This window comes from Bombyx mori, chromosome 6 (genome assembly GCF_030269925.1).
Source record: "Bombyx mori chromosome 6, ASM3026992v2".
NCBI lineage: Eukaryota > Metazoa > Arthropoda > Insecta > Lepidoptera > Bombycidae > Bombyx > Bombyx mori.
Genome location: NC_085112.1, coordinates 9,197,023 through 9,485,380, shown reverse-complemented (window position 1 = coordinate 9,485,380; position 288,358 = coordinate 9,197,023). Strand labels below are relative to the sequence as shown.

The 288,358-nt window shown below is 35.7% G+C and overlaps 3 protein-coding genes, 5 long non-coding RNA genes and 2 other non-coding genes across 37 annotated transcripts; 2 read left to right on the top strand and 8 right to left on the bottom strand.

Moving 5' to 3' along the window:
• Positions 1 to 31,885: 31,885 nt before the first annotated feature.
• On the bottom strand, positions 31,886 to 69,199 carry LOC134199083 (uncharacterized). The gene is made up of 2 exons (XR_009973442.1): positions 69,142 to 69,199; positions 31,886 to 33,279 (listed from the first exon to the last, which is right to left on the bottom strand). It is a non-coding gene; the product is annotated as an uncharacterized LOC134199083 (long non-coding RNA).
• Positions 69,200 to 89,077: 19,878 nt separating this feature from the next.
• LOC101737078 (immunoglobulin superfamily DCC subclass member 3) lies at positions 89,078 to 96,419 on the bottom strand. 2 transcript variants are annotated; one of them, XM_012694244.4, is made up of 17 exons: positions 96,146 to 96,419; positions 95,708 to 95,900; positions 95,180 to 95,283; positions 94,062 to 94,215; positions 93,784 to 93,988; positions 93,505 to 93,691; positions 93,289 to 93,413; positions 93,072 to 93,206; positions 92,798 to 92,995; positions 92,057 to 92,357; positions 91,874 to 91,989; positions 91,595 to 91,806; positions 91,353 to 91,513; positions 90,850 to 90,981; positions 90,626 to 90,762; positions 90,070 to 90,548; positions 89,078 to 89,802 (listed from the first exon to the last, which is right to left on the bottom strand). In XM_012694244.4, the coding sequence occupies exons 1-17, from the start codon at positions 96,240 to 96,242 to the stop codon at positions 89,721 to 89,723; spliced, it is 3,018 nt and encodes a 1,005-aa protein (XP_012549698.1). In that variant the 5' UTR covers positions 96,243 to 96,419; the 3' UTR covers positions 89,078 to 89,720. The 2 variants fall into 2 exon arrangements, with proteins under 2 accessions (XP_012549698.1, XP_012549697.1); XM_012694243.4 differs by having other exon boundaries at positions 90,626 to 90,777; positions 96,146 to 96,418.
• Positions 96,420 to 109,299: 12,880 nt separating this feature from the next.
• LOC119628675 (5S ribosomal RNA) lies at positions 109,300 to 109,418 on the bottom strand. Its single transcript, XR_005244832.1, has one exon. It is a non-coding gene; the product is annotated as a 5S ribosomal RNA (ribosomal RNA).
• A 15,786-nt stretch (positions 109,419 to 125,204) lies between these two features.
• On the top strand, positions 125,205 to 126,250 carry LOC134199007 (uncharacterized). The gene is made up of 2 exons (XR_009973323.1): positions 125,205 to 125,646; positions 125,976 to 126,250. It is a non-coding gene; the product is annotated as an uncharacterized LOC134199007 (long non-coding RNA).
• Positions 126,248 to 127,638, bottom strand: LOC134199006 (uncharacterized). 2 transcript variants are annotated; one of them, XR_009973321.1, is made up of 2 exons: positions 126,759 to 127,638; positions 126,248 to 126,658 (listed from the first exon to the last, which is right to left on the bottom strand). It is a non-coding gene; the product is annotated as an uncharacterized LOC134199006 (long non-coding RNA). The 2 variants fall into 2 exon arrangements; XR_009973322.1 differs by having other exon boundaries at positions 126,248 to 126,569.
• Positions 127,639 to 163,576: 35,938 nt separating this feature from the next.
• Positions 163,577 to 240,590, bottom strand: LOC101736543 (protein held out wings). Of its 15 annotated transcripts, none has more exons than XR_005244788.2 (8): positions 239,826 to 240,590; positions 196,764 to 196,897; positions 177,566 to 177,682; positions 176,677 to 176,817; positions 175,478 to 175,598; positions 172,938 to 173,258; positions 169,531 to 171,470; positions 163,577 to 166,475 (listed from the first exon to the last, which is right to left on the bottom strand). XR_005244788.2 is itself a non-coding variant. In XM_004930567.5 (8 exons), exons 1-7 carry the CDS (start codon positions 239,950 to 239,952, stop codon positions 169,573 to 169,575), a joined length of 1,035 nt encoding a protein of 344 aa, XP_004930624.1. In that variant the 5' UTR covers positions 239,953 to 240,590; the 3' UTR covers positions 163,577 to 166,475; positions 169,531 to 169,572. The 15 variants fall into 15 exon arrangements, 14 of the variants coding, with proteins under 14 accessions (XP_004930624.1, XP_012549648.1, XP_012549650.1 ...); XM_004930567.5 differs by having other exon boundaries at positions 169,531 to 169,646; XM_012694194.4 differs by having other exon boundaries at positions 169,531 to 169,646; positions 172,938 to 173,231.
• LOC134199082 (uncharacterized) lies at positions 192,884 to 193,647 on the bottom strand. Its single transcript, XR_009973441.1, has 2 exons — positions 193,162 to 193,647; positions 192,884 to 193,082 (listed from the first exon to the last, which is right to left on the bottom strand). It is a non-coding gene; the product is annotated as an uncharacterized LOC134199082 (long non-coding RNA).
• Positions 206,049 to 206,991, bottom strand: LOC134199055 (uncharacterized). Its single transcript, XR_009973395.1, has 2 exons — positions 206,528 to 206,991; positions 206,049 to 206,231 (listed from the first exon to the last, which is right to left on the bottom strand). It is a non-coding gene; the product is annotated as an uncharacterized LOC134199055 (long non-coding RNA).
• Positions 209,890 to 270,130, bottom strand: LOC101736332 (non-structural maintenance of chromosomes element 1 homolog). Of its 12 annotated transcripts, none has more exons than XR_002431199.3 (9): positions 269,907 to 270,127; positions 268,503 to 268,798; positions 268,016 to 268,174; positions 267,096 to 267,232; positions 265,421 to 265,590; positions 245,787 to 245,935; positions 244,728 to 244,794; positions 229,422 to 229,479; positions 209,890 to 210,043 (listed from the first exon to the last, which is right to left on the bottom strand). XR_002431199.3 is itself a non-coding variant. In XM_062669098.1 (6 exons), the coding sequence occupies exons 1-5, from the start codon at positions 270,004 to 270,006 to the stop codon at positions 265,428 to 265,430; spliced, it is 855 nt and encodes a 284-aa protein (XP_062525082.1). In that variant the 5' UTR covers positions 270,007 to 270,127; the 3' UTR covers positions 229,370 to 229,479; positions 265,421 to 265,427. The 12 variants fall into 12 exon arrangements, 5 of the variants coding, with proteins under 5 accessions (XP_062525082.1, XP_004930623.2, XP_012549652.2 ...); XR_009973390.1 differs by lacking the exon at positions 209,890 to 210,043 and adding an exon at positions 226,226 to 227,617; XR_009973393.1 differs by lacking the exon at positions 244,728 to 244,794.
• On the top strand, positions 244,422 to 265,132 carry LOC101747086 (uncharacterized). Its single transcript, XR_009973394.1, has 27 exons — positions 244,422 to 245,659; positions 245,743 to 245,983; positions 246,067 to 246,184; positions 246,278 to 246,536; positions 250,093 to 250,274; positions 251,130 to 251,353; positions 252,633 to 252,843; positions 253,932 to 254,092; positions 255,005 to 255,169; positions 255,239 to 255,445; positions 255,526 to 255,730; positions 256,164 to 256,350; positions 256,426 to 256,603; positions 257,014 to 257,235; positions 257,311 to 257,478; positions 257,925 to 258,023; positions 258,090 to 258,164; positions 258,245 to 258,345; positions 258,413 to 258,462; positions 258,546 to 258,744; positions 259,604 to 259,816; positions 259,954 to 260,095; positions 261,013 to 261,157; positions 261,880 to 262,058; positions 262,622 to 262,843; positions 263,611 to 263,694; positions 264,868 to 265,132. It is a non-coding gene; the product is annotated as an uncharacterized LOC101747086 (transcript).
• Positions 270,131 to 288,358: the final 18,228 nt, after the last annotated feature.

Sequence of the window (288,358 nt, the reverse complement as noted above, 5' to 3'; positions counted from 1 at the left end):
TGTAATAAACGTGATCATACCTCGAGGATGAGGCTCTTACCGAGTATTTCGACAAAGCCTCCTCTGCGATATTGCACCTGTGATACGGCGTATAAGGTAAATTGGAACGTTTAATTTTCGGCTTTCAGGTAATCGACATAAGCTTTTATATCGGCATAATCGGCATAAGCATTTATCTGATCACTTCGATTTTAATACGCTTTTATTAGCTTCATACGTATGTTAGTGTGTAACGGAATCTATGAAACGCGACTCACTGAGAAGATCCGGCGAGAAACTCAGTGGGCTAAAATGAAACCAGTAAATCGTTGCTTTCAATTTTTTACACGAATTTTATTTCTTATCTATGGATTTTATTCGACAAAAGACTCTTACAAGAACTCTGTGATAAAGAACCACAAAGGCGATACTCTCGTTTGGACAGGTGATGTAGACAATGCACCGAAACGATGTAAAGAGGACTTCATTTTGTTATCTAATTACTGAGCAGTCTCGCTTGCGTCAAAGCGTTCGCTCCAATATTTAAAGTTAAAATAACTAGACGCTTATCGGCGTTCGTTGGAGGAAATTGACGTCGCTCGCCAAAGCCTTGTCAATATGGATGATAAAATTTGATAGGCCCCCACTTTGCCAACCCTGTGTTCACTAAGAGAGTGTCAAGCACGTTATTGTCATGACTTTCGACTCTCAAGAATATTTTTAAGATAATAATTTTTATGCCATATATGTACACACATAGCATTAAAATATTATTCATATTAGCTTCATCAAAATGTTATAATAGAATTTTCTTATATAAATTTACCGTATTCAATTTTATATTAAAAAACTAAACCAACGAAAGAAAGGTGGCTTCTTAATTTTGGTGTTCATGTTACTATAGTACAAAGTACAATCGCTAATTTAAATTAATAATGAGAGCGTAGTACAGTGCACTCCTAATGCTACAGTAATTATGTCTAGGTATCAAAAGAGTCCTTAGTGTATATCTATTATGTCTAGGTATCAAAAGAGTCCTTAGTGTATATCTAAATGTTTAGATGTGTGTATGTTTTTATAGTGTGTGTTTGTGTGTGTAGGTTTAAATTTTAAAATTTAAGTATGTCTTTTTCATTTGACCCACTCTCAGGTCCCACCCTTTATAATAAAGTTAATTAACATCTTAATATATATATCCTAAGCAGCAAGAAATGCAGAACTTCTATATTTAATTGGTTGCTTAATTTTAACTATAAGGACACTGAAATTTTATTAAATAACATTATATGTTTTTGATTACACCCACACACATAATACACTCATTTCAATAATTTTGTTAATTTTAATATTTTAAGCTCACATATTGTGACTTTTCTATTTTTGTGTATCTGAAGTAAAGCTGTTGTATTCTTTGTACGAGGGGCACTGCTGCTTGAGATATAAGTTTTATCACCTAGTTCAAGCACATATGCAAATTATAATTGTGTTTCTACTTCTATGTTAACAATAAATAAATAAAAATAAATTTGAGTATCATGCTTTCGTGCTACCATTGAATTTCTACGATACATAAATGTTGGATTGAAACCTAAGCCATTAACGGGAATATCTCGAAAGTCATCATATTGACTAGAGGGTCGCGACTTGTTTGTTTAGTTAACTAAATTCTGGCCCTCGGGTCCTGGTTCATTGACCAAGTATTTAACTTTGGGCCGCTGCAGAGGCATACATTTCAAATGAAGCAAGTTTGGTGACACCGTCTAGTAATTAAGTCGGGGTAATTAAAATCTGTTTGCATTGGCGCTCACGCAGGGTGGCTGGGAATTGATAAATTGACGCAGAAGTGTCTATTCTACATACAACAAGTTCCAAAAAATGAGTCTCAAAAAATAGTATTTACTATAAATTAAATACAATATAATAGCATTATACTCAATATTAACTATGTAAAAAATTTATTAAGTCTATGTCGACAAGTTATCTGAATTTACTGTTCGTCTTAGTAAAATGTGATCAGTTAAAATGGACTGAGTCGGTGATATAAATAAAAAATTCTTTGACTTAGCGGTCAGTTAAAAAGGATTGTGTTGCTTATATAAATAAAAATATTTTTTTTTCTTTTTTAACAATCAAGCCACGTTAACAGGTCCCGTGCTAAGTTCGTAAAGAACTTGTGTCACAAGTACCAGATAACGGAAATAAATATAATATTTTTATTATACACATACATATATTTAATATATACCCATAACCCTGGAAAGACATTTATATTTATCATACAAATATCTTCCCTTGGCGGGATTCGAACCCGCGACCCCCTTGTGTAGTGACCATGTCACTTACCACTACACCAGACGGCCGTTTGACATCTTTGACTCTACAATATTGTGTAAAAACGAAAAGTATGAAATAATTGTACTCTTATTTTGAAAGTGAATATAAATGCAAGACAATACCTTAAAGATGTTTAATTCTACTTTGATGCGTAACATCGTTCATTTATGTCTGGAACTAACTTTGAAGTCATTTGTCTTATTTGCATAACACCATTAAAGCATTTCGCAAGTCGTCCACAGAATCCTGTACGGTTAGACGGGAATCGAACCCACGCATCTGATTTGCAACGCTACATCGGTAGGTGGGATATCTCGTTTTCGAACAACATCGAAGATTATTCTGTAACTGTATTTTTATTTATACCGAAAAAGAAGTCGTCGTGGCCCAAAGGATAAGACGTCCGGTGCATTCGTGTTGAAGCGATGCACCGGTGTTCGAATCCCGCAGGCGGGTATAAATTTTATTAATGAAATACGTACTTAAGAAATCTTCACGATTGACTTTTACGGTGAAGGAATAACATCGTGTAATAAACCGTGTAACCCGCAAAATTATAATTTGCGTGATTACTGGTGGTAGGACCTGCTGTGAGTCCGCGCGGGTAGGTACCACCACCCTGCCTATTTCTGCCGTGAAGCAGTAATGCGTTTCGGTTTGAAGGGTGGGGCAGCCGTTGTAACTACATATACTGAGACCTTAGAACTTATACCTCAAGGTGGGTGGCGCATTTATGTTGCAGATGTCTATGGACTCCAGTAACCACTTAACACCAGGTGGGCTGTGAGCTCGCCAAAAAAAAACATCTGTAACACGAAGATACGTTAAAAATTAATATTTGAATACATTTTAATAAGAGGGAAAAGATAAAACTTCATTTCAGTGTCATATTTTAATGAAAGTCAATATCTTAAATTCAATCGTTCAAATCGTTATCAATGTTTTTTTAAATGACTCAATACGCTTTATTTTACATTACGAATTATAAAGTGTTTCACATACATCTCTCAACTATTCAATTTTCGAAAACTATTCACACAATTATCTTTTTATTTCTCCTACCTATGCTGATAGCCTTGAGAGGTTATTTCAACGTCACCCTAACATGTAGGTGAGCTCACGGGGCTCAAACCGGAAGTGTTGCTAACACTAGCCCTAGCAAGAGCAGTGCTTCGCAGAATCTACCACCGGATCGGAAACGCGGCCCACTGAGAAGATCCGGCGAGAAACTCAGTGGGCCACAATTGTTATGGTATATTTAACTGTTAAATTTTTTATCTCTATTATTTTATACACATCTAACAGCATCTTACTACATGTATTCAAGAATTAGGTTAAAATACTATTTAAAAATACGCACAGTTTAACAGACATTTTATTTATTTATTTTTTACTTTCTATAATTGACAGGATAAGGGCGGACTTAATGCCATAAGCATTCTCTGACATGCTACCTTAGGGGAGTGCAGAGATGAACCTTGGTAGGTGTAGTGCGATAGTGATATTACTTAAGTACATGTATATATATTACATAAACTGTATATATAAAAGTACTCGTACTTAAATAAATGCATATACATAAATATATACATTTTTTTATCAATAACTATCAATTATTAGATGTCTCTGCCAACTAACTCTCTGAGAAATAGTTCAACATTTTTAAACCTGTACTAAAATTTATTTTGCTAAAGTAACAGAATACTCCCTTGTTTGTTACGTTAGGCAAATCTAGCCAATGGTAACATAATTTTACATTTCTACCTGTCTATGCTTTAATAGATATGAATTCATCAAGATATAAACAAGACGTTTCGTTCTAAATTATTCTGTTTTAAATTGGTTGACAACAAACAGAGTAGTATTATTTGCTTTGGTTTTTATTAATAATAATAATAATAATGGAGAGAGAGAGAGAGAGAAAGAGAGAGATGGAGAGAATGTACTTTATTGTACACCAACAACAAAAAAAAACAATGGGAAACATTAAATACAAAAAAAGTACAATTGGCGAGCTTATCGCTAAGAGCGATCTCTTCCGGACAACCATCAGGTGAAAAAGAATCAGTTGGAAACGAATTTCACGCGGTGTACCAATCAATTGAAATGTATATATAATGAACCATATGATTTTTTAATGATATCGACGGGCGAAGGCTAAATACGCGACATTTATCTTTGTAATTTAAGGTGTGTTTTATTTGATACTAGCGACCCGCCCTCGCTTCGCTTCGGAAACTGTAATTTATTTTTGATTTTTCCACTATTTAATGGATGTTATTATACATATAAACATTTCTCTTCAATCGCTCTATCTATTAAAAAAAACCGCATCAAAATCCGTTGCGTAGTTTTAAAGATTTAAGCATACATAGGGACAGACAGATATAGGGCCAGAGAAAGCGACTTTGTTTTATACTATGTAGTGATTAGCATCGACAATTCGATTTTTTAATCGATCTTCAATTATATTTACACTATTCAAATAGCTAAGGTTTTCTTCGTGATATTTTATTAAAATTTTAAGCTTTAAATGGCTCTCCAGTTAAGTTGCAAAAATGTCGCTTAAACCAAATGGCGTTTCACCCCTCTATATTACAATTGTATGTAATAAAAATACATGTTATGTCACTATTGACTATATTGAAATGCAGAATTTAAACATTTGCAACTTAAAAGCATAAAACTGTAGTATCCCTAAATAGGTTAAATTATATACTATGTACGTAATTGTGTTGAAGCTATCTACAATATTGGTACATAAAACACGAAAGCTAGCAAAACCGCCCAACACAACGGTGTAATTTCCTAACCGGGCTTGTAATTAAAACTAAGCGGATATACACCTCTCAACTCGTACTAAAGGAGAAAAAAGGACGGATGTACCCATACAAAGACGAGTTACATTAACGAGGACCAAATTATATTTACTTCGTGTACGGAATTCGTATAACAATGGATGCAACTTTGAACATATAAGTTTAGTGGAACGCTTCTACGCAATGAGTTTAAGCAGTTTTGAACTTTCATTCGCATTCATTTCTCTGTCCTTTGATGTTATATACCTATACCTAAAAACCTATAGTTATTTATCAGAAATAAAATTTACTAGTGTGAGTGATAAACCAATTAAAAAAAAAGGTAAGTTCTGATCTGATGTCATAATGATAAACACGATCATTCAGAATAAGGCTTAACATTTTTTTTCCTCCTGTAACTATTAAAAACGTGAAATCAGATTCAATACGATGATCACGCTTCAGAACTCATATTACTTAACTCTAGATATAATATCACTCCAAAAAGATTACTTTTTGGAGTAATATTACTTCAAAAAGTAATCTTTTCGGAGTGATATTATAATAATAATATAGACATTCACGTTTTATTCGTACTAGAATAAAAAAATGTATAGTTTTTATATGTGACATTACTAGTCACAATGTTCCGCAAGATTGCTTGCATTATCACAGTTTCATTAAAAACTTGTCATAGATAAAACAGTGCCTCAGATATTTTAGCATTGTTTTTTGATGAAGTCATTATTAAGATAATAAAAATAGTGTGCTATCGCTGAAAGGTTCGCAAAGCTAAGTTCATAAAATTTAAAGCTTGGTTAAGTAAACCGAAGTTCTGAAGTGAGTGCTTCACACAACCTACAGTTTCTCATAACTACGACATAAATTTTTTACTCCGTTTTAAAAATGATGAGGTGGTTCTAAGTTTGAATTGAATGTTTTTTTTTTTAAATAAAGAGCGTAAAAGATTATTTTTGAAGTCGGTGCGGTCGGTCGGTGGACTAAAATTTGTCTATCAATAAGCAATTGATATAATAATAAGAGTAACCTTACTGATTTTGGAACGAAGTTTCTTATGGGACGATGCGGAGGGGTACGCTAATCGAGAAAAAACGTCAGTAACGTAAGATTTTTATTAGTAATCCACACAGTGTACGACTTAGCTTTGTAATAACGTACAAACTAGTAATGCACACAGTGTACGACATAATTTTGTAATAACATACAAAAAATAACATATATATATATTTTTTTTATCAGTAAAGAAATCATAATAAAAAATGTATACCCGAATAATTATTTTCTTTATACCTCGAATAGAACTTAAAATTAATATTTTTATAATAAGGAACTTCGTTCCTATCCGGTGTCCCACGACACCACTGACCACACATCTTTTTTTCCCTCACCTATTCCCTGGTAGCCTAAGAGGCTATTCCAGCTACGCCCGGACGGTTAGGTGAGCTCACGGGCTCAACCTGAGAGAATTTACTAACACTAGCCGTAGCAAGAGCAGTTACTTCGCAGAATCCACCAGATCGGAATCGCGACCCACTGAGAAGATCCGGCGAGAAACTCAGTGGGCTGTGTCTATAGGTTAACCATACTGACTGGTTGCTAAGTTTGACATGACGACTTTGTCACCGCATATTCTTCATACAAAGTTCAATAGTGTTAATATCAACGTTTTAGAGTTTAATTGATATGCAGATAAAGCACTTGAATTGTCGTATTTCAATTGTTTTTTCTTGTCAAATAATTCCGTGTTTGTGGTATTCTTGTATCTTTTTCAATTTGACTTATTTATAATATTACATACACATGACACAAACGATTTTATGATCGTATAAAAGCATTTATAGATATCGACAATATGTTTGAAGTATCTCAACATAGGTCAAAGAATTATGAGCTATCGTTCAATACGGACGTAGAACATAAAAATGTTACTTCAACTTAAAATAGTTTTCCAACTTTATGCATATTAAAATTTAAGCATCCATATTTGAAGTCAGCTGCACCCGTCACCATATTTGTTATGCAATGAAACTAGTAAATTTGAGAATTTATGTGTTCATTTAGAATGTATTCATTTACTGGTATTACCTCTTGTGAGTCCGCACGGGTAGGTACCACCACCCTGCCTATTTCTGCCGTGAAGCAGTAATGCGTTTCGGTAGAACTTATATCTCAAGGTGGGTGGCGCATTTACGTTGTGGATGTCTATGGGCTCCAGTAACCACTTAACACCAGGTGGGCTGTGAGCTCGTCCACCCATCAAAGCAATAAAAAAAAAACCTTTAATAATTTTGGTTTGACTAGAATTTGCGTTATTTCTATTTTAATATTTTTATAGTCTACAATCGTGTTCTATTCATGTATTCTAGTTATGATAGCGATGTTCATTAATTCAAAGTATATTTTAGAGCAAAGATATGATATTATCTGTAGATTTATATCCTTCACAGCTAATACCCCACCAAACTATCACTGAAGTCGGATAGTGCCCACGTTGCACTCTGTCGACTAATTGGGAAGCTTCCTTAAAGCTTTGAGCATAAATACGGTCATTTTGTTTATTAAAATGTTGCTCAATTGCAAAAAAATTCTCATCCGTAAACAAAATTTTTACGTACCGCTTCAGTAGTTGTTTCGATTTTACCACCCTATTCTCTTTTAAATTATCAGTTAAGAAATGACCAGTACGTCTCTTATAGGCTGCAAGTCCTAAGTCATCTTTTAAAATACGCGACACGGTTCTAGGTGCTATCTTCATCTCCCGAGATAAAATCTTTTGCTTTCTATCATTATCTTCACAAGACCTTAATGTTGGCAACTGTAACTCTATTTGTATATGTCTTCAAATAAAGAAGTCAAATGTGTGAACTAGTAAATAGTTAATAGCAACTGTACGGTAATACGTATAAAGCTCAAGTTTCTTTTAAACTAATTCGAACGACCTACTTTATGGCTCTGAATATTTATTTTTGAAGAAAGCATAGGTACATTCTTTAAATATTTTATGGATCTGTGTACTTTAGATTCACTACAGTTAGTTATAAATGACGTGTATAATGTATGAAATACACATAATTAGCGAAACTCCATATTATAGAAAAAAGTCACCGGGCACTATTTTTTTAGAGTTTCTGTTTTCACGTGAGTAAGGTTTAATTGTTTTATTACAAGTTTTATTTAATATCGATTTAAATATTACGAGTCGCATGCAATCTCTAAAGGCGAAAATCGAATGTGAATTTTAAAAGATACTACTAATATTGGTTCGTTAGGATCCTTAAAATACTAATAACATTAAAGTTTAAATAAGAAAAATAATCTTGAATGTAACTAATCAGAAACAATCACGTAATAACTAGGGGAGAAAGCGTTAATGAAGACATCCGCATTTTAAGTAGTTTTTAATATTTTCGGGATAGGTTCAGACAGAAATAGATCGAATTATACAAGGGTGATGTTTTATGAATGAACCCTCTTGTTTTTTGGTGAATTTCTATTTTCATGTTTAATGAAGTTGAAGCTCACATAAGCTTTTTTTTTAAATATTTTTTTGCTTGCGTTTTAATAACCATATTCTATTTTGTGAGATACATAAATAAACTTTAGTATGTCAGGAAGGTTAAGTGAGATTATTTTTTATCAATGACTGACAGTTTGAAGACAAGTCAAGTTTATCATCCGTTCCAAATATCTATTCCCGGTTTCATTTATTTTGATTCTCTGTTATTCCTATTTATTATTTAATTATTTCATATGGCGTTCAAAAAAGCAGTTTATGCGTATATAAGTGCATTTAATTATTGTATTTTCTTTAACTATTGCCACAATTTCTTTTATATTTCGAAAAAGTTACTATTAAAAACATCGAATAATATTGAATGCGTATTTATAATATTCCTATGAACTATTTAATAAAAATTTTTATTTAATATCATTCGAAATGCCTGGACTTTATTTTATAAGGATCATAAAAGGTCAGTTGCACATATTCTGCAAATGATATAACTGACTGAGGTGTTTTCAAGTTACTTTCACAAAAGAAAATTATCGTGTTTTTTTACTGAATATACAATTAGCGATTATAGGCTAACGTAACGTTTCTGAAGTTTTGTCTATTTTTGAAGAAAAGCAGCAAAGCAGTGTAGGCAGCGGCTTGGCTCTGCTCCGGGCATTGCTGAAGTCTATGGGCGACGGTAACCACTTACCATCAGGTGGGCCGTACGCTCGTCTGCCTACAAAGGCAATAAAAAAAAAAAAGTTGCATTTCGGTTTGAAGGGAAATTTGTTATTTAAATAAAACGTTATTTCGTGTCTTTTATTTTTTATTGCTTAGGGCTCACAGCCCACCTGATGTTAACAGTATGTCCATAGACATCTACAACGTAAACGCCGCCACCCACCTTGAGATATGAGTTCTAAGGTTTCACTATAGTTACAACGGCTGTCCCACCCTTTACACCGAAACGCGTTACTGCTTTCCGGCAGAAATAGGCGGGGTGGTGGTACCTACCCATGCGGACTAACAAGTGGTCCTACCATCAGTAACTACGCAAATTATAATTTTGCGGGTTTTCATTTTTTATTAGACGATGCTATTCCTTCACCGTGGAAGTCAATCGTGAATATTTGTTTGGTTAAGTACGTATTTCATTAGAAAAATCGGTACCCGCCTGCGGGATTCGAACACCGGTGCATCGCTAGATACGAATGCACCGGACGTCTTATCTTTAGGCCACGACGACTTCTTTTTCGGTATATATAAAAATACAGTTACAGAATAATCCTCGATGTTGTTTGAGAACAAGATATCCCACTTACCGATGTAGCGTTGCAAATCAGATGCGCGGGTTCGATTCCCGTCGTCGACTTCAATGTCTCAAAATTAAGTATCAGGAATGCCGCTCTGACTGACAATCTTCTATTATAATTTAAATTTATCACACTTGAAATTCGACAGTTCCTATATCACACTCTGTCCCTGGGAGCTTAATGAATAAATTATTATAATAAATGCTGCAAGCATGCAAGCTCGAATGAAAATTTAATGAATGTTATTTAAGATTTTCTCTCCACACCATTATTCACATTGAATTCTTAACGGTCCGCGAGCTTCAGTGTTACGACGCAAGCCTAAACGCAGACAATGCGCCGTCGGCGGCTAACTTGAGCTGTAAATTTCAATAGCGTGCAAAAGCCACAAATTTACCGGTAACCAGCTTTAACTGGTCGAAGTTAAGGCGAGTTGCCCCTTGTCTTGTACACTTGCACCGCAAGCAATATTCAGACGATCTATTAATTTTCTTGGTAAATTCGGAAATGAATATCTAATACATATTATTATGTATCGGTCCTTGGACCTCATGTTTCATGAGGCAGTGCCGTTTGTGATATCAACGGGCTCTGTAACCACTTAAAGCCTTGTCTTGATATTTACCCAAATACAATGATAAAATATAATATCAATAATTCTTGTGAAGAAATGCAAATGATGTAATAGATGCTGTTATGAGCGTCATTGCAAATAGAGTCAATGAGAAATAATTTTAGAAACTAAGCCATTAACTTTTTCAAATTCGTATCATACGCAGAAACACATTTTTTTTTAAATCGATACTGTCACATAAAATCAGCGGTACCTTTTCTGAAACATTAAATTTCCACATCTTTCGACCTATCAATTTATACATAAACGTGAATTAATAAAAATGCAAATTGACATTTTCTAAACAAAAAACATTTCGAAACCACGCAAGAACTTAAAAACAGTTCAGACACAATTCAGTTTTATTATAGGCATATAGTAACGTCGCGGCACGTTGAATGCATTAACTGTGAGGTCACGATAACACAATTATGTTTTAATTTATATACGCCGTGGCTTATCACGCGACCGGCGGTTCGGCGTCGCACTAACACGCACACTTATCAAATGAACCGAAACTTACGGGTTTAACTAATTATTAAGATAAATACCGTTTTAATGCGCCTTGTTTTGTAAATGTCGTTAACGTGCTTGTGAAATATAATTTGTTGGGCCGCCGAGATTGGTGCGTTCACAGGCGAGAATGATGCGAGTTGATTTTTGAATAGTTATAATGAACTAGCTGACCCGGCAGACTTCGTAGTGCCTCAATCGATAATTAAAAGACCTAAACTTTTGTATAAAATAAACTTGAAACAAACAAAAGGAATCCGTCCGACGGGGGACACATCAAACGAAAAACAAAATTGTTATTTTTCTTTCATTCCGAGCATTTTAATATTTATCTACCTTTTAAACCTTCTCTGGACTTCGAACAACAAATAATTCAAGAACAAAATTAGCCAAATCGGTCCAGCCGTTCTCGAGTTTTAGCGAGACTAACGAACAGCAATTCATTTTTATATATATAGACTAGCTGACCCGGCAAACTTCGTAGTGCCTCAATCGATAAATAAAAGACACACCAAGGGGACACATCAAAGGAAAAACAAAATTGTTTGTTTTTATATAATTCCGAGCTTTTTTATATTTATCTTCCTTTTAAACCTTCTCTGGACTTCCACAAATAATTCAAGACCAAAATTAGCCAAATCGGTCCAGCTGTTCTCGAGTTTTAGCGAGACTAACGAACAGCAATTCATTTTTATATATATAGATAGATTACGGTTGGGTGATACCTATAGGCTTTTTATTACGTTAGAAAGCAGAATGGTATACGGTACGGGAATACGAATAGTCGCTTGTCCCCAATTTCTTTCGGTCGTTTATGATAATCTTGGTTCTCGAAGATATAATGGTAAATTGTGGAAATAATATAGGGAGATCGTAGTAGCTTACTGGTGGTAAGACGTCTTGTGAGTCCACACAGGTAGGTATCATCACCGTACCTATTTTTGTCGTGGAGTACTAATGGGTTTCAGATGCTCTCGGAGCGCCATTTTCTGGGTCAGAAGGAAATCGTTGGACTACGCTTGGGGGCGATAGGCGAGGAATATCGGAATTGAAACGAGCAAAATCCCTATATCTCAACAACCCGTGTTCGATGAGGGAGAACTCACCGACATTAGGTTGCGTGTGCTTACCGTACCCATTCGACTGTAATCTAAAAATGCTTTGTGTTACAAATATGCAGGAAAGCGATAGGTACCCACTCGCGCGGGCCTCAGTACTCTAACATCACTTTTCAGGGTAATCAAAAAACAAAAAGAATTTAAGGACAGTAAGGTAATTGGTGAAGGTGTAATCAAGGAGCCATAACAAGACCAGGATATCCTATCAACTTTATAGATATAGACCAGGTGAATCATTAAAGGCCTTAAGCTTGCTTAAATTTATTACATATTAAATTGTTGAGGGCAGTGATAGTTTACGCAACTAAATGTACACTAAATATCACTGCGACCCTACGACCTTCCTAATGCCCTACGAGGGGAATAAAATTATCTTTGCGCTGTAAAACGGTCTGGCCTGTATGCAAGCCTGCGATCTATGGCTTAAGTCAAAAACGCCAATACCTTAATAAATTTTTACAAAAGTATTTTCATTAAGAACATTGATCGTGTTCGCTACAGCTAATGAAAATTATATCTAAATCAGAGAAACCTTAAGATTAAACATTATACCTATATTTTTCGTAATAACGTTTAAGATTCCAGCGAATCTTAAATAAAATATAGTAAGTAGCTTTTGTGCAAGATTTGTTATTTTTTGTGATTGTAACCATTCACCTTTAGCCGTGTGCTTGTCTGCGTTCATAGATAATGAAAAACAGAAGACTGTTCTATTGACTCCACTCAGTGAAATTATATTAAAAAAAGACGTATGGTGTCATGGGACACTATTCTATTCGAGGTATAAAGAAAATAAAACTGGGGGTTTCGCAACAACCCATAGTATTTTTTTTCCCACCTATGCTGATAGGCTTGAGAGGCTATTTCAGCTTCACCCTAACGTTTATAGGTGAGCTCACGGGGCTCAACCGGAGAGTTGCTAACACTGACCCTAGCAAGAGCAGTGCTTCGCAGAATCTACCACCGGATCGGAAACGCGACCCACTGAGAAGATCCGGCGAGAAACTCAGTGGGCTGTGTCTATGGGTTAAATCGCTCGTCGAGCCCTTCGTCGCAAGCGACGGGTTCGACGAGGACGGTGACCGGTGCTTGTGGTGCCTAACAGCACCGTTAATGGATCAGGAGGATCTGTAATGACGCGCTTTGGGCGACGTCGACGGTTTACCATTCGGTGACCCATATAGTCATTCGGTAACGTGCAAATTTATTGTGATACACTTCATTCACGGTTGTTTACATAAGAGTTAGTGTATTGCGTAAATGAACGCTTTGAGATCGTGGTCAATGAATAATAAAAAAATATGTTATTTTTTGTACGTTATTACAAAGTTAAGTCGTACACCGTGTGCATTACTAATAAAAATCTTACGTTACGGACGTTTTTTCCCGGTCAGGATAGCCCCCGCATCGTCCCATAAGGAACTTCGTTCCAAAATGTGCTTAAAGAAGCAGCTTCAGACACGCGAAAGCGCGAAACATCTATAACAATTATATGTATAAGAGATTAAACAGAAAGAGAATTCAGAAGGTACTTTCCTTATCTAATGTGTATTTCCATTTTGTCGCTCTGTTCTCTTCACTTAGACTTTCGTTTCGCAACTCTGTTAATGTTTTCTAAGCAATTAGAGCCCCATCCCTGATTTAAGGTTATAGCCTCGGGCACGCTTGTCCCGGTCACGTGGCATCTATCTCTTTATTTACTCCGACGTGCTATTAAAATATGTGCGAAATCAACATCTTTCTCCACACGTAACAAGTTTTCTTAATTGGCTCAGTGTGCGAATAGTTTTTATTGGAATGAAAATATGTGGGAATTAGTGAAGATAGTGAATTAGTTTGTTGAGCTAAAAGGTGGCAACGAAGGCGGTATCATGTAGGTGGTATAACGAATTCTAGCAAACGTCGAATATTGTTTATTCCAATCAAAATAACGGGTTAGTTAAAATAAAACAACTCTAGATTTTTTTTCGATAATTTCATGGCCTTATTAATGATTATGGTATTTCCTAGGAATACTAAAGATCCATTGTACCTTTAGCATTGGAATTTGGCTTCAAAGAGACGACGCATATCGTAATTGTTTTTAAACTGTCCCACTTAGACTATTGTTAGACCCTTCTAGTTCTAATTCTGCAAACAAACATCACCTAGGTCACTGTATTGGTCAAAGAGTTCGACGTGAAGCCTTGCCTATAGCATTGGCCTGCTTAATTTCTGACCGGATCTTGTCAGCGGGCTGGGATTTCGATCTGATAGTAGATGCAATCGCTAAGCATGTTCCCTTGATCAGACATATCTTCTTCGAAGGCGATCAGACAGCTCTCAGCAAGCCCCCCTTCTGGCTCAGCCCTTGAACTCGCCGATGTGATAATCATAATTATCCATACAACCATGTTCAATGAATCGAATAAATTTATAGTTTCACTCCAATTATCACCGGCTATTTCTTCATTTGACAAATTTAGTTTTAAATTCAAACATTGAATATAAAGTAAGTGTTAACCCTAAAATGCAACTCAGATTCATAACACTGCGTAACTAACGCAGCGTGCACACGTGGCAGTTTATCGCACGGGTCGATTAGACTCAGTACACCCTCGCTGTCATACACCCCAACCGCTTCACTGTTATTATTGTTAAAACCACGAACGTGGCCGTAGTTGGAACAATGTTTGGGGGGTTGAGATTCGTCCAATATTTGACAAATATTTAGGTCCAAGCTCGAAATCGTTGAGAGCGCTTCGACAGAACATTGTACAATACAATAATTAGTGATTAAGGTGTATTTTAAATAAGATTAATTTGTTTCTTTTTTTGTGCAAAAGGGTTCTCTTACTCCGTTTTGTGGTTAGGGATTTTACGTGTCTATAGACATAAAACCCGAAAATTTCCAACCGTCTTGAAATACAATCTTCAACTGTTATTCTAATTATGACAATATCTTGGTTTTAGTTTGTACTTCCGTTCTACCTAAAATTAAGTATTAAAAAAATATTTGCCATTTAATTGTAAAGAAATTAATCTTTATAATTATTTCACTTCTACTTTCCACTCGTAAAAAATGACCTCTCTGAAAATACAAAGCGACTACAAAAAAAACGGCTCGTTTAGCATCCAGGATTCTCTAGGAAAAATCATCCAATTAATTCATTGTTCTAAAAACTGTCACTTTAATGCCCTAAAATCAAACACAGCCCTGATTTAGAAAGAGACAAACACTAATGGTGTCCCTGTCAAAGCTCGTCTTGCTGTCTCTCAAAGCTTGGAAACGAAACTTGTAGCGGATACAAGTCGCGTGTGTTTGTGTTGTATCACTTGACGGTACATTTAAGTGCTGTTGCAAAAATAAAAGCCATTCTTGTATCTTGCCACGCCATTTAAGGGCGCTCGAAAAGGAAGAAAATAAATTAGTTTATCCTTGTTTGTTACACTAAAGGCAATGACAATTACACATGTAGCCTTCCTGTTCAAAGGAACAAATGTGAATGCAGTGATTGAGCATTGATTTGGATGCCTACTTTAGTGAAATGTGTTTATTTTATTTAATGATTTGGCATACACAAAAATTAATAAATACAAAAACATATTTATCCCTTAAATGGACGATTTTTGTTTCACGTTTTAAAAAAATATATTTGTGTAATAGATATACATGTATTACTGTCTAGGAAAAATGAGTAAAAAAATCTAGACATGAATTTACTATACTTTTTTTCAAAATTCGTTCAGAAATAAGAACTATTTGTCAAAATTAACAAAAAATTAAAAGAAGGTCAATTTTATCTGTGATGTTTAGTATGTTGTTTAAAAACAACATTGTCCATTTCAGGGTTAAGTTACAAAAGATAGCATTAGAGCAGCTAGAACTTATCCTGCCTTAGGCAAATTAAAAAGTTGTTTAAAACAATTTCTCTTATACTCGATTTGTTCTTAATATGTTTTTTTTTTGTTATTATAATAAATAAACTTTTAACAGCCTTCTGAAAACTGATTGATAAAGCAGTGATAACGCATTAAGAATAACTCCTGGCTGAGCATTTGCTCGCCCACCTATCCTTGTGAAACTGGAAAGGCCTCCGAGCCACCAGTAATCCTTCAATCATAATAAAACCATAAGTATAGTTTGTACTATAAAATAGAACACAAATGTACCTACCCACTGAATTATATCCTCGAAATTGTTGTCAAATATTTTATAGTTAATTTAAATTATTCGTTACATTTTGAATAAATTGATTCATATACAATGACATTCCTAAATTGTACACATTTTGTACTACAACAAAGGATTTTAGAGAAAATTAATGAAAACAAAACAAATAGATGATTTCCATATTTCACCGGGACATTTCGGATAGGTACTCGGTACACAATATTAATCATTCAAATCCAACAATTGAGGATTATAATTTTGCGAAGGGCGAGCCCTTAACAAAGCCAGAGATTTAATGTATCAATTATGGTATTATGGGAATCATAGAGGGTGATCATAATAATCGACGATTACGTAATAACTTTTCGAAAAGGTTTTTTTTTGTCTTAATAATATAATAATATTATATAATATAAGCTACGATGAGCAATATGGTTTAATCGACTTTTAAAAAAAGGAGAAGATTATCACGTTAACTGGTTTTTTGTTTGTTATTTCAAAACTTTTTCCAAGTGAACCGATTTTGATGATTATTTTTTATTTATTTAAAAGCTGTTGCGTTCTAACGTGGTTTCGTTTAAGTTTTATCAATATTTGGCGAGTAGTTTCTGAGTTGTCCTTAATAATGCAAATTTAATTGATTTCTTTTTTTGCCTACCTACCTATAGCTAGTAACTTCGAAGGGTTATCCCAACTTCGCCAAACGTGTAAGCGAAACTCACGAGACTAAGCCTTAGAGACTTTGCTATCATCTACCCTTGCAAGAGCAGTGCTTCGCTGAATCTACCGCCGGATCGGAATCGCGAACAACTGAGAAAATCCAGCGAGAAACTCAGTGGGCTTTGACCTCGACCATAATAATATAGTTACATTGATAAAATACTAATTTTATTTTTTGAAGTCGGTTTTCTATTATTCTGTTATGATTACGACGTGTTTTGTTAGCTTACGTGCAATGAAAAACACAAAACATAATCCGATAGTAATTTTTTTTGGTACTGGGTATTTCGGTGAAGTACCTAATAGCGTTTATTTAAAGAGAAAGAAGTCGAATTATTGTTAACTCTATGGTTTTATTAATAGAGCATATGAGATCCTCTAACGATTCCTTCATATTCCATATTCTTCAATATTCTGGTTACGTTTAAAAATTACACAATACTTCCCGTTCTCGGTTTCATCGAAGCGGCTTTTAAAAGTCACGGGGACATTTTGAGCAGCGGAGGCGGTGGTCTATGTTTCTCACAGACGCTGACGTCGATAATTCAAACTGATTTATGTTATTGCATCTTCTTACGAAATTCATATTAATTAAAACTAATTAGACGCATAGGCGAACAGAAAAGGCATTAAAATAACTATAAACTTTGTACAGAATTGCACCGTGTCGAGTTACAGACTGTATTTTTTTTGTTTTGAAGTATTTAATTATTTTTAAGTATTGAAGCTTTAGATATTTTTCGTAAGTCTATGATGATTTTATTTATAACTTATAATTTATATAATGTATATGTTTATGTTATTTATTTCTGTAACTGTGTATGTATATAGCCTTATATATTATGTATTACTGTTGTTTTTATTTATTATTATTATTGTTATTGTGTATTGTATCAATAAGTAAATTGATTAGATTGTACTTTTCTACCCACTTACGTAAAGCTCTCCCTCGTTAAGAATTTTTGAATTAAGCTCGCCATTTTATAACTTTATAAAAAATATTTTTCTAAGCTTTCTTTGGACAAAATTAAATAAAATTGATATCGATTGAGTTTATTTATTTAAAAAACGATTTAAAAAAAAACGCATTTCCTGTATACAAATCTGTTAAACGTAGGTACTTCAATGAAAGTCATTGAAGTAGAGGAAAATCGGGTAAATATTTAACATCAACAACATACATTACATTTGAAAACTACTTTTTAGTCTCGTTAAAATAATACCTAGTACATCTATAGAATTAATTCAGCGAGAGAGTGAGATAGATTTCTCAAAGTTTCACCTATGTGTGTGTGACCGTATACACCTTTTTTTTAAATCATACTTACTCTCCACATTCGGCGGCCTAAGGAATTTTTCTTACTGACTCCTAGTCGGAGTAAATTAATTAGTAAGTAATTAATTAGTAAGTATTTTTACTGGTGGTAGGACCACTTGTGAGTCCGCGCGGATAGGTACCACCGCCCTGCCTATTTCTGCCGTGAATCAGTAATGCGTTTCGGTTTGAAGGGTGGGGCAGCCGTTGTAACTATACTGAGACTTTAGAACTTGTATCTCAAGCCTCTCAAGGTGGGTGGCCCGTCTACGTTGTAGGTGTCTATGGGCTCCAGTGACCACTTAACACCAGGTGGACTGTGAGCTCTTCCACCCGTCTAAGCAATAAAAAAAAACAAATAAGTCGTAGAACACAATCATTGTTTTAAAATCGTGTATGAAATAAGAAAATTATATTCTATTCTTTCAGTCCCACAGACGTCCACTGCTGCATATAGGCCGCAAATTACCAGCAAATATTTAATGAAAAATAATAAATAACAAAAGGAAAATTTAAAAATTTCCTCAACCATAATTGGCTTCTATTCTTTCCTTACATGAAAATTTAATTTCGCCGGTTAAGGAAAAATTGCTGAGTTTAAAGGAATTTTATGAAAGTTAAACGAGCCGTGAACTCATTGCATTAAGTCGAGAGGGCCTCGCCAACACTTAATTAAGAATTCACCCCCTTCAACCCCTCCCCTACTAGTCAAAACAAAAGATTCTACGCGATCTACCTATCTTCATTAACATTGATCCGTTTTTTATTCGACTAGATAGGAGGAGCTAATGTTTTGTGTACCTAAAACCAGAAATTTTAATGAAATATAAACGAAATCATAAAACAATTATTGCGTCGAAAACAAATTTTAATTCGTATCAAATTATAGTCAATTTACGCCTTAATCTTTATAGCCATACGGTAATCACAATTCACAAACCTTCAACTTTTAATCATTGCCATGAGAACCATAAATTCAAATATTTTTACTGTTGCACTTATATAGTTATGAGGTCAAGTCTCAATACCAAACTGCCATCCGATTCTTCAAATCAAAACACGTAATTGCTATTCGGATATAGGCTTCGTGGTTATTAGAAGCTAGTGACTTATAATTGTAAATAGACATGCTTTAACAAAAACCGAATTCAAATAGAAAACAAAAAAGATATTCCAAAACAAATTAATATACACTAAAAACAATAATCATCGAAATCGGTTGGCGTGATATTGAATTATTCATCTATTTGTCGTGCACGTACCTACTTAATGCAAATTTAAGACTTATATGGTTTTCTCATGGATACCATTATTAGAACTGGACTAAATTGAAATGGAACCACACGGGAAGCGTCAGCTGTCTAATAGAAAAAGAATCATCAAAATCGATTCACCCAGTCAAAAGTTATGAGGTAACAAACATAAAAAAAACATACAGTCGAATTGAGAACCTCCTCATTTTTTGAAGTCGGTTAAAAAACATGTTTACCGCGTATTAAATTGATCTTAAATTCGCACATACCCATTATAACAAGAAGTACATGTAAGTGTTATTATTATAACTTGATTATATACGATTCATTTTGATCTTTATTTAAGTACAAGAGGTCAGTGAATCAAAAGCTTAACCTCTTTATTTGTGAGTACATTTTGGGAAGAAACGAACCTATTAATATTTCTTATTTCAGAAGAAAGTCGTATGTATTCAAACCGCGTTCGTCTCGTGTGTTGTGGGCGAATATTTATCGACTCGCGTTGATCTTATGCACCGAAAGATGTTTTTGTATTCGTATGTATTTTTTATCGTATTCATTACTATTAACGGTATTTTTCCGTACGAATCATGATGATAACGTAACAATAACGCATGCTCATCTTAAACTAAGTGAGTTTGTGTTAATAAGAATACTGGAAATTGTATTTCTTTGTCCAGTAATCCCGTTAATATTTCGCGAGCACAATATTAACTGTATCATAGTACAATCCTTCACATGCAGACAAATAGGAGATATATTTAGCCAGTCCATTGTTCCCGTAGACATCAAAAATTTAAAGTAGTCACTCACATTGAAATATGGGATTAAAAGTAATAGTAGCCTGTTTTACTCTTCAAAACCGAACGCACGACGCTATGCGACAGCAATAAGTAAAACAGTGATAAATCTTTTTTTACCCTTCATAATTGTTGGTAATCTAAGGCTCTATACCAATTACGCGCGGAAGGATAAGTGAGCTCACGGGCTCAACCTGAGAGAATTTGCCAACACTAGCCCTAGCAAGAACAGTGCAGAATCTACCACCGGATCGGAATCGTGTCCCACTGAGAAGATGCAGCGAGAAACCCACTGTTGTGTGTATAGGCTAGTTCTTTTTTTTATTGCTTAGATGGGTGGACAAGCTCACAGCCCACCTGGTGTTACGTGGCTACTGGAGCCCATAGACATCTACAACGTAAATGCGCCACCCACCTTGAGATATAAGTTCTAAGGTTACAACGGCTGCAACACCCTTCAAACCAAAACGCATTACTGCTTCACGGCAGAAATAGGCGGGGCGGTGGTACCTACCCGTGCGGACTCACAAGAGGTCCTACCAGTAACTAAGTAGTTAGCTCGTTAGTTAGCTAGTTCTCTCGTCGAACTCTTCCAGTTTGAAAATACGAGTTCTTAATTAAGTAGCAAGCAAGCCGACGGTAGCAAAACAGCATAAAAATCGTGCAAAGTGTGCCCTAATGTAATGTACATTGAAAAAATATTTCTGAAATTTAATTTCATTCAACTCGGTACTTGTCTTTCCATCTCATTGTGTTCATTCATTTAATCGAGCAAGAACAGTTCGATGTTTTAACTGACATGATAACAATAGCGGATGAGACTGTAACAATTCTATCAGAAAAACCCATTTGGATAACCATTTATATCCATTTGGGTTCAGTCATTCGCGAAAAGTATGACGTAAAGCCAAATTATTACGGAGGGTCCGTGATTGTTAGTAGTTCCGTCTTTGTATTAAACAAAATGTAGGTATCTATTACTATATTATATTATTCAGTTAATAGATTTTTTAAGTTTCTATTTCAAAATACGCAAAAAATGCGTAATTACTAGTGGTTGGACGAATTTTTGGATCACGTCAAAAGGGATTCTCTCGCTTCCTCCCGCCGCGAAATATTCATGTTTTTCGGTTTGATGAATGGTAAAGCCGTTGTACTGACTAGACTGACATTCGAACTCATGTCTCAAGATAGATGGCAGAATTTGCGTTCTGAAGTTTATGATCTCCGTAAACTAGGAACCATTAAAGCCAGGTGAGCTGCAAGCTCATTAGCCCGTATATACAGTTAAAAAAGAAAGAAGTTTTTTTATTGAAATTAAATGTATGTACCTCAGGGTCCGGACTAGGCTCTCCACCATTTGCTTGCGAAGGATTCTTGAATACTTTGGCCACATTGCAAGGAAAGACAGTGACAACTTGGAGAAATTGATGGTCACTGGAATGGTCGAGGGCAAGCGACTAAGAGGCAGGAGCTCGACCCATTGGACGGACCAGATTCGTGCTACCCTTGATACCACAGTGCACGATGCTCTGCACTCAGCTGCAGATAGGAACAGATGGCGGTGCATTATAAAAAACAAACTGTTTCAAGACCATGACCACGACCTTCAGTAATGAGGAAACCGACGCAAGGAAGAGGAGACCTTGAAACACTGAAATTTAATTCTGATCAAAATGAATTGTGCAGTGAAGCTTAATGTCCCATGCTTTAAAAATAACTTTTTAATGGTTTTCTATCAATCACACTAAATGTTAATATTCTGTATATCCTATCTCAAATTTATCTTATCCTATATCCAATTTGTACAGAACCTTTACAGTTCTTTTATAAAATATGAACATTTTACGAGCTAAAAATGTATTAAAGTTCTTCTCAATATCAAAACTTCAATTTGCATGTTAATCGTTCAGTTAATACTACATTTAACCTTTACGCAAAGTATTCTGTTAATTAAAAGTGGTTTTAAATAACTTGATTAACATGATGAGCGTAAATTTAAAATTAGCATTTTTAATAATGTACCGACACAATCTTAATGATGCTCGTAATAATATTCTGTACCTATAACGAATGATCAGCTTAAAACACTTTTTTTTTAAATAGCTCACACAGTTAAATAAATCATACTGGAATTATTATGGCTATAAATTGCAATGTGTGGATGAAATCTAATCCTAAGTTTTCCGGTATCAAACACAAAACAATATAATAAGATATAGTAACACCCATACAGACAGAGCCCATTAAGTTTTTCGCCTGATCTTCTCAGTGGGTCGCGTTTCCGATCCGGTGGTAGATTCTGCGAAGCACTGCTCTTGCTACGGCCAGTGTTAGCATCACTCCTAGTTTGAGCCCCGTGAGATCACCTACACTTTAAGGAGAAGCTGAAATAGCCTCTCAAGGTTATCAGCATAGGTAGGAACATAAAAGGATAATTAGATGGTACATAGTAGGTACATGGTAGGCAGCGGCTTGGCTCTGCTCCTGATACTGCTAACATCTATGAGGATGGTAAATACTTACCATCAGGTGAGCCGTACGCTCGTCTGCCTACAAAGGCAATAAAAAGAAACACTAACGAAGTTTATTGAATTTTATTCCTAGAAACCATATGTTTGAAAAACATTCGAAGCTATTTTTGTTCTATAAATAGGCAAACAAACTGACGGTACACCAAGTGTTGTATGGTTACTGGAGTGCCATCTTCTGTAAGAGACGAAATCCAAGTCTCAATTGGTATACACGCTAGTCTAATTACAATAATCATAATTATAATACAAAGAGGAACCTATAAGTGTATCGCAGTGATGGACAGATCACCAGAATGGCGTAACCTACCTACCGATGTGGACTTTACAATAACCCTGCTACCGCAATGGCGTAATTTTTATATATTTTTTTTATTGATTATATGGGTGGACGAGTTCACAGCCCGCCTGGTGTTAAGTGGTTACTGGAGCCCATAGACATCTACAACGTAGACGCGCCACCCACCTTGAGATACAAGTTCTAAAGTCTCAGTATAGTTACAACGGTTGCCCCACCCTTCAAACCGAAACGCATTACTGCTTCACGGCAGAAATAGGCGGGGCGGTGGTACCTATACGCGCGGACTCACAAGAGGTCCTACCACCATTTTGATTGCACGATATTAATCCTATATTGTTGAAGTTATTCGTGATCACGTTTGAAATGCGTATTCAAATAAAACTAGTTTTTCTTACGTCCCTATTTACTACAAGTACATACAATGTTTTTTTAAGTTCAAAAATGATTCGTAAAGAAAGTACCAGGGGGCGCGATCACTGACTGCGGCTTCACCCACTAAAACAGTCAATCGCAAAGTCAGCGCTATTAATGACTAACTTTTAATCCACTTTCAAGTGATTTTTGTAACTAGGGTTGGGGCTCGGCGGTCATTAATCAGTATTTGTGTAACGTTTTTATGAATTTTATTACTGATTGTTCACCAGTTTTCGGAATTAATAATTTGTAAGACAAAATAAAATAAAAAAAAGTTATACATGGAAGAAACAAATTATACCAACGCGCTGGAAAAAGGATATAATTACGAATACAAAAATTTAAGCATTTTTAAATTTATGCCGATTTTTTAACAATATAGTGATACTACTGTAGTTTTGTGTTTTTTTTTTTTCCTACCTAAGCTGATAGCCTGAGAAGCTATTTCAGCGTAACCGTGGCTAGTAGGTGAGCTCACGGGGCTCAAACCTGATGACGTTGCTAACACGAACCCTAGCAAGGGCCGTGCTTCGCAGAATCTACCACCGGATCGGAAACGCGACCCACTGAGAAGATCCGGCGAGAAACTCAGTGGGCTATGTCTGAGAGTTAATTTACTCGTCGAGCCCTTCGTCGCAAGCGACGGGTTCAACGAGAACGGTGACTGGTGCTTGAAGTACCTAGAAGCACCGTTAGTGAATCGGGAGGATCCGAGATGACGTGTTTTGGGCGACGTCGACTGCTTTCCATTCTGTCCGCAGGATCGGGAATGCAGTTACCGGCGGCCACGATGAGAGGGTTCTCGTGTCGTGCCGCTTTATCGAAGTGGCCACTGTAGTAATTTTATTGCTTACATTCGTAGACGACCTCACGGCCCATCTGTGGCTACCGCAGCCCATAGACATCAACAACGTAAACGCCGCCAACCACCTTGAGACATGAATTCTAAGTCTCAGTTTTGACAGAACAACGACTGCCCCGCCCTTTAAACTGAAACGCATTACTGTTTGACAGCAGAAATAGGCAAGGTGATGGTACATACCAGTGCTGAACCACAAGACGTTCTACGACCAGTATAAAATACCGGTGTATCATGAAGGTGGTTCAATAATAATAATAATAATATATGTTTGTCGGCTTTATGTAGCGATCAGGAAGGTGGTCTTCTTCGGAGAGCATATTATGTGGGCTCAGCATAGGATTCGAGCAACAAACATTGTTTTCTAATAACAATAATTTATTAAAAAATTAAAGTACTTTGGATATTAAGATCATTCGGGTCATATCAGGTCATTGAGAAGTCCGTTCAGTCGGTCGAATGACCAATGTCAATACTCAAGCAAAATCGAAACCATGACGTCACTTCGCTTACGCCTCATTGACAATCGGCTTCTATACTAAAGACCTTCTCCGACATTTAACTTGTATTTTGAGGGGGAAAAATGAATTCTCAACAAACAGTTTTTATTTATTACAAGCAACTAAGATGCTGAAGATATTCTCTACTGGCCAATCTGAATCTGAACAATAATTACAATGAAAGTATAAGAATTCTAAAAACAATTAAATATCCATTCTAGGCCTTGTATAAAAATTACTCCATAACATAACATACTGTAAAACAAAGCAAGACAAACAAACAACGAAACCAGCATGACATGAAGACAGATAAGAGAGTCGAATTCCGTCCGTTAAGAATATTGCACAACAGCTTCGCAAGGTGTATCTTATGGGGGTGCATCGTAAATCAGTATAACGATCCTTGCTTCCGCGAGCCCCTCATAACATTAAGCTGCTGGTAATATTTCCTCACTTACAACGGAATTCTCCTTCATAATGTTCAACTGAAGTTCGTAGGAGCTGTCGTCTCAACCTGTACCGTAAGTAATATGCAGAGCCGGGGGAAACGGCTGCGGAAAGTCCCGGATACCTGCCAACTCGGGTGCTGCATCAGAATTAATGATGTACTTAAACAAATTTTAGGTATAGTCTCCTTATTATTTTGTGGTAGAGCGCATTGTAAGGCCACACGGATAGATACCACAAACTTGTATGTTTCTGCAGTTAGGTAGTCATTTTTTCCGTTTTTAGGGTAGGGATATTCGTTACATAATATTGTTACTCAGACTTCAGATGGGTGGCGGCATTTACTTTCTAATACCAATGGGTTCCGGTAACCGGTTTTTCATTTTACGGTCCATGAGCCATTTCACAGTCATCTAAGCAACAAAAAACGAAATACCAAACAATTCATTAATCTAAACGACAAATGAAAAAGGCATGATGAAATTCAGTATGAAAAAAGATGCAGTAAAATTTAATGCCTCTTGTAGATTCGCATCATGAGCCAATCGTAGATGATTATTGAACAGAGTACAAACATCTTAATGTATAAAATAAATGTACACGATTTTAACGACGCAAATAAAACCGACAAGTGATGGCGCGGTGTTACCTTTCTCTACGTAATCTTTGACCTAAGGTAACGAGAGATGCGTTTGCTATCATCGGCAACATCTTTAAAATAAGACCTATGCTATGTTAATTATTTGAGATCCTTCTCGTTAAATAATTATTCAGAGACCTAAGATTCCTGATAATTTTGATACCAAGCTTATCTGATTCTGTTCTTAAAGGCAAAATCTCTGGATAGGTTAGTTGCGATTAGAAATTTAATTAGTCAACAATTAGCTGGCCATTTATTTCATTGATCGGACGATTAAGCAGCAGTGGTTTTGTGATAGTAAATCGATAGCAACTACCTTTATAAATTTGTTATTTGTTGTATATGATGTTTAGTTTGTTCATGCGGTAAGGTTTATGCAAAGACTTACATTTACCAAACCTTCTCTAATATAAAAAAAAAAAAAATATGAAAATTCAAATTCAAACGATTGCATTTATACATTGCCATAAGGCGTTTGTTAGTATTCAACGGTATCGTGGGGTAGTTCAATGTTTCCATGTTTCTATTTTTCTTTATCCTTGCATATTGAAGTATTGGCAGACTTTTGTTGAATATGCACTTGTGAGGACAGATGCTTAAGATTAGCAGCTAAGGAAGTCGCTTCCTTTTCTCCCTGCTTTCTTAGCCCCTTTTTTGCTATAAGCCACTTTATTACGGTCGTTCGACTATCTTATATTATTTTGCGATAGGCAGCGGCTTGGCTCTGCCCCTGGCATTGCTGAAGTCCATGGGCGACGGTAACCACTCACCATCAGGTGGGCCGTATGCTCCATTGCCAACAAAGGGCAATAAAAAAATATTCACCTATGATGGTATTGTATTGCGGTCATTCGCCTATCTTAGTTGTTTTAGTAATCTTAAACAATAATGACTTTTAATATAATTAAGAAGGCAGTAAGTACAATCTAGCTCTGGTATTTCTAGATTCTCATCTATAGTTAATTCCGCTAGTTTAATTAAATAAAGGCTCATCTTACTTCTGATTAAAATACCATTTCAGTTTGTTTGTTTGTTCGCGTACTCCGGATGTTTTGTTGTACTTTTTTCCACCACAAAGTTTTTTATAGGCAAGTTCAAAGTAGCACTCTGGCCAGTCTTTGTGAGGGCCTCATTTAAAATCAATCGCTGCCATTTCGTCCGAGGGTGGCATGAAGTCGGGATTTCGGAGGGAATTCTTAATTAAGTCGGACGAAGATCCTCTTTGCTTAATGGAAGCCCGGGGTTCTTAAGAGTGAAGTAAATGAGAAGCGGCATTGTGTACCAAAGTCAAAAAGAGCCAGATAAGATAATCAGTATTAGATTGAATTTAATTTGCGTCTTTATTACGTTTGGTCAGTGAACTTCAAAGTTTTCAGCTGCGTGTGATATTTTATTTATATCTTACATCAGTTGAGCGTTTCAGCTTAGAAATTTGATTGTTGGATAGTTTTCATTCAACTAGAGGTCCCGCAGTAGTCGAAATTCGACTATAATTAATTGGAATTGTAAGTTTGCACACTATTATGATTGTATTTTCAACGCCAAGACTACACTATAGAAAAATATTACTAAAGACAAACAATATTAAAATTTAATCTATTCCCAATTTATAATATAAATATATAATATAATATATAAAATAAATAAATAGTATGCATGCGTTTGTGTGTCAAATACATGGTAGTGTGTGTAATGTTTTCTTTATTGATTTAATGTATCTTTTATGCATTATTTAAAAAGGATATTAGCATTGTGCACTTCTTCTCTATATTCTCTATAGGCGTTGAAAATTTCATACTCCTTCGTCCGCGCAAATTTCGTAAAAAGGGATACAAAGTTTTTGCTTCACGTATTAATATATAGATAAACTTGAAACGCCATAAGTGACACGATTACCATCAATATGTATTTTGTTTTTATTTACAGTTATATAAATGGGTATGAGAAACAAAAGATTTGGCCGCCTCATTGTTGGTTGATTGGTAGCCACTACCCTCTTGAAGGATAGAGCTCTATTTCGCGGGGTCTACGTTTGATTCCCGGTTGGAGTCAGTGTATTTACGAAAGGTATTTAGTGTTCGACATCTTGTTTGCGTTTCAAATATCAATTGTAAAGGTTGTAGATTCGGTCATTGAAAAAAATGTATTGAGTTTAATGGAAATGTGCACGGGTACCATCCTGCCGCCTTAGTAGTGAAGTGAAGCTTTTAGTTGTGTTTTAGTTGTTTCCTGTTTGAAATGTAAACCAGCCTTTGACCAAAGCCATTTTAATTGTCCTAATTTCCGCAGAGTTTGATTTATCTATTTAACCTCATAAACCAAAGTTCAGTGGTGGACTTAATACCTAAGGCATTCTGTACCAGTCCACCAAGGGTGGTGTTGAGAGTCCTATGGTATGTGCATTCCTTGTTGAGAAAAAGAGAATAATAAGAATAAAATATCATATACACACACAGTATACATACATACACATAACATGCAGTGACGTACATATTATAATAATATCATATCGACGTTTACAATAACTGCTTTGTACATAAATGATAGGCAATAACCATATTCGATGCGCAAAAAATATATATATTTTAGTACTATTAAAATCATTTCAATCCTACAGTTAGATTCGTTCAAATAGAAACTTTTTCAGGTATTTCAACTTTAAACTAGTCTACTGTAAAGTTCACGCATTGTCGCTTAGTCACTTTTGCCTTTCAAGCGTTGATATACATATTTATACATAGCATTTATAAGACAGAAAAAGAAAGAAAAAATACTAAAAATAAAATATATTGCAAAAAAATAGCACTAGATTTCAAGTCTAATTATTAGATTTTACTGCCAATTCGTGCAAAAGTTTTCACAGCGAAGTGAACAAAGTAAATAGTAATTTAAAATTTTTTGCTTCATACATTTTATTAAGTCCTATAAACTTTAGACTGTATATTAGGCCAATTGTACACGAAATGCTACAATTAACTAGTAATCGAGTACTTAAGTTGAACTCGAGTAAAAATTATAGCTACTGTTTTTAGCAAGGCAAGGTCTTTAATATCGTTCAAAATTACTAAAATTGTGAAGATATTGCGTTAAAACAGTGATTATTCATCATATATGAGTCTGGTTCACCCTCTAAGGGGTTCATTAAAGGGGAATGGATGTCTGTAATTACACTTTGTTCGTGTAGCAACGGGCTTTTATGTTTTCTCAAATAATATCCACTTTGAAACTAATTATTATTCCAAACAGCATTTTGGATAAATCATTTAATGTATTATTGAAGAGATCGAGGTACCATTGGAGTAAACATAATTATTACTTTAATGTGAACATTTTTGTTAATTTCCACTGCGACAGCCATGATGACGAGGCCATCACGTGGCCTGCTTTATCAATAATTAAATAATAAAAAATTTAACAACAGTTAGAAAACATTTTGTTGCACTTACTGAGACCGATCAATTTGAATACATAATATGTAAACAATCTGATATTGGTGTAGCAGACGAATTAACGGTATGCTAAGAGGCTACCCATTTAATTTCAGGAGACGGATCTCAAAGAGTTGGGCCAATCAATTATCTGAACATCATCATCATCATCATTTCAGCCTATCGCCGTCCACTGCTGAACATAGGCCTCTCCAATAGATTTCCAGTGCGACCGGTCCATTGCCACCTGCATCCAACGAGACCCAGCGCTTTTTACTAGGTCGTCAGTCCATCTAGTAGGTGGCCGTCCCACACTGCGCTTGCCAGTACGTGGTCGCCACTCCAGGATCTTTCTGCCCCATCGACCGTCCTCTCTTCGTGCTATGTGGCCGGCCCATTGCCACTTCAGTTCACTAATTTTACGGGCTATGTCAGCAACCTTCGTTCTTCTACGGATCTCCTCATTTCGGATTCGATCACGTAGAGAACAACTAGGTGTAAAATATACTGATATTCTTTACTGTGCCGCTGAAAAAGGCCACAAATCATCGAAAAAGGCATAATCGGTTTCGTCACGATCAGTAATAAGCGAGCCCTATGAAGCTTAAAGTTGAACTTAATTGCATTGGAATAATGGTTATCCTACTTTTCAAGCTTATTACACTAATAAGTTACAACTAATTAAAATTGCGCTAAGTCGTCGTGGCCTAAAAGATAAGACGTCCGGTGCATTCGTATCTAGCGATGCATCGGTGTTCGAATCCCGCCGGCGGGTATCAATTTATTTAATGAAATATGTACTTAGCAAATGTTCACGATTTACTTCCACGGTGAAGGAATAACATCGTGTAGTAAAAATCAAACCCGCAAAATTATTATTTGCGTAATTGCTGGTGATAGGACCTCTTGTGAGTCCGCGTGGGTAGGTACCACCACTCTTGCTATTTCTGCCGTGAAGCAGTAATGCTTTTCGGTCTGAAGGGCGGGGCAGCCGTTATACAGTAAAAGCTGAGGCTTAGAACTCATGTCTCAAGGCGGGTGGCAGTATTTACGTTGTAGATATCTATGAGCTCCGGTAACCACTTAACAACAAGTGGGCTGTGAGCTGGTCCACCCATGGAAGCAAGAACAAAAAAAAACGCTAATTATACTAATAAAGTAATTATACTAAGTAGAAATAATTTTAATGGTAGCGTCCATCAGTCCATCAGTTATCCTATGAGAAAAAGAAAACTTCCGTTTTGTTGGGGCGAATTAGTTATTACATATATAGTTGTGCAATTGAAAATTTTTAATTCTTAATTTATACTATAACAACTAACATCAACCTTTGGCTCTTATCCGATCGAACGATCACAGGAAACAATATCATGTCGTAATTTTAATATAGATTTCTATTTTGAAAGTAAATAAGATATAATATTACCAATCATTAACGGTACTACGTATTTCTTCGGCTTACTTGAAAATGACGAAGCCTTTCTAATAAAATAATGTTAATTAATATATTATTATAATACTTTATATCCTCTATCCATTACGTCGAACTAAAACTAATTAAGACCGTCTCGTTATTTTAATTGTTTATGATTCTTTCAATCGTATACTTAAACCGTTTACAAAATCATTATTTCAATCGTTTATTTATGAATTTAATTTGATATATCATTTATGCTGTGTTCGCGTGCTCGTGTTTTTCGATAATAGAGAAATAAAAAAAAACATTAAATTAACTTGATAAAGTACCGGCTGCATCAAAACGTATCTATGTATTTTTTTTTTTTTTTTTTTTATTGCTTAGATGAGTGGACGAGCTCACAGCCCACCTGATGTTAAGTGGTTACTGGAGCCCATAGACATCTACAACGTAAATGCGCCACCCACCTTGAGATATAAGTTCTAAGGTCTCAATTATAGTTACAACGGCTGCCCCACCCTTCAAACCGAAACGCATTACTGCTTCACGGCAGAAATAGGCAGGGTGGTGGTACCTACCCGTGCGGACTCACAAGAGGTCCTACCACCAGTAATTACGCAAATTATAATTTTGCGGGTTTCATTTTTATTACACGATGTTATTCCTTCACCGTGGAAATCAATCGTGAACATTTGTTGAGTACGTATTTCATTAGAAAAATTGGTACCCGCCTGCGGGATTCGAACACCGGTGCATCGCTCAACACGAATGCACCGGACGTCTTATCCGTTAGGCCACGACGACTTCAAACGACTTTAACAATACTGTACTCTAAATGGCGGTCAACAAATTGTCTGTGTGCATACGTAAGTACGTAATACATCCGAAGGACTTGCCTTAGCTATACAAATAAAACTAAATTCGAAAAACTTATTAATTTACTATTAGTATTGAAAGCAAGCAAAGAAAGGATTCAATTTTTTTTAATAATTTTTTTTCTACACATGTTGATAGCCTTGAGAGGCTATATCCGCGTTACCCTACCGTGTAGTTAACTCTCGAGGCTCAAACTGGAGGTGCAGCTAACACTAGCCCTAGCAAGAGCGGTGCTTTGCAGAATCTACCACCGGATCGGAAACGCGACCCATTAAGAAGATCCGGCGAGAAACTCAGTAGACTGACTTCCATGCGGTCTTTATCTACCGTTTAACAATTCTTTGGATTTCACACAATTGCACAGCGACTATTACAAAACGATTGAGATATTAAATTTTCTCATGCGATTCGACCAGCGTTAAACACGATTTAAACTTATACATCGATGTGCAGATTAATAACACAAAATAACAACAACAACCAAAATATAATCACTCTTATGATAATTAATTATGTGATTTAAATTCGCGTTAATCACATTGAGTACAATTTTCGATATTCAATTCGTTGTCAGTGATTATTAATTACTGCAACATTACGTCAAAGGGAATTAATTAATTATTTTGATAATATATTTTTCAGTAACAATAAATTTATGATGAGATTTAAAAAAAAAACAATTGAAAAATTCCAATCGATTGTTTTGGTCATCATCGAAATTTTAATCTGTAATGGTCCAAAATGAAGAGAGGGAAAAGGTGCAACAAGCAAAATGGAACAGTAAAGTGACAGAACCAACAAGTTTCATGCACAATCTTGATCTCGGACCATCTCTCTAACTCGATAAAGGTAAACGTCCCTATAAGTGGATTCATTTATCACAATCGCTTCCCAAGCAGGTGTGCCGGATGGCTAGCACGTGTTGTCTTTGTAACGGACAAACAGTAAGACGCCTTCTAAGTTTACTTTTCAAATGTACTACTTTTAGAGATTGATAAAAATTAATCAATTAAATCTTTTTTTTATGGATAAGAATACGGTTCACTTGATGGAGGAGTTATCGTTACTCATGTTGTTGTTGTCCTAGGGTACCCTATGTCCTAGGGTACATAGGGCCCTCACAAATTGTCTCCACTTGACCCTGTCTTGCGCTTGCTCCTTGGCATCACTCCAGGTCATATCAGCAGTCCTCATCTCGCTCTCCACGGTGCGTCGCCAAGTATGTACAGAGCTCATGGCTGCGTTTAATCCCACCATTTAGCTGTATACCCAACAGCTAAGCCTCTGTTTAGTGCTCATGTGTGCTAGCATAATTATGTCACAGCAATTTAATTTAAGAGACTCTTACTATCACCGATCATGGTCCTTGTTCAAAATTCTCCGTTTATAGTTCAGCCCACAGACACCGTAGCGAGAATACCGCCGCACTCTCTAAAAAATCACCTGAAAAATACACAAAAATCTCTGAAAAACATAATATTATATACTTACAAAAGAAAAAAAATGTAATCACAAATAGGGCTTATTGTGCGTCAAACCACTTACTTGCTTATTTTGACGCGAAATGCCTTTATACAATTAAGGGTAAGTAAGTTTTTACCTTAGTTTAATAGTAAGTGAGTGGTATAGACTTGTGTGCCTCTCTATAACGAAAATAGATGTAGATATTGAACCTGTTTTCCCGAGAAAGAAGGCACAATAAAACAATAATGAAAGAAATAGTAAGTCGGTTGCTGTGTAAAAATATAATCGTAGAAAAAACAAACCGCAAAAAGCATGCAACCTACTTACTGTACATTTTGTATATGACGATTTACCTCAACAATGCATACATACGGTTCCTTCCGCAGCCCATACCCGAAAAGCCTCTATTTAAACGACTGCCCGACCACCTCCCCAGTTCCATACAAACGTTGATTGATCGACGTATTTTTGAATTACAACCAATATAAAAGATCAAATGCAGAGGCCATTAATCTTTACTAAACAGTATACAATTTATCTCAAATGTTGCGTAGAGTTTCAAAAGCCACTTCTTTGTACATTTATTTCGTCGTACAATAGATTGAAGTACGTTTTTCTTCAATTGCGTAACATATTGTATAAAGACGCGTAATTAACTGAATTAAATTCGTTTACATTTGGTTACATTTTTGCTTTGTCTTTGCTTAATTATTAAATGTATGGATTAATATTATTGTTGCGAACATTAATCATGGGCACATTTATATCTAATCTATATTGCTCAATTAACGAGTAATAATAGCAAAATATTAAAGCCTGAATAGCCAAGTGGGAATAGAATGAACAATGAACATTAATTATATTATTAAGCCGATTGAATACGTAATAAGCTATGCTAAAATTTCCAGTCTTTTGAAACGATAAGAATGCCTCCATTAGTAATTACTCTTGCAAGTATAAACAAAACCAATCTTCCCTTTTTTTTGTACTTAAATCTGAAAATATACTGAATAATAGATTTCGTGATCTCCAAAATTCATAATCCAACTTCAATTCTGGTTTCCAGTAACTTAATCTCTTTTTTTCCCTCAAGGTTGAATAAGCGAAAGTTATGTAGTTTTGCAATGGCTTCAAAATCTAAGACTTATAAACTCATCTAACATTTCAACATTTGAAGTTGCAATAATTCACCTTATAATAAATTTACGGCATTTTACTCTCATGTAAATCTTTACAAGTAAATCAATTGTAAATGTTCATTGTATAATAGAATAACAACTAGTTATCTAAATACCGAACGGGCATTTGAATTTGCTATCCCAGAGGTCTTTGTTACGCTTCAATCTTATCTGCATACTAATGGGCAATGCCGGTCAAAGGCGATAGATACAAATGTTGCGGAGGACGCTGCTAAATGGGACTGGTGCGTTTGAATAATGCCGAAGCGTCCGAAACTATGGGAAACAAAATGTCGGGAGTACCGCAGATTTGTCAGCGGTTAGAGTTGAGATAGTTAAAGACTAACGAGGGCTTAAAACTGTTTTCAAACGAGTTTGGAAAGTCTCGCAATCTATAGGAACCTTAAGACGAAGTTATTTATCATAATATATTATGTGATATTTTTATATAATCGATTAGGTGCTTGCTACAACCGATATATTTGTTATATTAGCCATGAGCAGTAGCCAAGAATGCAATAGTGTAGACTCAAAGATCATACCGTTTTACCATCTTCAAAATTTGGGTAGAAATTGAACAGTAAAATATGGTACATCAATGCTATTTGAGCTTAATAATGAACAACATTATTCAGGACTATTTTAATACAAAACTGTGATTTAATTTAAAAAAATATCACCTCGAAATCGAAAATAATACTTGTGTAGCCAGTTTATAACCATTATCAAATAGAGTTATCTATAAGTGGCCGTGTACCGAAATATTAGTTGAGCGACGCATATATTTTCATTTACTACATTCACATATAAATTGACTGATAAATATTGTTCTGGTATTGCACACGCAGAGATTCAATGAAGCGTAAATATCAATTAGTCGGTTTATATCGGGTATTTCGAAAACCAGCTAGTAATTGGTCGAACTGCCCGGTCCAGTCCACCCCTATGGGTGACATTTTGGCGAATATTGCTAATTTACTTTTATTATGGAAATATATAGAGGGGAATGTCTCCCAAATGGTTATTTTGAGTGCGCGGCAGTAAAATTTTGCCAGTTAATTAGATCCATTATGTTTTAAGTGGCTATTCACGGAGACTGTTGTCAAAAATATGTCTTAGCCGTTCAGTTTTAATGAGGATAATGCTCATAATTATTCGTCTTCGAAATTGGCTGAATTTAATTTTAATCTGCAATATCATTTGTAACGGCAAGAGCATTATATCCACAGTGATTACTTTCCTTATTGTTTAAAAGAAAAGGTTTAAAAGATTATCACACTTGCAAAAATAGTGTCCGACTTTCAGCCAAGGTTGCAATTATTAACAGGTAGATTTGAAGAACAGATTTTACTAAATAAGACATGTTAGTTTTTAATTCACGAATCATTCTTAGTGTCCAAATATTAATATCATAAATAACTACGTTAAAACTCTGGTACATTTTTTTATCAAGAACATATTTTATTCTCTCAAATTTCTAATAAGTCAATGTATAAAAGCGTTCAAAGGAAATGCGGTTTTCATTCGTTTCCCCATTTAAGGATATTCGGTCCCCTTTTAAGCATGCGTAGACCGTCTGACATGCATTGTACACGTGATTAATGGTTAAAGAAAGCATTTTTTTTAACAAAAAAATTCTTCGATGTTTTACTGCAGTCGTATGTTTAAAATGAAAGCTTTCCTTTCGTAATACGGAATTTTTATTATGAAGAGATCAAGGGGCTTGAATTTTATAAGACTCGAATTCAAGCATCCTCGTGCCTCGTGCGTGTCAATACCAAAACTATTTTCATCAGCACCAACATCAACGTAACTACGACTTTGAAGTAGGTAACGGAAAATGTTATTTACCTTAAGTCAATTTAAAACAAAGCCGTACACTAAGTCCTATCGTATTTTCTAGATGGACGGTTTTTAAATATTGCTAAGTAAGCGAAGTTTAAGCTTTACGCTAAAGCTAAGATCTAATTAGTTTCCCAGTTGATTTTTCACTGTTGATTTTAATTAATTTATTTATAATTAAAACTAAATTTACAATTTAATATTTGGTTTTTCATTGTCGTTTTATTCTTTCAGGCGTTTCAAATACATTACAGATCATTAATAACAAATATTGCAAATACCACGCGGATTCTTGACTGTGAGTGAAGCTATTCTAAACATGGTTATGTGAAATTATCGAGTTCAAAATTTTAAAAGCTATAATAATAACTTATCATTTACTGCTCTAGATTTGAATAAACCATTTAAACATAGAGCTTTTAATTAGACCTGTTACAGCGTAAGTCGCCATAAGTGGAGTCATATTACGTCAAAAAAGGCAAGTATTATGAGTATTAACATGATTATTTAAAAAAAAAGCAACTAGGTACTATAAGTTTCAGTAACTTTTCGCAATTATTGTATTGTATTAATTGTGTGTACAATAAAGAATCCAGAATAAGTAACACATAAAAAGATCTTCTGCTGCTACGTCATTTTGCTCTTCACATAAATATTTTCTAAGCTTATTACATCAAACGAGTACCTCATTCAATGCTTCACACGCATAACAAGACACTACTAATCATTAAAATAGAACATTACTCAGTACAGTGATCCGTTGAACACAAAAACAATGTCCCATTACATATGTCGAAACACATGTGTGTAGTGGCATCAAAGCAAGATAATGGAGGCAAAACAATCTAATGCGCCATATTCGGTTCCACTACAAACACAAGGGACGATAGTGTGCCCTAGTGTCGCGTTACAAACACACATGGAGGCAAAAGGTCGTCAATATATATTTTTGTTTTCTACAGTATCTTTTTATATCGTCACAAGGACTGTTTGTTAGGTCAAAACGTGCATTAAGTACCATGGTAATTCAAAAAATTTCATTACAGATTTTAATAGTTCGATAATACAAAATGAAATGACATTATTTCTTTCGTTGATCCTATGGTACCAAATAGCTGGAGATATTCGGAGTTCTTGAATAAATTGTAACCTAATCGTTTTTTTTCTTCTTGTTTTTGAGTATATTCTTCAAATATCTAACTACTTGGTGGGGACTAATTTACTTAAATGGGCTGATAATTTCGTTATATTGCAGAGTAATCGTGTGATGCATATTAGTTAAAGGATGGACGTCTCTTAATTATACTTAAAACTTTCAGTTGACGTCCAAAAATAAACAACACCTTTAATGTTGTGTTATTAAAATAGTAGGCTTATTGGGCGTTGCCTATTGTTAACTATAGGTAAGCAATAACAAAACAATTTCTATTTAATTGAATATTTTTGAGATCACGACGACGAATGATGTCAATAATGCCAATTGTGGATAATAATTTTTAATGTGTGATTGATGGTTATCAAATCGTAATTTTTGATCTACAAAGACGTCACACGTTGGGACGTTACGTTTAGCGCCGTTTTCTAAACTATACGGGCTTTGAAAATTAAGAGAAATAATTTCCTAGTTATCTGTGTGTACTGTTGCTTTTTAGATCACTGTTTTTGAAGTCAGAAAAGTAAAGTAAATGTAGTAATGCCTTACTCATAAACTCTATTACTTAAAAAGCGTCAGAACAAACATTTATTGTACAAACCCAATCCACGAAAAGTCAATTCCGTCACTATTTTTGCAAAACGGTGCAAGTATTCACAGTAAACGAAAATTCTTTTGCAAATATCCTGACAAATCGTTTCTGAACGGCGAACTGAAGGCAATGATAACTCTGCAGTTCTGCACAAAGGCTTGCATCTACATAATCGATGGCTTATTGGCATTCCCCTTTTACTTCTAAATTGCAAATTTTCCGCACGATTTCGCTTCACCGTATAAATTTTCGCGCCGCGAAACGAACGAAACTATTTTCTGTATTTCTTATTCATACGTCTATAAATTTCAGGGATTTATACATTTTTGCACGGAGCGCTCTACAGTATTTTCGTTTGGTTCGAGTCGAAAATTGAATGTTAACTATATGGTGCCGCCAGTGAAGTTGTGAATTCTTGAAAGGTTGAAAGCATTTCGTTTTTATGTATATCCCGTATTGATTCACTCAGAATATGTTCGTGATTAAACTTGTCTTAAGATTGAATATATTTAACATATTTATCATATTATTACACTCAAAATATGAGCATTTTATGAAATTAAAATTTCATTCAATAAAATGAACTTTTAAATGTAATAATAACTGTCTTATTTAATAATATTAAAAGAAATAGGATATTTTCAGTTCCACTCAGATATTGAATTGGTCTGGAATCTGGTGGATACTTTATTTGACTCACCGAATCTAATTAGTCGTAAAAAAGGAATTATTATCAAAAGAGAATTAAGTAAATTCGTGTTTCACGACCATTTATGCGCGATTACGTTTTTGTACAATAAACAAAAGTAATTGCCTAATTATTTAAGGCCGGGACTGAGTCTCGTTAATAAAAGGTGGCTTTGCAAAGCCCCGTGAAAATTTATTGTTCCCTTGTCCAACGACATAAAATACTGAGGCTCTATTTAACTAATATGTTCTATTAAATTATGTTCTCCTATTGTTCAGTCTTCGTGTGGATTTTTCACGAATACATTAAAAAGTAGCATTCGTCTTTTCTGCAGCTCTTTCTGTTTTAAATACCCTGCATAAGACAAGTAGCTGTGGCAGCATTATAATCTTTTGTCTCGCATGACAAGTATTAATATTTCGGTTTTGCATTTTAACAACTTTTTATTTCAAAGCATAGTCAATTTGCTCAACTGTAACTTTTTTTTGCAGTCCGACAGCCCAATAGGAATTTAGAACCGAGGTCGATACGCCTTTTGGGTTGAAGTAACGATTTCTCTACCCTTCAACCCAGAAAATGTTCCGGGCAGAGGTTGGCAGTATGGATATTTTATTGGACATATTATGAGACCTTTTCCTTTAGATCATGAGGAGAACCAAAGACCGGGCGCAGTAGTCTGTGGAGTGTATAAAGACCTATGCCTAGCAGTGGATAGATATGGGCAGATGATGATACCCATAGGTATCGTGCATATTTCTGATTACATTTCTTTACATATTTCTGATTACATTTCCATTTGAAGTACCGGTATTTACATTCTTATATTAAACTGCGGTAACCACTCAACACTAGATGTTTTGTATTAAAAGACGGACAAGTTTAATACGAAAAAAAAAACGAAAGTTATTATTGCTCTTAGTTGGTCGGCTTGCGATTGCTTGCAATTTGTAGTTAAGGCTAGATTTTTATTGACTTAGATTCGATACACAACAATACCACAATCAATTAACCAAAACACATTCCGATATTCCCGTTTATTGGTCCAAATAAAAATATACGACCCCATCACATAAGAAATAAAATATTGAAAAGTAAATCATAAACTCGAATTTATCGTAGCAACTAAAAATGGTAGTAAAATGCAGCTGTAAATATTTACATATACCGATTTCTCGGTGAAGTGACTCGGTTCTGTTCGTGTTTTATTGGATAGGATTTATGATTCGTCTGTTAAAGTAGAAGATAATTTCACGTAGCTAATCTAGATGAAAGTGTTGATGTAAAATTAGCCAGAAAAAAATCGGTTGTCTGTAAAGTCGGCTTACTGACGATAGTTGAACGTGACAACGTCATAAGAAAATACTGATGGAATGGTTTCATTTTTCAATTATCGCAATTATCGTCGCTATAAGCATTTGACACCACATTGACTTTTCACTGAACTTCATACTTGACGAAAACATGTAAATGTATTATTAGCATTGTATAGCAGCTGTCCACGCGGATGCATCGCTAACTCAAGTAGGAGAGAGACAGATGTCGAACGCTGCCGAACGCGAAGACCGATTGTGCCTCTTTATCGCTCGTTGCCCGCTCTCGCTTGCACTGCAAGCCTTAAATGGAACGCTTCAGAGCGAGGTAACGCCGCATGAGTCATGTTTTTTTCGTGCGTGCAGCAGGCTCCATCGAATTATAAGACGTTGTCACGTCAAAAAAGATTTTAACTTAAACTTAAAAGAACTTCGTTCAAATTATAGAAAGTTATGTGATTTAGAAAGGTCTGACCGATAACAACGATACCTTAAGCTTCGTAAGCAAGCTTCGCCAGCAGTTTGCACATCTAGTTCCATTTTTGTTGGTGGTTTTATCACAATCATAATATACAGTTTACAAAGTGTTAAATAAAATTTTACAGAAGTCCTCAAGAAAACATTGTAGAAATATCTGAAAATAGAACCTATTTTGGAACTTCTGGGTCTGCGGCGGGACTTTGGTTCCCTCTGTATTTTGTACCGTATGTTCCATGGAGTGTGCTCTGAGGAATTGTTCGAGATGATGCCGGCATCTCGTTTTTACCATCGCACCGCCCGCCACAGGAGTAGAGTTCATCCACACTACCTGGAGCCACTGCGGTCATGCATTGTGCGTTTCCAGAGGTATTTGTTGCTATGTACCATCCGGCTATGGAATGAGCTCCCCTCCACGGTGTTTCCCGAGCGCTATGACATGTCCTTCTTCAAACGAGGCTTGTGGAGAGTATTAAGCGGTAGGTAGCGGCTTGGCTCTGCCCCTGGCATTGCTAAAGTCCATGGGGGACGGTAACCACTCACCATCATGTGGGCCGTGCGCTCGTCTGCCTACAAGGGCAATAAAAAAAAATACCTTAAGCCATAAACACACAAATGCCATAAAATCGATTCTAAATAGTTAAGTGATAACAATTGTAATTTAGACCTCAATTTCGATTCGGGCAATAGGCTCTCCAGGGCCGAATCGAAGCAAATATCGGAACGTTTAACCGCTCTTATTTCTCTCAACGCCGGCATGAGTTTGGTATGCAAATTGGATGACCCCCGATTTCCCCCTTGTGGAATGACATCTTCACAGCGATATAATGCTGTATGTAATTGAGGCCTTTTTGTCCAATAATGACGTATTTTATGTATTGTTTATCGTTTTATTTCGTAGGATAATCGTAGTGTGCACAGAACGGGAATATGTATCTGTTCGAAGGTGACAGTTCTAGACTCCTTATCTATACTCTATAGGTACTAATCTATACTATAATAATATTATAAAGAGGAAAGATTTGTTTGTTTGTTTGTTTCGAATAGGCTCCGAAACTACTGGACCGATTTGAAAAATTCTTTTTCCATTAGAAGCCGACATTGTCGCTACTACACACCCACCCACATATTTCTGACTATTATACATAGTTATGCCACAATAAGTGTTATTTTATTTGAAAAAAAAATAAAACAACGTCAAATATCGTTGAAATTTTTATTAAAGACCCGAGCGGAGCCGGAGCGTACCGCTAGCTCATATAAATAAGTGTGTAGGTTAATATAGTATTATTAAGTATAGTAGATATTAAGCGGTAGGCAGCGGCTTGGCTCTGCACCTGGCATTGCTGAAGTCCATGGGCGACGGTAACCACTCACCATCAGGTGGGCCGTATGCTCGTCTGCCTACAAGGGCAATAAAAAAACATATCCAGAAACACAGACATAGATTAAATTTCTGCCAAAGAAAAAAAAAAACTCAAAACTTCAAAGAAACATGCAACTGCAATACAAAAGCCACTGCATTGAAAAACGAATGGTAAATATGAAAAACAAATAAGAGCATGACGAACAATTTTCAGTCGCCGGCTTATTTCCTGAAAATAATGGAGCTACGTTCGAAGCCAACGCGATAAGGCGGCTTGTAGTAAATTAAAAGTTAATTGAACAAGAAAAGCCTTTGTTTACGCGAACCGTTCTGATAAAGTGGCGTTTAAGCAATGCTTCCTTAGAAAAATATGATTTGGATATTCTTTGTTCACGTTAACCTATTATTACTTTAAAAACACGCGAATAGTGGAATTACTTAATTGGCTTATAAATTTTCTAAATTGATTCAGTGGCTGATTCTGGGTCCAGTGAGATATCCCGAAACACCAGCGGTATCGTCTTGGCGGCGAATTTACAGTTGAATGCAATCGAGTTACTGAAACTGCATACTTTTCCTATTTTAATTTCAATCTTCAAATATTTAAAACTATTTTTACAGTTTAATCTCGGGTCTGATATTTTCACTGTTATTATTTCCAACTGGTTTACAGTTTGGTGGACAACTATGGTACTCGTCGACGTTTGAATTTTGTGCGAACTACCGTCAGTTTTGTCAATATTAAAATATATTAACTTTTACATTTCCTTACGTTTATGCACGTTTTAGTACTTTTACATCGAAACTTATAAAACTAAAATAGAAAGCGTGGGAATAAACTGTAAAAGTAGATTTATGCCTGTGACTCGCGAAAAACAATTGGTCTAATCATTAGATTTAATTTTAAATTTATCTTAAATTAGTGTTATTTTTGCCCCTGTAGGCAGACAAGCATAAACCCACCTGAGTGGTTACCGTCGCCCATGGACTTCAGCAATGCCAAGGGCAGAGCCAAGACGCTGCCTACCAAGTCTAATAGGTTTGATTAATTGCGTGTTGAGTACGTTCGTGTATCGTCACCCATTTGAAGTCTTTCATTTTTATTTATTATTGCTCCAGCCCATCTGGTGCTAAGTGGTTGCTGGAGCCCATAAACATCTACAACGTAAATGCCACCACCCACCTTGAGATATGAGTTCTAAGGTCTCAAAGTTTCAATATAATTACAACGGCTGTCCCACCTTTCAAACCGAAACGCATTACTGCTTCACGGCAGAAATAGGCGGCGTGGTAGTACCTACCCGTGCGGATTCACAAGAGGTTCTACCTCCAGTAACTACGCAAATTATAATTTTGCGGGTTTGGTTTCAGTTAGCGTTACTTGAGACATTTATTTCTGGCTCTATAGAAATAATTTCCGACGAAATTGGCATACCTTGATATGCCAAACAGATATCTTACAATTTTTTTATGAGATATCATTTTGAAATTTAATCCAAGGGTCGTTTGATTTCGGTTTATATTTTACAAGCGAATGCGATAACTCGAAAGGCTATAAACATTTTTCAGTAAGCGTACGTGACGTGTCTGTTTGAAGCATTCTTAATGTTGCTTCGAGCTACACACACACATGTCGCAATGTTCTTTAGATAAAATATCCTAATGTTAAATTGTTCCAAGTTGATTTAGTAACGCGGACACATGAGAAAAATAGTAGATATACATATTTTACTTTCAAATTTAATTTATCACATCATTACCGTTTCGTAAATTGCATATTATATAATATATAATAATTGGATGCGATATAAATAAACTTTAGGAACTTGAAGAACTTATGAAATTTAAATATTTACGATTTCAATTGTATTCACTAATTCAATGTATTTTTACATTAAATTTGATGACTATAGATGATAGAGATAGATGTGATAACTATAGATACCGGTAACCACTTAACACTAGGGGACCTTGAACTCTTCTACCAATTCAATGCCATAAAAAAATCATCGCCTTCCAATAAAATTGTATTTTAAGGTTCTCATCCAGTTAAGAAAGTTTGATAGAAATATTTGATTGATAGAAACAGGGCCCCGAAACTGAACGATACTTTAAGACAAATATTTTTTTGTATGGAAACTAGCGACATCTTGTAGCGAATGCCCCTAAACTTATATGTTGTTAAAGTTAAGGCATTTAAAATTATTCTATAAGTAAACACAGAATAAAAAAATAAAAACATACAAATCTTTATTTGTTACTAGCTGACCCGGCAGACTTCGTAGTGCCTCAATCGATAAATAAAAGACACATCAAGGGGACACATCAAAGGAAAAACAAAATTGTTTGTTTTTATATAATTCCGAGCTTTTTTATATTTTTTCGTTCTCGAGTTTTAGCGAGACTAACGAACAGCAATTCATTTTTATATATAGAGATAGGCAAATTGATTAAATTTTATCAATTTGTGGTTTCTGAAAATTTAAAAAATCCTTCATTAAAAATAAAATATAGGATATTAGTATAGATATATATTAGTATAGATATAGATAGGATAGATAGTTAATATGTTACTGTCATCTACAAGAGTAATGAGAAACTAATCGAAGTGAAGCCATCTAGTGGCCGACGCCCGTAAACATTTTTGTTGAGTGCTTGAGTTGCTTATCTATAACTAGTTTATATGCATTATCTATGGATAGAAAAATCAAACAAATCAATTTAAGTACCTTAATTATCGTGAAGCAATTCTTATGCAAGATATTACGTGAACCTAATGTCAATGTCATTTGTGAGAACATTTAGCCTATCAGTTGTCAATCTTTTAAAACCTCAATGTTGATGCAGACTACATACTTGTCTAAATAAAAAATAAAAAATGTGTGGTGTCGTGGGACACCGGATAGAAACGAAGTTCCTTATTATAAAAATATTAATTTTAAGTTCTATTCGAGGTATAAAAGAAAATAAAACTGGAGGTTTCGCAACAACCCACAGTCATTTGGTAACGTGCAATCTTATTGTGGTACACTTCATTCACAGTTGTTTGCATAATGAGTTAGTGTATTGCGCAAACGAACGCTCTCAGATCGTGGTCAATGAATGATAAAAAATATGTTATTTTTTGTACGTTATTACAAAGTTAAGTCGTACACTGTGTGCATTACTAATTTGTACATTATTACAAAGTTTAGTCGTACACTGTGTGCATTACTAATGAGAATCTTACGTTACGGAAACTTTTTCCTGGTTAAGGTATCCCTCCGCATCGTCGTCGCATAAGGAACTTCGTTCCAAAAATAAATAAATGTTTTACCAATCCATTAACTAAGAAATTTAAAATGCGAATGTCCGTTCAAACTGCCCTTCGACGGAAAGAGGCGTATATTTTAAACATTTTAAATATGAAAAACCCCTTGGAAGCGTACAGGCGTGGATGCAGTAAAACTAACACCGCACCAGACAATTTGAGGCGAAACTTCAAACGTAGCGGGCATACTTAAATATGAGCAACTTTACGATCTACAGTTTTGCTTGAGCGCGACCGTGTTATGTGGTCGGATTGTGGTGGTATTTTTTAATATTACCACATATTCGAATAAAATTTAAAAAAAAATGAGCTGGATATATTGCACACAGACATATATTTATCGTTGTCTTATAGTGGTTTACTTAACACCGGGCTGACCATCGTAGAAAAGGAGATCGCCAGATGCGGTCTTAACTTCTGTGTACTCAGTGAGACTCACTGGAAGGGTAACGGATACTTCTCTGAATCCCATAGAAGGCATCTGGCATAGGGCACTTCTATCGAAGTTACCATCTTACGGAATCCCCGAGGGTCTCTGCAAGTGGATCGCTAGCTTTTTGGATGGGCGGAGCATCACGGTCGTTGTAGACGGTGACTGTTCTGATACCATGACCATTAACGCTGGCGTTCCACAAGGTTCGGTGCTCTCCCCCACGCTTTTCATCCTGTATATCAATGACATGCTGTCTATTGATGGCATGCATTGCTATGCAGATGACAGCACGGGGGATGCGCGATATATCGGCCATCAGAGTCTCTCTCGGAGCGTGGTGCAAGAGAGACGATCAAAACTTGTATCTGAAGTGGAGAACTCTCTGGGGCGAGTCTCCGAATGGGGTGAATTGAACTTGGTTCAATTCAACCCGATAAAGACACAAGTTTGCGCGTTCACTGCGAAGAAGGACCCCTTTGTCATGGCGCCGCAATTCCAAGGAGTATCCCTGCAACCTTCCGAGAGTATCGGGATACTTGGGGTCGACATTTCGAGCGATGTCCAGTTTCGGAGTCATTTGGAAGGCAAAGCCAAGTTGGCGTCCAAATTGCTGGGAGTCCTCAACAGAGCGAAGCGGTACTTCACGCCTGGACAAAGACTTCTGCTTTATAAAGCACAAGTCCGGCCTCGCATGGAGTACTGCTCCCATCTCTGGGCTGGGGCTCCCAAATACCAGCTTCTTCCATTTGACTCCATACAGAGGAGGGCCGTTCGGATTGTCGATAATCCCATTCTCTCGGATCGTTTGGAGCCTCTGGGTCTGCGGAGGGACTTCGGTTCCCTCTGTATTTTGTACCGTATGTTCCATGGGGAGTGCTCTGAGGAATTGTTCGAGATGATACCAGCATCTCGTTTTTACCATCGCACCGCCCGCCACCGGAGTAGAGTTCATCCATACTACCTGGAGCCACTGCGATCATCCACAGTGCGTTTCCAGAGATCTTTTTTGCCACGTACCATCCGGCTATGGAATGAGCTCCCCTCCACGGTGTTTCCCGAGCGCTATGACATGTCCTTCTTCAAACGAGGCTTGTGGAGAGTATTAAGCGGTAGGCAGCGGCCTGGCTCTGCCCCTGGCATTGCTGAAGTCCATGGGCGACGGTAACCACTCACCATCAGGTGGGCCGTATGCCCGTCTGCCTACAAAGGCAATAAAAAAAAAAAAAAAAACCATGCCATATACTTTTCTGGAGGTGACACTGGCAGTCGCAATGGAGTAGCTCTAATGGTCACCAGATCACGTGGAAGTCTGCCCATGCGATGGACCGACCAAGTCAAGTGGGCAGTTGGCGGTTGTTTGCATGAGTGTACCAGGCTCACCACAGACCGGGAGAAGTGGCGATTGCTCGTGAGGAGCACAGCATCTGCCCTACAGCAATGATACAGAATGACGATCGCGACCGCTCAGACAAGAGTGATACAACAAAGAAAAATACCTAGAAATAAAAGAGTATTAAGCAAATATTTGACTTATTATACTGGTGATAGGACCTCTTGTGAGTCCGCGCGGGTAGGTACCACCGCCCTGCCTATTTCTGCCGTGAAGCAGTAATGCGTTTCGGTTTGAAGGGTGGGGCAGCCGTTGTAACTATACTGAGATCTTAGAACTTGTATCTCAAGGTGGGTGGCGCATTTACGTTGTAGATGTCCATGGGCTCCAGTAACCACTTAACACCAGGTGGGCTGTGAGCTCGTCCACCCATCTAAGCAATAAAAAAAAATAAAAAAAAATTTGAAGGCATTGTGACTTCTTTACAAATTTTATTATACTCGAGACCTTACGAAAGACGGAAATTATATAAGTAGGTAAATATGAAATAAAAAAATTAAATAAGAAAAATAAATAAATCTATACTAATATATAAATCTGCAGTGGTTTTTACGAATGTTCCGTTATAACTATTGAATGGATAGGCTAATATTTATATGAGTGTTGGACTCCCTAATGATAATGACAATAAATAATAATGTTAATTTTAAATGCCCAGCAAAGCGGGCGAGTACGGCTAGTATACATATAAAATTAAGACATCAAATTTGTTTCAGTACCCCACATTGGTAAGTACGCCCAAAAATGGTAATAAAACGACGTACGATAGGGGAATAAACGAGACTATGACATATTCACCTTCAAACGAGGCTTGATAAGAATCAATAATTGTAGACAGTGGCCCGGGTGTGCCCCTTTCATTGCTGGTGTCGCCGAGGGACCATAACACACCATCGAATAGGCCATGCGTTCGAACAGCAAGAAAAACAAAAAAAGCTATGAGATCTTTAGGTATCTTTACTAATATACCTATATAAATCTACAGAATTTTTTACGGATGTTCCGTTATAACTAGTGAACCATGCATTCGATTGGCTTGAAACTTGGTATCCATGTAGAAAATACATGTACTTAATGGATAGGCTAATATTTATCTGAGTGTTGAACTCCCTAATGATAAATAATAATGTTAATTTTAAATGCTCAGCGAAGCAGGTGAGTACGGCTAGTAAGCTTATAATCATTAAAAATTAACATAGCCTTCCGATTCAGCCTCTTCGATTCAGGTAAAGTTGCTAAAATGAGTAAGCGACCAAGAAATCTGATTTCTTATCCCAGACGCTTATTTCCTACATGCGTTTCAAACATCAAGTAGTCTTTAAACACAATGCTACAATAAAACACAATAATAATTCATCATCAGCCTGTATCTCTCCACTGCTGGATGTAGGCCTCTCCCATAGTCCGCCACACTGAACGATCCTCCGCCTTCCGCATCCAATCTCTCCCAGCATATCGCCGCTAGTCATCGGTCCAACGGGCAGGGGGACGCCCAATAATAACTAATAGTATTGAACAAGTAAAATAAATTGAACGATACTTATTGAATAAAATTAATATCAAAGGGCATCGTTCATGAGAAAATACCAAAAACAACAAATGTTATTCATAAATGACTTAACATTTTCGTGTTGTCTTCAAGTTCGTTGTAAGCCATGATAGATGAAGAGCATTAAGAAAACAAGTACATGTTTCAATCGGCCCTTATATTCGTTTGCCGCTGGATACAAATAACACACGTCTTTTGAGCTATTTCTCACGCAGTGATCATTTTATTTGTGGCTTGAGAAAGTTTTAGGAATTCGTTTCATTAAGAATAAATTTTAAGTAATCGATTTTTCGTCTATATTACCAATTTTGTTGTTGTTCGAAGTTAATGTGTTTTAAAATTAAGATACGTTTTTGAATATCAGAAGAAATATACAGTCACAAGTTGTAAAGCGAAAGAATGAAAACCGTGGAATGGCTTAAATCTGTACCAAAGGAAAAATGCTTTCGAGAATTTCTGCGAGTTACGGTAACCATTTATCTAAAAGGACTGGATATTTTAAACTTATATAATACTAGCTGGTCCGGCAAACGTTGTTATGCCATATAAATTATTTCTAGGAAAGATAAATAACTTAAATACGACTGCAGCGCCATCTGCCGGGCTGATTTGTAAATCTAAACCATTCTCGAATCCTCCTGAAGGTACACAGAAAATTTCATTAAAATCGGTCCAGCCGTTTAGGAGGAGTTCAGTGACAAACACACGCACAGAAGAAATATATACATAATATAAAGATTTAAAGATATATAGAGATTTCATGGTTCGTTTCTAGTTTATTTGATAGTCAACTAAAAAGCGTTAGACAAGCTTCCCCTGAGCAAAATAAGACTAATGGCTTATCTTATAAGGTTATTAAACTACAATTACTGTTCAGTGTAGGCAGCCGCTTGGCTCTGCCCCTGACATTGCTAAAGTCCATGGGTGATGGTAACCACTTACCATCGAGAGGGCTGTATGCTCGTCTGCTTACAAGCGCAATTAAAAAAAATAAAAATAAAATATATTCCCTGACTACATGTTTAAGTTCTACTTAATTCCTTAAACGGCGTCTTATTTGATGTCGATCTACATTCACACATCTATACATATAAAAATGAATTGCTGTTCGTTAGTCTCGCTAACACTCGAGAACGGCTGGACCGATTTGGCTAATTTTGGTCTTAAATTATTTATGGAAGTGCAGAAAAGGTTTAAAATGTAAATAAATATGAAAATGCTCGGAATGAAACAATAATAACAATTTTGTTTTTCCTTTGATGTGTCCCCCGTCGGACGGATTCCTTTTGTTTGTTTTAAGATTATTTTATACAAAAGTTTAGGTCTTTTATTTATCGATTGAGGCACTACGAAGTCTGCCGGGTCAGCTAGTCTATAATATAATATGTTTAAACCCATTATAATTGTTATGCAATGTTTAATTTTCCTTGTCTTTACAAAACGCTAAAACAAAAACAAAAATTTAATCGGCAAAATCGCTTAAGGTACATACACCATAAATACAGCGAAACCATAAAACAAGTACAAATTAATTGAAGTTCGCTGCAAAATTTATTCCGCAACCAAATAATCTTGAAACAGACCAGTCAACTCGGCAACTAACAAGTAAAACACACACCTCAACGAATCGAGTTAGCATTAAGGCAAGTCGATGACAACCATAAAATTTACTTCCATAACCTAACTTATTCCTAGCTTATTCAGTACAATTTCCTATGCAAATTTAATTGTGCCCCTAGTCCACGTAAATCTGACTCTCGGGCTGCAAAGTTAATTACGGAAAGACGAGTCTGTACGATTAACGAGCTCGCTTCGTGTCTGTACTGACAAAGGGTATACAGAAGCTGACCAAGATTTAATATAATTTGTATATCTATACTAATATATTATATTATACTAATATATAAATCTACAGTGGTTTTTACGGATGTTCCGTTATAACTACTGAACCATGCATCCGATTGACTTGAAACTTGGTATCCATGTAGAAAATACATGTACTAGGATAGGCTAATATTTGTATGAGTGTTGGACTCCCTAATAATAATGACAATAAATAATAATGTTAATTTTAAATGCCCAACGAAGCGGGTGAGTACGCCTAGTGTATAATAAAGTTGTATTGGAGTATAGAATTTTTTGGTTGAAGAGATTGAAGGTGGCACGAACGCCTTCTCCACTTCAAGTGACTGTGGAAATTTAGAACTGCACGGGTACCTCAAAAGAAGGTTTAATTGGAAAATTATTTTCTATTTTACCATTAACAGTGATATACCTCTAAATGTGGTTTTGATCTACACAAGGCCCACAGACGCGGATATCGACGCCCACTATTAAGACATATCAAAGTCAGAATTGCTTTAGAGTTACAGCTATCCTGTCTTTCTCTTCGTCTGGTTTTTCAAACCGGATCGCACATTTTATTTCGATCAAGAATTAGAAAGGATATTGGAATCAGAATTAGGAAGATAGTATTGTGAAAGTCATACAAACAATGATGAATCGTTGCAATATAAGTAAATTATTTGTTCCTAATTCTTATATTTTTGTAGGTTATAGATGTATGTAAGTATTAATAAACACAAGAGTTCGACGTGTAACCTAGCCCATTGTATCAGCATGCTGAGTTTTTTGTCGGATTTTAGCGGATCGACATTCTTATTCGGTAGTATATGCTATTAAAACTCTTGAGCTGTTACTTCTATTTCAAAGGCACTCGGGAAGTTGTTAACAAATCCCATCCATTATGTGTGAGCATACACGCTCACCCTTTATGGGGTTTCTCGAAATGGCCTTCGAGCTAACAGCTATTCTTTCGTCCCGAAAAACGAGATCATTTTCACCACGTGATCCAGAATCGATAGGAGCTTTATCTGAAAGATACGGGTTTTCAGCTATGTTGTCAGGATGTAGGAGAAAATCCTACCTCAGGCTCGTTATATGCAAAACTTTAATTATTATATTATTATTAATCCAGACCTGAAAGCCGTACACAGCTTATAAAAAAACAGTCTTAAGAAAACAACTCTTTAACATGATTATGCAAGCAGGTCATACGTCGCCGCGATCAGTCCTAAATCAAAGAGGAAACAGTAAAAAAAAATCCCGCATTGCGTCATTATGTATTTGGCGTAAATCCAAACTGAATTGTGACAGCATCAAGCTTTCCGAACTTTGCTCGTAACGGAAGCTCAATGAGATGTAGTACAACGATAATACCATCGTGTAGAAATTTCTTATGGTTTTATGGGTACATTAGACAAGACTTTCCGCCCTTTGCCTACTTAGAAATTTCGAATTTTTCGGTCACGTTGCGAGGAAGGATGGTGAAAATCTCTAAAAACTGCTTTTTACCGGCAAAGTGGAAGGAAAGAGGCCAAGTGCGGCGTAGTTCCATACGCTGGTTGGACCAAATTAAGACGCATTGGACTCCACCGTCAATGTCGATATCCACTCGGTAGAGGACAGGAAAGAAAGGAGAAACATAGTCCAAGCAAATGTGTTCCGTAAAGGTTACGACCCTAAGCGCTGAGTAACACGGTACAAGGTCCTCCTTGGTCCAGGAGGACTTGGTTGAGGAAGAACACAAAATTTATTTAACAGTGAAAGTATGATGTGGTTTTATGAGTCCGTAGCTGTAGGTCACCATCTAGCCAATGCAAATGAATTGAAATTTCGACTTCATATCTAAAGTAAGTCAACGCCATGTAGGCTCCGGTAACAGCTACATACCAAGTGTGCAATTAGCTTGTTTTGTTAGGTTGCCATATTAGCAATAAAACTTTTTTTTTTCTTAAATTTTTTTTATTGCTTAGATGGGTGGACGAGCTCACAGCCCACCTGGTGTTAAGTGGTTACTGTAGCCCATAGACATCTACAACGTAAATGCGCCACCCACCTTGAGACATAAGTTCTAAGGTGTCAAAGTAGTTACAACAGCTGCCCCGCCCCACCCTTCAAACCGCATTACTGCTTCACGGCATAAATAGGCAGGGCGGTGGTACCTACTCGTGCGGACTCTCAAGAGGTCCTACCACCAGTAAAATGAAAATTTTAGTCCTACCTTTTAAACAGAAACGAATGATCGATGCAGTAAAAAATAAATACGTACGCTTTTTACGTACCTACTAAGTTAATTACCAAGTTGACAATCAATTTAACTAACAAGACGACTATATCAATTATTTAAATCTATTTTTGAGAGCAACGCTCGCATTTTAAACTAAAAGGACTAGCCTCAAATCAAAATCAAACAAAAAAAAATCCCATTACACTTTTATCGTGCACAGTACCTACCTACTCGTATACAAATAAGTGATATTTATGGTATTGGTTTACGTTGAAGTGCTTTTACAACGATGTCAACTACAAAACCACGGTTATGTAGTGGTCACTTACCCTTATTGATGAGTCGCAGTTTTGGTTACAAAACGGATTAAGTTTGTTTTTCATCAACCAATGCTGCTTGGATTGCTTAGTGCATACGTTTTTGTGTATTTTGTTTTTTTTTTTCTTCTTTCTTTTTTTTCCTTCCCTAAGCTGGTAGCTTAGGGGTAATGCCAGCGTAACTGGGCGAGTAGGTAAGCTAACGGGGGTTCGAACCTGAGGACGTTGCTAACACTAGCCCTAGCAAGAGCAGTGCTTCGCAGAATCTACTCACCGCATTGAAGCGCAACCCACTGAATGTATTGAGTGTATTATATTAGTTTAAATGGATAAAGAAAGGACGCATGACAAGACAAGTTCGAGCATAGATTCAACAGAGTCTAATCGAAATATTACCGATAATCAGTATAAGTTCCATCATGTAACCGAGAGATGGAACGTAAAGTCCGCATGAATTAGTAACAGAAATTTTCATTTTTACCGTTCAGCAGTCATACTTTCTGGCTTTATAAACACTTAAACACAAATATTCTTCCTATATAAAACACTTTCATATTTTTAAAGATATAAAATAAACCGCTTGTGTCACCAATGCATGAGGTCGATACCGTGAATCGTGTTAGCATTTAGTGCGAGATTAATGTATGCGTGCTACTTGTAATTAATGATAAATCGATTAATGATAATTATCATACACTAGCAAGACCACGACCAAGTCGAAGTCCTTCGAAGTTTTTTATTTTATTTTTATTGTTTAGATGCTTGGACGAGCTGAGAGCCCACCTGGTCTTAAGTAGTTACTGGAGCCCATAGACATCTACAACGTAAATGCCCCACCCACCTTGAACTATAAGTTCTAAGGTCTCAGTATAGTTACAACGGCTGCCCCACCCATAAACCGAAACGCATTACTGCTTCACGGCAGAAATAGGCGGGGCGGTGGTACCTACCCGTGCGGACTCACAAGAGGTCCTACCACCAGTAAATAGTAAAGAAGTCTGGGTCTTGCTTGGCCCTACTTTACTCATCACTACTTGTAATAGTTCATGCCTATATAATATTATATTAACAAAAATTTCAACGATATATGACGTTGTTTTATTTTTTTTAATAAAAGAGCACTTATTGCGGCATAACTATAATAGTGAGATATATGCTGTCGCGACACTTTTTGTAAATAATAATGTGTTCTACAAAGTCGTAGTACATTATTTTATTCTATCATCAATAGTTTTCGCACAGCACGCGATGTAAATAATATTTAAGGTAATTTTTTACACCTTGGGTTACATTATTGGAGTTTTAGTAGGGATCCCTAATTGTTTTCAAAAAGATTATAGCCTATGTCACTCGGGAATAGTGTAGTTTCCAAACAGTGAAATAATTTTTCAAATCGGTTCAGTAGTTTCGGAGCCTATTCAATTCAAACAAACAAATCTTTCCTCTTTATAATATTAGTATAGATAACATGTCGGTACCCGATTAAAAAAAACTGGCAGAATTATTTTACGTTACAATTGAGAATTTCGACATAATAATATGCGATTGTATGATGTCTGCAAGCTGTCATTTAACACCAATGAGGTTTTGAACTCGGTTATTTTATCGATTACATTATCGATTTAACAAAACCAAGCGCAGCTCGATTAAAAATATATTGTTGACAAACTCTTTAAGACTCACGAACCATGCTTAGCGAATTCTAATCAAGCAGTCTGATCAAAGCAAGAATCTGTTTGTTTCAAAATCGTTTTCTTTCATTTTTCGTCAACTTCGAGCCGAGAACGGGCTGTGAATAACGAGATTTATCTTCCGGAATGGTAATAAAATTACTGTGAGCGGTTACTCAAAGTGTCTGCCGCCGTTTCGACGCGACTGGAGATCGCAGCAAAGAAACATGTTTATTCTATTACCAAGATTGTTCTCGCCTCGGATGCCAAAATTATGTAGTTAAGATGTTAACAGAAGTCACGTTCGTTGTAAGTACACTTATCTTGCGTGAACATAGCAGTACTGGTTTTTTTTTATCTAAATTAAATTAACTCATCTCTCGCAGTGCTTCTTAGTAGACGAGAATAAGAAAGTTATTTCGACACGTTATTATAATTTATTTGTGAAAAAAAAATAGCTCAACAACACGAGGTGAAATTAAATACAATTTTTTTTGTTTAGTATAATAGTTTTGAACCGTACAACTAGCCTTCACAATTATAATACATTTTATTAAAATTGGTTTGTTTGTGTTGTACATAATATTATAATTGTATGGAACACATATGGAAATGAAATTCTTATAAAGCTCAAAAAATTCTTGCTTTTTTTTTAGCCCTATTAACACATCCTATTTATACACGTCCAAGGAATACTGTATCATTAAATCAATAATAGATTAAAATCCACTGATATAATTCGAACTATTTTTTTAAATCATATTTGTATATTTGTCATCACAGAACGTTGGAAAGATCTCTTATATTTGAAAATCAGACAGAACTCGCTGCTTACATTTCAACTAGAATCGTACACATTGTAGATGCCAAGATGTTTGCCAGCCAACTAACTTCACGAGATATGTGTCCGCCGCCGACAATGCTTTTATGCAACCGCGATCTCTCTCGCCGAGTGCAAGTAATCGTTCGTTTTACTACGTTATTTATTATTCCGGTGTATTGTACTGAAGGGATTGAAATAAACAATACTTTTATTTTATTTGGAATATTTTTAGTATGAGTTACAAAGAGAGATAAATTGCAAGACGTTTCTTGAGTATTGTTACGCGCTGGAGTTCGGGATAAATAAAACTACCACCGAAGTACAAATTAAAACTCTATTTAACTTAAAACACTTAAGGAACACTTCACAAATCACAATTCACTTCTCCCGCTTCGCTTCAGGTGATCCAGTCGCTGTTTCGCTTCGAGTAGAACCGATTACCAACTGCTTTCGTATCATCTCTGCAACGCTTTTATAGTCGATACGACTTCTCTACAATTATCGAGAACATTCCCGGAAAGACCAGTCGTTTTGATATGTGTTTCCGCTATTTGATAATAGATGGCGTTACACTTCTCTAGCGTTCTCGATATTACTAGTTCTTTTGATATTCGTTTCTGCTATTCGACGACAGATGGCGTTACTCTTACGAGCCTAACAGTATTACTTATTATCTTCAAAAGTGAACTTAAATGTTCCTAACACGATGCATCTGTATATAGGTAGTCTACACTTACTAGTTTTATAACTGCGAAAGTAAGATGACGCGAGCAAAGCTGCTTGTAGTGGTTACATTTAAATAATTGTTTCTTGTCGAACATTTTATTGGCAATTAAACTTTTTAAAGTCAAATAGTAACCAAATCTAAATACAGAATTGTAGCAAAGAATTAAATAACGGAGCCAACAAGAGATAAGCTCACATTTTTTTATTGCTCTTGTTATGCAGAAGGTCTTCTGGAATTGCGCAAATCTATAAATTTTGCGTAATTACATTAAACATTTTCGATTAAAACATACAAAAACATACTTATTAAATCGTAGTTTGTGTATACCACGATTGAGACATTAATGACCACGTTATAGAACAACAAAATAGTTCTCATTATTTTATTGCTCTAGCTAGGCAGTAAATCTTCTGGAATTGCGCAAATCTATAAATTTTGGGTAATTACATTAAACATTTTCGATCAAAACATACTCATTATTAAATCGTAGTTTGTATATACCACGATTGAGACCTTAATGAACGCGTTATATAACAACAAAATAGTTCTCATTATTTTATTGCTCTAGCTAGATAGAAGTTCTTCTGGAATTGCGCAAATCTATAAATTTTGCGTAATTACATTAAACATTTTCGATTAAAACATACAAAAACATACTTATTAAATCGTAGTTTGTATATACCACGATTGAGACCTTAATGAATGCGTTATATAACAAGAAAATTGTTCTCATTATTTTATTGCTAGGCAGAAGGTCTTCTGAAATTGCGCAAATCTATAAATTTTGCGTAATTACATTAAACATCTTCGATTAAAACATACAAAAACATACGCATTATTAAATCGTAGTTTGTATATACCACGATTGAGACCTTAATGAACGCTTTATATAACAACAAAATAGTTTTATCGTCACCGTTATTGCATCGTTATTATATTATGTGGATACAAACGTTATTAACTAGGATAGCAGTTATAGCTGCTTAATACTACTGCCATAACATTACATTGACCCGAAGTTACTAGCTATAAAGCTAATTTAACGCTCTAATAAAATTTATTTAGATAATTAACCGGACTGTTAGCCCTTCCTAGTGCAAAGTTCCGATGGCTAATGAATTTCAGAAACTTTCGAGACATGTTCAGTGCATTAAGAAATCAAGCTTGATTTGTGTGAAAGTGAAGTTTCCAGTTTAACTTTAAAATGGATGACAAGTTTTTTTATTTATTTTAAATAATATTATAGACCACAATTTTGAGCGCAGCTTCTAAAAACTTCGTTACTAAGTCCAAGTCTCTTTATTGTGAAACCATTGTCCTACCCTTCAAATCAGAACGAATAACTATTTCGCGGCAGATCTAATTCTTGGATTTCGGATGAGCAAACAATGGTCTGAGTCTTCAACTCTTGAGATTTTGTGCGTTATATATTAATACAGTATATAATATATTTTAAGAGTAATTACTCTATAGCCTACAAGCACGTGACCATATAATTAAATTTGAACACAAAATTAACATGTTTGAATATTATTATAATTTTACGATCATTCGTTTCGACCGCTGAACTCTTCCAAATGCTTTGTCTGAAAAGGGTTACAATAATTTTACACTTTAAAAATATGAGACAAAAAGATTAAAAGGCTAAGATTAACACGAAAAGTAGTCCGCGAATACAAAAAGTGTAAAGCAGTAAAAAACGTGAAATTCAAAAGTAAAAGTGTTTTTAATAACGTCTACCACTCGCAAAAATATTAAATTTAGACTAAGACAATTTTAAATCGAAAATTATTTTGTTGCTACCAATACCTTAAGAAAGCTGTTGTGCATTTAAAGTAGAGTGTATAATTGCTTGCATGAAATTATGCGGGCTGATAACATCGAAATATTCCCATTCAGTACATTCTTCAACCGGTAAAGTATAATTTGACACTGATCTATACTGATCTATACTTCTATACTTATACTTATAATACTATAAAGGGGAAAGATTTGTTTGTTTGTTTGTATTGAATAGGCTCCGAAAATACTGAACCGATTTGAAAAATTCTTTTATTGTTTGGAAGCTACACTATTCCCGAGTGACATAGGCTATAATTTTTTTGAACAAAATTAGGGGTCTTTACTAAAACTCCAATAATGTAATCCAAGATGTAAAAAAAAATACCTAAAATCCGTACACGGCGTGAATAACTTGACAAGTCGACTAATATCAAATTTTAAATTATAGCAAAATGGTCCTCCAGATTACTTGCTTTATATGGGGAATAAATGAGTAACTCGATTCTCTCACGTATTTTTGGAATATCGCACTTGTGAATTATTAAACAACTCTGTTTCCAATGAGAGCATTATGACATTTAGATATATGTAAATATATTAATGTTATTTATTTAAATAACTCAACACGTTAAATTATTTACGCCACATAATTAAATGAACTAACAGAATACCTTTAGATGATCAATTATTCGCATTACCCATAATTGTGTTCGCGACTATATATATCCAGTTGTCAAGTTATTACCGGCATGAAGGTGCAGTGTAATATTCTGACAAGCAAATGTATCAATAAGTCGTGGTGTCTGTGTCTCTGAAATTGTACACCCAATGTTTTCATGATTTAAACTTGTCTTTCAAAATACTCGCTAAAGATACGTGTCACACGTGTTCCCTTGTAAACATGAAGATCTCGGTAACTGAGGGAGAGGAAAACTTTAATCTGAAAGTCAAGCTTGCCGAACATCAATCATTAGGTGAAAAAGCATATTCAGAAAAAAGAAGGGATAAACATGAAGCAAAGTGCAACTGATCCATTCGAGCATATACAGCAGCAGATCTTCAGCAGTGCTTACCCATCCACCCCCTACCTTAATACTTCTGTTTCTCTTTATAAAAGACAGCTATGGTCCTACAATCTCACAATTCATGATTTAGCAACTGATAGGGCTACATGTTACACGTGGGACGAAACCATCGGTGATCGTCAAATCGCGTCGTGTTTATGGCGTTTTCTTAAGCATTTGCTTTCAAAAGTTAAACAGGTCACATTTTATTCAGATAGGTACATGTAGAGGCCAAAACAAAAATAATACGGTCGCAATGATGTCCGTGTACTTACTTCATGTCCACAAAACTAGAAACTATTAATCACAAGTTTCTTATCAGCGGACATAGCCACATAGAGTGTGATTCGGATCATGCCTTGATTGAGAGAACCAAAAACGCGAAGAAAACGCGACTTAAAATTAACTATCATAATGACTGGGTTCAACTCACAAGATTTTGCAAGATTAATAACGCATATGCCGTTGTACCAATTAAGCGCGAAAATTTCCTAAATTTTACACAATTAAGTTCGAAATAAGGACCATTCACGATTTTTAAAAAAGACAGTTCCAACAAGTAGAGAAAAGAGAAGGGATTTGGTGGAATTATTACCTTTAACAGACACAGCATTTTACGATTTTTATAAAAACATAAAGACTGACAATGACCCACCAAAAAATGACCCCGACTTAGATACTGAAGACCCTGATTAAGAGGGAAATGGAGAAGTACAGTAAAAAAAAAGAATAATTCAGATTAATCTCAGACGCAAAATAATTTCAGTCTATTTTAATTAATAAAAAATATAATTAAGTACAAGATTTGGGTTTTAGTTTGAGATTGATCAATTCAAATGGCTATTACATCATCATTCTCCTGCCCTTCTCTCAGTCACCTGGGGTCGGCGCAACATGCCTTCTCCTTCCGTACTCCACTATCACATACCATTTCTTCGCTCACTCCCCTCTTGCACATATCGTCTTTCACGCAATCCATTTCTTCATAGGTCTACCTCTTCCTATGGAGAAAGGAGGAGAGGAAGGATATAGGTAGATCCTTCCACATTCATAATTAACAATCACTCTCTTACCAACCTCATTTTCATTTCGTGTCATCCATCACATGTCCATACCATCCCATCCCATGACACCATCCAACCACCATTAAATGGCTGTTACATATTTATGTAATATTTTTATATCTCTTATGTTAACAATCTTATTTATTAGGTACTTTTCTCGGATTTTAATAAATTGCTTAGGTGAATAAATTGACAAGTCGTCGGTGAACAACTTGATATGTCATTTTTTTCTTGATTAAAACGTTAATTTATTATTATACTTACATTATGTGAAAATTCCGATGAAATTACATAAATACGTATAAAAATGATATAAAAGGATAAAAAAATAGATTTACCAATAATATGTAAACTTAAAAATGGCTGCCCTGAAAAGTATGCATTTTCAACTTGTCAATGTATTCACGCCGTGTACGGAAATATTCTTTACATCGCGTGCCCTGCGTAAACTATTGATGATAGAATAAAATAATTTACTACGACTTTGTGGAACACATTATTATTTACAAAAAGTGTCGCGACTGCATACGTCTAACTATTATAGCTATGCCGCAATAAGTGTACATTTATTTAAAAAAATAAAACAACGTCAAATATCGTTGAAATTTTTATTAAAGACCCGAGCGAAGCCGGAGCGTGCCGCTTGTACAAAATATAGTTGTCTAGAAGAAATCGCTGTTAGAAAAAAAAAGTCAATTTATGTTCGAAGTATAGTTGATAACTTTTGTAACATCGTTTTTCTAATAATAATAATAATTCAGTTGAAATAAATAATACTTAATTGATGGTAAAATATCGTTTATTTGACATAAATAAATAATGACATAATAATAATAAACTCTGCTGATTTCGTATTGCTGATGCAAGGCAAACGAGCTCGTAAGCATCTGGTACAAGATCGTTTTATCGAAAACGGCTTTCCTTTCAAACGGACTAAAACTACTCAATTATCTATATTAATATTATAAAGAGGAAAGATTTGTTTGTTTGTTTGTATTGAATAGGCTTCGAAACTACTGAACCGATTTGGAAAATTCTTTCACTGTTTGGAAGCTCTCTGAGTGACATAGGCTCTATTTTTTCAAACAAAAGCTAGTTAAATCCTTACTAAAACTTTTGATAAAGACCCGAGCGAAGACAGAGCGGGCCGCTATCTTTAAAAAAAAAAACTTGTTAAACAGATAATTCACAGCTAAAACCGGTGCTTTTAAAATCAAGAACTTTTGCTCAAAGACTGTTTGCGAAGATTATTAAAATTCGTCCTCATAAGTACCGTACGTAATAAAAAGGAAATCACATATCATTAAATCATGTAGAGAATGAAAAGAACGAAAGGATTAAGCATGAAAGTAGAAGTCTTTTTTAGGCTAAAGCCTCGATAAGAATTTAGCAGTGTTATTTAGTATTGTGTACAAAAACCAGTTTTTTTTTTTTTTTATAGGACTAAGAATGGTGAATACGGACGCGATAGTTTAGATTTAGGGTTGATTTCAAAGTGATTATATTCAGTTCTGTTAAATAAAAACTAAAAAATAAATAAAAAGTTACGATTAACTTTTTGTTCGGTTGTGTATACCTATACCCATACCTATCGTGTGTTCAAAACAAAACTTATCAAACCCAAACTCAAACTAGCTTAAAATGAATATTAATTGGTGAGTTTTACGAAACAAATGAACCTCCCACTCTTCAATACGCTTTCTAACGATACAGTTTGTAACTATCCACTTCGCATTATAAATTTTAATTATAGAACTCTTAATAAGGGAAGCTACACACGGTACAGTTTCATTAGTTGCGATGATGGCGAGTCTAATTGGCGTTGTAAATTTAAATAACATTGACACTTTACTGTCCGTGCCCGGCCTAATTGAGACAGGGAATCGTAAAAATAATTTTACTCGCCTCATTTGTACCGAGTTCGGTTTTAATTTTATTTCTTTTCTGCTCGTAAGCCGATTGGTCGGCCCACGATTGTAGCTGTGGATGTGGGTTTTTAATTTACGCACGGAACTAATTTTGATTATATTTTCAAAAATAAAAACCATTAATGGATCTATATGGGGGCTTTATGGCGTAATACATTGAGATTAAATTAGTGTAGGTTTTGTACTAATTCGTCATATTATGTCTTTTGATAACGGAATATGTTGCATTTGTTGTAATCTTTAAATTATTGAAATGAATCTCTGAAATCTTTAAATAATAATGAAAAAATTGCCATCGGAGCGCCCTGGTATGCGAGGACCTAATGACCTAAATTTAGTACTGAGACGTAACTAACTTAAGAAAGAGTCAGAACGTTACTTCGACAAAGCGGCGCGACACGAAAACCCTCTTATAATGGTGGCTATCGTATCGATTCCAATCCGGTGCTAGATTCTGCAAAGCAGGGCCTAGCAAGATGCTAGGGCTAGTATTTTAACAAATTCTCTCAGGTTGAGCCCGTGAGCTCACCTACTCGTCTGGGCGTAGCTGGAATAGCCTCTTAGGTTACCATCAAATTGGTGGTAAAAAAACTATGAAAAAAATTAATAAAATATAACGTTTGTAGTTTTTAATGTAAGTGGAATTATTTGAAAATACCTTTTTTCCTACCTTGGCTAGTGAGATGGTGGTTCGTTCTGCCTAGTTCTGCCACGAACTATTTGTGCGTTCCTGGTATCAGGATACAATAAACCTTAGTATAGTTATGTCTTAGATTAACGACAGCATTTTCGTTAATGTCTTACTACTAGTATGGGGACCAATAAGCATCACGTGAATTACGAGGTAGCTTGGACTTCTAAACTTTAAAGAGATCAAGTATAACATATTAAGTTGAGAATTTTGGAGTCACGAAGCTGACTTAGGACTCTCAAAGACAAAACCATCAATCAATAAGAGGCGAGAGAATGACCAAGACAATAAAAGAATATGAGTAGGTAATAAATTTCTGTCGAAAGTATGGTCTTTAAGCTTCGTATAGAATCGCCATAAAATTGTAAAATTTGCGAATTGAATCAAATATAAGTATTTTAAAGAGCCCAACCATTTCGTTCTTTATAATTTCTTAATGAAATCCATCAGTCAAAGTCATCGCCATCACAAGAATTGGTCTTCATTAAACCTGATGAATATTATTGTCTCCGTTCTCAATTAAAAAAGATGCTACGTTCATTATTCGAATTATAAGAACACTCTGAAATCATTCTTGAAGATTAAGATAATTTATTTTTAAGTTCAGAATTTGTCTTTCTTTGTGGCACTTTCTTAAATTTTTAATTATCCTCCACTTTTTATTAATGTTTAAATTGGTTTTTAATAATTCCATAAATTAATATAAGTCAATGTAATTATTTACGAGAAGCAGACGCTGGCTTGGATGTGCCCATAGCATTGCAGATGCCCATTAGCGACGACCGCTTACCATCAGGTATTCTCTATACGTCTCATTCTTTTGGTTTACAACACAAGGTACAAGTACCTAGTACTAGGAAAAAAAGTTTGAGAAAAAAGAGAGCACAGTTGCTAAAAAACCTGCGCCAATTGTTTTGTCAAAAAAACACATTATTCGCTAAGAGCACACATCATTCGACAAGAGCTACCTAATATTCTTAACGCTTTATTAACCACTGATCTTGCATAGAGGACGGGGAAAAATGAGAGAACTAATAAAAATAGGAAATTAATAATTGTATTAAATTGTATTAATTAATTGTATTAATAAATAAATTGTAGTAAACAGAAAGAAGAACGTTCTAGAAGAAACTTCTTCGCAAAATTCTTCACGTCAATACAAAAATGTTCGTTAAAAACTTCAAAAGAAGAATTCTTGTTTCAAAAAGTTATCGAAAAACTGAAAACGTCTGTAAAAAAATACAATTCATCGTCGCCATCTCATTCTCTTCCTGCAATTCTTTGTAAATAACGAATAAAGGAGAATTTAATGTGGCCACTAATGGTTAATTTCCCCCGAGCGCTTCATTCTCCGTATTATTGGAGCTTGAAGCTGTCGGTCCAGAAACTTTGTTATACTTCCAACAGCACTGTGATTAGCTTGAAATTAAATTATGTCTATAACTAACTTTTTTTATTGTTATTCCGAGTTTATGGTTTAGTCTATATCTATACATATAAATAAAATTGGAGTGTTTGTTTGTAATATTGAAATAACCGCTTTTTACTACATGCATATGAATATATATATATATATATATATATATATATATATATATATATATATATATATATACGGTCGAGGAAGATTGCCAACCAGGTGGACGGACATTATCAAGGAGGCCACAAACACCAGCGTCCCGGGCGCCATTAAGCAGGCCGAATGCAGGCAGCATTGGAGGAAGCTGGTGCAAAAACTGGACCAAGGTGGTCACGACCCTTAGCAATGAGGAAACGACAGAGAAGAAGAAGAAGACATACACCAAAATAACATTTTTTACAATTTTTGTCTGTCTGTCTGTCTGTTTGTTCCGGCTAATCTCTGGAACGGCTGGACCGATTTCGACGAGACTTTCAATGATAGGTAGCTGATGATATAAGGAGTAACTTAGGCTACTTTTTTAGACTAGCTTCGCCCGTGGCGTCACCCGCGGTACGATAATAGCCGCGGGTAACATCGCGGGACTCAGCTATCAATAACAAAATTTAATGTTTTCGAAGCGAAGCGAGGGCGGGTCGCTAGTCTAAAATAAGAAGAATCGAAACGTTCTCAGCACAATAACTACACGAAAATACACACATTCATAAATTTAAGCATCTGTATGGAGGATTGCGTTGTTGCTTCTCGATATAAAGAAACATCGAGGTGTTTTTTTTACAAAAACAACTGATCTGATACCTTAATCCCTTCTAATAATATATCGATACTAGGTCCTTTTTTTTCAAGTTACAAATAAACGTGAAGCAGTTTGGAAGCCGTTTCTACTAAATTTATAACCGGTTTAACCACGAAACAAAACAGAAGAAAACAATAATGTGTTGTTTTGAAATACGAGCGGCGGGGAAATACTCTCCCTCCTCACATAATGGCTCGATTTTTCACTGCCCAGAAAGCCGATGAAACGGTAAAGCTTTTATTATAAATTGAAGCCGAAATTAGAATGTTTTCTTACTTCGGATACTTTATAGGCGTTTGAGTGGAATAAGAAAAATATAGCTTACTTATCTGGCTCGAAACAACAATTGTTTCAAATAAAAAACTCACTGGATCCACAGATTGCTGGTTTTTTTTTTGTTTTGTTTGAGAATTTATGTTTCATAGATTTTTATGGTCAATAGATAGGCAAGTAAATCCTTTTAAAAAAAATTATGCAAATTAGTTGGGATAGTTATTTATCCTGACTCATAAAAGGTAAATTCAAATTCAATTCAAATTCAAATTAATTATTAATTAATAAGGTAATTTTATTTGCTTACAGAAGTACTGCCACATTACGAAACATTGTTGGCTTAAAGGTTAATTAGATACACATAATAAAAAAGGAACGAATATCGTGAAAGGAGGATTGCATATTCCTATTAAAAACAATGCAAACATGTAAGTATCTACATATATTGTAATTTGATTTGAGAGATTATAATTGAGAATCTGCTTGTTATCAATCCTGCTTGGGAACTTAAGTCCTGGGATCGACACATTAGGATAGAAGCAAGCCGAAGGGTTAAGATTAAGTTAAATAAGGTTGGAGTTAGTTGAGAATTAGGAGAAGTATTTGCATACTTTCAACAGATATTCCATAATCCATGATAACATTAACAAGCCACTGTAATTTATTATTATAAATTATAATTGGTTATTGATCCTTCTTAAACTCGCACTTAAACAGTACAGTAAGCTTTTATTTCTCATAAATTTTATCACTTCATATGTACATATTATTACGAAATCATTTAAAAAATTGCTTGTATATAACATTTCATTGTGTGTGTGTGTTTTATTTATAATAATTGATTAAGCATCCCGATTGCTTATATGTAGAAATTTGTCACAATTAGAACTCTGATAAATTTAATTCATATTCACATATAACATGATTCACACGACGAATGTATTTGTGGAGACTTTCTTAGTGATAGTAACTATGTTTATGAGCCTCAAGATATTCATAATTGCATATTATTCATTTAATGTCATATTTATTTATAAGTGGACGGACTACATATTTATCTATACTGCAATTCTTAGGTTTTTTTTATTCAAGAAACGTAGTGTGTTTGTGCTGTCTTGCAGTATTAATGCACCGGTCACCGTCCTCGTCGAACCCGTCGCTTGCGACGAAGGGCTCGACGAGCGAATTAACCCATAGACACAGCCCATTCAGTTTTTCGCCAGATCTTCTCAGTGGGTCGCGTTTCCGATCCGGTGGTAGATTCTGCGAAGCATTGCTCTTGCTAGGGTCAGTGTTAGCAACTCTCCAGTTTGAGCCCCGTGAGCTCACCTACAAACGTTAGGGCGAAGCTGAAATAGCCTCTCAAGGCCATCAGCATAGGTAGGAAGAAAAAAAGCAGTATTAAATTCTAACAGTCCTGGTCGATGTATGTTTCATTAAGCTTACAATTTTTTATTGGGAAGGTGAACGCACTCACCGTCCCCCTTGACACATGAGGTTAAAATCTCAGTAGTATTACAGTACGGCTCTCCTTAAAATCGGAACGTATGATTGCTCCGCGGAAGAAATGATTACGCATACTTTAAAAAATTTGCTGATTAGATTTGTATTACACGATTTGATTCCTCCATTCCGAAAGTCAGTCGTGAACATGTGTTATACACGAATTTGTCTGATTGATTGATCTTTTATATCCTGGACTGTAGTCAAAGGTGTCACAAACAAAATAATTGAGAGAGTTTTAAAAAGGGAAAAATCGTAATGCATAAAGTTACAATACAATAATTCTAGAATTTCAATTGTATTTCTCAAACGTTATCGCGATTGTCGTTTAAAGGCGAACCCAGTATCAGAATTAACAAGCCAAGTTTGGAACATTAATGCAAAATAACGAGCGGATCGACCCAAGGGATTCGGGATACGACCCGGATACGTCCTTGATGTAATGGAACTTGTAGCTAGTTTAGTTCTATCAAACGAGGAGCAATACAGAAGGTTTGGATGTAGATATTCCCAAAAATTAAAAGCAATTTTATCTGAAACCCGCGTCTCCTTTTTGAAGGAAATATTCAGGATATGACAAACCAATTACATACTAAGATTTTGTCTCGAATATATCTTTAATCGCTGTACAAGATCTGATTTTCTTTCCGTTTCAGTGATTGTTTTCATACTATCCAAGACGTATAGTTGATTGAGTATACAAAACAGGAAATGCCGAATAGAATATTGCTTAGAGAACCTTCTTTATAAGTTGATTTTGTGGTAAAGGACTTCAGATTAGCATCACTAGCGTCGTTACAGCAGCATTACTTACAGTTTCAAACTGATGCTGATATTGGAATTAGGACTTTTGGGACGGCCAGATGGGCGTATGGTTTCGCTACGATCGCAATTTATTCCATGAAGTTTATACATTTCCGATAATTGAGTTGTATATTTTCATACTCAACCAGGGCAACAAGACCCATGCAGTACAATGAAAACGAGTACAGTACCCAACGATAAATATTGGACATCGGCCATTAGGAACGGACATTCGGCTAATTTGGGCATCGTAAAACACTATCTCCGTTTCATGAAACACTAACATAAATATGTATTAGTACCATACACCACCGCATTTGAACAGCAACTGATTAATATTACATAGATAGTGTGCGACAGAGCAAACGCTATACGAAGCCGAAATTAGCCGATTATCTCTTTCCAAAAGCCGATCTGCAATATTCATCGCCGAGTACTGTACTTTATTTCTATTGGATTATATTATTACCAGTTAATCCCGGTAACGTCTCATTATGGTTATCATACACTTAACCTACATTTATGATACTATGCTCTAAGCCTTCCTTGAAATGCCAATGATAATCGTCCCATATAGGTATTTTTCAATGAATCAATCATTAAGCAAGTAATAGTCAAATAAGGAAACAGTAGGAAAAAATCCACATTAAATCAGACTGTGACTAAATTACTTTAAAATGCAACAAAGAGAAACCGCCTGATAAAGCAAACCTATAAAATACTTTGAAACGAACAATGAAAGCAAACCTTTCAAAAGTCTATAAGCTACTGACGAAGCTCTCATTCAGTGAAATGGACTCGAGACCTCGTCGATGCCTTTAAAAGTCGACTCTTGGGGGAAATCGCTTTTTCATCCCCGGTAATGACCATCCATTCCCGTACGTTTTAATTAACTCGGATCATAGCTTTTTGGCTTTTTTTCTTAGTTTGAATTATTTAGTTGAGAATTATTACTCTAAATTTTTTTTACCTATAATAATAAGATATTGAAACCATTTTTCTTGTCATTTTGCTTTGTATTATTTGCTTTGATGTAAGCAAGGTATTTTTTATTGTCACTTTATATAGTTCTATTGTTCTTATCGATTTCCTTAGTGCAAAAAATTTATATATCGTTTGGCGACTGCGGGTTAAAGCTATATAATAATATAAAGGTTTCCGGAAAAGGTTGTCTGGCACAAACTTTAAACTCTTTCGAGAATTAATTTGAACTGGATTCTTTGAAATTCAAGCATCAGATAAATTTGAAAAATCGGAATTTAATATACCTACAGATACCAGTAGATATTTACCTACAGATAGATAGATATTTCCCTACATATTTTATACAAAAAAATTACCTCGGCCCTTTGTAGCTTTTTGTTCATTCGAATGCCTTATATTTTTTCACACAATCCTCCTTATCGGCACTAGCTGTTGCCTAACTTGTTTTTCCTAATTAGTCCCTACCAACCATTTCAATATTTGAAGCTGGGTTTGCACTCTTACCTTTGGTCGAGATAAAAACTCTGCGTTGCGTTTTTAATATTAAATGTTAACACTATCGAAGCAAAAGGCAGAAGTTAATAAGTAATAAGCTAAGCTGTTTAAAATGACTAGTTAATAGGCCCTTCTGAACGTACCTTATTTCTTTTATGTCTTATGCAAACATGTGTAGTATCTTTTGAGACAACACGAACTATTTTTATGAGGACATAAAGGAGGCATCGTGTTACTTATCGCAAAAATCAGCGTCAGAAAACGTGACACAAACAAGACAGTTAACGCCTCTAGTGCTCTATTTGCAATAGTACTTCTGATTCATTTATTTGTTTTTTTTTCACATGACTAGTCTCGTGTTTGAGGGAAACAAAATATTACGCCGAGTTTTTGCGGAGAAGGAAGCTAAATATTGTGGAAATGAGGCTACTTTGTAAATTGTACAATGTTTTAGCTACATCACTGCTACCCTGTCTTCTGACTTATTAGTTTAATGGATATGTTTGTACCGATAGAGATAATAGAAATATTGTGTTCGAAATCAACGCATTATTTTGTAAACTTTCCTATTTTTTGTTTAAATTCAATTAACTGCGTTGTGGGAACTTCAGGCTATCTGTCTCATACGCCTTTTCTAACAATTCACTCTTAAGAACAATTATTATGTTGTCCTTTTCGGTAACCGGTTCAAAAATATTTCTGCCATTTTCGACTAAATCATATTTTTAAAGCTTCACAGACCAGGAGCTACTCAAAAACTCAAAAATCACGAGAAGATTTAAAATATCCTGTTACAATGTAGAAAAACTATTTTTTATGAGCGCCATATAAATATGTCATACATATAAATATGTCATAATCTGAGTTAAAATTCTTTATTAGTCATCGCAACTCAAAAACAGCGCTTAAACATTTCACAGTAGAATCACAGCGGCCCCGACGCGATGAAAGAGCAATTGACATTTTGTAATTGAAATATGATAATTTAAGAATATTAACCAGAAGACATTTCAACACGTTTGTAGAGCAGAATGTTCACGGTTCATTTAAATTCTCCGACTCAGCAGGGAACAAAGGTAAGTGCATTTTTTATGAAGACTTTAACCTTTAAACTGGTTTGAATTTTAATGAGTCAATACATCAATAGCGTGTAATAGCGATGGGTAAGAGTTATCGGCTGGCGAGTTTTCGCTTCTCTGTCACAGCGGGACGCTCTTTATAAAGCTCCGACAGAGTTTTATTCGAACATATTATCTGTATCGTGTTAAACTCGTGACTTTGCCTGCCATGAATTGTCATCAATAGTATAATGAATAGGCGGATAGTTATTTAATTAAATTCTAGGCATATTTGACGTCAATATAGATTAAAATTATAACAATATTAAAATGCAACTTTGTGGTTGTTCGTTTGACTATTTTCTCACGAAGCAAAGAAATCCTGTTTTTTTTATAATTTTTTTTTTTTTTTTTTTTATTGCCCTTGTAGGCAGACGAGCATACGGCCCACCTGATGGTGAGTGGTTACCGTCGCCCATGGACTTCAGCAATGCCAGGGGCAGAGCCAAGCCGCTGCCTACCGTTTAATACTCTCCACAAGCCTCGTTTGAAGAAGGACATGTCATAGCGCTCGGGAAACACCGTGGAGGGGAGCTCATTCCATAGCCGGATGGTACGTGGCAAAAAAGACCTCTGGAAACGCACTGTGGATGACCGCAGTGGCTCCAGGTAGTATGGATGAACTCTACTCCGGTGGCGGGCGGTGCGATGGTAAAAACGAGATGCCGGTATCATCTCGAACAATTCCTCAGAGCACTCCCCATGGAACATACGGTACAAAATGCAGAGGGAACCGAAGTCCCTCCGTAAATAATACTCGTATACTTTATGACAATTGTAGAGTTTATTAAGCAATCACCGCAAATATCCCGTGTGTGTTGGAACCACCTGGCCTCAGCAGGTCGGATGGTAAGAGGCCGGATGGTTTGACTCTGATTCCTTGGGAAAAGAGACGCTGTTTGTTATGGGACGCAACCTGTAGCTGTACGTACGCGGCGTGTCATTTATCTGGGACCCGACAATGTGCGGGCTTTGCTGCTGAGGCATCGGCTAAAACGAAGCATGCCAAGTACGATGCTCTGAAATCTGCATACCTGTTTGTTCCAGTGGCAGTGGAAACGACGGGTGTGTGGAGTTCGGAGGCCAAAAAGTTTATTGCCGCAATTGTCCACCGCCTCAGAGGGCAAGGCCACGATCCCCAGTCTGGGTCGTACCTGGTTCAGAGATTATCCATTGCCATACAGCGTGGCAATGCTGCTAGCGTAATGGGTACTTTCGGGCCGGGTGCGATCCAGAGTGGCTTATTTGACTAGCTGATGCCTACGCGCGCATTGCTGTTAGCGTGGACATAGTATGTTACTTATGACGACGCTTGCAGCTGAAAGTAAGTATTGTACTTTTTGACGAAGCATGTTGCTGATAACTCTATTTCTGTAATCTGACGAAGCATGTTGCGTATAATAACATGTACTTTTAGGCTAGGAATATTGTGTTCTTTTTTTATAATAAACAAACAATTTATTAAGCAATCACAGATTATTTAACATCGACAGATTACTCCTGTACTTCCATCGAATAATAGTTTAATTTACGAACAAATTAAATAAACAGATGCATAATATTTGTAAAATTACATATGCGGATCAAAAGTGCCTCTGTGAAATTATGAGCTGGTAATTCTTCGTTGTTTATTTGTAAAGCCGTGTCCGATTCCTTTTGCGTGTCATCATATAATACAATTATGAATTAAAGGACGCTTTTGTTGTTCATACACTGTGGAGTTAATGTTAATTTAATTTTTTATTACGAGGATTACATTCGGGTTAATGTTAACACTCACGTTTTTCATGCTGACATTTGGTATTGGTAAGTTTATTATAAGCTTAATATATTTGAATTGTTTAATGAATTGGTATAATACCTATTCTAATCAAGTGGGTAATACCGTACTCGTAACAAGTGATATGCTGAATAGAATTAAGTTCAAATTGAAAGTACTGGAAAACTACAAAAAATAGTCTTAAATAAAAAAACTTATAACTACATAGTTTCATCCTTTTCATTGTCATATTGATACTGGTGAGGATATTAGAGTGGAGCTATAAAATTATTGTAATGTTACCGTTCCTTAATAATGCGTGTGCGATTTTTTATATCAATCAGACGTCTCGTTGACTATGAAAATGACGTTCTAAGATTACGTTACATACAAACCAACAAACAAATATAACAAGTAAATAAAAGCAAATTAATAAAAATCTCTCATATATGGAGTATTTTCTTCAATATATATTTATTGACAAAGCTAACTAAATGTCACAACTAACTATGTGCTGACATTTAACGAAAAAGAAGATTGGTTTGTAGCCCACTCAGTTTCTCGTCGGATCTTCTCAGTGGGTCGCGGATTCGATGCGGTGATAGATTCTGCGAAGCACTGCTCTTGCTAGGGCTAGTCTTAACAAATTCTCTTTAGTTGAACCCATGAGCTCACCTACCCGTCTGGGTGTAGCTGGAATTATCCCTAGGCCACCCGCGAATAAGTAGGAAAAAACGGATAGATTACTAATTATTCTGAGCCGAAAACCTAATCTAAATTTATTAGATAATATTTTCCAAATTCTAAAAGTTACAATTGTTTTTTCTCGTATTTTTACAAAGATGAGCAATTACGTTTCAAAATTGCACAATATTATAAAATATTATATTTTAAAATATTTACTTCATTGCCAAGTATTGCTCTAATCATAATATATAAATCTGAGCATTTTTTAATAAATTATTGCAAGTTTCCCTACCTAAAATGTCATTTAATACCACATCGAAGATTTAACAAAAAATACAACCAATTTCATATTTGTCGACGCCAGTACCGCTAAACTAATATTATAGTTGCACAACACACGTTCTTATACATTTTGACGTACCGTAAAAATACCAAACAAACTTGCCACGGACCATTACATTTTGAGTATTTGTAAAATAATCAAACGTTCCACCCACGTTTGTTAACTGGAAACTCGTTGTTTGTGATTTATTTCGTTTGATGGCAATTCAATTGACAGAATACCACTTCGGATCTACGACGTGGGATGAAGTGACTTATTTCCCAAGTATTAGGACATTCGATGTCCTATGTTAATGTAGGTACTTTTTATTGTTATAAATTATTTGTCATATGACGACAAAATTCGGATGTACATATAATATAATGCTGTTGAAGATAAGAGTGGGATTACACGGCTGCCCTACCCTTCAAACCGAAAGGCATACTGCTTCACGGCAGAAATAGGCAGGGTGGTGGTATCTACCCGCGCGGACTCACAAGGGGTCCTACCACCAGTAAGCCACCACCTGCCTTGTAGGCAGAAGAGCATATGGCCCACCTGATGGTGACTGGTTCCAAGCCAGCCGGAGCCAAGCCGCTGCCTACCATTAGTACCGATATCCACGTAGTATTTATTTTATTTTATTTGGAGGAAAAATAGTGAACTTAAACTTTTTATTTATTGTTTATATGGGTGGACGAACTCACAGCCCACCTGGTGTTAAGTGGTTACTGGAGCCCATAGACATCTACAACGTAAATGCGCCACTCACCTTGAGATATAAGTTCTAAGGTCTCAAGTATAGTTACAACGGCTGCCCCACCCTTCAAGGCGAAACGCATTACTGCGTCACGGCAGAAATAGGCAGGGCGGTGGTACCTACCCGCGCGGACTCACAAGAGGTCCTACCACCAGTAATTACGCAAATTATAATTTTTTTAAACGATATAAATCTAACCTTACAACGAAACACCATTTAAATGTAACTCCGCATTTTAATACCTAAATGATTGTGGCATCGCATCGCCTAGAATTTTTATTTATTGTTTTTTTTATTGCTTAGATGGGGGATATCATTTAGGTCCTCAGTTAGTGTTTCTGTTTATAAATCATAAGTATTTTAGGCACGTTGACTGCCGCGTTTTTCGGAATAATTGGTCCTATTTACATGAATCATAAAGTTCTTAAGCAATCCTTATGGCGATAATGTAACTCGTCATTACCCGACTCTTTAGTTAACCTACTTAAACCGAAAAGCGAATGTTATTTTATTGATACGGACCTCGTCATCTAAGAAAAATATTATTCCGCGCATGTAAGTGTTTACTTACATGTTTTCTGACTAAAAATCGCGGTAAATGTGAACAAAAATCAACAACTTTCGCTTCACCACAGTCCACAGATTCGAAGTGAAATCAAACATGCATATAACTAAAATTCTTAGTCCAACAAGTCATAAAACCAACAGCGTACGCATTATGCACGTACAAAACAAAAATACCGGCGTATATCACAAGATTATCACTCACATTTAAGTCCAAACAGAACTCCCATATGTTCATTCACAAATACCATCCATTAACAACAATCAAACAATTAACTGTGCGGCGAAAAGCAAATTTCCCTAATAAATGCAAGGAGCCGACGTTTGTTTTAAAATTTAGGATTATTATATAGTGTTTGTACGTTATGTTTGTCTTCGAAATGATAAAGACCACCCGGTGCCATAAGAGCATACAGACGAGATCCGTTTTACACCAGTTGGTCCGGCTCAGCACACAGCCAAAGGCAAACAAACGTTCGATAGTGGAAAGCGGTCGCTTTTGTGTTTTTTTTTTTTGTTGTTGTCTCTGCTTCGTTTTTTAATTTAAGAACAGAAGCTAATGACGTAAAATGAAAAAAAATAGGTGGATTTGTTTTTGCCTATTTCTGCCGTGAAGCAGTAATGCGTTTCGGTTTGAAGGGCGGGGCAGCCGTTGTAACTATACTGAGACCCTTAGAACTTATATCTCAAGGTGGGTGGCGCATTTACGTTGTGGATGTCTATGGGCTCCAGTAACCACTTAACACCAGGTGGGCTGTGAGCTCGTCCAACCATCTAAGCGATAAAAAAAAAAAAAACTCAAAATCATCGAGTTATATTATAAATATTAATCAAAAAACACAAAACAGTAACAGGTACGTACGGGTTTTACGAAGACGCGTAAAGAAATGATTTATTCAGCGGCTACCACAGCCCATAGACATCATACTGTGCATGCGGCTACCAACCTTGAGACATGAGGTCTGAGTCTCAATTACATCCCGCTCATAAGCCGAAACTTCTGAGTGCTTTACAGCATAAATGAAATAGTCAGGGTGTTTATACCATAGTGCATACCTGTGCAAACCTTAGTGTGTAATCAGTACGCTTGACCACCAGGTAAGATATGAAGATAAAACGATATTATGACTATCAAGACTATTATAATATTTCGCTCATCTCAGAAATGAGATGATTTTCCGCAAAATAAATCTATACTTCTATACTATAATATTATAAAGAGGAAAGATTTGTTTGTTTGTATTGAATAGGCTCCGAAACTACTAAACCGATTTGAAAAATTCTTTCACTATTTGGAAGCTACACTATTCTCCAATGACAAAGGCTATAATCTTTTTTGAAAAAAATTAGGAATCCTTACTAAAACTCCAATAATGTAACCCAAGGTGTAAAAAAATTACCTAAAATATTCTTTACATCGCGTGCCCTGCATTAGCTATTGATGATAGTATAAAATAATGTTCTACGACTTTGTAGAACACATTACCATGTAAAAAAAGTGTCGCGACAGCATATGTCTAACTATTATAGTTATGCCGCAATAAGTGTTATTTTATTTAAAAAAATAAAACAACGTCTTTGAAATTTTTGTTAAAGACCCGAGTGGAGCCGGAGCGGGCCGCTAGTAAGATAATAAAATAAGAAGTACGGTGCATTCGCTTGGAGCGATACGACTGTGCCGGTCTAAGAAAAATGAAACTCACAAAAATTATAATTCTTGTATTTACTGAGAGCCCACACGGGTAGGTGCCACCACCCTGCCTATATCTGCCGTGAAGCAGTAATGCATTTCGGTTTGAAAGGTGAGACAGCCGTACTGTTAAAACGGAGACTCAGAAGTCATATCTTTAGGTGGGTGGAGGCATCAACGGCTAATATAAAATTTCAGTACCTACTAATAAATAAAACATAAATTGCTTTAAAAACCATTTGTTGCAGACCAAGCTTCATAAAATCAATCCCAGAGGGAATACTATTAATATAAAAGGGCATAATATATTCAAATGTGGATATGTACTTCTGACGAAGCGATACCATATCTGTTTTGCAGAAATGAAAATTTTGTTCTTACCGTATCTAAATGTTTCGGCGTCGATGCAGTCCCGCATTCCGGCTATAGCATAGGTTCTCAAAGTGGTTTGTACCACCCCCTACTTCCAGTGGATGTTGAAGCTATCTAAGTGGGCGATTGAGGCTTTAAGTAACATTGGGGGGCCCTAAATAAAAATCAGTGAACGATGGAAAGTATAATATATATAAATTTTTCGTTACACTTTTTTCACTTTTTTGGTGGATTGAGGTCTCAGTGCCATAAAGAACTTTCGTAACAAAACAATGGTAGCGATTGCAGAATTGGCATGTTTTAAAAATTTACTTAACAAAAATGGAATGGAACTTTGATAAATTGGCACAAGCACATTAGACTCATCCTTCTGATCGAGTCTATTGTCAAAAGACTAATTTGGAATAAATAAATAATATTATGTTACGTTAAATATTACCGTCTGATTGCTGGTAATTTTGACACAAAGCGGACGGTAAAGCAAAATGTTTGAGAAACACTGGTTTAGAGGAATACGAAAGCCGTTATTGTAATGTAATTGAAGCTTCAAACGAGTGTCACGGGGTGGGTGGCGGCGTTCACGTTGTGATGTCTATGAGCTCTGGTAACCACTTAACACTGAGCAGGCAATTAACTCTCGTCAATCTAGAAGAATAATGTATATCAAGGTTCTTAAAATGAAAAACATTAAGTTCCTGCAGTCTTTTCCGTGTTATAAATGTTTCTTTACAACAAAGGTTTTAATTATTTTTTTTGATTTTACCTTTTGCTAGTGTGAATTTATAACTTAGCTCTCCCGATCCATTAACGGTGCTTTTAGGTACCACAAGCACCGGTCACGATCCTCGTCGAACCCGTCTCGACAAATGAATTAACCTATAGACACAGCCCACAGAGTTTCCCGCCGGATCTTCTCAGTGGGCCGCGTTTCCGATCCGGTGGTAGATTCTGCGAAGCACTGCTCTTGCTAGGGCCGGTGTTAGCAACACTTCCGGTTTGAGCCCCGTGAGCTCACCTAAACGTCAAGGAGAAGCTGAAATAGCCTCTCAAGACTATCAGCATAGATAGGAATAAAAAAAAGCTTAGCTGTTGTAAGTTTATCGGCCCAGCTATGTTATTGATAAACAGTTTCGGAACTAGACATACATTGAGTTTTTGTTTGTAAAAACCTAACCTGTAACGTTAATTCTGCAGATTTTTCAAACTGTGTTTGTATCAATAAAGGTGTAAAAAATAGACAGGCTAATAAATAGGCAGAATCATATCGCTAGTCATCACAAAAGGTTTAATGCAATTCCTCTATAGAGTTTTATAAGAAAATTATCAAAGAAAGTTTGTGTAGTAAATAAACCATATAAACCTATCGATAAACTAACAAATTCCCATTGGAATGACGCATTCGTTCCTTACCATCAAATTATTGCTTATGTAAAATGTAAAAATTGTGAATGAGCCGTTAAAAGCCTTAAAGCAAAAAAAATCAGTAATGAAAATAATCCCGCTACATAATAAAAAAGTTGGAACGAATTACAATTTTCGTGCCAAGACACTCTTTTTTTTAAAAACAATTAACAATAACTGTGTTGTTTTTCTATTTAACTTAGTGATATGACATATCAGTGAGACTATCATAACAATGCCGCCTTAAAGAGGCACTAACGACAATTTTCATTGAAATGAAAAGAAAAACCGTCGGCTTTTAAAGTTGCTGTGAGAAATGGAGACCCAGCGGAATAATACCTTTCCGACTTCTCCGCGTACACAGTATGGTGATTATAACAGAGGCTAAACAAATATTGTCTTCTAACGATAGCATTATGAAAAAAACTGCAAAATAATAACAAGTTCAATTTTGAAATAGAACGGTTGCTTATACATATACTAGTGGCCCGCTCCGGCTCCGCTCGGGTCTTTAACAAAAATTTCAACGATATTTGACGTTGTTTTATTTTTTTAAATAAAAGAACACTTATTGCCGCATAACTATAATAGTTAGATATATGCTGTCGCGGATTTTTTTTTTGATCTTTTAAAGGGGAATAATTCTGTCATACATTATTTTAGCAAACCTAACCGTTTCTTTAGCGCACGCAGCGGAAGCTCTCAAAAGGTAAAAGTAGCCCCGATTTTGAAACATTCTTTATCGGTGCTCCGCTTATATTGGTCTTAGCGTGATGTTATATAGCCAATAGCTTTCCTCGATAAATGGGCTATCTAACACTGAAAGCATTTTTCAAATCGGATGAATAGTTCCTGAGATTAGCGCGTTCAAACATACAAACTCTTCAGCTTTTATTAGTATAGATTATACAATATTAATTGTAAATTTAATACGGGCTGGACCGCGAGCACGCCTATATAGTCAAGTTTAAATTGTACGTAAGATTCTAGATTTAAAGCTCGCGCATATTTCTAGTTTCTTTACTCGTACCGCTAGTGTGTAAAGGCACTGACTACATTCGCGATCCCCAGTCGCGATAGCACGCACGACAACCGATGCGAGTGTACCGGCGCCCTATACCTATTTGTAATTTACTTAAAAATATGGCCCAAGATAACGTTAGGGGCTTTCTGACGGCAAGTACTAAACTTTTGTAACGTGTCTGTTTAAATCGTTGTGAATTTGTTTCGGCGATAGCTTTATATGTACGTTAGATTAGAGAATGTTGTTTGAAGATGTGTTGGTTTTTTTTTTATTTTGAGAAGTAGTAATTACGACATAATAATATTACACACACTAATTTAAAACTTCGGGATTTATGAAGAGACTTTTGTTTAATTAAAACTGTTTTTACGTTTTAATATTGAGTTTATTTCTGTCGTAATATATTATCGAAAGCTGTACAGTATTCGTAACGTCCAAAGCAATATGTATAGTGACAGTAAGGTTAAATCGTAGTAATGTAATTTTAATTATGTCAATGTCAAGGGAAAACCGAAGAAGCGGCTTTTGGTACTCGCTGCCTACTATAGCGTCTGGTTCAAGGTGAGTGCTCTGAGGAAAAGTCTTTGCATCACACCAATGGAGTAGAGCTCATTTCTACCTTCTGGAACCATTGTGGTCATCAACAGTGTGTTATCAGATATAATTTTTGTAACGTAACCCGATAAGTCAATGAGCAACGCTGACTACTAACCAACAGATATATGTCCTACCCTTCTATCATCGAAGGTAATCGTCAGGTATAATCCAAATCACCGGGTCGCTTAGAAAAAAATACGCAATACTTATTCTAAACAAGTTCTAGGTAGAATGTGTATTACTTAAAGCAAAGAGAAAATTTGGAATTTCAGTGTAAAATTGAAAACTGATTAAAATTAGGTATGATTTTGTAACTTTGAAGCTTTAGTGTATAAGTCAAAAGCCAGTCACTATAGCCAATGTAAATCACAATTTTCACATTTCGGGCACTGGGCATTGAGTTAATTCCAAATTAGTTACGTAAAGTTTAATAAATATTAAAGTTTGAACATTTTAGGGTATAATAACATTTGCTTGCGGGTCAAACAAACTTACCGCTTTTAACTGAGCTCCCGTGAATGTTACGTTTTACAATTATGAAAAGGGTTCATAGAAAATAGCTCGATTTTTCTTTTTAGTAATTTATAATACTGCTTTTATTTTGCATAGGGTGATTTAACATAATAAAAAAAAAAAACTTAAAAAAAAGTGTCAGTTCATAAATTGACCAGAAGCACACGACTTGCAATACAAACACCGTCACAGTTTTTGTCTCTAGATCTGTGATGATAGGCGAGCTCGCGAGCTCAACCTGAGAGAATTGCTAACACTAGTCCTAGCAAGAGCTTCGCTGAATCTACTACCGGATCGGAATCGCGTCCAACTGAGAAGATCTGGCGAGAAATTCTATGGGTAGTGTTTGTTGGCTAGTCGGCGCGTCGAACACTTCGTCGTAATTGATGAGTTCGACGAGGACGGTGCCCAGTGATAGAAGAGCATTAAAGCACCGAGAGTGAATCTGGGGGATGCAAGAAGACATGTAAGTAGGTAGTTTTTGGTAGGCAGTGGCTTGGCTCTGCCCCTGGCATTGCTGAATTCCATGGGCGACGGTAACCACTCATCATCAGGTGGGCCGTGTGCTAGTCTGCCTACAAGGGCAATAAAAAAAATTTTTTTTTGGGCGATGGTAGCTTTGCGTTGTATATTTAGGCGGTGTCGACATTCATGAGCTATGGACTTAGCCAATCACCACTAAAAAGGCCGGAATTTAGTTCGACCATTAACAACTAATTTAAAAATTAGACTCGAATATTTTCACAGACAAGATACGACACTGATACCCACCGGTGCGAGCTCGTAATTGTAATCACTGTAAGTAATCATCATAATCAATATATTGGGAATTAAATTATGTCTCACTATCATATATTAGTCATAATCTTTCAGATAATCCCAAAGATTATCGCTTCATCTATAATTTACCTACGCTTAAGAAATGATCTCTTAATTTCCCTTTGGTCCGCAGTTTATGTGGCACGTTTAACATTTTCATTCGTTTAATCCAATGAAAAAATATTATAGCCGAGATTATAGTAAAAATGTCTCATAAATTCGTTTGAACTACTTCAATCATATTTACAGCTTTGTTAATTGTTATACGTGAATTAGTTGAGATTAATTTTACTTTTATGTGTATCCTAAGCCGTTAATACTGACTTTATTGAAATTACAACGCGTTTGTTGCCACCCACCTTGTAGATATATTTTTTTTTATGAAGGAAAGATTACTTGTGGCCAAAAGGCCTTTCCAGTTTCACCAGGACAGATAGACACGAGCAAAGGCTCAGTCAGGAGGACATAATATAACTCTGTAGCGCTGGAAAAAACTGTAAAACTATTTCTTCAAACAACTAGGTAATTTTACTGGCTGTACTAGCTTACGGCCTACCTGAAATAAGTGATTACTGAAGCACGTAAAAATCAACTCGAAACACTGGACGGAGTCTTTATTCTAGAACGACTGTCCATCTTTGGCGGAGATGTTTATTCTGTATTCTACAACGACTGCCCATCTTTTAGTACAGAGCACATGATTACTCCACGGCAGTAATATGCAGAATATATAAAAATACCTTCGAAATATTTCCGTAATCATTAAACAGTAGTTACTCAAATGTAGTATTTTTGCGAGTTTGATTTTGTTTACTGAATTAGCGTTCCGCCCGCAGTTTTGCTTACGTCGACTACACTTTGAATCACGTGACCGGAAACCCTTACTCAGCAGTGGGATGAAAGGTAGCCTATATATTTTCTCCGATTCGAAATTATTTCCAGACCGAATTTGGTCAGAATCGGTTCATTCGTGAAAACGTTACGGATAGATAGAGTTAATGTCGCATTATGAGAGTTGTAACATCAAACAGTATGTTAATACTGATTATTGATAATGATGCTATGATAATGATTTAAAATTATTTTATACTAATGATAGAGTACATGTAAATCTAGTAGTTATACAGGAACAAAAAAATAAATCAATATTTTTATTCTAATACTCTTTTTTTAGTTATCTCTTTTTAAGTTATTATTATTACTGTTATTAAATGCACCGCACACTGGATTCTAATGTTTTATTTTATGTATTCATGATGTTATGTCCTTCATGGTACAAGTAATGAACAGGTGTTGGGTCGTTAGAAAAAAAAAATCTTATCTATTTGAACCACGCCATAATCGCATTGTTCTATACGAGTACATCCGGTAATAGAATAATATCGTTACATGTCATAAAGAGTCACTGTTCAAAAAAAAAACGTTTCTTCAAGGAAATCAGCCTGGTATTAGTCATGATTCGTAGTTGAACATAAATCACCAAAAAAACCTTCACTATTGCGTGACGTCACCCCCAAATACGGATACCACCTGCTGAACAGCCAGTTAATTATGATCCCCTTGTTGAAACACAGCACTTTCTCCGTGGGTCTTTGACAATTGGTCATATGCCATCAACGATATCATAATTCCACGTTGACTTCATTCAGTCGTGACTGACGCTTTAGGGGTCCAACTCAGTTAATACGCACTGTAATTGATATGATAAAGTCAAATGATTAAGTAACCCCTGACCAGTTTTAATTCTAATTGTTTTTTTTAAATATTATTTGTAAAAAAATAACCATAGCTTATAGATTTTTACTGTTATAAGACAATAAAATGTCACTTAGTGCTATAATAGTAATGTGCCAAAATAAATGTTTCTTTGGAGTACATTTAAGTAATACAAAGGTGACTTTAAAGCTTTCAAAATTAATTGAATTCGTTGGTTCTTTTTCTATTCTATTCTATTTATCACGGGGAAGTCCAGGGCTTATTAAAGAACACCTATGGACCGAGATGGAAATCCATAAAAATGAAGCTGATGGAGCGCACAGAATATCCCTGTCCGGCTTTTGCAGGAGCCGTCGAATTCCCAGTACATAGGTGCCCGATGCTCGTCATTAAGGTCCAATGATATGGTGGCACGTTGTGGCTCCGGCGCGCCCCTCCAAATCACAGATATGAGAATGGGAAGATGCTCTTAGTGGTAGATCTCGCCCGATGCACGTTGGGGCGGAAGCCGGCGATAGTGGACCCACGGCGCGCACAAATGCGGTACTGTGGTCCCACTTAGCCGGGGTGGAGGAGCTCGGTGGGGTTTAGTCGGTAGTCACGATTTTCACCGGCTCGTAGGCGTTCCTCAAGGAATAGTCTGGGATGAATTGGAAGGAGAGCAGGAGGACTTCGATCTTCATACTCTTGCGCCTCTTTTTCTTTGGGAGTACCGCAATCCGACAATAGAAACTCTGGGTACTGTTTTCCATAAGAAGTTTTCATCTTTGGTTCTCAAAGCATAGCTTTTGTTTTCTTCATCATCATCATCATCACTATCAGCCCGCAGGCATCCACTGCTGTGTATAGGCCTTTCCTAGAGTTCATGCCCGATCCAGCGTAGTTTGTATCCAGCGTTTCCGGGATCATTAGCAGGTCGTCGGTATTGTGGTTCCAGCGCCAAAAAAAATAGCATCTCCCCATATCCTCCATAGTGAATGACTTTAAAAGTGACTAAGGGATCCTCCAGATAATTTAGTAGCGGCGTCCTCAGAGTATTATAACAGAAAATTACAATCGCCTACGATCTGCAGAAAATTTAAGCTTAGAAGATGAATATTCAAATTGTTTACAAAAGGTAGGGCGTCGTTTGAGCGCTCATTAGCATACACTACCCTGAAAACTTTAGATGCGATGCAGTAATGCGTTTCGGTTTGAAGGGTGGTACAACCGCTATACTGTATAATTGACATCTAGATCTTACGTCTCAAGAGGATGATGGTGTTCAAGTTATAATATTTATTGGCTCCATTGATCACATAGCCCCAGATGGTACATGAGTTTGAACAGTAATAATTTCATAAAAAGCGATACTCACATCTCCACCACATTTAAAGATTACAAATTTGTTTTTTTTGAGTTATTCTTAACTACTGCTAATACTGTAAACACGCCTTAAGTCCGATCATCGTTCTCGTGACGAAGGGCTCGGCGAGTAAATTAACCCACAGACACAGCCCACTGAGTTTCTCGCCGGATCTTCTCAGTGGGTCGCGTTTCCGATCCGCTGGTAGATTCTGCGAAGTACGGCTCTTGCTAGGGTTCGTGTTAGCAAAATCGTCAGGTTTGAGCCCCGCGACGCTGACATGGTCTCTCTAAACCATCAGCTTAGGAAGGAAAAAAAATGCCTTAAAAATATGTCAACGCTAAAAATAGAAAAGCAGCTTTGTTTATTATCTTTAAAAACTAGCAAGTGAAATAACGGTGAAGTTACTATGATTGCGACATACATAAACAGGGCTCATGTCTCACACCGATTTAATATCATACCTTGCAACGGTCGATAACTCGCCGACGACTCTGGCCCCCGTACCTGAAGCACGGGACTGGAAATTGGAATCCGTAACTCAACAAGTAGGTATTAGGGGAAGGAAAACTTCGCGGGCTCGCCATCTGTAGGCCTTATCTATGGCTATAAATATCGTACGGAACCCCGGAACAAGTACGAATTATGGTTCCGAAGGTACCTTTCGTCCTCGCGTTGTAATGGATAATTCATGCACCCTCCGTCATCGCTTGTTTCATAATTTTACGGACGATTTTTTGGAATAATTATAACCGAGTCCGTGACTTTGTTTCACTAAAATAAAGGTACCAGTAACTTATATTATGGGACGTAGCAGTCACCAGAAAATAGCTCTTTTGTATTAATTATAATTTTGTCTCTTTTTTTTATTTTCTTACTTATTCCAGCAACACACTGACTAGTTATTTTGACTGAAACTGAATGGATCTTCAAATGTTAGAAATATTTTCTTTTAAAGCTAAAATATGAAATAAAATTTCAGATAAAACGAAAGATAGTAAGTATATTTCTGATAATTTCTTTATTTGATCACAGAGTACGTGTAACGGTAAAATTATGTTTTCATCAAGCACTTTAGCTTAACCTCCAAGGGATCCGTGCTAAGGAAACTCAAACATTTCACCATAACGAACACAAATTGTTCTGACCCAAATACTTTTGACTATAAATAATAATAAAAACAATTGCTGATCTCATACGGGGATCCTAAATATCATTAGCGTCAGAGCACGTCGGCTTTCATTTGTTTTTGCTGTCACTCCAAAACGACGTTTCTCACATCTCGTTCAATTTTTTTCTGTCATGCTGCCTCTTGACTCGGGGACACGACCGAGGGCTCTTTACTCCGAAATTGTTCCGCAGGGGAGCTGATTAATAAGGAAAATAAAAAATTCGCAAAACGCCACCGCCGCGAGGGAGGTATCATTGAACAGAGTCACGTATTCGTGTGTGTGAATTGCATTGAAATTTTGATTTCTCTCTTCCGTTGTGAGTATGCAAATTGATTGCTTGTTGTGGGGATGTATGTGGATTGTTTTGACAGAGTTTTAGTCTGCCGCTGATGTATTAGAAACGGGAACGATGTGGAGTACGAATGTAAAAGCTTTGATGTAAATCATTTTCGTCGGTGAATGCTAATATTTGCTTTCAATGTTTGTGTTCAATCTGAGTCAAGAATGGTATGTATAAGCTTGGTGTTTGAACAATTTGACAAGAGGAATCAGCCACCTGGCGTGAAATGCAATCAAGCTTAATTATTGCGGGTATTAATAACAAGGGTGCACTCGGGTAGTACGAAACCAGTTGCCATGGCAACGCCCTACGTCGAACGAAGCCTGCGACCAACGCCTACCCGCTCAAATACGTGTTTACTTATTTACGACCTACAGTTATTACTGCTTTGATAGTGACTGCACTTTTGGTTTCATAATACAAGATACAATGCAGAACAAGAATAATATTATAGTTGTAGTAAATTTCGCGAGACCAGTGTGGCGTGTTTAAATTGCATACAATAATAATGTCATTAATATCTACATATTAATACGTGAAGCAAAAAATTTGTATCCCTTTTTACGATAATTGCGCGGACGGAGGAGTATGAAATTTTCCACACTTATAGAGAATATAGAGAAGAAGTGCACAATGTTAATATTTTTTATAATTTTATAATTTTAAATAATGCATAAAAGATACATTAAATCAATAAAGAAAACATTACACACACTATATACCATGTATTTGACGCACACACGCATGCATACTATTTTATTGTCAAACTTTTGTTCTTGACGTCAAATTGAGAATAGATTAAATATTGTTTGTGTTTGTTAATATTTTTTATAGTATAGTCTTGGCGAATTTTGTGATGATAGAAGTATAAAATACAATCATAATAGTGCACAAACTTACAATTCCATTTAATTATAGTCGAATTTCAATTACTGCGGGACCTCTAGTACAAATAAGTACCTGTTATTTATTTCATACTAAAATCTACAGTTCGCTATTTAAATTGTAGCGATTACACAGAGAAAGCAATCTTTAGATTGTATATATTAAATGTTTCTGCTTATAGGTGTATCAGTGATGGTGGTCCAAGCTCGCCACGTGACGAATGACAGGCAGATTAATGTAATTACGTGCATGTCTGACATGAGCCGGTTAACACCAAACTGTCAGTTCGAGAATGCCAATGTAATTCCATGGACGCGTAAAAAGGAGTTCTAGAGTCGTATTAATTGTAATCGTGACTTCTACTATGAAACGTTTTGTGATTTGGTTGTAAGATTGATAATTTTTTTGTTTTTTTTGGAACGAAGTTCCTTATGGGACTATGCGGAGGGGTACCCTAACCGGGAAAAAACGTCCGTAACGTAAGATTTTTATTAGTGATGCACACAGTGTACGACTTAACTTTGTAATAACGTAGAAGTTAGTAATGCACACAGTGTAAAAATGAAATATTTTTTTATCATTCATTGACCACGATCTCAGAGCATTCGTTTGCGCAATACACTAACTTTTATGCAAAAAACCGTGAATGAAGTGTACCACAATAAGTTCGCACGTTACCGAATGACCGAGGGTTGTTGCGAAACCTCCAGTTTTATTTTCTTTATACCACGAATAGAACTTAAAGTTAATATTTTTATAATAAGGAACTTCGTTCCTATCCGGTGTCCCACGACACCACACAACTTTTTTTAAAGTACATCACTGGTTTGTATGCATTTAAAAAAAATGGAAATTTAATAAAAGTAAGAGGGGCCGCCTCAGAACAACTTGGCGTCGCTCGGTGGAGCAGGAGCTAGGTGTCTTGGTAATGACGTGGGAGGAGCTAGAACAGACTGCCCAAGACCGATGTAAATGGAAGGATTTGATTCGAGCCCTACATCCCAGCAAAGGGTAATAGGAAAGAATGATGATGACGATGATAGCAAACCCGAAATATATTGACATTTTTTTAGTGCATGAAACGTCACTGACATGACCACGAAAGTGTTTCGGTTCCACATTGTTATTAAGGCTTGAATTTGACTGGAATATGAAAGGCTATCGAATAAAACTCTCTTTCAATGTACAGAGATGTATAAAAATATCGAAATGTTTCCTAAGCGCTATGACATGTAGTAATTCTTCAAAAAATGTTTTAAATGTTGTGCATTTCTCAGCTGTACTCTTCTTGCCATTATAGAAAACTACGATCATCGATGATTGTTCATTATCCGATGGGCCGCGTACTTGTGTCTAATTTAAATCAATAAAAAGCTAAAAAAAATTGCCTACATTTAAATAAGCATAAAAAAATCTGAACTTAAAAATGTTAAGTTACGAACCATGCTTACAAAAATACAAGTTTATAGGTCCACTTGTAATCAATATTAGCAGGATGGAACTATAAAAAGAAGTTTTAAAAATAAAACAATGTTTTATGGTCATGATTCGATGAACAGTGCTCTAAATAAGTAAACTTTTTTTTTATTTCATTCATGTCAGCTTGAATTTATTTCGAAATAAATACATCTTATGTAAATGGATAACATTTAAAATTAACCTGATGTCAACATTATTGAGGTAATAAGATCTAATTATAATAAAATTTGTAGCTTCTGTGGTTCAGAACTGTGAATTTCAAAAATGTATTATTACAAAGATTAAAATATATTTAAGATGTGAGTCATCGTAACGTCAGTATTGTTTATGAAGTAAAAAGTCAAACGATTAATTAACGCGATTTAAAAGCCATTCAGACATTAATGGCCAGTACAGATTATAATTCTACGGATATAACTTTATGTATCAAACACTTAATCCTTTGCACACCGCTATGTGTAATAAAATATGTCGTTAAGACTCTTGAAATATTTTGAATTGCTTGTCTTCATATTTTATATTAATTTGAAGACGAATGCGGTGTATTTCAATTTTAAAGAAGGTTTTTGTGATAACGTTAATATTAAAAGCTTAAACTGTGATGAATTATCTTTGAAATCAACCTGGAATGTGAAGTGGATAAACTTAAAAATGTTTATTAAGTTGTTTAGTTAAGACTTACACTCAAGTAGATCTTAAGCTCGTCTGCATATTTGCTAAAGTACGTTGATGTGATTTTGTGTAGACTGACACACATGAGCCATGATTCCTTGAAGAATTGCAGTGAAATGAAGTAGTTTGTGGAAGTCGGGTTTTAAATAAATATTATTTTTATATGTCCATCCACCAAAGCAATAAAAAAGCCTTGGTTCGCCGAGTAATAGTATTTATTCAGAGAACAAATTTAGTATTACAGAACTCTTTTTTTATGAATGAGTGATTACTGGTGGCCTAAAGGCTTTGCCAATTTCACCAGGACAGGTAGGCGAGCAAAGGCTCAGCCAAGAGGGGTGGGATTTTCTAACAGCTGCCTGAGCGCCTCCAAAGGAGACCAAAGAACTCAAGAGGTGCTGCTTCGCGAATAAATCTACTAGCGGATCGAAATCGCGACCCGCTGAGAAGGTCCGGTGAGAAACTCAGCGGGCTAATGTTTAGGTTAGGTTGCAAGGCAAGAGTCAAGAATTTTTTACTGGTGGTAGGACCTCTTGTGAGTCCGCGTGGGTGGGTACCACCGCCCTGCCTATTTCTGCCATGAAGCAGTAATGCGTTTCGGTTTAAAGACTGGGGCAGCCGTTGTAACTATACTGAGATCTTAGAAGTTATATCTCAAAGTGGGTGGCGCATTTACGTTGTAGATGTCTATGGGCTCCAGTAACCACTTAACACCAGGTGGGCTGTGAGCTAGTACACCCATCTAAGCAATAAAAAAAATATTGTAATAGTTAGTGGATATGAATATTCATTTTACAGGGGTAAATAAAATTTTACACTTTTGTGTATTAGCAAAATAAAACAATTTTCAAATTTCGTACCGGTTTTGCTATCATTTCAATTCGTTCAATGTTTTTTTTTTTATACAGAAACAAAGTTCAATTGAAACGCGCTTCCGTCTTTTTATTAATATTCTTCAAAACTACACAATATCTTTAGTTACAAATGGCAATTTCTTCGTAAAAGAACTTAACTAGAACTGTGATTGATGATAAAATTGGTTCCTTTTTTTTTTATTAAATTCTACATAATAAATACGCCAGATAATAAAATTGTATAAGGTTATCAAACATTTAAAATATTTACAAAAACATAAATACGATATTACGCTATATCACAGTCTCTAGAGAAAGATGAGAAACCTAAAACTAAGTTTCGATATAATATGTATGCAGTCTATTCGTAACATTTGACTAAAAATCTAATTCAGAATCATCTCATGAGTACCCTTAAGCAAAAATGTATTACAAATTTAAATAATTTCAACTATATCTTTGACAGAAAATTTTAATGTAAAGATATTGTTAAAATGTTATATTTGAGAAATTAGAACACCGTCGATTAACATAGCTTGTGAATAATATACAATATGTACATTATATAAAACATATACTTATAAATAGTATTGCTTATTTTACTTGCTAGTGATAAGGTTTTTATTTAAATAATTAGCTTCGGTACGTATGTCCGGAACAACCCGATGTCCCTGAGTGATTTGTAAATGCATTCATATCTCTATATGGAGACTCCCTGTAACAGTAAACTTCATTAAAGACTATGCGAAAATTTGTTTTATTGAAATCAAATGTTTTATCGAATTTGTTTATTGCTTAGATGGGTGTAAGGTAAGGTAAGGTCTCAGTTTTTACAGTACAACAGCTTCTTCACCCTTCAAACCGAAACGCATTACTGCTTCACGAGAGAAATAGGCAGAGTGATGGTACGTACCAGAGCGGCTCCCAAAATGCTCTAACATCAGTGATTTATCATAATTGAGAATATATTAGATTATCTTACCTTTCATAGGGCGGCGGAGGCAATATATCGCATAAATTCATTCTACAATTTTGTTCACTTCTATCCGCACTATTGTATCTAAGTTCTTGACCTATTTGCCTAAAACAATTTTCTCCATTATACCTAGGCTCTGAGTTTGTATTCCTGAAACTGTTGTCTCGGCCCAACCAATTCCATTGGGGATAATCGTATTCAACATCCGCCGTGGTCCACTCTTTGTTGCCTCCGTGATGACTAGATGATCTCGAGTGATTAGTTTTGCACGAAGGACAGTCTTCTATTGACATATCTTGGTCTTCATTGCATTTTGTCATGTCACTATAATCTTTTGTTAAAGTGGAACTACTACTCCTGCAGCATGTAGAGCACTCTTCATTTGAATATTGATTACTTTCTCCATAAGACCTAATCATACTATTGTCATAGGAACCTGGGCTAATGGCGCACTTCATACAAGAATCTTCCGCGTCTGTGTTATCCTATGGTGAATATGAGACATATTAATGAAAACAGATTAATAGGTGCAAATGATAGGTTCAGATCTTACAAAACTTACTTGATAATTTAGTTCTGTGTAAATGGCACAAGATGCGTATGGCTGTGGTTGGAGTCTTTGTTGTTCTTCTTCGCACTTTGGATTTACTGTGTTCGAATGTTGAGGAAGACTATATTCAGCTTCCGTAGCCATTGTACCTACGGAGTGACCGCCTATGAAAATATTTCAAATCATTAAAATAATGTTTTCGGGTCACCAATTATTTCTATAAATAAAATACGTACTTTTTAAAAGAGTCTGATGACAGTTTAAAATTTCGATTCTCGGTTCCGTTGATCCTTCAAAAACTGATCTTTCTCTTAACCAAACAGCTTCTTTCCTCAGGAGACATTGTTGAGCATTAACTACTGTATTTCCTACCAGAAAAAAAAAAGTTTTATTTTTGCAAGAAACCAAAATCCGAAGATGCAATAATAATATTAATAATTGCATTTATTTACTTGACAATACAAATACAAATAAATTTTCAATAAATATGACATAAAAATTCTAATTCTAAACAATATTACAAGATATTATACTAACACAGTGGAGATAAAAAGGCCGCGACTCAGCTTTGTGAAGCTGAAACTATCGCTGTTATTCTGCCGCTGCCTGTAATCTTAATCTATAAACTTAAACCTAATAATACCTAAATTTAAAATTATGTGGCATAATCTACAGAACCCTTGCCTCCGCACTTTGCTGTTGAGGTATAATAAATAATAAAATATTTATAGTAGCATACCGGTTGAGCTCTGATTTTTTTGTTGTTTAGAATGACGTTTCTTAATGTAAACTATAACACCAACTCCAGCAAATATTAACACTAACAATGTTACACTGAGTGCTAAGAGCCAGGTTTCTTGGAACATCGATATTATTGCTTTGTCTGTGGCTGGTTCCGTTCTAAAACAAAATATTTTGTTCTGAGATGAAATTGTACGTAACTGGGTATAATGTTAAGGAACTATTCAAGTCACAACTTACTGCACGTAATGTCTCTGAGTTTGTGTAGGAACCATGTGAAAATGAGATAGCGGGCTGAAAGGTCCGTGACCTCGCTTGGTAACGGCTGCAGCTCTTGCGCTGTACCGACCTCCAGCACGCAAGGAACTAGCTGCTGCTGCCCTAGTTTTGGGACCTAGCGACATCTGTCCCACTACTCGACCTCCAGTGGATCCACCAACGCGAACTTCGATCTAAAGTAATCACAAATCATTTTAATGCCAAAAAAACAAGGAAACTCGATTATGGAAAAAACTTTACCAGATATCCGGAGATTTCTCCGTTCCACGCGTAAACAGGAGGTGCTTCCCATCTAATCCAAGCTGATGTCGCATTTATCACTCCCGCTGTAACACTTAGCGGAGGCTCCGAAGGAACTGCAAGCGAAACGTGAACATAAAATTTGAATTTAGGTCGCACTGAATTTATTACATTAGCACTCACCATCTTCCTCTGTAAAACCGGTACGCATGTTGGAAGGTTTTCCTAATAATAGTTTGTAGAACGGCATCAAAAACACATCGTATTGAGCGTAAGGTAATAGGCCTGTTAGTACATGACTAGACGAACCACTGTTGTGTACAGTTGTCATAGTAAAGTTTTCATATTTTCTAAAATCTGTCATATAATCAATAGTCGATTCGTTGGAATTATAGTCAAGTTCCAAGGCACTTCTGCTGTTTAATGAAGTCCCGTTGAACCAAATTTTAACACCTTCAAGATATTCGTTGTACTCTGTCATTACCTGAAACATTTTTTTTAAATAAAAATCTAGTTTGAAAATTCCAGATTAAATGATCGTAAATGCAGATTTACTTATGATAGTTGAAATTCACGAAAAAGCTTAGTCGTATACCAAAGGACTCTTTTCGGTGTAATAGCACTACAGTCGTTAGACCCATCTAGTGTTAAACGTTTACCAGGACCATTAAGACATGAGACAACTGCTCTACCTTTCAAGCGAGAAGTACTCTGTGATACCAAAAATAGCCAGGATCGCGGTATTTACTCATGCATGTCATAACCGGCCCTATTTCCACTTTCACAAAGATGCTGACCTCTACCGTTAATCGAATTCAGCTCCTGTATCAGTAGAATAGTATGTAGTAGAATTGTAATAAACTATAAAATTAGTAATAAGGACGGTGAGTATTCTAATTGTTTAAATATACGAAATGCACTTACATCCCATACAATTTTTAAAGTCGTAGCCGAAATACCCTCCACTCGTTTCAAAGATAATACATCCTGTTGTAAGTATCGTCGAGCCTGCACTAATTCATATTGAGTCATTGGTGGATAATTTAAGGGTTTACTCAATTCAGGATAGGGCGAGGATGAGTCTAAATCATCCTTAAAATTATTAGCTTCTCTCCTTAATACCTATTGAAGATAAAACAGAAATTCTGGCATATTACAAGTAAACAAACAAGAATTCCTAGTTATAATGATGACTTACCTGCAAAGTGGCAGTATGCAAAGCGCTCCCAGCAGAATTCACAGCGACGCAAGTAAGTCTTCCTGCATGTCTTATTGTGACTCGATCCAAATATAAATATCCGGAGCTGTGCGTTGATTTCGTAAAAACTAATTCCTATCGAAAATTTATTACTCAAAATTACTTCGATAAATTAAATGAATCGCTGTGTATAAGCGCTTCAAGAAAGCTCACTTACTTGAGACCCTTCCATTGTCCAAAAGACGACTGGTCTCGGGGAACCATCTGCTTCACAAGGGAATGATACCGCTTCTCCCTCCCACGCTGTTGTGTCTGAAGGTACTCGTGTAAAATGCGGTAAAGCTAAAACATTTTAAATATTTAGTCTTGTTTAACATTTAGAATGATTTCATTATAATTTCAAATTGTTTATTCGTGACAGTTGAACACATACAGTTTACAGTTAAAGATGCACTCGCAGAACTAGAGCCTGCTTGGCTTTCGGCTCTGCAAGTGTATGTCCCCGCATCGGTAGCAACAACGCGATCTATTCTTAGCGAACCTCTTCGAATTATCGCGTACGGAGACAACGAACCACTGTCTCGTGCCCAACTTACTGATACATCGGATTCTGGTGATGCCTAAAATAGAAAAATTTATATGGATGGATTGTTTGAATTAATTCTATCTATAATGGAAAGATAATGTAAACAAAAGATATCAAGTGTCTTACTTGACAGTGAAACTCAATGTTCTGGCCTATTAAAGCCGTTATGTTATTCGGTTTCACCAGAAAATGCGGTCTGCGTAAGACGAGAAGCGTAGCAGGATGAGATTGCCTTTCGCCTGCCACATTAGACGCTACACATCTATAAACACCACTGTCCGATGGTATTGTTTCCAGTATTTTTAAATCACCTCCATTCACTACTGATATTCTGTAAAGTACCAAGTTTTTTAGTGTCTGATTTTGCGTGTTAAAATATAATTATTTTTTATTAGTTCAATTACCTTCCATTGATTTCTACGTCTAAACTATGCCCATCTTTATTCCAATGTATAGACGGATCAGGCACCCCTTTCGGTGATGCGCATTGTAAAAGAGCAGGTTCGCCACTAGCTACTTTTACATCGTGAGGTTCGATCTTAAATTCATCGCGGAGTACTGCAAATTGAATACTGAATATTAAAAGTTATTCATCAAAAAATGTTGCACCTGCATTTCAATAAGCCATTATCAATCAGTCAATTCATTTGTATTTAATATAAAAAAAATATTACAATTGTTATCTCATCTTTTTTTCCCTACCTATGCTGATAGCCTTAAGAGGCTATTTCAGTTTCTCCTTGACGTGTAGGTAAGCTCACGGGGCTCAAACCTGGAGTGTTTCTAACACTGGCCCTAGCAAGAGCAGTGCTTCGCAGAATCTACCACCGGATCGGAAACGCGACCCACTGAGAAGATCCGGCGAGAAACTCAGTGGGCTTTATCTCGTCATAACAATGTCAGCGTCGTTGAAGTCGTCGTGGCCTAAAGGATAAGACGTCCCGTGCATTCGTATCGAGCGATGCACCGGTGTTCGAATCCCGCTGGCGGGTACCAATTTTTCTAATGAAATACGTACTCAACAAATGTTCACGATTGACTTCCACGGTGAAGGAATAACATCGTGCAATAAAAATCAAACCTGCAAAATTGTAATTTGCGTAATTACTGGTGGTAGGACCTCTTGTGAGTCCGCACGGGTAGGTACCACCGCCCCGCCTATTTCTGCCGTGAAGCAGTAATGCATTTCGGTTTGAAGGGTGGGGCAGCTGTCGTGACTATACTGAGACCTTAGAACTATATCTCAAGGTGTGTGGCGCATTTACGTTGTAGATGTCTATAGGCTCCAGTAACCACTTAACACCAGGGGGGCTGTGAGCTCGTCCACACATCTAAGCAATAAAAAAATAATAATAAGAGAAACTGAAAACCTAGCTAGATAGAAATACATAACTACTAAAGCTGCAAAGGACTGTGACGAGAATAAGAGAACAATCAACAGGGAGATATAAGCATTTTAAAGTAATAGAAATTTAATCAAGCATAATGGACCTACAATATGTTTGAAATAAAGACAAATTACCGGCAATAGTAAGCGTGGCGTTTTTGCTAACTGCTTCCCCGACGGGGTTGCGTGCGACGCACCAGTAGACGCCCTCGTCGCTTTCCTTCTTGCCTCGCATAACCCTAGCACACGGAAAATAAGTTTAGGCCAAATTTAGAAAATTCGATATTTTTTTAATTAAGTTGTTTTGTAGCCGTTTAAATAAATATAATCATTTAAAATCATATTCCAACAATACAAAAACTTATGGTTTCAATATTTCTAGACATTTCTTTCGAATTCTAATGGGCCATAATGTATTTATTATAGGCCGCCTTTTGCTGGAACAGACTTCTTTCAAGAATTAATCTTAAAACTAGTGTAGAAATCTAAAAAGCAGGAAAATAAAATTACACACGAATTCTTTTAAAGCAAAATGCTACACAAAATCTGATAATAAATCGTTTTAATAAATTCGGCTGCTAGATATTTTGATGAACTACAATATCTTTGTTCAGTCTCAGTTAAAGTTCGTTCTATTACAAAATTTATTCATTTTATTCTTACCTAAGGAAGAGTAATCCGTCTTCAAGCAGCACTCTTTGTGGGTGGTCATTAGAAGTAAGAGGCGTGCCATCTTTATACCACTGTATTGTCGGTTTGGGCTTTCCTTCGGATACACACCGCAGAGTAGCAGGCTCGCTTCTACCGACTATTGTGTCGGCTGGATGTTCTTTTATACGCGGAGCCCGGCTTTGAGCTTTACCAAGGTGTTTATTAACAGAAAAATAAATCAATTAAAAACAATAAATCTGTATTAATTTAGTATATTTTATTGCATTGAAATCGTAATTCAAATGAATAGAACTTTCCTTTTATTTAAACGTATCAAAATTGATTTTTTAAAATTGATAAATGTTACTAAAATGTTTACAAAACTGAATAAGTTCAACAGTGATTAAAAATTCATAATATTTCTAATATAGAATAAAAATTTCTACTCACATCTCGCGGTACAAGGTAAATTCAATAAAAAATACAACAGTACAATAAATTTCACTTGATTGCATATTTGTTTATTCTTATTCGAACCGGCGATCATACTTGACACTGACTCACGGACTCACTACATATTTTCCCTTCACCATAAAAAAAAAAAAAACTGTTTATCTTTATTTCGTTCAATAGTTTATAAGGACATCGCGATGTATTTATAGAACGACGCGACACAACCTCCACCTCCGATATCTTTGGGGTTACTAAACCCCCACTCTTTAATGACATTTCGCGCCGACTCAGTATAACATACGGTTTCGCCAACCCTAATGATAATGATTTTGAACAATAAGATTAAGTTAATGTTTACTTCAAAAAAACTTTATAACGCTATAGGAAATTTGCTATTTGAAATTTTTACTTGCTTAAATTGACTGTTGTGGGCCATGGGATACTAAGAGGTTATGAAAACTCATAATTAGCACAGTATTTATACAGGCGCACGTATTACGCAAAATGTGCAAATTTTTCACATATTACGTCCTCCCCTGGCTGAATCCGTGCTCGCCCATCTATCCTGGTGAAACTGGAAAGGCATCCAGACAAGTAAGTAAGTAAGTGAGTAAGTAAGATTAAAATATTGTGTTTTGCGTGTCGCGGTACTAATTAATTTGAGCAAACCCAAAAGTTTGTTTAAAATCAATCAATTTATAATTTCACTGCCGTTATTGTTTAGTTTAGTGGTTTGACTAGTGCGATGCTGAGAGCCCCATTTTTCTAACAACATCAAAGCCCAGTCGGTGGGCAGCGGCTTGGCTCTGCCCCTGGCATTTCTGAAGTCCATGGGCGACGGTAACCATTCACCATCCGGTGGGCCGTACGCCTGTCTGCCTACTAGGACAATAAAAAAGTCATTTTTCTAAAATCTAAACATATGACCGACAGTTAAGTGTTTTAATTGATGTCACAATAATTTTTATTTCTGCCGCGTATAAAGGTTATACAATACAATGGACTCTTCACTATCGAAGGTGGATAGTGGAGTTCACATTGTGATACCTTTTTTTTTTTTTTTTTAACGCTGGGGAATCCATTTACGGATACCCGGTCGAGGGGGGTAACGAACCGGGTTATGTCGGACTCCGGCGCCTCCTGAGAGGAAGAAGGGGAGAAGAGAAGGGCCGAGGTCCTTCACCTCCCCCAATTTCTCACAGGAGACCTTTATTTATTGTGATACCTAAGGGTTCTGCTAACTTAACGACAGAGGACCACCACCATTTATGGCAACTAATGGCGACCATTATTAACCTGTGTGTCCAATAGAGAAATGAGATTGTGTTAGTTAATTAAAAAAAGATAGAACAGGCTAAAAAAAATTACTTCCCAACCAAACTGCAGACATAAAAGAAATAATACAATTGTTCCATTTAAAAATATATAAATTGCGTTATAATTCTTTCCACCGACCAATAAATAAATATGACTTTTAAATGAATAATGTGCAATTATCTTGAGGCTCATAAACACTGCTACTATCATGAAGAAAGTTTCCACAAATACATTTCGTCGTGTGAAATTTGTATATCTTATATTATATTTATTACATTTATCAGAGTCACTACTAATTACGACAAATTTCTATTTATAATTCAATTTGAGTGCTAAATTATTATAATAAATAGAACAAACACACGGATGTAATTTATTTATAGGATGATCTATTATATTGTGCCGGCGACATCGCATGAAATTGCGAGACCTTTACTAGCTACGAAGGACTGAGTTTCTTCGACGGTGTGTTTTTGGAAATCTTTTCCGCCACTTACCATCTAGAATTGGAATGAATTTACCTCCTCGGTGTTTCCTGCGCGCTGGGACATATCTTTCTTTAGACAAGGTATACGGAGAGTACTCGGTCGTAATCAGCGGCGTGGCTCTGCTCCGGCTCTGTTCTTTACTGATGGTAGGACCGCTTGTGAGTCCGCACGTGTAGGTAGCACCACCCTGCTTATTTCTACCGTGAACCAGTAATGCGTCTCGGTTTGAAGGGTGGGGCAGCCGTTGTAACTATACTTGAGACCTTAGAACTTACATCTCAAGGTGGGTGGCGTATTTACGTTGTAGATGTCTATGGACTCCAGTAACCACTTAACACCAGGTGGGCTCGTCCACCCATCTAAGCAATAAAAAAAAAAGTTGCTGACGTGTATGAGCGACGATAAGCACTCATTATCAATTGAGCTATTTACTCTTCTGTCTACATGGGCAAAAAAGAAAAAAAAAAGAAATCAAATTTTCAATTTGAATTTTAGAACATTCATTCGAACGCATAACTGCGTCGCGGCAGAAACAATCAGGATGGTCGTGCCTTTGATTATATACACGTATATAATCAAAGGGTCGTGCCTATACGGTATTACAAAATACCCTAACTCCAATATTCCACTCTCGCTGTAATTAACAATCCGAGCTACAAAGTAATCAGAGATATATAATTAAATATGAACTGCACATATGTACATCCGTGAACGCATATTGGGTTTATCTCAGCTAGCATTCTGTACACGTATCTCAACGTGTCAATTGTGACGGGGAGAAGTGTCAGTCACGTATTTACTTACCTAACTGTTTTGCAGCAACACCACCGAACTATCCTGATTCGAGGCTAGATAAGTACAATAATAATATACTAGATGATGACTGGTTTTTTTTTGATAACGCCATCTTGTTGTGTTAAAGACGGAAAGCGGTTAGTTGCCCTCAATTAAGAAAAATAATATTATTATTCGCCAATAGATGTCGGGAAGAGTTGATTATTGAAAACACGAATAAAACAAGATTTTCTGAAAATAAATCGTAGCTAGATCGATTTATCGCCTCCGAAATCCCCTATATACTAAATTTTATGAAAATCGTTGGAGCCGTTTCCGAGATTCAGATTATATCAGTATATATTAATATACAAGAATTGCTCGTTTAAAGGTATAAGATAATAAGCTTAATTGAATTTTACCGAATTATTACGATACGAATTTGTAAGACATTGCTTGCGTATATGCAAAACGAACTGTTTAATAAAATATCTGAAGCGATTTGGTATTTCAGTTATTAAATTAATATACCTTTTATCTCTTAACTCGAATAAACGTAACTTAATTGTATTTCGAATTGTAAATATTTTAAGTGTTATTAGAAGATATATTGGCATTTTCAATTATATATATGTCAATTTGTGCAACGAATTTGAAATACTTATGAATTCGGAGTTCCATAATCACTTAACATCATCTAGGTCGTGTACTTTTGCACTCAACACAGCTAGTAAAAATTATTTTAGATAACTACCATCACCTCCAATCAAACTTGTAAAGTAACTCTGTAAAAATTGAGAATATACCTTGGTAATTAGCAGAAACAGTATACAAATAATAAAAACTTAGAATAAGGCATACCAAAACATTATTGAGTGAATCTCTTATTAAAAAAAACTCTTATTAAAGAAAAAGTATTAATCATTACCATGAAAATATATTATAATGATGACGATGGAATTACATTTCTACTATTCGTAAATTGTTTTAGTATTTTAACGTAATTTAAAATATTATATTTTAGGTTTAAATTAACTATCACTAGATGATGATCGAGCATTGCTCGGTTTCTTTTTTGATAACGCCATCTTGTTGTGTCTTTAAAGCGGTTAGTTGCCCTCAATTAAGAAAAATAATATTATTATTCGCCAATAGATGTCGGGAAGAGTTGATTATTGAAAACACGAATAAAACAACATTTTCTGAAAATAAATCGTAGCTAGATCGATTTATCGCCTCCGAAATCCCCTGTATACTAAATTTTATGAAAGTCGTTGGAGCCGTTTCCGAGATTCAGATTATATACATAAATATTAATATACAAGAATTGCTCGTTTAAATGTATAAGATCTTAATATTGAAACGAAAACAATTTGTACTACAACACAGCCATGAAATTCAGATGCTCTTCGTTTCGGCGATATATCTGGGATGATCCTCCGCTAAGACGAGCGCCGTGTAATCTTCGGAACAAAGGAGGCATCCTTAATTAACTCTATAGTACTGATAAAATATTCACTGAACGTATTCAATGCCTACATTAACAAAGCTTAATATCTATTTAAAGTCAAGCATAAAATGAAATTGCGAATAATCTATCTATATAATATATATAAAAATGAATTGCTGCTCGTTAGTCTCGCTAAAACCCGAGAACGGCTGGACCGATTTGGCTAATTTTGGTCTTGAATTATTCGTGGAAGTCCAGAGAAGGTTTAAAAGGTAGATAAATATGAAAATGCTCGAAATTTAATAGAAATAACAATTTTGTTTTTCCTTTGATGTGTCTCCCATCAGACGGATAAAGCTTAGGTCTTTTATTCATCGATCGAGGCACTACGAAGTCTGCCGGGTCAGCTAGTTTCTAAATAAATGCGTTTAGTCTACTAATGATTCGTTGTTCCATAATGGCATTCACGTAAGAGACCTTAAAGTAATATGAAATTTTATACAGTCGAATATAAGTTAAGTAATGATTTGTATCTGTATCTGATTTGCTGTTGTCTCTTACAAACTCTTTTGGGGAAGATTAGAAGGAGGGAGACAGCAATATAACTAGGAAAACTCAGATATTAACCAATAAATGAAACGAAAATAGGAAACGGGATCTTCGTAGGCTATCTCCAGTTGCACCACGTCGGTCGTAAACTAAAGCACTTCCTTGCCTCCCCGTTGCATGAAACGACCAGATCTTGGCATTCGGCTCGCGTAGTTCGGACCGTGAGTCCCGTGTCAGGTGAGGCGGGCAACGATACAGATCATCGGCACGTGCAGCTTGTATCTGATCGAACGAGATAAAAGCGCCGACACTGACATTTAAAATGAGCTTGCGACAAACGTTTACGAAAGCTATAAAAATGAATTCGAATCTGAAGATTTGTTTTTGTTCTGTTTTATAAATAAAATAGAATGACGTATTTAATATGAAAGAGGTATAGAAAATAACGTAAATTTAAAGTTTGCTGATTCTTCATTGCAAAGTCGTCCTCTACTCAACATGTGGCCAGTTGCTGGCAAATAATTAGCACTAATTTCCAATGGGACTTGCGGCAGCGACACCAACACACTGTACTTCGATGAAACGAAGAATACATCTATACTTAATATTATAAAGCTGAAGAGTTTGTTTGTTTGAACGCGCTAATCTCAGGAACTACTGGGCCGATTTGAAAAATTCTTTAGTGTTAGATAGCCCATTTATTGAGGAAGGCTATATAACATCACGCTAAGACGAATACAACCGAAGCACCAATAAAGAATGTTTCAAAATTGGGTTGTTCCCTTTTGAGAGCTTCCGCTGCGTGCACTGAAGAAACGGTTAAAGTTTCGCTAAAATAATGTATGACAGAAATGTTCCCCTTTAAAAGATCTAAAAGTCCGCGACAGCATATGTCTATATGTTAAGGCTCACTGTAACGTTTCTTATGCTAACCAAATCTGTTCTAAAATAAAGCATTATTTGTGTACTATTCCACGCGAAGTCGCGGGCAAAAGCTAGTATAATATAAACTAAAATATGTAGTAATTAAGTCCATATTCTGTACTAATTCTAATTTTCAAATGTGATTTTTACTTTTACTGCCAAACAAGGAAAATACTACTTTCTCTTTTGAGCTCGATATATTATATTCGTGGTTTCCAATGTTAGTTATGTGTACTTGAAACAAACTTTTCAGAATGATCTATCAATCAATTACGTATTGAGTAGGAACGTTGATCTAAATTAAAATATTGGAACCATTTTATTGAACTATATTCATTGAACTCAATATGTCTATTAAAAATTGTATATAGCTGTATTTATCATAACATCTTGCATGCTATTTAAATTCAAAATTATGTTCCATACAGACATATTCTCTAAAGTAAATTTCTCTGTATTCTCTAAGGCCTTTATGGATTTTGTAGTCGTTACGGCCTAAAGAAAAATACGGTCAGCATATAATGTACAAAAAAAAGATGCGTGGTGTCGTGGGACACCGGATAGGAACGAAGTTCCTTATTATAAAAATATTAATTTTAAGTTCTATTCGAGGTATAAAGAAAATAAAACTGGAGGTTTCGCAACAACCCACGGCCATTTGGTAACGTGCGAACTTATTGTGGTACACTTCATTCACGGTTGTTTGCATAAGAGTTAGTGTATTGCGCAAACCACGCAAACGAACGCTCTGAGATCGTGGTCAATGAATGATAAAAAAATATTTAAATTTTTTGTACGCTATTACAAAGTTAAGTCGTACAATGTGTGCATTACTAATAAAAATCTTACGTTACGGACGTTTTTTTCCCGGCTAGGGTACCCCTCAGCATCGTCCCATAAGGAACTTCGTTCCAAAAAGGCCTATGCCGACGCTCAAATCGCAGGTAACATTTTTCTATGCAAATAGGTACTAATACGTATTCAGCAACGACGTAGAAACAAGATCGTGAGCATCTCCAAATATTTATAATATGAAGAAAAATAAAAAAAAAACCACTACATTTTGATGTTTTAATCTTTCATTTGATACTTTTTTACGACTACCGTTACTTCAAATACTTTACAATCACACGGTCACTGACGACTCAGTAACCGATATTAAGCCGTAAATGTATTTTTAATTATGTCAACGTACTCATTTAAAGTCGAAGAAATATATTAGTGGTGCTATTTAAATAAATTCTTGTTCGTATAAAACAAGCCAGTATCGGACAAGCGCCTCAGGGTCCACTAATTCAATCAATTGGCCTACCATAAATAAAACACTGGACAGCCTGCGATACGATACATGGTTTCGCACGTAATTGAGAATCAAGTATTCGGACAGCTTCAAGCTACGAATCAATTAAGGGCAAAGAATGATAATAGAACATATTGAATTAAAAAATAAATTATAGTTTAAAGAAACTAACAAAATACGCTTTTATAGAAAATGCAACTAAGGAATAGAAAATAAATTTAACTAAATTTGAATTAAAAATAGTGTAAGAAAAAATGATTTTATTGTAAAAAAAACGTGGTGTGCATGGTATCAGTAGTTATATATATTTTATGACCATATATGAGTAGAAGGGTTATTTTGATAATACAGGATATTAATACACAACAAAATATTTTTTTCTTACACTATTTCTAATTTAAATTTGTTTTCTATTTTTTAGCGGATTTTCTATAAAAGCGTATTTTGTTAGTTTTTTTTTACTATTATTTATTTTTAATTTTTTAGTTGAAATTCAATTTTTTCAATTTTTTTTTAAATATTGAATTGTCATCGATCCTTAATAAGTATACCAAATTTCGAGTTAATCCGACGTTTTGAAGGGGGTCAAAATCATGTTCAAAGATTCCGTTGCATACTAACATACATACGTCTGAATAAAAGCTTATTAAAAACTAATAAAATGAACAAAATACATATTAAATTATCTAAAAATAAACTTATTAAAACAGTGGTAAAATAAATCTATGTATATCAAAAAAGGCAATCTAAAGGTTTTGTAAAACGTTGCAGTTAGTGAAGTAGATAAACACGAAAATACAGTTCGCCTACGTAGTATAAAAACAAACAGGAAATTAGACACCAACGTCTAGGAGGGCTTAGAGGCTAATCCGTGTTTTTGTAGAGGGTGTCTGCCAACAAATGGAAGTGACAGTACGCTACGAAATTAATCGTGAAAAATCTCTTCAAGCGAGAAGGTTAGGGCCAAAGGATCGGTTGTGTTAAATCGCGCCACGTGCGCTGTCTATCACCGGCTGACACTCTTGGGTCGGGGCCAAACAGAGATTAGTACAGTACGTAGCTAACTGTAGTAACGCTATATTTGCCTTATACCTCCAACTGGGTGGTAAACGTTAAGAGTTTATTCAATTTCCAAGTATTATAAATTCTCCACAGCGTTTCTGACTAATTACTTTCGATTTGTCACTTAATATATCCTGTAGCATAACGATTTTAGAATGGAATAGAAACATTAATTTCAAAGATTAAACTGTCCGTCTTGTTATTTACTTGTGTACATTGTTATCGAATCCTTACATTAGTTATCACTAGACACAATGAGTAACAAATTAGAAGTTCACCGCAGGGAGCTTATCTTGGCTCCGGAGCGACGCTCCTGTTGCCCCTCGCCTTGGGGCTGCCTTATCAATACGTGAGGGAGATCAGGCACATTCCAATATAAAGTAGGCGGGATATAAATTTCATTATTTTTAGACAATTTGTATTTCTTCATTTATAGTCACTTTTGTAACCTTATTACGATTTGCGTGTTTAAATTTGTAAGTAAACCAGTTGTTTTTTTTGGATTAAATTGAAGTTACGAAGGACGCTTGGCCAAAACATTAATGTTAAAAGGTTCTTACCAAAAAAAACGTTTGTTGCAATCATCGTTTATGTCAACACGAATTCTTAAAATGTGGTATAAATATATATACAATACATACGACACAAGCGGTAAATGTTTATGTTTGTCATACCAAATCGTACTAACCTTCTTGGAATGATCTTCCGCCAGGGCCGTACTCTGAGTAATCTTACGAATGTTGTGAAGCTGTGATATTTTGTATCTAATTTAAAAAAAAACGTGTGGCACTCGGGAACTGCCGCGGTAAAGCTGTTGCATAGTATTTTTTATCTACTTATGCAATTATAATTAGACAATGATAATTTAATATTAAAACAATAATAAAACAAGACCACGCTATATTAAACATTAATAAAAGCACCTTACAAACCTTAACTGTCCCCTTCACACTCATAAGCTAGACCGCGCGAGAGAGAGATGGGCAGACTTTTCATGATGCGTATGCAGTGTGACGTAACGCCACGCGCTAATTCACAAACACTACACAAGGGCAACGTGTGAATGTGTTGAACGCGAGCTACATAGTAGGCGTAGTGGGGGTGTCAGGTTATTTTTGTTACGAAATTCGGTGGATTCAGTCGCCGCGCTCAAAGCCCGCAATAAAATCTATGCAATAGCTTAAAAAACACAATACAGTATTTAGCGATTTTTATTTGCGTTTATTTTAATCGAATTGCATTTAAGACGTTACAACTTTACATATTACATGGTACACGGATGACTCTTCATTAAATCGTAACACAATGCTTACATTATATCAAATACGACTCAAAAACTATGTTGACAGCTACAATATAATTTATCCACATATTTTTATATTGAAATAAATTCTACTTAACAAAAAATATTTAAGACATTGCAGGCAATCTAAACACAAGCGTTGGGCTCCCGATGCAAAGACCTTGTTGTTAATTTGATTTTGCCGATGTGCAATCATCTGTAATCCGTGACTAATGCATAAAAATCATGAGCTATGTTTTAAAAACTATGAAAAAATACCTATAACTTTAATAGCTATAGTTTTAAGGTTGACTCGGTGGTACAGTGGTTAGCGGCTTTGACTATTACGCCAAGGGTCGTGGGTTCGATTCCCACATCGGACAAACGTTTGTTTGTTGGTTTCGAAAGTCGGTAGATGGTTCGAAATGGTTTGTTTACTCTTAGTATGTTTATTATCTATATATATTTAAACGTATATAAGTATATACGTCAGTACGAGTCGGTACGAGACCGATAACACAGGGAATCCTAATTTGGGGTCAGATGACTATGCGTGATTTGTTCCCAGTTATTATTATTATTATGATCTATATACGATATTCATAGCCTCATTCAAAAGTTTTCATATCAACAGAAACATTTGCACAAAATCAAAAATGTACTTAAATCAGAGAGGAATACCCCTTAGATTTACAGGGCGATAACAGATACCCCTAAATGCGCACTCCTTCAAACATTTGTCCCTGCCCTTATCTCGCACAAACAGTTCTTTTCAACTACCTCGTGTGCGAAATATTGCCTCGTTATTTTTTGTGACACGGTAAAATCTTGATTCACGCTCAAAATAAAGCAAACAAAATTATAAAAGAAAAATTAACGATACATTATGTGTAGTAATAGTTCATAGTTGATTATCGGTTCCAAGCAACTTTAGGTTAATAAATTATGACGAAAAATACGTAATTATTATTGTTGACTTATTCGAACGATTTATTCGGTCAAAAACAATAATATTAAATCCGAATAGACCAGTACATATTATTAATATATCAATGAATGACAACAAAAAACTACGTCGTAAATAATTTAATGACAATAAAAAATGGGAGTTCAAACTATAAAAAAACTTTTCAATATGTCCACGTCTCGTGAATACCGAAGAGGATAGGTGCTAAGACAAAGCAATTTTTTTATAAGCAACTTCAAATCGATTCACTCATAAATTCACAGATACCGAGTAAAATAACTATACATACAATATACTCTGTACGACTGATAACACTTTATTTTCCTGTAGCAAAAATGGAACTCTTGTGTGAGGTTTCTGTACTTCGACGTATAGATAAAGCAACAGGAAATGAAATGTAGGTTTGTTAACATTATCATCGTAGACTTACAAATTATTAAAACCGATCGTAAATTTTATTGTCGTGTCACCGGACAGTACCGGTTATTAGATACATATCAATGTTGCAGGTTTTAATTTATCTCTGAAGATCGTTCTTATCAGAGAGTGACGGGGCAACGCACAGCTGCCGTCACCCGAAAATTGTCTTGTCGAATCCCCCGGATTCACTCTCAGTGATTTTAGGCCTCTCAAGCACCGGTCACCGTCCTCGTCGATTACGACGAAGAGTTCGACGAGCGAACTAACTCATAGACATAGCCCACTGAGTTTCTCGCCGGATCTTCTAAGTGGGTCGCGATTCCGATCCGGTGGTAGATTCCGCGAAGCACTACTCTTGCTAGGGCTAGTGTTACCAAATTCTCTCAGGCCGAGCCCGTGAGCTCATGTACCCGTCAGGGCGTAGCTAGAATATCCTCTTAGACTACCAGCGAATAAGAAGGGAAAAAAGTTATTCGTTCAACCTGAAAACGTTGTATTGGAGTGTTGTAGGTGAAATAAAAGAGAACTGTTCAAGTCGACAATTCATGTAATACTGTCATAATTTAGTGTGTGCAGTTACAAATATAAGGTTAGGCGAGCTGCACACTACAACGTATAATGTAAGCATGTTACGATATCTAAAAGAAATCTATTGATATTTTATGTACCCTCAACCTGATAGTAAAATGGCAGTCAAGTTTTGAAATGACACGCGTTTTGAAATAAATAAAAGAGATCTTTATTTTTATGTAAGTTTATTAAGATATAGCATCGTCCACTTTGCGTATTCCTCTCCCTGCAAGGTTGCCTGGAAGAGATCGCTTTCAGCGATAAGACCGCCAATTTAAGTCACCTACTATTATTTGTTTTATATGCTCACTCTGTACTTGTGGTGTTAAATAATGAGTTATATTATTATTATTATCATCTTTAATTTATAATGTATAATTTATAATTTTTTATGACATTATGTGACTTGGAATTCTTAACGAAGCAATTTCACTATTTCAATGCAATTTCATTTCTATCTGCTCTAGAATATTCCAATTTTCCATCATTTCAACGAATTTATTTTAATTTCGTCATCCAGAATGCTTCTATAAATCCTATCGTTTTAGATCCACGCCCACTAAACTCAAAGCAGCGAAAGGAAACGTAAAATTAATGAGTTAAGACAGGAAGTGATGCGACGAACCATTAGTCACAATTGCAACTTTACGACAAGGCACAGATTTGTTACAATTGAAAACAGTAATATAATAATCATATCGAGGAGTTACGATAATTTATCAAACAGTTATTGTTGTTCGCGACAGGAGAATGTTATTTGACGTGTTTAATAGGAGACATTTATTGAAATTAGTATGGAATTAAATCGAAGTATCTGTCGTACAAATTTCTCCTATTTTTATTGAAAACTTATACCATCATACTAAAAGTATTTTGTCTTGACAGAAATACACGAAAACCAAATTGTTTTTGTTTATCAATTTACTTTTAGAATTTATACAAAAAAAACAGGTTGAAAGGACTTTCTGTGGACTCGGGAAATAGAATTTAAGAAATACTGTTTTTTGTTTGATCTCCGATTTATTTAAATACATATACACCAGACAATATACAGATACGTTTATAATACGCTTTATTAGCTTCAGACGTATGTATGTTTGTAACGGAATCTTTGAACATGATTTTGACCCCCTTCAAAACGTCGGATTAACTCGAAATTTGGTATGCTTATTAAGGACTGATAACATTTCAATATTTAAAAAAAATTGAAATAATTGAAATTTAACTAAAAAATGAAATATAAATACTAGTTTAAAAAAACTAACAAAATACGCTTTTATAGAAAATCCAACTAAAAAATAGAAAATAAATTTTAATAAATTTTAATTAGAAATAGTGTAAGAAAAAATAATTTTATTGTATAAAATAATAGTTTAAAAAAAATTTTTTTTTTTGAACTTTTATTTATTTTTATAGTTTTTGTCCGAATTTTAATAATAGTCGGAAATCGTTTTTCTGTCAAATGATTTACACTATTTGATCGGTTCATGCTAAAAAAATATAAACGAGTAAAAAAGAGTACCTAACGCTCCCTCGATTTCAGCGGCTAAACAAAACACCATTGTTCTGTTGATATCGGACGATGCTTCTGAAAACGGCTTTCTCGAAATACGGGCTATATTGTTTTCAACATTCTCATGGAGACACGAAATGGTTTCGGACTAATACCCTTGCCGACCCTCGCATAAATAGAAAATACCTTCGAGCCCCCTGTTTCCGACAATCCTATTGTATCGGTAACCCTTCCTTGATATTAAACAGTACAACTTTTATTCCACAATAGAAAGATTTAGTCGGTGTGGCTATTTATTTGATTCAAATTTTCCCTTCAAACATCAAATCATACATGATTGACTTTAATCTATACCTATAGAAAATATTATAAGCAAACAGGATGAATTGAATAATAACTTATTAAAAAGTAATGGGAACAACATGTCACATATACATATATATTAAAAAAAATAAATTGGAATTAACTATTGGTTTTATGCTTGTCGTAATAATGAATTAAAATCATAATTTTCTGAGTGTAATTTTGCACAAAAAGCCAACATCACGCAGTGTTCCCAGGCGGTCACCCATCCAAGTACTGACTGCGCCCGACGTTGCTTGACTTCGGTGATCGGACGAGAACCGGTGTATTCAACGTGGTATGGACGTTGGCAACAATGTAAACTAATTTATGCTATTGCTTCTAATAAAGTCTTCAATTTAATAAATAAAATTGAAATATAAATACTTGTTTATTCCCTCACCTGAAAAGTTCTGAGTCATACATTCTTTATCTGAGCTAGTTTAAACATATTTTGCTTTATGCGTTCGTGTGTACAAATCGACATAAACAATATAGATAGAAAGAAGTAATTCATTTCTCAAAATTTTAAAATAGAAAGCTATTTCTTCCCGCCTCTTTTTTTCCTTCCTATTCTAGTGACCTCGAGGGGTCATACCAGATTCACCAAGCGAGTAGGTGAGCTCACGGGACTAACCTGTGAACGTTGCCAACACTCGGCCTAGCAAGAGTAGTGTTGCACAGAATCTAACACCGGATCGGAAATGCGATCCACTAAGAAGATCCGGCGAGAAACTCAGTGGGCTCAGCCTCAGAGAGCTCTCCACTTCAAGCACAAGTTTTATCGTTTCTCCTGCATCACACCAAGGACCTCTTGTGAGTCCGTGCGGGTAGGTACCACCACCCTGCCTATTTCTGCCGTGAAGCAGTAATGCGTTTCGGTTTGAAGGAAGGGGCAGCCGTTGGAACTATACCAAGTCCTTAGAACTGATATCTAAAGGTGGGTGGCGCATTTACGCACAATATCCACAATATCTAAAACTAGTTAAAATAAACACAACCGAACAACTTTTCGGTTGAAGTTTTGTCATAGCCGATAGCGTGTTGCCAATTGCTTGACTTTCCATACATAATCCAGCAAAGTGCTAGTAAATTATTCCCACCGTCGCCGCCGGTCGATAGCTGCTATGCTATGCAACACATTTCATGACAGGAAGACAACATTAGTTTTGTATACATCAACTAAAATAAATATTTGATGGTGATAACTAAGTCACTAGAACAATCTTGATCTTTTTGCTTTAGATGGGAGGAATGAAAAGGTCTCTGTAGCACAGACATCAAAAAGTTACGTTATCAATCATGATAAAATATGAAGTTTCAATTGTAATGTAATACCATTGAACTGCCTTATAGGCATGATGTTGCTAACCCATGCGACCTCAAAAAACGAATTACCTAATTACCTAAACGTATTAATTTTGCGGGGTTGATTTTGGTTGTAACATTATATTATTCCTTTATTGAGTAGGTTTTTTGCATAAAATATTGACTGAGATTTGACCCCAGTTGTTTCACTCAATACGAAAATACTATTAATCACAAAAGCATATTGTTTACTAATTACTTCCACGGTGAATGGATAATATCGTGTAATAAAAATCAAACCCGCAAAAAATATAATTTTTGTAATTACTGGTGGTAGGTAGGGCTTCTCTTGAGCCTGCACGATTAGGTATCTACCAGTTTGCCTAATTTTTCCCTGAATTAATAATTCGTTTAGATTTTAAAGGTCGAGTACCCCTTGTACTGTAACATTGAGACACATGAACATTGTTGATGTGTATGGGCTCCAAAACACCACGTGGCTTATGTTTCATCCGCCCATCTAAAAGATAAAAATAATGCTTTCATAAATCTCAAATCCACATTATTTATATTAAACCAGTTGGTACTTAAGCTTGGTATATTCCCTCGCCAATGAACTGTTAGCTTAAATTTGATAGAGCTAGCTAATATATACTCTCGACATTTTACATGATCGCATTCCAAGTTTAATATTTCATAGGAAGGTAGACGAGGATATTGTATCAGGGGCCGGTGGGATGGGAACTCAATGGAGGTAAATTCGAAGAGACAACATGCTTTTAGCGTGTCTTGTCTCGACCTCAGTTTGAGAATGGCGGTGGAATGGAATCAGCGATTCGGTTACGGTCTAAGGCATAAGGGATATTTTTATATCCAAATTAGACGTGGTTTGCAATTTCAGTCGGGTAAATAATTCATGAAGAATGAACATTATGCATTTTTTAGATAAAGGGTTACTATAGGTAACCAATCGGATTCGTAAACTCAAACGATTTGTAGATACTTTGGTATGTAAGGTCAGTAATCAGCAAATCACACTATCGTATTTATTAAACCAGATGTACCGGGAATTGCAACGGTCATGTAATTAGCATTGTTCATTCAGATTATAAACTAGCTTAGTAAAACTTTCCATTCAAATTCGTGAAGTCTTTTTTGTGACTTAGTGAAACTTCACTCCAAACAAAAAAACATTCAGATTTAATGTTAGTATCAATATTAAATTTATAATATTTATAATTTTAATATAATTCGAAGTATTACAATAAATATGACTTAACTAGTGCAGAAATAAAATTATTAATAATAGGATCTTCGATAGATATAAAAGAAATTATTAATTTACAGTTGTATAATTGAAGAAATTCATTTGACAATTTAAAAAGTTTTAATATATTGTATTAATGACATCAAAATTTTCAATTATAATTTTATCCAAGTCCTCAGGACGACACAAATATTTATTAAAGTTATTTGATGGGATTGAACCCGCTCAGATCCTTTTCAGAAATTTTGTCTCGCTACTGACTTGATTAATATCTGATACATAGAGTATAATAATATATATTATAAGGTATCTTCTTTTTTCTAGTATCTTGCTGTGTATGGTCGGCATAGCATATCTTCTTCTTTAATTCAATTCTATCTCACGTCATCTTTGCACTCACACCCTTCACATATTCTGTGTTACCGCACCGCAGTCTTTTTATTTATTTAGCGTATTTATATAAAGTATCACATCTCACAAATTGCTCCACAGAGCCATCAGTAACTATTACAAGATCTTGTTTACAAGGAACCACTTCAAACTTAAAGCACCTAACTTAGTTCAGTTGACTTGTACAACGTCATTATTCACATAACGCCCTTTGTTTTAACTCGTTTGAATGCAACACGAATAATTAACAAGTTAATTCAAGTAATTAAGAAATTTCTTATTTAAAGTAAATACGAGAAGTAAAGGTAGGTAATTTATGAAATTAGGACAATCAAAGAATTCGGATGATTGATTACCAAATGTAAGACTCCAAACTTATTACAATAGTATACCCCACGTTTTAAGGTGGGTATTGACATTAATTTTGAAGTGTCTATTGCCTCCGGGCTATGGAGACGGTGAGATTGTTTACTCAACAAATGCAATATGTATTAATCAAAACTTCCCAAATGCATTTTAAAAAAAATCAAATAAAATACTATCAGTATTTCTTGTTTGAGCAGATACAGTTGACAGCACAAAATATGAGCCCACACACTTGTGGTTGTTACTAGCTATAGTCTAAATTTTAAGCAAAAAGATTTCCCAATTTTTATCAAGTATAATCATCAATATATCAAATGTTTAGACTTCAGAGTGGTGGTATCATTCACCTTATATGAGCCATAACCGCCTATTTGTTGGCCTACAACTATCAGCTATTGTTTTTCTAAATTTGAAATCTAATATACAGGGAATTGGGAGCATTTATGTGAAGTCTATGGATTCTGTTAACATTTAATGCCAAGCGGTCCGCAAGATCTTCTCCCTCTGTCCATAGAAATGAAAACAGTGGGGTCACCATGCCTCCTTACACGTTCAACAAAAGAAACTTTGCGAACTTCTCATAATGCTTTCGTTCCAGTTGCCATCGTGAAAGAGCATTCTTGAAATTTCATCTTACAAAAATGTTTCTTGCCTTTCAAATTAAACTTTATGCAAAAGTTCACTTTGTTGAATAAATAATGCACTAGTCTGCGTGCAGCTCTGGCGACATTCCAAGTGTGTTCTTTAGATTGTTTCCGTTCTTTGTGTCCCGAAACAAATGAAACAGATATTCTTATTTACATGTAATAGTTTTTTTTTATCCAAAAGAATACATTCGGATTTTAATAACAAATTTCAGGTGTTTTTTTTTTTTTTTTTTTTTTTTTTTTTTTTTATTGCCCTTGTAGGCAGACGAGCATACGGCCCACCTGATGGTGAGTGGTTACCGTCGCCCATGGACTTCAGCAATGCCAGGGGCAGAGCCAAGCCGCTGCCTACCGCTTAATACTCTCCACAAGCCTCGTTTGAAGAAGGACATGTCATAGCGCTCGGGAAACACCGTGGAGGGGAGCTCATTCCATAGCCGGATGGTACGTGGCAAAAAAGACCTCTGGAAACGCACTGTGGATGACCGCAGTGGCTCCAGGTAGTATGGATGAACTCTACTCCGGTGGCGGGCGGTGCGATGGTAAAAACGAGATGCCGGTATCATCTCGAACAATTCCTCAGAGCACTCCCCATGGAACATACGGTACAAAATACAGAGGGAACCGAAGTCCCTCCGCAGACCCAGAGGTTCCAAACGATCCGTGAGACCGGGATTATCGACAATCCGAACGGCCCTCCTCTGTATGGAGTCAAATGGAAGAAGCTGGTATTTGGGAGCCCCGGCCCAGAGATGGGAGCAGTACTCCACGCGAGGCCGGACTTGTGCTTTATAAAGCAAAAGCCTTTGTCCAGGCGTGAAGTACCGCTTCGCTCTGTTGAGGACTCCCAGCATTTTGGACGCCAACTTGGCTTTGCCTTCCAAATGACTCCGAAACTGGACATCGCTCGAAATGTCGACCCCAAGTATCCCAATACTCTCGGAAGGTTGCAGGGATACTCCTTGGAATTGCGGCGCCATGACAAAGGGGTCCTTCTTCGCAGTGAACGCGCAAACTTGTGTCTTTAACGGGTTGAATTGAACCAAGTTCAATTCACCCCATTTGGAGACTCGCCCCAGAGAGTTCTCCACTTCAGACACAAGCTTTGATCGTCTCTCTTGCACCACGCTCCGAGAGAGACTCTGATGGCCGATATATCGCGCATCCCCCGTGCTGTCATCCGCATAGCAATGCATGCCATCAATAGACAGCATGTCATTGATATACAGGATGAAAAGCGTGGGGGAGAGCACCGAACCTTGTGGAACGCCAGCGTTAATGGTCATGGTATCAGAACAGTCACCGTCTACAACGACCGTGATGCTCCGCCCATCCAAAAAGCTAGCGATCCACTTGCAGAGACCCTCGGGGATTCCGTAAGATGGTAGCTTCGACAGAAGTGCCCTATGCCAGACCCTGTCGAAGGCCTTCGCAATATCAAGGCTCACAGCAAGAGCCTCGCCCTTGCTCTCCAAGGCTTCAGCCCACCTGTGAGTAAGGTATACAAGAAGATCGCCAGCTGAGCGACCGTGACGGAAACCATACTGTCGGTCACTGATCAGCTGGCGATCCTCCAGATACTTCAGGAGTTGTATATTAATTATTCGCTCCATCACCTTGGAAAGCAAGGAAGTTATCGCGATAGGCCTGTAGCTCGATGGGTCCGACCGGTCACCCTTCTTGGGGATAGGGTGGACGTGGGCAGTCTTCCATGAAGACGGAACCCTGTTAGCGCAATAAGAGAGGCGATACAAACGCGTTAGCGCAGGCGTCAGCTCAGGGGCGCACGTTTTCAGAACCACTGCAGGGATGCCGTCTGGCCCGCTCGACTTATGGACGTCCAGGAGTCGGAGTTCCCGCCTGACTGCACACTGTGTAAAGCAGATCTCCGGCAGGGAACTATCACACCGGAGGATGTTCGGTGGTGTGGCACCCCCGTCGTCCACAGTCGAGTTCGAGGCGAAGAGTTTGACCAGAAGGTCAGCCTTCTCTTTCGCACTATGGGCCAGACTGTCATCGGACTTGCGTAGTGGTGGGAGACTAGACCTGCAAAAGTTACCTTCTGCAGCTTTGGCGAGCGACCAAAAAGCACGGCTCCCAGAGGGATAGCTCTTCAGTCGCTCGCCAATTCTAGCAACGTGCTCCGATTTCGCCCTGGCAATAACCTTCTTGTAGGACCTGGAAGCGGCGTTATATTTCCGCCTTTCCTCTGAGATGTTAGGATCCCGACGTCTCCTAGCATCATCCCATGCAACGTATGCGGACCGCTTGAGGTGTGCAGCATCCCTGCTGGCATTGTTATACCAGGGTCTGCTGCGACCCCCAACGGGCACTTCAGAGGAGGGAATAAACAATTCCATCCCCTGGAGCACCACGTCTTTAAGACGGTCCGCACAGACGTCAGGATCAGCAGAGGAAAAGCAGACCCGCCCCCATGGGTAGGATGCGTAAAACTCACGCAATCCATCCCAATCTGCTGACAAATACTGCCAAACTCTTCGATACCTGGTCGTCGTTCGACGACTAGGACGAGAGAGTGGTGTGGCAGCACGGATAAGGCAGTGATCAGACGATCCAAGTGGAGCGTCGACCACCACACTGTATCCGGCTGGATCAGTGGTCAGCAGAAGGTCCAACAGAGAAGGCTCGTGCTCCTCAATATCTGGGACACGGGTGGGCTGTGTCACCAGCTGGGAGAGGCCGTAGGCCAAGGCGAAATCGTAGGCAGTCCGACCCGGGAGGTCAGTGGTTCTGGACCCCAACCACTCTTGGTGATGAGCGTTAAAGTCTCCAAGAACCACCACCTCCGCAGATGGGTACTGCTCAAGCACGCGGTTAGTCCCCTCTTGCACATGCTCTATCAGAGCTGAACCTGCATCACTGCTGTGGGACCTGTACAGGCACGCGTAGACTCGGGTACAGCCCCCGTGATCTACGCGCAGCCACAAGAGGGACAGGTCCCGTTGTTCGAGACTTCGTAGACGGCGACAACAGACATCAGCCCGGACGAATACACACACCCCGGCTTTACGCAGGAAGTTGTGCTCCAATACGTAGCCGGGGTATTCAAGGTACGAAGTATCATCCGGAGCAGATATCTGCGTCTCCGTCAGAAAAAGAAGGGCAGGCTGCGCCGTCTCAAGATGGTGGTGTACGGCGTCGAGGTTGCTATGTAGACCCCTTACATTGCTGAAATCCACATTAAATGTGGAATGGGGAGTCGCCGACAAAACCCTTTTCCTTTTTCGAACTTTCATTTTTTTTTTTTTATTTGGAGAGTGGGATTGGGCGGGGTAGGATGTTCGAGGCGAAATCGTGACAATACCTGAATAAAGCGCGGAGCACAGTACGTGCTCGACCACGGGTTGCGTGAGCGACTGACGCAGGGCATGGAAGGGCCCCCAGTCCACCCTGCGTGCGATCGCCGGGATCCACTCCGGTCTCCGACTCCGGCACGACGACCGCACGACAGGATTTTACACCGGTTGGCGGGACAGCTTCCCGGGGCGGAGTTTAGTAGTGACACCCGGGTTCAGGTCCCCAACTGACCGGCGGGCGGCGGCGAACACCGTTTCACTGGGTCTCCCTATACCCCCGTCAAACAATCACGTCCCGCGAGCTCACACGCACGTCTGCTCCGCATGTTCCAGGTATCGCCAAGATTCACCCCCAACAAGGAAGAGGAAAGGGTAGGAATAACACTGGCTCTCCAACCCACACGCCGGAACACAGCTAGGCTATTTGGCGGCGGACTCTAGTTGGAGGGTGGTCGCCAGCCAGTCGGACAAGTCCTACCACCGATTATGTATTCGGCTCCCGTTTTGCACCACCCAGGGGTTACTTGTAGGGAATCGCGGGTTAAACCTACGGAAGCGGGAAGCAATCAACCCCCAACGGTGTATTTCGTTTCCAAAATGTTAACAGATAAAAAACTAATAAATCTATTCAGTTACTATTTAATATTTTCTAAAGAACTATATCTATCTATATCTATCCAACTATCTTATTAAATAGCAAAAAATAATAGAAAACAAGCTTCAAGAAGGTTGGAAGGAAGGTAAGCACTTGACTACTAACATATTTTTAAGGGATTTTATGACCTGGTAACTGGGACCTTTAAGTTATGTCTTATTTTAATGTATATTCATATTTTTATGAAGAATGATATTATGGAGTGAAATTAAATGAAGATGATTAATTTGAGACATTAATCAACTGGGATGAAATTAAATGAGATGAAATATAATCTCAGTAAAATAGTGGTCATTTACTAAGATTTTTTCAGTGGACTTTTTGGAGGATCCCTAGAAGTTACGTCCAGCGGCTTTGTTTAATTTTCCCACATTTTTGCACTTTCACAGATATTAAACAGTTAATAAACCACCATTATTACACATTTAAACCCGAAGAAACACTAAATAGACAAAATAAAACAAATCACACAACTTCACTTCTCGCGTTCCCGCCAATAAGTCACTACTAACATATAAACTTTCCTACTACAGATAAAAAATACCTCCAATATTTCAATTTTGACAGTAAAGGATATGGTAGAACACTATTATAGTTAGTATTGGCAACACCATCATTCGGTAGAATTTACCTCGGAGAATTCATCTCATGTTTCCAGTTACATGGTGATATTCGTGTTGTGGTCTCGACGACCTCTTTCGTACTAGGTTAGTCAAGAACGCGTCAGACTACCATCAAACAAAAAAAAAAAAAAATTGGTAAAATGAAAATATGACTTCAATGGTCATACTTTAATCTCCTTTTGTATGAACTCACTACTTCAGGACTGGCTTATTTATCAATCATTCATCATTATATCATTTGAAATTGCTCGACTGAGCAATTAATATTCATATACGCATTAGACACTCATTTACAACAACACTATAAAAACACAATTTCTACTATGTAGTATGTAATAATGAAACACATAAATAGGAACTTTATATGAGGATTTTTATGTGGATATCGATCACCTGGTGTTTTTTTATTGAACTATAATATTATATTCTAAACCTACAAATTAAATGCGATCTAAAAATCTTGATGAATTTAAACTCATAAAGTTCTGCTCTTAAATAAACCTTATACCAAAGATAATAGAAGATACATGATGAAACGGGTAGCAGGCATTTTCTTTCACATAAAGTTGTTTATATAAAATATTGATTTTTTTTTTTTTTTTTCGAACCGACTATGACCTCCTGTCGCTCAACAACCAACGTCCAAACCTCACATGAGACAGAACTCATGAAAAGGCAAAGGGGGGAAAGTGAAGTGTTTTGTTAATCGCACCTAAGTGACATTAATCATACCACGTCACTCAATTATCAACTGCATAATCTGAACTAATCCGCACACTCGAATGGTCGACCAATTACTGACTGGCCGCACGGATATCCGTCTATCGATTTCCACGCTGCAATTACCCAGGTTTAACCGGGCGAATACCCGGCTTCGTTCGACACTGCACGGATTACCTACGAATAAATACGTGGGCACAGTTGGGTTCCACTTTTTAATAGTTTTCCCTTCTTTCTTTGTATTGTTCAATGACTTTGTAATTCACTTTTTAGTGAGATTATTTTATATCGAAAGACTTTTGTTGGTCTCGTTAACGATACAATAAAATATTAGTTATTGATATAATATTAGTAAGATTAAAGTAAACAAAGAGCTGAACGTATTTTGGGCTCGGAATTTGAATTGGAAGTATTTTAATTTAATTAATAGATTATGCAATTAGACTACGCATCTCACATTAATGAATTGTAATTTGTATAATCAGAATTTCTCTACTGGTGTAGATAGTGATGTGATATAATGCATAGTGTAATTGAAAATAAATATTTTTTTAAGACACGCACAGCCTACAGCTATGTTCTTTCAAAACAAACGGGGAAATATAATAACGAATGCAAATAACTACACTCGTATTAAATTTAAATGCAATAAAACAACAGCAATGCTTAATAATTACTAGATGACATGTCCTTCTTCAAACGAGGCTTGTGGAGAGTATTAAACGGTAGGCAGCGGCTTGGCTCTGCCCCTGGCATTGCTGAAGTCCATGGGCGACGGTAGCCACTCACCATCAGGTGGACCGTATGCTCGTCTGCCTACAAGGGCAATAAAAATATATAAATGTATATATGACGATAGAGCTTTGCTCGGTTTTATTTTTTTGATAACGCCATCTTGTTGTGTCTTTAAAGCGGTTAGTTGCCCTCAATTAAGAAAAGTAGTATTATTATTCGCCAATAGATGTCGGGAAGAGTTGATTATTGAAAACACGAATAAAATAACATTTTCTGAAAATAAATCGTAGCTAGATCGATTTATCGCCCCCGAAATCCCCTGTATACTAAATTTTATAAAAATCGTTGGAGCCGTTTGCGAGATACAAGAATTGCTCGTTTAAAGGTATAAGATATAACTTTACCTCCCTCGATTCTCGAACGAAGCGCATTAACGCAATCTACGAGCAATACTCCTGATTGTAATGGCCTTGTTTATAAGAATTCAGGCACCATCAAAAAATATCTCTCTCAAGAAAAAACACGCTGAGTTTTCCTCTGTCACGCCCTACATAGGCTGATACGGGATAACAGAGCACCGCGTCTCAAATGATATCGGATTTTCGGCTCCGAACGAGGTTCGGTATAATTCCATTAGGCTGGGATTAAAAAGGGCCTCTCAGAATTGATCGTCGTATCCATTGTAATTTTTGATGAGAGTTTTATTATACGCGTATTATATTCATGAGGATTTGATGTATATATACATTTAAGTATTCAAACATTTCAAATACATAATGTTATATCGTGAACAATGAAAAAGTTTGATTTTTGCTTGTAAAATTTCTAGTCCGTGTTAATATTTTCTAAACTATTTTAATAAAATAAAAAACGCTACCTACGTATATGTATCTTCACTTTAATAATAGTGAAAGAACCCGATATGTGGACTAAGAGAGATACGACTACGTTAAAGCTCGCTGAATTAGCCGTGAACAATTTTAGAAGAAATTTTATCAGTAAAAATGAAGAATTTATTTTACAGTTATATTTATTTAGATTTGAAATCGTACATTATTACCGTTGCAAATGTAATATACTCCATTCAGTTGTATTTTCCAACGAGACGCAGTATTTAAATTTGAATTTCGCCTTTAGTTTTTATAGATTATTATTTTATAGGTAAATTATAATTGGCTACTTAATAACAACTTAGTATAATATCTTTTCTCCATATTATTGTAAACAATTTTCATACTTAAAATGAGTAATAAAAACTTAGCTATCAAATCATGAACCAAAATAAATTAAAATATCGCCATAAAGAACCATAAAATAAGAGTTGCGAATACCTAAATGCATAGTTGCAAATAATAAATGAAATGGATTTTACAGCATCGATTCTTCATCAAATTTTTTGAATTAAATTATGAGAAATCATTGTGCCAAAACTCAATAAAGTGAAAACTGATTTATTATAAGGGTTCAAAGAAATGTACATTGAGCGCACCGGTAATACAATTTAAAGTTTTGGAGCCCACATGAGCCTCCGTCTGGTTGCCATGGTAACGCCCTAAGGGTAGCTCTCTAAATTTCGGAAAACGTACCACGTGTGAGGATAAAGGAAGCGATTTTCCAACGAGATGAATATCATTAGGTGATCTCGTGTGTGTTGCTTTGTGTACGCTTTTCAGATAAGCGCCTATTGCTTATCGTTGTTACTTTAAATTAGGTACTTTAAGGAAAATGAATGCGAAAGGCAGATCCAAAAATAAGATACTGTAATTGTGATCGGGGTGAGAGAAAATTAAATTAAAAATACTGCAGCACTCAAATAATGCAGTGAAACAAGATTTTGTTGCTGGAACGGGCAACATTGTGTCCTGTGAATTGTTTTTTCGCAAAACCAGCTCTCCGTGTATACGTATAAAAATAGATTGAAATAAAATAGCCAGTTTCTTCGGATGCTCCATTAACGTCTTAATGAATTTCCATCATTTTAGCGAAAGAGTTATAAAATATATTTATATCTTTGACTTAAAGGTCGAGTCTTCAAAGGCTGTAAACAAAATTATAAACAGTGAAAAGTGAATGTTTGACATACTGTTCATATTTTGATAATAATACACTTAATATTTAAGATATCGTAATATATTGAGAAAAACTAACACAAATAGTTTAAGAAAAACTTCTTGAAGTAAATTTGTTGGTTTATCGTAGTGGTAACGAGACGTATACATATTATCATCATCATCATCATCATCAGCCTATAGCAGTCCACTGCTGGACATAGGCTAATAATACATATACTGACTGATGTTTGTTCACCCTCTTTATTTTCAAAGCAATTTTTCAATTTTCGTCGATCTTTTTCAAATTATCGCAGGCTGCTGTCTTTTTAAAAGTAACTGATAAAGCTCTTAAAATGGCACATTTTTGCTAATTTCAACGCTGCCTCAGTAGCAATCGAGAGAGATAAGATAGTCTGAAATCGAAGGAGGTATTTATTATTTTAGGGAAAACAGTGACCGTACTAACGGACTTTTTTATTAATCAGGTCAAAGTGTGTGATTACCATCAAATCAGACGTTGTTGTCTGCATTATCGTAATATTTTAAGAAACTTATAAATTTCTTTTAAGAATTGTAATATTACTAAATATATGAAGCAAAGCCACAATAATACGTATTTCTTCCTCGAAAAAATCTTAAAATAAAACAATTGATGCTCTCATAAAGACGATAAAAACGATAGTCCATCGATAGAAGTAATAGTGAGGGCGGGAATCCGTGGTAAATCCCGGCTTACGATATATCCAGGCAACGCCTTCTAGACAAAGCAAAACACTGTTTTGTTCAGAATACATTCACTATCTTTACTAAATAAAGCAGCCATATAAAACGGACGTTACAATTTGCGGAAAAAAGTGGTACTGGTTTTTTCGGCACGATCTAAATAAAGTATGCTCAACGAAATAATTTTGAAGGATCAACAGTTTTTTTTTTATTTCTTTTTATTGCTTATTTGCAAATAATACAATTAAACATACCTCACGGGGAGAGTGTTGCGTTTTTAAGCTTTGCCTAAATAGTAGAAATTTGTCATGCCTTACTTTTGTTATGGCCGTTTTGATTATCATAATAATAATATATTTATTATTTATTTTTTTATTTAGACTTTTACGTTTATACACACTTTATACTTATTTTTTATTCCATTATTATTTATCACTGGTGGTAGGACCTCTTGAGAGTCAGCGCGGGTAGGTACCACCACCCTGCTTATTTCTGCCGGGAAGCAGTAATGCGTTTCGGTTTGAAGGGTGGGGCAGCCGTTGTAACTATACCTGAGACCTTAGAACTTATATCTCAAGGTGGGTGGCGCATTTGCGTTGTAGATGTCTATGGGCTCCAGTAACCACTTAACACCAGGTGGGCTGTGAGCTCGTCCATCCATCACAGCAAAAAAAAAAACTTGGAACAGTATGGCACCCATATAAACTATATATTTCTTATTGTCTTCAGCAGCTAAATCAACTTTTTAAGACTGTTACAAAATTTTCTTCCAACAGCCATTAAAACTGCGCTCACACAGTCATTCATATTTCCAATCTTTGACTACGCTGATGCTAGCTAACTTGATCTAACCCAAGCGCTTGAGAGGCTACATTTTTTTTTGCATAAGATTCCAATTTGGTTTACGGAAATGTGATCATGTATCTGAATTCCCCGCTAAACTGAAATGGTTACCAATTCGCCTTCACCGTAATAGTCATGTCCTTTTTAATACCTACATTGTATAAGTCTTTTACTCCCATTTATCTCAAAATAATGGAAATCTGGCTTGTTTTTTAACATGCACTCCTGGTAGCAGTGAGAAGTGCTCCAACTTTAAACTGCCTTAAAGAATGATTAAGGAACATTACCTATCTGCTTAGTGTTGTTTGTTTAAGCATTATATACCTTTTGCATACTTTTGATTTGTTATGTAAGCATATTGGTATGTAAATCATATAGCTATTTCATGCTATTGTAGATACCATATATTTTTTCTATAATAAATGTATTTTCATTATTAAAGTGTGTAATGGTAAACCATTGGGCCAAAGCCTATGTTCAGAGACTTGAGAGAGATTGTTAATATTAGTAGGTATACAGCAACATACCTGCTGTATCTTTTCCTGAATTTCTGTTGATAAAACGGTAGTCTGGAAGAGATCACTTTGAGTGATAAGACAATTGTACAATTATACCTGGCTGATGACCGTTTCTGAATGTTAATTGGTATTCTATAAAGTATATTTTGTCAATTTTTCTTACTTTTGATATTGTAATGTGCTGGGGTGCGGGACAAATAAAGTTTCACCAAAGTACAACTTAAAACAGTATTCAACACTTAGAACACTTAAACACTCCACAAACACTTTAAAACTCTCAATTGGCTTGTTCCGCTTCGCTTCAGGTGATCCGTTCGCTGTTTCGCTTCGAGTTCGTTCGACTGCGTGCCATCTCTACAACATTTGTATAGCCGATACCTCATCCCTAGAATTATCGAGAATATTCCACACATCTCTAGTAGTAATTTCCGCTATCTGTCAATAGATGACGTTGTACTTCTCGAGCGTTCTAGGCACTACTAGATCCTTCGATATTCGTTCGACGATTCGGCGATAGGTGGCGTTACTTTTACCGGCGTAACAATATTAAATAGTTACTATGATATCTTAAAACAAACGTAGCATTTGTTGTGTACACTGATCGTGTAAATGATGAGTTTTTGTACGTTAAAAACTTATTAAATTTAGGCACATCACTCTTTTTTCGCTATGGGCGATTACTGCCTAATGTTATTCCTTTAGATTAGTTTAGATCATCGCATCAGACAAGGCCACTGAGTGCATTAAACAAAACAAAATCTACTGTTTTCCAAAAGCTTAAATATTTTACGCAAACATTTTAAACGTTAAGCCGTTTCATATATAAAGTTTAATATTTCGCTAATTGAATAAATCGCCTTAACTGCTTAACATCGTCCATTTTGCTCGAATCGTGATTAATAAACCTTAATTCTATATCAGAGAAGGCTTTCACGGTTTAATTTGATTTATGAAACAATGGACGGAGCCGTGTACCCGAAATTACGTGTAAAATTTGATGGAGATAGGCCCGTGAACAATTAATACGTATTAATTACCGACCGTCTTTGTATATAAATCATTGTAGCATTGAAATTGCTTTAAAGGTCCGCAGCTATGGATATCGATTGGCAAGACTCTAGTATACTTGTGTAGTTATGATAGCAATGCCTTGTTTGAATGCTTCAATACAAGTCTGATAAACTTTTTTAACAATAAAATCAAACCAATGATACAGACATTTTTGGCAGGCCACTGTCGGTTCCTATTTAATAGCTTCAAGTAAGACTTTTGCAATGAAAAATCCAGTGTTATGAATTTTATTTTTTGATTTGGAAAATTACAAAACAAATACTACTTACTACCTAACTATGACAAATGAATAATCAAAATGATATAGTAAACAATTTAAGAGGCAACAGTATCTAGGCTATTTCATTATTTAACGGCCGTTTTCAATAACCTATCTATCCCTAGTTTCGGTTACTAAAGATAGACAAATCTATATTTTTGTCCTTACGTTCCAATAACCTATCGACGGGCAGCAGTTCCTATCGGATTTATCTATCCATCGTCGGGAGGACGGATAGCCTGCTAAAGATAGAACGCTCATACAAATCGTGCTTACTTCCGTTTCAATATGAGTTTTAAGTAACTCTCCGGTAGGCGGCGCTATCTCTAGTATGGGCATTCGCTTATCTGTCAAAATCGGCCGGTTACATGTTTATCTTTCGAAAGTAAATCGCTATAATTTAATAATTGTTTCTCTTCATATTGGCATATTGTAGCAGTGATGATAGTGATATGGAATTATTTCAAATGATAATGGATTGTGATGCAGATAGTGATAGTGAGGCCGATATCATATGGTTAGGAAAATAAAGATCGTCTGAATTACATGGCGAAGATCAATAATTACGAATTTGACTATAGATTTCTGAGCAAAGGTGCTGTGAATGAATTGATTAATTTAATGAGACCATATTTGAGTGTAACGTCAAAAAGGTAAGATAAATTTTAACCATAAAAGTACTCGTTATTACAACTTATATTTGTTTATAGCAATAGCAAAATTATACCTAATTTTTGTTGTGTTACAAAATCACACTCAACAGGAATTCTATAATACTGCTGGATTCCCATGGTGCCCTAAATGACATTCATATACTAATACAATAACCTGGTAGGCTATTTACCTTCATTCTTATTACACACTGATACCTCTACATTTTATATTTGTGTTACAGATTCAAATATAGGAGAGGAATTTAGAAATAGAAAAAGAGTATTTTGAATGTGTAATTTGTGTGCAATGCATCATTGATGTTTCAAAAAGTTGTTGCTTGATGGCCTGGGTCTACTCATGATACAACTATAATTAACCATTCCGATTGAAAAGGTATTTCTTATTTATATTACCTTATTTATATTATATATTTAGGTGTTTATATGAATTTAATATGACACTATTATAATAAATTATCTACATATCAAGAGAACATTGATAACAAGGTGGACTTGGAAATTGCTATTTGCTTGCCGATAGAGGCTATCCCCACAACCCTATCTTTTAACGTGATTAATTAACCCACATACTCAATCGGAACGATTTAAAATGAATCACATATTAAAAGTAGAAATACTATAGAGAGGTAATCTTTTTTTTTAGTTAAGAGCTTGTTATACTGTATTGTAAAATAATTTAAGCGAATAATGTATAATTTTCAGATGCATTGGTGTTTGTAAAAGAAGACTCCCTGTATATCATTGAAAAGTAGATTAAAACTAGAAAATATGCAAGCTGTTATTATAGCCATGCTGCATAATATCGTCAGAAGTATGAATTTAGAAGAATTAGAATCAGAAATTTCAGTCGCAGATACATTACAGGAAAATAATATCATTGTTCGTAACAATTTTTCAAAACTTACATCTGAAATACAACTATGTACTTATAAATAATTGCTTCCAAAGATAATTTATAAAATAAACTCCAAAGATAATTTGACTATTTTTTATTTTCCAAAATGATAATTACATGGTAGTTAGTACATGCAAGATATTTAATTTAGAATTTGTACATATACTTAAAAAACTATCTAACATAAAATCATTATTGTCTACTTAATTTATGAAATTTAATATTCCTTTTAAGTAATTTTTAATTTTTTAAATTATCTAAATCTAACTTAACTTTTGCTACAACAATCTCCTTTTCTTTATTTTCCAAGTCAAATCTCTTTTTTGCTATTAGATATTCTGCTAATGCATTGTCCCTATGCTAGCCTTGCATTTCTTTTCTTCCATCTTGTTTCCGCTTGGCTGTAAAAGTGTTAAAAATATTATATGTGACCTACAACAATGTGCATGCTTTATCCAAAATTTCATCTGTAATCCTTACCACCTCCAGCCTGTAACAAAGAGCATAATTATTTCAAATACTACGGCAACCTGAAGAAAAAATCATGTTTATCAATGTGTTATTAGAGACAATCAACTAATTATACTAACCTTACTAAGGTTGTTTCTTATGTTGCCGTAGCGTTCTTTAAGTTTTCCCATTTTAGTCGAAGCTGCGATGGAGTTCGTGGGAAACGACGAATCGACGAATTAAAATCATTTACAAGGGTTTGCCAAGCCTGCTCCTTCAATTTATTGTTTGTGGCATTTGTTGCCTTATTATTGAAATGTTTTTTCGCCGCCACAAGTTCTGCTAGAATCATCGTCTCATCTTTTGTCATGGGTGCTGCCTTTCTTGACTGAAAAAGATATATTTTCTAAACTTGAACTCAAAGTTTTCAAAGTAAAATTATTATTATCAATGTAGTTCATAGATACTTACAGAATTCATTTTATTTCACTGTAGTTCTTTAATTATAAACACACTTAGAATTATAAACGAAAGTTTTAAAGCGTTTTGGAGGTAAGTCATCATCTAATATAGTAGGTAAACAATAGAAAAACAAACAAAAAAAACTGATCACTGCTTATTGGCAAACGGACTGTCAAAACGTTTCGTTTCATAATTTCGACTAGGATAAAAATAGCAATACGTCCAATTTAAAAAAATCTACATGTTTTTATTACTTTTTGTTATAAACAAATGTGTTTATGATAGTCTACAATATGCTGGTTAAATTATAGTTATAATTTAGAATAAAATAAAATAAGTCTTGATCCTGATGTTGTTTCGTATTTGTAGTAGAACGAAACGTATCAAGAGGCTCGGATAAATCGGAGGGAAGAAGCTATCTACTTTTGGTTAAAGAGAGATAGCACTTATCCGTGATTGTGAAACGCAAACTAAGGATAGATACGCTCTTGCTGATATTCGGAGATAGCTATCTATCCGAAAACTCAGATACGTTATTGAAAACGGCCGTAAATCGAATTTAGGTAATTGATACAATCAATGTGATTAATGTTTCTATTGTATTTTTTTAATGTAACATTCTGTCGTCTGTACTTTATACTTCTACACCATGGATTTAATCAGCCTTGTATTCGTTGGCGGTTTTTTTTTTAATTAATATGTTACATTCACAGATTATTTCCACTACAAAAGATTATGTTCAAAAAAAAAAAACATTTGTGATCTTTTTTTTCCTACCTAAGCTGATAAGCTTGAGAGGCTATGTCAGCGTAACCCTAACATGTAGGTGAGCTCTTGGGGGTCAAACCAGCAGGTGTTGTTAACACTGGCCAAAGCAAGAGCAGTGCTTCGCAGAATCTACGACCAGATCGGAAACGTGACCGACTGAGAAGATCCGGCGAGAAACTCAGTGGGCTGTGTCTATGGGTTAATTTACTCGCCGAACCCTTCGTCACAAGTGACGCGTTCGGCAAGAGCCACCTAAAAGCACCGTTAGTGGATCGGAATCGAGAGGATCCGAAATGACGTGTTTAGGGCGACGTCGACTGTTTACCATTCGGTCCGCAGGTACCTATGTAATTTCCGGCGGCCACGACAAGAGGGCTTTCGTGTCGAGCCGCCTTCTCAAAGTGGCGCACTGATGCCGACAGAATATACTTACTGATGGAGTCAAACTCCAGCTCATCATGAAGATCCACAATCCTCATGAACCACGGTGTTTGTGATCAGTGGTTGTGAGACCATATGGGCTGACAATGTCGTCCTTACTATTCTATCACAAAGCAGCTGTGCGTGTCAGGTCGGAGAAAACGATAGTCGATTTTCAAATATAACTAAGCTATCGTTAGAAAATAGTTAAAACCAAGTCAAATTAAAAAAAATCGTAGTCTGCGTCGGAACGCTAATTTGATGTGTCATTGCGACACGGAAACTCTCATCCTGGCCGCAGCAAACTATAGCCTTCCTGCAGCTGATGCAGAAGCCAGTGGCCGTTGACGGTCAAAACATGTCCTTATACAGGGTCTAACCCTGACGCTTAGGCACACAAATGACCATACTCAACGTGACGTGAAATCTAATCATTCATTCCGCTGAATTTCTCGCCGAATCTAACCCCTTTTAGGTGGAGGCTTAGCTTATTTTCTCTCATTTGCAGATTTAATGAAATTACCTTTTAACGAAAGGTTTTTGGCCAAATATCGGAAGATTTCATGTTTTTACGATTTGTTCTTCAGGTATTTACAACAAAAAAATAATTATAAACTAGTCTATCAGCTCATTTGGAGCATCATACATTCTACTTTGGGACACAACCGATGAGGCACGAATTAGTTCGTCCACTAAAATTATACTCATAGCATCGCATACAAAATTCTAAAAACAAGTTAAATTTCTGTGGAAGTAGGAACGTTCTGGCTTGTCCATACGAGATAAAGAGTCTTCAGATTAAGCCGTTGAGTAAACTCGGAAGATAAAATAATAGCATTTCAATGATAATGATTGTAACGAGCATAATGAGTGAAAAATGATATTGTTTCTTTAAACAAGGCTTGCGGAGTATTCAAGGGTAGCAGCTTGGGTACTGGCGATAGTAACCACTCACTGTCAGATAGGGCATTACCTCGGCTTCCTACAAGGGAAATAAAGCTTTTTATTTAATTATCTTTAATGATTAAGAATTGAAAGAAGAGTACTTTTACGCGACCCGTTAATTTCAAATTCTGTTATAAATCATATAAATCTCAATACTTCTCAAACTTCGTAAAAGCAATTTAAAACTTTTAGATTGAGATGATGACTATTCGAAAATGCGACTGTCAAAAGCGCACCTTCCGCAGGGATTTTTGCGAGTTTCAAGTTTTTAAGTGACAGGGTCATTAATCATTCTGTCAGCGAAAAAAGTTCACTGAAGGAATCGAACGAAGAAATGAAAAAAAGAACGCTCAAAAAGTATCTTCTTTCGGTGACAGGAAAATGAATTGTGTAAAAAAAAATTGGCATTCGCAGATGAGATCGCAGCTCACCTGGACTCGAGTGATTAGTATACTTTACCACAGCACCCATTATTATTTTTATCTCTTATTTCTACTGCTGCCTTACGACATAAATAGTAGGAGAAATAATAATCAAAATTCCTATAGTCTTTTTTAAACAAGTTAAATTCACCAAATTAACTACCACAATGCACAAGAGAAAGCGTAACGTATTAACAACAGTACCATTTAAATACCTATCAAATGAATATTACGAATAGAAATGGAGTGTACCAACTTCAGAAGCGCATTCAAAGACACCAAACAAGGAAAACAATTAAACATTCACCATTGTCATATCGAAACGGCTAAGTAAACAATACAGCGTATTATCTAAATACGAACGGACGTATAATTAAATCTATTTATCGTAGCGTTAAATTAATTTGGCAAATCCAAGCCGTTTCGTAGTTGTTGACCAGCGTAGTTATCGAGAGGTTATCAACGGTTTGTTCTTGTTAGTCATCGGTCGTGCGGCGACCCGAGTACACACTGTACTTTGTAATATGAAATCGAAATGCGTTTAGTATTATTGCTCCTATTGTCTGTGTCTGTGGTGTGTTTTTGCGGCGCATACGACATGATCGTTGGAGACACGGTGCACCGGAAGATGGTTTTTCATCAGAGGGTCAAAGATTTCGCGATTCCGTTCAAGAAGAGAATAAAGACATTGAGTTACACCGACCCTGAGAAGCGGATTATTAAGGTCGGTATTTGTTTGGATAATTTTGTTGTGGTTGTGCTTGTAGCTACCCACGTCCGTATAATAAGTATTAGAAAAATTACAAATTTATAGACTTTATTACCATAATGACGTCTTTAAATATTCTGGAAATTCTAAGACTCATATGTTATTTATAAAAAGTTTTGAAAAAAAATATTGACAATGATGACTTGAGGAAAATTTTAAAATGAAATATTTTGTTTACCAGTAATATAAATTATCTTCATTAGTTCTAAAGACATTTAGTTGTAGAAATTTGATAACAAAATGCATAATAAAATAATATTCTGCAATTTAAAAGTACATGTAGATATTATTGCACTTATATTATATATTATATACTACAGAACCATTTACTTCAAAATGAGAAATATGTTCAGTTATTCGTGTTACTATTCTATCATTGCAATTTAAAATGGTGCGAAAATAACTCATATGGAGACCTATTACTCATACATTCTAACATTCTAGAAATATTTCATAACATTATTTAAGTAATCTTATGTAATAAGAAATAATTGGTTGCTCATGCAACCTTACTAAATAAAATATCATAATGGTTTTATTACTTTTTCGTTATTTTTTTGGGATGTAGGGATTACGGTTATCCCGGAAACCTAGCAGCTTAACTAGGATTGGTGGGGGTACCCGGGTACCTACTCGAGGGGTTAGCCAGGGCAGGGCTTGCTAACAACTGCCCCCCAAAGAGACCTAATAGATCAAGATTCACGTAGTTGATGCTCCTACCGCCGCATTGGGATCAGGACCCGGTCAGAAGACCTGACGTGAAATACAGCTAGCTGATGCTATCGGCTGTCATATCGAAATCTTCGACGAGTTCGGTGACGCAGCTTTGGTTGCTGCTAGCGTTAATATCATTTCTCTTAACAACTTAATACCAGGTTAATTAATACCAGTAGCAACGAGAATACATCAGGAGAGAGAGAGAGAGAGAGAGAGAGAGAGAATACACTTTATTGCACACCAAAACACAATTTACATTCAAAAAAAAAACAATCAAAAAACAGATAAATTTGTACAATAGGCGGTCTTATCGCTAAAAGCGATCTCTTCCAGACAACCGTTTAATTTATATAAATTCTGGAAAATATAAAAAAAAAAAAAATATAGCAGGTATGTTGCGGTGTACTATAGATAATACATTATAGAAAATATATACATACAATAAACAAAATATATACCGTTTACATATAATATGAAATATATACTTATTATTATATACCAATATACATACTTACATACAATACATACTAATATACTTACATACACATAATACATCAACAGTATGGAAATAATAAATGATGATGCAGACAAACAGCACTAAGAAGATAAGTAGTGTTCCTTCACCATTCTTTTAAAACAGTTTAAAGTTTGAGCACTTCTCACTGCATCCGGCAGAGCATTCCACAATCGAACCGCCTGGACGGTGAATGAATGATCAAAGAATGATGATGAATGCGCCGGCATTTTCAGTCTCAGGCTATCTGATGATCTCAGGGAAAAATTATGCGTATCACGTAGGAACTCGAAACGTTCTTTGAGATATATGGGGGCATGGGGGTTAAAGAGAGTACAGTATAGTAATGAAAGGACATGAGTATTGCGGCGAAGGCGAATTGGTAACCACTTGAGTTTAGTGCGAAATTCAGATACATGATCATATTTCCGTAAACCAAATATGAATCTTATGCAGAAATTTTGTAGCCGCTCAAGTTTATCAAGTTGTGTTTCAGTTAAATCAGTATAGCTGGCATCGGCGTAGTCAAGAATTGGAAGAAGGAGAGATTGTGCAAGCGCAGTTTTAGTGGCAGTTGGAAGAAAATTTCGTAACCGTCTCAAAGATCCAGCTGTTGCAAACACCTTCCGGCTAACCTCTTTTATCTGAGCGTTCCATGAAAGGTTTTTATCAATTAAGATTCCTAAATTTTTCACAGTATCGCTGATAGGAATTGGTACGCCATCAAATAAAATAGCCGGAAGCTGCGACCATTTCACTTTCGAGCACAATCTTGAACTGCCGACAACAATGACCTGTGTCTTCGACGGGTTCACCCTCAATCCATGTGAATTACTCCAACGGGATAATATTGATAAGTCATTATTCAGCGTCTTCATCGCGTTGGTCAGTTCTGACAAAGAAGTTTGTGTATAGATCTGTAGATCATCTGCATACAGGTGGTAGGAAGAAGTAAGTTGTATAGAAATAGAATTTATAAAAATTGAAAAAAGTAAAGGGGATAAAACGCCACCCTGCGGTACACCTACGTGCGTTTCACACCATGAAGAATAGGCATTCTCACAGTGAATACGCTGTCGGCGACCAGACAGGTAACTTCGAAACCAATCAACCACGGTCGGAGATATGTTAATGGAGCTAAGGATGGCTAGAAGTATGTCGAAATCAACGGTGCCAAATGCATTACTGAAATCCAGCAATGCCAACACCGTCAGTTTCCCACTCTCCATGCCAAGTCTGATGGCATCCGTAATATTCACCAGGGCTGTGACTGTGCTATGACCAGGACGAAAGCCGGATTGGTAAGGGTTTAAAAGCTGATTCCTTGTAAGAAACTCATTGAGCTGGTTGTGAATCAAGCGTTCTAAAACCTTTGAAAGGAACGGTAAAATGGAAATTGGACGGTATTCTGAAAAGGATATAGGATTCGACTTTTTTGGCAGTGGTGTAATTTGTGCTTCTTTCCAAGCCTTTGGAAAGATGCCGCTAGATAATGAGTGATTGAGGATATGACAGATAACGGGAAGGATTTGGTCCAGGATAGGAAGGATCATATTACGGGCGACACAGTCACTTCCAACTGCATTGGAAGTTATAGATAATATGCTCCGCTTAACATCACAAGCCGTTAGGTGATTAAAAACAAATGGAGAGCAATTTGGGACTGGAAGAGATGAAATATGATTTAATGTTTTTGATTTAGTTGTCCCATCAAAATCGGACGACGCACAGAAATGTTGATTTAATAAATCAATACTCGAATGAGATAAATGAGTGTTATGTTGTGATTTTCCAATCCCCAGTGATCTAAGAAATTTCCAGACTTTAGCTGGATCTCCATTTTCGACAGCACTATGGATATGTTGGCGTTGTGCATCCCTACACACCCTGTTGCAGTGATTACGGATGCGGTGATAATTTGTGCCATTTTCGAGGGTAGGTTTTTTCTTATATTTTAATTTAGCAGCCGCCTTCTTGATTAAGATACTTTTAATTTCATTAGTAAGCCACGGCGCTGGCAAATGTTTTATTCTTACTGGTCGACATGGTGCGTGCTTGTCATATAGACCAGTTAATTTTGCATTGAACTGATCAACTTTCTCATTGATTGAGGTAGAACACGTCAAAGCAGTCCAGTCAATGCTGTCTGCATCTTCGCGAAGACTTTCAATATCCATACCGTTAAAACTGCGCAGCAGAAGAATTTTTGACTTAGCCTTAGGAGGTCGTACTTTGTATGAGACGAAAATGAGATCATGATATGAGAAAGCGTCAGCTGAACATTGTCCATGGTCAGCCACGTAATCAAGAGAAGTAACGAAAATAAGATCAAGAAGTGAAGGAGCACAGTTTGGAAAATGATGTGTCGAGTTCAACGGTAGAATAGTTAAATTTACCGATTCGATCATCGAGTGAAATAAAGTACTGCGAGAATTATTTTTAAGGAGGCATGTGTTAAAGTCACCCATGATAATGGTATGAGTATATGAAGGCATTATGTTTTCTAGCAAAGTTTCAAAAGAAGTAAAAAAATCTATACTTGACGAAGGACAATAATAAACACCAAGTAGCATCTTCGTGTGTTGAAGTTCTATTTCAAGAAATAAGTGCTCGCCCGCACATGGCGGTGTAGGCTGTGCCGATACATTAACAACTGTACAATTAAAATATGAACGGATATAAATGGCAACGCCACCACCGCCACCAGTAATACGGTCGTTCCTAAAAAGTTGAAAACCAGGAATGGTATAAGATGTAGACGGAAGACATGGCTTAAGCCAAGATTCTGACACAAGTATAGCATGGATATTCTTAGAATCAAAACTTGCCAGCATGTCAGGGAAATGAGCCGGAATACTCTGGGCATTGATATAAACGACATTAAAATTCCTGGGAACACCAGAGAACCGTGAAGACAATGTTTCTGCTAAAGAAGGCACACTAATATCGCTGTTGTCGCTGTTTGCTGAATAAAAAGTTTCAGATTCACTTGTATCTGTTGAGTTGAGCATATAAGTAGAGAAAATAAGTATATATATATATATATATATATATTATACACAATATCAAAATATCAATACGGTTATGAATATATATACAAATTAACAATACCCACCAACTGGGAAAGTGTCTATGAAAATTAATTTAACTATAATAGAGACAAAACAAGCCAATAGACAAACAAAATAACAAAATAAAAGGAAATCAAAGTAGCAAAATAGAATACCTATATAAAATATACGTAGCAATTAGGTAGTATAATCTTATTAGAAAATGAAAACATTAAATAGTAAATACAAGGCAAAAGAAAAAGAAAAAAAGAAAACAAAATAAATAAATAAAAGAAACTAAAATTAAAGAAATACAAATCAGAAGCATGAGTAGCAGTGAAAAGATTACAGTATACTTAAATTCATCTCGACGTTTTCTTTATTAAGCTTCGCTTTAAACTTAATACGTGTAATTTAGCTGTATAGACGAAGATCCTTTTGCCACTTGAAAGTTGACAGTTAAAAAGTTTTCAATATCATGCACTGTCACTGTCACTCAAATATTTAAATTTAAAATTAAATGTACCTACCATAGACCTATATTACTTTTTTTTTTTTTTTTTTTTTATTGCCCTTGTAGGCAGACGAGCATACGGCCCACCTGATGGTGAGTGGTTACCGTCGCCCATGGACTTCAGCAATGCCAGGGGCAGAGCCAAGCCGCTGCCTACCGCTTAATACTCTCCACAAGCCTCGTTTGAAGAAGGACATGTCATAGCGCTCAGGAAACACCGTGGAGGGGAGCTCATTCCATAGCCGGATGGTACGTGGCAAAAAAGATCTCTGGAAACGCACTGTGGATGACCGCAGTGGCTCCAGGTAGTATGGATGAACTCTACTCCGGTGGCGGGCGGTGCGATGGTAAAAACGAGATGCCGGTATCATCTCGAACAATTCCTCAGAGCACTCCCCATGGAACATACGGTACAAAATACAGAGGGAACCGAAGTCCCTCCGCAGACCCAGAGGCTCCAAACGATCCGTGAGAATGGGATTATCGACAATCCGAACGGCCCGCCTCTGTATGGAGTCAAATGGAAGAAGCTGGTATTTGGGAGCCCCGGCCCAGAGATGGGAGCAGTACTCCACGCGAGGCCGGACTTGTGCTTTATAAAGCAAAAGCCTTTGTCCAGGCGTGAAGTACCGCTTCGCTCTGTTGAGGACTCCCAGCATTTTGGACGCCAACTTGGCTTTGCCTTCCAAATGACTCCGAAACTGGACATCGCTCGAAATGTCGACCCCAAGTATCCCAATACTCTCGGAAGGTTGCAGGGATACTCCTTGGAATTGCGGCGCCATGACAAAGAGGTCCTTCTTCGCAGTGAACGCGCAAACTTGTGTCTTTATCGGGTTGAATTGAACCAAGTTCAATTCACCCCATTCGGAGACTCGCCCCAGAGAGTTCTCCACTTCAGACACAAGTTTTGATCGTCTCTCTTGCACCGCGCTCCGAGAGAGACTCTGATGGCCGATATATCGCGCATCCCCCGTGCTGTCATCCGCATAGCAATGCATGCCATCAATAGACAGCATGTCATTGATATACAGGATGAAAAGCGTGGGGGAGAGCACCGAACCTTGTGGAACGCCAGCGTTAATGGTCATGGTATCAGAGCAGTCACCGTCTACAACGACCGTGATGCTCCGCCCATCCAAAAAGCTAGCGATCCACTTGCAGAGTCCCTCGGGGATTCCGTAAGATGGTAGCTTCGATAGAAGTGCCCTATGCCAGACCCTGTCGAAGGCCTTCGCGATATCAAGGCTCACAGCAAGAGCCTCGCCCTTGCTCTCCAAGGCTTCAGCCCACCTGTGAGTAAGGTATACAAGAAGATCGCCAGCTGAGCGACCGTGACGGAAACCGTACTGTCGGTCACTGATCAGCTGGCGATCCTCAAGATACTTCAGGAGTTGTGTATTTATTATTCGCTCCATCACCTTGGAAAGCAAGGAAGTTATCGCGATAGGCCTATAGCTCGACGGGTCCGACCGGTCACCCTTCTTGGGGATAGGGTGGACGTGGGCGGTCTTCCATGAAGACGGAACCCTGTTAGCGCAATAAGAGAGGCGATACAAACGCGTTAGCGCAGGTGTCAGCTCAGGGGCGCACGTTTTCAGAACCACTGCGGGGATGCCGTCTGGCCCACTCGACTTATGGACGTCCAGGAGTCGAAGCTCCCGCCTAACTGCACACTGTGTGAAGCAGATATCCGGCAGGGAGCTATCACACCGGGGGATGTTCGGTGGTGTGGCACCCCCGTCGTCCACAGTCGAGTTCGAGGCGAAGAGTTTGACCAGAAGGTCAGCCTTCTCTTTCGCGCTGTGGGCCAGAGTGTCATCGGACTTGCGCAGTGGTGGGAGACTAGACCTACAAAAGTTTCCTTCTGCAGCTTTGGCGAGCGACCAAAAAGCACGGCTCCCGGAGGGATAGCTCTTTAATCGCTCGCCAACTCTAGCAACGTGCTCCGCCTTCGCCTTGGCAATTACCTTCTTGTAGGACCTGGAAGCGGCGTTATATTTCCGCCTTTCCCCTGAGATGTTAGGATCCCGACGTCTCCTGGCATTATCCCATGCCACGTATGCGGACCGCTTGAGGTGTGCAGCATCCCTACTGGCATTGTTATACCAGGGTCTGCTGCGACCCCCAACGGGCACTTCAGAGGAGGGAATAAACAATTCCATCCCCCGGAGCACCACGTCTTTAAGACGGTCCGCACAGACGTCAGGATCAGCAGAGGAAAAGCAGAACCGCCCCCATGGGTAGGATGCGTAAAATTCACGCAATCCATCCCAATCTGCTGACATATACCGCCAAACTCTACGATACCCGGTCGTCCTTCGACGACCGGGACGAGAGAGTGGTACGGCAGCACGAATAAGGCAGTGATCAGACGATCCTAGCGGAGCGTCGACCACCACACTGTATCCGGCCGGATCTGTGGTCAGCAGAAGGTCCAACAAAGAAGGCTCGTGCCCCTCGATATCTGGGACACGGGTGGGCTGTGTCACCAGCTGGGAGAAGCCGTAGGCCAAGGCGAAATCGTAGGCAGTCCGACCCGGGAGGTCAGTGGTTCTGGACCCCAACCACTCTTGGTGGTGAGCGTTAAAGTCTCCAAGAACCACCACCTCCGCAGATGGGTACTGCTCAAGCACGCGGTTAGTCCCCTCTTGCACATGCTCAAACAGAGCTGAACCTGCATCACTGCTGTGGGACCTGTACAGGCACGCGTAGATTCGGATACAGCCCCCGTGATCCACGCGCAGCCACAATAGGGACAGGTCCCGTTGTTCGAGGCCCCGAAGACGGCGACAACAGACATCCGCCCGGACGAATACGCACACCCCGGCTTTACGCAGGAAGTTGTGCTCCAATACGTAGCCGGGGTATTCAAGGTATGAGGTATCGTCCGGAGCAGATATCTGCGTCTCCGTTAAAAAAAGTAGGGCAGGCTGCGCCGTCTCAAGGTGGTGGTGTACGGCGTCAAGGTTGCTATGTAGGCCCCTGACATTGCTGAAATCCACATTAAATGTGGAATGGGGAACCGCCTGTAAAACCCTTTTCTTTTTTTTCGTCTTCATAAATTTTATTTCTGGAGAGTAGGATTAGGAGAGGTAGGATGTTGGAGGTGAGATCGAGGCAACACCTGAATGAAGCGCGGAACATAGTACGTGCTCGACCACGGGTTGCGTGAGAGACTGACGCAGGGCATGGAAGGGCCCCCAGTCCACCCTGCGTACGATCGCCGGGATCCACTCCGGTCTCCGACTCCGGCACGACGACCGCACGACAGGATTTTACACCGGTTGGCGGGACAGCTTCCCGGGGCGGAGTTTAGTAGAGACACCCGGGTTCAGGTCCCCTACTGACCGGCGGGCGGCAGCGGATACCGTTTCACTAGGTCTCCCTATACCCCCGTCAAACAATCACGCCCCGCGAACTCGCACGCACGCCTGCTCCGCATGTTCCAGGCGTCACCAAGACTCACCCCCAACAAGGAAGGGGAAAGGGAAGGAATAGAACTGGCTCTCCAACCCACACGCCGGAACACAGCTAGGCTATTTGGCGGCGGACTCTAGTTGGAGGGTGGTCGCCAGCCAGTCGGACAAGTCCTACCACCGATTATGTATTCGGCTCCCGTTTTGCACCACCCAGGGGTCACTTGTAGGGAATCGCGGGTTAAACCTACGGAAGCGGGAAGCACCAACCCCCAAGTACTTCATTAAGTAGGTACTTCATTGGTACCTACCGACAAAAGGCTAGGTACTTATAAGCCAAAAAACAGGTAGCTTGAAATTAATACTACATTATTAATATTATAAATTATAAACAAAATTAACGATAAAATGTAAAAAAAATCATAAAAAATAATAATTAAAATGTTTATAAGGAAAGTTAATTTCACTTTGTCAGCTGTTAATCCTGTTATACACAAGAAAGGAAACAAACAAGAAGCAAGATTATCACTATCACTTTCTAGCAGCAGCGCGCTTTGCCTTTACCACAGCCGGTTTTGTAACAGCACGCTTATGAGCATCAACCTCAGGGACTGCCTCCGATGTGTTCTTTTGAAGATGATTAAGATCTCGATGTGTAACGACGCGATGTTTGATGCCATCCGCTCCCAAAATGTAGACACAGCCATCCTTGGTCCAGACCTTCTTCATGCCGAATCTACTCCGTGCAGCCATGAAAATGTCGTGCCGCGCTTTCGTCAGAAACTCCGAAATAGTAAAGCCGGTACCCTTTAGTTTTGTTTTAGAAAACCAAACTTGACTGCGCATTTCATACGTTTGGAATTTTATCAGTATGGGACGAGAGCCTTCGGACGTTGACAATCTATTCATACGGTGACATCTTCTAATATCAGCTGAGGAGAACTCGGCCAAAGCAAGATGACTGCCTATGAAATTAGACAATACCTGTTCAATTTGCTCACCCTTAGTCTCAGCTACTCCGTGAATGATCAACATTTTTCTACGGCTGCGAGTCTCTGTATTATCCTGCATGCGCGCGAGCATCTCCACCTGCTGTTGCAAGTTATTAAGTGCCTCAGTAATGAATGCCCGAAATGACGAAAATTCCAATGCCAAACTTGATGATGTGGTTGATGGTTCTGGAGACTTGTTGAGCTGGGCTTCGAACTTCGCCATACGTGCATTAAACAGGAGCAACTGTAACGTCCGTAAGAAACAGTAGGGGAGTTTAGTTATGACGTCCTCGGTAAATGGGTTATCGTGTCTCGCCACTGAGGTGAAGTAGTGTTACGACGATGGCTTAAGATATTTACGGATGGTTTCGTGACACAGATCGTTGTGAAGATCCACATTCCTCACTGCCACTAGGGGTGTTGCAGGAGTATGAGAGTTGTACTTTATATAGAGAGAAACACTCTCACATGTCATTATTGACCCTATGGAAGTTTTTTTTAAATGTCACATTATATATTACGAAGGAATTTTTATATTCTTGCCGATGATGGGGTAGTCAGTCTATCGACGATAAGTGTAGTGCGATCGCAGACATACTTAATGTGGGTGGTTATATGTATATTCATATTGTCCAGGATTACTGCCAGATACTGAAAACCGTTGCAAATGTAGAGATATTTAGAATAGAAAATATAAACGACATGAACATTCACTGGAACTCAATTCTTTTCAAAATAAACAAAAATTATGTTGTAAAAATAACGCATTAACAATAATCTATCACTAAAGTGGCCAGCTAATTTTATTGATTTTCACCTAATTATGATATCTTAAAACAAATATAATTATGCAGTTAGCAATAACCTAAAACGTTAAATAAGACATACGGCTAAAATTCGAAACGGTCTGCATTGCACACCTACACGTTTTATTGGCATATCCTGCCAATTTCATCAAATCATGCATTTCGGTTTGAAGAGTGAGCCAGTGGTAATGCCACATAGTTGAGACTACAACCTCAAATATCAAGGTTAGCTGTGATGGGCAGGGGTTCCGCCAATCACTACATACAGTAAAACATAACTATTTATTTATTAATAATTCACCACGAATTTTCTTTCGCTGTGGAACGAATATAAAAGAAATTGATTGTCTCAAGGACGTTGCGACGACATTTAATAACTTTTTACGTTAGCTGGACGTATTTGATTTTATCGCGCCTTAAACCTAGGTCTAGTCTATGTCTAGTGATATTGAGAGCTTATAGGAAAGCTCGGACCCGGGCAAAGTAACCGTTCTTGTTCCGGTCTTCATAATATAGCTAGAGAACTATTTTCTTCTTCGAATTCGATCTGCCCACATCACCTTCAGATGGTTCATAGCCACTACATTGTGAATGCTAATTTGAATAGGCTGTTCTGCCCTTCTAAAAAAATTGGCAAGATGGAACCACTTGCCCATGCAGACTTGCAGTATGCCCGTTTTTTAGGTTGAAACTTCGCACTTCTTGGGACTGTGGTATATTAAGCAAAGTTGCACTGACAAAAGAATCCACTAAATCGTCCAATTTGGAACAATACTTTAAGTTCTACCACGGGACCAGCAAGTTAGTCGTTGTTTATTGTAAAATAAATATGCTTTTTCTTTTTCAGGGTGTCGCAGCTATTGACAATGACTTCTCCCACGCCAGCGCTAACATCACGGAAGGCGGTGTCGGCTACTCCTTTGTCACCGTCAGAATGAAAAGCCAAAGACATCATCCTCTCAACTTCGAGGTTGAAATTTACCTCTAGTCAAAGTTTACAGGAAATGATCTCGACGGTAACAATAAATGTGTAATGATAAAAGAAATTCTTGTAATTAGTTTTGAACCGGCAACAATTTCCGTGTGTGATATTTAACTGTAATCTTATTGCGTAATTGTTTCTTAGTTTTTAGATTGTTTTAAATTTTAAATAAGTTTATTCTGCAAAGAATGTAAAATATTTGCCACTAATACTATGAAGCTGCTAAATTAGTTAACGTCTCTAGTATATTTATAAAAATCTTCCAGAACTATCTTAAAATATTTCAAATATAAAATCTATGTAATTTCGTTTATCTGATAAATGTCTCTCTATTAACTAATGAATCTATGAATATTGTTTACACAATCAGAGCATTGATGGTGTACAAACACAGTCTGTTTAACATCTGTATATAAACAATCCATTGTTATTGGTTGTTTAATACTAATTATTTTCAAATCTTGTGATTTATATTTTCATTTTCTGGTTAAATGCATCGTAAAAGGTTATTTATAATTTCAAATAAAAAATAAGGAGATTTTCAATTCAGATCGAATGCTTAATCGTTCTGGTTTTCTGAATGACAATGATATTGTAATATTAGTGGCAAATTTGTTTTTCCTAAATACGCTATAGTTAAAGTTAAATTGCCAAAATGATATTCATATTATTACGGAAAATGTATTTGTAAGATGTTAGAAAAGTCAGTAAAAAATATTAAGACGTTTGTATCGTAATAAAGAAAGCAAGTCATATTGGTAATTCATTAACCTCCTGAGGTTTTGATTAAAAAAACCTTACCTAAATTTTTAAGTTTAAGTTCTTCAATATGAGACTTATTTAACGCTTTAGACTCGTATGTAATATAATGATAAGTCAAATATTTTCAATAATTACATTTTTCCCAACTGTGTTGTATTTATAATGGCTACATACTCCAAAATCCGTAACTAAATATTTTGAAAAAATATTAAAAATGTTATCCTAGAATTTTGTTAAGCACTGAAAACTTTAGTGATGTAAGTTTAACAATAGGAATCTCGTTTTAGTCGGAAAAAAAATAGAAATAATTAAAATATATCGGAAGAATTTTAGTTAATTTTCTTTAATCATTTGTACGTCAATTGCTGTCATGTTAGTTTTTGATAATTTAATAGTGACTAACTTGAATTTATTACTATCATTGTTATGTATGTTGAGTAAAAAATTTCATATACGCTATGTTGGTTATTTTTATTTTCTGAATTAGAGAACCGTAATATAAAACAATTGTCCTTAAACAAAATATTGAACGACCTCCTGATTTAATTTGTAAAAAAACCATCCAACTTTTGAATATAGTTTTTTGTGTGTCTGGTCATTCTATTCTGAACAATATCGTCGCAAATTAAAAAATAATTGAAATGTTTTCTCACAATGCTAATTTTAACGTATAATGAAGATTAATTACCAAAAAGGTAATAAAGCGGCGTTATTATTAATATTACAGCAATCGGAAGAAAACCTAATTCACTGCATTCAGTAATTTACTATTTTGGGCTGGTTATCGTAACAAAAAACAACACAAGATTATAGACATTTTTTAAACTATATTTTTACAAAAATTACATTCAAAAAGCTTAGTATTTTCATCACGTTATGGATTCCGGTGGCGTGGTGTCGGACATTTTCTTTCATGTTAATTTCACGGCTGTCAATCTTTTAGCCAATGCTCGTATTTCATTTTGGATAAACGGATTACTATGCACGACGTGAAATTCCATTATAGACATACAAGTATAAGACCTTATTTTTCATGTCATACCAACGTTTACTTTATTGTGATTGTATTTAGAAGTTGTAACAATATGCATTTGTATATGAAACATATGATATACTCGTTTTTTTTCCCTACCTATGTTGATAGCCTTGAGAGGCTATTTCAGCTTCTCCTTGACATGTAGGTGAGCTCACGAGGCTCAAACCGGGAGTGTTGCTAACAGTGGCCCTAGCAAGAGCAGTGCTTCGCAAAATCTACCACCGGATCGGAAACGCGACCCACTGAGAAGTTCCGGCGAGAAACTCAATCGGCTGTGTCTATGGGTTCATTCACTCGTTGAGCCCTTCGTCGCAAGCGATGGGTTCGACGTGGACGGTGACCGGTGTTTGTGGTACCTAAAATCATTCGTAATGGATCGGGAGGATCCCTAATGACGTTTTAGGGTGACGTCGACTGTTTACCATTCGATCTACAGGATCAGGTATGTAATTCCCGGCGGCCACTACAAGAGTGCCGCCTTTTCGAAATGGCGCAATGATGCCGACTATAGATACTTACTGACTGAGTCAACCTCCAGGTCATCATAGAATATACTGTACATAATGGTGATGTCTATGTAGATAAAATCAGTAGGTCTAATTTACAGTCGCTTTGACCGAGTTGACTTTTTTCTACTACATATGTATTTATTAAAAGTAGATTTTTAATACCTAATTATAAAATAATAACAAACTCAATTTCGTAGACGTAGGCGTGAAAGATGCGGTAAACCATCTTTCAGTCATCACCAGTACGTTGAAGTTATATTTGAGAGGAAACTTACAGTATTACGTAGACATACATTATTAAACATACAAAAGAATTAACAATATGAAGTCAAACAATGAGTGAAGAAAATACAGAAGATAGTAAGTACGTACGTACCTACTACTAAATATCGTGATTTCTGTTACAATATTTGATTTAACAGAATTATTTCTACAGTAATCGACACATTTATATGTTTTGTGGTTATAGTCAGTATAATAACTGAAGACAAGCAATATCGCATACAGTCAGTAATTGTATTAGTTCTCATATAATAGACAAATAATTTAGCAGTAGATGCAAATCCTGTTTATTTATTTTCAATGTTTATTCGGTTGGTATTTGGACAGACTTTTGAAGTTCAGTCTGTGTTGCAATCTATTCGTGATATTTTGTACGTAATTTGGCATTCTTAAATAATACGAATTTACATTAAAAGTAAATGATAAATACATTGAGATGCCAAATAAAAAATAATGAAATTCTATTTTATAATGGTCGTAAAACACAAACTTCTCTCCTCTCAAAAACACCACGCACGCAAGAAGGTTTAACAGCATGCTTTAATATGTACCTCTTTTAACCCTCGTAATAAGGATCGTAAATCTCAACGACAAAAACACTGCTGAATAAACTTATTGTACGTACGGTGAACACGAAAAGGAAGTTTGTGTCTGTGTGCGCCCAGATAATATATGTAGGTACATAAATTTTCCGAAAAAAGACATATGTCACTTCTTTTTAAAGTCGTTTGAATTAAACATTTATTCTTTACTAGCTGACCCGGCAGACTTTGTCGTGCCTCAATCTATCAATAAAAGACCTAAACTTTTGTATAAAATAAACTTAAAACAAACAAAAGGAATCCGTTCGACGGGGGACACATCAAAGGAAAAACAAAATTGTCATTTTTATTTAATTCCGAGTTCGAGTCCGAATATCATATTTATCTATCTTTTAAACCTTCTCTGGACTTCCGCAAATAATTCAAGACCAAAATTAGCCAAATCGGTCCAGCCGTTCTCGAGTTTTAGCGAGACTAACGAACAGCAATTCATTTTTCTATATATAGATGCTATCAAGTACGAAAATAACTCGCTTCATTGTTAATAATAATTTATAAACATATCATCAATAGTAAGTACCCTTCAGTATTTATAAACCTTACGTTTGAATTTTCTATGTAATACACCTTTGTACCTTCAGAAGAAATTCAAGAATACACAAAGACATAGTCTGTCCGCTTAAGAGCCTTAGAAACATTCAAAATAAATAGATCGTACATTCAAATTGTTCCTAGTAACAAAGCTTTTTAATTTAATCAATTTTTATGAACGTCAGATTTCGATCTAGACTTTATCTTTTTATAAAAAAAAAGTTTAAAACAAAATCGGATCTGGTGCACGATTGTTCATGCTATAGCTTGTATAAGCATGTATATTAATTACGACATGGTTTATGTGGAAAACCTCCACGCTATACATCAAGAGGCGTACATACGAATTAAGTCGTAATGTAGACTTGTGTTTTTGTTTGCAAGTAAAAATAAATCAAAGTATATCTCTGACCCGCCCAAAAAAAGGAAAGAGGAGAACTGAAATGTTTTTTTTTTCAGCGCAGCCTCAATTAATGTGAATGCTTCCAAAATATATATAAGACCCAATGTCTAAGCCTTTATCTATGTGCAATAGCAATGAACGAATTTATTTTTTTTATTAAAAAAAAAATTTGTAATAATATGATTTTTTTTACACGACCTTACTTTTTCACAGTGCATTCGTCATTCGTGTCATTCGTAAACATATATAAAGCATTTATTACACTAAAAAATTCGCAACATATCCAGTAAAACAAAAGTGAGGCGTACATTGGTTTATTTAATCTTCCTCTAAGGGGTTGAAATCCTGCGCGATACTGCAGCTAGATCCAAGATCGAGGCATCGATTTGTGGCGTTGTAGATATATGTTACACATCCCATGGACCACTTGCCGAACAAACTTGTCCATTCTCGAAGAGCTTCACATAACAACTAGACTGTCTACTATCTATTTTCAGCGTATACTAACCTAATTTTGACACACTGCTTGAAATCCCAACAACTTCGAAAAGCCGATGCTTTTAGGTTATGTCGACTGGAAAAGACTACGTAACCGATTATCTACTCGTTGGTCAAAATTTAATAGGATCACTTAGCGACATGCCTATACCAAAGCATTTAGGACTGCCAAAGATAGACACGTGGAGAGGGATTGTGCAATGAGTGATAAGAAAACAATCATCAAACTAGACACGACCTTCAGAAAATGAAGATGTCTACGGAATTTGATCAATGGCTAAGTCGCACAGCTCGATAGCGTCTTATCTAAGAGGGTCGTAGAAAGAATATCACTGTTATTCTACTACAATGGAGTTTTTGATTAAATTAAATAGCTAAGTGTCTATAGATTTGTCAATTAACTTGAGTTGGAGATTATGTGTTATGCGGTCAGCTAGTCCGAGAATCAAAACAGCTAGTATAATCAACAATAATAATGAATGTCAAAATATTTATGTTGCAATAGTTTTTCAAATCGTTGCTCATATGATTACAGTTTTGTCATTACGTTCATAGAAGACTAACGAGTTTTTTTTTTTTTCTAACTATTCCGCCAAAATGTTATGTCTTGGCGCTAACTGAATACCTAAATCTCATCCATACTAGTTCTCGCACGTAATGCCTCTCGTACTTGGCAGCGCAGGTTAGTAGGCAATAGCTTGGTTGTGAAATTGCTGATGTCCAAGGACAACGATAAATACTTAAGATCAATTGGACCGCATAGTCATGAGCATAGAAAAAGCAATAAGAAATATACCTAATGGTAAATAGTTACCAACACCGATGGAGAAATATAACATTAATACAGACTAACAACCAAATCAGATATTTGTAACCAGTAGGTATTTGTTTCATTATTGGATCAAACAGTGGTGATTGTTTTACGGGCATTAACCGGAATACTTTAAGTTTCTCAATGCTTATGAGCACAGTCCACTGATAATATAAAAATAGCGATGTCGTGTTCAAACTAAAAATAGCTATGATAAGAGTCAAGCTGTGACTAACTTTAATATTGCGGTCAAGCAGTGGTTTACTGCCGTAGACGAAATAATATAAATTATGGTGTAACTGAATGTGAATTATGGATTTTAGAATTACAAGCTAAGTCCTCGAATAAAATATCGTGAAATTAATATTGCAATTAAATAGTTAGCGTGATTTAATGTTACGAACGGATACAAAGCGAATTGTAAATAGATTAACCTAGTTTTGTTTTTGCCAAACAAAAATAGAACAAATCACAAAAATATGCTACTTACATTCGACTTTATACAGAAGAGGACATTTTTCGAGGTCTATTAAAATACTTCATGAAGGGCATTGTGGCAATGCCCTTCATGAAGCAAAGCAAAGAATTAACAAGAAAAGAATTAAAAAGCAAAGAATTAACTTCCCCTGAGCGCTACAATATGCTCTTCAAAGGAGGATTGAGGATCCATACCAGTAAACAGCAGCCTGGTTGTGCTCCTGGAATCACTGACAACTACGAGTGCCGTTCACCATCTCATAGGCCCTATGATCGTACGTCTATAAATACAATAAAAAATACATAAACACCATAAACCTAGAAGAGTCATTCTGTGAACTAACAGAGAAAAGCACAAAACTCGAGACCGCGAAACACGTTTTCGAGACAAAGAATAAAACGTAACGGCCAAATATATTTTCATAAGTAGACAAGGCGCGGAAAAAGGCGCCCCATATTCATGCATTTGTAAACAGGCATCATGGCGAGGATCTGAGGAATAAAAAGTGTGGACAACAACGACGTTGGAGGGACATTACACCTGACCGTATGTCTCACGCGACTTGATTTAGCTATGCTATAAAATAAATCTAGCCTCCTTTTTGTCATTATTCAACTAGGTGTCCACGGTGTTTAATTTTCTGATTAAGAACTGAATATATTATAATAGAATATACTATTAATGAAAAATCTTATGGTTCACATATAAAGTAGATAGACTTCGTTAAATTATTATTTAATGTGCACCCAACTCAAAATTAACCATCATTAAATCAATCAAAATAATATTCTAGACTCATAACATCAAGGAAAACAATAGAACTATTCCGGATTTCGGTTCTGTAGAACGATTTACTTTAGAATATAATGTCTTAGGTTTGCATAAGGTGTGTATACATATTACGTACCTCTTGATATTATTAATATTCAATAGTTAATCGCAAGAATGTATGTATAAAAATCAATTCATTAATTATAGTTATATAGGAATATAACTGCAAATGTAAATTATGATTTTATCTTATGCTGTACTGAATTTTTATTATAAACCCAATAATATTGTTCATAATTAATTACTTTTAAAGAATAGCAATATTAAAAGATCGTTATTTCGAACAATGTATTTTCAATTCAGTTTTTGTCCGAAACAAATCAGATTTATATCATAGCAAAGCTTAGCTTAAAGCGACATACCTAAAACCTTTCATCAAAGCGTTGAGCCGGAAGTTACCAAGCCCGGGGGATAAACAAAAAGAGAAGGGTTTTGCAGGCACGTCGTTATTAATGTAATAACTGACATTTTGTTTTATGCGAGTTTCTACTTAGCCTTAGTTTCGGTACGACGCCAAATATGTTTTTTCTTTTTCGTTTTTAGGGAACAGGCAAAAGATTTAAGGTCGATAGACTTTGAAAAAAGTTCGAGGTTCAAACAGGAAAATCAAAAATAAAATCAAATACGTACTATTTTTATCAATGTGATACTAAGAGCGTATAGATAGTAATTACAAAAAAAGAACATCAAAACTTAATCACCATTAAAGATTAAAAGATTCCATCTTGAAAATTTTCAACCAGCAAATTCCGGCATTTTTCACATTTTCCAGGAGATTAAAATTTTTATTACAGTTCGAAGAAATCGTACTGTCACGCAACTGAAACGCTTCCACGTCCGAGGTATTCCCTCCAATCGCAGTCCCACTATCGTGTACGTTCGATATCTTTCGAACGTTTAGGAATTTCCAATAATACTCCGACAAAACCTAAGTCTATATTCGAGAATGCTGATGGAAAGAAAGCAACTTTATGACTTACACACAAGAATCATTATTAAGTTGACAGCAGCAAAGAAATTGTTGTGAAGACTTTCACGATACTGAAGGTATTTCGAAAAGAGTTTTAAAAGCTACAGCTACCAGTATAGGCACTTTGCGACGGTGCAACTCTAACTTGATGGCAGTAAAGGGAAATTGCTCCGGTAATGGAATTATTTTTCCTTGGTGTTCAAGATAAGGCGAAGTGAATTATGTAGGCAGTCATCTTTAAACGGTCTAATAACTTAACTTAATTTAATCATTTTAAAAGTGGCTGAAAATTTTAGCGAATCTTGTTTTTTATTGAAAATGTATTTACTTCTTCCGCAGTTTATTTCATTGGTGACAGTTTACAAATTTGCGGTTACCCTCCTGATTTATTGTATTGAACAATACTGTCACGTAATTAAAATATTGGCTGCGCCAGGACTCGGTACAGTCACATAACACCTTGAAACAAAGTACACTTCCATCACCAAAGGGTGGAGTTTATTCCACAGTAGTTAAGAATAAGAAAGGGTTTTTGAAAATATATTATAAGCAAATGACTAGGTAAACATATAATATCGGATAACGGTAGTAGATTTGCGATCATTACTTAGAGCGGAGTTGCCTGAACTGTTTTCGAGCAGGAGACCGTATTTTTTTATAGATAAACTGATACTTCTGCCAGAGCCGACCAACAAAGCCAAATTATTTAAAAAACCGTATTTCCAGATTTTTCCATATTGATACAAAGCCGTGGCCAAATTTAAAATCTTTGTGGTAGGTTAAGTGAAAGTGGACAGCGACTCTTTTGGGGACCACAAAGTCCATGCATGAGCTCTTTGAAAGAATTTTAATTATTTAGTGTGCTTAACGACAAAACGCTGAACAGTGCGAAAATGTTATAAAGAGCATTTCATAAATATGATTACAACAAATTAAAGAGCGGACGGTTAGCGTGGTATGGATATGTGATGCGTAAAGAGAAGATGCATGTGACTAGGAGATGTACGAAAATGGTAGTGCAAGGAAGAGGTCGACCGAAGAAGACATGGATGGAGTGTGTGAATGACGATATGAGAGAGAGAGAGAGGAGTGAGTGTTGAGATGACGGCTGATAGAAGAGAATGGAAGAGAAAAATTAGCTGTGCCGACCCCATCTAGTGGGATAAGGTGGAGAAAAAGATTTCATAAATATGATTAATTTCCAAGAAAGGTACAAAACTACAGGTTAGGGGAATAATAAATTGGGTTATTTGTAAGATGAGAGAAATAATTTTAATTATAATCTCAATAAACAATTTAATCATACAAGAAAATTACATTCGAAACTCAACAATGTCAGAGTAACTCAAAATGCTCTTAAAAGTTAAATCGTTTTTTTTTTTTTTTAGAACTTCATTTGTTTGTTATGTTCAGAAAGTACAAATGATCGCCTACTATTCAAAAGAGTCAGTGACCCATTTCTGTGAGTGAATAAATTTAGTCCATTCATAACTTGTTATTAAACTACTATCAAAGTGAACTTCCCGTTGTAAAAGGAATCGTTAACTATTCACTTGATAGAATGACGCACCTAAATACACATCTTTACTAAACAAAGGAAGCTATAATATAACGCTGAAGTAATCAAGTTACCCTTTTTAGTTATTTTGTGCGACAAAAACCATATTAATGTAGTATTGATTTTTACGGCCAAATTAAGTAAAATTACACTTTACTTAATTTTTTTTAACAGAAATCTAAATCATTTATAATTATTATTAAATATAATTTATCTAAACATGCTGCACGGTCAATATGAGACTGATCGGTTATCGTTTAAGTAAAAAATCAGTTGGTTATCTGGTGTCCAGAACATCACCTAACCATATTTTCGTGTGGGAGTTGAAAAATTAGACTAAAGGATCCACAGAAGTGTGAGCACCAGCGTTCTGTAAGTACACACCGACATACTGCCGTCACCGATTTTACAGGTATTTATAGACTGGCAATTTCGATTCATTCGATGTTTTAATTTTTTTCTTTTGTTTTGTTATGGAAAGTCTACGGAAAAACTGACTATTGCCATTTTTTGGTGATACTAAAGCTAGTCAATACCTAATAAATACAGAGAAAATAGTATAGAGCTTTTTAATTTTTTTGAAAAAGAATATTTATTGCATATTTTTATGAATTAACATTAAATTTAATAATGCTCATTAATCAGTATATTAACAGAATTTAACATAATAATAATAAGAAACAGAAAATCGGTCGACAAACGAAGAAGAAAATGTTTAATTAGGCGTTTTTTTAACAATCCAATTAAAATAAAATTTATTTCATTATTTTCAGACGTCTGTAACCGCAAAAAGCTAAATGTATTCAAAACGTCAGAAATTATGCAATAGTAATAACAAACGCGAGATTAAGTCGTAAGATTAATTTAAATTAACATATAAACTAGAGAAATCGCCTTTTAAATAATATAATCATGCTATCGTTATCCCATTAAAACCCTTTTTGTAAAGAATCCACATGTATCGTTGATCACCTAATTGCGCAAGAAACACGCCGGCGTGGTCCATCCATCAATCAGGATCAGTCAGGGGACCATTCTAATACTAATTTGCTCGTTTGTTTTGCCCGTAAGCCGCCTCGGGGTTTACTACAGGGATCCACTGATCGATGTTCGATTGCTTTGTACGTTACGTGCCGTGATTGTAATTAGTAGGATATTATAAATGTATTGGTGTTTGATTTTGTCGAAGATTAGGATCGCTTCTATGTTTATTTATATATACTAACTAGCTGACACACTTCGTAGTGCCTCAATCGATAAATAGAAGACCCAAACTTTTGTATAAAGTAAACTTAAAACAAACAAAAGGAATCCGTCCGACGGGGGACACATCAAAGGGAAAACACTATTATTTGTTTTTATTTAATTCCGAGCATTTTCATATTTATCTACCTTTTAAACCTTCTCTGGACTTCCAAAAATAATTCAAGACCAAAATTAGCCAAATCGGTCCAGCCTTTCTCGAGTTTTAGAGAGGCTAACGTTTAAATCAATGGGCTAACGAACAGCAATTCATTTATATATATTATTATATAAGTAGGTATAGAGATATTATAAAGAGGAAAGATTTGTTTGTTTGTTTGTATTGAATAGGCTCCGAAACTACCAAACCGATTTGAAAAATTCTTTCACTGCTTGGAAGCTAAACTATTCCCGAGTGGCATAGGCCATAATCTTTTTTGAAAAAAATTAGGGATCCTTACTTAAATTCCAATATTGTAAACCAAGGTGTAAAAAAATGCCCAAAATATTATTTACCTCGCGTGCCCTGCGAAAACTATTGATGATAGATTGAAATAGTGTACTACGACTTTGTAGAACACATTATTATTTACAAAAAGTTTTGCGACAGCATATTATATTATTATAGTTATGCCGCAGTAAGTGTTATTTTATTTAATAAAATAAAACAACATCAAATATCGTTGAATTTTGTAAAAGACCCGAGCGGAGCCGGAGCGGGCCGCTAGTTTGTAATAAATAAAGAGCTCGTCCCTCACCACAAGTTTGAAGAATATTGGAATTTGAGAGGAAATGAGAGCTGCATTTATCTCAATTTACCTGAGCTTAGTTTTCTTTTCTCCAAGCTATTTCTACTAGATATTTAATGAGTTAAGTTTAAGTATTTTAATCCCATGTGTCATATTATCAACTTGTATAGTTGAAGGTTGAGTTCTGGTTACAGTTGCTTTTTTCTACACATAATCTACGAAGACGGCAACAGAGATTTAAAATATTATTCATAAAATATCGGCAGATACGTTTCCACTTAAGTTTTAATTTCTGTTATTTTAAATCAGAGAAAATATTCGTGTGTAATAAATATAAAAAAGTCTTTAAATCGTGAAAGCATCATAGTCAAGTAATAGAACCAAACTAGACTTTTGAACTAAATAAATTCCCCGCGGCTCCAGACATAGGACCTTTGAATGGAGCTCGTAAAATAGTTACGGCCAGTTCAGATGGGGATGATACGATACTCGAATGTATTTCGAATAGGGAACCTTTTGATGACGTAGTTCACGTTTTGTTATACGATCGATAGCTTCCCATTTTCTTTGCGGCTGTAACAAATTAAATCTATATATATAAAAATGAATTGCTGTTCGTTAATCTCGCTAAAACTCGAGAACGACTGGACCGATTTGAATTGAATTTGAATTTGGTCTTGAATTATTTGTGGAAGTCCAGAGAAGGTTTAAAAGATAGATAAATATGAGAATGCTCGGAATTAAATAAAAATACCAATTTTGTTTTCTTATTGATGTGTCCCCCGTCGGACGGATTCCTTTTGTTTGTTTTAAGTTTATTTTATACAAAAGATTAGGTCTTTATGTTTATTTGATACAAAAGTTTAGGTCTTTTATTTCTCGATTGAGGCACTACGAGGTCTGCCGGGTCAGCTTGTATTTAATAAAAATCGGTCGTAAGAAAACAATATCTTAGTGAGACTAAGAGATTAGTTGTTCGTTTCCCAGGACTCTTTTGAAAAGTTCTTCTCGATAATTTTTCGATTTTCATTGCATAAAGTTGTGTAATTTTTCTAAAATGTTTGCTTTTACAACATTTTGATTTGCTTTCTGACAGTAAAACTTGTAAAATTTTAACAGAATTAAATAGTTACCTTCACGAATAAAGGAACTGTGTACATCTTTAAAAAAAAAACCAAAAGATACATGCAATTTATAAATTTCTTCATGTAGACTATTATTATTAAACACTTGAACGAAGTCACGTTCACTGCCGATATTTGTCCAAAAATATCATCAGCACAATAAAATGGGTTTGAGGTAGCTCATTATCTAGCTTAATACTGACAAAAATATATCAAGAGCATCTTATTGTCGTAAACATTTATTTAGGGAAAACTAACTGATCCGAAGAAAATGAAAGTAAGATAATAAACCAACATCGAGAAAAGTTTGTAACAGTAACTCAGTGGTTTCTCATCAGTAAAACAATCACGAAACACTTTCAGAACTTGACGAAGGCTTTTTGGCAAAGGAAAGTTTCCTAGAACCGAAACGATCTCGTACATACAAATGACTGTAAATAGGGTGGCAAAGTATACGGGAATAACAGCATAGCCGGTGAAACTGAAAAAATCGGCGACGTAAAAGCTATTCGGTCTGTTTGGTTCACGCCATTCTGTCCTATAACATACCTATTTTTCGCCTTCATGCTTACTCGTAGTGTGAATTATTTGGATTTTATTCATTATCATTTCGTATAATCTACTGAAAATAATGTAAGCGCAGAGTTTTGTAGGTTTTCTTCGCGGGTCTTGAAATTAACGAAAATTTTAGTAGGCCAACAAATTTTGTCACATATTAATTTTTGAAAGACAAATCATTGGCATTGTCGTTACTAACTAAAATTTCTAATCAAAACGATCAAGGTTACCCACAACGATCACCCACATTAAAAACATGCGTAGAGTGCATCGAATTTGTCCCATGTCTGTCCGGTTTTACGTCGAATATAACCTTTTATAGTCCGTAAAAATGATGGACTACAATAAATAAGCCGTGCTAAACTTCCAACATATTGAGAAAGTAATAGGGCAGTATTTCTCTGACCACGTAAAGTAGAAGGACCTTACAGTGAAACGCGTTTGCGGTACATCTTTTTTATACGTTGTTCCATAAATCATTGTAACGAGCAGACCTTTTCCTGTAACGTTTTCACACGTTTTCCTTATGTTTGTGATGATACTTGAGTGGATTGTGTATGGCTGTAGTTCGGTTTATGCGCCCTCATTTAAAAGGACGTGTTTTAGTTTTCATATGTGGTTTTGTTTCGCCAGTCCTGTTTTTTTATACCTGAAATTATGTGATTCAAGTAAACAAATCTGTCATGAATTAATATCACGTGAAAATCAAATTCAAATTTTCAGATGACTATGTTAAATTTTAGTAACAGTAGTAGAAGGTCTTCTAACAGGGACTTCAGAACTTGGACAGTTGATAACCGGCCATCTTGTTGAAGCTACATCTGTCAAATTAGTTGTCATTTATTCAGTCTGTTTTGCCAAATCACCTTGGACGGATATATTTAGAAACTTCTCTAGAATTTCCGTAAGGAGATTCTGAAATTGTATAATCTCTAGTAGTAGTGTCTATTCATGACACGTGCACTCCCCCTTACGGTTTTTATCAGTACTAAATCACTTTGTATCTTAACTAAGTACTAAGAGTAAATAAGGCTTGGGGGCTATTTGAAGTATAGGTAATAGGTAACCTAAAGCGCAAGTTGACATAGCCTGTTATCATTAAGGACTTCAAAATAATATTAACTTTTTATAACACAGAACATTTTCAAACTGTAGAAACGATAGCGTAAAATAAAAATGTGATATAGCGGTTCGTTTAACATATCTAAATGTTTCCTTAAGACGAATACAGTCCAAAAACGATAAGAAAATAAAAACGAAATCACCTTAAAATGCTACAAACGTCAGAAATCTTTTAATTTATGTGCACAATTATGTTCAGAATACGGAAATATCACAGATTTTCCTTATGCTATTAATAACGCCCACGGGTTTTCGAAATTTTGTGTCATGATGAGAACAGCGTTGTTTCAAACCATTTTATAAGAGTCGTTGGTTAGTTATTTCTGTTGTACGAGTATACCTACTTTAGGTAAGTAGGAATTTGTTTTTGTCAGAGGCCTGTCATAAATGCTCGCGGTTAGTTCATATAAATGTTAGACAACAAACGAATCCAAAATTCTCCGTGTGCTATGAAATATCTGTATTAGCACCTCCGCAATTTGATAATAAAAACATTGTATAAATTAATTTGCGTTAATATTAAAAAAATAATTTGAAGGATGCCTTTATTAGTTTTAGTTTTTTTTTTTCCACAGGAGAAAATCGCCGGATCCCCACCCGCGCGGCTGGTGGGGTATGTGGGAGTTGAACCTCACTAAAAACTCCTGCCGCTCACAACCGGCGCCCTACCTCGACCGGGCCGGTTCCCTCGTTCAGCGGGCCGAGAGCCCGCCTTGATGGCGCCGCGTTACGCCTTCCCCCAGAGCGGTCGGGGGAACGCGGTCTACCATCACCCGGCTTCCTACTGCGGGTGAGCGTGCAAAGCACGCCACCCCACGTCTGGGTCTCTCCCCGCACAAAACGGGTGGGACCCCTAGCTCTTAGGGGGCCAGGTCACGGATACGACCCCGGTCCCGACCCCCTGCTCGGCGGCGGCGGGTTTCTGCGTAGTGAGGAGAGCTTTGCCTCACTCGCCCCGCCGCCTCCTTCTGCGAGATGGTGCACTCGCAGAAGTCGAGCATAGCCTTCCAGGACTCATCACCGCCAAGCATCGATGCCACGACGCCAGGCAGCGACAAGTCAGGTCCTATCTTTGCGGCCAGGACACGGCGCTGCACCTCCCAAGCGGGGCAGACAGCGAGCGTATGCTCCGCCGTGTCCAGGTCGTGTCCACAATGGTGACACCTCGTCGTCGGCTCAGCCCCTATCCGGCGCAGGTACTTCCCGAAGCATCCGTGCCCGGTCAGCACCTGCACCAGACGAAAGGTGAGACGTCCTTCGCCACGATTCACCCAGTCATCAAAGACTGGGTAAACCGCCTCGACGGTCCGTAGCCCCCACGTGGGGTTGGCCAAGCGCCTCGACCACGACTCGAGCACGGACCGCCGAGAATGGGCCTTCCGCGCCCGCAGCTCACTTTCGGGGAAACGCGCCACGCCCCGAGCACGAAGCTCTCTGCGCCACCGATAGTCGGCAGCGAGCGACTCCGCCTCCAGCTCCCATGGCGGTGTCCCCGCCAACACACACGCCGCCTCGAAGGAGACGGTGCGATATCCGCGGATGACCCTGATGGCAACGGTGCGCTGCGGCCGGCGCAGGAACCGAGCCATAGTGGCCCGGTTGCGCGGCTCAGCCCATACAGGTGCACCGTACAGGGCCATCGATCGCACCACCCCCGCGTAGAGGCGGCGCACAACCTGATCCGGTCCTCCAATATTCGGGAGCACCCGGCTCAAAGAACCGGCCGTCCTCATCAATCGGGGGATTATTAGTTTTAGTTTAGATCATTATTGAAGTAAAATGTTTAATTTTCTTATTAACAAAAAGTATAATAATCTATCGATAGCATCAATTCATTACAACAATGTAGTTAAGAAAATAAAAATAAAGACAATTATCAAGCTTCAACTACATCGAACATACCTACAAAAGCAACTATTATAATTTGCATGTAATTCTCGAGGGAAATTATTTCAATTATTCGAAAACAAAACAGAGAAAGCCTCGAAAAAAATATATATTATAATAAAAGAAAGAGAGATGGAATATTTATTTTCTTTTTAGCCAATTTTAATAAACGAAGTAGTTTGTTAACTCAGCTGTATTTTTATGTGTGGTAATACTTCAGAATTTTTTTCTAGGTCAACTGATTTTTTATTTTATTTTATTTGAAAGCCGGGTCTTCTCTTGTAATCCCATTAAAGTTTTATCGGGATCTGACCTGTAGTTTTTGAGTTATCCTTAATAATGCATATTGGGCATGACCTACCCGCGTCGGGTCACCAGTAACATTATATACTTCGACATTAATCATTCTGTTACAAAAAGAGGTGGAATCCGAACTGTGGAAGTTGTTACTAAAGAAAATTGTCTTTTGATAAAAGAGGCTTTAAAAATCATCTTTAAGTTTTAAATGTAGCTTCAGTGGGCACAATCGATCCAAGCTATTTAAAATCAGTAATCAAGCGGTCTAGGGCGTGTACGAGTTGTGATTGATTTATTTCATAACAGAGATCCGAAATAATCCTTTACTATACATGATTTGTATTCTATATTTCCTGTTGCTGGACTGACTTTAGTTTTGGTTAACGAGTCTATAACATATACCATACGTATACTGTATAAAAGAATGAACTACACCAATGACATTTACAAGAGAAGCTTGTATAATAGGCGAGTTTCAAACAAAATTCGACTACCACTATGTCGATCTGCCAACTAATGTCTCCCGCTCTATAGAAGTATCACGTATCGTTTCTCAAAGCCTAGCCTGTTCGGGGAAATAAATTTGAAAGAAACACATTTTCCTCGATTTCCACTAACAAAGTTCCGTTCTAGGTCCTATTAACATTTCCAAATTTCTGATTGCTACTTCTCTAATACTTTCTTTCTATAAGGAATGTCGGAAGGAAAAGTGAATAATATCGCACCGTGTAACCTCCTGATGTTAGGGGAAGTAGTTTTACGGCCCTAGCACTGGCACCCTAGGTCGCCGTAAGTCCGGGTTGATTTCTTGAGGACATTGTATAGTATACTTACAGTAACCAGATAAACCATCTTATTAAATCTTGTGATTCTTTTTCAGCAAAAAAGGGATTCACCCTTGTGTGTTCACAAAAATGCTATAACTAGGTATTAGTATAATTAAAGATAACTGTGAATGTTAACTTAACTGATGTTGGGGTTATAATTAACTTAAAGAGACGGTAATACCCTACTCGTAGCTGTTGTTGAATAGTATTATGAACTTCCCATTTTTAAAATGGCAAGTTCATAATATATATTGGCCAGAAATTCATGTATGGTAGTAAATTTGAAATTATATATAATGAATTTTATTTTAAAATATGGAGTTCTGTTTTTAAATTCAGTCATTGATTAGTGTTTTGTTTTCTCTACATTTGTACATTTTTTACATTTGTGTCAGTGTTTTGTTTTACTGATGGTAGGACGTCTTGTGAGTCCGCACGGGTAGGTATCGCCACCCCGCTTATTTTTGCCGTGAAGCAGCAATGCGTTTCGGCTTGAAGGGTGGGGCAGCTGTTGTAACTATACTTTAGACCTTAGAGCTTATATCTCAAGGCGGGTGGCGCATTTACGTTGTAGATGTCTATGGGCTCCGGTAACCACTTAACTCCAGTTCACAACATTACCTAATGACTTATACGGAATGAACAATGTAAATGAACGTACTGCTACGCGATAGGCTTCGGGATAAATAAATGTTCCACCAAAGTACAACTTAAAACTGTATTTATATGATAGTTCACCAGACCTTGCGGCTACTTCTAATTTTTTAAAGTTTGGACAGTCTCTTGGCGGTGAAAACAATTCAACACCACGGAGGCATTACAAAATACCTTTGAAGAGCTTATTGGCTCCCATACACCTGATTTCTTGAACAGGGCTATTGGAAAATTACCACTAAATTACCGCTGGCAGAGATGAATCGATACTATATTTTGATTGATAGAAATTAAAAAATATTTATACTTAAATGACTAACATTCTATAAAAATCTAATAATAGTTACAAAATATTAGACTTATATTGTTCGTTTCTGTTTTTTTTTTCGTTACTTCTCATAATATGACTTTTCGTGTCTCGGAATCAGATGTTTAAGCGGAATGATGATTTCCTAACTATTTTAATTGCCATAGTTATTCTGTTTCTTTTAGATATGCTACGCGAAGTAAGAATGCACGACCGTCTTGAGACGTCTCCCCCAGGTCGCTGCAATTTTACGAGCGGCTGCCCCTCCGGCCATGAACCCCTTGCCATGCACACGCACAACCCGAAGCGAAACAAACAAAATTATTTAACACGATTGACGCTTTGTTTGTGAAGCAGATTTGCAAGACCTGTTCTAATTGAGAAATTAACGTTGCTCTGTAATAATTTTAACAACTGTTGTCTACTGTGGTCTAGAATATACAACAACTGTGGTCTGTATATAACAACTGTGGTCTAGAATATCACCACCTCGTCTCTTCGTATGGGTGTCATAAAACGCGATTAAGAGATTCACCGGAGTATAGGCAGCAGCGTTCTCGGAGTAAATTACCAGTAAACTACCCGTATACTGACATAATTGAAAACTTTATTGGAGATAGAGGTATTAAGCCCGCACAAGTAGGTACCTTCCTGCTAGTACAACTAAAAATTATTAGGACCTTAAATACATAAAACAATATAAGAAAAAATGCAAAATGCATAACTTTGGAATTCCCTCCCTCCAAGCATACGAGCGTGCAAAACCTTAGCAACGTTCAAGAAATCTGTTAAGGAACATTATTTATCCTTACCATCTTAAATAAATTTTATATATTTGTATAATTTATTATAATATAAAATAAGTATATGTGTGTATGTTATACATATGTATGTGTGTGTGTATTAGTATGTATATATATTGTTTTGTATCTTGTAATATGTATATATTACTATATGTAATGTTTACTGTATGCACTAGGTTTGTGTTCCTAATTCTTCTTTCCTTTTGCGGGTCTACTGGAAGAGATTTCAGCATGAAATAAGTAGTGCCCTTGTACTCTGTATCCTTATTGACGTGTCTTTTCTAACAGCTGTGTGTGCAAAATATATTAAAAATATATTAAATAATATGTTTTTCTAATATAATATCCCGAATTTACACACAAGTGAATTCCCATAAGGTCGACGTAAGGCTTCGACAGTGATTAAAAGCCTAATGTATCCACCCACACGTGATACCATCTCAAAACATTTCATAAAATATGCCTATGCAGTCTAAACACCACCCTTTAACTACCATCCTATACGAACGGCTTATCACGATAAATCTTGACGATGATTTATTGTAAGCATCGACTAATGGCGATAAAATAAAAGCAGTTCCAATTATGCATCGTTTATAAGAACTCATGCATATAAATCAATGTTATCGTTTCGTGGTGCTATCGTCTTTAATAAGAGGACATGTGTCCGTTCACCACTGGCCTATGAATTTGTAATAACACTATTAAACGTAACTGGAAAAATCATTTCAGAAAAGTCTGGATAGTTCTTTTTTTATAGCCCTTGTAGGCAGACGAGCACACGGCCCATCTGATTGTGAGTGATTACTGTCGCCCATGGATTTCAGCAATGCCAGGGGCAGAACGCTGCCCACACTCTCCACAAGCCTCGTTTGAAGGACATGTCATAGCGCTCGGGAAGCACCGTGGAGGGGAGGAGCTCATTCCAAAGCCGGATGGTACGTCGCAAAAAAGTCCTCTGGCAGCTGGCCCTATGGATGAATGCAGTGGCTCCAGGTAGTATGGATGAATTATACTCAGAAAATAACAGCTTGAAAATATCAAGTTTTTTTTGGGGATGGAGGATCACGATTGTTCTAGAGACTTCGTCGCCTAGAAAGAACGGATTGTTGAAGTCGAAGACTCAGTCAGGTGAAGAATATTTGCTTTTTTTTTATCGCATAGATAGGTGGACGAGCTCACAGCCCGCCTGGTGTTAAGTGGTTACCAGAGCCCATAGACATCTACAACGTAATAAACACCGGTGCATCGCTCGATACGAACACACCGGACGTTTTATCCGCTAGGCCACGATGACTTCGAAATTTGCTTCCTTGCTATCTGAGGCCTAGTATCCTAAAGGCAGTTACCACCGGATCAAAATCGTGACCGGCTCAGAAGGAATGACAAGAAACTCAACGAGCTGATGCTATGGGCAATTCCAAGCTAAGAGAGAAACGGGGCTAGGGTAATATGACGAGTTATAAAATTGCTTTTTTATCCTTATATGTTATTAAAGAAATAAGTAAACGTAAATAGTGATATTTATAGTCCATTTTATTACTTAAATCGATCAGACTTACTTACGCAATGGGAGTGTTTATTATAATTTTAAAACGTAAGCCGTTTTCGTGTTACGCCGTCTAAGATTATCACGGATACTTAAAATAATATGTGACCTATTGATTATTTTGATATTTTTGGTTAACTAAATTTTTGTTTTCTTCTTTTTATTGCTTAGATGAGTGGACGAGCTCACAGCCCACCTGGTGTTAAGTGGTTACTGGAGCCCATAGACATCTATAACGTAAATGCGCCACCCACCTTGAGACATGAGTTCTAAGGTCTCAGTATAGTTACAACGGCTGTCCTACCCTTCAAACTATGAAGAGAAAAACACACGAATAAAGGCAACGAATATACTCAATTAGCCTGTCTTTGTTAAAAAATACAACAAAAAAAAGAAACATTTAACAGAAAAAAACATTGGGGCTACGGTAGTAATGAAAAGCCATTTTTAATAATTAGCATTTACGTAGTCTATATTTGTTGGCAGGCTGAAAAATGAAGCACAAAAACGGCGAATACACAGTAGTTGCCCACGTTCACGGCTGTTTGTTCCCACATGCCCTGGGAATGGACACGCGACTGCAAATTTAAAATTCCATTTCGAACTGCACTGAAAACTTTAAATTGCTTTCAGTTAAATAATATTTTTCGTTTTTCAGCGAAAAATTGACGTTTTATGCTATAATAATAATTAGCTGTTAGGTCTACCTACGTAGTATATTTAAAAATGATCACACTATAATTTGAAATAGATAGGTAATTTGAATGTCTATTCGGCGACCACTAGCCTGAATGAATGAGACCACTTTTTTAAATTCATTTTCAACATATTTTAATTTTTATGAGCGTTTTTTATAGTCTGATGTCGAAATTACGAAAATAGGCAATGTTTTGAGTTTATATCATAAAAATTAATAATAATTATTATAAATTGGGAACAAATCACCTAACATCGTGTAATAAAAATCAAACCCGCAAAATTATAATTTGCGTAATTACTGGTGGTAGGACCTCTTGTAAGTCCGCGCGGGTAGGTACCGACACCCTGCCTATTTCTGCCGTGAAGCAGTAATGCGTTTCGGTTTGAAAGGTGGGGCAGCATTTACGTTGGTGACGTCTATGGGCTCCGGTAACCATTTAACAATAAGTGAGCTTGTCAACAATATGAGCAATAAAAAAGCAATACCTATACCTGCTAAGTTTATTATTCAGTTAAAGGAAGGAAAACTTTTTGGTTGTTAATATGGACGAATCATGAGGGACTACATATTATTAAAAGATAGATGAGGTAGCGGCTGTGTCAATTAAACATCAGCTGTAATTATCATATAACAGTCGGTGGCGGCAGTTCTGGCAGTCATTGACAATGTCTATGAACGCTGACCGCAATCCAAAAGTCGTCTGATTAAATATTTAACCAATAATGTCTTTCTCATTTAATACATTATAGAACTATATCAGAAAAGTTTATTTTTGTTTGAAATGAGTCGAGCTCTAAAATTTATTCCAAGACTGCCATCTATTTTGTCTTAACTGAACTAAATATAAAATGGAGCGTAAAAATGTATTAAAAGAAAGCACATTAAAATTGTCTAAATACGCCGGCCGATGGCGTTAAACACAATTTATTTCATTCTTATTTTGTTTAGTTAATATTATTTTTTGTGATATGATAAGTGGATGTATAAATTTGTAGGTAATACTTACATTAACTTGTAAATACTCACATGTTACTCATGTAATATGGGTTAGGTAGACAAATTATTTATTTAAAAAAAAAAACGCAAAATCCATTTTCCTGATATTTACTAATGCCAAATCAATCTTAGACACACATCAAAACAGACAATATGCACAATCTCACTTAACTATAAAATATTAAAAGTTATCTATAAGTTTTTTTTTTTTTTTGGAAAAATATTCTATCAACGGAAGAATTTGCTTTCCCTATTTTAATACTTTATTTCGAAGAATAAATATATACAAGTTCATTTAAGGCACTTGCGATAGCCATAACGTTTACATATAAAATAAGTACGAATTAATTAATACAAAACAAAAAAAGATGTATTGAAAATTCGGTCTGCTGATGGCACTTAGCATGTTTCACAATTAAGAGATAATATAATTTCGTTAAGCCACGAAACATGTTACTATTACTAGTTATTTGCAGACAGACAATTATTAACATAATTTGTACGCTATTTAATTTTCATCACAATCATCGCTATTTTTCTTATATGGCATTTTAATATGATTCTGTTTGAACAAATGCTTTTTTGTACACTCACCAGTTATAATAGGTTTTTTTTTAAACTTACAGATAGGCGAAACGAATGAGGTTCTTTTAAATTTATTATTTAATTATTTATTATTTAAAAAAATATACAGTACATGACATTATGCAACAGTGTACAAAATTGAATATCTAGTCTTCAATTAGATACGTTTTTTTTCCAAATACATAAACATGCATCGGAATTCAGTATGGACGTGAGTGAAGTGTGTCAAGATTACTGAGAAAGGTAAATAAGCGAATCGGGTGTAGTGGTTTAAAAAAAAAAATTAAGTACATTATGTGTAGTTTACGTTGAACGGACGGATTAACAAATAACTTAAAAGATTTGGTAGGTAATGATAATTAACAATTGCAATGATTTAGGGAAATGCCTTTTTAATAACGACATTTAGCATTCAAACTTCATTTCTTTTGTGTGATTACAAAAAGCACCTAATTTAAAAAAAAAAAAATAGTCGTGCCATACAAAATACGTTTATAAAATATACTTTTTACGCTAAGTAATTTTTTAATAGAAAATATATTTTTCTTTATTCACAACATAACGCGATATATTTTCCTCTACCGAATTAATCTCAATATCAGATCTCTATTCGTGTAAAATATTCGCCCAACTATTAGTACTACGTTGAGATAAATAAACTTTTTTTTTTTAATAGAAAACAACATCTCTATTGCACTAAGTGTTAAATGTAAAAAAATATTATTCAAAATTATTATTATTGCTTTAAAAAACAATTTAAGCTACACATCATAACAATTACAATTCTAGAAAAAATAAAATACGTAATTGCCTTTGTTACTGGAAAATTAAGAATTGAGATTTTTTTTTTTTAATTCATGTAATTTACTGCTAAACACAGATCTCTGCTATATTTAGGAGGGATCGAACTCCGAGATTCCATTGGAGATTGTAACGAAGGCACTTAAAATTATTATTGTCCAAATCAAACTTTCACTAATAATATTCTAATAAAATACATTTGGACACTATATCTATTATACTTAATACCTAAAATATTTCTGAACTTTATTAAAAGATTAACATTAAGCAAAGTTAACAATAATTTAATCTCTTCTAAATCAACTATTATGAAAGCGATAAACAAATCTATAGAACCATTTTAAAAATATGTATGTTTATTGTACATTAAGGCACTTGGGGATGCACGAACGTTCTTTTAACTTGTAGAAGTAACTTATAGTGGCCGTTTTCCAATTACAGCACAAGAGCGCATTATGCGGCATAATGCTCAACTAAGCTTCAGCATAATTCGGCATTGTGCATCTGTAATTGGAAAACTACCTTTAAGTAATGGTTAATTACAGAGCGTAATGCGACTCAGTGACGCACAATGCCGAATTATGCTGAAGCTTAGTTGAGCGTTATGCCGCATAATGCGCTCTTATGCTGTAATTGGAAAACGGCCTAAATAGCTGAAATATTTATATATATATAAATACCATACACTCGTTGACGCAATTATAAAGTGATTTATACGAGGAAGACTTTTTTGATTTTAATTTAGGCTAATAGAGCTCTCGAAACAATATATTTAAAAAAAAAAACACGATTAAAATGTTATTCTTTGGTTTCGTTATGAAACATTGCCGAAGTTAAAACAAATATGGTCAACGAGTGTACGAAGGCTATTCTAGAATAAACTTTCGAAATCAGTACGATAATATGTGAAATAGATTTAACCGTGATAAACTAAGCTGTTTACAATATGAGTACTTACTTCATGTCACCGCCATCTTGTCGACATAGTCTGCGCAATCGATTTTGATACTTTTCACTTAGCGCTAACGATCATTCTAGTTCTGTATACAGAGGTTATTTGTAGACCGTTCTCTGTACCTATATATGCTGTAAGTTATCTTAATTTCACCTTTAAGCCTGATATTAAGGCTTATGTTTCGTTTTGACAGCGTTAAAAGTGTTTGTTAACAAAAAAACAATTTTTTTTCAACATCCGAGTTTTAAACTATCTAGAAGCCATTTTTGTACACTTTTAACGCGATCTATTTTTAAAGGGTAACCTAAAATTTTCGTGGTTTAACAACGTCACGGTCAAGCGACAACAGAAGTACAAATTACAAGTAAATATAGTCGATGGCGTGTGCCATTTCATTTTAATAAAAAATATATATATGTAATAATAATAATAAATTTGTTAATAAAGTTCATCATGTTATAAACATAACAGGCATATAATGTTAATAGTTAGACTATTATAATACATAGTATATGTTAACGTGAAAGGCCCAACAGCTATAGCTACATGGTGGTCGATGTTCCGATGATAATGTTACGCGGCGGCAAAGGGCCCGGCGGGATGCGGCCGAACGCGTCTCCTGTTAGTTCCTCGGCGCCGTTAGCACTCACCTAGCCATGTTAACGAGAAGAGAGAAAAAAAAAACAGAATGTTAGTATCGATCAAAATCACGTGGTCCGACTACACGAGTAACGATCACTCTGTTTACGGTTTTAAAGACGCTTCAAGTATTATCGCGTGTCGCGCTATGTTCAGTGAAAACGTCACTACATAATATAATTTAAAATGTCACGGATATTTTACGCTTAGCTGGCTCTAATTTGTATAGGTACGGCTATAACTAAAATCGAATTCAGATTGCGACGTTGCCGCTCTGAACGCGAAGCAAGCGTAAAACTGCTACAGCGACGCTTTCAATGGACAAAGAAACTCATGCATCTATCAGATTCGCTTCACAAAAACAGCTGTTTGGGGTCATCGGGCCATTATTGAAATGACCCCTGCCAGCAGTTGATATAGATCAAATTAGAATGGGATTTAGTGTTTATCTAAAAACAGTCTTGGACATATTGAAATAAAATAAAAAAACTTACTCCAAGCTGTTAGTGAATAAACACTCAATAATAATAATATATACGTTAGGTCGATTTGTGAGCTGCATTTGGCATGAAACAAAAATATATTACAATATCATTATTGAAAAATAATTTTCGTAGTGATTTACATTCGGGGGCACGACATGCTTCTACTCAAGCGATAAACCGTTAAACGGATTGATGACTGGTGTACGGAATTCACAATAAAAATAAATAATAAAAAAAACATTAGGGGAAGGCTATCAGGCATTCGCGCCACGAAATAAAGTTGTCTTTGCGGCCCAGTTAATTAATACAATTGCACGGAAACAAAAATTAGTTTACGCGGTTAATGTGTTGAGAAAAAAAAATTGTTAAATTCAATTTAGTATGATAATGATCTACAAATATAGGATTAATGCCCAATAGTTCCCATTGGAGCAATGCTTGACGCATCATATCGCCATGGGAACATTTAATGAATCAAGCACTCCTCAAACAAACAAGCATAAATTTATCTTAACACTTATTTATAACCATAGCACCCAGATGCAAGTATGTAATTAGTTCAAAACAACGTTGCTATGTGTCTAAAATAATTCGAAATGGCGGCATTCTCATAAAATTTGTTAATTTTTGTGATAACGGGACAATGTCATTACATATTTGCATGTTAGTGACTCATATAATATAAATACATAGTAACAGATAATCTGCAAATTGTGACCAATAGCTGTTATGAAAAGTGCACTTAAAAATATTAAAAATTAAATTAAAAAAAAAAACGGGAACTTGGCCTTGTGGAGTTGCAATGTTAGTCGTGTGAGGCTACAATCGACCATATAACTCACGTCATCAACTTTATTCGACATTGTTCACATGAAATTGTGCTTTAATAACTCAATAATAACCGCGAAAATCGACTAAAAAGAAAACGCTCTATTGAAATTTCAGACAATTTATTCAAATTTATTATCCTCTGAAAATGCATTTATTTACAATCAACAACGGAAACAATACAAAAACATTTTCACTTATCATCGTATATATAGAATAGATCATTTTATAAAAATTACGAATACTTTTACTGATTGAATTTTCATTTTTATTTTATTTATAATTATTATAATAATAAAAAAGCGTGAAAAAAATACGTAAACGGCATAATACGGATGCCTTTTTAAATCCACAAGGACACAAGTGCAAATTATCTAATAATAAACACTTTCAAAATACGAAAGTGTATAAAATACTTAGGCAATAATGATAAAAATAAAACAACTAGCTTAAATTTTTCATATAAAACTTACATTGACTAAGAGAAAGTTGTGATGATTATCAGAGATTTGAAGTCAAAGGAAGGTCATTATTTTTAATACTGGACTGATGGCACAACTTCATAGAATGCACTTTCCTTTGACTAATACTGGGCGAGAAACAGGAAAGAAGGACTCCACAACCCGATTTTAGCACCTTAATGGATTCTTATTTGGCAATATTGAACACAATTACATTCTAATATCGAAAAATACGACCACGGCTACAGGAAATTAGACTTTAATCCTTCTTCCCTAGAGCATACTTCGAATATACCCGAAAAATGATTGTTCGAAGATCACATGTTGTGACATGAACTCTGGCAACAACATCATCGATAACAACAAATGAATTTGGTAACGCTGACGAAATGTTTTTAAACTTATACAAAGCGTATCGCGGTTTAAATAATGCCTCGCATCACAACATGTAAATACGTCTATAAAATATCTATATTAAATAAAAAGAGAAAAAAAATATAAAAAAAAATCACAGTTTTCAAATTATGCAGTGTCACTCCAGATCCGGTACGAAGCGTGAACGAACTTATTCTCATACTTATAAAAGAACGTAACTAATAAGTACACAATATAATAAATACATAAAAAATAGTGACACAGAGAGACAATAAAGCAAAGACACCCACGCATACTGAGACGAATATGAATGCTGAAAAGAAAAAAAAAACACATGAAACTTGGAACGCTACAAAAGAATCATCACTGAAAATCTTATATTTCCAAAACGTAAGTATTACGTCAACGTTAATCTAAAAACTATTACATTCCAAGTTCCACAAATCGTTTCTCAATTTGCGAACTGGTCAAGTCGATTTGAGATCCATAATTAAAATTTTCAAACTAGATATGCACACAAGGAATGTATTCTCATTCCACTTCTTTCTCCTTCCTATCTTCGGCAAGAGTTACGTCACCAAACGACTAATATTCAGACTGAATTATTCACTATCATCAAAAAAAAAGGACTGTCTGTTTGGGGAGTTATTATTTATTTTTTAATACTAAAAACCTTTAAAAGATGTTGTATTAGTGATTCAAGTGGACCATAGTTATCAATCGAAAAGGAACTTCCTCGCGCTTAAAACCATAATGACGAATTTTATATTCAAGTAATGATTAAAATAATGAAACATGATTAAAAAGACAATGAAATAATAAGACCAGTTTATAAATCAAGAAATCGAAATGTGCGCCACAATTCTACGATGCAAGCAAACTTATTCCATCAGCATGCGTGCGCGCGCGCTTCTCACCTTGTTAACAAAATGGCGGCGTGAGCGCGTAATGGCGGATGTTTAAGGCGCCGGTAAGGCCGTGCGTTGGTAGGGGTGCTCCCTCATCGCGACTCGCCCCGCCCTCCGCACCACACCTAGCGGCACATTCACGTTTATACTGTGTCTCAATCAGAACATAATACAACAACCTCCAAAACTCGTTCCAACCTAAAGGTAAACCTAAATTAATTTATTTTTGTTCACAATTTTAGGCAATTCTGTGATACGAAAAATTGTATATCAATTTGAGAATATGAGGGTAGTGATGTTTAATAAGTCGAGGTGCCTATAAATAAATTGCTTTTAAAAAAATATCTAAACGAAACCGGCTTTAATCGTATAAATGCTGAAGTTTAAATATAATCTCATATAATATTTATGAAGAAATAGAAAAAGTTCACTTCCACTAACCTAAACGCAAGTCCAGTTATCACTGCCACAGATTCATCGATTTGTATAATATATTATTTTTATTATGGCAGTAACACTTAATCTCTGCTATTATGTCTAGGCCTATAAGATTACTATCTACCTATATTGCTTTGGAAAGAATAACAAAATAAAACATTTATAAAGTCCGACCGTATTAGGTCTATTTAAGGTACTGATAATGGCTGGCTATATTCTTTTGTTTTTAAATAAAATTGACTCGGCAGTACAAAAACTGCTGCATAATAAATCTAAATAATAAACTTCAATATACCGGCGTATATTTCACTCGTAAAGCTCACTCTTCGCTATCCTAACTAATAAATCTTTAAAAGATAATAATAATACTTATCCTATGGTATGTTTATAAATATATATTAAAAAAAATGGCTAATAAATTATTAAGTTTACGTAAAGATTTTGTTTCGTAAAAGTAAAACTTTGTCCCGATATTGTTCAAAAACAAAACATTACTTTTACAACGCGTAATTTTTAACCACCTAGAATGTTCCAGAGTTTTCAGTAATAAATTGAAATTTATTCTCGATTAATTTTGTCAGTTTTGTTAAAAAAAATATATGTAAGTAGTATAAAAGATGAGTAACTAGTTTTTTTTTTTTTCGTTTGCAATTCAAATAATATTTGGTCCCTTTTGCTTGTAGTCGACGTTTTATTATAAGTTACTAAAGATACTGTTAACACAAAACAAATTTATTCACTATTCATAAGTATTCTGGAAATTTTCAAAACCGACGAACGGTAAAACCGAATGCAAGGCACGGAATTCCGTGTCAATATCATTCTTTCAAATCTACACATCAACTAAGAATTTTAAATGAATTTTGGACAAATTAACGTATTGTTAATAATATTAGTTGTGTTACAAGCAAGGGTTATCACAATTACTTTAAATGGTTGAAACTATACAGTTCTTTATCTCCCATTTATTCGGAAAATGTCGTGTTTGATAAAATATATAAATACGAACAAGGACTGTTATAGGACTTGTCTTCGTAAATGAAACATCGGTAACTTAAGATTCCATTGGCAGTTTAAATACGACAAACCGCCGTTAGAATTAACACGAAAATTAAGATTCGATAAACAAACAATAATTATATTACTACTACGAATAAATAAAATCTGAAATAAAATAAATAATCTTTGAACGAAAGAAAACAAAAACAAAATTTCTTCAGAAAAAAAAAACGTACAACAAAAAAAAAGTTTGAAAACAACAATATTTCGAGACGCTATAATACGCTATGTCGTATCTTAATTAAAACGAATCTTACACTAAAGATTGATCATGGCTTTTATATATGACTTTAAGAAACGTCCCGTGAATTTCGAAGGCTAATTTTAATACGTGAACGGAGTATGGTAATAATGTTGCGATGTGTGTAACGGCGTTTGGTGGACGCCGTATCTTATTGTCGGCTGTGACTGTAGCGGCCAATGTCAAAAGCCAGCTAGCAGATACCTCGACGCTGTAAACCCGATCAAAATAATATCACACACAGTTCATGAGCCGCACACCATGTGTTACTGGTTAATACATCGTTAATAGAAGTTATGAAGTTAGGCTTTCCGACGGTATCTCGCGGTAGATCCACAATTTAGACAGGTGTTTCCCAACGTGAGGCCGACAAGGGGGCAATTTAATAATTAAGGGGGACAATGGCAATAAATTAATGTTGAAAATATGTATTAAACTTAATTTTGAATTTCAATTTCAATTTTTTATATGAAATATTACTTACTGTGTTCTGATAACAATTTCATAGATCACTATGAAATTTCTAAAACCTATCATTTATGTTTCTTAAGTGAACAAAAAAACATTTTTAAGTTTCAAAATTATGTATGGATTGGGGGCATAAACAATTTTAGAAACGTTACAGTGGGGATGGCACAAAAAAGGTTGGGAAACACTGATGTAGACCAACGAGGCGATATAAAACATCGTGTTAATTTATTCCGTCGCTTTAACGATATTCAAATATAATCTATCATTCGACTGTGATTAGTGGAATTTGTGTTAAATCGTATAGCTGTTTATTAAGGTCCTATTTTAATTATTTTATTCGGATGTTTCGGTAAAAATCGAAGCATTCACTGATTTTAAAATACATCGCGTTCAAACTTTAAAACATGCTGTTATTATGTTATTTTATTTTTAATGGCTCTTTATTTCTACTCTTTAAAGCGTATGATATTTATTCACGATTACACTGGACGTCTTCTACGTGGGAGTTTCAAGAAACTCCACAATCAGCCTTTTACTTAACTATTTATTTACATCCCGCTCTCACTTTATAATAATACTTTTTGCGCGAGCAGGACAGACATAACGATCTAAGTACCCTACCGCTTAATAAAATTTTTGAGACGCTCCTACTAAATTTTTTGCGTTAGTGTTTTATTTTATTAAATAAGAAGAGCCCTATCTTTTTTTTCATAATTAATAACCTTCTTGACTAAAGATTCATTACTGAGTAAACATTTAGTCGACAAGGCGTCGCACGAAGCTGTGAAGCGTATTATTGAACGTTCTAGAAAATCATACCATATTGTTGAATAGTTTTTGTATGTGTGTAAGTGTGTATAACCTCGACGGTTCCAATGAAATGTTGGAAAAAAAATTTACTTTCAATGAATTTCTTAAGAATGAATTTTGTTAATTCTTATATAGAAATACACTTTAACATTTTGAGATTCAATCAAATTTAGTACTGGTACATCTATTTGCAATAATTAATATACTATTGCATACTCGTGTGTATCCAATATGTACGAGTTCCTATCAGAAAGTGTACGAATATAGACAGTAGCGTAACATACGTATGTAAAATTACAGTTGTGTGATTATTCGGGTGTCGTGTGTCGTGCTATGTGTAATGCGAACGCGCGACGCCATAACCCTAATAGAATAAATCAACGGGCGAACAACCCACCGGCATGATCAGCAGCGGCGTACTCCGTGGCGAGCAGAGGGTTCGCGGCCGCGGTGAGAGCTGCGTAGTTCGCGTAGTCGTAGGGCGACGCGTAGATCAGCTGATGCGCGGGCTCGCCCGGAGACAGCAGGCCGGCCGCCGCTCCCGCCCCTGCCCCGTTGAGAAGGCCGGGTTGAGCTGGCGCGGACATGCGAGGGGACAGGATGAGGGGCGCGCCGAGGGGCGCGGGAGTGCGCAGGGCCACCCCGCCCACGCCCCCTGGTGCCAGCAAACGCTGAGTCTCGGCTGCCGCCGCTGCAACGCGCCGCCATTCCTCGTCAGCTGCGGATTCGTCTAAGTGCTCTCACTATCCACTTGGGCATATTTTACGGTTCACCGTTTACATTATTTATTTATTTATTTATTGTGGTTGGACGAGCTCACAGTACACCCGTTGTTAAGAAGTTACTGGGGCTCATAGACATCTACAACGTAAACGCCACCACCCACCTTGAGATATAAGTTCTAAGGTCTCAGTAAAGTTACAACGGCTGCCCCACCCTTCAAAGCAAAACGCATCACTGCTTCACGGCAGAAATAGGCAGGATGATGGCACCTACGCGTGCGAACTCACAAGAGGTTCTACCACCAGTAATTATGCAAATTATAATTTTCCGGGTATGATTTTTATTACATTATTAATTCATACCTAAATATTTATCAAACCAAATTAAAACGGAACACCTTACACGGTTATCATATTTGTAATGGCCAGTTGTTTATTTGTAGGTAAATAGAATTGATCCTTATCGTATTTTTACCAGAGTTACCGAAGCTTACGGGTAACAAAGACTATATACATGAACTTTGAGACATTGGACCGAAGTCAAAATTGTCATATCTTAGCTAGGTATTGAATTAACTTCAACTATTGAATACTAGTCAAATCAAAAATAATTATGGAAGATTATCGGGCCTCTTCATTAGATTAGAAGCTTGTGATTAAATATACTGAGACCTTACAACTTATCTCAAGGTGGGTGGCGCATTTACGTTGTAGATGTCTATGGGCTCCAGTAACCATTTAACACCAGGTGGGCTGTGAGCTCGTCCACCGATCTAAGCAATAAAAAAAAAAATATTCATTGCTTGCAGTATGGCCACTGAATTTATCGTCTTCTTCCAAATAATCAAACCCATGAACATACTACATTCGTATGGAAACGGGTCGAATTACTATTGCCTGAATGCCCATTATATTATGAGTAAAAGGTCAACCACATAGTTCATAGTGACACAAGGTTTGTCTTAATTACTAAAAAAGCATTAAGACCTAGTCAAGATCACTAATGCCAACTGCAATAGCGAACAAGAATTTAAAACTATTTTGACAGAGATTAATTAATGTGAAATCAAACCGATTAAAATATGCACCAATAAATTATTACTTAAATTACAAGTAGAATTGCAAACATTGTTTCAGCTCACATTGTTACCACCAAAACCCACAAATTTAATTACAAAACACATCGCCTCGCACCTGTGAAATAAACTTATTCCACACATTGAAAAATATTACACCAACCAACACTTTTTTTTTAATGATAAATAATAGTTAATGACAGTTTCATAAAACTTCAATAACACAAACCCAAAAAAAAAGAAAAACTTATAACTGCAAATTTCAAACAGACGGTTGCTTGAAACAATCATGCGAGTAATGCACGTTCTTACTCAAGCGACGATAAGAGAAGTGGGTCCAGTAAAAACTCGGAGGACTGATTCTAGCATGCCATAAAAATCAATTAAGTCATCTCGCCTGTATGAGTCACTTCGGCAAACAAAAGGCTCAATTTATTCTCATGTCGCTACAATAGGAAACGCTATGAAAACATTGATTAATTAAAACACGTGAGACGGATGAAAACACTTGATCAAACTGATATCCCGCTAAGGTATACAAAAAAGAACTGAGTGAGTACTAAGGAAAATACAAAAAAATTACACCGATACTTATGTAGTTAATAATGAATTGTTTCTGCATTCCGAAACAAAGTATCAAATAAGTTTTCTTCGATTTATATAATTTCAATTTCTCAGGAAACGATGAAGCATCATCAAGCAACCTGAGTTACGGACTAAACGTTCAGTTAATTACTCCTCGAGGCGACATTTATTCTAGTTAGACTAGTCAGACAGCATCGGTTTTGTACTTCGAGGCTGATCATAGGAAATACCAGTTCCGAGACTATAAAATCGCACATCACTACGTTATGAAGTGATAAAACAGAATCGAAACTTAATTTTATCACCTTCGTAGACTATAACATTTATTGTCTGAATCGCGTATAGGTATTGTCTATGGAATTATTAAATTATCTGTATCCGACGAATCATTTAAATTTAATTTTCGAAAAGATGTTTCGGGACGACGTCAATTTTACGAAACGTTCGTTAATGGAGGATTTAATAACTGAACTTAATTAAATAGGTAATTCCTATTGCAAATAATTAGTGACTTATGATTAAATATTAGTGACAAAACATGAATGCGACCATACTTATTAGGCACTGACCGTTCACAGGAACGGACACCTTCGAGCTGGAATCACGGTAAGTTCCATTTATGATCGCCAACTCCATCAACTGGCGCTTCTTCAGTTCATCTTCACCGTCAGCTTGCTGTGAAACAAGATTAAACAAAATATTTAAATTTCATTTGAAGAACACGATGTATACACACACACGAGTAATGTCCTTGATAGTTTTATAAATAATTCTCAAAAGTACATACATTATGTTTTGTTCAAACTTTGTTGTAGAATTTAAATAAACAAGATTTTGGGGTGTTGTATTAAAAAAAGAACAATAATCTCAGTTTATGACATTGTATTATTTTTGGATAAGACTTTTCATTAGCAAAAATGAGATAATGTTCTAAAATTCAAACAGATGACGTAATCAGACCTTAAATAAATATAATGCGTATTCAATAGTGTCCTGAATAGTTTTTTTATGTTCCGTCTTAGGACTTCGCGCTGTAATAGCAAATATAAATTTAATTTATATTAAATATCACGTAAATACGCTACATCTTAACCTTTGCATTAAGATAATGTGTTAACAACTGTCAAGTGTTTTACGACGAGCAGTGTAACCTAGAAATAGTTTCACCACGTGATTTCAATGGTCGCCTCGTTAGTTTGTTATGTGACTATAGCTACTTTGTACCCTCTTAGTCTCAAAGTTTGTTCAAAATATTCTCCATTTGGAGAACTCCTAGTCTGATACCTATAAATGCCGAATGTAATTCTATTATATTTTATATCGCATTTACACATTATTAACAATACATTATTTTTAGCAACCGCATATTTGGAGCAAATGTGGAATATTAGTTCACATTAGTAATTACATACACAGATTAAAATTTCTTACAATATTTTACATATATTTTTACGTCCTGAAACACTAACACCGAATTCTAAATGCTTTTTGATTTCACCACTGTCTGGTCATCCAAACTGTGATGAAATCAATGGAGTCGTCCAACAAAAAAATTATTAAATTATTTTTAAGTCTTTAATTTACTCGTCTAAGTTACTCTCTTATGACCCATATGCTAAATAAAAATATGCCAAATATTTCTTAATTATTGAGTGTTGGTCATCACGATACATTAATATATTTGCAGCGTTTTTTTTCTGGAATTTGATGTCAACAGAGCATGTAATGACATTTCAGTTTGTAGAATACTTACTGGCACAAGGAGACGCTTCACTTCATCAACGGCCCTCGCTAGCTTTATCTTGGCTCTGTTTTCAGTATCTTCAACTGTCAGCAGAACGTGGAGGTCATCTGCTAGGTGTTCCCAATTGGGTTTGCCCCTGTTTGCATCTTCCTGGAATATTGTAGTAAAACATACAGAATAATTAACTTTTATTCAGTTCTGCGTATAACAAAACAAACAGTAATATAAAATAATGTGTACGTAATTATATTTAATTAGGTTGAAAATTTTCAGACAAAATATTAATAGATTTATGCATAAGCCATGTAAATCCCGTTAATAAGATGAATCTAAAGAGATTTCAAATGTTAAAATCGACCAAACCATTCAAGCTAGAGGAATTTGATCCAGAAATAGCATACATTTGTGACAACATACAAATACTAGGGAAAGTCAACAATTATATCCCTTACTTGGATAGTCAAGTAAACACAAAAGACTATTGACATCAAAGGTCTGTTCAAAACGAATTTCATTTATAACATTGCACAAGACTGGATCGTTCAGCTAGTGACGTAAGTGTTTAATCAATCATTTTCTATTTAGCTTTAACAACGAAAACAGTAAATACATCATTAAGGAAAATGAATGTAAACATTACATCTCACATCGGTTCCGTTGAAGCTGCGTGTAAAACGGAAATCAAATCATTTATTAAACAACTAACAAATAAACAAACGTATTTACGATTGGCTTCTGCCATTTACAAAACATAGAATTTCATTTGAAGACCAATCAAAACCTAAATCCAGTCGTGTTACTAGTAATACGTGTCCAGTTATTAGCTTTAGAAATCACTTGAGAGATATACAGAGATGTATTCAAAAACAAGATAAACATGTTAAGTTATCGATATTACCTTTTTCTTGTCCCTCATCGACCCTTTTCCTCTGACCATAATTTTGCACCCTGTTTCTTGTTCCAGCTGTTTTGCGGTCATACCTCTGGGTCCTAGAATCCTTCCCACGAAATTGAACTGTAAAAATTTTTTATTGAAGTTTTATAATTTGACTGAAAATATTCTTCGTCGCGTACTGCTACGGAACTTGGCAACGAAAAGTCGTAAGAACGGATGTTAGAGTTTTTTAATACATCGTCAGCTAATAATTGTCTCATAAATATTTATAATCACCCAAATTCTTGGACCATCTATTTTCGAAGATTATAATGTTTCGCGATTATCTAATCCAAATGGCATTGTATGATCTAACACCATTAGCCGTTGGATTAATTACTCGCTTCGTTACACGCTTAACATATTTCCTGTGTATTTTAATGTGCTAGTGTAAATTTAACCTGTACAGAACCGAATGCTTCTAACTCGTGGTCAGTAAACATATACGAACTGTGAACCAGTATCATTCAACCATCTGAGAGTAATGCCGAGAAATGTACTAGTTGGCAAGAGGCCAAATTGTCGATGAATTTTGTACTGACACTTTTTCGAAGGGATATTTCAAGGAACGAAACCGTTCGGTCAGCTAGAAACATGCGAACGTAGTAAACAAATATTGAGGTTAAAATACGTCGCATGTTTCATGCTAAGCTGTTTACTGTGACAGCGTGTAAATTGCTGGAAGATGTCATTAGTTATGACTGAAAAATATAATTTATCAACAATAACAAATTAATATTAAGTTTAAAAAAAAAAACTGGACGCAACTCATCGTACAGTTATAAATCATATTTACTGTGTGTACCTCCACCGACACCAATAGATTCGTTATTTAGATTGTGACAATGTACTTCAATAAGAAATATGAGACGCGGAAATAGGCGCCGCGAACAAGACGGGACAGCATTCATTACCCGTCGCGGTCCAGCGACTGTGACGCTGATAGACGACAAATTATAAATCACTCAAAGAACAGACCGACCGAATCTTCACATGCCGATTCATATCTTTATCGATTGAATAAGTCCAATGAAACTAACCAACTGTGCAACTAGGCGAGGCAATCTGTTGATTTAACTACGATTGGCAAATTCTCAATTTAGATAAAGTATTTTTTGTCGCGCAAGAGTTGCACATTGTATATTGTTGGTGGTATTGGTAAGTTTAAAGCTACATCACATATTGACATTTCAAACTTAACTAACAATTCAGTGATGCGCACCCGAAGGCATACCAGCCTATTTAATTTATATTAAATCTTATCGCGCAAGATGTCGGAAAATTTCATTACGGCTAGCTCGTTCTATTCGCGTCAGAGAAAGATAAAGAAAGAAACATGTTGGACCAGTACGAACATAGAACATAACCCATTTTTTTCTTTAAACCTACTTTACGGAACTGCTATACAGTTTGAAAAGTATTATTTTCTCTTGTTCATTGTCGCGGTTTACCGAAGTCGTACAGGCCTAGCAGTTATCTACAAATGGCCCTAATTGTAGTGGACTACTAGTACTTAGTGGCTTCCCACAAACAGCTCACCTTAGAAGATCGGTCATAAACACTGAGAAGTTATAAACATTTTTTTCAATTCCATGTAAGTTCGTGTTTATATAAAGTTATAATTTTAAAAAAAAGACGTGTGGTGTCGTGGGACATCGGATAGGAACGAAGTTCCTTATTATAAAAATATGAATTTTAAGTTCTATTCGAGGTCTAAAGAAAATAATTATTCGAGTATACATTTTTAAATATCATTTTTTTGATAATAGAAAAAAAACTACTTTACTAAGTTATCAACTTTATTTTATTCACAATGATTTATAAAAAATATATAATAAAAATATGTTATTTTTTGTACGTTATTACAAAGTCGTACCTACACTATGTGCATTACTAATAAAAATCTTACGTTACGGACGTTTTTTCCCGATTAGGGTACCCCTCCGCATCGTCCCATAAGGAACTTCGTTCCAAAAATTGGCATTGGCAGAATACCAAAGACCCTTACAAAAACCATGTAAAGCAGCGTTAGAGTTTCGTAAAAGAATTCGTTTAAAATAAGGAACTGATAAACAAATTCCGTTTATGTTTAAACGACTGGAATGACGAGACGAACGAACTCGGGGATTTAAGAAATTTCGAAATTCTGTCGCAAATCCCGATCGTTTGGCAGCGCGCCCGGTTTTTACGTTACTCCATCTTTCCCTCTCTAAGTAATATTTTTATGAGAAAAGTAATTATTTTATTTTTAAATAACATAAACACGAACGAACGTTAGAACGATCACGTTGGACATTCACGACGTATTTTATTTTAGACCGAACGCTTCTCTCGGTGGCAGTCTCTGGGCACAGCTGACACGTGTAAAGCCACAATGAATTCAGCGATAGCACAAACAACACTAGTATGCAAATAACAAGCAATTACATTGTATAAATTTATAATATTTATCCAATGGTACGTTAGATTTGTTTTCGCTAGAATAAACAACGTGAGAGCTACTCCGGACGGCTCTCACAGTTAATTTTAGTTCCTATTCAAATACAAACAGAAAACAGCAAAAAAAAATTACGTTATATTTTTTCACGACTTTCCTCTTCTTCAGTATATCTGATACCAGTTAAACGGTTTCTGTACACCAATACTACCGATCAGCATGTGTTTCTTACCTATTGATATATTTTGGCAAGAGACTGAAATTGCATCTATTAGCAGCAAAATCAACAAAGTCGACCAATGTACCTGTTTCATTACCGTTACAACTTTAAACGGGTCGTGAATGAACAGATTGCGAGAACGAATTTGCTCGAAACGAGATAAGGAAATCGTTTTATGGTGTAAACAATAGTTCCTATGGGAAATTGGCCGCCAGGACATCAGACCGATAAATTTCTATTGCATTCGATTCGAAGCCTACGGCAACAAGAAACGCCTCCTACAAGGTAGAGAGCCTGATTAAAAAGTAGTCTAAAATTGGTATGGTCATTTTAATTTCTGACTTGTTGCTATCAAACAAATATATTAATAATTTACACACAAGGAGTTTTCATATCGCAAATCGTGTCGTGTTGTTATAGATAACATTTTGTCTCTCAGAAATGGTTTTTTTCATTAGGTATCTTACGATATGCTCCAGCAAAGTTCAGATGTCTCCAATAAATGGAAACGTTTATCACCGATAATTCGTGAGACAATTTTAAAATAACAGGAAAATAATCGAATACAAATAATCGATTCGTAATGTAAATAAATCAACATCTATTTACGTTGTTTCAGACGCTGTTAATGCTGCAGGCGCCTAATTATTAAAGGAAACTATATATTATTTTAATATATATCTCTACGTGCCTGTCAGTTTATTAGATTTACGACTAGATGAGAACATAAATACAAGAACATTTCATTATTAAATTCAACTATTTTATTATCGTTTGGTTATACTTTCAAATTTAAAACTCAATCGTCGTGGTTTATAACGGTCCAGTGGTAATTAATTTGATTCTGAAATCATAATTCTGGACGGACCACTTCATGACGTGATTTATTGTATACCTATTACAAATCTGATGAATGCCACATTGTTTCTAGAAAGGGAATGCAGCAGAACTGGATCATACGCCAGTCGAGGCAGCTCATGTAATTCCAATTTAGTTATTAACTCACCTACGCATTGGGTCCGTTAAATAATTGATTCAATGACATATCGTAGTGCATTTTGTCCATTCGAGAGAGATGTTTAAATGAACAATACACGGGAACTCATAATTTCTGCGCAGCAAAAATAGGCAGCAATTTTAATACCGAGCTCACATAATCAAGGTAGGTCACAGGAGATGATCAAATTTCATCATCAGGTTACGGGAACCCATAGAAAAACATCAGTCGCATACCCTTATAGCGGATCGCATAGTAATAGCCATAAATACTACTATCTATCATCCATTATCCATGGACCATACAACCAACAGATATAATGATATTGTTATAATTTCAATAATGAATCCATCACTTTTAATTTCAGTCAATCTCGATTCAAATGAAGATGCTCTCATTTTGCTATAGCAACTTTAACACACAATAAATCGTCTTGGCCTAAAGTGTAAGACACCCCTACCCAGTGTACTCATATCAATACGTATCGTAAGCCCACACGTAGCTCTAGGTAGCTATCGACAGCCTTTATAAAATACAATTGAGACTTCGACCTCATGTCTCAAGGTGAGTGACAACATTCGCTTTGTCATGTATATGAACTCTTTTAATGATCGCAAGCACGTTCACCCAACAACGCAACAAATAAAAAACCCTAATTGATACGTAGGTAACAAGCAACTCCAACAATTCACGCAATGCACCGAAGCCCGGATATATTAGTTAAATTAACGTGACATTGCCCCTAATGTAACTACAATGGTGTTTGTATTCAGTAGAAATGTGCAGCTTCGCCGAACGTAATTGGCAGTGGTTTTATGCCGTAATGATAGCGCGTCGATGATACCGCAAACCACTCGAATTGTACGGCCGCCAACTATAAATTATGGTCAGGATATAAGTCCAAACTTTGTTATTCTGAAAAGTGCATTACTGTGCGCCTGTACAACAAAATCCCACAAGATGTTCAGAGCCTACATATACATAGGTTTAAGAAAACTATTAAAGAACATCTGAGTCGACTATTATCAGAGCCGGCAATCTGACTTTTGAACAATGATTGGTAAATCAGAAAAACGAATTATTGACTTTGTATTCCATTGGCAGTCACAAAACTCTTCGGAACGACATCTTAGATAATTAACAGGTTAACTATTAACCTTTATTTAATGCAGGTTTTGAACCGTATTCTTTGAAGGAGACGATTATATTCAAATCAATCTGTATTGACCATAGACCTATATAGTAGGGACACGACATATTGTTCTATACGTACAATTGCTTATATAAATAGCACCCATTTTGAAGGCACACACATAAACATATATCTATCTCGTTCTTACTCAGCACTTTAACTCGTAAGAAAACAATATAACAGTATTTCAGTGCGTACATAAAATAAAACATGAATATACGTAAATGTCTCCGTCTCCGTCTAATGAGGCCGAAAATCCGCCATGTTTTGCGCGCCAAATGTCATTGTCACGTCAGTTCGGCCGTCTGTTTTGGGTTGTACATTATTTATTGACTTTCATATCGATTTAATATGATTGCTTATATAAAATTTCTAATTTTATCATGCTTAAAACGTACATAAATAATAATTAAAACATATTTTATAGGATCTCAAGAAGGTCGATGCCCCAAAACTATTATCTATATATATTTAAATTCATTATGGAGCCCTCATCCGAAACATGGATTATACACTTAATAATATATTTGAATCCGAAATATCGGATACCATTTTTCGGTCGGAATCTATTCATCATGACACTAATCATAAATACCTCTTTAAAATATTATGTCATCAAAACATATTTAGACATTCTGTTTAGATATTTCGGGAAAAAGGCTATCGACAAAATCTCTTCGGAACTATTTAAATAAAATAGTTTTATTCCGCAGTGAGTAAAACACTATTGTAAATTCGTTAAATATTTATTAATTAAGTGATTTTAGAGAGGAAGTCACAAGGAATAATTTTGTAATTTCATTAACGAATAAATGTTCTGTAGGTGTTTTTTGTTATCAGGCGGTCCCTTGATAAGTTTAAAATTTGAATCACTCTCAAGTGAGAGTGATTCAAATGGTGCGGTGCACCTTCCTTGAGGTGCACTGCGGTAGTCTGTTGCGGACTTTAGAGTCAGCAAAACAATTAAAATAGATTGTAATAGTCTAAGAAAAACACGTACTCAAAATACGATAACATTCAGCATGCTAGAAATGGGCTGATGGCACTGTACTATGCCATATCTTTATGTTTTGCGGCAAACGACAACTTTATAAAATCAGTGTAGCAAATTTTAAAAATCGTCATATCGTTTACTTGGAAAATTTGAAGCACGAACTCGTCTTAGATTTCACATAATATCTAAATCACATCATCTTTGCACATGACAATATACTTAATTCCTATTAAAGTATAATTTCTACAAATACATTCATACTCAACAATATTTAAAATAAAATAAGCCAAGAACGTTTATCGATAAAACCTACTAACATTAAAATCTTCTGGGCAGCACTAAAGCCGCCATGTTTTGTGGCCAGATGACGTCACAGTGGCACGAATTTTTTGTTGACGTTTCATTTCCATAGGTTTCCTACTTCAATGGTATTGACATATCAATAAAAAAAATTTGTCCAAATGCACAGATTGCCACCTTTGATAATAGACGACTCATCTGTGCAATAAAGCTTACTATAAAGTCAATAAATATCTATAGGTAGAAGATTGCACGAAGTGGGAATGAGTTGCTCCGGGCATTTCAATATTGTAATAATTGTTACGTTATAATACTCATTGTAAATATGAATACTTATTTAAAAAAAATCTAATATTAAAAAAAAAGACATGCACGCTGAGATTCTTGCCAATGCTTCTCAGGACGGAGGCTAGTTTTTGTGAATTGGCGGTAGTTCTTTTAACGTTCAAAGAGTATGTACTTTCATTTATGTTGAATAAAAAAATTTTTATTTGATTTGAAAGCACAACGAAGGCATAGCATCGTGTAATAAAAATCAAAACCGTGAATTTGCGTAATTAGTGGAGGGAGCTGTCTGGTCGCATGCGCAGGTACCACAATACTGGATACTTCTGCAACTGTCCTGCGTACAATGCGACTTGGGTTTCGACCTCACGTATCAAGATAGCATGTGGTATTTACATAGTGATACCTAAGGCCTCTCGAATTCGCTTACATAGCATCAGATGAGACGTGGAAACGTCTACAATTACAAAGGCGTCTTACTATCGGATTTTAATCCACGCGTTGATGCAAACACAAATTATGTACTCAAGTGTACGTTGCTCTAAACATCAGAAGCCTTGAATACAATAACAATAAAAAAACCGAAAAAGAAACAGGTGGATGAAATATTTAGTTTCATTACTGCACCCAAATACTTTTTCATTGCAGTAAGATAAGACAATCTATGAAAAAAAAAAACAAAAAAAAAACTGAATATTGCAAGAAAAAAGTAGCTAGTACATTACTTACTATTAATTAATTTTCTAATTATCTAATAATAACATTTTTAATTATTATCATTTGGAACTGAAGCAACTAGTCAATTGTTAAGCAATAACTCTAGTAAAAAATGCGTATTTCACGTTATATACACTTATTTCCAAGTATTTATAATGCCTCTATATTTGTGTACGGGATCTGTGTAAGATGACGCGAGCCTGTTAGGTAACATCCCTTGACTATTTAAAAATAAAGCCACTATCTTTCATAACCGGTAGCAAACAATATTGGATGAGCTCGTATTACAAGTACATTTATTTAAAGTACGCCCATTCATTTTATTCAAAGTTGAAAGCGGATGGAACCTCGTTGCAATTAATAGCTATGTTTATGTATAAGATTTCTTTTCAGTGGGTGCTTAGTGCAATTATGTTGCTGTACTGAGTTCAATGAATTTTTCGTCGCATAAAACCCTTAATGGTAATTAATGCATTGCAAGGCACGCTAGAATATTTTGAAGAATTGGATTCATTTAGTGATTGTCACAGTTCAGAACAGCGGGGCTTAACTAGTTTATACATAAATCGATATATAGATAAATCGATGTATGTTCCCTATTGACACCGAAGCGTTTGGGCCGAATTCGATGAAATCAGGAAATCTTTATATTAGTCTAAGGGGGGAGCCAGTCAATTTCGGTACTGACCGAATCAAAGCCAAACAGCGAATCGAGTCTAGTTTGATAATTATTTATACAAAAGGATCGTTCAATTTTGACTTACATCGTGGCTAAATCAGTGTTAGCAACTGAAGGAATTATAGAATCTTTAAAACAAGAGAAAACACGAATGTTTCTAAAATGACTTATGCATTTGCCGTTCACGACGGCAAACTGTCAAGTCCAATGAGACTTGAGTTGTTAGTTTTATAGGTCCCTGTGGGTGGATGTGATAACGCCAATCATACGGACTACTATGATGTAGACTAATTCAGTCCTCGCATAGATTACACCTACACAATCTTGCATTGTTTCATAAAAAAGACAGCTCAAAGGAATTGTGCATTTTTAATAAAAACAAAATAGCAATTAATGACATAATATTTAAATTCGCATTCAACTTCATATTATTTCTGCACAATCATGAAACTAAATTATTGTGTACTTACTAACAAAAATTAGTCAGAGCATTTTTATACTCCCAAATAGGAATGATACAATCTGTCTGCAAGTCATTAAAATACATCTAAATTTATTTAAAACTTTGTTAAACAAGCTTGTTTTTTTTGTTACTGTAGGTTTTAGTTCTTGGTTTTGATTAGTGGAAATTAGCAAACATTACATGAAAAAAGAGGGTATCCTGAGTTATTCCTACAACAAAACAAATATACATTTTATACTGATACTAGCGACCCGCCCTCGCTTCGCTTCGGAAACTGTAATTTATTATTGATTTCTCCACTATTTAATGGATGTTATTATACATATAAACCTTCCTCTTCAATCACTCTATCTATTAAAACCGCATCAAAATCCGTTGCGTAGTTTTAAAGATTTAAGCATACATAGGGACAGACAGATATAGGGACAGAGAAAGCGACTTTGTTTCATACTATACTGATATCAAAATAAGAATGGTTTTCTTGTCCTGATAAGGTTTAAGATATGAAACAGAGGAAAGGTACGGATTACGATCATATCCATACAATTTAAATCCAACGTTGTTTCTACTAAGTAACAATTCCACATAGTAAAACAATAGCGATCAGAAATCCTTTGTCAGCAATTGTCGGTTGTTAAACGCAATATGAGACGACTGCAGGTGGACTAAAACAGTTCCCATATTGCAGTCGGTTTATCGTTTAATTCTAGTGCAATTATTATTGTCGTAGATGATTGGTCACGATTCCCTGTAACTATCTGTGTATGGGGCCTTAGGGCTTTGGAGTTATTTGTTCTGAGAAGCGTTAGGTCCATGCACTTTGATTTATCAGTTATCCGTTTAATTTATTAGATTTATTTTTTTCATAAATAATTGTTCTATTGTAGTTATTACTGGTGGTAGGACCTCTTGTGAGCCCGGGCGGGTAGGTACCACCATCCTGCCTATTTCTGCCGTAAAGCAGTAATGCGTTTCGATTTGAAGGGACGCAGCCGTTGTAACTATACTTGAGACCTTAGAACTTATATCTTAAGGTGGGTGGCGCATTTACGTTGTAGATGTCTATGGGCTCCTGTAACCACTTACGCCCAAGTAGGCTGTGAGCTCGTCTACCCATCTAAGCAATAAAAAAAATCAGTAGTCAAAAAAATCAACTGTTATTCATATTTTTCCGAAAATAATCGCCGTTTCATATTTGATTTCTATTTTAATACATTAAAACTATACGCCAATATATTATGTTCTGGAGTATAGTGTTCGGAAACAAAAATAAATTCGTTCATAAAGTTCTTAAATCATCAATCAAATAAAATATTTGGAATAATAAATCTACTATCGAACCAAAACAACAAATTGAATTTAGAATACAAAATTTTAAAGCGTTACACATTTTCATAATTCATTGTTACAACAAATAACGAAATTCACAATAAATTTTACACTTTAATGATTTACCAAGGTTCACCAATGAAAATAGTCACGAACCAATGTAAATGCGCATTCAATTATTTTGAACTTCTAACCCAATATGATGGCGTATTTAGAATTTACAAATAGTAATATATAGTTTTCTTAGAAGTTGGCTGTGATTTCGTAGCATACGCTAAAATTTATTTATGAATAATTAGCGTTACCCAGATGTGCCAAAGAGAACGAACGATACAATATAAATTTTCGTAACATTATTACTTCTAAAATTGCTTGACTTCTAAATGTTATTTAATGATCCCGGGTATAATAAATCATCACTTAATTATATGAAATAAATTATTGGTTTTATTACAATAGTTCAATGATTTTCATAACAGAATCAGATAGGTACTGTTTAAAATTAAGAACACGTGACAATTTTTATTATTATTTAACTTTGTAGTAAAATGTGTTCTAGTTACGGCGATATAAAAATTATAAAAATTAGATATTAGAAAAAAAAGACCCAAATGCAACACAATATGGTTAATGAATGCATTAGACGAGATAGAGTTTAAATCTCTCGACCCGTGACCCGGCCGACGGAGCACAACCAATCCGATCGGGCTCATTACAGCTCTCGATGCATTGCGGTACAAATGCAACTAACTATCCGACGAATAGACAACGGCTATCTTTAGTCTACAATCATTTAAATCTTACCGGAAAATCTAATGTTAAGAATCATCATCATTATTCTGGCCTTTCTCCCTGGGGTCGCAACATGTTTTCTCCTTCCATATTCTTCTATCATATACCATTTCTTCGCTCACTCCCCATCTTACCCATATCGTCTTTCACGCAATCCATCCATTTCTTCTTAGGTCTATCTCTTCCTCTGTATCCTTCCACATTCATAGTTAACATTTTCTTACCAACTTCATTTTCATCTCGTCTCATCACATGTCCATACCATCCCAAACGCGCACTTCTCAGATTCTCTGTCACAGGTGCTACTTTCAGACTTATGTTAAGAATATACGACTTAAATTTTTAAGCCCAGAGACACAACCCATTGAGTTTCTCGCCGGGTCTTCTCAGTGGGTCGGTTTCCGATCCGGTGGTAAATTCTGCGAAGCACTGTTCTTGCTAGAGCCAGTGTTAGCAACACTCCGGTTTGAGCCCCGTAAGCTCACCTACACGTTAGAGCGAAGCTGATATAGCCTCTCAAGGCTATCAGCATAGGTAGGGGGGAAAAAACGACGAATAGACAATGGCTATCTTTAGTCTGCAATCATTTAAATCTTACCAGAAAACCTAATGTTAAGAATATACGCCTTAATTTTTTTAGAACAAAGCGCAGGCATTCTTTTCAAGTGTATTTAAGTTGATTGGGAAATAAAGCATGAATAAGGCCTCAGTAGTTGCCCGACGCTATCGCCCGTTATTAATAGACTTGTGTTTTAAGAGCAAGATAAGATATTTTGATGCAGCACAAGCAGCGCTCGTTGTGAGGTAGCCGTTATGGCTCGTGAACTCTGACCCCGCGTTGAAGCACATCCAATCCAATCAACCTCATTGCCGTCGGTGGACCGGTGCAAGCTATTTATTATCATTATACAAGCATGCATTTAATATGCTCGCGGCATGTTAATCATTCCATGGACGACAAGCGCCATTCAAAATGATCAATATGAATTCGAACACATTCTCGAATAAAAATAATGGATCAAAATAGAAAATCGATGCTGGGAGAGTTCATTGAATCCATTCTTCATTTGTCCAGATTTACACGGCATGCGAGATAAATGGGACGGAAATTAGCGACGCGCCTACGCTTGCTTTTGAAGTAACGTATGTAGTTAATGCAATCAAAATCGAAAAAAATGTAATCTAATGACATTACTTGAAACATCAAACAGTTTTAATCGGTCTTAATGAGGAATATTAGTATCAATTTAAAACGGCAACAGCACGAGCATTATTTATTCATTTTTTGTTTATCAAATATGACAATATATCACACGGGCATCATGTACTTGTAATTCAAGAAAAAAACCTTACGTTATTTTTATTTTATGTCTACTGTCGTAGTCTTTGATGCTTCCGCCAAAGATAAATGTATCGTAATTTTGGATTTCTCTGTGACTACCTCATCCGATATTTAACGAGCATTTTTGTTCGTTGTTATATTTACAAGGCATTAGCCTCAGCCGTTAACACAAATACAAAATAAACGAAAAACACAAAGTTACTTCTTGAAGAATTTCAATCGTCCTAAAACGCTAGTCAAACGGTAAACTAAACAAATTTAGTTACGGTACACTAACATTGATTGTTTTATCTTCATGAAACACATTCGCTGGCTTTTACTGATGTTTGCACTCGTGAATGATAGATAAAGCACATACGGCTCGCTCCAGACATGTTTTCAGTAAAGCAAGTTAAAATGTTCGGACAAACAAAATGTAGATCGGGTTCGCACTATAGATAACAATAATTTTTGTTTCCAACTAATGGTTCGTTAGTACAAATGCAATGAAAAATTCCATACTTTTGTTTGAAGGTGAACCGAAAATGTTTTACCATATGATGAATTACAGTGTAATTAATATTTGAGTAAAGTAGATGAGGAGGGGCTCGCTTAAGATAACTAAACATGGTCATCACTAGTTCCGTCAGTCGGCGTCTCTGAGTCGATAGATAATGAACCCGAGCCTTCAGTCAGAGCATGCGTCAAATGGTACCTGGTGGACTGTAAAAAGCCGAGCTAACGGTTCTCACTAGTAAGGCAGGATTTAATAACGTTTCCCCGTAATTGGAGGTACGACTCTGGAGTAAACAACTTAGCCGTTTGATCATAGTTGTTTGTTGAATTATATAATTACAGTGTACACCATTTATATTATTAAAGTAGAATATTTTTTAAGCCTTTTTTCACGGTTCATTTTTTTTAAGTGGTTGAGATATGAGTTTGAAGGTTTCAGTATAGTCACAACGGTTGCCCCACCGTTCAAATTGCAGATTGGTGGTACCTACCGGTAGATTGGTGGTACCTACCGGTGCGGACTCACAAGAGGTCCTACCACCAGTAATTACGCAAATTATAATTTTGCGGGTTTGATTTTTATTACACGACGTTATTCCTTCACCGCGGAAGTCAATCGTGAACAATTGATAAGTACGTATTTCGTTAGAAAAATTGGTACCCGCCTGCGGGATTCGAACACCGGTGCATTGCTACATACGAATGCACCGGACGTCTTATCCTCTAGGGCACGACGACACGAAGCCTTTAATAAATTTTAATAAGTAATAACAAAGTTTATAAATATAAACATGAAATTAAACGATTTTGGGAATAGCGATCACAACAAAACCGTAATATTTGAGGTACTTACTCGAAATCGTCTGAGGAAAAGATAAAGAAAACGAAACCATATTTCACTTGAAATGAACTGAGGCAGTGTTTCACAATCAAAAACAGAAATAATTGACGTTACATCAATTCGTTGTCCTTGTTAATACAGCCAACAAGCTTTACTGTAATACTTAAGCAGCCTGTAGAACTGGCTCAGGTGCTCAGGAACTTGTGTCAACTATGACTTAGCACAATGGACGGGTAGGATTCCCATACGCATACGCAGTGACAGTGTGTTCAGAATATCTTATGTTGCAATAGCTATGCGGAATCGAGTATGCGCCGTATTAACTATACAATTTTTTCTCGTAGGTCATTAGAAAATCTCAATCCATAGAAAGAGATCTATCTATGCGTTACTTAAATTTTAAAATCAAAAACTTTAATGGCGTAGCTTATAACACAAAAAAACTTCAATTATATTTAATCTGTTTAGTTGGCCTTAAGATAGTCTCAACTCTTAAGAGACTACGAAAAAATGTTCTTCACGGATCACGTACCAAAAGAAACTGTTCTAAAATAATGAATACACGCGTAGGTACATTATGTTTTATCCCAAATACTTGTACGTAGCGTCTAAAACAATGGAATATCAAAGCATTTACACGTTACCATTTGTTTAAGCTATAAAAACGAATGTTAAAATCTAAGAGTAAAACATTTTAAGATATTAGTCACACGCCAAGCACCGCGAAACTATTGTTTCGACAATATGCTCCGACATACGAATCGCATACTGTTCAATATATTTTTGGACTGCCACCGGTTTACTTTACAACACGCATTTACGCGAACGTACGGAACAACAACGGCGATATTGCCAATTGCGAAAACAATAATTTACTGTGGAAAAAAAGATTTCAAATCGCAATACGTTTTGTAGGAAACTTTTTCATACGCATTTTCAATAGGCACGTGTAGTATTTCAACGAGGTTCTAAGCACAACCTGTGACTGATCATAATTGTGCGTTTGGTCCTAATAAGGTACGTGGCTGGTTTTTTGAGTTGCTTTTTGATGTACAAGCAATGTCTATCCCGCGTTTCAATTTATCTTAAGATTTACGTTTGTATTGTAACATTCCACGCGCTTATACACATGAATAGTGACAAACTCAATATTCAAGTCACGCTCCCTGTCTCTAAGGGATATTGTTGATCATCAATCTATAGACGCGCATTTAATTAGTATTCATTAATTTAAAATAATAAACATAGGACCTTGACTATTTTATTGTTAGAATATAAACTACGTGAGTATAGTTTTTTGTTTTTGTTTTTTAATGTATTAGTCGAATCAAAGGACAGCAGAATAATGAAAAAACTGGATGTCCAGCAGAAGACTCTATTTCTGATTAGCAAATAATATGTTTTTAAACTTACCGCTTATCGAAAATACTGTGCTTAAGCCACGATACCTTGATCCATGTTATTTAAATAGTACTAAATAGAAACTAAGCGAAAAACAGTAAACGGACAAAACTTATTTTTCAAAATTATTGCGTAAAATTTACAAATGCATGAAAACAACACAACATTACTAGCCCGAGAGCCCGTGGGATTTACCTGTATGTATTTGACCAGACCTGAATTTTCGTACATTGAGACCCCTATACCTACCATGCATGAGGTGGGGACTCACTAAGCTCAAAGTGGTCGACGCGCCGAGCGCTCAGGTAGGACAGGTACCGATTTTGACGGATTTTAAATCCATTTGACCACGTCTGCCGTTTTGAAATTTTGAAAATATATGATTATTATTATCGGAAAATAAGAATGGCAGACCATTATCGCGCATTTTACTTTGTGGCAGACCACTTTGAAAATGCTAAATTGCATTGAAAATGCAAAATTTTGAAAGTAATTGACTAGATCTGCCATTGATTTAATAATATGTTGTTTATTATAGTCTTAAAAACTTATATTGATCACGGCAGACCTCTACATTGCGTACATACATCAACATATAATAAAATCTTAGCTACTACCCGGCCAGATGTATATTATGTTTTCCGTTCACTGTTTTAGAGGAATATAATTTACTTGCGATTTACTTTAGCAATGTATTTACCGAAAATAATATTTTTTTATATTATATATACTAAACTTCATTAGTTAGACAATTAAGAAGTGAATTTTTATGGAATAATTATAAATAATACGGTACAATGCTGATCAAAAAAGAATTCAATTCCTCATTTTTATTTCGTCAAGACAAAATTTAAAAGTGTTAAATCAGTTAAAAAAATATATCATGCATGCATTACATATTATATATATATATATATCAATCTTCACTCATCATCATCATCATCGGAGTCATCTTTATCGTTAGGCGACTCGTCTTCATCAACCATTGAATCGAATACTGCAAAAATAAAACATAAATTGTAAAATGAACGTAAATTCATCTGAACATGTTCGAGAAAGAATTGTTATCAACTTACCAGGAACATTGGTGATTAAGTCACTCACAAAATATGGAAGTTGGTCACCTTCGAACCCTTTGAAGGCATATATGTTGTCCTGCTCAATCCAACCATACTCCAATGGGTCTAAAGTTGTGAGTTGCTTTTTGTAAGCATTTCTCCAAATAGAAGAAATATAGTGGGCCCTCAAAAGTTGTTGATAAAGCTCACTCTTATGCGGTGGTATTGAGCTTGCCTCAAATTTTTGATTTTTTTTTCTATAATTTTCATTGATGTCTGAATATTTATAGTTGCTAACGAATAGCTGGAACCTTCCATCATCTACATCACTAGATTTTTTGGCATTGTATAGCTGGCAAGTTAAATGTTGAATGATAAAAATGAGGAATTGAATTATTTTTTGATCAGCATTATACCGTATTATTTATAATTATTCCATAAAAAATTCACTTCTTTATTGTCTAACTAATGAAGTTTAGTATATAGAATATAAAAAAATATTAATTTCGGTAAATACATTGCTAAAGTAAACTGCAAGTAAATTATATTCCTCTAAAACAGTGAACGGAAAACATAATATACATCTGGCCGGGTAGTAGCTAAGATTTTATTATATGTTGATGTATGTACGCAATGTAGAGGTCTGCCGTGATCAATATAAGTTTTTAAGACTATAATAAACAACATATTATTAAATCAATGGCAGATCTAGTCAATTACTTTCAAAATTTTGCATTTTCAATGCAATTTAGCATTTTCAAAGTGGTCTGCCACAAAGTAAAATGCGCGATAATGGTCTGCCATTCTTATTTTCCGATAATAATAATCATATATTTTCAAAATTTCAAAACGGCAGACGTGGTCAAATGGATTTAAAATCCGTCAAAATCGGTATCTGTCCTACCTGAGCGCTCGGCGCGTCGACCACTTTGAGCTTAGTGAGTCCCCACCTCATGCATGGTAGGTATAGGGGTCTCAATGTACGAAAATTCAGGTCTGGTCAAATACATACAGGTAGATCCCACGGGCTCTCGGGCTATACGTGTGACGACTTTGGATCCATTATACATATAATATGACGGGCTAACTATAGATTTGCGATTGGGTGATACTACATTTGTATTTGGTGTTAAAACTGTTACAATTGTTACATTTTATTTAAATAGGTAATTTAATGTTACGCAAAAACATTGAATTGAATGATTATTTCAATTTATAACCACTATTTGGGATGCTTTATTAATCGTGTTGGATTACTTTTTTTTATGGCTTAGATGGGTGGATGAGCTCACAGCCCACCTGGTGTTAAGTGGTTACTGGAGCCCATGGACATCTACAACGTAAATGCGCCACCCACCTTGAGATATAAGTTATAAGATCTCAGTATAGTTACAACGGCTGTCCCACCCTTCAAACCGAAACGCATTACTGCTTCACGGCAGAAATAGGCAGGGCGGTGGTACCTTTTTTATTTTATTTTTATTGCTTAGATGGGTGGACGAGCTTACAACCCACCTGGTGTTAAGTGGTTACTGGAGCCCATAGACATCTACAACGTAAATGCGCCACCCACTTCGAGATATAAGTTCTAAGATCTCAGTATAGTTACAACGGCTGTCCCACCATTCAAACCGAAACGCATTACTGCTTCACGGCAGAAATAGGCAGGGCGGTGGTACCTACCCGCGCGGACTCACAAGAGGTCCTACCACCAGTAAAAAACTTATAACCGATACGACTGAACTGCAAAAGCTGCGGTCAGTATTAAATCTATTCAGAATTTTAATGTAGCTGTTTGTACAACCGATTAGGACTTCAACGTTCCAATTCTTTTTTCTTATATTATGGAGGAGTCTGTAGAATTATAACAGGCAGCCACCAGAGATATGTCTGTTACCATAATAGGAAACTGTTGATTATTGGGTAAATATTCATGAATGAATCATTTAGTTCGTTGAACTATTCGCTATATATGGTCTTGAATAACGCGTTCTATTGTGGATGAGCCAGAATTTATTTGTTACAGTCAGTAGATGCTTGTAGGTTTTGTAACAATGTTTAGATACACATCAACTGGTCGCGCAGGTCGCCCCTAAGACGAGATAGCCCTGACATAAGTCTCCAAATGTAGCATGCTGACTGCCTTGGGTCTGTATGACTAACACAAGTTTTGCGCTCACTGTTGTGATAGAATTGCGGTATCAAAATGAAACTATTATGTGTTCTTATAATGTTTTTTATTTATTGCTTAGATGGTTGGATGAGCTCACAGCCCACCTGGTGTTAAGTGGTTACTGGAGCCCATAGACATTTACAACGCAAATGCGCCACTCACCTTGAGATATCAGTGCTAAGGTCTCAGTATAGTTACAACGGCTGCCCCACCCTTCAAACCGAAACGCATTACTGCTTCACGGCAGAAATAGGCGGAGTGGTGGTACCTACCCGTGTGGACTCACATGAGGTCCTACCACCAGTTAAACATTATAAGTTTCACAGAAGAACACAGATACTTTCAACATGCGTTCGTATCAATTCGATATTTTCGATACATTGGTTTCGCTTGTTAATTAGCTTTTGGAAATTGATAACTTAATGAAAGTCGTTGTTGATTATCAAACGAATATAAATAAAACCAAACAGACTCTTGAAATTTCCATAATCGACAAAAAGACAATCACTTCGTTGTTTTCTAATTAAAAATATGTAGTATTCATATATCGGAGAAACGAACAGGTTGACGAAATAACAAAAATGGTTCCCAATTAAAATTTAACGATAACAACACGCCTCTGTGTAAAGAATCTATATATTAATACGTGAAGCAAAAACTTTGTAACCCTTTTTAAGAAAATTGCGTGGACGGAGGAGGATGAAATTTTCCACACTTATAGAGAATATAGAGAAGAAGTGCACAATGCTAATATTTTTTTTAAATAATGGATAAAAGATACATTAAATCAATAAAGAAAGCGTTACACACACTACATACCATGTATTTGACGCACACACGCATGCACACTATTTATTGTCAAACTTTTGTTCTTGACGTCTGTTGTCAAATTGAGAATAGAATATGGTTTGTCTTTGTAAATATTTTTTATTGTGTAGTCTTGGCGAAATTTGTGATTATAGAAGTATAAAATACAATCATAATGGTGTATAAACTTACAATTCCAATTAATTATAGTCGAATTTCGACTACTGCGGGACCTCTAGTTAACTTATAAAAGGCCTTACGGTTCTATTGTGCTAGTTTCCAGGTCTGACGTATGACGTATTTCTTTATTAAAACTTCAAACTATACGGTTTGATTTGACTTTCTCAAAGCAGCAAGTGGAAGAGCAGATTGATTTTAAACACGCAGCCGTCGATGACCCGGTTTCGACTAGTGCAAAGCGTATTTTCGGAGATACATAAGAAAACATTGTAAACATATATGCAAACAAAATACGATTTGTGTGTAGGTATATTTATGTAAACAGCGTTGAATAGATCCCGTTATATATTTTTACGTAGTCACCACAGTAATTGTGAAAGAACGATTTTATTTTAGTGAGCAGAGTCTATTATAACCAAAAACCAATTGCCCTAACATTATTTTAAAGTAAATTACTTACATCGGGATGTTCTTTGACTGGCACATACACTTTTTCTGTGAGCGTAGTCACCATGCCTTCTGGTTCTGGTAATATGAGTGGTTCCTTCTTCACTCCATTGATTTGAAATAGACTCGCTCGGACCTTTGCTATTTCTGTAAAGAAAGATGTTTTCAAATTAGTAACGCGTGGAAGCATCTGCTATAATAAATTTTCAAAACGTAACATGTCATATCGCGAAAATAATTTCAGAAGATCGTCCCATACGAGTAAATATAAACCGGAATGTCTCGGGATAAAAAAGAGTATTATTAGTAATAGTTCTTTGGATAGAAATAAGTTTTATTAATGCTGAAACAAAAGGTCGTAATTCAATTTCATGTGCCCAATAAATTATCACGCATTTTGAGTAGGCAAATGTATGTGCTGGCGCGATATTACTGATATTCAATTTAAATAGCATTGTTGAAAAAAAGGCTACAATAATCAAACAATGATGACAAAACTGTTAGTTGTCAAACATTAGTCAGTCTCGGTGTGACATACATACATGGAGTTAGTCCTACGCAAGTTCCCCCCAATTTCCCCTCCTTAAACGAAGAATCGTTATGCAAACGGAGTCTCGTTTTATCTTGCTTATCCAGATAAAGAACCGATGACTCATAGTTCATGTAGGCTAATTTCCGGAATTTGCAATCATTGACCATCTGTTTCTGTAATTCGTATAAACATGTCCGTTCGAACCGAATCGCGAGCGCTACACAATTACTTATTGTTAATGCAAAAGAAACAGGCATTTCATTAATTTTTTTTTATTTATTCGATTTTCAAACATATTGAAATTCTTGCGTGATGCAAATCATTTGTGTGCTGGACATAAATCGATTGAAACGGATTTGTTGATCTCCTTACAACCTCGATGTGCTCTTGTGGAAAGGAGCACGTATCAGGCTGCCCATACTGGGTCCATCGGGGCTGGCGACAATGCGGAGGAGCTTTCACACCTTATAAGGGGTCAGAGTGAGTTAACAAGCCGTTAACTCGCTACAGGGCTCACGTGATAGCCGAAGGATTATATACTTAATAGCTGACTTCACTTAATCGATGCCCACGAATTTTAAACAGCAAGATAATGTTTTTCACTTTTTATAACCCCAATTGCGAACAGGATCCTGGCTTTATTAGGTCATTACAAAAGAAAGAAACAAAACATACGCAGTGAGTCATCCGAATCTTTATAGGTTTCTTCTATGTAACTTTTGTTTTTTATCCTTAATACGTCCTATCAAACAGTTGTCAATTATGACAACACGTTATGACAAATTAAATAATGGTTGGAGTTACATGACTGTATCCAGAGCAACTTAAAAAATATGTACCTACACATATATTACATTGTGTTTATATTTAATACAATAAGGCTGTTTCTGTTTGAAATGACAGTCCTTGCCAAAAAAAAAACTGGAACATAATTGAGGTAACTGTCATTGAAGCTGTTCCTTTGTTAATTCCTATTTATTAAAATTTGATTAATGTATTCCTATAAGACGATGACCAGTTCTGAAATAAGTCGAGAAGGTCACTTGCGCAAGTATGCTTACGATTTACATCTGATAATTGATAGACATTAAGAATTCATTCAGTTTCTGATGACATAATGCAGAGCGATAAAGATGATTGAGAACCATGATTCGCTTCTTCTTACAAGCCTAAAATTTAATCAATTTTTAATCAATAAACAATAGGATTTTAATCGAAATACATCTTTATATATTTTAATTGGCTCATAAACACTACAGAGATTAATTACGATCGCATATTTTCCACAAACGATTTAAAACCTCGTGATATTATTTTGATACATTGGTTTAATTTTACCACTCGCTCAGATTACCCTAACCGCAATCCAGACCGTTCTGCACAGGTAATTTTAGCCTCTCGAGTCCCCTCCATTTGTACTGTAGCGACTCTAACGTGTTTGAATGTGATTTGAGTTATATCGAAAATAATTGAATATGCAATTTCGAAAAGGGCACATCTCTGAAAATGTAAAATGTCCAGGAAATGAAAAAAAACTGATTATTTTCTAAAGCATTGTAAAATTTAAAATATTAACTTTTGAGATATATTTTAGTGTTAATTAGCAATTGAAAATTACTGGAATTATTATAAAATGGGTGTAGTAGGTAAGCCTCAAAACTACATGTTATATGAAAAAACGTATTTGACAAAATATGCGACATGTGCCCTTTTCGAAATTGCATATTCAATTATTGAAGTTTTTCTTTTGTTGAAACGTTCAAGATCTGTCGAGAGCCTCTCGCGTAGGTAGAGTGTCCACTACAATAGGATAACCAGCGACTTGTCAGTGTATGACAAATGTCAATTGCCGTTCCGAGCTTCAAGACCACCTACGTAACGACATCAGCAATAGATAAAAAACCGTGACAGTATAACTAATGATACGTAGATGAACGAATGGCTTTCCGTTAAAAATACACGATAGCGAATGAGTAGATACGCGTTAACGATTTCTCCGAGAGCTTTGCCCGCTCTACATACAAGCGCTGTTACCGGTTTCAGTTAATGCAATACAATCTCACTTCCATTGTCATTCACGACAATGACAGGGCTGCAGTCACTGCATTAATTCAATAATACCTCTCCCGCATTATATATATTTTTTATTGCTTAGATGGGTGGACGAGCTCATAGCCCACCTGGTGTTAAGTGGTTACTGGAGCCCATAGACATTTACAACGTAAATGCGCCATCCACTTTGAGATATAAGTTCTAAGGTCTCTGTATAGTCACAACGGCTGCCCTACCCTTCAAACCGAAACGCATTACTGCTTCACGAAAGGAATAGGCGAGGTGGTGGTACCTACCCGTGCGGACTCACAAGAGGTCCTACCACAGGTAGAGTGTATTCTCATTTATTTATTCATTTAGCATAACGTAACTCGATGCACGAGATAACTATCAGTGCACGGAATTAGACGCCTTTGGACGTGATTAGATTTTTATGTCGGACCGTGTCGTTTCGCCGCCCACGTCTGTTTTAATGTTTTTATTAAAAATTTAAGACCACTTTTATGGCCTTTGGTGTGATCGTCCAAATAATGTTCGATATAAAATGTATGAAGAAAAACAGAATTAACCTAAATTATGGTCCCCGGTATTGCTACGTAAAGTTTATTTTCCTTAACACAATGCTTGTCATCGTATTGTTAATCCTATATTTAATAGTTTAAAAAAACTAACAAAATACGCTTTTATAGAAAATCCAACAAAAAAATAGAAAATAAATTTTAACAAATTTGAATTAAAAATAGTGTAAGAAAAAATGATTTTATTGCGTGGGGTGCTTTTCAGGATATTATCAAAATAACCCTTCTACTCATATCTGTTCATAAAATATTTAAGTATAACTACTGATACCATCCACCCCAGGGTTTTTTTACAATAAAATAAATTTTTCTTACACTATTTTTAATTCAAATTTATTAAAATTGATTTTCTATTTTTTCTTGATTTTCTATAAAAGCGTATTTTGTTAGTTTTTTTAAACTATTATTTATTTTTCATGTTTTAGTTGAATTTAATTTTTTTCAAAATTTAGTTTAATATTGAATTGTCATCGGTCCTTAATAAGTATACCAAATTTCGAGTTAATCCGACGTTTTGAAGGGGGTCAAAATCATGTTCAAAGATTCAGTTACATACATACATCTGAAGCTAAAAGCGTATTAATAAAAGATACATTCTACTATATAAAACGCCCGTTGAAATAGCATAAGAGTTATATTTACGTATACGTTAATCAGTTAGTTACATACCTAAACGCATACAGGTCTCACTTATGTCGTCCGCGTTGTGATTCCATATCGTTACCACTTTTATTTTCGAACTCATTCAGTATATGCAATTAGTTTCTTTAAGCAACGTCTCCGTAGTGTATTACGAAGGTGGCGTAAATCAGTCGAGCGGCTGCGTAGTTGTCTAGACAGTGAAAATGGAACCTGGTGTTTTAATAATTAAACTTGATAAAGTAATCAGAGCGTGGACGATTTTAATCAATTTTGTTAATGAAGAATTCATAGCATTTGTTGGTTTGATTGTTAGAATATCTGTAGTCTCTTATGTAGAAAATCTCAATTAAGATTAAGAAATTCTTATAAATTAAGAAAACGTGCGGTTTTGTACTGGTACATGTTACAAGTGGGTATCACAATCCCACATATTCCTGTCTTAAAGCAATCAGGTGTGTGGTTTGAAGAATAGGATAACCGTTGTACCAAAGCAGTTAGGACTTAGATATCAAGTTCAAGGCCTTGTGGTATGGGCCTACGGTTACATCTTACATCAGAGCTGTGAGCTATTTCTTGATAGCAGATAAAAATAATAATTATGTGATAAAGACGGCTCTGATGTCTTTTCCGCTTTCTCGTTTAGTATAACATGAACCGTTTACAAACAGGAATAAATTTATAACAATGAAGTCAACGGGAATTTTTCACACGGGAAGCAGCGATGCATCACGCATACCACGGTTCTATTGCAAATGGTTTAGTTGAGTCGACGAACCGCGGAATCAAAGAGCACGCAATCACTTCAATACTAAATATGTAATTAACTAACAGACGACATCAAATCGTGTAAAAACTTAGGCATTGACAAGAACAATGAAACGTTAACAATCACCGCATTCTATTTACGATAGAATCTCAGGTGCATAGTTAATAAATAATAGTTTAAAAAAACTAACAAATTACGCTTTTATATAAAATGCAACTAAAAGATAGGTAGATTGGTAGGACCTTTTGTGAGTCCGCACGGGTATGTACCACCGCCCCGCCTATTTCTGCCGTGAAGCAGTAATGCGTTTCGGTTTGAAGGGTGGGGCAGCCATTGTAACTAAGCTGAGACCTTAGAACTTATATCTTAAGGTGGGTGGCGCATTTACGTTGTAGATGTCTATGGGCTCCAGTAACCACTTAATATCAGATGGGCTGTGAGCTAGTCCACCCACCTAAGCAATAAAAAAAAAAATATCTCTACTAATATTATAAAGAGGCAAGATTTGTTTGTTTGTTTGTATTGAATAGGCTCCGAAATCACTGAACCGATTTGAAAAATGATTTCACTGTTTGGAAGCTACACTATTCCCGAGTGACATAGGCTATAATCTTTTTTGAAAAAAAAATAGGGATCCTTACTAAAACTCCCATAGTATAACCCAAGGTGTAAAAAAATTACCTAAAATATTCTTTACGTCGCGTGCCCTGCGTAAACTATTGATGATAGAATAAAATAATCTACTACGACTTTGTAGAACACATTATTATTTACAAAAAGTGTCGCGACAGCATATGTCTAACTATTATAGTTATGCCGCAATAAGTATTATTTTATTTAAAAAAATAAAACAACGTCAAATATCGTTGAAATTTTTGTTAAAGACCCGAGCGGAACCGGAGCGGGCCGCTAGTATAGAATAAAACACCATGGCTTACAAATGAGTATTAATACATAAAGAGCTATAAATTTGCACCTCGCGTCGACACGAAAATTATAAAGGTGTGACGTAATCACCGTAGTTTGACATGAAGTGTATTTATGATTAACATGTCTCGCTGCACAGCTAGCCTTTTGTTAACCGAGTTAGTTAACAAAATTAAGCATAGGCGAGATAAGCTCCGACCAAATGAAGTTTATATGACAGAGCCAAACAAAGAACACGTACGTATCCGTCGTGTTTTGGGGGAACCATTGTTGCATTGTATCGGTAGACAAGAGGCTATTTGTAATCAAGTACCGCCTGACAAATCACAGTTGAGCAACCAAATTGACATTATTTTCCGGGAGACATAAGCCTGCATAAATACTCGTATAATCGTATTCTGTGTGGGCAAGCAAACACAAGAATATCGTTGCAATGCAAATTTAGAGTTAATCCTTGGAACCACGTTGAAGTTTATACCTTACAATATTAATTATACTTTAATAATAATAATAAATAAATATTTACTAACAATCACGCCACGTTAACTGGTCCCGTGATAAGTTCGTAAAGAACTTGTGTTACAGGTACCAGATAACGGAAATAAATGTAAGATCCATAACCCTGGAAAAGACATTTATATTTATCATACAAATATCTCCCCTTGGCGGGATTCGAACCCGCGACCCCCTTGTGTAGTGACCATTTCACTTACCACTACACCAGACGGCCGTTGACTAGATACTACGATTAAATTACTACCGAAATTTTATAAAAGGTAGGTATGGCAACATAATTCTGCGTTGGTAGGTACACTGGAATGTGTCGACTAACTGCATCAGTTTGTTTAAACTGCGAGACATCAATAACATAGACTTCCTGGTTCCGATGTCAAGTATCACCGATGGCCTGTCATGTATTAAGTATATCTAATATGAATTATTCAAAGACAGAAACCGTTGAACGACGTATCAGCTCTTGTTAGATACAAAAATGGGACACGACAATATTTACAACGTTCTTCACGCGTCCTTTTCGTCCGTACCGAAATCCGAAGAGCAATGTGTTACTTAAAATCAATTTAACAAATGGGATTTCAATACGGAGACGGAGAAGGTCGTTCCACAACGCTCATCAGTAATTACTTCGAACCGTGTGATGAATGACAATAATTCTCAGTAGAAAAGTGACTAAATAAGTAACAACATGAATCATATTTGCATAAAAACAATACATTAAGCACAGAGTCGTACATGCGAATTTCAATGATCCAGTATAAATTGACGCCTTTACAATATAAATGCGTGATAAATAAGACAGAATTTCTACGGACAAAACATAAAAGAAACAAAACTCTGTTAAACGTTTCAATTTAATGTAAGTGGGACACGATTTAATTTACACAAATAACTTGGTTGCTAACCTACAAAATATGTATGTACACATAGCTAAGAATACTTGAAGCAAAACGCCATGAATTGCATTGCACAAACCAGCTATGTAAATGCTATAGAACTTGCTTATGGACAGCTCTAACAAAACCTAACAACCAATAGACAAAAAGGCACAAATATTCATCAATGACACTTTGTATTATGTATCCAGTTAATATACTATAAAAATTTATTTCCCAAAGAAACTGACAGTAGTGTCCGAAGCAAGAGGAGATATATTGTTTGGGATTGATAGATAGATTGAATTAAGCAATGGACAATAGTGATAATTACGAATAAAGGTATACATTGAAATCGCACTCCAAATACAAAGTGGTTTTATTTTAGTAGAATTAAACAAATTAAATTTCAAATTAAATTGGGTCAAATTTTGTAAATCCACTCGTTAATCTGCATTCAAGCTTCCAGTGCGTCGTTCAGAATTACGCTATTTATTCTCTGAGCGCAGACCACGGTTGACGGTTCTTTTATTGGCTATAAAAGCTATGTAGTAAACCAGACATTTTCGCTGATTTATCGCCTAATATTTATTTTTCACGGTTTAATCGCGCGACCCGTTTGTAAATACAAAACGGTCACGGTTTGGAGAAGCCGGAGTTTCCTTCTAATGTTTTATCGGTGCCATACAAGATTACTGTTTACTGATCGTCCCGAAGAATACTGTTACGACTTTTAGCACTGCGCATTAGTATTTATCAATGTAGCGTCAGTGTGGTTTGAAGACACCATTCTGTTTGCCCAATAGAATTTTTATAACCTCCGGTGTGGCTAATAAAGCTGTTCACGAATTTGTGTTAGGAGGAAGACATTAAACTAGTTTGTGCTGACTAGGTAGGTATCAGTAAAATTCAATAAAACGAATATTATAGAACTGATTCAGTAATAACACTATATGGGTGTCGATGCATTGCCTTCTGTTCTGCCCGTGTCGAGCGTTCAGAATTAAGGTCTATTGAACAGGCTTTGTGGGTGTCATTATGAAAACACAATAACAGAGATCTAAGCAGTTAGAAACCAGTTACAATTGTTTAACGTATAGGTGCTCGTTGGAATTGCAAAATACAGTTGAATACAAATTAGTCTATAAACCCAAAGGCTCTTATTCTTACATTAATATCACCGGGTATAATGTTTAATTGCCTATTGACGTCAACTCATGGTAGAATAATTAAATCCTCTTTAGTCTTAATCGAAAATAAATTATACACGTTGTTTACATATATGTAACTATATACATTTCATTTATTATTAATTTAAAGGCACGGAAATGCATTTACCATGTAGCCTCATGGTGAAAATAACGCGTTTATAATACGTGTGAATGTGTAATTCATAAATAAATTGTTTTTTACAGTACCTATACAGTTTTATATTAGGTACATATTTGAATTTAGTAATTTGTTTCATATCAGTGATAACATAAAATTGTTAAGTTTTTTACTCATGGTTAAAGCTTGTAGGTTTTTTTTTAATTGCAAATGTACGTGTCGCCGCACACAAGTCACTAGCCACAACCACAAAACGCAGCCACCGACCTATTTCCTGTTGTTTTCATACATTTTGCATGGACTCGCCGCACACTGTAGACGAAGGTGGTCGCCACACGCCACAAATCGCCACTGCTTCGCCTCTAGTGATCGGCTCGGCCACAAAACGCCGACACAAGCCACTCGCGCGACTCCCCACCCCCTCTCCCTTCATTTGTTCATCGGAGTCCATTATGATACTGCAAGCACGTGTTAAGAACTTCGATCAACAATAGTAACTAGATAAAGGGATACGTACAAAATTAAAGCAAAAACTGTCCGCGTGAATATATACTTATATAGCTACATTCGTTTACTAACAAACGGAGAAAAAAGATTTGAAACACTTTTACGTTCAAACTAATAACAACTATGGCACCTAGTAATAAAGTCACAAATCTCCAAAACATTATCTAATACTTACGATCATTGGTCACATAAAACGAGCAAAGCAATAAATTACTCCTGTCACTTACCAATAAAAAGACATATTTTAAACAACTTTTAATGTTAAATCAATCTTAAACGGCAACAAATAAAGTAACTTTTCCCTTAATTGCTCTGAGAACTAACATCGTTTTGCTTTATTTATTTTTGCTTCTTGAAATGCCGATTTCTATTTACTACAGGAGGTAAGGGAGTCGCGCTTAACACTAAAATAATTTATTAATGAATTAAAGTAAAAGTTTAGTTGTTTACTTTTTATGTTTTGGAAATGTATGTTTGTTAGTATCTATACATTACTTATTATTTTATTAGCGTTACGTTTTTGTGTAATATATATTTTTAAGTTTTCGCGACCAGTGCACATAATAAAACAACGTTTAAACGGTTTCAAGCGCGGTATTTTTATTACAATGTTTCGGCCACGTTTCAGTAGCCGTGAGCACGGAAGGCAAAGATGTCCAGTGTCAATAAGCGGAGATCTTAGCTGGCTTATAAAAGTCATCTCTTGTTTCTCTGGCGACAATCGAGATCCATTCTGCACACGTGATTGCTAGGAAAGCTAAAATAAAAATGGAAAGCTAAGTATCTAATGAGAGTCCAACAAACAGACACAAAAGCAGCATTAACCAATTTTAACCAACTAATTTTGAAGTGCTGCTAACAAATTTTAAAAAATTATTACAACACAAATCTACTCCATGCATTTACTGTTCTGTTAAGCAAAAGTTTGTCCATGTGTTGGCCGAGCCTTGGCCAACATTTGTAGCGGTGGTTAAAAATCGGTAATTTTGTTCAAAATTTAATATTATTTATAAGTTTAAAGCTTACAATATAGTTTATACTTCATGTACTTACCGAAAGTAAGATATTCCGGCCGTTAAATTGCTTTTTCGGGCCTTATTTTTGCAACTTTTGAATACACACTGCGGTATTGTGAGACGGGTTGACATTGGCTGTGTTTGAAGTGAACTAAACAAAATAACAGCTCACATTTCAAGTGCGCTGTTATTTGACGAGACGGATTTTATGCACCGACCCGAAATCTAGTTACTATTGTTGATCGAAGGTTAAGAAAGTAGCGGCCACCGACCGCAAGTGTCCAACATGGACTACCAGTGACTGTCTCGCGCGTCAGCTTCTTTTGTAGCCGCTTCTAGCTTCAAGTGTCGGCGATTGTGGATGTGTCTAGTAGCCCGTGTGCGGCGACCCTACGAGCATATCGAGGGGTGAACATATATTTGGTTTAAGCGACATTATACGCTATTATATTCAACTATATTATTGTTATATATTATACACTATCGCTTGCGTTTTATTTGGTATTAGCATCAACAGTTAGATGTTTTGAATTAAGCTTCCATTAAGTTTACTCCATTCAAATATATGAAAAATCAATTCATTGTTTTTTTTTTAATTTTAAACTTTAAATGACTCTCTTGTAAAGTTGCAAAAATTTCGCTTAAACCAAACAGTCTTTCACTTCTTGATATATATAATATGGATGATAAGTAGTCAACACTGGTCGTTATCTATAGACACAGCCCACTGAGTTTCTGGCCGGATTTTCTCAATGGGTTGCGTTTGCGGTCCGGTGGTAGATTCTGCGAAGCACTGCTCTTGCTAGGGCAGTGTTAGCAACACATCCGGTTAAAGCCCTGAGAGCTAGCCTGCACGCTAGGGTAATGCTGATATAGCCTCGCAAGGCTATCAACATAGGTAAAAAAAAGACTGGACGTGAACATCACCATTACCAGACAGCCAATCTGTTGTCTACATAAACTAGCTTGCGGCTAACCTGATATTAAGAGATAACACAATCCACACGATCATTAAGTCAGGGGCTAGGAGCATAGCTAATACACATAAATTAATTATAGATAAACAACTCAAGCACTCAACAAAAATGTTTACGGGCGTCGGCTACTAGATGGCTTCGCTTCGATTAGTTTCTCATTGCTCCTATAGATGGCAGTAACATATTACCTATCCTATATTCTATATGTAATGAAGGATTTTGTAAATTTTTAGAAGCCACATATTGATAAAATTTAATCAATTTGTCTTTTAACCAATAAAGACTTTTATGATTTATTATTTTATGTGTTTAGTTATACAATAATTAAATGCCTTAACTTTAACAACATAAGTTTAGGGACATCCGCTACAAGATGTCGCTAGTTTCCATAAAAAAATTGTTGTCTTAAAGTATCGCAGTTTCAGCCCTGGGTAGAAGTCAAAATTGTGGTTTACTTCGAACGGAACCGCGCGACCGAAATACACGGGACGGTCACACCAACTAAATTCTTAATAATACTGATCGATAATGAAGTATGCTTATTTTCATTAATTACTTAATGCTTGCTATTTCCTTCTTCAAGGTTTTCATGTAATTACAATTACAGATGTGATTACACAGAAAATCTAGTTATGTAGAACGTTGGAATAATCGTAGGTGGAAATAATCCGCATGAGGTCGTACCGGTACAACTGACTATATCTACTTAGCTGTGAATGTGGAGGTTATTTTAAATTATGGACATGGACTAAATATATGACTTTTGTAAACAATATGATGGTATGGAAACACTATTTACGTATTTAGAAGGACATTTACATTTTTTGTTTCAAAATTTGTTATTTTATTATATATTCTACAAGCACACTGCACCCGTGTTTGTTTTAAATTGAATTATATGTTTTACTAGCGGCCGGCTCCGGCTCCGCTCGGGACTTTAACAAAAAACTATATTTGACGTTGTTTTATTTTTTTTAAATAAAAGAACACTTATTGCGGCATAACTATAATAATTAGACATATGCTGTCGCGACACCTTTTGTAAATAATATCGTATTTTATTTTATTCTATTAACAATAGTTTTCGCAGGACACGCGATGTAAAGAATATTTTAGGTAATTTTTTTACAACTTGGGTTGTATAATTGGAGTTTTAGTAAGGAATCCCTAATTTTTTTCAAAAAAGATTATTGGCTATGTCACTCGGGAATAGTGTAGATTCCAAATAGTGAAAGAATTTTTCAAATCGGTTCAGTAGTTTCGGAGCCTATTCAATACAAACAAACAAACAAATCTTTCCTCTTTATAATATTAGTATAGATGAAATAACATAACAGAGACTCAGTAATATATGCTTCTCTTCATTAAAATTTCATAAGACAATGAAAGACAATTAAAATATGATAAACAACAGGTTTCATTTTGAACAAAAAATTTATTAATTTTTATCATGTAGGTACGCAGAATTTTCAAGAACAACAAAAAGTGAACACGCTCTTATAAGACTAAAAACGCATCCACATATATATTTTATAACTAAGACGCTCCTTATGAAACAAAAACAACAACAGAAGTATGTAGTATTGACGATTATTCGCTAACGTCGCGCTGACTATTATTAATTTCCTTTAATATTGATGACATCACACTGGTTTTTGTTGAGGTCAGACGACGCATTAGCCCTTAGGACATGAAGTCATTGATTTTACATTTATAAACAAATTCCTTTAATCTTCTTCTTTGTCTCCTTGTTCCTTCGATTAGCCTTCCTCGTTTTTGGGCACCATGTCAGGAATTGTCGGCGTGGAGCATCAGGGTACACGCATGACGTTGACGGTAACTGAAGTTATGTATATGATACAGTTTTGACTTAGGTAGAATCCGATTACTGTTATTTTAGTATATTCGAAGCCCATACACATATCTTGAGACATAAGGGTGAATTTTACTATATTGTAATCACGTCTGTGTTTCATTATACTTAACTGAAATTCATGACGTCACAGGCGGTCAATATAAGGCCCTTCGTACACAAGGCTACGCAAATCTTAGATACTCGACGATTTTAGTCTCCAAGCGACTACCGCCATACAAATCCATTGAGGTTCGTACACGAGTCGCGTCGCCGATATTCGTCCCGCGACTCGCGTCGTGCCAATCGCGCGCTACCTGCCTGTCGAGATCTTCGCTACATAAGTCTCGGCGATTTCCAAGATGGCGGAGCAATTTTTTAATATTAAATTTGTTTCTGAGGTGGAAAAATATTCTTGTTTATATAATCATAAATTAAAGGAATACTCAAAAAAGGAAATAACAGAAAAAGCTTTTCGTAGCCGTAGGAAAAGCCATTAATATAACAGATTGGTATATTTTTATAGTTTTAAAAATAGTCAGTACATAGTTTTGTAAAGAAAAAACACTATTAGGCAGTAAATTCTTTTTATTAAGCTTTTGTTTTAGGTATTTACACGAATTTTGTGCACATTTCATTATGATAGCCGATGTTGTAAGCCGGATTGCCGACGCTGTTATTGTAATCTAGGATCATTATCTAGCGTACCAGATATCCGTTTCCACTAAAACATAAATAATACAACAAGTAATATCTTATGTTAAATTAATGGTATATTAATGGTACAGTGACTAAATAGGCAACTCCCGTTTTGCGATTCATTGTCGTGTGTACGGACCGTGCGCTACTCGATACTCGCGACTTGATACTAATGTCTTTAACAACATTAGTATCGAAGACTTGCGTAGCTTTGTGTACGAAGGGCCTAATAGTACCTACTTTTGCCTTCCCTTTACTGAATGTGAAATATTTTACATTATGTAGCAGTTCAATTATTTAATTGTTGCAGTGACCGGTAGGTAAGCTCACGGTGCCAACCTGAGAGAATGTGCTAACACTGGTCCTAGCCAGAATAGTGTTTAGTATAATCTACCACCGGATCGCAATCGCGACTCACTGAGAAGATCCGACGAGAAAGTCAGTGGGTTGGCGTTCATTAAGTTTGCCTTTTGAATGAAATAAAACAACAAAAGACAGCAACGTAATAAAATGTAAGATGTGAAATATTTTTCAAATTACTACGGTTCGCTAGCTAGAAACTTATCTACTTTTTAAATATTTTATTGTGGTGGTTCGACCTCTACACAGCTAAGGAAATTTGTATGTCTATTACTAACTTATTCACGTATTAAAGACGTTTTGTTGTTAATAGACAGTCCAAGTTTAGCGTACATAGTAGAAATGTACTAACTAGCTTGATTATAATGATAGGACAACGACTTTCTCATTAACTAGAACGTAATAATACAATGGGAATGTTTCCAAGAAGAAATGGTTCGTTACGAATAATGCCTTTAAGTTAATCTTATAAACTGCAAAATGGGATGTTATTTAAAAAACTGAGGCGAACCTAATCAGGGACTTCCAGGAAATTTTTGTTTTCACCATGGTTTTGACCATATTTTATGAAACAATATTAACATTTCAATATCCCCATAAAATTCTAAAATAAGGCAGAGTATATATTAGACGTTATATAGAAGTATGTATATTAACATTGATGAAAATAATTGAAATAAAGAAAATACACTATAATTTAAAACACAAGTAGCTGCATTTATCTTGATCTTCTAAATAAAACTGTACTTTACATGAATAGCAAAAAACAAATTAATTTAACTAGTTTTTATAAACTCTGTAATACCACTTATTTAAAACGCAAGCATTAGAATTAGATTTTTTTTCTACACCAATTAAAAGTAGTCGTTTTTTTTTTTAAATTATACTACACATTTGCATAAACTCACATTTCGTCATTAACATAAAAGAAAGGCTTCGAATATGCGACACTAGCTTGGTGACAGCGATACTAAATTTCGTAGTAGCTAAATTTTATATTTCAATTGTTACTAAAATACTATAACATTTATTCTAATACCGGCTATGCGTTTGACAATAAAATTTCGTGCAAAATTTATGACCCGCTTTCGAAATAACGTTATCAAAGCAAATTCAAAACAGAGAATTATCATTCGAATTTGGCACACGTAACTAAAAACAACAACGTCTTTAAAGAACAATAGATTCGATGAAATAATTTAAAATAGTTGTTACGCACGTAACAAAACACGTACGTAATTACTTATTTGATAGTGGTATTAAAGGCTGGGCCGCTACCAATGTCGCGTTCGTAAAATCTTAAATGTAATGCCGCTACCCGCCTTGAGATATGGGTCGAAATTTCATTCCAAACATGATTGTGTAAGCACACGTTTTACAAGCAATTGAGGATTTCGTTTTTATATCTCAATGGGGATGGCGATATTCGCGAAATAATATATAGTAATAACACGTCCTGCCCCATGCGGCGTTACATCGCGTTTATTAGTAGATAAGTCTAGCGTTTCAATGTTAATTCAACGGTCCACAGAGCCCTTCAGCAGCCGGCAAGCCTGACAAAATATTTCAAAGTATATTTGAATACGTTCCAAACCGAATTCAATAAGATTGCTATGCGGCAGAAATAAGCAGGAGTCTTTTCGATTCGTGCGGGCTTTGAATTCCTTACCACTATCTATAAGAACAATTTATTTATAAATTTCATTAATTTAGCTGTTTACATTTTACTAAGCAGTTTTGTACCCTCATCGTGGAAGTCGTTTTGTTGATTGTCAGGGTAGGTTCCTACATAAATACCCAATAATAATACCTACATACGCATTTTCGTCGTCGCTGTCGTCACCGAACATACTGTGGAAGAGCAACCCGGTCGGCGGTGTATCGCGTTCCGACCCGGCAGGCTGGTTCTGGCCCAGCGGGGTATCCCGGAACACCAGCGGCATCGCCTGGGCGGCCTGGTAGGGCCGCCGTACCGCAGAGACCCGTCGGTCGGGCGTTCTCGGGGTGGCGCCGCGTGTCTGGTTTTAGTGTTGACCGCGGGAACCCCCCTACTCTGACCGGGTTCTGACCCCGGACGGAGATCGGACGTCGGGTGTAAGAGTGCAGGGTAGTCATTTAGTGGGTGGGCCCTAAGATCCTTGGGCCCGCTATCTGCTCTCAACACCTGCAGATCGTTGAGTCTCACATACCCCGCGTGCCCCCTAGGCGCGGGGACCTCGTAGGAGGTTCGGCCCCCGGCCCGGAAAAAAAAAGAAAGGTACCTACATAAATATTTATTTATATCAACAATACGATGACCGCGATAGAAGCTATGCAATAGCTTAAGAAGGGCACGTATTGTTTGATACATCTTAATAATAACAACTTGTTTTTTTTTTCTTTTTCTTTCAAATAAATTTGAAGCGCTTACTCTCTGGTGTAACGACGGTGCGTTACATAAATAAAGTAAAATCAATACAGCGTTTTAGTATTTCTGTCTATCGAATGCTGTTAGAGTTATTTTATTACATACATACATATGACTATAAATTTTAAAAAGTAAATTTTAAAAAGTAAATAAAAATGTTTTAACGTCTACAAAATCTAGACTTATGTAATGCATAATTTCTAAATTAGTTTTTATTCTAATAATTCCGGAAGTCGATTGATCGACCGGTTACATTGTTAATTGCCAAAACATTTGCATATGTCAATATACTCATAAATCGGACGATATGTCTACTGTTGTGCAATCCGTGTAACATCTTAGTTGAGTTGGCACGAGCACGCGTGATGCAACTGAGACGTTTTAAAAAGTTTAGTATTTAACTAGCAATATTGACGCGCCACAAAAATTCTGCGGCAGCATTATTGGTTTAGTAATAAGTGCTTATATTTAAGAACATTGTTCTACATTGACAGGATAATGTACAATATTGATATTCATTTAGATGTACGTAAAGCAAGCAAAAAAAAAACTACAGTAAACGCTAGCACTGTTTAGATTTTTGTAACGGAAAGATCACGTTTTAATATTTAATAAACGGCAGAATTTACTGGTCGATTTCGAGACACTAGAACTATTTTAAATTTTACCTTTGAATTCCATTCAGATTACTGTCAAAACTAATCTCTAGCAGCTCTAAACAAACAAGCGCTTCGCCTTAATACATTTCTAATTGTCAAACAGGCTTAAAGAACGGATGTTTGCCAATAACATTTTGCGATTCATTTAGACTGAACTCATATCAAAGTGGAGGTAGTTGTCGGAAATAACTGCCTCTCTCGAAGGAGTGTGCTAATGTGTCTGAAAGTTTTGGCACTCACTCTATTTTTTACGCGTGTCAAACTGGGCACGATAGAATATTATGAAAAAAATAATAATATGTTAAGACATTCTTTAAAGAAAATCCCGCTGACAAGCGTATAAGTGTGAATTATATTATTTTGTTCTGGCTATTTGCTCCTCGAGTGAACAGCAGCTAATTAGTCTATTTTTTGCGATGCAATGCATGTAGATTTAACAACATAGGAAAATCGTAAACACAATGTCAACTATACAATGTGTCCGTGCACCAGTGTCGGAGATTTAAGGGGAGTAAAATATGGGTATTTTTATCGACAAATCACTATACTACTTTTCTTTGGTCGCGCCATACTAGAATGGCAGCCATTTTGTTTTTTTTTTACTTCGCAGCTCAGGCGCCTGGACTAATTTAATCATTGATATCAATGTAAACGTCTTAAGAAGACGAAAGAGGTGTCATTTGAAAGCGAACAATGTAGACAATCAATTTATGATAAATTTTTTTCATTATCTTTTTCATAAAATAATAAAAAAAGTATTAATAAAATAAAAATTGAATTTTTTTATTGCATTTTTTTAAGTTTTTTATTCGTACTTGTACGTTACTCACAGTAAAACTATATATCAAATACAGTCAAAATCTGTTATAACGACATCGAAGGGACTGCTCATATTCAGTCGTAAAAACCGATAGTCGTAACAACCGGTGATGTTTAATGTGTATCGTGCAAGTACAAACAAATCGATAGGGAATTATTGGAAAAATATATTTACATAATACGCGATTTTTCTTCAATATTAATTTGTTTTCTTTTTCTTTGCGACATTTTGAAAGTTTCACGAATAACTCCACAAAGTTTTGGTGCGTCTGTTGTATAGATAAGTAACAATCTAACTGAAGAGATATGAAGAAGCGGGCTTTGACTACCGCATGCACGTGTTTTGTTTCTAAGAATTAGAAAAGACCCTACACTAAACTAAATCCTATTGTTTTCTTTACTGATTTTAAACGCCATTGAAGACAAATGTGGATACCTATTCAAATTGTTTACAATACAGCTTAGCCGGTCGTTCTAACAGATCTAATTCTCCGAAATATTAGTTGAATGTGGTCGTTTTATGAGGTATGTCGTTATTACCAATGTCGTAGAAAGCAATATTTTTAATAATACGGTCATATGGCATTCAGCCGGGACCTTTGTTCTAGGTTGTTATAACCGGCATGTTGTATTAAACGATGTCGCAGTAAACTGTTTTGACTGTATTAATAAATTTCACAATGAATTTTCGGTACTTAGTCTTTTGTTATTTTGTCCAGTCCCGAATTAGTGTTACCTTCAGAGCATCAACACACTGCGTAATGTCCACAGTCGCTTGACTCAAAAATAGACTAAACACTAATCCAAGCTCAAGTCAGATGAACCTGGCGGTCATACTTTAGAACAAAAAAAGGGACCTTAAACGAGCAGGATTCGGTAAAAATTCAGAATTCGGTATAGTCGTTTGCTAATAAGTGCTAATTGTAAGGAAAGAAAGTCTCCAGGGTTTGTCGAAGGTATCTTTATTAGTTCACTTTGAGACTCCAATAAAAAAAAGTGCGTGCGTACAAAATACACATGTCAGAAGTGAAACTTTTTTGGCGAACTAATTTATAAGTCTTGCTTATATTTATACAAATCTAAAACTTTAGATTTCCGAGACTTAGAGGTAGGGAAAAAGGAAGATATGTTCCCGCCAAAAGTCTGTTAAATGTCAATCTCAAACCTCAGTGTTGACAGTCACATTATGTTTAGATTTCTAAATTGTAAATGACTAATATTTTGCCAATTGGATTGACTAATTTAATTTCATGCTATTTGATTAACGTTCCAAATTCTTTTCATTTCATTTCAATTCCTATTAACATTTTTCACAAAAAAATTACATAATATTACGCTGTATGGTATGATATATTTGCCTTTCCAGTTGAAAAAATACAACAACTACTACTACTGACATTTGACAAGTACTTAATTTGAATAGTAGTTTGATGTCACTTCCGTTGCATGCCTGCGTGACGTTCTGTAAAAATTTTACCGTTTTATTTCGTATCTTATACACTGTCATTTTGAAGGTCTTAATGAAAACATGTTGCACTATGAAATTACGATGTCCAGCTCTCGAAATATTTTCCGTACCATAGCCCAAGGATTTCGATATAACATTCGCTTGATCACTTGTAGACGGTCATGATCTAACGAATCTTACTGAGCTTTTAACAGAAGGCTATTTCGGTTCTCTTGTTTATTGATCATAGAAAAGCATTGTCGATTCAAACCAAACATCTTGACTATCTCACGCTGCCTTTTTCGAGCTTCGTATAAATTATTACTCCATGTTGCGAAGCCAGTGTTAAATTGTTGGTAATTTACAATTATTCAACAAGTCGAATTGCGTTATGTTGGCCGTACAAGACAATTGAAAAGGGAAAACTTAACAAACAAAAAAAAGGAATACGTTAAAAAATAATTCTAAAGGTATTTTGTTTTAGACAAGTAGAAACTTCAAAAGCAAAATTTGTTTTCCGTTTCAATTTGTATACATTTCTGTCCGGATTTGGCGCCGCATCATACAGTGTACATTACATATCTAGCGCATGAAGCCCAACACATCAACCCGTCAGTTGACTTGACACGAATAGAGGCGCATTTTTATTGATTATGAAGCAATATATCCGACTGGACCACCCACGGAGCTAGACAACTAATTGATTGAGGAACTATTGTCTATGTGACACAAAGTTCAGAGGTCCCTTAATGAGACGTCGATCAACTCAATGAAATTGATTATAAAAAACGCTTACATTAATAACATTACGTCAGCTTTTGAAGTGGCATAGGAAAACATATGAGTTGGTAATATAACAATTCATTAGTTTAACAAACACTTTAATCGTCGATATAACGATTCCCATTCAATCAATCAGTTAAACCAAGTTATGTTTTAACATTGGCGCTTAAAGCAAACGTGGACCTATATAGATTCATATCAATTTTAGTAAGGATTATAATTTCGTTATTTTTTTTTATTGCTTAGATGGTTGGACGAGCTCACAGCCCACCTGATGTTAAGTGGTTACTAGAGCCCATAGACATTGACAACGTAAATGCGACACCTACCTTGATAAGTTCTAAGATCTCAGTATAGTTACAACGGCTGCCCTACCCTTCAAACCGAAACGCATTACTGCTTCACGGCAGAAATAGGCAGGGCGGTGGTACCTACCCGCACGGACTCACAAGAGGTCCTACCAGCAGTAGATAATTTGAACCTAAATTTTAATGTATGTATAGGCGTATTGTATTGAAACCCTAATGCTACGATTATGTCATCTGTGCATCTATAATTAGAGATATTGAGTAACTCGGCAACTTCAAGCGCGGTCCTTGAAATAATTTATTTAAGTGTACGACTCTGAATGAACGGTAGTTGAAATAGCTGCAGTGGTTTACTTCCACTTCACGGCCACTTCAACGTGACTAAACTAAAACAATCAAACCTTGTTTTGGTTAGTGTAGATTTTAGAAGAAAAAAATAATGCATTATTTTATTTTATTAGTTATAAACTTTTGTATTAAATAAACTTAAAACAAACAAAAAGAATCCGTCCGACGGGGGACATATCAAAGGGAAAATAAAATTGTTTTTTTATTTCGAGCATTTTTATATTTATCTGCCTTTTAAACCTTCTCTGGACTTCCACAAATGATTCAAGACCAAAATTAGCCAAATCGGTCCAGCCGTCCTCGAGTTTTATCGAGACTAACGAACAGCATTTCATTTATATATGTATAGATTGGTACATGTCCCATACCATACAACCCACTGAATTTCTCGCCGGAATTTATCAGTTAGAGGCGATTTCGATCGGGTGGCTGAATCTGAGAAGCACTGCTCTTGCTAAGCTTAGTTTTAGCAAGTGTTAAGCTACCCACGATTATGTAGGGGGAACATATATATTCGTTATCACACATTGAAATTGGAAAGCGGTATTCTAATATCTATCAACAGCGTTTTTTAGGCAAGGCGAAATTGGCAAAGTGGATGCCATATTTAGAATATTCTAGAAAGACAAATAATGATGGATGGACTATCGGTTATCGATTTTATAGTGAATGCAATTTCAGCTCTCTGTTTTATGCTGTATTCTGTTATCGCCCGGATTCTTCGACTGATGATTTCACTATTACTATACCATCAAAGATCTGTAATGAAGTCAACGACGATCAAACCATGGTCTTGCAGGGTTGTCGCTGAAAAAAGCCAGTCCAAGTTTTTGAAAAATTTCAGACCTAGCTGTAGCATAGGAAGATTTCGAAGTCGACATTACTTTTCCGTATTAAACTATGCATGTAATTTCAGTAGCAACGGAATTTAGTGGCATCATGAGAATTCAAAGCTTACAGCATTTAGTTTTGAAAAAAATGATTATGAATTTAGACCTTATTTACCAATACTTAATGATAGCGAACGAAAAAAAATTGCTCCCATTGATTCCTCCTACACTCGATACGAAACCATGATTACAAAAGCAAAAGCATTAACTTTATTTCCTTGGCACTCTTTTAGTCACCTGCCGCCTACATTAGATGATTTCGATATCGAAGGGAAATCGCCCACCGCAAAAACAGTCATCAATTAATTTACAACAAAGAGTTCCAATTCGCCGTGTGTCTTGGCCAGAACGCCCATAGGCGCATATATGGATTTTCTTACAGAGCGAGGTGTAGGTGGCGTTTAAAACACGACCCATACCCGTATATAGAGATACAAACTGTTTGTTCTATCTATTTTAATAAAACCATTCTAACATAAATGACTGATTCATAAAATGTTTCCATCAATTTGCACAATTTTGATTTACGAGAGTTACTAAATCGCAAGTAGTCTGCAAAGCGATGAGCGAAGGTAACTCACCACCAGGTGGCCGTACGCTCGTATGCCTACACGAAAAAAAAAAAACAAAAACAAAAAAAAATAGACGGGTGAACAAGCTTCACGGGCCTCCTGGTGTTCCACCACAATGAATGATGGAATGTCATCACTCACCTTGAGACAAGGTCCAACCTTTTTTTTAACGCTGGGGAATCCGTTTACGGATACCCGGTCAAGAGGGGTAACAGACCGGGTTATCTCGGACTCCGGCGCCACCTGAGAGAGAAGAAGAGGGAGAAAAAGAAGACCGACGTCCTGTGACAAGGTCCACCCTACCCCAGATGCCTTTGTTAGTTTCATTTTCATTCATTATGAAATTAATTTGTGAATGTGTTAAATACGTGTTTCATCAGAATATTCGGTGCCTAAATAGCGCGTTGGACGACTTTTAATAAAATAATTAATAAAATGTTTTTTTTTATTATGTCGTGTTTGAAGGACAGGACATGCGTTAATAAAAGTAAACGTTTTGAATGTAGGTATTGGCAGTAGGTGTGACACAATCTACAAGCTGATCATAATATCGATATGATCCTATTATGAAAAGTAGACAATTTTATTATTCAAAACTCTTGGCATGTATGCGTTTTTTAGTTAATATTTCTTTAATTGCGGAATTCTGGTTAACATTACTGTTGCATGTTGATGAGAAATAACGATTTAGATCGTTTATCGTTCCGCAGTAAAATTTCAATACTTTTCAGTGTCAATCTCAAGTGTATATCTTATCTGTGCTGATACCGCAAAAGTTATTATGTCATTCTATGCATGACCCATTGTATCCCTATGATAAATTGCCAAGTATACAGAGCTCAGTGTAACAATACCGCACATTGAGGCGTGAAATCGTTGTCGGAACGGTAAATACTCGTATGATGTGACATTCAACAAAACGAATGACATTTAAAGCTTCATCAATAACTTTATTGTCATTATAACAAATATTAACTGTAAATAAATTTACGTTCGTTACGTCCAATACTGGTTTTCTTAATAGATAAATAAATAATTTGTATTCCAATTTGGTTCATCTATTAATCTCGAAGAATGATTCTTGTCGCGACAGGCTTTGTAACCTTTAAATACACCTTTGTAAGAAGCTTCACCATATGGGATGAAATGTCTAGCAAATGGGGTCAGAATGGCGTTATAAGCTTTAAATCGTCAGTAACTATTTATACAAGGTCCATATATTACTAACGGAGAAGTCGATTTTTTTTACTGGAATCCGAAAATATATTATGTATGCTCCCTTTATAGTTACTTTTTTGTTACTTTACTTTTGTAAAGTTTTACCAGAAATCTTCAGTCTACCCGTGATCAAGGCGTTCGCAAATAAAAATCGTCGTTTGGCAATATTTTTTAATATGTAAATAGCCATGAAAGTTTAATACAATTCGTAGCTTGCTATTCAAGTTTGATTTTACTTTATGCGTTGATATTATTTTAGATCAACAGTAACCTCAAACACGCCTAGAACGTGTCACGAATGGATTATGATCGAATTATATAATAGGCGATATTCACGATTTCTTTAAATGTACTATTGATTAGCATATAGAGCGGATATATAACGAAATATGCTTAGATTAAAATTTTAAATTCATCAGATTAGTTAATGAGATCTACAAACAAATGAATCATCATTATCTTTAAAAGCTCCGATTTAATTCATACCGAATAAGTTATGTACCATATATGTTACTTAGTTAGTTTATTTTGATCCAATATTAGTATTAAAGCTTCAGTTTTAAATATTCGAGCTATACCACTTGTTTGTGGTATATTTGGTGTTATATTGGTTACAATATTTTCACATTAAATGTTCTTGAGATCAAATGAAATAGTTAACGTCATTTATATTTACTGGTGGTAGGACCTCTTGTGAGTCCGCGCGGGTAGGTACCACTACCCGGCCTATTTCTGCCGTGAAGCAGTAATGCGTTTCGGTTTGAAGGGTGGGGCAGCCGTTGTAACTATACTGAGACCTTAGAACTTATGTCTCAAGGTGGGTGGCGCATTTCCGTTGTGGATGTCTATGGGCTCCAGTAACCACTTAACACCAGGTGGACTGTGAGCTCGTCCACCCATGTAATCAATAAAAAAAAAAGCAAGAACACATTCTTCGATTTTCGCGAATCGTAGACAACACACACTAGTCAGTCGTAGAACACAGACACTGCAAAGGATTCGAAACATCGGATGTAATAAAATGAAAATATATGTGAACGCGTAAATGTAGTTTTAATTACATTATTCACAATCGAAGTTAGCACTAAAGGTACCTACATACTAACACAGATCGATTTCTTTTTATTTTCCTACCGATGCCCTTGAAAGGGTATTTCAGCGTGTGTAGGTGAGCTCACGGGGCTCAAACCGGAGAGTTGCTAACACTGACCCTAGCAAGAGCAGTGCTTCGCAGAATCTACCACCGGATCGGAAACGCGACCCACTGAGAAGATCCGGCGAGAAACTCAGTGGGCTGTGTCTGTGGGTTAATTCGCTCGTCGAGCCCTTCGTCGCGAGCGACAGGTTCGACGAGGACGGTGACCGGTGCTTGTAGTGCCTAAAAGCACCGTTAATGGATCAGGAGGATCCGTGATGACGTGTTTTGGGCGACGTCGACGGTTTGCCATTCGGTCTACAGGATCAGGTAAACACACAGATCGCCACAAAGAACGGTTGCATGCGATATGTATCACGCTTCTGAAACACGAGACGTCTGCTACAACTCGAAACGCCGACGCACTTAACAGATGCTATAAACAATCGAATACCAAAAATAGATTTTATTAGCGAAGCAATTGAATTCAATGTCGGTTCGAATAATAAAACAGTACTCATTGTGGAAATTCTTTATTGTAATTCAGATTCTGAAATCACCATGTTTAGGTCTAATGTTGAGGATTCTTTAGAAATCCCAGGTCATTTAATTTACTTACAATGCACGAGACTTGCGGTTAAAAGCACAATAGAAATACAATTGTTATATTGTTACGGATAGTAGCGGTTTTGTTTCATAACTATTACCGCTAAATTATATATGTTAACATTAAAATTAGTAATTTTACCTTACCAAGCACCGCTTGTATATAAAAAAATCAAACCACATTTATCCATACCGTGCAAAAAAACGATTTTTAATCAAGATTTCTTGAATTTTCAGTTAAAGTATAATATTAGTTCTGAAATGAAGTGCTCCTTAAAATCTACTTGAACTTACTTGAAGTAAACTCGAGGAGTTAAGGGAAACTTTATCCCGAGTTCATTTAAAAATGAAGTAAATAACGGCATACCTGCTTCAGCATTCAACAATAAACAGTACATTAACGATAAATGTAGAACGACAGGAAACAAGAAAAGCGATTGTAAAGACTATGCATCGCATGTTACAAACAGAAATGTAAAAGCCACTAACGGTCATCCCTTTGTCTCGATGTGTGGAAGAAAATGTTGTGCAACGCGTGAATTGTTTTTCAAGAGGACGTATAATGTCTTTGAAGTTAACTGTACTTTAGTAACACCGAACGAGACAAATAAAATGGTGATGTAAAATCCATTACACATTTTAAGCAGACAGAAATTAAATTTTGTGGACTTAAAAATTTTGTACACTTTTGTTTCTTTCGTGCTAATAAAAAACTTAAGCTTTTAATTCACGGATTTATATGACACCTGAACCATAGCCCTAGAGGCATTTCATACAGTCCGTGTGGTATTGGCGTATAATAACCCCAATACATCACTTCCAGTAGACGTCATAAAAGGCTCTTTCTGTATCACCAGTTGGTATTATTACTGTATGACAAAACTATTTACCGATCGATAGGTTTATTTTATTGGGCAACGTTTAGAGATCAACTATTGGCGTGAATTAAATGAAAAATCTTAAATAAAAGTTCGTCAAATGCGTCAACTTGCAAAAGCTTCACAAAAAATTATATTCGTTCAGGCTCAGAACGGCCAAATGTACTTCAGCACAAACCTTGATTACGTCGCGGTAAATCAAAATCTTAATTGATGTATTTATAGGCGCAGTATTCGAACGGACATAAAACGCCGGGCAAGCGTGACATCACTAAGCCTTACGATATACGAACAGCGTATGTTAAACGAATTAAAAAATTTTCAATGACTAATGTTATTCTGTAGTCTGTTGAGTAAAAACTAAGCATACCTGTACGGGTTTTTTAAAAAGACCTTTGTAGATTACCTCAGCGTTTCCCGAGCGTAATGACGTCATCCACCAAAGGAATTCGAATAACAACAGGGATCTCTTATTCTATTACAGCGGACTCGCGTGCGGGTACAGTTATTCAGATGTTATTATGCTTTCGTATCCATGGTGTCTTGAATTTTAATAAAGTGTTCTTGTTGCTAAATTGTGACACATCTTGTGTATTGCTATTCGAAACTAGAATATGTTTTTCTTACCATAACTTTATTTTAAGCTTTTATATTTGGATTTTAAGAAATGGCAGTGCAATTTGATGACCATTTGTTTTAATAATAATAATATAATAATATTTACTAACAATCACGCCACGTTAACTGGTCCCGTGATAAGTTCGTAAAGAACTTGTGTTACAAGTACCAGATAACGGAAATAAATATAATATTTTTATTATACACATACTTACATATATTTAATATACACCCATAACCCTGGAAAGACATTTATATTTATCATACAAATATCTTCCCTTGGCGGGATTCGAACCCGCGACCCCCTTGTGTAGTGACCATGTCACTTACCACTACACCAGACGGCCGTTTCTTGGGATAATATATTATACATAATAATAACACATATAAATATCCTACTATTTAGTACACCTGCTTAGTCCACGTCTAGAAAATTACTAATCACAAGCATTGGTCATAAAAAAGTTTATAAAAACCATAAATAGCTACTGCTTTAGAAAGCAAAATATCTTAAGTATATTCCGGACCTGCTCATAAAACGCCTAACACTGTTTACACTATTACTAATCTTTTAGTGTCCGAAAATGATGTCATGCTTTGACTAAAGATTCAGTCACGTGACCTGGAAATGTAATATCTTCAATCGTTGTAAACGTAACAGTGGATTTAGCCAGTCATAACGCATACTATCAAGCAAGGCCCGAGCATCTTTCATAATATTCTGCCAGACTATTTGAGTCGACTATTATCAAAGGCGGCAATCTGACTTTTGGACAATGATTGGTAAATCAGAAAAACGAATTATTGACTTTGTATTCCATTGGCAGTCACAAAACTCTTCGGAACGACATCTTAGATAAATAACAGGTTAACTATTAACCTTTATTTAATGCAGGTTTTGAACCGTATTCTTTGAAGGAGACGATTATATTGAAATAAATCTGTATTGACATATCAATAAAAATTTTTTGTCCAAATGTACAGATTGCCGCCTTTGATAATAGACGACTCATTTATCAGAAGATACCGGTGCGCGACCCCGGCCTCGTGAACGTATCATCCGTCCGTAGTAACAGCAGCCTTAATTCGAACCCCACACGTGTCTATACGAAGGCAAATAGGTAAGATCTACGCCAACAATCATTTTCATAGGAATTATTACACCAATGACTAGCGTGTTAAAGAGTTCATCTGGTTTACCCCAAAACGTTTGCAGTAAGCATAGTTAGTAATCAATTACGTAATCAGGCATTTCGCGAACCAGCACTGATAACCCCAAAAAAATCTTCTGGAGGCCAGCAAAGTTCAAGCGTAAAATGTGTTCATTATTTCAATGAATCAATAAAGATGTTTTAAAAACAAGGACAGGAAGAAACGTCGCGAAAGCTGTTCAGTCTTCACGACAAATACATTAACAACATAGTGCTATTAATTTGCGTTATTTAAGTAAATAAGCAAGCTGTCGACAACAACGTAGCGAAAGTACGAGTTAAGGTTTCTTTATGACCCTTTATAACATTTACGATCCGCGCATTCGACCTATTTCTCTTGGAAAATCTGATTATGCGAACCGATTAAACTATACGTTCAATCGCGTATGCGAATTCAAATACCAAGTTCAAGGTTCTGCTGCCTAATAATTGAACAATATTTTACAGGTGCGCAGAGTTCAATTTAGTTTGATTAGAATCGTATTAAGCGCGATGAACGTTTTAAAACTGCAATCGCATTATAACATGTCGGCGAACGGCAACAACCTGATTGTACCGTTATACGAGCCAAGCAAAACTGACCTAGTGGCGGGAAAGTTATCAGGGACGATCGAATTGCGTTTCGCGACCTAAAGAAGAACAACAAATTTCACAGAAAATATTTCGTACATGTTTTTTTTTACTTCAATCTTGAAAATGGCAATAAAATTTGAGTATAAAGTTTCAGCGGAACATAGTAAACATCTGATAATATTAACTTAGTGAGTTTTATAGATGCAGCAGTCGGGTTGAATTGAAGTGATAAAATAGAAATCAATCCAATGACGACATAAGATAGGATGCATAAATGAAAACTTTAGAGGAGTAAAACGAAACAGATTCTAAGTAGTAAAGTAGTCAGTCATGTCACACTATTCGCTGTTAATCAACATTAATTCACTGCAAGTGGAACTGATTCAATTGCTATCAACCAACCTAAAGATGGCATTGACCTTTGCCGAAACAATTTGTAGTTGGCTCGCAACTGCGGTATTCAGACGGAGCATGTAAAATTTTAAGGACGGTACAAAAATTAAAGATCGATTTTTAGAAATTAAGATAAAACACGAGCTTATACTTGTTTGGGTTTAAGCTGCTACTTAAGTAACTGTAAAATGTTGTATTTCACGCTCCACATTTTGCACATATGTTTCTTCGCTCAACTGGAAAATCGAGTATGAAATATGTTATTATATTTTTATTGAAAACTATACTTTCTACTAAGTACCGTATCAGGAATCTACTGATGAACGGATAAGGACTAGCCGAGTATTTATAGTGCGTGCCGGGTTGAAACTGTCTCCCACGCAGCTTGCTTGAGATTTTCAAACCAGAAACATTACCAAAATTATCCTAAGCCATTTTACCGTCACTAAAAGTTATAAATGATACGCTTACTTGTCATTAAAATTATTAAATGACAAACCATTTGAAAAAAAAAAAAAAATTTGGTGTTTATTACATTTTACTGTACAAAGGTGTATGAATTAATATGAATGTATATTTACGGGACGAATGGCGATGTTTATTGTCGGAGGCCAAGTTCTCTTGGGGCCATAGCGCCAGCGCAGTAGTAGTAGTACAAAGTCTACTGAGGCTTATTTTTAATTACTTTCTGAAGCTATAATCCAATTATAGTTATTAGAAACCTAACTTTTAAATGTAATTTTATTCATATATTGTCTTTATAATTAAATGGCAAACAAAAACAAATAGGTAACATGAATATTGTCTGAAGCCAGGAATACAGTAACAGACCGAAATTTGAAATTGGCATAGCAGTATCGGAATCGTGTTTACACGAAATGTTCGCGTTTTACCTGTTTTGTTCAATAATTCAGATCAAGAACACTAACAAGAATAACAGAGCTGACAGCACACGATACGAAAACTATGAAGAGCAGTCGTGTTTTGTTTAAATACTTTTTATTTGTATCAATTTAAATTTAATACGCTTATCGAAACCAGTTTAACAAAATCAACCAATTTATGAATTAACAAAAGAGCGGTACATTTTTGAATAATCAGATACTTAAATCTGAGATTTCGATGGTGAATAAATTAATAATCCATAAAAAAATTAAGTGGGCAATGTAAAATATATAAATTTGAATGAATAATTTTAAGATGACGAATAACCTTTGTTTTTTTTTTTGTTGTCCAAGTTATTTCAAGTCTTTCCAATAAGTATTTAAAATAAATTATAGAACAATACTGTGTTAAGTTCACCCACCACTGTTTCATAACTTTTAAACAAAATATTTTTTTAACTTCTTTGAAATCGTTATTATGGTCCTAGCAGTGCTAGCAGACCTAGTGACTTATGAGTTAAAATTCGAAAATGGATAAACCGACTGGAAAGTTTATGACAAGCAAATTGTCTTTAAGCCTCTAAGTCATGCTTGGCTTATTGTGCATTCATTTACTCTAGATTTAATCATTACCATACAAGGTTATATTTACATAAAACGAATCGATGCTGCGGTAAAACACGGAATAAACTACATAGTTTACGTGTTTTTCAAACAATAGACACACAAACAATAAGCGTTACTATACAAATCACAGGAAATAATCACCGAATACAAATTCGAATAAAAATAAATATTAAATTTCTCGATATTTTTTCATGTATATATTAAGCTCGACCGTTCGATTCTCATTAACTTTCAAACACGATCGTCCTCGTAGCGCAACGACATTTTATTTCAAGCGACAGCGTAACATAGTCCAGCGTCATTTTGTGGCGACTCATTCATAATGTTTTAGCCGGAATTAAAAATAGCAATAGCAACAACGACTACGATTGTGAAAAATGAAGCAAGTGATGCGAGAAACGGATAGAGTTGCGAGAGCACGAGATGCAGGATGACAGAGGTGTTCCGGTCATTCAACTTTTCACCTATAGGAACGCTATGGAGGTAATCTGGCATTTGGATAGCATACGTCAATTTCAGGGCTGCTTTAGAATTTACGAATACGGTTTAAATTAAGTGCAGTATGTATTTTAAATGAATACATTCGTTTACTGACGAACTTAAAATAAAAACGGTCTTAGCTTTTCATCATAAAGGCCGACCGGTCGTTGTTTGTTTTCACCACCCGAGGACATCGAAAATAAAATCACACTAACTAATTACTCTTTGGACAGAGTCCCAACCAGATAAACACTTAAACTTCAGCCAAAAATACACAAGATGGCGTCGAGTTCATAATAAAACAATTTAATGGGCCAGCGCGCTTTCCGTGGTGACGAAATCTGCGCCGACGCATTCTCGTTGCGTAATTTGAAACGCGATCTCTGCAAGAGAAAACTATTTAAGGTTGAAATAATTACGCTGCATCTACAAAATTATTCAACTACCGTCACAGTTCCAGTATAAATCGGGATCGCTTACCCAACATGAAATGCTAGACAAACGGGTCGTTTCTAACGTGCAATTTGCCAACATTTATCGAAATTCGTATACTTCTTGCAACATTTGTAACGCTTCATCCTTATGATTCAATTATGAATCATTGTTCAATTTGTTTTCTCGCTGCACAGCATCGCTTGTAGGTAGGTGCCGAGCTTACGTTATGTTTAACATCGAGTACAGAGTACTATAAAGGCCTTGTTCCCTTCTAATATATTTATTTGAGGGGGGCTAGATAAACGACTTTATTGTTTACGCGCGACGGGAGAGGCGCGGCGCCGGCGGAAGCTTGGCGGAACCTCGCGTCATTGATTCGGCCTAAAACTTTGCCAACATCGGCCTCGCCAACATCCATTCATGCCACACATCATCAGAGCCAGAGCGATCATTTCATATTCTCATATAAGTATCAGTAAATATGTGACAGTCGCTATTTAATACTAGTTGGGTTCGTATCTATAATTTTGGAAGACTACATTTGTGAAACGCTTCAAATTTAAGGTCTAACAGGATAACGGTTTACATAAAGTCGTTTAGTTTAATTTAATTAGATGGAAAATTCCACTGTGCAGTTGTTCGATAAAGCAAAGACATTTTACGACGATGTTATAGTTCGCTAATACATACTACAATCAATTACAGCTTTAATTGGAGATGGCCGACATTCTTTGTCCGGATCAAAACGATTACACATAGTCGAAAGTCGGAGTATACGGGTCCATTAGGCACACCCATTTTGGATATCTTGTAATTTTTATTAGGCACGCAACCCCACCCTGCATTGTTGTTTAATGAGCGCACTCTTGTCAACTTTATTTCTGTTCCGTACAGTTAATTAAAAAAAGTTGGATATAGCTATTTTAAAACTGTACTTTTGAAGGAACCAAAAAATAAACAAAATATATAACGTTCCTTGTTTGCGAATTTAATGTTATGATCTTTATCAATAAGTGCTAGTTAAAAATATTACTAGTGTTCGCCTAATAATTGAAATTCCACCACAATCACTGACGTATAATAAGCATTCATTTTTTGTATTTATTACTTTACCTATTTTGTTGTTTTCCCATTTATCTTGTACACATTCGATTTGTTTACTTTTTCATAATACTAAACTTTGTTAACAAGTAATAAGTAAACAAAATATAAAGTCGGTGGAAAATAGAGAAAAACAGGATACCGAAATGTTTTGTATTTATATGCCTATTTACGTTTATAAATTATAGATTTGGCACAATTTAATACGTCTTGGGTTTTGCCTTGGCCGGTCAACGGCCCACCTCATGGAGTGGTAATCATCGTTTATAGACACTAGTAATCCCAGGGCCACAGTGGTTACCTTCAATCTTGTTTGAATAAGGACCTGTCATAACCCTCTGGAACCACTATGAAGAATATGGAGTTCAGTTCATTCTAGAGCCGGATACGTGGTAAAATTTATATTTGAAAACGCGGTGTAGATAAGCACAGAGGTTTCAACTAGTAGGAAGTAAGTACCAGTCAACGCATTCTTAATGAACACCATTATCGCGTTCTTGTTCAAAAACCGAAGATGTCTATGGGCACCTGTAATCCGGTAAACCGTTTCTTCATCAGACCCGGAAGAGCGTATCAGCCAATTTAATTAAAAAAATAAATGCACTATCTATTTATTTAATTATAAATTAAGGTAAAAATACAATTGCTTACTCAAAACGGTTGATGTTAAACCTTCATTATCACCAACACGGTGTCATGTATAGCTTACCTGAAAAACGAAACAAATTAATGAACAAAAACCAATTCCATAAAATGTGTCCTAGATTCATTTACCTTATAGCTCAAATCAGGTTAAAATGTACATCTAAGTACCATATCCGTGGGCCTCTCGCATCCAGATGTTTTATAAATACCCTCCGCCGTGTCATTAAAAATATCCAATTAATTTGTAATAAGTCTTATTTGATGAAAATTAACGAGTAAAATTCAATCTTAAAGCTTAGCGAGAAGGTTCCTTATGGTTTGTAAATTTATTGTAGCTTCAGTATTTTTTAGACGTATAGTAGAGAAGTCTGTTTGAGTCGTTACAGTGTTCCGGTGAACGGTCGATGTAACATTTTTGCTGAACGCGTATTTATAATCGTAACAAACCTATTTCCAGACATGCAATCGAATGAAATTTGGCATTGCGGAATTTGATTCGAACACTCATATTTGTTGGCAAGTGTCTGAAGACTTTGTAGCAGTAGGTAATAAACATTTTTTTTTTAAATGGGAAATGCAGGCGAGATCAATAACAACGTATGCGGGTTAAGAACGAACAACAGTTATAGGCTTGTTATTGGAAAATATTAAAATACACGTTATGAATCCAATAATTTAAAGTCTGCTTTTGTAAGCATTTCGATTGTTAATCATGTGGGTCGCTTTCCTGGGCAATAATTTGTTTTCGTTCACAAAACACTTCAGGCGGACAAAAAACCGGTAAATTTAAGTATGACGATTTTTTGTATTTTTAAGTGGCGTGGGTGTAGATTTTTTTCTATCACTGAAATCAGAATTTAAGTCACAATCGCTCTGTGATTAATTGCTTTGAAAGCCGTATGAGATAATAATGTCATAACGACATTGACATGTAAAGCAGTCAATGATTCGCGGACATTAATTTTGTGAACAATCATCAAAAGTTTGTTTCAAAGGGAATACTTATATTACTTTTGCATTTGTATATTTAATTTAAAATGAGTAATAATAGTGTCAGCTATGATCATGCCCGCTATAGTGCCAGCAGAGTTTACATGTTGTTAGGAAATTTTCTTAGCTAAACGTCCTAATTATATTATTCATTGGCCTGAATCCAAATTAAATGTGAATTTAGTTCACGTACGCTGTTAATATTTTATTGATATGACAGCCATGTTGTAAAACATTTTTTTTTTGTATTTTATTATACTTAATACAACAATATGATTGTCTAAGTTTGCAAATATGCACTCAACTTGGGTAATAAAAAACAATGTTTGTAATAATGCAATAATCAAGTTACGTAGAAGTAAAAAATATGAAAATAAATGAGGATCAGCTTATAGACCTTAGATCCACTTATCTCATCAATAAACATGATAATTATTGAGATTATATTTTTGCGTTCTCACAATTTTGAGGACAAAAAAAAGGAAATTTATGAAGTTGGCATTATTCTAGCCAAATCTATTAGAAATAGTTTCGAAAGCTATTAATTCATTAAGAATTCTGTCCAAGTTGAATAGAAACTGATTTAATTTATTGGCATTTTCAAAAACGAGTCTGCATATAAATTTTGTTATTAGCTTGTCTTTGTTCCAAGAACAAACGGTGATTAAATTAAATTAGTCCATGTATGACCTCAACAGCGAATCGAGCAACCAACCCATCTCATGGAAAGTGACAACAACTGTCTCGCATGGAACATCAACAATAAAGCCAGAGCCACGCCGTTGCATATCTTAAAAAAACGCATCGTTTGCAGTTCTTTTTTTAATATTTCATTACTGTACAAAAGAATTTCTATTCAGTATCAAATGATTCAACATCCTTCTCAATGTGGACTTCATAGTGACAGCAGTAAAACATTATATATAACAATTCCTGTAGCGCTTAATGACCGGTATCTGTTTGAAAAAAAAAAGAAGAAAAAAACTGTTTTCACAAAAATTGAGAGCTCATCAAATGGACGATGTACACTGCGAGTAATTAAATTAACAGATGATGTTGCGTAGGCGAACCGTGTAGTTGTGTTAAAAGAATTAGAGAGTGACAAAACTATCGTGAGGTAGACAGGAACGAGTGAGATGATAATATTAATCTATGAACATACGATGCTAAAGACATGTGCAGACGAGTTTGCGCCAATGACTCACGTTGGCGTGACCTTTTTATTAAGATCTTATACGAATATCTAGACCAGGACATTAAATCATTTCACATAAATATCAACACTTCCTCGCAGACCAATCAAGTTTTATATTAATTCAGAGATCTAATTTGAATGTTTCCTACACTGATTCAACTCAATAGTTTCCTAATGACGTTCAAGTTTATTTTTGTATAAAAATCCCTTCAAAATCTCTTGTTTATTTTAATATTAAAAATATTTAAAAAATATTAAGTGTTCGAATCGTGTTTACATTTAGCGGAAACATGGAAAACTAATGCAATAAAATTAAAACGGACTCTCGCTATGTTGATACAAAGAGCCATTACACAAGAGCATGAATGAACCGGTAAACTTTGTGCGTTCACCAAATTGCTTAATGCGAAATGAATGGGACCCTTTAAGCCGTCTGCACACACTAGATCCGACGGCCGACTGGCGCCCGTGCATCCCACACACATGGCGCAACAGCGGCACTTTCGACATGTTTGTCTTGTTTGTTAGTAACGCCTTACCTATCGATTATAGAAAGCGAATCTCGGGAGCACACGTGAAAAAAAACATGGCCATATTCGAGGTTGATGTCATAACTATTCCTAAGTTTGTTGAACAAATTTACATAGACGCTGCCGAAATATACTCGCGCCTCTATTCTCTCTGCTGGCAAAGAAAAACTGAAATGGTGATGTACCACGCTATCACAAGGTAAGTGCGCAAATGTGGTTCGGTGTCGCCACCTACTAGCTTCTGGAGAAAGTTGAAAAGCTAGACTGGCCCAGTTTGGTATAAATCGTTAAGTTGTCCACATTTAAACGGCGTATTTCTGTTTTCACTTCTCAGAGCGTATTTCTTATAGTCAATTTGTTTTATAGTCAAAAAATATTACATGTTTTTCAATATTTTCAAATCGTAAAACCGATCATCTAAAAAGTAGCATTTCATAAAAATTATATCCAGATTATCAGTTAGCTTAACTACAATAATTTATAAACGTAAAGCTATAAAAGTTAATAGTTAATAACTAGTCATTATTGGTAGCTATCGCCTATCGCCAGTGTAAATATTAAATAACAGGTCAGACAACGTACACCCGACTGCATCGCGATTAGTGCGTGAAGGCCAGCCAACGTTATCGCACCTAGCTATAGTGAAGTTAATAATAAAACATAGTTCGTACATGCGATTTTTTTTTAAATTCGAAAACTAATCTATCTATTGCTTTCAAATTGAATTTAATTATAATCGATATTTATTACATCCGAAAAATGTTCGTTCGTTTTCAACGAATAATAATAACTAGATGATGACCGAGCTTAGTTCGTTTTTTTTTTGATAACGCCATCTTGGTGTGTCTTTAAAGCGGTTAGTTGCCCTCAATCAAGACAAATATTATTATTATTCGCCAATAGATGTCTGGAAGAGTTGATTATTGAAAACACGAATAAAACAACATTTTCTGAAAATAACGTAGCTAGATCGATTTATCGCCCCCGAAATACCCTGTTTACTAAATTTTATGAAAATCGTTGGAGTCGTTTCCTAGATTCAGATTATATATAAGTATACATTAATATACAAGAATTGCTCGTTTAAAGGTATAAGATAAAAAGAAGCCTGAGCAATTTTCACGATCGTGACCAACTAGTTTCTAGAACATAACAGTATTTTGTAGAGACAATTAAAACCAAACAAATTATGTAACACTAAGTATTGTAGGGTAACTACTAATGTCCGCCTTTTTTTTTTACTGGTAATGTTTTATTGTGATAGTAGCGCAGCTGGTTCACATAAAAATTTCAATGTATCGAAAATGTATTCCGTCTAAACTAGAAGATTTATTTGCTCATTGTGCTACATTAGTAGCATGTGGGTCAACAATTTTCCATCGTACGTGCATTTACGTTTCCTACTAACGTCACTTATTGTGACCGCTGATGTAGTCAGTTAAAAGTAGCTTTTCGGCATAATTTATAATTTCAAAGATCTCTGCCCACAGCTTTGCTCGTCTAATGGCGTGGGGGAGACCCGTGTTTAGCTTTGGGATAATAGGTACCCTTCAAAGTTCAGACTATTTCGATAGAGAATTTTGTCGAAATCAGTTCAGAGGTTTGGGGTTAAAAACTTTAGCTTTCGATGTAACTTTTAACATCGAAAGGGTTCATTTAGTTTAGTTATTCACCTAGTTTAGAAAAGGTTTTTTTTTAAGTTACATTTTTTGGCAACGTTTTCTTTAATTGAAAGCAATATATTTCAATATTTGTTTACCTGTGAAAGCTGCATGAAAATTCGTTTACGCTAATATACAAAAAAATTGAGCAAAAAAAAAAAAAACAAAGACAGTAAATTAATAATAAAAAAATCGCCGGTTTATGTTCTTTAGTTACTGCTCCCATTCTATTTTAATTGCTTTTTTTCATTCAGACATTTATTAAACAAGCAAGTAAATAATATATTAGGCAAGTTTTTTCAAACATCCTGCGACTTGCTTAAAATGTTTGTGGTCAGTTCACACGGCACACCTAGCCTGTTTGGGTGAGATAAAAGCATCCGCCAGATAGCACGAAGGACCAGCAAAAGGAATTGCATTTACTTATTTCGTTATAGCTTCAGTCCAGATCATGAGATCACTAGTCGGAAACTATATCGTCGTTTCGCATTAAAAGTGTACAATTTCCAAAAATATTCGAAATTGAGTTAATATGGGGAATCATTTGGTATCACCAGTATTCTTCTCATAAATATTGTCAAAAGAGCGTAGTTGAGTTTTAGTTTTTTTTTTCTAGTTTAAGTACCTATGTTTTGACTGCTATTAACAAAATTAATACATAATTTTATCTTACTTTAAAAGACAGATAATTAACTGGTAAAAACTACAAAATAAATGTTGCAAATTTGATTAATAATATTAAAAATATCATATGTTCAACCTTTAAAGCACTCTTCTGTAAAATTTAGTCAATTTTGAGATTATACAGTTTTAATGGGAGAAGACTGTATCCTTGCGTGTATATCAACGTTTTCAATATTGCACAACAAACTGATCGAAGGCAACAAATTAAAAGAGCGTGTCCGGAGTCACCTTCGTGGACCGTGGGTTGAACCACCCACGCTTTAAGGCCAACCTTAGAGGTAGGCAGTGTAACAAACAGCCTCACTATACCTACTTAGTTGTGCTCTGCTGAATATTCACGTATGCTAAATTAAGTATCGTTGCAAGTGAGCGCTTAAAACGTATTCACGTTTGAATAATAGATTTCCTCAACTCGTGAGTTCGAATTTAATCTATTAGTTTCACATATTGAAAATTAGTGAATTAAATACAATTAGGACGATTAGTATTTTAAAATACAAGTTTAAAAGGGGAAACGCGAATTGTAAATTATTTATTTTAATAGCAATCCGATTCAATTATCTTTATACACATAGTACGGATTAAAGGCGTAGATTGAGTACCCACCTAGAATATGAGATTCACAAGGTATTTCGATGTACCCGGTTTTAAATTTAATTTGCACTCATAATTTACTCTAATATAACGCATTATATTTCTTAGTTCGTCTAATATACTACACTTTGTATTGATTTCCTGTACTTAACAAATTAGATAATCAAGCAAAACTACATTCAGAATTATCCTATTCAATAAGGTATAACTTTAAGTGTCTCAGGTAAACAAAAAAACATTTGTTTTACGCCCTTCGGAAGCTGTTATTCTTAGGTACTTGCCTTGTACATTTTCTCATTATTAATACAATCACGTCGCCTGAGATAAACGGATATCTGTATATACCTACTAAGCGACACCAGTGTCGTGAGAACAACGATAGAATAGACGCCTCGTTTGATCCACTTTAATTTTCCAGAGATACAGGCCTTATCGAGGTCGGTGCGATAATGAATGGCGTGTCAATATTTGCACTCTGTGGCATTTTCTTAAGTTGCGACACAAAGGAAGAAAGCAAGACAAGTGTTTTCACACAGCGACCACGTCATGGATTTCTACATAGTTTCGTTTGACAATTTAATGAAACAAAGGAACTGTTATTTTACATAGTACACAAATTTAGTTCAGTTCTTATTTTTACTATGCAACGCGTCGACTGTACGGCCCCCTTGATTTTGATTCTTTATCGCCGATTATTGACATCACAGCTGACCCGATTCATCTTTTAAAGACTTGCTATAAATCTCGTTTGATGGGAAAATACGGGAAACGAATGCGTGAAAAATTTCGCCGGATAATCCTCTGAATACTGGCCCTAAAACAAATCTTTTGTTTTACGTCCAATTCACTTCTTGACCCTGTTGACTTTTAAAAGCAATCTACTCGTTTCTTCCTAAAATCATTGAATAATAATAATTAAACAACCCACAGTAAGTCGCGACGCGTTACAGAACGACTGGAACAGCCTTGGCTTCTACACCTCCACGCTACCCACGGCAACCCTATTTGGTCATCTACGTGGGCGCAGCGCCTAATCACGTACTAAGCAACCTTATAATGACCCAACAAAGAATCGCTTCGGTACAGGGTTGCAGATTCGTCAACATATAGGTAGGCGGTGCCGTTGCCTACGCATAAACATCTCGATTATTATTCCATAATTTATAATATTTAGAATTAAATGTATTATTATTGAATTAAGATTAATTAAACTTGTACCACAACGTGTATCAGCTTTCAATATGATGACAATTCTTTCTAGTGTCTTGTTTTGTAGTATTATTCCAACAAAAACTATGAACCTATCAAAACCTTCAATTAAAAGTTATGTGGTTATCATTTTTAGCAGAGTTAGGATATCATTTTTAGCAGAATGAGGAGAAGCGTTAATCTACACTGTAGACTTCATAAAATAAAATAGAACCACCATAATTGCTAGATTATCTTTATGATTTAAACTATACCGGCGCTTCTATTTTTTTTTTTTCAAACAAAAACTATTAAGTACCTTTATCTCAATAGGTGACAACTTTTTAGCGATAAGAACAATATTCAAAGGCTATTAAACTCGTTTATCTATTATCTGTACATAATCCACAGTACGGGTGTACAACATACTCGATAAAAATTATCTACAAATCAGTTCATCTTTTTACAATATATTGCAATCATAGTATCTTTATGATAAAGCGAAATCGTATTGTTCATTGATGTTCCTTTATCTTGTATTCCATGTTTATCATATGTTTATTTAAAGTAATTGAACGTTCTGATTGACGAATATGTTTATTTTAATCGGTGCATTGTTTTGTGATGATGTTAAAGCCAGCCTTCTTTGGATTGGAATGCAAACAATGGAGATGATCAGGTCGATTTAAAAAGTTCCTTAAATTGAATTTCTTGTTCACAATCAATTCGCATGAATCAGGAGTAGGAGGTATTTTGACCTTATATTTTTAAACTAAGATTTCAATATTTACCAAATGTATTTTGTAGCTTGTAACCCTTTATCTGTTTTCGTATTTTTATCTCCAAAATCACAAAGAGCGCTCTAATTCCTTCGATCAGCGTAACGTGATATGCAACGCCTGTCAGTTGTCAGTTTGCCGTCGATATTTTCGTCAAGTCGACGCTAATGTCGATCTCCAAAGCGACATACCAAACAAACCATGAAACTATATACGAGAACATAATTTATATTATCTTTTACATGTTTCGCCATTCGATTCAAAACGTGATTCTCATATACCGAATGGTTGTCTATATACATATAAAGACAACTATAGAGCAGTATAAACATGTTTCTCTAGCAGCCGAAGCCAAATATTATCGAGTATCATTTAAAGCATTTTAAAGTAATTTACGGTACACATTAGTGTGGCTATTTCTTAAAATTACTGTTAAAGTTCTGTTAAGTCTAGATACTTATTGACAGGACAGTAATGTTTGTTCATAAAAGGCTCCGTGTCGTAACTTCTCCTTGAAATGCAAGCAAACATTAGACGAACAGACCAACGCGGTGATGAGGCCATGTGCTGATGCTTCTGTTCACAGCAAACGTAAGCATTTATGAAGAATACCTATCGTTTGAAATCCAATAAATTTACTGTAAGTGAATACTGTATTAACATTACATGTGAGTCGTCTATTATCAAAGGTGGCAATCTGTGCATTTAGACAAAAAAAAATTATTGATATGTCAATACAGATTGATTTGAATATAATCGTCTCCTTCAAAGAATACGGTTCAAAACCTGCATTAAATAAAGGTTTATAGTTAATCTCTTATTTATCTAAGATGTCGTTCCGAAGAGTTTTGTGACTGCCAATGGAATACAAAGTCAATAATTCGTTTTTCTGATTTACCAATCATTGTCCAAAAGTCAGATTGCCGGCTTTGATAATAGCCGACTCATGTATTTATTCAATGTCAGTCTATAGATATAATAAACCAATTAAGTAGTTTCAAGGACGTCTATTATACAACGGTTTCAAATTCACAATCTTATGAAAGTAGAAGCATAATAATACTTATAAATGTAACGTACCTATAGTTTCTGCTTTGCTTCGATACGTGACTTGGGTTTCAAATGAGATTCAATGAAACTTTATCTTTTGAATCATTTAACAGGTCGCGTGACGTGATAGAAGCGTAGCTTAAAACTTTTCATATTTAATGGCGTTAAAATAATAAATATAATTTTTGGTTTCTATCGTTATGAAGAAAACAAAAGACAATTTTATATTAATTTAAGGTTAAATCCAACATTTTGTAATAGTACTTGATTATGTTCGGAAATCGAAATTTGCAACGTTTGTCGAAGCAATGATAAATAATTTCTCGGGTGATTAGTGATTATAAAAACGGACAACGGCATACCTATTGGACAGTGAAATTAAAACGATACTGGTGGTAGGTAGGACCTCTTGTGAGTCCGCACGGGTAGGTACCACCGCCCCGCCTATTTTCTGCCGTGAAGCAGTAATGCGTTTCGGTTTGAAGGGTGGGGCAGCCGTTGTGACAATACTGAGACCTTAGAACTAGTAAGATGTCTATGGGCTCTAGTAACCCCTTAACACCAGGTGGGCTGTGAGCTCGTCCACACATCTAAGCAATAAAAAAAAAAGTCATCCCGGCCAGCCCACTCACATTTAAGACTAATACATTTAATGTGAATACCCTGTAGCTATACTCTGAAGAAGTAGGTATTAAATAGTACATATTTCATAAGTCAAATTTATTAAAGGTGCGCAAATATATTTTGCATATTATTTTCTGTTTTTCGAATATCATTGTTTAATTACCTATGTCTAAAATCTCGAAAAATTTAAATTTCATTTATCTAGTGCCATCAGTTTCCGAGTAAATTGATTGTGACATAATATTATGGGCACAGATGGATAAGCCCAACCTTATAAAGGTTCTAGGTACTTCGTTATAGAATACAAAGTTCCAAACTTCTTGAAATGTGAATTTCATTTAGTACATTAATAAGTATGTAAAATAAAACATGACAAAAACAGAGCGAGCAATTAAAATACAAGTTGCAAATTAGGCGCATAGGCTATAATTACTACGTTCGAAGTAATAAAGATAAGGGATACACAATACAGAACTACCGAATACCGATGGACTGGTTGTGTTGCGGGCAGGTTATAAAATATAAGTATAACTAAACACACACGTAGAGCTGGAAGTTGCGCCTGCGTTGCGCTGCGTACAAATCTTGCGCCTACGACTCGAAGAGGTAAATCGTACGGTACCTACTGACCGGTGACATTCCAGTGACGTAGGCAAAATCGAACACTGAACAACAATAAACCACTCAAACTTTGAATTCGACGTGTCCGTGCTAATTTATAACCTCAAAACTGAAATCCGTCATACCATTGTGATCAAAATCTACTTTTTACAATAGCGATGTCGAGTGGCCAAATGCGATACGTGAGTGTGGACACCAAACCCGTTTAATACACTCATTTCACCGATCTCTTTCGTTGGCGACAATCTAACGTCACTGACCGCAAATCATCAGGCTGACGTTCGATTTTGTTTCCCTTTACGAAATGAAAGATCACATTACAGACACCACTGGACCATAACTCGGGCGAGCGAAGACGAAAATAAACTTAATATCGCGTGCGTTGGAGCATTTGTCGACGCATCGAATTTGTGTTCGTCTCAGTGACAAGCTGAACGACAGAATCTTACACTTTAGTCTGCCGATATAGATTGTTTAGCTGGGTTGAAACGTACCTTCATCCAGAAGTCGCTCCATGTGCATGAAAACATTCGGGAACGCAGCCAGTTGCTTCCTGTCTTTGAGCAACTGAGCTAAGTAGTCCGCTATACTTTGCGTTGAAGGATTGGTATTATCACACATTTTGAACCCTATGTAAAGAACTAGTGTCACGTAATATTTCTATTCTAACACGATGAGATACAGTATATTGTACTTTAGTTACTAGTAAATGTTATTTTTGTGAGAATGTGTTAGAAAAGTTAATATTCACTACCACACACAACGAAGTTTCGAACACCACTGAATGACGAAGTTGACCGAAGTGAAGTTGTGGGCGATAGCGGTGCGCTTGCGCTCTTGATTTTTCGTGCGCGTGCGACTACTGGCCACAGTGTAGGCGTAATAATAACATCTATTCAGCTCTTTCGCACCCGTATGGAGAGATAAACAGGTGGTTGTCTTTGTCTTACGTTCGCTAGCGAGGGGAACAGTAGCTCCATCTGTACATTTTTTTTGTAATCATAATGACGTTTAATGGATTAGCCATTAACTACTGACCAGTAGGTAGCCACAATTTATTTCATTATTGACATGACAATAATTAATGGTTAAAAACATCAGGTGTAATAAACTATAAGGATATTTATCTAACGACAAATCATAATAAACGCAATTATGATTTCTTGTTTTTGGTGCTGTTAAACAGCCGTTTTTCGCCCATATGATTCAAAACTAAATGCGGTATTCACAACTAGGCGGTTATTAGTTAATTTTTTCCCTACCTAATGACAGGCAGCCTAAAAGGCGATTCCAGCTACGCACGATTTGTTAGCTGAGCTCGCGGGGCTCAACCTTGGAGGACTTGATATCATTAGCCCCAAAAAGAGCAGTGTTTTCCTGAATCTACCACCGGTTCGTGAATTCCAGTGATCGATTACCACTAAGCTAGACGGTGTTATCTATAATATTGGCTTTAAAAAAACTGTGGGTACAGTCAAATAGGAAAAACATTTTTATTTATTTAATTTAACAATGAGAGCCTAATCACGGATACCTTTTTTGTAACATTAAGTATTTAATTATATTCTTGAGTTTTAAACTCAAGTTTGACCACAGATCGGCATGAGTTCTGTTTAACAAATAAACTCTACATGCAACACCTAGTATTGGAAAAAAATTAAAGGTTTCTATATTATTGAAAAAAATATATTAAAATATTCTCACTAATGTGCAAGCCACGAAATTCTACTAGGAAAATATGCATTTATATACATTTTTATTATTGTGAATACACATTTCCTAGATATCCAAGGATACAGATTTCCTAGATACAGCGAGTCATCGCAATTGGCTTTATTTAAATTCAATCGTTTGACATTTAGCAGGCTACCTACGTACAACGAATGCATAAATTGTAACCACCTTAGTTCCACAATCTTATTTATACGAAACAATGATGTATAATCATTTATTTTTGTGACCGTCTTATCATCATTTCTTAGCACTTTAGAACTTCGAAACGCACAACTTTATTTAAAACTAGTGACCCGCCCTCGCTTCGCTTCGGAAACATTAAATTTTGTTATTGATAGCTGAGTCCTGCGATTTTACCCGCGGGGCGAAGCTAGTCTAAAAAAAGTAGCCTAAGTTACTCCTTATATCATCAGCTAGTTATCAGTGAAAGTCTCGTCAGAATCGGTACAGCCGTTCCAGAGATTATCCGGAACAAATAGACGGACAGACTGACAAAAATTGTAGAAAATGTTATTTTTGTGTATGTACTGTATATATATTCATATGCATGTAGTAAAAAGCGGTTATTTCAATATTACAAAAAGACACTCCCATTTTATTTATATGTATAAATGTTTTTTTTTTTTTAAGAGATTTTATGACCTGGTAACTAAGACCTTTAAGTCATGTCTTATTTTACTTTAAATTCTTAATTTTATGAAAAATGATAATATGGAGTGAAATGAAATGAAGATGATTAATTTGAGACATTAATCAACTGGGATGAAATTTAATGAAACGAAATGATATGGGATGAAATATAATCGCAGTAAAATGGTGGTCATTTACTGAGATTTTTTCAGTGGACTTTTTGGAGGAACCCGAGAAGTTACGTCCAGCAGCTTTGTTTCATTTTCCAACATTTGTGCACTTTCACAGATATTAAACGGTTAATAAACCACCATTATTACACATTTAAACCTGAAGAAACACTAAATAGACAAAATAAAACAAATCACACAACTTCACTCCTCGCGTTCCCGCCAAAAAGTCCATGTATAAATGATCAAGCACACACCCTACAGAATAACCACAACAATTTGTCGTACATTAGTGTATAATCTATGCAACCACATCAATACCGAAGTCTAAATAATGGTTCTCGAAGCTACTTACACTTCTATAGGTATAATTAAATGATTAAAATGAAACTTTAAGAGACTAAATCATTCAATTAAATATCAATTCAAAAATTAAGCTTCTCACGAGATCCACTACATTTGGTTTATAAAACGGTACATTCGATCAATTAAAATCCCACAAGATAGATACGTTTTATCAATTCCGTTAAAAGGATAAATGGTTAATTGACCCCCATCTGATGTAGTGGATCTATCAAATTAAACGGATAACAATTTCGGTATTATGTATGAAAGATATGAACTAATGTAAACCTAATCAATTTTTTTTTTACTTTTCCCCAAGAAATGCGTGTAATTCGTTACCGGAGCTCATAGATGGCTTTAAAGGATAAAGTTTAAGTGTTAATTTCATTGTACTGAAAGTATTAAGAGTAGGTATTAATGGACTAACCTCTATCCAAAAAAATATGTAATATTGCCTTTTCCGATACATTTTACTTATTTTATTTTAAAATGAATCTAATCGTGCTTTTCTTTATTCATTTCATTACTAGCGACCGGTCCTTGCTTCGAGAGCTGTAGTTTACACATAAAAGATAGATATATGCTGTCGCGGGCTTGATGGACTATTTAAGATAATCATTTCCATTATACATTATACACATACATACGTCTAACTTCAACGGTTTTTGCAGCGCGCGCCAGATTAACTCGCAGATGGCAGATTTTTCCTACCTACTTGACACGTATCGTTATATTTTGGGTAATTCACACGATATCTTTACAAATTATAACCTGTGTTATTCTGATGTGTAAGCTATATTATTGTTAAGTTTCATGAAAATCTATTCAATAGTTTTTGCGTGAAAGAGTAACAAGCAAACATTAATACATTCTTACAAACTTTCACATTTATAATATTAGTAGGATTCTATTCATTGTTACGTGAAAGACGTGGTTTATCATCGACGATCATTATGTTTCTTCCATTTTCCTTACAGCAAGTACCTAAATCATTCAGTTAAATAAACAGACACTGAGATTAGCTCAACACAAGAACGGCTAAATGCTAAAGTTATTTAAATTAAAATCGTTTTATGACAACATTTTTCACCGATACACGGTCTCGACTTCCATAAACGTTAGGCGATTATGCGGCCGCGCCGACTATGGTAGCTAGTCTCGAGTCTAATTATCTAGGCGCTTTGGAGCTTGGATGTACTAACATGGAAACTATCTACTGTGGAAATAACAGTTTCTACATAATCAACTTTATCAACACATTAGCAACGCACTTTAAATTTCTTTTAAATTCTCACAGCATTTCAATAATACATACTAGTTACCTAAAAATGTACCCGATTAATAGCAAAATAAAGCACGAAATACTTCTTGAACGCTCGTCAAGTATCCGAACCTAGTTTTTAAAGTCGTCGTGGCCTAAAGGATAAGACGTCCGGTGCATTCGTGTTGAGCGATGCACCGGTGTTCGAATCCCAGGCGGGTACCAATTTTCCTAAAGAAATACGTACTCAACAAATGTTCACGATCGACTTCCACGATGAAGGAATAACATCGTGTAATCAAATCAAACTCGCAAAATTATAATTTGCGTAATTACTCACCAGTAATTACCTACCACCGTAGGACCTCTTGTGAGTCCGCGCGGGTAGGTACCACCGCCCTGCCTATTTCTGCCGTGAAGCAGTAATGCGTTTCGGTCTGAAGGGTAGAGCAGCCGTTGTCACTATACTGAGATCTTAGAACTTATATCTCAAGGTCTATGGGCTCCAGTAACCACTTAACACCAGGTGAGCTGTGAGCTAGTCCAACCATCTAAGCAAAAAAAAACCTATAATAATAGAGTGGCGAAAATGAATACTATCATTTTATAATGATCATAACAAAACATGCATTCTTAGATTAACAAAATCTACAATTTAAAATGAGTGGACATATTTTTTTCTATGTTACTTTATGATCATGTATGTAGGTTGGAGTGCCGTGTGCACAGCTCGTGTCTTCAATATACTTATCCGGCTTTCTGCCTACGATTTTTGTGGCGAGAAAACATTACGTCACAAGACCATTTAAAGACTTAACTTCAACTTTAAAATTTCGAAACTCCGATGCAATACGAAAACTCAAAACATACGCAAATAAATTTGAAAATACGAATGTCATTTGTGCGATACCAAAGCGTTTTATGCATAACCAACTAGACTGTGACGAAATTCGCTTCAGTTAGATTATTTGAAACTTCCTACAAGAAATGGGAACAAGAGTAGTTAAATATGTGATGATTTCTGCGAAACAAAGTTTTACTTTGGCGACCTAGTTCTATGCAAATACGTAAGTGTTCCACGGACAAAGTATCGATAAACTGTTTAAACCTCAAATAGTTAACTGAAGATGCAAAGTGGAGAAACGGAAGAGGATATGTCCGACGATCAACGTTTTTCTAGCGAGATAGAAATTAACTTAGGAAATCTGTCCGAATATGAAAAAGGGTTTTCAGGAGTTATTGCTCCCAACGTTTACCTGGAGATCGATGAGGAAAAGCGTCATAAAACATACGCAATTTTGCAAGAAACACGCCAGGATTTCTCTGAAAACAAACTAAAATCATTATTATTAATTTACACCAATAGTTCTTGGGACCTCTTTATACTATGTTCTCTATTTATCTCATATTTGTTAGACAGTACCATTTACACTTTTTGCAAGCCCAACCAACGCCCTTTTTGTATTGTAGTACTTATAATCTGTTTAAACTTCATATTTATGTTCGATGTGATAGTAAAAGCTTTTTTAAAGTTCTTCAAGCAGTGGACTAAAACACTTAACATTGTTGAACCAGATACGATCAAGGTCATCTTAGATACAGTACTAGCATTGCCATGTGGATTTTGTTACTTTGTAGTTGATAGTGATTTTTCGTTTTACTGTCATAGTTTATCTCCATTGTTTGCCGCATTGCGAGTTTATAGGATCATAGAGTACTTCTACAATAAATCTTCACAAGCTGGGAGCAACCAATGGACAACATTTTTATTTCAATATTTGACGTTGTTTTTACTGTCCGTTCACACGAGTACGTGTATCTGGTATTTATTTGCCAACCAAAGTTTCGATTTGCACAAATTTTATTCGTCTTGGTCTCATTCGGCGATTTATTTTCCGATTGAATCTACATTAGATTGGTATTATGTTTGTGCGTATTGGTCAGTAACGATTTTAACTACTAATGCTCTTGGTGACCTCTACCCTGTTACGACAATTGAGAGAATCACTGCGATATTTGCAACTTTGTTAGGATTCTTATTAACGACCATAGTCTTTGTGGGTTCGTTAACCTCTCAATTTTTAACAATAAGTACTAGACGAGCACAATATGTCAGACAGTTGATGAAAATTAGAAGATACCTCGAGACTATTAATATGGACTCTGAAACTACCACACGAATCTTAAAGTGAGTGAATTTAGATTGTATATTTGGTGTCACGAGCAAAAGTTTGTTTACCGTCAAGTTAATGGATAACATTCACTTTTTAGATACTATGAAGATCTTTGGTATCAGAAATCTGGAGTTTTCAAACCTGTACTGCTGAAAATGTTGCCGTCTCCGCTGCAAATGGAAATATGTTACGATTTGAACGCCGTTCCGCTGTATTGCTCTTTGTTATTTAGGAAGCTTCCGGAATCGTTCCTTAGGAGATTGTCACTTGCTATGACTCATCAATTTTACCTACCGGGTGATGTTATTTATAGTCACAACCAGAATAAGACCTTTATGGTAATCTTTTGTTTTCTATTTATAGCTTTTAATTTTTAATTAGGTATCATAAGAACAACATTAACAGCTGCTTTTGGTTTAAGGTATGTCTCACTAAGGGTGTTATAGAAATACTATCTGATGAAGATGACGAGAGCCCGATGATTTCCTTTTCAAAAGGCACCTGTTTGGGCGAAATAGCCTTATTCCACAATATACCTGGTTTGTAGACATGAATTAGGTTGTTATACCTTACATAAATTACAATTTGAATTTAGACTTTAAGCTCAATACCTACGATTGCATTACTTACAGCAAGATGTACAGTTAAAGCCGCGACATACGTAGAATGTCAAGTTCTATCAAAAATAAGTTTTATACAACTTATGATCACTTATCCGGAGATAAATGAGAAATTAAGATCGGAAATTCAAGATCGAATACAAAAAAGCAAACGAACAAAACGAAATCGGGAAAATGAAAGGCGATTATCATTGAACATTTATGCTTCAAGAAGTCGAAAAAAAAGTAGTATTAAATGCGTTAAAGACAAATTAAGGTACATTCAAGGTAAGTTGGCAGCTTTAGGGACAGCTTTTGTTTAATCTTATGAAAAATTAAATCTAAATTTTATTAACAGGTAAAACAGATTTAAACAGTATAACCGACGAAGACCAATTGGAAGAAAGTTACTTAGATTTGTATATGATATCAGATCATGTGAAAAAAAGAATTTCCTCTTTTACTTGCATAAACCCCTCATTTCCTTGGATCTTGGAAGCAGACTGTTATCTTGCCAAATATTGGGAGCACTACATGTTGCTCCTTGTTTTATACATTTGCATATTTTATCCATATTTTATCGGTATTTTAAGGAAATTTCCAGATGGATTAACCTTTTACATTCAAACAATAATCACTATATCTTTAATCCTTAACGTATTCATTACGAGTTTGACTGCAGTTAAGACGAAAAAGAAATACATTAGAAATTTCAAAGGCATACTAAGTTATAGGATGAACACTCTAGGTTTCTACCTAGATATTATTTCAATTATTCCATTTGAATATATAGTTACAATTCACAAAGCGGTCCATTATTCAGACAACTATAGGGACCATCTGTTTTATTTTTGCAAAGGAGTTAAATTGTGTTTGATATGGAGATTGTGTGATTACTTTGAGAAATTGGAAAATAAACTGCTTTTGAATACCATTATAATAAAGGTATAATGTGTGTTTAGCAAGGCCTCGTATTATTAATAAGCTCTTATGCTATTGTTTCTTCTATTCTATTTGAAATATGTTTCAGATTTTAAAGTACTGCGTCTACATAATCTTATTGTGCTACTGGTGTGGAATTGTTTTGTATTTGGAATCATGCTACGTGAAGCGATGCCCCGAAATATCTTGGTTCAACCGAGCTCGTACCGTCGAGGACCAAGTAAAACGTAACGTAGCTTCTAGCAAGTGCGTGTCTATGTTAATGATAGGCTAGCCGACTGATTTTTTAATGTTGCCTCACAAAATATAGAAGTTAATATGGTAGTATTTGAGAACTAGCTAAAGTATCTACTAAATAATCAAAGATTAAGAAACTTTTATTTTAAATTAGATTAATATGTATGTTGTTACTGATTCTCAAATTCCTAAATATCATTTGATAATTATTTTATATTTAACGAGCCTGTACTTTCTGATGTCTATAAACTATTCCTCCTTGTTGAGGGTCATGACTCCCCCATGTGCATCATTCTCTCACAAAAGGGGGCTTCAGTGTGTTATTTTACCTATTTGATCTCGGGGCCCACAAACCTTACAAAGTCTTCGTGGTCTAAAGGACAAGATGTCCGGTGTATTCGTATCGAGCCATGACACTATGCCGGTGTAAAATCCCATAAAATCCCACATCTAGGTACCAATTTTTCTAATGAAATATGTACTTAAAACATGTTCACGGACGACAGCACTAATTAAGGAATAGAATCATGTAATAAATATCAAACTTGCAAAAAAAAATAATTGCGGCTTAATTATTGATTGTAGGGCGTCTTGTGAGCCCATAAGTGTAGATATACCATACCACCGCTCTGCTTATTTTCACCAGAACGCAGTATTGCGTTACAGTTTGAAGATCGGGATAAATATGATTCTATACTATTGAGACTTAAATCGACTTAATCTCTCGAAGTGGGCGGCAAAATTCACTAATAATAATAAATTTAAATGAAAACAATAAAATAATGTATTTCATAGGTTTTAATACTAAACATTTCAGAGTAACGTATCCACTTTTAACATCCATGTACTTTTCTACGTCGATAATGTTATCTATCGGTTACGGAGATTTCGTTCCTGTCGATCAATACGATGTGGCAGTAGTGGCTTTTCTCAGCTTATATGGCGTTTTATTGGTCGGATACTGTATTTCGGAATTCTCAGCAGTCGTTACGCACTGGTCAAGGTAACACAATAGTTTTTAAAACATTCTTATTTCAACAAACAAACAACAGCAACAAATTCAATTATTGCTAATAAGAAATAATGCCCGTAGTTAGCTATTCAAATATCAAATAGTCAACGCATTTTTGTATATCTGTCTGTGTGCTTAGTGCGAGTTTTTTAACGTTCTCGATCGCGTGAAAGTTGGAACAGCGCCCCTAGCGGCAAACGTAGGCAAGCGTTCCAACTCCATACAAATTTGAGTTAACTTTTACGCTATCGAGAACGTTAAAAACTCGCACTAAGCACACTGATTCCTTAAGCAATTACACACCAAGACTACAATGCAGTTTGAAAGTGTAGTTTTCAGTTATTTTTAATAATTGGTTAACTTTTTGGTATCAACAAACGAACGAAAGAGAGATTTCATAGCATATTTTTTAACGTTAACGATCTATAATAAATAATAAATCTTTATGGCCCACAATATTTATTTTGCACACGTACTACATATTTTCAGTGCACATAGAGGATACCTCAAACTTTAATATGTATAGTTTTCATTGAAATCGGATTTTTTTTTTCAATGACAATCCATAATTAATATAATATGTAGATAAATACAATTCCGATATTTGCAATTTCCGATATCCTTACCTAAAGTGATTGCTATTATTACTTACTTTTCTCTAGTAGCTTTTTAATTAATAATATTTCACAGAACTAAAACAGCATTTCTAGAAATAATTTTAACCGTGAACAAGTTTATGAGAGAGAACAACATGCACAAAACGATAAAGTCGAGAATTATGGCTTTCTACGAACTACAGTGGCAATACAATTCGGTACGAATGCAAACCATGTTATATCACATACTTTTTACCTATCTATACTAATATATAAATCTACAGTTGTGTTTACGGATGTTCCGTTATAACTACTGAACCATGCTTCCGATCGACTTGAAACTTGGTATCCATGTAGAAAATACATTTACTTAATGGATAGGCTAATATTTATATGAGTGTTGGACCCCCTACACCAGTTGCGGGGGCGTAATGATGAGAATCTTTGTGGGGGTGAGAAATAATAATATTAATTTTAAATGTCCAGCGAAGTGGACGGGTACAGCCAGTCGTTTATAAATTTATTACGTGGGTAAATGAAAGAAAGTTGTTACAGGAGCCCATACCTTAAATAGACATCTACAACGTAAATGCGCCACCCATCTTGAGATATAAGTTCTAAGGTCTCAGTATAGTTACAACGGCTACCCCACCCTTCAAACCGAAACACATTACTGCTTCACGGCAGAAATAGGCGGGGTGGTGGTACCTACCCGTGCGGACTCACTAGAGCTCCTACCACCAGTAAAAGATATGAGATCGAAATCTCAATTATATTGTTTAACCGCAGTCTTACCTTCCCAACCGAATGCATGACTGCTTCACTGCGGAAATAAGCAGCATGGAGGGAGGTACACACGCGTGCGGTATTTAATGAATTTACAGATTATGGTTTATGAAAATAATTTAGATTGTTTTTCACATGTTTCACGAAAGTAGATGGTAGGCAGCGACATGGCTGTGTCTCTTGCACCGCTGACATCGACGAGCGACGGTAATCACTTAGCATCAGGCCGTATGCTCGTCTGCCTACAAAGACAATAAAAAAAAGTACCTCGTTAGTCAAAATCAATAACTTATTATATTACAGGGCGTAGAACTAACAGAAGAAAATTGGATAAAAAACTCGGTAATACCGTCAGAGCTTCGAAAGAAAGTTCTACATCAAGCAAGGTTCAAAGTGATAACGTCAATACGTTACTTCAAAGTAAAAAACAAAGCTTTTATACAGAGTTTAACTGAAAGTAAATACGTTTTGGGCTATTTTCTATTTAGTTTCATATTTTTATTATTATTACAATTGTAGCGTACTTTGTAGCGAAATGTAAATGAAACACAAAATGAAGTGTTAATTGTTTACCGGAGTCTATGATCTACACTATGTGAACGTTTTGACATATGAGGTCAAGTCTCAATAGTATTCTATAATGACTGTCCCACCCTTCAAATTGGAACGCATGAATACTTCGCGGCAGAAATAGGTGAGATCGTGGTACCTATCTATGTTAGCTTACAATGCTATCTACTACCACTAGTAATTATGCAAAAAAATTATTGGCGTTAAATGCTGACAGTCGCATCGCTTTATACGAATATACGTTTGGCGTTTAGGCCACGACGATAGAAAGAACTGGGGTATTTGGATATCTATATATTAATACGTGAAGCTAAAACTTTGTATCCCTTTTTACGAAAATTGCGCGGACGGAGGAATATGAAATTTCTCACACTCATATACAATATAGAGAAGGAGTGCACAATGCTAATATGTTTTTTAAAATAATACATAAAAGATACTTTGAATATATAAAGAAAACATTACACACACTACATATCATACATTTGACGCACACACGCATGCATACTATTTATTGTCAAACTTTTGTTCTTGACGTCTGTGGTCAGACTGAGAATAAATTAAATATTGTTTGTCTTTATTAATATTTTTTAATAGTGTAGCCTTGGTGAAATTTGTGATTATAGAAGTATAAAATACAACCATAATAGTGTACAAACTTACAATTCCAATTAATTATAGTCGAATTTCGACTACTGCGGGACCTCTAGTTTATTTAAAACTGTCAATCTATCTCTTTTAGTGGCCCATGACGTCATATTGCCCCCCGGTGAAATATTGTACTATAGCGGCACAATTACCAGGGAAATGTATGTAATTGAGAGTGGCTACTGTATGCTCACTTATATGACCGAAAACAACAAAAAACATGAGAGGATTATAGGTCCAGGAAATCATCTTTGTCTGCTGGTACTACTATACGGAGTCCCCGCTATTTATACTGTTATTACAAAAACTCATTGTAAAGTAAGTCATTATTTGATATTAGTTTTCAAAACATACAATAGTTCATACATACAATTCAATGTTTGAGTTAACAGATTTATTTATATATATATATATTTTTTTATGTTGCTAGATGGGTGGACGAGCTCACAGCCCACCTGGTGTTAAGTGGTTACTGGAGCCCACAGACATCTACGACGTAAATGCGCCACCCACCTTGAGATATAAGTTCTAAGGTCTCAAGTATAGTTACAACGGCTGCCCCACCCTTCAAACCGAAACGCATTACTGCTTCACGGCAGAAATAGGCAGGGCGGTGGTGCCTACCCGCGCGGACTCACAATAGGGCCTACCACCAGTAATTACGCAAATTATAATTTTGCGGGTTTCACTTTTATTACACGATGTTATTCCTTCACCGTGGAAGTCAATCGTGAACATTTGTTGAGTACGTATTTCATTAGAAAAATTGGTACCCGCCTGCGGGATTCGAACACCGGTGCATCGCTTCAACACGAATGCACCGGACGTCTTATCTTTTAGGCCACGACGACTTAATATTATAATGATAATGAATTATAATGATCTCAATGTATTCGTTTATTAATGTACGAAATAAAAAACAAATAGACCATACTAAGAAATCAGGGCGTATCGAAGTCAATCGGCAGGGTCATGGTACGCAACCGTCTGAGCTAACAATACGTCCTACCGTAAGCAATAACCAGTAGTAGGATCGTACATAAGATCTATTTTTGCTTGGATGTTTGTATTTTTAAAACGACTTTATACTACGTGTACAAGATGAAAACGTAAATATACCGTTCATATAATACTATCATTAAAAGACAAATGAATGTGGTATTCAAATGTAAAGAACTACTTGGAAGACAGATAAACAGATTTCAATAACACATTCCATTCCACTCCATAGACAAAATAGGTAGTTTGAAGTTGTTTGAAGTATCTTGTAACGCAATAAACTTAATTGAATAAGCAATTTCGAAAAGGGCACATCTCTGAAAATGTAAAATTTTCAGGAAATGAAAAAACTGATTATTTTCTAAAGCAGTGTAAAATTTAAAATATTAACTTTTCAGATATATTTTAGTGTTAATTAGCAATTGAAAATTACTGGAATTATTATAAAATGGGCGTAGGTGAGCCTCAAAACTACATGTTTAAGAAAAAACGTATTTGACAAAATATGCGACATGTGTCCTTTTCGAAATTGCATATTCAATTAGATTATGTATGAGGCCAACTACCCTCATATTTTTCATAAAATTGACTTTTCCAGCTGATATCTATAACTTATTCGGCATACTCGTCGGCTCTAAGTCTCTTCCCTGACATGAAAGAACACGAGAATCTATTAACTTCAAACGAGCTCCAGTACATTGAATCATTGTCTAAATTGCAAAACGTTGATATGTACGTTAAACATCGATTTTGTCCGAGGAGTAAGAAAGTCATTAAAATTACAGGAATCCTTCAAGATTTCTTTGACGGTACGTGAAAATCTGAATGATATGACATTACTTAAGGGACAAACTTTTACTCATAAATATCTGAGATTCGAATGTATATATTATTTATATATAAAGCTCGTTTATTCATTTTTAATAGATTAGAATGTATACACCATAGAAATTGTTTTTTTTTTTTTTTAAGTAAACGATCAAAGTCCATTACATAGATTTGACAGACGTGATTTTTATTTATTTTCACAAGTTTACTTTCTTCCCAAGATTGTATTGCATTGCACGTTTTCAAATTGGGGAAACATCTCAGTGTGGCACCGTAAGAGGTAGTTACGTGTAGTTTCATTTTGGATCTTCCTTTAATTGATGAAAATTGTAAGTCAGCCTTCAATTATGATCGCTGAGGAAAATATATGTACTCCAAGGAAACTAATTGGAGAAAAGCTATGACAAAATTCGGGAGAGACTTTGACTTTGTGACGGGTTGATGTGTGTTAAAAATATTGTTAAAATATAAGCAGGGGACATTTGAATGCTGTGTAACAAATTCTGTTAGACCAACCTAATGTTACTTTCCCGAAAAAGACCATTACATTTTGCATGGGCGTTCGAAGTCAAAAACAAACCTAGCAAAATGAAGGCAGATGAGAAGCTACTTGCACTACTCCTCGCGATGAACATTTAATAGACAATGAAGAATAGTACACCATAATTTGTTTGCGTCGCAAAGACCCATCCCATTGCGACATAGCTATGCTTCAGCGAACACCGCAGAAGACAATCAATTTAAGGCCCTGACAAGGTGGAGCATGACCCATCCTATTCATAGTTCAGAATTAGCACGACGTGCTTTTTTTAACTTCAAAAACCAAAGATTTTACACTTAGAGGCTAGGACAGGCCGTGATTGTATTTTCAAAAATGGTTTCGACGAATGAAAAAATATTTAAAGTAACCTGGATCAGTTTTTAATGTTATGCAATGTTTGGCTTATATGTTAAATAAAATCCGTAAGGTACAGGAAACAGAAATCCAAACAATTTAGGTCTTGTACTTTTTTCATGTCTCGATCTAATATCAATTTTTTTTAATCCCATCAATACCCTTTGCTTTCAGATTCTTTTATCAACGTTATCACTTATTATAACCAAAACAAAATGAACTATATGAATTCTTATAATCAATTCACCGCGCTCAGTAACATCGCACGCTATGTCCTACTGCCAGTCGTTATAAAACCTGATGGAATATTTCTAAGCATCTGGTGCATAATCAGAGTTTTTTCCGCATTTATACTCAGTTTATTAATACCGGTAATGGTTCAGAGAATATTTTGATATCTTGATTACATTTAGCAAATTTACCATAGAGAGAATAATAGATTGGTCGGAGTTAAGATGTGTTTGTGTCCTCGAGAGAAAAGGAAAGGGATGTGCTCTTGCGTATTTTATTTGTTTACTCCAAATAGAACCAAAGACCTAAAAATAGGCTATTAAACAAACTTAACCGACTAATCCGTTTTTTATTTTAAATCTTTCTACAAAATATGGCTGTGGCGTTTACGAACGCACATTTTTATGATGCGTAAGCCGGAACGCACGAGAGGTGGGAAAAAGAATATAGTCTGTGACACGGGACCTTTTTACCGCCAAATATTTAAAACGTAAAAATAATTTATAATGTGTTAAATAACTAATATAACGTAATTACTTAGAATTGTTTATGCCGCTATAACAATAAAATTTATATTTTTCCAACTGTGGTGTTAATTACATAAAACACGACTTTACGGCGAAATAAAGAGGGGACTCTATATAAACTCCCTCATGGCTATTACCTCCCATTCCAATAATCTGCGATACATTTGTATTTATGCACAGGAACGTACCAAAATATTTAAATTATGTATTTTTACAGTATTTTTGATGTCCGTACAGAAATAATGTAAATAATAATTAACAATTAATTAATACAAGAAACTAACTTTTTAATCCATTAATGTATGTTCAAATTGTTTGTAATTAAGAGCTAATTATTTTTGTATGGAATAAAGAAAGCTTTATTATTATTATAGTATTTTAGTTCCAGAATTCCTAATTAATGCCATATCACCATTCAATTGAATTGTGACGGTTGATCTTTAGCATACTTGCGGAAGGGCTAATTAACAAATCTTTCTCTCAATACAGGTGGCAGTAGCAATGGCTCCTCTATACGGGTCATTTGCAGTGACAATATCGACTTTTGAATACATTATGTACTTAGATCTATATGTAATGATGCATGTGGCATATTACGGAGAAAAAAACCAGTTAATATTTCATCCATATCTAACAGCTAAACGATATATTAAGGTTAGTATCCACACATCAAATTATTTAATTTCAGTCTGACAAGTTATTAAAAAATGTTATTATTTCCAGGGTCCATTCCTCGTAGACCTGATAACATGTTTTCCTTGGTTTTTGTTATGGTTACTATTCATACCAAAACACGATGAAGGACACACAACTCAAGATCATCTGACTCATAATCACTTTTCCCACTGCATTGTAAAAATGGTAAATGTTCTGCAGATATATAAACTCTGCACGGCTTTTTGGGCTGATTCTATCAGTGGTTTGAAACGGGTAGGTCATATACCTAGTAGGTATTTAATATCACTTTAATCGGACCAAGATTTACTGCTAACCTCTTCTGTATTTTGCAGGCGTATCTCATGAGCGTTGTCCAATTCTTTCTATTAACATTATTTTTTTTGAATCTATACGCTTCAATTTTGATTATGCTATCTTGTACATACGTTATTGGTACAGATATAAATGACTATTCAGTCAAAATAAATCGATTGCAATCGCTAGAAAAGTATGTAAAGTCTGAATACAATCCAGATGGAAATATGGCATGTCTGCGTGGTGAGTACACAATCCCTGTTTACTCAGTATGCTATCACTGTCTGTTTCTACCGCGAATCAGTAATATGTTCCGATTTGAAGGTTGTGAACTTAAGACTTCCACCTCATGTCGCAAGGTTGATGATCGTATTATCGATAATAATGTATCATTTTTAATTAATTTAATTTAATCAATCTTATCAGCAAATCAACGGATAAGTATAATCATTTTTCTCACATTAAAATTTACACTGTTTGATAATTTACAAGCGGCCCGCTTCGGCTCCGCTCGGATCTTTAACAAAAATTTCAACGAGAATTCAGTGAAAGAATTTTTCAAATCGGTTCAGTAGTTTCGGAGCCTATTCAATACAAACAAACAAACAAATCTAACCTTTTTATAAAATTAGTATAGAAAACGGAATCTGACACATAAAAGGATTTTACTCCATAGGTTCATGGATAGACATGATAGACGAAAAAAATGATACGCAGTATCCACCATCAACAGTTTTTCTCTTGGCTTATTATTGGGCTGCTGCAAGTCTTAGTGGCGCAGGCTTTGGAGACATCACAGCGCAGGATACCGGACATCTTGTATTGTCAATATGCGCTAATATCCACGGACTGCTATTTTTTGGGTGAATCAATTATGATCAATATTAGCAATTCCAATTTTAATTTTTACTAATTAATTCCATTTTTTTTTCTTTTAGATACGTTTACGCTAGGATAGCGTCGTTGAAAGCGATCGCCAATACGGTCGTTACAAAATTTCAAGAAAATATGAAACATTTACAAATGTTCTTGAATAGAGAAAAGGTTCCTTTGAATTTGAAGAAGTCAGTTATTGAATATTGGAAATATCAATGGAAAAGAACGGGTGGATGGTGTGTAAGTATTAAGTTCGTACGGCAAGGCAATGGACAATCATCGTGTTCACGATTGACTTCCACGCTGAAGGAATAACATCGTGTAATAAAAATGAAACCCACAAAATTATAATTTGCGTAATTACTGGTGGTAGGACCTCTTGTGAGTCCGCGCGGGTTGGCACCACCACCCTGCCTATTTCTGCCGTGAAGCAGTTATGTTTCGGTTTGAAGGGTGGGGCAGCCGTTGTAACTATACTTGAGACCTTAGAACTTATATCTCAAGGTGGGTGGTGCATTTACGTCGAAAATGTCTATGTGCTCCAGTAACCACTTAACACCAGGTGGGCTGTGAGCTCGTCCACCCATCTAGAAATAAAAAAATTAAAAAAATAATCATACATCAATTATTATAAATCACAATATTTTTAGCATCAGTTAATTCTTGATAAACTCCATTCGAATTTAAAAGAAGATGCAGTTTTATACATGTACGAGAAAACGCTTAGGGAAATACCACTATTCGAAAACTTGGAATATGCTTTTTTTCGAGCGGTGGCTAAGAAGCTTCAAGAGAAATATTTTCAAAAAGGTTTCATGATTTTGAAATCACACGAAGTAATGAGTGATATGCATATAATATATCGTGGCAAGGTACTATCGAGAATTTCCGTAACAAATATATGTATAACTCTAGTAAATTAATGTCTTAAAAACTTTTACAAAAAGGTGGACATAGTATCAGATATAAATGAAGTCGAAGCATGTATGGGACCTGGAGGTATTTTCGGGAACATACGAGGTGCAAGCAGATACTTGACCAAGTCAAACGTTATAGCTTCCAGAAATACAGATCTATTAAGTATTGACGGAAGAGAATTTTACAATTTACTAAAGGCAAGGTTCTCAAACAGTTATCTGTTTTTTTTACCATATATTACGTAGGAGTTCTCCGAGGTCTATTTCAAGGAATTAGTGGAAATGAAGCCTTTATTTTCGTTTTACACAAAACCCGCTACCGGAGCAGAGTTCATACTCAGTACGTAGAAGGGTTGCGATCATTTTCCAGTACTTTCACAGGCATTTTGTCCGCGTACCATCCGGCTTTGGAATTATCTCCGCTGTGCTCTTTTTAATCGAGGTCTGAAAACGATGAGCAATAAGCAGTTACTTTGCTATGCCTATAGCAGTGTTCAAGTCCATGAGCGACAGTTAGCACTCATGATCAGCGTCGTATACTCGTTTGTCTTCGCAAACTGCTATATACTATATAGTTTTAAGTTTAAATTATCTATTATAGTTTGAAATCTTATTAGTGAGTTATTACGTTAACTTCGTTACAGAGCTATCCCTCTGTGCTAAAGAAAGTTAAAGAATCGGTTGATTCAGCGGCCAAAGATTACGTATTGCCAACGTTTTCATTTGATAAGGACAGCGATGACGTAAGTAATAATACCATAACTAAAAATTGATTTTAAAGTTACTTTATTGTTGTTTTTTTTTTACAGATTGAAACATATGCTATGAGTTACGAGCCCGGTGATAATGATGACGAAAACGAAATTGATATTTCACAAATGGAGGTAGGCACTCTTTTAGTTAAGCTGTACATAAGTATCAATGTGCGGTATCAACGAATTATCCTATATTTAATATGTTTTAGAGTCCCGAAAAAAGTAATGCCGAATCACACGGATCAAGATCATTAACATCAACCTATTTATATTTCACATCGGCAACGTTTTTGATTTTTAAGCCACACAGGTATTTTTTTTTTATTCTACCCTCATTCTATTTTTTTATTATTTCTCAAGTATTTTTTCCATTACAGATGGTTCCGACGGAGCATCATACCTGACAGTAAATTTATAATATTTATGGGTAAGTTATTAAACAAAGGATAAAACGATTAAGTACTTTTAAATAAAAAAAGCTTTATAAGTCATAATATTTTTTTTTTCCAGAATACTTAATTATCGTCGCATCTTACGTCGACTTTATGTTGCTTATTTATCAAATGGCATTCCAATCAATTACTTATTTCTTTTACGAGTGCGTCGTGGTGGACGCTCTTTTCATTTTCAAATTGTTCTTGGACATTCACACCGGATACTTGAACAGATATGGAGATTACGTTTTGAGCCCAAGGAAAGTCCGAGAAAAGTGTGTAAAAAACCTTAAAAGTTTATTATGTCACTATTTCAAAAATTATCGATCTACATGATATCCTTATTATTAGAATTAGTTAAAAATTTTTAGAAATAATTAAAAAATACGCGGGTAGGCAACGCAATCTTGTCTACTTCTGCGGCGAAGCTTGTATTTCGGTTTGAAGGGTGGGACAGATTTCGAGTTCATATCCCAATAGCAGACTTCATGTTGTGGTAACTTTAGCCTCCGACACCAACTTGACCGCAGGTGGGCCATGTTCTCGTTCATACATCGAGTGCAATAACAAAAAACACGAGTAAAATTATATCAACCGTGGACTGCAAAAATGCACGGATAACACAGTAAAAATCGTTTGAATATAATTGACTTAATTTATCAGTTGTAGTAATTATATGTCACTTATGCACGTAATTGCACAAATTCTAATTTATCGGGTTTGATTTTTATGACACGATGTTCCTCACCGTGGACGTCAATCGGGAACATTTGTTAAGTACGTATTTCATTAGAAGATTTGGTACTTGCTTGCGGGATTGGAAGACCGTTGCATCGCTAGATAAAGTGTGTAAAGTGTATAAAGTGTGCTACAGGTAATGGTAGATTACTGACTGACTGCGTGCCATCCCTACAACCCTTTTATAGTCGATACCACAACCCTAGAATTATCGAGAATATTACACACATTTCGAGTATTGTGTTTCCACTATCTGACAATAGATGGCGTTGTACTTCTCGAGCGTAGGTGCTTCTAGATCCTTCGATATTCATTCGACTATTCGGCGATAGATACTCTTACCGGCGTAACAGTGGACACGATCCACTCTATACAGATATTCTTTCCGTTTTTCAGGTACTTCTCGAATATTTTTCTACGTAGACTTGATTTTTTGGCGAACTTACCAATTAGTTATATAGCTTTTACTCTATCGCTAAAACCTTCAACGCAAATGATATTCTTTTGTTATCTTCGCACGCCGCAGCTATTCAGGATTTCTTACATGTTCAGTTATCGAAGCCAGAAAAATACAAACATAGGAACCGGTAATCTACTATTTAAACTGACGTAAGTGCCAATCGTATAAATAAAATTAATAATCAAAAAATGATAACAGCAAGACCGATCCTTGAAGCAACTATTTGAGTCGATCAAAAGAATAAGCTTACGCATCAGTCATTCATTAACAATACTGTTTCCTACAGATCTATTGCAATTTGGGCAACAATACTTTCACATATAAACGCCTGTATATTTTTCAAGTTATCGTGCCTTACGCCTGTGCATTGTACGTCCACTAATTGGATGTCGAAGAAAGAACTCAACTTAACCCACAAGTATATACAGGTACGATACTGTAAACCAATAATAATGATAATCGTCTATGTATATAAATTTCAGTACAGTCATTTACTGGTGGTAGGACCTCTTGTGAGTCCGCGCGGGTAGGTACCACCACCCTGCCTATTTCTGCCGTGAAGCAGTAATGCGTTTCGGTTTGAAGTGTGGGGCAGCCTTTGTAACTATACTGAGATCTTCGAACTTATATCTCAAGGTGGGTGGCGTATTTACCTTGTAGATGTCCATGGGCTCCAGTATCTATTTAACACCAGGTGGGCTGTGAGCTCGTCTACCCGTCTAAGCAATAAAAAAAAGAAGCTGAATATACAATTTCCTCATATAGCACAAGCGCTTAAAATCAAATGAGTTTCTGTAACCTTGGTCTAATTGTCTGTTCGCTTTGCAATCCCAATTTAATTTATAATCAAGAATTCTCGCAATTATTATTCAAGGCTATTTACTACTCTCGCCATGTGTCCTGGCTAATGTCAACATCAGCTTGCTAAGTGTGGACTGGCAGTCACGCGCTCTTCTGTGGACGTTTTCGTTATAGTCTATCTCGTAGACAAATATGAAAAACAGCCCGTACTTATACTGTTTGCCTCTGGGCTTTCTCATAAAGCCAATTTTGTTAATTGAATTTCATGGTCTTAAGTTCTCACTGTCAACATACATAAATTGTAGACTTTAGTCTTAAGATACTGCTCAAAAATGAGACCTTAGTTTCCAGAATGTTCCTCAGCCGGGTCGAACATATCGAAGTTTTTATGGCCCCAAATGCTCAGTTTTGTATTTTCTCCTATTGTAAGCCGATAAGCGGTACTCTATTTCTCGCGACCAGCATTTGCCGGCCAAGTTTTATCTCGATTCAATCAACAAAATAATTATTTTTGGGTAAAGAAAACGTATGAAAAAACTTTCAGGAAAGTTACTTCACGATTTACATTGCGTCCTTGTGGTACGTGATCAACTTGCTAACCATTACGGGAACTGGAGATGTAACAGCACAAAACAATTTCGAAGTTATAGAAACTATTATCATCATTATCATTATAAAATTCTGCACAGGTACTCGTATACTGTATAACGTATTGTATGTAAATTTTACTGGTGGTAGGACCTCTTGTGAGTCCGCGCGGGTGGGTACCACCACCCTGCCTATTTCTGCCGTGAAGCAGTAATGCGTTTCGGTTTGAAGGGTGGGGCAGCCGTCGTTACTATACTTGAGACTTGTATCTCAAGGTGGGTGGCGCATTTACGTTGTGTATGTCTATGGGCTCCAGTAACCACTTAACACCAGGTGGGCTGTGAGCTCGTCCACCCATCTAAGTAATAAATAAAAAAAACTGGCTTTATAGGTACGTAAGGTTAACTTTAACTATGCCGCAAATCATTAATGCGTTCTGATTTGAAGAGTGAAACAGTCATTGAGGCTTCGATCTCATGACTCAAGCATGCGGGTTGTAATGTATAGGTATGGCAGGCGAGAGCTCGTCAGCTTATCCGGGCAATATCAGCTCTGAAAGTTTCTATTGCGTTATGGCATGTACTTTTCACATATCGATTTGCTTATGATCCAATGTACTACGAGTATAAGCCCTTACGACAACAAAAACCTAGTGTTGTCTTAACAGTTTTGAGGAAAAACTTTAGATCTTTTTGCATATCAAAAAGCGTGGTATAAAGTATATTCATCACTCTTGTAACTCGCTTGTTCGTCCCGTTCAGAAAAATGATAAATTTATATTCGTAATTCGTAAAAAATCGCAAAAACAATTTCATTTGTATAGGTCTTCTAATATCGGAGATGTCAGCATTAATATCGGCGCATTCATCATCCCGAATAGCTTACGACTACGGAATAAATGAGCTTAGGGATGGCCTAAGAGACATGGGTTTGAGCGGCCATCAAATGGAAAAAATGTGGGCCTATGTAAAAGAACTGTGGAATCGACAACAAGGAAAACAGGTTTAAAGTTCCGTTGTTTACATTAACATTGCTTCATGTTTTATTTGTAAATGTTATAGGGGGATATGTTATGCGGTTTTTCATTAAATTAAACATCTTAAGGGAATCTTTTGGTGCCGCAATTCCAATTTCCACGAATATTGCGATACTTGGGGTCGACGTTCCGAGTGATTTCCAATTTCGGATTCATTTGGAAGACAAAGCCAAGTTGGCGTCCAAAATGGTGGGAGTCCTTAACAGAGCGAAGCGGCACTTCACGCCTGCACAAAGACTTTCGCTTTATAAAGCATAAGTCCAGCCTCGCGTGGAGTACTGTGTGCTTAGTGCGAGTTTCTTAACGTTCTCGATAGCGTAAAAGTTAACTCAATTTTGTATGTAGTTGGAACAGCGCCCCTAGCGGCAAACGTACGCAAACGATCACATTCCATACAAATATGAGCTAACTTTTACGCCATCGAGAACGTTAAAAAGCTCGCACTAAGCACACTGCTCCCACCTCTGGGCCTCATAGCGACTTTAGTGGGTTTTAATTTACTAAAATTACTTAATATTTTTTATTGTAGATGCCTGAATTAGTCCTGAACTTGCCAAGTCGTCTGCGCAGCCAGGTGATGTTGGCTGTGTACGGATCTCATATCAGGGACTCTGTTATATTCAAGAGAACTGAAGAAGATTTTCGGAGAATGTTGGCTCTGTGGATGAGACATTGCGTTTTCTTCCCCGGAAACTACATAGTCCAGTGCGGAGACTCGGACCAATGCATTTATTTTATCCACAGAGGACAAGTAATTGATGAATTTTGGTTGTAGATTATTTAGACGGAAATTGACGTAGACAATCACGGGTATTATTGTAAATGTAGTCACAAAAATCCTGGATAAGCTGCAGATAATTTGTGACTATCTTCTTCAATAGACAATAGCAATTTAACTTAACAAAATCAAACTGGAGATAATTGCTAATTATATAAATTGTATAAAGCACTAGCTTTTGCCCGCGACTTCGTCCGCGTGGAATAGTTAACAAAAAATTCTTTATTTTAGAACAAATTTGGTTAGCATAAAATAGGTTCTAGTGAGCCAACCTTAACATATAGACATATTATTATGGTGTCGCGGACTTTTTTTTAGATCTTTTAAAGGGGAACAATTCTGTCATACATTATTTTAGCGAAACTTTAACGGATTCTTTAGCGCACGCAGCGGAAGCTCTCAAAAGGTAAAAATAGCCCCGATTTTGAAACATTCTTTATCGGTGCTCCGCTTGTATTGGTTTTAGCGCGATGTTATATAGCCTATGGCCTTCCTCGATAAATGGGCTAACACTGAAAGCATTTTTCAAATCGGACCAGTAGTTCCTGAGATTAGCGCGTTCAAACAAACAAACTATTCAGCTTTATAATATTAGTATAGATTTAGATGAAACATATCATGTTCAATCAATGATTTATTTAAAGATTATCGCAAATATTATTTCTCTCATTAGTTTTCAGCAAAATTTAACATATTAAATTTAACTTTGGCAACATTTAAAAGACACGGTTCTCTTACAGGTGGAAGTTTTGACAGTTCATCCTAATTTGACGGAGTCTATTTACGATATTTTGGGGCCCGAGGACAGCTTCGGTATTGCACAAGTACGTTTGGATCTTGTCATGGTTATCTTACACTTCAGAGATTAATCAAAGATCAGATATGTTAGTTTTAAGGTATCCTTTGCGAGCATTGCGAATACTGGCGCCTCGAGCTCAAGATTAGTGCTCTGAGCTTCCGATCGACCATATTCATTCAATTCTGACAAGAAATTGTAAGAGCAATGTAGTGTCCCGAACACACAAGCGGAACCAACCAAGATTTTTTTTTATTGCCCCTGTAGGCAGACGAACACACGGCCCACCTAATGGTAAGTGGTTACCGTCGCCCATAGACTTCAGCAATGATAGGGGCAGAGCCAAGCCGCTGCCTACCGCTTAATACTCTCCACAAGCCTCGTTTGAAGAAGGACATGTCATAGCGCTCGGGAAACACTGTGGAGGGGAGCTCATTCCATAGCCGGATGGTACGTGGCAAAAAATACCTCTGGAAACGCACTGCCGATGAACGCGGCGGTTCCAGATAATATGGATGAACTCTGCTCCGATGGCGAGAGGTGCGATGATAAAAAAGAGATGAGGGGATCATCTCAAACAATTCCAAGATGGACCACAAGCTCATCAGTCAGTGGGGTTAAAGTGCAGCGGACTTGTTTAGTGGATCTATCAAACCTAAGTAGGAGTGCATCTCTTCAGGAAATTCAGCCTAGCCCCTATAGATATACGACAAAGGGAAGATCTTCCACCGAGCGGGTGATATTGCTCGGTAGACCGACGGTCCGAATGTTGTTGTTCGGAACTTGTATACATGCAAGCTTATCTTGAAAATATCGTTAACGAGATTCAGGCATTTGTCAAATATCTTGCGTTGTACGATGGCTACCACCACACCCCCAATTACCATAACTATCATTACCTCAATGAGGTCATTCAAATCAGTTTCGCCATTTCAAGTTATTTAAAAACATATCGACGCTTGAAAGGCAAACGTGACTAAGCGACAATGCGTAAACTTTAAAGTAGACTAATTTAAAGTTGAAATACCTGAAAAAAATTATATTTTAACGAATCTAGCTGTAGGATTGGAATGATTTTATAGTACTAGAAATATATTTATTTTTTGCGCATCGAATATGGTTATTGCCTATCATTTATGTATAAAGCAGTTATTGTCGCTTAGTGACGTTTGCCTTTCAAGCGTCGATATGTTCTTTACAGGGTTTATACGTTGGAGTCTTACATCATTTCTCGTTTCGAGCGCGCACCGTCGTCGATATTGTATACTTGAAATTGGAACAATGGAAATATTTGTTGGATTTTTATCCGAAATCCGCGAAAATCGTCCAGAAGAAAGTTGAGAATATGTTTTTAGCTATTTAGTTTTAACAAGAAACAGTTGAATAAATGTTTTGTTGTTTTAAATGTTTATGAAACATTCAAGTAAAATTAAAATTTTCGATTCTAAAAAATATAAAATGTTCAATTGATGAATTTTATTTGAGAAAAAAATACAGAATAGAGAAAATAAGTAGATACACTGACACGATTTGAAATACTGGTCTGTTTTAGAAAAGAATTCTGACCGAACTTCATTACTCGTGTAGATCAATTGCGTAGCTACATTTTGTATTAAAGAACTACGTACTATTTATGCCAGCCAAATAACGTTGCTTGTAAATACATACATAAGGGCAAATTAAAAATATATATTTGTTCTAAGTTTCCACATACAAAACTCAAAACTACAACTACATAAAAATACATTTTGTACCATAAATTTATTCTCTCTTCCTCTTTCTAGAGAGACGTCGTATGTTATCTGTATTTTGACTTCTTTCCATTTCTTCTGTATTATCATTTTCTACATTGGAAGCTGTTGAATTCTCCGACCTTTCTTCAATTGACTGTGTGTCTTCAAAGGTTTGAGTTATCTGAGTCATTCTGAAATATTTTTATGTCTTTTTAAAAATCATATTTCTAAGGTCATCGCTTATTTAATTCTGCCGCGAAGAAATAACGTATCTCGGTTCGAATGATGGGATAGGCTTTTACACAATCAGAATGATTGATGTCAACTAGCTCTCCTTACGGATTAAACTGCTCTTCAGCATAACAGTGACAAAAAATCGGACATAACTTAAACGTCTTAAAAGTTACACTGGTGGTAGGACGTCTTGTGAGTCCGCACAGGTAGGTACCACCGCCCTGCCTATTTCTACCGTGAAGCGGTAATATGTAAGGTGTAACTATACTGAGACCTTACAGCTTATATCTTAAACCCACCTTAAGATGTATATGGGCTCCAGTAACCACTTAACACCAGGTGGGCTGTGAGCTCGTCCCTCCATTTAAGCAATAAAAAAAAAGTTAAAAAGAAGAGCCTATCAATGATGAGGCAGTAATATTAAGAATTATCACAAAGTATGTTACATTTATGCATAAAAGTTAAACCTTTTTTATAATCGAATTGTTCTAATCCAGGGCTGGCCAGACAGCGGCGCGGCAACAGCATGTTTTAATCAGAAAATGGTTTTGGATATAAATACTTTCATATCATAGAATCTTTTGTCAAAACATATAATCAATATTTGGTATAATTTATCTTTATTCTTGTAACATTCCATTCCCATGACATCAATTATAAGTGAAGCTATATTTTATTATTATTGGCGGAATTCCCGGAATGTATTTTGTTTTTGATAATATATTTTCCTGCGGCCCTCTTGTTAACGTAGTAAATTTAATTAGCCCGTAGTTTGGACAGCCCTGTTCTAATGCTAACAATATACATCCTAAGGAAGGCAACTCTGTCTTTCTGTTAGATTTTCACGCAAAAATCACTGGACCGATTTAGATGACATTTGGTACAGAAAATTAGTTATAATAGACAAAAAAAAGGCCATCATTTATTACAAGTCTCCGCCCACCAAATATGAAGTGAAAACCATATGGTCAAAGCTGTGGGCGGAAAACTAGTACTATATGCATTGTCAAATTAACCTTTGAAATCAATTTGAATCGAAAAACGATAGGATACGATAATGTTTTTGAAATAATTGATAAAAGGCCAATTATTATTAAGGCCAATTATCTTTCACATATCCATAAACACCCTTCGATTTCAAGCAATTCTTATATGTCTGGTTATATTCGATTGAATGAGAATATGTTAACTGATATCACAATTGATATTTTAAAATGAATACAAGAAGGAGCATAACACTATATAATATACTTCACCATAATGACAATGTTGTGGAGCGTGACCCAAATTTCTTTTCAAAGTAGTTCTGAACATATAAAAAAATCTGAATAGGTTTATGTTATTCTAATTTTAATTTTAGATAACAAAAAAATACTATACTGTTGCACATCCTTATTGCAAGAGCTTAAGAGTCGCAATCAAACACCTTACATTGTACATTATAATGAGAATAATCACTCACCTCTGGCTTTCGTTAAGTTGTTTCAGTTGATCTGGACTGAAGTCGAGTTTACAACAAGGCCATTTTTTTATTTTTTCTAAGTACTGATTAAGGCACCTAGTGTGAATAGCTTTTTCACATGCTATGCAGTTAGCCCCCTGAAAGAGAATCATTCAAATATTCAGTAAATATTTTTTATTAAGCAAAAAACAGAAGCCTAATAATTTTGTCAAGTCAGTCCTCTGTAGTAACCATTTTACCTCCATAGATACTCAATTAAATGTAGTCCTTTAATATGAGTTGATGAAGATCTTATAAACACAATTTAACAACTTACTTTTACTTGAGATAGAACTATCATATTTAGGGAGATAAATTTGCAGAAAACCATATTTATCTATTGTATTTGGGCTTTCATATGATTGTTAGGCAGCAAAATTGTTTAGATAATGTAACTTGATATTGTAATTCAATTACAAAAAATATGCATGATTCTTCATTGACGAATTCTAATTAATTAATCAACAGGAGAGTTTTACAATGAGGAATAGTTAACTAGTTAAAGCTGTCAACTTATGCACTTTATCTTAACACATTCTGTATTAAATGGCAACAAATTAAGAGCTTTACATGTTGTGGGTAGTAGTGGAAATGTACATAAGATACCAGTATTTCACTCAAATCTGGAACAGCAAATATCTTTAACAAAGACTTTGAATAAAAATCAAATCCCTTTGTAAAGCATCTATGGACACTAATCAACAGACCGGGAAGGCAATCAAACCATTAGTATCAACGGAATAGGTAAAATAACACGATGAATGATTAATCTACACTGCCTATTCAATCACGATCCTTGCAGTATTTTTTTCATGATAGCAACTTTTTTAGCATTTAGTTTATTAAGTATACAATAATTAGTTAAAGTTCAGATATATTACCCAAAAAACATTTTTCTTACAAATGTAACAATCTTTCATTACATCAGGCATGTATTTCTCAAAATAATCTTCAAATTCATTTATGGTTCTCACACCTAAGCGGTATTTATTTTGTATCTTCTCTAAGTAGTACATTTTACACCATTTAGCCAATAAATTCTGAAACATTTCAGTATGAAATTTATCATTTAAATACAAAATTTGTAATCATATTAGCTTTTTACTCAATTTTAAGGATCACTCTCTGTAGGATGGTCAGGTAATTTATAAGGGACTTAGGAGACTATGATAAAATTTTCATACAGACAAACTTATTTATATTAATTTATGTTTTGTTGTGTTGTTTTTATTATTTTAACTTATTCAAGGATTTACATTATGTACACCATGTCACAAGTAGCCTGTACAATATAGCATTACTGTTTATAAAATAAAAGTTTTAAAGAAAATAAATACTCTATTCAATTAGTAATACTGTAATACATACTTCAGCTTGGAGCATTGATATTTTCTGGCCCATTTTATTAACCAAATTAATTGCATGAATGCCTGTGATTTCTCTTACATCTATACTCATTATTTCTTCAATTAATAATCTGAAATAGTCTAATTCCTTAGCTGTGAAGATCTTTTGGGATTCAGATATTGAATCCCAAGCATGGGTTAAGAATATAACTACTTCTTCATTTGTACTTTCATTGTATGTTACTTTGATTGACTGCTGATATGGTCTGATAACATCATTAATTTCTTGAATGCAGTTCTTTAACAAGATCGGCTCACCTAAAACATATTTTTTATTAGCTTTAGTGGCATACTACGTATTGTAAATACAGTCAAAACTGTTTACTGCGACTTCGTTTAGAACAACATGTCGGTTATAAAAACCTAGAACAAAGGTCCCGGCTTTGTTTTGTTTTTTTTTGTGACCGCCTTATTAAAAATATTGCTTTATACAACATTGCTAATAACGACATACCTCATAAAACGACCACAATTGACTAATATTTCGGAGAATTAGATCTGTTAAAACGACCGGCTAAGCTGTATTGTAAACAATTTGAGTAGGTATCCACAATTGTCTTCAATGGCTATTAAAATCCGGAAAGAAAACAATAGGATTTAGTTTAGTGTAGGGTCTTTTCTAATTCTTAGAAACAAAACACATGCATGCGGTAGAGTCAAAGCCCGCTTCTTCATATCTATTCAGTTAGTTTGTTACTTATCTATACACAAGAAGCACCAAAACTTTGTAGAGTTATTTGTGAAACTTTCAAAATGTCGCCAAGAAAAAGAAAACAAATTAATATTGAAGAAAAATCGCGTATTATGTAAATATATTTTTCCAATAATTCGAATATCGATTTGTTTGTACTTGCACGATACACATTAAACATCACCGGTTGTTACGACTATCGGTTTTTACGACTGAATATGAGCAGTCCCTTCGATGTCGTTATAACAGATTTTGACTGTATAATCATTATGTATGCGTTGAGGTGGGTGGAAATGTACATGTTAAAAAAAAATTTGAGAGCTTTTAAAAAAAAAATTTAAAGTATTTAAAACAAAGCTTCTAAAACTTGACAATGTTTTGTTTTCAAAAATCCTAATCTGTTATGTACTTGTGATTCAAATGTAAATTTCTTTATAAAATATAACATTTTTTAATCGGCTTACAAAAATAGGTGCGAATGGATGGTGGATCTTAAAAATAGATTATTTAAATTTTAGAAACTTTCTTTCTTTGATCTGCCACAGCTACTTATCAATATCAACATTACCTACATGAGTTTTGTTTTTCACAGAGAAAATGTAAATTTACTGCACAGGTGATTCCGTGAAACCTAACAAATAATTGCAAATTTTTTTTTCTTTTGTTTGAACATACCTGTAAATTTAGTCAGGACTCGATGAGCTTCATCAACACTCATAACACCGCTACTGGCTATAGTTCTTAAAAAATATCTGTGAACTTTACTGTAAGACATGGCTGGTTAAAAATTTTTAGTTTGTGTTTATTTATAAAGTTTCGAAGCGGTTTAAATTTTGAACGTCCTAAATTAATATTTTGTTTGACAATTTGACACTATGATTTTAACGTTGTCTCTGTCAGTGTCGCTTTTTTCTACCTGTCAATGGTCACTGGGTTTATGATCGTATAGCCATCATTGTTTTTCAAATTATCTCTAGTAACTATTCTCGTAAAATGGTGGAAATTCACAGATTTATCCCATTCATTCCATTGGGACTCACCAAAACAATTCTTCAATAATAGCCACACACCATTAAATTGTAATACTGAGCAAAGGTAAGGTACATGTATGTATAGTATATGTATGTATATATACAGCGAGGCATCGGTATATAAACAAATAAAATACGCAAGACCACATTTCGTGGTCGAAATCGTCGTGGCTTAAAGGATAAGACGTTCGGTGCATTCGTATCTAGCGATGCACCGTTCGAATCGTACCGGCGCGGCGGGTACAAATTTTTCCAATGAAATACGTACTTAACAAATGTTCACGATTGACTTCCACGATGAAGGAATAACAACGTATGATAAAAATCAAATCCGCAAAAATTATGACTTGCCTAATTATTTTTTTATTTTTTTATTACAGAAGTGTACTTCCTGTAAAATTTATATTGGCGGACTAAGGCATTCTCTACCAGGCAACCAAAGGTAGTGCAGAGCAAGCAGTGGTAGGTGCAATTACTAGTGATAGGAAAACTTGCGAGTCCGCACGAGTAGGTCCCCTGCCTATTTCTGCCGTGAAGCAGAATTAATATTCTTCACTTTTTCTATAATAAAGGATCCGCATCTGATATTCAGTCCTCTTTCGGTTTTATGCAGTAAATTTTATTGAAATGAGATGATAAGACGCCCAGTTACCTCGTGGGAATCCATACCATCATTTTTGAGGATATCATCATTAGAGCTGACGAACGTTTCTTTTAGGTAGCCTTAAAAAAATTTGAGGTAGCGTTTTTTTAAGGTAGGTTGTCTTAATTCCGTCTATGAAGGAACCGAATGTTTTATGTTGAATAAAAACGGTCTTTTTAAAAGTTCACTCTGTTGCATTATTTTAACAAAGCGTGTTTATGTTATTATTATGTTATGACTTACATACATTTTTATTTAACTAGTAAACCTGTAAACCTTATAAACTTTGGAAACACAGATAGCATTTTCGATCAACAGTTACCATAGTCAAAATACCCGATAACCGTACTCGTCGAACTCGACAAAGAGGTCGACATGCAACCTAACCCATGCATCAGCCCGCTGAGTTTCTCGCCGGGTCTTCTCAGCGGGTCGCGATTCCGATCCGGTAGTAGATTCATTCGCAAAGCAGCTGCTCTTGAGTTATTAGGTCTCCTTCGGAGGCGCTCGGGCATCTGTTAGCAAATCCCACCCCTTCTGGCTGAGCCTTTGCTCGCCCACCTGTCCTAGTGAAACTGGAAAGGCCTCCGGGCCACCAGTAATCATTCAATCATAAAAAAAAGTCAAAATTTACTTTTAACATAATTTAAATGTTTCTTATCCTATTGTTTAAATGCATGAATTAATGATACCTAAGTTTAGAACAAACACACTACTGCGAACAGTGTACTCCTATTAAATTCGTAATTGCTTTTCCGCTCCCTAATTACTGCGTCCTGTCTCCATGCTCTCTTATCAATTATAGGAAGCCAAAGTCCTATTTTTGAAGGCAAATTTTTTGTATAAAATAACATTGAATTAACAACAGTATTGCACTACTGTATGTCAGTAACTATGACTCACTATGTACATATCAGTTTTAGGTATTGTACAGAACTTATTTTGGGAAATTTAAGTGAGTGTTAGATATTTTATCCTAAACCAAAGAAATGAACGGAATAATATAAAATAGGACTATGTGTCTTGTAATAATTTATTTCTCAATAAAGTTTAAAGAGGCACCGATATTCATAATTTTGTAAAAAAACCTAATTCTGTTGTTACTATTATATTTAAGATTATGCTAATTTCGGTACCTACCTAATATACTAATTGGGATTTTTGTAATTAAAAAAAAATGCTTTCTAGAAGAGGCCTCGGATACTTGTAAAAATCTAGATCCGTTTTTCTATGTTATTTTGGTATTTTACTGATTAATTATTAGGTTTATGTAGGTGAAATAAAAGGTTAGTGAATCCTTCACTGACGCCATACACTATGTAGGCCGATTCATCAAGGCTTACGGCTACGAGACTTCGGTTACCTCTAACCGTAGCTAATGATAAGGTAGATATGTATCAATAAATTTGAGACTTCTATCAAATGTATTAAGAGTCAGTGGTGGCATTCATTTTCAGATGGCTTTAGGCTCTAATACGCAGTCATTTAGCAATAAGTCTAATAAATCGTGAGTTCCTCTGATGATCTGGTAACGCCAACGAATTTAGTTACAACATTTAAAAAACGCTTATTTGAGAACACTGCTTAATATTATATAATCTGTGATAATATTATAATTACCGCCAAAAAGAGACAACATAAAAAAAACGGCAAAAAGAAAATAAAAATTATACTTAACCGATTGAAACCGCTGGATAAATAAATTAATTAATTTGCAAATAAGTTTTCTGGGCTTGTGAAGATCAAAAGCGAGCAACATTGTGATTAACCGATTCTATTCGCGATCACCTCTATTTCCAAGAAGTGTCGAGTGGCGGAGAAGGGCAGGAGCCCACAGAAACAGAAGTCCGCGTTCTACAAAGGGAAACTTTATAAAAAAAAATACTTGGAAATATTATATTTTTTATGTCATTAACGCGACAAAAATAAAATATAGCATTGGAATTAATCCTAATCTGAAGGTATCAACAAGAAGGTCGGATTTCGATCATTGTCCTACACTAGTAAAATTAAAAATTCTAATCTATTTTATTATTGTCTTCGAGTTTATAATTTTTTTTTTTTCTAATAAAAGCATTACCTTCCGTTTCATTATAATAACTTAAAATTTACTACAAAATAAAGGATTCGTATGCCTTCTTAATTATAAGGTGAATTACTGAACGCATCGGCGAACTGATGCTTAATCCCAAAAGATAAACACATAAATTCATTAGTTTTCAAAACCTACCTTTCGCCTTCATAGACGGCATAACTCTCCCAGTAAATTATCTGAGCTACGAGCGCTTTCAAAACTTTTAATGGAGTCAATTTGGTTCGCATTCAAAACACCAAACACCACGTATACGTACGTACGGCTGATTCGGTAAGTACGATTCATACAAACATTAATGCCCGGTATTCGTTCGAGAACAAAATTTTCTTACAAATATTTACTTACTGCTGTTTAAATAGATTCCGATGACATTGAAATCAAAGCAGTTGACTTCTGAACGGTAGGTACTAACAAGAGATTTTTTTTATTTTTTTTTTATTTTTTTATTGCCTTTGTAGGCAGACGGTCATACGGCCCACCTGATGGTGAGTGGTTACCGTCGCCCATAGACTTCAGCAATGCCAGGGGCAGAGCCAAGCCGCTGCCTACCGCTTAATACTCTCCACAAGCCTCGTTTGAAGAAGGACATGTCATAGCGCTCGGGAAACACCGTGGAGGGGAGCTCATTCCATAGCCGGATGGTACGTGGCAAAAAATATCTCTGGAAACGCACTGTGGATGACCGCAGTGGCTCCAGGTAGTATGGATGAACTCTACTCCGGTGGCGGGCGGTGCGATGGTAAAAACGAGATGCTGGTATCATCTCGAACAATTCCTCAGAGCACTCCCCATGGAACATACGGTACAAAATACAGAGGGAACCGTAGTCCCTCCGCAACGAAGGGTGAACGTGCAAAAAAAATTACCTTGATACTTTCGTTATTTCTTGATTCCTGTGTCATTTTATCTTTTATTTTAGCAAACTCAATCTAGGTAGGTATATGATATTTCTCAGTAAGATTTACGGTAGGTACTTTTCTTTCATTTTATTGCGACAAAATTCGAACACGCTATAGTTTTCCACACACCGCTCTGTAAAATTCATTCAAGTGCAGAGCATACACGAATAGAATGGGAAATGCGACTAAATATCTTAATCGAACTCCAAAAAAAGATAATAATACCAATACAAGACCCGTGGCAGACACGGTTGAAGTTTGAAAGTGTGCCAAATAGTAGTTAAAGTTTACCGCCTCCGGTCGGTGGGCACCGATGATTACACTGCTTTAAAAACTTTGCTCGAAACATAAAGACAGCACGAGCCATGCAACTTGCAAGTTTGTGGATAAATACGAGTCCATTGGTTTTAAACGAAATACTACAACAAAATACACTCAATACTAATAAAATAATACTAATAATACAGCTATGAGAACCAACGTCTCCATCCTCGAAGAGCTGAAGGTCACCAAGCGCCTGCTGACTACGTGCCAGGAAAGCATCTGGAGTTTCTTTGGGCACATAATGCGATCCCCATTGCACAACCTGGAGAAACTCATCATTTTCGGACAAATGGAGGAGAAGCGTACTAGAGGAAGAGCGCCAGCTAGATGTGTGGACCAACTCAAGGAGGTCACTGGAGGCCAGTTACGGGGAGCGGTACATATGGCGCAGAATCGGACCGAGTGGAGAAGATTAACATACAGTCACGATTCTCAGCATTGAGGGAACGACCAGAAGAAGAAAACACACATATAGGAACGCAAATAGATATAGCCAAGCACGTCATATAGTTTACACGTTTTACCTGCAGTTACGCAGGAATTGTTCGAGATGATACCGGCATCTCGTTTTTACCATCACACCGCCCAAAACCGGAGTAGAGTTCATCCATACTACCTGTAGCCACTGCGGTCATCCACAGTGCGTTTCTAGAGGTCTTTTTTGCCACGTACCATCCGGCTATGGAATGAGCTCCCCTCCACGATGTTTCCCGAGCGCTATGACATGTCCTCCTTCAAACGAGGCTTGTGGAGAGTATTATGCGGTAGGCAGCGGCTTGGCTCTGCCCCTGGCATTGCTGAAGTCCATGGGCGACGGTAACCACCCACCATCAGGTGTGCCGTATGCTCGTCTGCCTACAAGGGCAATAAAAAAAAAAAAAACGTTACACTCTTGATCATTTCGAGGTCATCACTTTATGAGTCTATTTGCGGAATAAAAGTCCTTCCAAATATTTATAATTGCTGACCGCAAAACTGGGCAGTTACAGCACTATGAGTCGTGGGTTCAATTCCCACATCGGGTAATCGATCGGGTAATAAATTCGTGTGATAAACAGGTTCGCTTGCTCTTTGTCTCCGTGTTTACTGTCTATAAATTTATTTACTAAAAATAAGTGTATAAGTATCTATTTCAATCTTTGGTACCCATAACACAGTTAATCCTAAATTTAGGCCGGATGATTTATTCCCAGTTATTTAAATGCACGTAGCTATGCCTATCTGAGAATATCCCCCTACGTCAATGTATGTAGGCTTAAAATACAAACAAAAGCTTTCGTTATTTAAAAAAATATGTACACGTTAATTTAATTATTGTATTGGATGGTCGATTTTTTTTATTTTAAACTAGCTGACCCGGCAGACTTCGTAGTGCCTCAATCGACAAATAAAAGACCTAAGCTTTTGTATAAAATAAACTTAAAACAAACAAAAGGAATCCGTACGACGCGGGACACATCAAAGGAAAACAAAATTGTTAATTTTATTTAATTCTGAGCATTTTCATATTTATCTACCTTTTAAGCCTTTTCTGGACTTCCACAAATAATTCAAGACCAAAATTAGCCAAATCGGTCCAGCCGTTCTCGAGTTTTAGCGAGACTAACGAACATCAATTCATCTTTATATATATAGATAGATAAATAATAATATAGATTGTATTTTTTGTTTTAATGGTCCTTGTACTTTTTCATTTATTTAAAACCAGATTACTTGAATCAGAGTTTAACTTTTTTTTAAACATAAATAATAATTTTACAGGCAAATAAATATTTTCAGTTTGCTTTTTTTTCGTCAATACAAAGTAATGTTCTGCGATTATTTTGCCATTGTCCGACATTTAGTACGTCGCAGAGCGTTAACAATTCGGTTTGAAGGCAGTTAGGGAAGTTTTAATGGAGCAATTTGGAGGTGTATTGAAAACAGCCGCCTCTCGGAAGCGACAGATTTGGAAGTTGCTGCTGTCGGCTTTCACCTCAACCTATTAAGAATACCACTTGTTATTTCTCATTTAAGCACTCGCTTTACATTTACGTAAGACAAAAATTGTTAAATGATTTTGTTTAATGCTTTTCTTTATTGAACTCGTAAGTAAGTACCGTTGTAGCCACCATTTGATTTTAATTTCTTTTTTTTTTTTATTGCTTAGATGGATGGACGAGCTCACAGTCTACCTGATGTTAAGTGGTTACTGGAACCCATAGACATCTACAACGTAAATGCGCCACCCACCTCGAGATATAAGTTCTAAGGTCTCAGTATAGTTACAACGGCTACCCCACCCTTCGAACCGAAACGCATTACTGCTTCACGGCGGAAATAGGCGGGGTGGTGGTACCTACTCGTGTGGACTCCCAAGAGGTCCTACCAGCAGTAATTACGCAAATTATAATTTTGCGGATTTCATTTTTATTACACGATGTTATTCTTTCACCGTGGAAGTCAATCGTTAACATTTGTTGAGTACGTATTTCATTAGAAAAATTGGTACCCGCCTGTGGGATTCGAACACCGGTGCATCGCTTCATACGAATGCACCGGACGTCTTATCCTTTTAAGCCACGACGACTTCGACTTGAAACTTTGACCTCACACATAAAGTTCGGCATACATTTCGTGCTATTCTCGCTTTTACTTACCACTTAACATATGATATGCTATGCAAAAATACGAACTATACATTTTTCTACTTTTCAATAATGATACCTTGTAGTAAAATTAATATCACCAATAAATGTCAGTACACAAAATGAGGATACCGATTCGAAATTTTATGTGACAACTAATGTTGCAATTATTATGAATTTATCGAATACTCCTGTGCCCCATGTCAACGATGTAGCAATCTTCACATTCCTGGCTTATTACGTTACATGCGATAACAAAATTCCCAGCAATAACAGAGCCTGTATTTATTTTACTTCGGCTAATATTATTACGACAAATTCTAAAATTAAACATCTGAAAAGCGTAATCACGCATATTCAAACAACTTAAGTATGACTTTATGCATTATTAATATATGAAATGCTCACATAAATTCTCGAGTGGAAGCAAAAGCCATACACGATATTATGAAAATTCCACATACAGTGTAGGAAATGAGGCAGTTTTGCATTAAAGTAACTGAATACAGTCCATTAAAAGTTGAACTAGCATCCGCAAACGTGCTCCCGAATTTCTAGTCTTAGCTAACAATTTATGGTTTTCAGTATACGTTATTCGATCCACAATTCGTTTCAAACATTATTATTTTAAGAGACTAAAGCATGAAATTCCATGATTATTATATGCATAGTATTTTAAAGAAATTTTAAATAATTAATATAATTGTTAGTATTCGATACATATAAAAGTTTTTTAACCCACGCAGTAAGCAAGCATTTTGAAAATAACACTTCAGCTGTGCCACTGACCACCATATTAGTATGCATAGCTAGACTAGTAAGTATTAGGCATCCATAAGCATTATTTGAAATACCAACAAAGAATATCTAGACATTTTGGTTCCTTTTAAATATGTATATTTTTATAATATAAATATGCATATATGTTATATATGCAAGCAGCATCCTTTTTTTATACATGCTATTTATACATATGTAGGTATATCAGCAGCGCCAGAAAATCACACCTGTCAGCTATCTGAGGTAACCGTGAGACTAAATTATGGATCTTTCACCAACTATAGCGGTAAATGAAATTAAACACCTAACCTTTTCACCGGTTATCTACCCTAATATTATAAAGCTGAAGAGTTTGTTTGTTTGGTTGAACGCGCTAATCTCAGGAACTACTGGTCCGATATGAAAAATTCTGTCAGCGTTAGATTGCTCATTTATTGAAGAAGGCTATAGGTTGTTTAGACATAACATCACGCTACCACCAATACAAGTGGAGCACCAATAAATAATGTTTCGAAATCGGTTTTTTTCTTTTCCTTTGAGAGCTTTCGGTACGTGCCCTGCAGAAACGGTTAAGTTTCGCTAAAATAATGTATGACAAAATTGTTCCCCTTTAAAAGTTCTAAAAAAAAGACCGCGACAGCATAATATGTCTATATTTTAAAGTTGGCCCACTGTAACGTTTTTATGCAAACCAAAATTGTTCTGAAACAAAGCATTATTTGTGAAGGTGTTTTTATAAAGATGATAATATTAATCCTTATCCAAATAAACACGTTATTCATTACAAGTATTTAATTTTAAAGAAATTTCCCCTCACTTGATTTTAATGCGTATCTCGTTATGAGTATTTTAATGAATATGAGAAGATAATAATATAGTAGTTTTAAAATATCATCGCAGCAAAATAAGGATCAAGTGCATTACAAGTTAGAGTTACAAGGCGCCGGCCGGCCGGTGCGGCACAAAATAAGAAGAATAACAAGAAACACCCAAATCACTTTAATTAGCTTTAAAAATTACAGATTTTTCTGGACATCTCCAGGATCCCATCATCAGATCTTGGACCATTCGGAAAGTATCCCCTTTCGAACAAAAAACAATAATATCAAAATCGGTTCAAGCGTTCTCGAGAAATCGGTGAATCGGTAAACACAATTACTGATGGAATCCATTTCATACTTATAGCAAAAAATCAAAGCCATAAAATTTGGCAACCTGTGTAATTGCTGGTAGCAGGGTGAATCGTAAGTATGCACGGATAAGCACCACCGTCCTATCTATTTTTGTCGCGAGGCCCTAATGGGTTCTAATTTAAATTGTGGGATAGCCATTATACAATACAATTCAGAGCTTCGATCTTATTATATCCCAAGTTGGATGGAGCATTCACGTTGTCGTATGTATTGGATCTGGTAACCACTTTTTCATACCGCGTAGGGCATGAGCTCGAACACCTTTTTTTTCTCTTGTAGGCAGACCAGCATACGTCCCACCTGGTGGTAAGTGGTTACCGTCGCCCATGAATTCAGCAATGCCAGGAGCAGAGCCAAGCCTCTGTCTACCTTACCTACCGAAATACCTACAATATGCAATAAGAAAATATTGAAAGATAACCGGTCAAAAATTCGAGACATTTAATTTCCTCTCTTTTCGGATTTTTTGACAAAAAATGTATTTTATTGAAACAATTAGGTTTCAAGAAAAAATAACTGTTACTCAAAGCGAATGGAAGTACGTTTTGCATTAGCCACGCTCTACATAAAACAGAAAAATATTTTCCCCTTAAAATGGTTTCTAGGAGCTCAATATAAATTGAGATCAATCTAGTTCACTTCTTTATTTACGTACGATCAACCTAGTCCCTAGACAGATACAGGATTGTAATTTCATGGTATCGAACAGAAACCGTTTGAAAATTGGCCCGTGTTTTTTATTCTCGAATGTAACGAATTGAAGTCTGCTTAGATACTATGAATCTTTTCCCCGGAAGCCAAAGCGCATAGGAAACAAATCCGACGTGGATGATGTTTGATCTGTACCGAGAACTAACTGGTTCCATTGGCATATTATAAATTCCGTTTCACATCACCGCGATGTCCATTAAAAATGAAGCACACTTATGCAATACACATACATATGTAGGAACAAATTATACAACTTTCGTAATACTGCAAATGTGTGAGTTTTCTCAACTTGTGTACCACAAAATTAATAAGTTTTACATCGGGACTTCGCTATACTTCTGAGTGACTAAGAATTTAAGAACATCGTAAATTAATATAAACCAAAGTTAAACTCTAACAATGGGTTGGGTATAAATAATAAAAAGAGTTATAACTTAGCATAAAATGGTTCTGAAACTTACCACGAACTGCTCAACCGAAAGTAATTCAAACAAAGTAGATAAAAGTTGCCGCGCTAAAGAAGCGATTAAAAGAAAAATTAGCATTCTTTCAAATTAATTACTTCCAAAATAAAAACTTTTATTATTATGCGAAAGTATGAGAGTTTAATCCGAATATTTTTCGCTTACTTTTAGATGATATCGACTTTAAATTTTATTGTTTACGATTATTCTTGTTTAGAGTTTCGTTAAATGGTTTCGAAATGAGTTGTAGGTTTTTTTTTTATTGCTTAGATGTGTGGACGAACTCACAGCCCACCTGATGTTAAGTGGTTACTGGAGCCCATAGACATCTACAACGTAAATGCGCCACACACCTTTCTAAGGTCTCAGTATAGTCACAACGGCTGCCCCACCCTTCAAACCGAAACGCATTACTGCTTCACGGCAGAAATAGGCGGGGCGGTGGTACCTACCCGTGCGGACTCACAAGAGGTCCTACCACCAGTAATTACGCAAATTATAATTTTGCGGGTTTCATTTTTATTACACGATGTTATTCCTTTACCGTGTAAGTCAATCGTGAACATGTACGTTATTTAACGTACGTTAATTTTCTAGCATTTCTTTGTTATAAGCGATAATTCTTTTGAAGATTTAAGCAGCTTTATATTTAAAAGACTAAGTAAAAAAAAAAGTTTGCTAACGATGAAAAATCATTAAGCAATCCTGCCGAATTTTGTACAGAGCCGTCAGTCACATCACCATTAATTCTTACTTTGTTTCTTTTAGCTTCCGAAACAGGAATTTTGGTATATCCATCGATTACTCGTTACCGCTCGGGCTAGCTAGTTCTTCATTCACTGTTGGCGTTCGCGCTAAAATAGTTATGGATTTTCCTAAATATTCATTACGTAATTAGATCGTCATTTTCCCGCGCGTTGAAATGTTTTTCAAATACTTTTTATGTTTTGTTTAACTTCGCGTTATCTATATATTAATACGTGAAGCAAAAATTTTGTATCCCTTTTTACGAAAATTGCGCGGACGGAGGAGTATGAAATTTTCCACACTATAGAGAATATAGAGAAGAAGTGCACAATGCTAATATTTTTTAAAAATAATGCATAAAAGATACATTAAATCAATAAAGAAAACATTACACACACTACATACCATGTATTTAACGCACACACGCATGCATATTTACGTGTGTTCACGTCATTTCGGATCCTCCCGATCCACTAACGGTGCTTTTAGGTACTTCAAGCACCGGTCACCGTTCTCGTCGAACCCGTCGCTTGCGACGAAGGGCTCGACGAGTAAACTAACTCTCAGACACAGCCCACTGAGTTTCTCGCCGGATCTTCTCAGTGGGTCGCGTTTCCGATCCGGTGGTAGATTCTGCAAAGCACGGCTCTTGCTAGGGTTCGTGTTAGCAACATCGTCAGGTTTGAGCCCCGTGAGCTCACCTACTAAAGTTAGGGTTACGCTGACATAGCCGCTAGGGATATCAGCTTAGGTAGGAAAAAAAAAAAAAAAAAAAAGAGCATGCATACTATTTATTTATTGTCAAACTTTTGTTCTTGACGTCTCTTGTCAAATTGAGATTAAATATTGTTTGTCTTTGTTAATGTTTTTTATAGTGTAGTCTTGGCGAAATTTGTGATTACAGAAGTATAAAATACAATCATAATAGTGTACAAACTTACAATTCCAATTAATTATAGTCGAATTTCGACTACTGCGGGACCTCTAGTACACTTAACTTTATGTTTGCCGTCAAAAAAATACAACGCTCGCAGCGTTGTATGAACTAGTTTCTATTGGAAAATGATATTACGTTTAAATTTATTTGCTACTGTATGTAAATAGATTTATTATAATCATCCAGATTTTGAATAAAATAATAACATATAACAATATTTAATTCGATACTTTAAGACTGCACGATAACTGTGAAACAAACAAAAAACGAAGCACGAAGAATTTTTAACTCTATTTATTTAAAATTAGCCTTAACCAATTAGAATCAACATATTTGAGTCATACGCTATCAATATTATTCTATCAGCTCACGTACCATAAAATTAAAATTATGTCAGTTAAAGTAATATTAATACATCAAGATTAAATTTTAATATCAGCTATTATTCAGAAGATAGGAGTATACGGCTTCGGCCCTATCTAGCTCCCACTAGTTGAACTATGGTTATAACCATAGTTCATGGTAATAGCCATAGTTCATCCTTAGTAGTAATACCAACCTTATTACTTTACTTAACTTTCCCGTTAATTTTTATCTAGGGTATTATTCGCAGCTCATGTTGAGAATTGAGAGCTTACACATTCAAAGAAATTACTTTAATGGCTGGAAGAGTTCTTAATCAAGACTAGCCTATTTTCGTGGGGTACGTGGTGGTATATAAGCGTTTATAGATTAAAAAAACACTCAACATCAGGTGAATCATGAAGTCCTACATGTTACCAAACCTAATACAAAATAAAATAAAACAACAACATCAGCGATCTGGATTCGAGAAATTGAATTCGTAACTCGAAACTAATAATGTAAAGTTTCATCTGAAGCTCGGTCATGCGAATATTGTTTATTGCTGTGTAGTTTTTCCGTGAATTCAATTTATTTTCCTCACATTCCGGCTCAGTTAAGCGGTTCTGCTTTTATTATATTAAATGTAAAGTTCTCAGAGAATTCATTTGATTGAACGCGTGCTAGGTCTTAACTAATTTAGCATAGTAAGTGCTCAAAATTCCTGTAGTTTAATTAAGTAACGGTTTGTTTGGAATTTATTATTATTTTTTGTATAAGCTATTAATTAATTATGAGCGCAGAATAGTTTTTGTTATTGCATATGGCTGACTCAAAGAGTATATCATCTTTAATCGTACACTATATAATATATGGCAACACAATTGGATTTGCTGGAAGGGAATTGACCGTAAAATTTACCGTATTTGGGATGTAGAGGAGTGTGTAGATGTCTTTCCAGTAAGCTTAACACTAAAGAAAAACCAGCTATTTGAGCCGCTAAATGGAACTTTTGAATTAAATTTTATTCCTTCATCGTGAAAATAGTTCGAGAAGATAATTAGGTAAAACTATACTGAATATTTATTTGTAATAAAAAATGTGTATATTCAAACATATGAAGCTTGGTACAGTTTTTTTATTTTTTATTGCTTATATGGGTGGACGAGCACACAGCCCACCTGGTGTTAAGTGGTTACTGGAGCCCATAGACAACTACAACGTAAATGCACCACCTACCTTGAGATATAAGTTCTAAGGTCTCAATATAGTTATAACGGCTGCCCCACCCTTCAAACCGAAACGCATTACTGCTTCACCATAGAAATAGGCGGGGTGGTGGTAGCTACCCGCGCGGGCTCACAAGAGGTCCTACCACCAAAAGTAGTAGTTGTAGTATTCTATTGGCGAATACACAAGACTTCACGCCCATTATGCTACGGATCCTTTAATGTCTATTAAAAACCAAATCAAAGTTTATAACGTTTCTGTTGATTACAATTATTTAATCACTTCGTAAGGCAATGTCAGCATAACCCGAATAATATGCTACGTTAATTGAAACCGAGTAAACCCACACAGGCAATTTATGACGGCTAATAAATGGGTCTGTAGAAACTGCTCTGCACGGTTTGCCAAGTTGTTTGTTTTGCTATAATGGATAAAATTAGGACTTGGTCTTCGTGTCACTCGAGACTGAGAATGTGAAAAATTGTGCTGCACGACAGGCCATTAGAGAATGTATGTGGACATAAGATATAAGAAGTTTGTTTTGTCCCAATATATTGCCTGATGTTATGAAAAATTAAGGGTTCTAATATGTAATACTTTTTACGTCCTGCGTTTGGTATAATACATCCATCGTTTTTATAATATCTGATACTTTCAATGATTCACGATTTCCGGTGTTAACGATGACTAAAAATCATTAAAAGCATAGACTCCTACGACGGATTTTTTTGTTGATAGAATAAATATAAAATATCACATGCCCACTTTCAACAAATTTTATTTACCATTTTTACTACAGGAAAGGAATATCTAGTATTTCATAGCAAATCATAGCAAATCGATATAATTACCCAGGGTACGTCAATTTTTAACAATTTAGTCACAGCATGAGTACCTGCTGCCGATGATAAAACGAAAACTGTAAAACCATACAATTTTTGTGATATTAAGAGCAAGTTGACGGTATACAAACGTTGGCTCTTTGCCATTAAGCCATTTAAAACCTGTGGGAAACTGCCTTTTCATTATTGAATTCAACAACCATCGTATCTGCGCCATTGCCAAAATATATCGAGCGAATTCAATAAAAGTTTGTATACGGCTATTAAGCCAGAACAAGGAAATTTATGATCTTCAATAAATACAGAAATCGTTATTGTAACTCACTGTATTTACATATATTCAAACTTAAACAATATTCAGGCTGTAGTACCAATTTATAATGGACACAATTTCCAAGGATTGTTTCCGAATGCGAAATCATGCGGCGGTGTGATTCTTAATGCGATAACTAAAAATGTGACTATTATTGAAATTATTTTTTTACTGTACGCAATGTAACTTAACCTACAAATCAAGTGACGGTGAGATGGCGTCGCGTAGTTTACGTAACGAGCGTCCACGATTGCAATTACATTTCATGAGCTGCGATTTCTCTAAATACCATTTTCATAGTCACTGATCACTCCGATGAAACGATTAAAGCACTACTAACTAGAGTTTAATAAAATCACTGACGGAAAACTAAGTTAATTATGCTATCACTTTGTTGTTTCGTTGATAATATTTTTTTATTTATTACTAGCGACCCGCCCTCGCTTCGCTTCGGAAACATTAAAACACACATGAAACCAAAAAAAAAAAATTAAAAAAAAATTAAAAAGAGTAGCCTATGTTCATCAGGGACAATGTCGGCTTCTAATGGAAAAAGAATTTTTCAAATCGGTCCAGTAGTTTCGGAGCCTATTCGAAACAAACAAACAAACAAATCTTTCCTCTTTATAATATTAGTATAGATTTCTAACATTTTTGTACTCTATAGCTGTCGTTGTTATGGATGTTGCTATTATCGACATTCAATATTGTACGAACTAGTGTTCAGCTCATTTTATTTTCTTAACGATATTTCATATTTTTCTATTAAGTTAAAGACAATAATAAAAATTATTATTAAACTAACTGAATGTATAAAGTTACTCCAATCTATATACATTAATACGTGAAACAAAAATTTTGTACCCCTTTTTACGAAAATTGCGCGGACGGAGGAGTATGAAATTTCTCACACTTATAGAGAATATAGAGAAGGAGTGTACAATGCTAATATTTTTTTTAAATAATGCATAAAAGATACTTTAAACCAATAAAGAAAACATTACACACACCATGTATTTAACACAACACATACATAAAAAAATACTCTTTGTTTACTGTCAATTGGGAAACTTTTGTTATTGTTTAAAGTCTGTGGTCGAATTGATAATAGATTAATATTGTTTGTCTTTAATATTATTGATCTATAGTGCAGTTTTGGCGAATACTGTGATTATATTATCGAAATATAATAGTGTTTGACAATAGAACCATAATAATGTTTAAACTTATAATTTCAATTAATTATAGTGGAAATTCGACTACTGCGGGGCCACTAGTATATGTAATAAACGCTATCTGGATGTTCGTTCAACGTTACACAATATAATTTACGTTAACGTTAAGCATCCATAAATAGTTTGCTTTGTACGTTCGGAATTCCAGCCGTGTCTATAAATTTATAACTCATAGCGGTGGTTAAGGATAATTCACATAGTCTGCATATCGACACAAGACTAACGTTGTCGACTGTGCGGTCGCGTTGCTGGTGTGGGGAATTCGCCCCGGGATGCTCAACTATTCGTGAATACTGCTTCGAAGCTCAAGGCACTCGCTTCTTGGTAAATGTTCGAGGTGAACGAGCACGCAGCTTATTTAGTATATTTTGTTATCAAGATGCCAAGGATTCGAGCGATGAAACTTGCATCCGGTATTGTTTTGTTGTCGATATCTTTTATAGTGGGTTTTGATGTTTTATTATACAAATAAATCCAGTCCCTCGCAAGGAAATTTACAGCGATTCTGACTCCATTTACTCCGATTGGGTCTAGAAGCCGATAAATCGTGGTTACGCAATAAAAAAAAACAGTACATATTCTACATTAGCATGGCTATCAACTTTAATATTGTCGTCTTGCTTATTTTTACACGACTGTCTAAAAATGAGTGTAATGTTTTTAGAGGTAATGTATATAGGACTTTTTTAATCCCACGATCACTTTTAAGTGCCTTAAAAACAAATTTGGATCTATGGATTATTATTAGTAAATCTTACATTATTACATATGTACTTCATATTGATACTGGTTCATATTATTTTGTATTGAAATTAATTTTTATCTTATAAGCGTAACTATGCAAAAAACTTTAAAACCTAACATTTTTGTACTGGTTTATTTCATAATCAGAAAAAGAACTCCTAATCCAAAAAGTCTCGATTAAATTTATAGCTAACCAATTAGTTACGTATCAATTAAAGACCAACAAATATGCCAAGTCAAAATGTTGGTCGATTCCGAATGAAAGATAAACAATCCTAACCTGTACAGACAAAATTGACTTCTGACAAATTGTTCCTGTTAGCAACTCCATTGATTCTTAAAGAAAAAATATTGCACGGAAGAATCATCAGTAAGTCCGTAAGGGCGGGAATATCTTACTGTCGAATTTTCGTAGCTTTCCGTCGTAGTTTTCGGGATCATTTAACACTTCATTTGATTAACGATACAGGAAATTTCCGGAGCAAGGTAGAAGAACATTGACAAGTCGTATCCCTCTTGTTCAACATAACCTAAAGGTAGACACAGGTATATTGTGTGTTGTTGTGTCTTGTTGTATAAACTTGCGTATTGTTGGTAAGACATATAGTGAGTTTATGACACAGATTATGACCACCGATGACCATGCTATGACAACGCAGCCAATTTAGTGTTCAACGCTTAAGTGAAAAAATTCAATTTCAAATAAAGAATTAAATTAGAATTTAAATTTTTTTACTATTTTATACTGAAAAAGTCTTGAAACCATTCTAATACCTCTCAAGATAGGTATTCCACGTACTGAATAGTATGTTTTACCTAAGAATACAATAGTTCGTTTTGTTCGCGAAACAGAGCCACGAAATGTAATTTCTACGGTGCATTCAACGAACGAAGCACCGCGTCTTTTTTGGTACGCTTGTTTGAAATCAAATAAGAAGAGGTAAATTGCTTAAAGCCCTACTTTTCCAAATTTATTTCACAAACACACACATGGAAAAATCATGCCACTGCTACCTACGGCTTTCGGAGCAGATTACGAGAAGTAATTATACAAAAGAGTTTATATTAACCAATCAACATAATATTACATTAATCTATTTTCTGTTAAGTTCTGTTCTCGATTTACAAAGCATTGAAATTTAGCGTAGAATTGTAGACCGTTTTTGTGTTGTCATCATTTCATTTTGGTTTGTTAATGTTTACATTAATTAATTTGTAATTCTTACTAACAAAATGTTATGGTTTTAAAAAAGAAAACTGAAATAATCTATAAATAAATATAAATGTAAAATTAATTGTATTATATTTGTATACTGTTTTGCTTTCTGTTTCATTACGAAATTTATATTTATTCGGATTATGAGTAGGTAATAGTTTTGTTCTTAAGAAATAAGTGTTTTTTGGATCATTTTTTTCGTAACATTTTGACGTCGCCGTGGCCCAAAGGATAAGACGTCCGGTGCATTCCTATCTTGCGATGCACCGGTAAACGAATCCCGCAGGAGGGTACCAATTTTTCTAATGAAATACGTACTTCACAAATGTTCACGATTGACTTCCACGGTGAAGGATTAGCATCGTGTAATAAAAATCAAACCCGCCAAATTATAATTTGCGAAATTACTGGTGGTAGGATGTCTTGTGAGTCCGCACGAGTAGTCCCACTCTGCCTATTTCTGCCGTGAAGCTGTAATACGTTTCGGTTTGAAGAGTAGGGTAGGTGTTGTATTATAAAAAACTGAGACCTTAGGGCCCATATCTAAAGGTAAGTGGCGGCATTTACGTTGTAAATGTCTATGAGCTCCGGTAAACACTTAACATCAGAAGGGCCGTGAGCTCGTCTGCCCACCCAAACAAAAAAAACACGTTACCTATGTATAGTAGTAATAGTGGTAGTAATACGATGATCTATAAAGAAATTTGGTTTGAGCAAAATGGAGCAGTTTTTGGCTATTTAGTTGTCATCTATA

Coding starts and splice junctions, on each gene's coding strand:
- LOC101737078 (XM_012694243.4), bottom strand. CDS start 96,242: ATGATCGCCGGTTCGAATAAGAATAAACAAATATGCAATCAAGTGAAA. Junction 95,901..96,145: donor TTTACCTTGTACCGCGAGAT/GTGAGTAGAAAT, acceptor ACCTTGGTAAAG/CTCAAAGCCGGGCTCCGCGT. Junction 95,284..95,707: donor GACGGATTACTCTTCCTTAG/GTAAGAATAAAA, acceptor TCCGTGTGCTAG/GGTTATGCGAGGCAAGAAGG.
- LOC101736543 (XM_004930567.5), bottom strand. CDS start 239,952: ATGTGTGATAATACCAATCCTTCAACGCAAAGTATAGCGGACTACTTA. Junction 196,898..239,825: donor GGAGCGACTTCTGGATGAAG/GTACGTTTCAAC, acceptor CTTTCTTTACAG/AAATAGCAAAGGTCCGAGCG. Junction 177,683..196,763: donor CAGTCAAAGAACATCCCGAT/GTAAGTAATTTA, acceptor AAATTTTTACAG/TTCAATTTCGTGGGAAGGAT.
- LOC101736332 (XM_004930565.5), bottom strand. CDS start 270,006: ATGTCTTACAGTAAAGTTCACAGATATTTTTTAAGAACTATAGCCAGT. Junction 268,799..269,906: donor AGTCCTGACTAAATTTACAG/GTATGTTCAAAC, acceptor AATATGTTTTAG/GTGAGCCGATCTTGTTAAAG. Junction 268,175..268,502: donor TATCAATGCTCCAAGCTGAA/GTATGTATTACA, acceptor GAAATGTTTCAG/AATTTATTGGCTAAATGGTG.